The following is a 284578-nucleotide window of genomic DNA, read 5'->3' as shown; positions in this document are numbered from 1 at the left end:
AACTGGAGGTCATTATGTTAAGCAAAATAAGCCAGATTCAGAAAGGACAAATATATTTCTTTTTATGTGTGGAACCTAGATTTAAAATGATGTGTTTTTAGAAGGAAGAGGATCATCAGGAGGTTGGAAGGTGTACAAGTTGGGGTGAATATGAGCAAAGGACATGATTCGGTGTGCCAATGTCAAGGGACATGTGTTGCTTTATATGGTGAACATAAATTGTTTCTTTTTGAGACAAGATCCCATTATGTAACTTGGGCTGGACTGGGATTATTAGCTAGCCTCAAACTCATAAGGATCCAACTGCCTCTGTCTCCCAAGTGTTAAGATTATAAGTGTGTGCCGATGTGCTCAGTCTGAATATAAACTTATTTTTAAAAATCTAAGAGGACAGAATCTTTCAAGTACCTTTTCGACAATAGGAACAGGACAATGTCCCTAAGGGGTTCTTGTCCTTGTCTGGCACCAAGCCCACTCAGTCCTCTGTCAATGCCTGCATCCTTGCTTCCCGTCTGTTACTGTGTTGAAATACCATGACAAAGGGGTTCATTTTGGCTCACAGATCCAGAGAAAATCCATTATGGCAAGGAAGACCTGTCATCGGGAGTGGAAAGCTGATGGATCACACAGCATCCGCACGTGGTAAGTAAACAGAGAAGTAGAGCCAGGCCGTAAAACCTCACTGTGGGTCTCCAGTGAGTGATGCACTTCCTCCAGCAAAGATGGTTCCAAACCTTCTCAAACAGCGCCACCTGCTGGGGACTAACTGTTCAAACACATGAGCTTATGGGGGACACTGTATTGAAAATGCAACACCCTATGCCTTCACAGATGTTCTTATCTACACGATTCCCAAATCCTGGGACTTTGAGTGGGCCAAAGGGGCATGAACTCACTCTTTAGGTTTCATTCTGCTCCTTGCTTTTAGAACTTTCTCTGTGATGAACCACACAGGCAGCTGCCAGGGCAATGGAGCCAAAGTATCTGACATATTGACATAGCAACTGACCTGGGTGAATGGTCTCATGAATCTCAACAAGGGATCCTGAGCTTATTCCCTCTCTTCCCTTCCCCTTCCTCTCTCCTTTCTCTTCCCCTCCCCTCCCCCAAGTTCAGGACCTCACACACATGCTAGGAAGGCACTCCACCTCTGAACAACATCTCCAGCCTTCTTTCTAGCCTGGATGAGAGGTCTGTATGTCCAGGCCCAGATCTCTGCCTGAGACATTCAATAGCCTCTTTTATTCCTTTGAGAGCTCTGAGTATGTTTATCTTATCATCCATATTGGATCATTTGTGTCTCAAAGCTTTGTGGCTCTACTCACTGAAATTTCTTTAGCTCTCACTTATATCTTATTTTCTTGTCTGGTGATTTTAAAATATTTTTATTTGATGTGTTATGAGTGTTTTGTATGTATGTATGTATGTATGTATGTATGTATGTATGTATGCACCGTGCGCATACATACAGTGCCCATGGAGGACCAAGAGGGTGTCAAATCCCCTGGAACTGAAGTTACAGACAATTGTGAGTTTCCATAAAGGTGCTGGGAACTGAGACTAGGTCCTGTGCCAGGGGATTTGACACCCTCTTGGTGTACTTGAAGACCTGGTGATGTGGCACAATGGGTAAAGGTAATTGCTACCAGGCCTAATGACCTGAGTTCGATCCTTACTACCCACGTGATGGAAGGAGAAAACCAACTCCTTGAAGTTGTCCCCTGACTGCCACATGTGTGTTGTGGGGAATCCTACATACACACACACACACACACACAAATAAATAAATGGATAAATAAATAATTAAAAATTATTTATTGCTGGGTGGTGGTGGCACATGCCTTTAATCCCAATACTCAGGAGGCAGAAGCAAGAGGATCTCTGGGCCAGGCTGGTCTACAGAGCAAGTTCTAGGACAGGCTCTAAAAGCTACATAGAGCTGTCTCAAAAAACAAACAAGCAAAAAAAGAGCAATCACTTCTGTTAGAACTTAATGTGCCGATAAATGGTTGCAGCACCCATACAGCTGACTTTGCTAGTTCATTCTGGCCTCATGCAGTGGTCTACCAGATGTCCCTGGGCTTCCTCTCTTGTCTCTCAGCTGAGCACAGGGAAGCTGAAAGTCAGACCTATGAGTCTCCTGCAGGTGCCTGAGGGCAGCTGAACAGTTTCCAACTCAGCAGGTTAACTCTCAGACTCTGCTTTCTCTTTGATTTTGGCCTCAGGAGCTTCCCTGCTCAGCTCAGTGACAAGTTCTGATTCCTTTGTGCAAGATTTTAAGTTTTTGCTGTGTCACCATTCACCACTTCCACCTTCATCACCACCGTCCTCACTGTCACCATCACCATAATTACCATCCTCACTGTCACTATAACTACCACTAGTCTCACCGTCACCGTCACCATTAACATCACCATCACCACAGTCACCACCACCATCATCACTGTCACCATCACCATCGTTATTATCATCATTCCCATCACCATCATGACCATTGTCACCGTCATTGCCATTCCCGTCATCATTACCACCAACACCATCTGCTAAACCTCCTGCCTCCACCTTGGAAGTGCTAAGATTACAGGTTCCCACCGCCAACTCTGGCTTTTTGACATGAACACTAAGACCCAAACTCAGGTCCTCATGCTTGTACAGCAATCATCTTACCCTCAGCACCCAACTAAGCCTTTCTGATTATAAACTTGTTTGAAATTTATCAAGATCCATTTTTAGATTATTTTTATTTTTATCTCTCTCTCTCTCTCTCTCTCTCTCTCTCTCTCTCTCTCTCTCTCTCTGTGTGTGTGTGTGTGTGTGTGTCCCCACTGAAGCCAGAAGAGGGTGTTGGACCCTCCGGATCTGGAGATACACAGTTGTGGGCTATCAATGTGAGTGCTGGGAAACGGAATTCGAATCCTCTGTAATAACAGCAGTACATACTCTTTTTTAAATTTTTGTTTTATTTTTATTTGTACGGGTGTTTTGCCTACATGTATATCTATGAATCATGCACATGCCTGGTGCCTGCTGATGCCAGGATAGGGTATCAAATCCCCTAGAACTGGAGTTACAGACAGTTGTGAGCCACCATGTGGATATTGAGAATAGAACCTGGGTCCTCAAGAAAAGCAGCCAGTGTTTTTCAACACTGAGACATCCTCCAGCCCCAGGGCTCCATTTTTTCCTGATTTACAGATAAGAAAGGTGAGTTTGAGAGACATTAAGTGACTCATTCCAAGTCACACATCCCTAAATGGTAAAGTAAAGCTTCTAAACTCTCATGCATGCCCCAAACCCACAGTATATTTGAGGAAGGAACTAGGTCAGGCTGCCTGCTCTTTAGTAACTTACATCTAATAACCACTGTTAGTGCTTGGACCTCAACATTCTTTGTGTGTAGGGCAGTGTGGTGTGTTTGTGTGTTTGTATCTGTGAATATGTACTTGTATCGTGTGTGCACGCACATGCATATGTGGGTATATGGAGGTCTGAGGTCAACTTTAAATATGTTGCTTGAATCACACCATGTTTTTCCTTTCTTTTCGAAACAGGGTCCACTGTAATTAGCTTCAGCTGCCATTTGATGTATTTAGAAGGAAGGAATCAGGTTGACCTGTGGGCATCTTCTGATTACTAATTGATGTAAGTCAGCCCAGGCATCCTACTGTAGGCAATGCCATATCTGGATTGTATAAGAAAGCTGGCTGAGCATAAGTCAGGGGGAGGAAGCCAGTAAGCAGTACTATTCCACCGTCTCTGCTTCAAGCTCTTACCTTGAAGGCCTGCCTTGGCTTCCAGAGATGGTAGACTGTAACTTGTAAGCTAACACAAACTTTTCCCTCCCCAGATTGCTTTTGGTCATGGTGTTTATCACTGCTACATAAAAGCAAATTAAGACACCCAAGGACCTGCAACTCATTGATTCAGCTGGGTTGGCTGGCCAATAAGCTCCAGGGATCCACCTGTCTCTGCCTTCTCCTACCCAGCACTGGGGGGTTTAGAGCCACACACCGCTCCTCTTGACATTTTACACAGGTTCTGGGGATCTGAACTCAGGGCTCCATGCTTGCTCTGCAAACACTGTATTCAGTCATATCTCTAGCCCTTGGATTCTTTTACTACAACTGCCCAATGCTTGCTCCTCTCCCAGCATTGTGGAGAAAATAGATGACATGAGATAATGTATGTCGAAGCACTTTAGAAATTACAGCATGCCATATAAATGCCAGGGGTAATTAAGAGACTATTATGGAGTGCATAGATACACGTGTTTATTTCAAGTACTTTAGCCTTTTAGCAAATGTGAAGGATATGGCCAGAACCCTTGTCAAAGTCCCAAATTAGATACTATCAACAGTATATAATTTCTCCCATAAAACACCACAATGTGTCACTAAAAAAATCTAAGTGATCATTTAAAATAGTTAATGATTCTATAAACATGGCGTCAAGCTATTTATAAAGTTATAAAGTTATTTGTAAATGTCTGGAGCATTTGCTGAAAATGGAGAATTATTCTTTTTTTTTTTTTTTTTTAACTGAATAAGGAACAAACTGTAGTTCCTGGGTTCAGATTTCCCTATTTTCTGTCTTAAAGACATACCCTTGGGTGTGATGGCAAACACCTGTGATCCTAGCATTCAGGAGGCAAAGACAGGAGGGTTAGGTGTTCAAAGTCATCCTTAGCTACATAGACAGCATAAGGTCAGCCTGAGATAAATGCGACCCCACTTCAAAAAAATAGAAGCGTGGACTGGAGAGATGGCTCAGTGTGTAAGGCATTTGCTTCAAAAGAGTGAGGACCTGTGTTCAGATCCCAAGAAACCACATACAGCCAGATGCAGTAGCAAGCATCTGTAATCCAAGCATTCCCATGGCAAGACAGGAAGTGGAGATAGGAGATAGGAGAGTCTTCAGAAGTTGGTGAGTGGGCTACTCTAGTGTATGCAATGGCCAACAATAAGAGACCCTGCCTCAAACAAGGTGGGAGGCTGAGGGCCAATGCCAGAGGTCGTGTTCTGCTTGTAATGGAAAGTGGGATCTTGTCACACATGCCTGCCTTTTCCTCCCAGCCTCTCCCTGAGACAAACTCTCACCCTGTACCCAAGATGGCCTGAAAGTTACTGCTAGCCCTAGCTGGCCTTAAACGCAGGTCAATCCTCTCGCCTCTGCCTCTCAGCCTATCAAGTTCTGTGATGACCTACATGCACCACCAACACCCTTCAGACCTCATGATTTTTTTATCACTATACCATATCAGACTGCTTTGAGTGATTATGACAACCACAAGTGTGTGTCTGTGTGCTCGCGCACGTACCAGTGCACATATATGCAGAGGCCATGATGTTGCCTGATGTCTTGCTGTATTGCCTTTCCACCCTAATTTTTGAGATAGATTCTCTCATTGAACTCTTTGGGCTAGGCTAGCCACATAGCCAGATACTGGAATTAGCCTATCTTGGCTTCTCCAATGCTAGGTTACAGGCACAACTGGGGATTTGCATTCATGTCCTCACACTTTCACAGCAAGCGCCCTTTCCCACTGAGCCATCTCCCCTTATTCATATTTTAAGAGAGTGCCTAGGGAGGCCCATGCAAATCTTTGGGGTTTTTTTGTTTGTTTGTTTGTTTGTTTTTGGTTTTTTCCTTATTTGGGGTGTATGCAACACCCCAAATTGTGGCCCACCTTGATCCAGTATTGGAAGGAAAACGGCTGAGCTTTCTCCCTAAACTTAAGAGCAGGCGGATTTCATCGTTATTTCCCAGCTTTTCAGCCGACTCTTAGGCAGCTCTGGGAAGAGCCATATCCCACCAGCCTGACCCAACCTGGGAATCCAGGCAGAAAGTCATTCTGTACACCTGGCACTTGTGGCCACGCCTCATTCCGCCCAATTTCCAATCCCTCGCATGGTCACTGTGATTGACAGACACTCTGAACACTTATAATTGGCCGCGGGGGATTGCAGCTCCTCCTCCTGGATGGCCCCGCCTCCCTTTCATTCTGAAAGAAAGAAGCTCACCCGGCTGTCCAATGAAACGCACCCTACCCGCAAAGATCCCGCCTCTTTCGGCGCCGGCTCCGCCCCAAGGGCCACAGGAGCTCCCGCCTCCTCCGAGGCACGCTTGTCCAATAAAAAGGCGCGCTCCACAGGATGGACGGCTCATCAACCAATAAACGGGCTCCTGAGCGGTACCGACCCGCCCTCCGCGCCTTTCCCTCCGCCCCTCAGCCGGCCCGGCTAGTGAGGGCCTCGGGGCGGCGGCGGCGGACGCGGCCTGAGGGAGCGGCGGGCGGGGCGGCGCCTGGCCCGGCAGGGCCGCGCCGGCTGAGGGGCGTCCATGGCGCGCGGGCCTCGGCGGGGCGCGGCCGCGGCCTGAGGGCGGCCATGTCCGGGGTGGTGCGGACCCTCAGCCGCTGCCTGCTGCCGGCCGAGGCCGGAGCCCGCGAGCGCAGGGCCGGCGCGGCACGCGACGCGGAACGCGAGGCCCGACGGCGCAGCCGCGACATCGACGCGCTGCTGGCCCGCGAGCGGCGCGCGGTCAGGCGGCTGGTCAAGATCCTACTGCTGGGCGCCGGCGAGAGTGGCAAGTCCACCTTCCTCAAGCAGATGCGCATCATCCACGGCCGTGAGTTCGACCAGAAGGCGCTGCTGGAGTTCCGAGACACCATCTTCGACAACATCCTCAAGGTGACGCGCGGCGCCGCCCACACACACCTGGCCCAAGTGGGGCGCGGGACCCGCCCCCTTTGTCCTCCACGGAGCGGCGACTCTGCTGCCGGGCCACCCTCCCCTCCAAAAGGGACCTCAGGCCACGCCAGCCGGGGTTACTCCGGTGACCCCTAGGGGCCTGAGAGCTTTCCAGAGCCTTGGATGCTTGGGGACCGTGGGAGTGGAAGCTGGACCACTCTCGGGGTCTTGGATTCCGAAGGGCTGTTAGAGCTGGACACGTGGAGTGAGGGTCGCCAACACTCCCTGTCCGTCCAGCAAGCGAAGTTTACAGTGTAGGTTGGAGGATGTCCGCCCTCGTTTTTATTTGTAAATGGGAACTGACCGTTCTCATCGTCGTTTTTTTGGACACAGTGTCTCCTTTATCCCAGGCTGGCCTTGAACTCACTATGTAGCTGAAGATGACCTTGAACTTTTGATCCTACCCCCTCCACTTCCCAAATACTGGCGTTACTGGAGTTGTGGGGCGCTGTATCACCATGCTTGGTCAATGGAGGGCTAGAGATTGAACGCAGTCGTTGGTAGGACCCAGTCTTCAGTTTTAAATTTTTGTTTGGATTTTTGAAGCACAGTCTCATGAAGCCCAGGTTGGTCTTGCTGTGTAGCCTAGGATGACCTTGAACTCCTTATTCTTCTGCTTTTACAGGCATGTGCCACCCACACTTTGTTCTTTAAACTTTTAGTGTGGAGATTTAACATATATATATATATATATACACACCAAGTTAAAGGAGATGTTACGAGGCGCTGCAGGACACCTATTGCGCTCAGCTTTAAAACATGGGTCAATTCTGTGCCAGTCTCCTTCACCTGTAACCCCTTGGTCTCCACACAAATTCCAGATATATGGTTGCATTAGAAAATATTTTGATGTGTGTCACTAAACAGTAAGACTTTAAAAGTATATACCCAGGACCATTATAGAACTAAAAAAAAAGGACTGCTGCTCAGTGGTAAAGCACTTGTCTGTCATGCACAAGCCCATGAGGTCCAACCAACCTCAGCACAGCAAAACATGAAAACAAAGAACCTCGTTAAAGCCTGCTCTGTGATTCAGTGTCCACATTTCCTTCGTTATTGCATAGTTGTTTTTGTGAGTTTGGAACAGATGCAATAATCCTCATGTGGTTTTGAACTCAGGGTCCTGTCCCTTGTGCCCTTTATATTCGGTGCCATACATGTGAAAGACACAGTTGTGTTGACAGAGTCTAGGGCCAGTGTCAGCACTGTGAATCTGGGCGAAAGGGTCTGCAAGAAGGATCTGGAGAGCTGGGCCTGTAACTCAGTTGGTATAGTGCTTGTCCAGCATACACAAGGCCTTAGGTTGACTGCCAGATAAACTGGCCACAGCAGCATACTCCTATAATTCCAACAAGGAGCTAGGTGGAGGCAGGAAGTAAACTTCTGAGGTTAGCCTGGGCTATATGAGACCCTGTTTCAAAAAAAGAAAGAAGTAGAAAAGTCTAGAGGAGGGCACAGAGCATCTGTCCTATACCTAGATTGGTTTCTCATCTCCCTTTTTCTTCTTGATCCTTCCCAAGCCCCCATTTGGGGGAGGGGGCAGATATAGATCTGAGGAAAGCTCTACCAAGCAGGTAGAGGGGTTTGTCCTACTCTAAAAACGGTCTAGGAGACTAGATTTTATGGGGCCTAGCAAGGGGACATAGAAGCCCATCTGGGACTTGTCTTTCACTTCGGCCTTGAGGAACCTTGGTGTAGGGTGGTTGGGCTGGAATCCTGGGAGCCAGACTTCCGGGCCAGCACTCCCACACTCAACATGTTTGTTACTAAATGTTTCGTTTTAATACAAGTAGCTCCACTAGGCTCAAGATGGCATTAAAATCATCTGAAGGATAAATCACACCCTTTTCACCTTTCAGAGCCTCAGGGCAGTTCAGGGTTCTGGCGAAGTGCTCCATAAACATTAAGACAGGCACCTTAAAGGGATGGGTCTAGTTGTTCAGAGTTCTCCTCATCATCAGAGGAGTAAACCACACTTGACTATCACTCGGCAGTTTTCCAACTTGTCCTCCAAGGAACCAGGTTTTATTTTTGCTGCTTTTATGGACCCCAGAACCAGGAGGGCTCAGTTTCTTTCAACCTAGGAGCCAGAAAAAAATATTTAGAAAGGTACATCTCAAGTCTGTTAAGTCTCTCTTTTGTGTGCTCTTAGTGTTAACTTTTACTGGCCTCCTTATCAACAGAATCGAGATTTGTTAACAAGGAGGAGATGGTTTGGTTTTATATAATGTCTTTTTTAAGCTGGATTTTTAAAAAAATTAGTAATTTAAGATGTTTACTCCTTTACAATTTCATATGTGTATAAAATGCCTTTTGGTTGCTTTTAGACCCTATCATTCTCTTTCATCCCCTCATAGTCCAGCTGAGCCCTTCTTTCCAGCAGGCCCCCTTCCTTTTTTTTTTTTTTTTTTTTTTTTTTTTTTTTTTTTTCTACCTGATTTTTTACTCATTGTTCTACATTAAACATATTTTATCTGCTACAACTAGCTAGAAATTAATTTTTCTACTTTAAATCCTTCCCAGTCCCTGGCCTTGCTGATCATGGTAGTGATCAATCAGTTCTTCCAATTATATCATTTTGTCATTTCAAGACTTGCAAAGGAGCTGAGGAGATGGTTCATTAAGTAAGAGCATTTGTTCTGTAAGTAGAGATCCTGGGTTCGAATCCCAACTCCCATGTAAAAAGCTGGGCAAGACCTGTGAATCCCATTGTTAGGGGTTGGGGCATCAGAGACAGATAATGTCTCAGAGCTTGCTTGGCAGCCAGCCTGGCAGAAACGTGCTTCCAGTTCAATGAGAGGCCCTTTCTCAAGGCCATGAGGCAGGAGTGCTGGAGGAAGACAACTGCTGGCCTCTTTACACAAGCACACACTCATGTGCATGCACTATATACCCCCCACATAGGATAGTCTATAAATGGAATTCATGCAGTTTGGTTGGTCTTTTGGAACTGACTTCTCAGAACATTTCTGTGGAGCTCTCCATGTGAGCAACTGGACAGGACAGTAATTCCCACCTTACTGCTGAGTAATGTTCACCTCTCTGATCACCTGTGAGGGCTATCTGGGTTCTTCACCACTTCCACTCACTATGAATAGGTCTTCTTTGAACATTCATGTACATTCTTTTAGGTTGGTTGACTGACTGGTTAGTTGTCACATGGTCTCTTGTTGCCTAGGCTGGCCTCAAACTTAACCGTGTTACTGAGGCTGGCTGATCTTCCTCCTTCTACCTTCCAAGTGCTGAGATGACAGGCTTGAGCCACTATGCTTGATTTTTGTGTCCGTGTCTATGTTTCTGTGTGTCTGGGATGAATGTTCAACAGGGTAGTATCGGGGTCATACTGTAGTGATGTGTTCATCTTTGTAAGAAGCTGTCAGGCTCGTGCCCAGGGCTGCTTTTGTACATATCAATTTCTCTGCATCCTTGTCAGCATTAGTGTTGTCACTGGCTTTCTTCAGCTGTTCTTAGAGGTGTATGTTGTGTCTTCTTGCAGTTTTAAATTGTATTTCCCTACTGTTGATGATGCTGAAAATCTTAGCACCCTCTTTGGGAAAAAGCTGCATTTACTTACTTACTTACTTACTTATTTATTGTCCCTCTTCTAATTAGGTTCTTTCTGCTTTATTGAGTTTAAGGAGCTCTTTTTATATACTGGATACTAGTCCTTTATTCCACATAAGAATTGTACGTATGGTCTGTCCTTCTATTCTCTATACTGGATCTTTTGCAAAGTAAACACTTTTAATTTCAATAAAGCCCAGTTTACCCATTTTTATTCTTATGGATCATGCTTTTGCTATCATGTCTTAAAAACTTTTTGCTTGGCCTAGGTCCCAAAGAGTTTTCTCTAAGAGTTTTATAGTTTTATATCTTACATTTAAATATGTAATTTAGGTTGAAGCTCATTTCCTTCTGCCTGTGAATGTCTAGTTTCAGAACTATTTGTTGGGCTGGAGAAATGGCTCAGCCTTAAGAATTATTTATTTCCTCATTGAACTGCTTTACACCTTTATAAAAATGATAATTGGTTGGTGTATTTATGTGTGTCAGAATTTTCTGATTTGTTCTAGTGGTCTGTATGTTTGTGTTTATGCTGGTGTCACACAGTGTTGACTCTTGTAATGCTATATGTGAGTTTCAGTGTTTCTTCCACATTATCTTTTTCCAGCTTTTAGTTGTTCGAGGACTTATGTCTTGTTTTCCTTATAACTTATAAAAATAAGTCATGTGTATTCTCATGTCAGAGTGTAGGTACACATAGGAGTACAGTGTCCTTGGAAATCAGAAGAGGGAATTGAAACCCACCCACCCAACCTACCCACCAAGCTGGAGCTGGAGTTAGTGTCGTTGTGAGCCATCTGATGTGGGTTCTGGGAGCCTGACTTAGGTCCTCTGCAAGAATAGTACACACTCTTATTCCTTGAACCATCCCTCCAGCCCCAGTGTAACTTATAAATATGGCCTATGTCTATAAAACCTTGTTGGGAAGTTGGTGCAGTTGATTAAACCAGAAGATCAAGTTGGAAGGAACTGACCTCATGCCCTATTGAGCTTTCTAATCCATCAACACAGCACCTTCATTTATGTCGGATTCTGTTTTTCCCACCAGCCCACTCCACTTTCCAAAGATCCTAAACATGTTTTATGAAGTTTATGCCCCAGAGTAGAGTTTTCTCTAAGGCAGTGCTTTCCCTTTCAGTCCTACTCACTGTTAATGATAACAGTGTACTTGCTCTGAGTTTGGGTCTAGTGCCCATGATAGTGCCGAGAACAGTGGTTATAAGAGCTTTCTGGTGGGTCACTTGCAGTATTCTGAACAAACTGTTATGTTATCTTCAAGTAGAGATTGTTTTAATTCTTCCTTCCCTTGAGTATGTCCGTGCACATATGGCTGCACCAATGGACTCTGGAGTATTTAAGAAGACGAGAAGTTGGAGGTCTGGTGGGAGCACAGAGGACAGAATGGGAGTGACTGTGTTTATATTTCATAGTATACACATATAAAATTCTCAAGGAAAAGATTAAAAAATAAAAATAGTGGGAGTAGTTCTGAAAGAAAGGGGAATGCCTTTTATTTATTTTTCTTTACCCATTGCAATGGCTACAACTTTCAGTGCTATGCCAAGTGAGAGTTTTAAGAATCCTGATGGCCTCCTCTTTCTTTACTGACACTGACAGTGTCTTCTTTTAGTTGGTTCATTTTGCTTGTGTCTTAGTGTTTGTGTGTCTGTACCTGTGTACATGTGGAGATCAGAGGTCAAGTCAACCTTGAGTGTCATCCCTTGCTTTTGGGAAAGGTCTCTCACTGACCTGAAGCTTACTGAATAAGCTAGGCTAGCTATCTGGTGAGCCGCAGGGATTCATCTGTCTTTTCCTTTTCCAAGTCCAACTTTTTCATGCCAGTTCTGGGAATTGAACTCATGTCTCAGTACTTTCATGTAAGCACTCTACCAACTGAATCATCCACTTTACTGGATTGATTGACTTTTAATATCACACTCACACACACAATTTATTTTTCTTTGGTGGTTTAGGAGGTGGCGCCCTGGGGTGTTATACATGCTAGATAAGTGCTCTGCTGCTGAACCTCACTCCTAGCTCTCTGTTTTGTTTTGTTTTTGTTGTTGTTGTTTTAACTCTTCCTAGAGGGTTATTAGTTTTAGTGCTAATTTTTTTCCCTAGCCAGAAATGATCAACTTATTTATTCCATTGATTTTTCTTCTCCCCTATGATGTTCCAGTTTTTTAATTTCATTTATTTCTGTTTATTTGCTTGCTTTTAAGATTGGGGGGGGGGGTGCTTTATTTGTGTAGGCCAGGCTGGCTTTGAACTAACCCTATGGCAATCCTCATGCCTCAGCTTCCTGAGTATTAAAATAGGTGTAAGCAACCACCCCAGGGTTAATTATGCTCTTTACTAATTCTTTCCTTCTATTTACTTGGGATTTAATTTGTTCTCCCTTGCTCCTGGTTTCTTGAAAGAGAGTGCCTCTCCAGAGCAGGGATTAAAGGTATGAGCCACCCATTTCCGGCTCCTTTCCTTTTTGTTGTTTTCAGATAGCCTCCTTGATCAGACTAGCCTCAAACCAGTGATGCAAATGAGGCTGGCTTGGAGTTTTCAGTCCTTCTGCCTCACCTCCCAAGTGCTGGTTTTCTCCACCTTGTTGAAGCCAGAGTCTTTCTTGTTTCTGCCATGCTCTGAACTCCATTCTCACAGATGACCTTTGTCTCGCTCTTGGGGGAGCTGAGACTCTGGGTGCACACCCCTATATCTGCCTCTGGTTTTTTAGGTGGGTTCTGAGGTTTGAACTTGGCTTTTCATGTTGTCAGATTTCTGCACCAAGCACCTTTCCCACTGAGCCATCTCACTGCCCAGCATGTCTTTCTAACAGACCTTCCAAGTACTGTAAGTCTTCCTTAGTGCTGCCTCCATTGTGGCCAGGTATCTCAGTGTACTCCTTTGTTTTTATTCTGTCTTGTGTTCATTTTATTCATGTATTTAGGTTATCTTTGACTCATTAATTATTTGTATGTGCGATGTAGCTTCTGACTGTTGTTGAGTACTAGTAGTGTCCATTGTGGTTGAAGGTTGGAGGTTCTATTTCTTGAAGTGTGTCTTAAAGCCCAAATCACAATCTCTTTAGTGTATGCTTTGTGGTCCTGTCGGTGAATATTCTATAGACACTTGAGAATATACATAACCTTCTATTTGCTGGAGTATTCTGTACATTAACTGTTAATTGGTTGACTGTGATGAGCATAGTGTCCTTACTGAGCTGTTCACTTTTTTCATCAGTTGCTGAAAGTGAAGTATTTACCTCCCAAACTATAATTGTGCATCTTCCTGCCTGTAGCTCTGTCCATTTGTGTGTGTGTTTTTTGATGTTTTGTGTTCATAAACATTCACAATTTGAAGCATGTTTTTACTGAATGTATATGGCCTTTTCATGAAGTCAGGATGTACATCAAGCCACAGACAGTGAGGAAATTGTCTCGTTTCCTTGCACTGGTACCTTCTTTAGCAGCCATTGTCACACCCTTTTCAATTGCTGATTCCATGCTGTCTACTCTATTTTTTTACTTTTCATCTACTTCTCTCTCTCTCTCTCTCTCTCTCTCTCTCTCTCTCTCTCTCTCTCTCTCCCTCTCTCCCTCTCTCCCTCTCTCTCTCCCTCCCTCCCCCCTCTCTTTTTTTGTCTCTCCCCCCCCCCTGTGTGTGTGTGTGTGTCTTTAAGTGCAGACATGTGTGCATGTTGGTACAGGTTTGGGCAGAGGGCAGAGAATAACTTGTAGGAGTCTGTCCTCTTCTACAGTGAGTTCCAGAAATTGAACTCAGATCCTCAGGCTTGTACAGCACTTGCCCACTGATCCATCTCCCTTGTTTGAAAAAGGGCCTTCATGTGAAGCCCAGACCAGTCTCTGACTTGTGATCTCTCTCTAATCACTGGGATTATAGACTTGTACTACCATACCCAGTTTATGTAGTACTGATGATTGAACTCAAGGCTTCATATAGTCTAGTCAAATACTCTACCAACTAAGCCCTATTGTCCTTCACTAGCTTTAGAATTAATATTTAACACTTACTTACTTTGAAACAACCTCTCATACAGCCTAGTCTGGCCTCTAACTTGTTATGTAACAAGGACAAACTTGAATTATGATCTTCCTGCCTCCATCTCCCTGGTGCTGGGATTACAGGCATGCCTACCATATCCAGTTTATATCCTCCTGGTGATGGAACCCAGGGAGAGCCTCTATCAAGTGAGCTATATCCCCAGCTGGACACTTTTAGTACTTAGAAAACAGGCCATGTTCTGCCTCCCTCTACCCTTGACTTTGGAGAAGTATTTGTCATGTGTTCCTCTTCCATGCTTTATTTTTCTTCAGCTACTTTATGGGTCTTTTTCTTTGTCTTTAGTTTCCAGAGATTTAATTATGATTTAACTCAACATAAGTTTCCCTCTGTTTATCCTATTTGGGGCTTGCTCATTTTCCTGAGTCTGGACATTTATGTCTTTTGCCAGATTTCAGGGGAGAGTTCCAGCATTGCTATGTCAAAGCCTTTTCAGTCCCATACACTTTTTCTTCTTAATGTGGGACTCTGTTGACAGAGCTGTCCACTTCTTTTTGTTTCTTGTTTTCCTGGGCTGGGGGTTGAACTGCATGCCACCCTCTGGCCAGGCAGCCACTGCACACTCAGCTGTTGTTCCAGCTGCACTTTGTTCTTGACCTCTGAGTCCATTTCCTTGTCAAGTCAGGCTGTGACTTCAGCCTCTGGGCCTGGGTGACAGAGTAACACTAGCCCAGCCCCCAATTCCTGCATCCTTGGTCCTGTATGAGAACCCTGACACTACCCAGTCGAGGAATAGGAACATCCCTGCCAGACAAGAGGGTGGGAGATTAGAACCCTTTGTGGTACAGCCATCTCTCTTTGCTGAGCCACTTGGAGCATGCCTGTCTACTGGTTCCTCAGGACAGGAATATAGAGGAAAAACAGCTTCCCTCTCCACTCTGCTGAACTAAGTATTTGGGCCTACTTGTTGTTACTTTGATTTACCATAAATAATCCCACTAAGACTGCCTGGCCCATTGTTTCTCTAATCTTAAAGATGATACTCTCTTGATTCCTAGCTGGGGCTCCCTTGGAGCCTTGTATTAGGTATTTTGGAAATCATGTAAGACTATCTTTGGTAATAGAGTAGCCCCCACACTACAGCCTAGCTTGGCATCACCTTTTGATCTGTGTGTGATGCAATCAGTTTTAAAACCATTGTTAATTACTGACCTTCACATACAGTTAGAAGCCAATAGTCTGTTTGGAGGGTCTTTGTTATATCTTATAATTCTATCTACATAATTATATTGTGTCTTGTGTAACTACATCAACTGAGATTTGCCTTACATGTGTATGCATTGCTTTAGAAACTTCTGGAAAAATTGGATTATTTGAGTGGGTGGTCCCATGTTGATGCTGGAATAAGATAATTAAATTCAGAATGTTCAGGGCTGGAGAGGTGGCTCAGCAGTTAAGAGTGCTTCCCACTCCTCCAAAGGACAGGAATTGAGTTCCCAGCACCCACGTCAAGTGGCTCAAGGCCATCTATAACTCCAGCTCCAAGTGGTCAAGTGCCTTCTTCTAGTCTTCTTGGGTAATTACACATATGTAATATACATTCCACACAAGCACACACATAAATAAAAATACATTTTAAAAATTATTTAGGTTCAGAATGTGCAATGTACTGTACTGGGTGCTGGGGAGCCTTCATGAATACCAATTATTTCCAGCCTTGGGCATCTGTTTGCTGCAAAGATATTGCACAAGAACCTAGAGTGTGATTGTGTACAACACTGAGGAGGCAGAGAGGTGACTCAGTGGGAGAAGAGAAGATTAACCTTGGCAGAGGCATCGAGAGGCCTTGTCCAGAAAGTGTGAATACACCAGCCTTTGAAAATTCTGGACAATTCCAACAGACAGAGAAGGAGGATACACAGGGCATATGCAATAGGTGAGGCTGTGGAGAAAGTCAGCACAGGTTAAAGCTAGGTGTTGTAATCTAAAGGATTTGTTAAAAATGTGGTGGTTTGCTATGGCGACTACAGTCAGAATAGAAAGTCCGTACACAAGCATGTACTTTGAAGGGTATCTATGGACAGCAGATTAAAAACTTATTGTAAACTGGCAAGATTATATTGAAATTAGAGGTTTTAAGAATTGAGGCCTAGCTCAAGTTTAAAGTGATTGATGCAAGCATGAGGAACTGAGTTCAGATCCCTTATCTCCCACATAAAAAGCTGGGTGAGCACAGCAGTGCATTCCTATAACTCCAGCACTGGTGGAGTGGAGACTAGGGACTTGCTGGGCAGCCAGTGTTGCTGACACTGTGAGCTCCATGTTCAGTGAAGAGAGCCTGACTCCAAAACTTAAGTGGACTGCAATAGAAAAAGCCAGCCAGTTATCTGCCTTGAGCCTGTACATGTGTATGTGCAGGCAAGTGTACCTGCATATACACATGTACCCTTCACACGCACACATGTTCAACACACACACACACACACACGTTTGGACGTTGTTATTTAGAATTAGAGGCTAAGGAGTCTGGAAATGCCTCCATTGCCCATTTGTATTTTGAAACATTGAAACTCCTGGTCTCTGATAGTCACTGTTTCTTGGGCTCAGAAACCCACTTGGGGCTCAGTGCCTCCCACAGTGGGTGGGCTGGCACGGGTGCTGAGGCGGAAGTCAGCTCCCTGGATCTGGAGCACAGTTGGGTTTTTACTGCCTTGTTGGCAAATTGCACTTGAGTAAGCAGATTTTCTCTTGCACTTGGACACATATGGTTGGTTCTTTTGAAACGCCCAAAAACAAAAGCATCATTTCCATCAGTTGGGGGAGAAAAAGCCAGCAAGAACGTTGTAGCTACCAAAAGGGATTCAGAGCTCCAAATGATAGGTCTTTTCCTCCCGGGTTCCTGTGTGCTCTCGTGAGAGGAGCAGCATTTGTCCTTCATCATCTGTCAGGTGCATTTGGAATGGGCCGCACCTGGTATTAGCAGATGTTCAGGGTCAACTCTTAGCAGTTCTGTATGGCAAAGCCAAGAATGGGCCATGGAGCCCATCACTCATAGATGAAGATATACAGTTATCTAGAACTGTATTTGCAAGGTGATTGTCAGAGGAGCTCGTATAATGAAGCTGGTGCTTCTATCACTACCTGAAGGACAGCAGCATTTCTAAAGATAGGTAGATTGCACCTAGACAAAAGGGTCAAAGCCTGTGAGGCTGAGGCAGGAGTCACTGCAAGCTTGCAGCCAGCTTGGTGCTATAAGGACAACATAGGGGAGACGTTCTGAGGAAACAGAGGCTTCACAGTCTTAAATTCAATCCCCAGAACCCACATACAGGCTAGAAGAGAAAATGAACTTCACAAAGTGGTGTCCTGTGACCTCCACATGCAGTGTGGCACTTATGTGCCTGAATACACATATCAAGTGTATTCACAATAACAAATAAAACCAAGGTTTAAAAAAGAAAATCAATAATTGCCGTCTTTGTGTCTCTGTGAAATGAGTTGTCAAAGCTGTCAGTTAGTATCACCTGATTCCCTTTTAGGGTAAACAGAGCAGGAATAATTATTGCTGACCTATATGACATCTTTCTGTGTTCTTCTTTTGCCAATTAAGACATCTTGGGCTGTAGAGATGGCTCATTGGTTAAAAGCACTGGCTGCTGTTGCAGAGGACTCAAATTCAGTTCCTAACACCCACGTGGCAGCTCACAAGTACATATAACTCTAGTTCTAGGGTGTCTCACCCTTTTCTGGCCTCTGGAAACACTTGTATATACATGGTGTACATACATACAATGAGGCACACACTTACAATGAGGCACACATACACATAAAATTAAATAAGACATCTATTTAGGGGCACAGAGTATGGCTCAGTAGAAAAGCATGGGCTTAGCATTCATAAGGCCTTGGGTTTGATTTCCAGCACCTTTCACAGGAAAATATTTGTGTCAGCACTGGCTTTGGAGAACAGACATGTTTTTACTCCACATTAGTATATCTCTTGGAGCAGCTGCTTCTGTGTGGGTTCCTTGAGGCAGTCTGAAAATTAAACTTTGGATATATACCATCTGTAGGACAAGTCACAGTCCTTTCTCTGGGGTAGGGGGAGGGGGCTTTTGAATAGCACTTAAAGGTTGAAGTTGCAAATATCCAGGGGAGGTAATATCCCTGACTCCTGCCCTCCTATACAGCTCCAGCAGTCTGGTGACTGGCAGCTTTCTCCAGACTCTGGCATCTATTTTACCATTTCACCTGGGCACCAAGGCAATGGTGATGACCATCTCTGATGGTAGCCTATGCTCTTACAGATGACAGAAGGTGCCAAGTGGCTACTGAAACAGAGTTGAGCAGAATTGTGGGTGGAGGAGTATGCAGATGCAGATCATGGATTAATGTCATGACTATGTCTGCTGGAGATGAACCAGTCTTCAGAGTCTGTTTGGAGCAGTAGAGGGGTGAGATGGCTTCCAAATCTGCAGGAAGGCCTGCTCCATCCCTCAGAGCCATGCCCTGTGTATGGCCCTTGGGCTTATCTCTTAGGTAGTAGCTTATCTCTGGGGACTGGGAAGACAAGGGGAGGACAGAACGGAAGGCAGGCTATCACTGGTCAAGAGGCTGGGAGAATGCAGGCCAGGAGACTTTGCCTGGCTTTAAGCCACTCCATCCTTCTAATGGGTGTCTGCTGAGATTTGCTTAACTAATCCTGTACTATGCTGGGGTCAGTGGTTCATACAGATAGGAAATTTCCATCAGGGCCAGGAAATTTCCATCAGGGCCAGGATTAAGGTGTGCACCTCTACAGCCACTGACACAAATTTCGTGAATTTTTAAGGTGAAATTCTGCTCAGACAAGATATACACAGGGCGCTGAGAAAAAAACCATTAACCCAGAAAGGAAGTTACTTCTTTCCAACCCCTTTAACAGTTATAGGTATTAACTGTTTGAGAGGAGTGCTTTCATCCCAGCAGAGTGGAAGAAAGGAAGGGGAAGGGAGGGAGGGACAGATGGAAGGAAGGAAGGAAAAGAAACCACACAAAACAGGGCTGAAGAGATGGCTCAATCAGGAAAATTCTGGAAGACCATAGTTTGATCCCTAGAACATGTGTTAAAAAGCTTTGTATGATAATACATATCTATAATCCCAGCATGGGGAAGCAAAAACAGGGTTCCTAAGCTCTTGACCAGCTTGTTGAGCCTACTTGGTGAAACCCTATCTCAAAAAGAAGGTTAAAAGGAGGAGGAGAAGGAGGTAGATAGCACCTGTGGAACAGCACCTAAGGATGTCCTCCAACCTCCACATGCACATACATGCCCTCCCTCAATACACAGGAACATATTTTAAAAGATGAGCTTTTGAATGATTTCTCTATTATAATAGGATTTTCAGTTCCCACTCAGATTTCTATCTGCAACTCTTGCCTCACACACAGTAGCCAGTGACTGTATACTTTTTATCACCACATAAATGTTTTTTCAGGGAAACAGTTTCATAATTCTAGGATGGAGAAAGATTGTCCCAGGACCCTAACAACTTGTAGCCATAGGTAGAAAATGCTATTAATGTTAATTCTGGGGTGTGGTAGCACCCATTTGTAATTTTAGCACTTGTGAGTGGAGACAGGAGAATCAGATCAAGCTACATACTGTATGTGAGGCCAGCCTGGGCTACTTGAGACATTTACTCCTAGCCCTGGGAGGCAGAGACTGGTAGAACTCTGTGAGTTCAAGTCTAGGACTTCATAGTGAATCTGTCTCAAAACAAAAACACAAAGAGAGAGAGGGCTAGAAAAAGACTCTGTTAGGTGGTGTGGAGTGCCTCCTGGGAGCTTGGTCATTTACCTCCTTATCAGTACATATTTAGTGGGACTATAAAGTACTGTAAACATATCAGGACTGTCAGTGGCCAGTTAGAGCAGGTGTCTCATTAAAAGTAATCGTCTGGGGAAGCTGAGTCTGCAAGTCCCTTAATATTTAACCATGAACCAGACATTGCCACAGCTGCAGATGGCCAAGGCAGTCTGCCTAAAATGGATGTCTTTGTGTTCTTGTGGTCTTGTGTTCTTTTCTCCACACCTCAATTGTCACTGTCATATCCTCAGGTGACCCTGTCTGGGTAAGGCTGAAGTTTCTGGTGGACAAGATCTTCACCCTCCTGGCCTCAGCCACTGTGATCCTCATATCTTCTCCCTCTGCCTCTTTGCCCCATATGCCAAGGAAGAAGGAATGGCTAGCTAGGCTGCTGAGTTTGGGAGAACAAGTGGGCAGACTGTGCTCAGCAGCCCTGCTATCAGAGCACATTGCCTTGTCTTGATGCCGTGGGCTGTCTGTTGATCTGCTTTAGTAAGTAAGCCCACCTGCCCTCAAACCAAGCTTATAGGAACACAGTCAACATTTTGGTCTTCATTTGCCTGACTCCTACTTTCTTTCCTTTTATTTATTTATTTATTTTTTTGTTTTGTTTTGTTTTGTATTGCTGTTTTGAGACAGGGTCTCACTTTGCAGTTAAGGCTGACCTTGAACCCACAAATCTCCTGTCTCGGCCTCCCAAGTGCTAGAATTATAGGTGTTTGCTAACCACCACACCCAGTCCTGACTCTTATTTTGAATCTAGAATCCAATCAACTGGTGTGAATATGAATGCTGTAACTGGGGCAGAAGCAAGATCCTAGCACTGGGGTTGCAAGAAAGAAGCAATCAGAGGGAAAGACAAAACACATGGGCAACATGGGGTGGGCTTCTCTGCATTCTTGCTAATGAGCTCCAGTCTGGGAAGAAGCAAAGCCAGGAATATGAAATTAAGGGGACATTAGCAAGGGACGAGACAGTATTGTCTCCAGCTCCCTGCCTGCACCTGGAGGTAAACCTAAATCCTAGAACCCTAAGCAGGATGAAGAACAGTGGTCAGCCCAAACCAGCATTCAGCTTTCTTCACCTCCTTCCTCAGCCATGGGCTTGCAAACCATGTCTGTCCATCCATCAAACTCAGCTTGGAGTTTGGAAGCAAAGTGAAAGAGTGCATGATGACCTAAAACACTTCTGAGAAGTGAGTCAGTGGAGAGCTACACACAGGGAAATGAAAAGAAATGGCCTGATATGGTTTCACGTGCCTGAGATCCACAAGAAGATGGGCAGCTTGGGCTACAAAGTGAGGTCAGGGGCAGTCTGGACGACTCAGACCCTGTCTCAAAATAGAAAATCAAGGGTGGGAGAGGTGGCTCAGAAGGTTAAGAGTGCTTGCTGCTGCTCTTCCAGAGCACTCAGCTCTGATCACAGCACCACATTGGGTAGCTTACTGCTACCTATAGCCCTAGTGCAGCTCTGGTATCAGTTAATGCACTGATAACCACCTTCTGGCCTCTATGGGCACACACATGGCAGATATACACAGATTCAGATAAACTTAATCTAAATAAAACAAAAACAGAGTTTGAAATGGAGTTTAGAGGTAAAGTGCTTACCAAGCATATATAATGCCCTAAATTCAATCCAAGGGTGGAAGAGAGAGGAAAGGAGGAAGGAGGGACACACACACACACACACACACACACACACACAGAGAGAGAGAGAGAGAGAGAGACTGACAGTGTTTCCCCAAAGCCAAGAGCCTGGAAGAAAGGGAAAGAGAGAAGGCAAAAGACTGAAAACTAAGTCTGAGAGGGAAAAGAAGGCAAACTGGAACAGAAATAGATTGCCCAGGATGTACTATATTGTATGAGGACACAAAGCATATGGCTTAAAGATAGAGTGAGACAATGGCACGAGATAAAGGGGATTGCAGTGCTAATGAGAAGAGTTCGTGCAAATAACAGCTGGGAGATCTAACAGGTGAGAGACAGGAAACAGCAGATAGACACAACTGAATAAATTAGCAGAGGCACCAGTGTCCCCTGGCTTAAGGGGTTGGGAATTGCAGTACGACTCCTGTGGGTGCTTCCTGTGAAACAAAACTGGCATCAGTGTCCACAGGAGTGGGGACTGGTGTGTTCTAGGATCTCCTTTTCCTCCTGCCAGCTCTCTGTTAGACTCTTCACATGACCTTATGTCCTCATGATCATTGTGGACAGGCCATCTCAATGTGGGCATGCCTGGAAAAAAAAAAAAAAAAAAAAAAAAGGTGCCTATCTGAGCAGGAAATTGTGTTCCTTTGACCACTGGTAAAGTGAGGCCCTCAAGAGGAGGATAATGTTTGCTTCGTGTGTGTGTGTGTGTGTGTGTGAACACATTCATTTGAGAGTGTGAACATGTGTGTACATGCCTGTGGGGGTCAGATAACAGCCTCATGTGTAGGTTGCTGATTTCCACCTTGTTTAGAACACAGTCTCACTTGTTTTTGTTTGTTTGTTTGTTTGTTTGTTTTTTATGTATATCCCAAACTTGCTGGCCCAGGTACTTCCAAGAATTCTCCTGTCTCCACTCCCTAGGAGTGGAGCTCTGGGATTCAGAGGCTCCCCCAGTATGTGGGTTCTGTGGACTTGAACTTAGGTCTTCACGCTTGCACAGCAAACACTTTAACCCATCTCTCCAACCCCAGGAATCATTTTAGCAATGACTGTTTTTTGTTGTTTTTTATGTATATTTTTGTATATGAATGTATGCCCCGTGCATGTGGGTGCCTGCAGAGGCAAGAAGAGGTTTCTGGAGCCACTGGAGCTAAGTTACAGCTAGTCTTGAGTTGCCTGCCATGGGTGCTGGGAACCTGAAAGAGTAGCAAGTGATCTTAATCACAGAGCCACCTGCCCCAGGTGTGGCAGGCTGCTCTGGCCTTGGTACTGTGAAGGTGTTTGCACAGTTCTCAACCCCTCCTCCCATGTAGATCCTCCGTGGTTCAGTCGTGACAGCCCATGACGACTGGAGAGAAGCAAGGCAGTGTTTATACTTCATGTTTCAGATAGAAAAACAGCCTGGTAGAGTGATAGAAAGGTAGTTACAGCACCATGAGCTTGTCTAGTAAGAGAAGCAGGAATGCTGAAGTATGGGAATTGCTGCCCGGGAACATATTGACCCAAGTTTGGTGTGGGAGGATAGATGCTCACACCTCTGTCAAGCTCACCTGCTCACACTACTGCCCTTGCTCACACTCAACCTCTCACGGGCAAGTCATCTCACATTCACTCACCTCATGCTAGCACCCTCCACTCTCTCGCTTATCCTCCACACTTATCTCATGCTAGCACACATATGCTCACAGGAACCACTTCATACTGACACATGCTAACCTTGTCCCACACCCACACTCACACCACATTCAAATAAGCACAGCAGTATAAGTACTAGGATCCTGTTTTTATAAAGAAAAAAAAGTATGTTTATGATATAATTGTGGACATGTTAGCTCTAACATATATTTTCCACAGTAATTGTTATTTTAGAAACTGCTCTGTAGCTGTTTTACCATGTGAATTCCTAGGAAGATAGCCTTCCCCTATCAACTGAAACCTTTGCTCCTGTAGGCTCTTCTGCACTTACCCAGAAACTTTGATTTTTGAACTGTAGGTGTTTTTAGCTTAATTTCTGGTTAGAATCCTGCATTAGAATTTTTGTCATCTCGACTATTTTCAGAATGTGTAAATATTTGCCAAGCAGACCACAGCATCTTCAGCATTTTCTTTTTAATTGGAAACTTGTTTTAGTTCTTGGTGACTTGCCTGAGTTCCCATCCTCCCCCAGTCACTCCCGTGACCTGTGTGTTTGTTATACTTGATGGGCCAGTGCTGAGGTACTCTTAGGAACTAGAGTTCATGGTTTACATTAGGGTCCACTCTCTGTGTTATGTGATTCTGTGAGTTTTGGCAAATGTATCATGCAGTAATGTTTCACTGGCCAAAGTCCCCTGTGTCCTACTCTCTCCCTTCCCCAGCTACTGGCTGATGGTCTCATTGTCTCCATCTTTCACCTTCTCTAGAATGTCTTACATGTGAGTCAACAGCCTCTGTAGATTTAGCTGTCACACTTGGCAATGCAGAGCTGAGGTTCTCTGGATTTTTTATTTGGCCTCATGGGTTGTTTCTTCTTATGCCCTTTATTTGGATGGACCATTCACTTGCTTGTTAAAGAACATCTTCATATTCCCCAAATCTGAGCAATTATAACCCAAACCACTACAAACACTTGGATGTAAGTTATTTTATAATGCATACAAGTGTTGAGTCTATTTTGTTAAGGAATGGTCTTGAGTGTTTTACATTCTCAGCAGCAGGGACTAGAGAGTGACTGTTGCTCCACATTTGTTCCAGCATTTGGTATGGTCACTGCTTTGGACTTAGCCATGTTAATAGGTGTGTAATGCTTGCTCATTTGCTGTAGGTTTGTGGGGGGATTGTTTGTTTTGGGTTGTTTTCTTCAGTGCTGAGATTATATGCATGAGCTGCCTTCAAAATACTTCACTCATTTCATAGCTGAATAATATTGCATTGTACCTGTACACAGTGTGTATCTATCAGTTGATGGACATTTGGGATTGTTTCCCCTTTTTGAGTTGTACAGACAAGCTTCTCTGATCATTCATGTGTAGACATATGCCTGTGTAAACAGATCTTTATTTCATTGGATATATATGAAATTAGCTTTTTATTACTATAAAAACATCTTAACTAAACAGACTTGCAAAAGTAAGAGTTAACTTTGGCCCATGGCTTTGGAAAACTCAGTTCATGGTTAGTTGGCCACACTGCCTGTAGACCCTAGGGAGGGAGTCAACCTGTCAGGTAAGGAGGGAGAGGTAGGGAGACCTCACATCTCATTTTGGGGTCACACTACCAATGCCCTAAAGAGTTCCACTTGTTAAAGGTTCTGCCAGCTTTCATTAGCACCTCCGTCTGGGTCTGGGCTTCTGGGGCTCACACCAAAGACTGGGATCATCAGCACAGGTGGCAGGCCTATGGCTGATATTCTTAGGAATGCTGGGCTGCTTTGCTGTTACTCCAGCCCAGTGAGGCCCCACTGTTCCTCCAGGTCTGGCCAACACTTGCTATTGCCTGTTTCTTTTAATGTAGCTGTTGTGGGCTTGAGTTGCATTTCCCTTGTGTTGAGGTCTTTCCATGTGCTTATTCACTGTGTTCTGCCTTTAAGAGCATTTCATTTTATTTTATTTTATTTTATTTTTTTCCTGGGAATGGAGCTTCCAGCATGCTAGTCAAGTTCACTATACTGAGCTGAGACCCATCCCAAGACTTGTTTTTGACATCTTGACATTTGCTTCTTTTTATTCCCTAAGACCTGTTCTTGATACACTGCTTTGGGGAGGGGGGGGTTAGGGGACTCCCATCAGCTTCTGACTGCCCCTATCTTGTTCCCTTCACTCTGTCAATACCCTCTCCACAGCTGACTTGGTCGATGAGAGCTACGTTTTCCTACTTTCTAACTGCTGGGTAGTAGTGGGGAACCCTGGCAAGGGATCAGAGGGAAAAAAGAGGGAGTCCTTTCTCCTCCCTCCTCCTTGTTTGTTGTGGTTCCTGCGCCTCCCCCTCCACCAGTCTGTGTATACTCTTTGCTTTCTCATAGGCACCAAAGAGATTTAGAGTATAGACTGATAATAAGCTGCCTTCTGAGGGCAGCATGATGATCAGAGATGGTCTTAAAGATTCATGTACTACCCAGGGCAGGTTCTGGGTCTAGCCAGCTAGGCCCATGCCAGAGGGGATGATGCCTCCTTGCCTCATTTCACAGATAATGTTGCTTGAGGGATCTTGTACTATTGTGCTGCAGTCCCTGCATAGTTTTGTTCATGTATAGATTGTGCTTCAGTAGGCCAAAAGCAGGGTCAGGGAGTCTGAAGCTCTTAAAGTTCACAGCTGGTATTTATACCACTTGATTCCCTTTGAGTAATTAAGATACTCAGTACTTTAAAAACCTGTGACAAGCTAACTGAATGTCTGGATGAAATGACAACATAATAGGGACCAACTCCCTGTCCCCAAACTATTTAATCAGCAGGTGTTTACTGAACTCTTACTATGTGTAGGTGCTCAGGACATATCCCTGGAACAAAAAGAAAACAAGCTAGACACAGTGGTCCATGCCTGTAATCCTGATGACTAAGGCAGGAGGATTACAAATTCCAGGTCAGCCTGGGCTACATGTAAGACCCTGTCCCAAAGAGGAAGGTGGCAGTAAGGAGGCACTCAAAGTCATTTGTGTCTGTGGAGCCCTGGGCAAAAGAGGTAAGAGGCAAGCCACGAATTTTGAAGATAACTGTGCGACATCTGAGCAGCTGAGGGCAGGGAACTAGTTGTAAGCCAGTATGGCCAGATTAGGATGAGGGCACAGATGTCTGCGATTTCCATGGGCCTTACATGCCACTGAATCCTTGGTCTCAGCAAAGGAGTGCCATCTTGAAGCTTGTCCTGGCAGCTGAACCAAGAGAAAGGCCAGAGGTCACAAGAGGCTCCAGTGGAGGTATGGCAGTGGGAGTAGGCAAAGGCACCAGGGCCTGGAATCTGGAAATGTTTCCAAGAAATTAGTTCAACTGGAAAAAGAGCAAACAGTGTGTTTAGAGAGTGGGGGGTGGGGTGTTTGTGTGTATAATAAATGGGTGGATGATGTGTGTGTGTGTGTGTGTGTGTGTGTGTGTGTGTGTGTGTGTGTGTGTTTATATGTGGAGGATGTCAGGTGTCCTGCTTTGTCTCTTGACCTTATTCCTTTGAGGCAGGGGATTTTGATGCTAGGGATTCAAACTCAGGTCCTCATGCTTGCACAGCAAGCACTCTTACCCACTGGGTCATCTCCTTGGCCTCATGAACTCCAAATAGAGACACACCCATACTCATAAATAAAAAAATAGAATAAATATTTTTTTAAATGGTGAACATTCATCAAAATAATCAACTAGAGAGAATTTTTACTTCTCTTTCCTAGGATATATACTAGCGATTTTACCATATGTCCTTTATTCTTCCATCGGGTCACTCACGTGCATTGTATTTCTTAGATTTTTGTTTTGTTTTATTGAGACAAAGTCTCACTTTGTAGCCCAAGCTAAGCTCTTTGTGAAACTCGCTCTAGAGTCAGGTTGGCCTAGAACCCATAATCCTCCTACCTCAGATTCCCAAGTCCTGAAGTTATAAGCATGTAACCACACCTGGCACATTTTAAAGATCTGGAGTATATAGTTTTACTTTATTATGTCTGCAGTGTGACACTTAAATTTCATTCTGTTAATTTTGTTTGCCTGGCTGACTAGAATACAGAATCCTTTGACATCCAGGGTTGTGATTTGATTTTCCTTGTCTAGGGAGTGACAGGTCCTTCCTAAGTGCTTGTTGAGTGGATTGTTTTAAGTCTTTGCTTCATGCCTGCTTCAAGACAGCCTTGCTTTTCTAACTCTACAAAGGTTTATTATTAGCATGGTCAAGAGCATAAGGGACAGCCATCTGACTTTAAAAAGACCTGTGCTCAGATTCTATGCCTTTTACCTCCCATCAGAAAGTTCTGAACTTGGTGCTGGAGGGAAGCTCAACAGTTAAGAATGCTTGCTTTTTCAGAGGACCTAGGTTCAATTTCCAGCACTCACATATGGAACTCTAGCTCCAGGGGATTCAACGTCTCTTTTTCTATTCTCAGGCACATGCCCAGACCCACCTACATATACATAATCAAAAATAATTACTGTAGAAGCCGGAGCATCAGAAGCCACATTGGCCTATACTGCTGCCATTCCTCAGTCAGTCAGTCAGCTTTTTTCTAGAAATAGTTCCCTTTCCTCTCTGCAGTTAAGAAACTGATCCCTTGGGCTTACATGGGCATTAAGTAAAGTGTAGAGAAGTGTTCTAAGGGCCTGGCCAGCTCCATGCTGGACCCAAAGTGTGTAAAAGGCCCCTCAATCAAAAGTTTCAGGAAGTGGCTGAGGTCCAACCTCTGTGTTACATACCCCCATGAATAGTGCCATCAGAACCACTGTCATCAAAGCCATGGGGGAGGCTGGTGTCTGCTGTGCTCCTAAAGAACTTTCTGTCTCTAATCTCTGAGACTGTATTGAATTCCAGCAAATGTGAGGTCACTGAGAGTAGCAGAGGGCCTCAATGACAAATCCATGGAGCATCTCTCGGTGTTCTAGGAGTTTTAGCTCACTGTTTGGGATTAGGGGCCTAAGTGTGTTGATTTTGTTCAGCTCCTTTGCAAGTCCTTTTCTTCAGTCCTCATAGGGTATAAGAAAGGAACCCAAGTGACCATATCTTTGAGAAGATAGGAAGGAACATGCCACATTCCCTGTTATTAGACAGTTAGCAGATCCTGGTGCCAACAGGTGGATCTTTGAATTCTGAAGAGGCTGCTCCTGTGTGCTAGTGCACACCATTACCCTAGCATTCAGGAGGTGAAACAAGAGGATAGTCTAGGCTACATGTAGCACCTTATCTCAAACACACAGACACATATAGAGGGAGAAAGGGAGGAAGAGTGTGCAACTGACGCCCAGCAAGCGAACAGGGGTGAAAAACCTTTAAAGGATGCATCTCAAAGAATTCTTTTCTGGCAGGAGCTCCAGGATGGGCAAGTTTATTCTGAAGGTTTTGTTTTCCTTTTCCAACATGGGATACAGGGCCATGTATGTTCTAACTAAGCACTCTGCCACTGAGCTAAGAAGTTAGAAATACGGATTCTCGTATTTTTGAATGTTGGTGTTGATGTGTATCCCACTTGTGCATATGTTTCATGTAGTTCCAGCTAGTGGATCACGAATGTCCTGGGTAGCCTGCACAAACTTGGTTTGATTCCCATGTCTCTGTAGGCCTGATACACTGCTGACACATAGTAGGTGCTCAAATGTTTATTGGATATATAAATAAATACTTTAGAAAGTCTGGGGGAACTTGGAAAGCTGATCTTGTCAACAGAATGTTTACCATGTTTCAGTAACAAGAAGGTTGAGGGGAAAAAAAAAAGGTTGAGATCTGTGACAGTATGGCCTTAAGTTTCCTGGCAGCTCTCCCTTGACTGGCAGACCTGCTGAGGGTGGAAAATAGTTCATGGGTTCTGGAGTATGACAGTCTTATAAGGTGGAGAGGACAATGGAGCAGAGAGCTCAGAATATAGAGCTACTACTAGAAGTTTCTATTGTCCTTTGGAGCCTGGCTCAGGGTGGATTGTTTTGCCTGGGGCCACCCAGGGAGTTGGTGGGGATTTGCAAGGCTCTTTTCCTTATATAGAGTCATAGGGAGGATTCATTAGTCTTGTGAACAGATGGTAAAAGCAGTTTTGTGTTCATGACTCTTGAGCTGGTGATGCAAGGATATGGTGGCTCTGACATCCCCTGGGGTCCGACACCATTTTTTCATACCCTAGTTAATACTGAAGAGAATGCAGACTTCCTGCAAGACCTCAAGATGGGTGCCTAGTAGCAGGAAGCACTAGGTCCCCACTGTTGAGAAGAGGACTCCATTTATTAATGGTCTTTACAGAATAGCTGTAGCCCACACAGCTTTAGAATTCATAAACCTAGAATAGTTAAAAAGTTCATTGGAAAAATCCTTGATTGGCCTCTTTCATCTAGACAACATCTTAGCAGAATGGAAATGGTTTTGATAGAGTGTTGTCTGTGTAGATCAGAAGGTGGTAGCACTGTCATCTTTATGGGGTGATAAGGCAGACTGGGCAGGTGGGTGTGAAACCAGGAAGTTTGCAGCTGCTTCACCTCACTGAAAGATTTCTTTTCCTCCTTGTAGTATTGAAAATTGAACCTAGGATCTTACATATACTAGGCAAGTGCTCCTTACCCTGAGCTTCATCTCCAGACTTTTTTTTTCTCTTTTTCTCACACAAATATCACTTTAGTTGGCCTCAAACTTTTAATTTTGATTTTTGCCTTAGCTTTTCTGGTGCTGGGACACTTGAAGCTCAAGTTATAACACTTAGTGTAATGTTTCCAAGCCATCTATATTGTGCAGTCTAAGCCTGTTCTTGAGATAGCCCAGTGGTATTCTATCTGGTAAACATGTTATTGATCCATTCCTTAGGCAGTGGACATGGTATGTGGTGTTATATGCATGTATGCATGTGTGTACAAGTGCACTTGCCTGGAAACACACACAGATGACCAAGGAGGACATTTAGTATCCTGTTCTATCACTACCTTCTTCTTGGAGACAGTCTCGTCTGAACCTAGGCTTGGCCAAAAGCAAACCCTAGTGATCCTCTTATCCATGCGCGCTCACACACACACACACACACACACACACACACACACACACACACACACTCTGACTGACTGGCTGGCTGGCTGGCTGGCTGACTGACTAGGGGTCACAGGCATGTACTACCATGCCCAGCTCTCTATATAGGCTCTGGGGATTTAATCTCAGATCCTCATGATCACAATGCAGATGTGCTTACCCGCTGACCCATCTCTCCAACTCCATTTCCTTCTTCTTTACAGCTTAGAAAACTTTATTATTACATGTCTGTTGATGGGTACCTGGCAGGGTTTGCAACTTCAGTATTGAAACAGGGCAGTCCTTGGAGTATACCCTCAGAACTGGTGGCCAGATTGTGGGTTTATTCCCATGGTGACTGCACTCATTTACATTTATGCCAAGAGTATATGAGGGTTCCTCCTCTCCAGCACTTGTTTTCTCCATAGTAGATATTCTAGCTGGGGTGTGATGAAATGTCAGTGTCATTTTTTAATGTGCCCTTTTCCCTGACAGCTGATGGTACTGAAAATTTTCTCAAGTTTATTTGCCATTTTTCTCCATGTCTCAGTGACTATCGATCTTATTGCTTATTTACTGACTGGCTCATTTAGTGGGGGTATTTGATTTTTTGCATATTTTATATAATCTAGATATTAATTCCATCAGTTGTCTAGCTGGCAAAGATTTTCTCCCATATTGTAAGCCATTTTCAACCAGTTCACTGTTTCCTTTGTTGTACAAAATGCTTGGGATGACCCCTTTTTTAAATTGCTGCATTGCTCTGTATCTAATAAGTCTTTTTAATGGCAATTCCCCCCAAAACCTTCCAAACTCTAATATGCCTTTTAGCCATTACATAGTCATCGTTCATTCAGTAAGCTAACTTTAATGTACTGTACTGAATGTTAGTGCTGTTTGAAATGTTAACAGTAATTTCATGGTGTTCTAGTGCCTTTTAAAGTAGTGATTAGTGTGCAGTGTATTCAGAGATTTAAAAATAAAACTAAGAAGAGCAAGATTTGCAAGTAGGAGAGACCCAGGAAGAGAGGCAGAAAGAGACTACGAACCCCAAGTGTCCATCACTCAACAGCTGAGTGTCCATCACTCAACCATTCTTATTTTAGATGTGTCTTCCATTTCATCACTTTGAAATTTCTTCATGATGCTTTCTTCTCCTCCTGGGACTAAAACCACACTACTTAGACTGGAGTCTTCACCATTTCCATCTCTGTATCCTGAGATAGTGTTTCATTCATGCACGTATCCATTCATCCCAGGAACTCCTGAGTGCTAGGGGCTAAATTCAGCATTGGGAAGACAGCAGTAGTCAGATAGACACAATCTTTGCAGCTTTGGAATTTACATTCTTATGGTTAGACAGCTTAGGAACAAATAGTAAATTAAGAAATACATGATCCAGACAAGGTAGCACACACATATAATCCCAGCATCCAGGAGGATTGCAAGCTCCAGGCCAGATTATATGCTATATAGCATATAATCTTATTTCAAAATAAATAAACAAGCAGAGAGGTGGTAGTGCTAACCTTTAATCCCAGTATTTGAGAGGCAGAGGCAAGCATATCTCTGAGTTTGAGGCCAAGACTACACAGAGAAACTTTGTCTTGGAAATAACAAACAAACAAACATGAAAGGGGCTAGAGAGATGTCTCTGATGTTAAGAGCACTGACTACTCTTTCAGAGGACCTCCATTCAGTTCCCAGTACCCAAATGGCAGCTTACAACTGTCTGTAACTCCACTTGCAGAGGATCCAGTACATCTCTGGCCTCTATGGGCACCAGACACATGCATATGTGTGTGTGTGTGTGTGTGTGTGTGTGTGTGTGTGTGTGTGTGTCAGTGTGTGTGTGTGTGTGCACGCGCACGTGTGCATGCAAAACATCCAATCTCTAAAATAATTTCTTAAATTTTTTAAGGAGAAAGAAAGGAATGTGGCTGCCAGGTGATAGGGAGCCTAAGGAATAATATAGCAGATTGAGGGAGGAAAGAATTGCTGGTTTGTGCTGAGCTTCCTGGCTCAGAATGCTGAACAAAGACTTGAAGAAATAAATAAAATAGCAGATGGCTGAGAAAGGCTATTCAGGCAGAGGGGTCAGGCAACAAATACTCAGGAGGACTCATACCTGGAGACTGTAGACAGCCAAGGCCAATTAGGATGGGCAAAGCACGGCAGCCAACAGGCATGAGGGCAGGGAGAAGGATATGGTAGTCTCCATTTACAATGGAGAACGTACCTGTAACCCTAGCACTCAGGAAGCCTGCATAGTTTCACACCAGTCTGGGCTATCTAGCAAGTCTTTGTCTCAAAGGAACCAAAAGTGGGAGGTAAGCCCTGGGCTTCATTCCCTTTGCTGCAAAGGCAATTAATTAAAATGGAAAGGACTAGGAAGATAACCCAGCCAGTAAAACATGAGACACCCCATAAAAACACAAGTGAGGTACTGTCCAGCTGCAATCCCAATGCTGATAGGCAGAGAGGGAGATCCTTAGGGCTTGCTGACCTAGCCTAATCATTGAGTCCAGTGTCTCAGTGAGAAACATTGTCTCATTAAAAAAAAAAAAACAAAAACAAAAAAAACACCTGGCCACAGACACACCAGAGAGCACACTTACTATGCATAGATGTACACACAAATAAAAATAAGTAGTAGGAAGCCATTGCCATGAGTAGAAGAGACAAATGATGCAACCTATAATTCTGGAGCTGCATGCTGAGTGGAAATTGCCCAAGACCAGGAGGGTAGGTACAAGGTTCAGGAAGAGTAAGAGTAGGAATCTAAGCAGTAGTGGACAGGCTATCTTAAATGCCCTTCCCCTGTAATGAGATTGATGGCTATCCTATATGCCATCCTAGAGCCTTCATCCAGTAGCTGATGAAAGCAGAAGCAAACACCCACAGCTAAGCATTGAGCTGAATTCCTAGAATTCAGTTGTAGAGAGGGAGGAGTGATGAGCAAAGAGGTCTGACCAGGCTGGAGAAACCCACAGAAACAGCTGACCTGAACATGGGGGAGCTCTTGAACCCCAAAAAGACAGCTTAGAAACTAGCATAGGACGGAACCAGGCCCCCTGCATGTGGGTGACAGTTAAGAGACTTGGGCAGTCTAGGGAGCCCTTGGTAATGGAACAGCATTTATAACTAATGTAAGAATGGACATTGGGAGCCCACTCCCCATAGAGGGATACTCTCTCAAACTAGACACACTGGAGGGCTCTTGGGGTAAAAAGGGTCCATGCATACCTGACTGTGTCTGGACATAACTAGGTGCCATTTTGTCAACCTCATAGTTATTCGTCCTATAGCTGCTGCCCTTGGTCCAGAGGCAGCAACTGGATTTGTTCAGTCTATGTTCTTACACCTCTATTGTGTGTGTGCCTGCATATAAGAATTAAATAAGCAAGGTGGTGGTGGCACACACCTTTAATCCTGGCACTTGGGAGGCAGACAAATCTCAGAGTTCAAGGCCAGCCTGAACAGAGTGAGTTCCAGGACAGCCAAGGCTACACAGAAAAACCCTGTCTTTAAAAAAAAAAAAAAAAAAAAAAAAAAAAAAAGAAGAAGAAGAAGAAGAATTTAAGTAAGTGGTGCCACTTTGAACACATTGTTTGAAAAATCAAATTGTTTACCTTTCCATTTGCATCCCCAGCCATGCTGGTGTGTGGAGCTCTAACCAGCGAATGTCTTGCCACAGTGATGATCTGTTCCCCTCCTGATGTGCAGTCAGGTTGTTTACCATTTCCCCTGTGCCCAACAGTGCCGCACTGTATGTCCTTGCCCATGTCCCTAGTGTGTTGTGGCCAGAACTGCTCTGGAACGTACTTAGATGTGGGTCGAGGGGCGGTTTCAGGCCAGTCTGGCTCCACCAGATGCCGTCAACACTGCTTCTCAAGGGACGTATCTGAGGTCTGGAAAACCACACAGCTTATTTTAGATTAATGGACAATGCACAGTAAATATACCATTGGATCTTACTGAATATGTGCACTGCAAAAAAGAAGGAAAGGGTGATGGAAGGGTGCCAGGATCTATCTCTAGTAGAGACTGGAGACATGTGCATATGGATGTTACTGTGCTGGGGAAGGGTTTAGTGTTCACTGGTCTGGGAAGCCAGAGCAGGCATACCATGCCTGGCCTCCACTGTGGTTTCTGTGAAAAGAAACAAGCAAGGTGGGATAGGAGGTTTAGGATCAGGCAGTTTAAATCATGTTGGTGGTCCAGGACCTTACCCTGGGGGACTGGGGCAGAGGAATACATCATCAAGCATAGGACAGCCAGGGAAAGATTCAAAGAGGTGTCTGTGTATGTGTGTTCTGTATTGACTGGTGAGATGGTAGGGGTTCTCACAGAAGAATGGGTCTTGTCCTTGGGAAGAGCTGAGTCTCACTCAACAATCAGCAAGGCCTCAGGTGTCACAATGCCAAAGATACAGAACATGGACACCTGTGGATCTGGAATGTCAAGTAATGTGAAGTCATTTTCCTGTCCTAGCTGGCCAGGCAACAGGCTGAGAAGCCACAGGACAGGCCCTCAGAAGTGTTCAGCCTGGGCTCCATCCCCAGAGACCTTGAATCAAGAGGTCTTGGGTTCAGCCTGGAGTCCAGAGGTTCAAATTCCCCAGGTGATTCTGTGACTGGGTGAGGATGTACCCTGCTGGTGAGGACTATTGACATACACAATCACATAGAGAAGACAAAGAAACCAAAGCCCTGGGGTCAGCTCATGGCTGTCAGAACATGGCAACCAGAAAGCAATATGTAACAAGAGAAGCAAATTCCATGCTGCTATCATGGATGAGATTCACAATACAGTGACAACAGTGGAATATACCTTTTTACAAATCTGCTGGGGGACGTTTCATTTGAGATCCAAAGTCATTTTCTACTGGGGGACATTTTATTTGAGATACAAAGTCAGTTTCTGACCATCCAATCAGTGGTTTTGCGTACCTGTCCCCTACTAGATGGTCGTGCAAGAGTGTCCATTTGTCCTGGTCTGAACCCATGTCACCATAGCTCACTCCCTCCCTACCTTACAACACATAGTTCTTGACTGAGGGCAGTGTGGAAAGAGACCTTAATTCTATCCTTTGGTTCTGACAGTCTGATGTCGGCCTACTCCTAATGCTTTGAGGTTTGGGCTTCCCCATGGATGCAGACTGAATTACAGGCTTCTTAGCATTGCCCAGCCCTGGAGAAGGCAGTCTCTGATGACCTCAGAGTGAGCAGGCAAACACAGCTTCTTACAGTCCAGCTCTCCCCTAGACCTGCTGTGTGGCAGGGGCAAGGCAAGCAATGTCCTCAGTTTTATTGGCATCTTGACCAGTGGTGACCAAATCTGAAAGTTGTTTTTGGTTCACACATGGATAAATGTGTGACAGAAGACCAAGCTCCCAAATGTGCAATCTCCAAGTCTATTTTGGCAAACTTATAAAGAATTTTCTTTTAGGTGCTAGAGATGTAACCCAGGGTTTCATGCATGTGAGACAAACACTTTACCCTAAATTATATTGCAATCCTTAAAGGTAAGGGTGTGGGGGGGGAGAAAAAGAGAAGGAAGAAGGGAGAGCGAGACAGACAGACAGAGAGAGAGAGAGAGCAAGCACACACGTGTGCATGAGAAGACCAAAGAACAACTTTAATGTTCCTCATATGCTGGCCACCTTGTCTTTGCAACAGGACTGGCTAGCCAGTCAGACTAGCAATCCCCCTGTGTCTATATCAGCCCCCCTTAAACAAAAAAGTTTTCATTTGTATGTGTGTATTATATGCATGCACGTAGGGGTATTGAGGACACGTGAACATATGTGTACATGTATGTGACTCAACACTGGGTGTCTTCCTCAATTTCTTTCCACGTTATTGAAGCAGGGTCTCTGGCTGAACATTGAGCCTGCCAATTGGTTAGTCTAGCTAGCCAACTAGCTCCAGGATCCCCTATTACTTGCCTCCCAAGTGCTGAGAATACAGGTAGTAGCCTTATGTTCCCAGTTTTCACAGGAGTTCTGGGGATCCAAACTCCAGTCCTCATATTTGCATGGCATATAAATTTACCCACCAAGCTGTCTCCCCAGCCCCTTAAATTTTTTTTTTTTTTTAGTAACAACCTTGACATTAAATTTCTTCTATTCCCAAACTATTTTACTCACTTCAAATAGTAATCAAAGAAAAAATTCAAAAGTCCCAGTAAAACCTAGGCCACAACTTTAGCCTGGTGCCCACCATCACAGTGATAACTTCTGTCCACATAGTCCTGGCCTCTCTGATGCTTTGTTTAATTTTGTAGAAGTGCACAGCTCAGGGCCCTTGCCCATGAGATTCCTCCTACCAGGGAAACTGCCACAGCTTCCTGCATGGCTGGCTCCTCCGCTTAAGGTCAATATCAGCACCACTCTCTCTGTGGCCTTCTGGCAGCTTGTTTTTTGACAGTCTCTTCCCACAGACAGAACACTGGTGTGGTGCTGCAGGCCTGCCCTGCCTTTCTGTTGGCTTGTCCATGTCCTTCTTCTATCAGCCAGTTTCTCAAGGACCTAGCCATAACTGGCCTTAGTGCTGCCCCAGAACCAAACACACAGCAACTCAGGGGACAGACTGAATTAGGTTCAACGGGCTGCTACAGGGCAGAAATAATGTCCTCGTCATATGCGAATGCATGCTGTGAGGCACTAGAAATAAAATGTGAATGTTTCCTAGGCTTTGTGCATGGTGCAGCCTGGCATGGAGGCTGGCAAGCCACTACAGACTTCCATGGTGTACCATACAAAGAAGAAAGTAGGGAGGAGAGGGGGTGTTTATGGCACTTGCAGTGACCTGGAGTGTCAGACACAACCTGATAAACTTCCAACTCTGAATTTCTGTGCCACAGCAAGCAGCCAGGCAGAAGAACAGGAAACTGTGAGCACACCTGAGGGCCCAGTGGCAGAACTTCATGGGAGTTCATGGGTACAAAAGAAATCCCCCCAGAATCTTAGTTTGTTCATGAGCTTAGGTGAAGTAGAAAGATGGTTTATTCTGATGACTGCAATTGTCTTTACTTCAGACTATATAAGGGAGGAGTGTGTGTGTGTGTGTGCGTGCGCGCGCGTGCTCGTGTGCGTGTGTGCACGCATATGTATGTATGTGTGCGTGTATGTATGTGTGTGTTCACTAGTGTGTGCTTGTGTGGAGCTCAGAGGTCAATAGATGTCTTCAGACACTCTTCACATTTTTCTTTGAGACTCTGAACCCAGAGTTTGCTGTCTCAACTACACTGACTAGCCAATTAACTCCCCAGTGCTGGGCTTACAAGTGTGTTGCTAACACATCCAGCTTTTAAAAACACATGATCTTTAACATGACCTGGGAATTCAGGTCCTCATTCTTGCCAACTGTGCTATCTCCCCAGTCACCACCCCCATTTTGAGAGGTTACTACTGGTATCAAGCTTGCAGACTCCTTGCCTTTGTCTTCTTGTATGCTCTGGTTACAGGCATGCACCACCATGCCAGCCTAACCCAGTTACTAGTGTTAACTAGAGTTAACTAGTTAACTGGGTTACTAGAGTCTATCAGCAGTGTTGCTTGTGTTGGAGTTCTTCTGATGAAGACACAGGCACATGAGTTCAGCTCCCCGAGGCAGTATTGCTAGTCAGACCCTCCTCATCTCTGCCTGGCCAGGGAAATTTCATATGAGGAGTTGGCTCTGTGATTATGGAGGCTGAACAGTTCAGTAATCTGCCAGCTTGGAGACCTGAGGAAGCCAGAGTAAAATCTGTGCAGTCTGAAAGCCTGAGAACACAGGGAGCTGGCAGTGGGAGTCCCAGTCTGAGAGGAGACCAGTGAGTTGTCCTGGCTCAAGCAGCAAGGTGGAAAAAGGGCAGGTCCCTCCATCCTGGGCCTTTTCTCTGCCCAGGCTGTTAGGGGCCAGGGAGGTGTTCACCAGTGCTGAGAAGGGTTGTCCTTACTAAGCCTCCAAGCCATCAAGCGCCTTTGGAAATACCCAGGCACATCATGTTGACACATATGTTTAGCAGTCATAGTCTGTGTAGACGTGGAGGGCTTGCAGACAGGCAGGCCCCACCAGAAGCAGATCTATCTTACACCTAGCCAGGAACACTTGCCTCAACTCTTTCCTTCATAGATTCAAGTGTATCTGTATTGTCCTCGGATGCCTGCCTTTGTCTTCAGCTTTAACCCATGTGTCCAGAGATAGCACCATCCTGTTCCCAGATGTCCCTCTGACCCTAAGTCCACTCATGAGTCTTTGGTGCCATTAGCACTGTCAGCAAACATTGGTGACAGGAAGCCTCCCTTTCTTCCCTGGAAGAGTTGTACCTGATGAAGTTTGTACCACATGCCTGCTCTGGACTTAGAAAACACAAACATTACCTTTGGCTTATCAAAGCGTACAAATATTTACAGTTTTGAAACTGTGGTTCATTCTTGAGCTAGAAAATATACAGTACAACCTTCATAATAGGGATAAACTGATTATACTTCAAATGTAGGAAGTGCTTAATGATTTTATATAGATATAGATAGATATAGAGATAGATAGTTAAGGCCCTGAAAAGCCATGTAACTTTGAATTAGAGGTTGAGCACTCCCCCTCTCTTGTACATGCATGTGCTGTTTATGTGTATATGGTATATGCATACGTGTGCAGGTGTGTGCACCTATGTGCAGGTGTGTGGAGATGGAAGAGGATGTGTTCTGCCTTAATCACTTGAAAGGGGGCCTCACTGAACCTGGAGCCAGGCTAGCTCTCTGCCTTATTGTTATAATCACAACCAAAAGCCAAGTTATGAATGTGGGGAGATAGCACAGGAGAAAGTGCTTGCTGTGCAGGAATGAGCACCCAAGTTCAAATACCCAATACCCATATGAACAGTGTCATGCATCTGTAGTCCCAGCTCTAAAGGGAGAAAGGCCAATCTGGGAGCTTGCTTTCAGCCAATCTGACCAAAACTATGAGCTCCAGGTTCAGTGAGAAACCCTATCTCAAAAAGTAAGGGGGAGTGGCTAGAGAGGTAGTTAAGTGGTTAAGAGTGCTAGATATTCTTGCAGAGGACCTGGGATCAGTTCCCAGTACCCACATGGCAGCTCACAATCCAGAATCCAACATCCTCTTCATGTACACATGAGGTGTACATAGATACATGCACACATAAAACACTTATACACATAACATAAAAATAAAGAAATCTTTAAAAACTAAATTGTAGGCCAAGCTTCTGAGAGGCAGAGGTACTCTGTAAGTTCAAGGTCAGCCTGGTCTACTTAGTGAACTCCAGGCCAACTAAGGTTGTATAGTGAAAACCTGATTCAAAAAATAAATAAGCCAGGTGGTAGTGGTGCATGCCTTTAATCCCAGCACTCAGGAGGCAGATGCAGGTGAAGCCCTGTGAGTTCACTAGCCTGGTCCACAAGAGCTAGTTCCAGGCAGCCTCCAAAGCCACAGAGAAACCCTGTCTCAAAAACCAAAATAAATAAATAAAATAAGGTGAAGCAGATACTGCAAACCTGCTGCCTCTAAATGACACCATGGCTGGTAGTGGTGGTATTACGACTTCTGTTAATTAATTTCATCTACCTGTGGTGCTGTGGTTTGAAGGAGCCCCCCAGATCCATGTACTAAAATTTACCCCAAGGTGGTGGTATTAAGAGACATGAGGCCTTTGGGTAATACAGATCAGGTCACTAGCACAAAGTCCTCCTGAATAGGATCAGTAATCTTAAAAGGGGGTTCCAAAGAGCTTCCACCCATCTACCGCATGAGGAGACAGTTAGAAGGCCTCACCTATGAACCGGAAAGCATCCCTGACCACTGGGTGGCTCAGCTGGTGCTTTTGGTCTAAGATCCCCACTCCCAGATTTGAGAACTGCTTTTCTGCTCTCTCCAAGCCACTCCCCCTGCTGTATTTTACTGTAGCTCAAAGAGAGAAGGCGTGGGAACATGAAAAATCTGAAAAATCATTAAGTTGATACCTCCTCAGAGATGCCTTTTCCTCCCAGAAAGGCCACTTCTAAGGAGGGTCTGTGTTTATTATTCTGAAAAGCAACTGGATACTTTGAAAACAATTGAAACAGAGGTGGGTAAGTTGCTCCTGCAAATGCCATGGATCTTTGCATCTATGTAGTCACATCAGTAAACCAAGCTGCTGACCTTTTGGTTGAATTCCTGTCAGTTGGCTCTTTTCTTCTGTTGTTGACACATGAAAAGGATATATTTATCAAAAATAATTTAAAGTGGATAGTGGTGGCGCACACCTTTAATCTAGCACTCTGTGAGGCAGAGAGGTAGATCTCTGAGTTGGAGACTAGCCTGGTCTACAAAGCAAGTCAGGACTGTTGCACAGAGAAACCCAGGGGGGTGGAGGGTGGGGGTGAAAAAAACAGCAACAAAAGAATTTAAAGATATGCTTTTGTACTTTATTTTTTTAAAACAGGATGAGCCAGTATGCATTTTTAATTCATTGTTGAATGCTCATGTTGTGGACCTCCCTCTGGGTATTAGCTAATGGTATTCTATCTGTCTACTGTTGACCAATGATGGGGTAATGTACATCTATTAATATAAATAACAGAGAATAGCTGTAGTGTGGTGATGCACTCCTAGGATCCCAGCATCAGCCTAAGCTATATGATGTCTGTCTCAAGAATGACAGCTTTGGACAGTGCCCTCTGTCCAAAGGGTGGCCACTCTTGTTTTGCAAGTGATGACCCCAAGAACCTTTCATTCTTCCTCCCACAGAGGCATTCTGCTGTGTGTCAGGCCAAGGGACATGGAAGGGAACATGGCAAACAATCCTGCCCTCCTGGGGCTGACCTTCCAGTAAGGGAATAAGGGAAAGATAGTAACCAAGATAAATGAGTAATCTAATGTGTGTTAGCTAAAGAGAAAAACAAAGGTGTATGAAAGATGGAGCCACGAGTGCAAAGGCCCCTAGGCAGAGCCAAGGAGGCCCTTGAGGCTGGAGTAGAGCAGGCCACAGGGTAAGTAAAAGGAAATGGGGTCAAACTGGCCCATTCAGGTCTCTAGGGTGTTTGTAAGGACCTCAGCTTTTGCTCTAAACCCATTGGTGGCCCTTGTGAGGATTTGAACAAATGAGTGATCTAAACTGATATGGTTTAATCAGCTGACTTTGCTGGCTTTGAGAGTACACTGATGGGATAAATGTAGATACAGGGACACTAGTCAGAAGACCTGCAGCCATCCAGCTGAGACTATAATGGTAGTCAAGGGACAGTGTTTGTTGACAGCTGGATACAGGATGTGGAGGACATAACACTCCCACCTGTCACCACTGAAACTCTCTAAGTTCATGTAGTCCCTTTATACCAACCTGCCTGGGGCCTAACTTGAGTGCTAGGAACTCCGTTGGGCCATGATCAGCCTGCAGGGAGGCACAAGCTTTGGGGACTAGCAGGTCTCTTGGCAGCTGGTTTTGGCAATCTACAAAGAGCCCTGGAGTGATTTTTATAAAGGCATACTGATAACAGGGACCTCTTGAGCCTTCCATAGACTGAGGTGTGTAGAGAATTGGAAATTGCTGCAAAGATGAGAGGAGGGGCTGAGGAGAAAGAAAATGCATCAGCAGATTCCTGAAACAGATGTTGGAACTGCAGGGACCAACTCTGCCCTTTTCATAAGTGCTAACTAGGTGCAGCTTAAAATTTTTGTTCTCAGCTATCTAGACTGGTACCATCCAGTCCATGGAAGGCAGGTGCCTGGAGTTACTGCTCAAGCTCTAAGATGAAGGAAATAGCTGTAAAAATACCAAAGTAGATGGTAGTGTGAGACAGGGCCTCACTCTAGCCCGAACTGGCCTTGAACTTGAGATCTTAGTGTTTGGGGCTCTGGGGTGCTGGGATGGAAGGTGGGCTCCAGCATTCCTGTTCCATCTAATTATGTACCATGGCTCCTCCATGGCCAAAGCAGTATTATGTCCCCCCAAGTTTTTTCCTAGGAGCCAAGCAGCCACACACTCCCAAGTCTGTTTATGTCTGAAACCTGCCACTTAACTTGAAATGCTCAGTGTGACAGTTCAGCAAGAGGCCACTTAGTGCTGATCCTAAATTTACAGACATGCTAAAGTACATTTTTGCTGATGTTTATGTTACCATCGAGTTTATTTTCTTTGATAACCATTTTATCTTCTAGTTTTTCTCTAGTCAGTTGGGTCTTATCAGATTGTTTTTCCCAGAGCTAGGCCTGGTACTTGGGGCTTCATAGCTGAATGACAGTATTTCACCCACCTTTTCCCACTCCATGCTAGATAGTTCTAGAGGCAAGGAACAAGGACCTTGAGCAAGCCATTTCCCCCTTATCCTTTAGTTTAATGTCAGTGTTTCACATAAACAATCATTAATGTTAGCTTGACCATCAAATTTAAGGCTTTCCTGAACTTAAGACTGAATGTTTTTAATTTCGCTTTATGCTTTGGCATGATGGTTCTCTTGGAAGTATTGGCTGCACCTCAGAACAGTAGACAATTTGATTACTAAGTAGAGACCTTAGCAGGACTACTTATTGCTGATATAAAGACTGAATGTGAAGTCTGTCTGATGGATAGAACCCAATATCTGTTACTTTTCTGGGTTTTCTACTTAAGACTGTCTGATCTAGTAAAGCTGCCACATTTTCAGTTCTGCTATGGTTTTTTTTTTCTGACCTATGGTCCAAAGATAGTTACAAAGGTATTGGTAAAGTACAGTTTCCATTTAAAAGATTGATAAAAAACAATTTGCGAAAATTAAAGGACAGTGAGAAAAGTCTTGATATTTAAATTGTTGCATCTTTTTGGAGAGTAGTTTAGTACTTGTCAAAAGTGTCAAGTATATGTGCATACATTTTATTTTAAAGATATTTTTAAACATTTATTTTGTATGTGAAGGGATATGTACCTGCTGCAGTGCATATGTAGAGATCAGTGCACAGTCCAACTCAGGTGGCGGTACCTTTACTGGCTGAGCCATCTTTCCTGTACTATATATATATATTCTCTGTATATGTGTAGGTGGGTGCCTGCAGAGACCAGAAGAAGGAGTTGGATCCCCTGGAACTAGAGTTACAGGTGGCAGTGAGCCCCATAAGGCTGTGGAAAACCAAACCAAACTGTTGTTCTCTGAGATCTCAGCAAGTACTCAACCACTGAGCCATTTTTCTAGCTCCTTATGCGTAAATTTTGACCCAGAAATTCCGTAATTCATCTAGCTAAAATTTCTCACAAGGAAATATAGTCAGATATGTGCCAGTACGTACGATCTAGGAAATTCCTGAATGATTTTTCTACTCTTTATCCACTGGAACTGATCCTGGGTTGTTTGATTGATTAATTGTATGTTTATTTTTGAGACAGGGTCTCCTGTATCCTAGGCTAGCCCTGTGTCACTGTGCCAAGGATAACCCTGAACTCCTGATCCTCCTGCCTTTACATCCTCACAGCCTGCTGTCATTCTTCCCTAAACCTACTGGGTTGACACGGTGGGCACCAGCAAGTGCCAGCACCTATGGTCTTGACAAAAGTATATTACACAACTCAGCCTGCAGAGACGGACAACGCTTGAATATATTCACTCAGATTTTCTGTTCTTGATTATACTTGTCTATTTTACTTTGAACAAAAATTCTGTGAAGCATCTTCTCTATGTACAGTTTACTCCAATATACTATTGCATGCTATTTCCTTCCTTTAAAATACCATGGAGATTATTTCACGGGCTTGAAAACATGGAATGAGCACATTGGGCTGGAGTGGTTGGGGTGTTTGTTTACTCTTGCTTGTCAGGGCTAAGCGCATTAACAGGAAAGCCTCCTTTCCCCTCAGTGCTTGTCTTTGTAACATTTGGTGAAATGTTTAGAAAATTCCAGGGTTTCTGGTCTGACACCTGGGAGAACAGGCAAGGAGGGACTTGGCTGTGAGTGGCTGCAGGTGGGGGTTTTCAGAAGCCTCTAATGCTGGAGCTTGAGCTTTTCACATATGCGTTGGGAGAACTGAGGAAACCTGGGTGATGGTGAAGTCCTCTTTTCCCCCTTTCTTTGATTTTCAGAAAACCTTTTCTAGGCAGTGGAAGGTCAGTAGTGATGCCCTGTTTCCCTGTATATCCTGAACCCAGAAGGTTTTTAATGTATGTTTAGGGGGTTGTGGTTATTTTTGTGGGTCTCATGTATTCCAGACTGACATCCTCTTTGTTGGGTAGTCTGGTCTTCCTGCCTCCACCTCCCAAGTGTGGGGATCATAGGCATGTGCCACCTCACCCAACACAACCCAGTTTGGCCTCTGGGTCCATCTATTTTCTGAAAATTTTGCTTGGAATTTCCCACTGACCCACTAATTTAACTTTGCCAGAACCTCACCCACACATCACCCCACTGCTTCTTTTAGTGGGATGCTCCTCTCCTTTGTTTGTCTCCCAGTTAGAGCAATTGGGCACTCTCTGTGGCTGCCCTGCCTTCTGTTCCTCCTTGCAAGACCCCACCCTCCATAGATCTGGAGGTGGAGCTAGGCCTCATGTCCCTTTTCCAAAACCTTTTGTTTGTCCCCATTTCTTAACCAAAGAAGTTCCAGATTTCTTAGCTGGCTCATGTCTGTCTTTAAATCATGCCTCCCACCATCAGTGACATTTCTGGCTATCCCTCCATTGTTCTGACCTTCCTTTGTAGCATTATCTCTAGGCTCCATCTGATGGCCCTGCTCTGTCCTGCTCTGAGAATCTTTGAACGCACCCTGGAAGCAGGAGCCACATTCTAGCCTCTTGGATCTTTTCCCATTGCCTGGCATAGTTCTTTGCCTCAGGCTGCTGGTAGAACTCAGTGGGTGGCTTTTCTAGTAGAATAATGTGCTTGTGTGTCCCGGAGAGAGGCAGTGAGACAGAGCCACCAGGGGTGCCATCTACCTTCTCATTGGGGGTGCACTGGCTGTTTACTTTTCTTTCTCATCCCTCTGGCCTTTAAATGTGAACATCCCTGGTGCTGGTTCCAGGGAGAAACTAAGAGGCCCTGTCTCTGCCTGCCGGATTCATCAACTTACAGAAACGCATCCTGTTTACATTTCTGGCAGCCTCTCGTTGATTTGGATGGTGGCCAACAGCTAGCCACTCAGCCCTTGTGGGTTTTTAACCAACAGTATTTCACATGCGCTGTGAAAGCATATCCAAACCCAATATGTCCTCTGTGCGCACCACTATGGCCAAGTCTCCTTGCTGCTCTAAAAAGACTGGGTGACCAGGGACTAACCTAGAAAAATCCATCAGAAATGAGACCAGGATTTTGAAGTTTGGAGTTTGGATCCTCATCTTGGGGCGGGGGAGGGGAGAGAAGGAGGGAAGGGGAGAGAGAGAATAAAACCAAAATACCCCAAAATCCATATCTACAGCAGACAAGGGCTTTGTTCTCAACCAAACATTCAAATGACTAGATTTATAAGTTGTCTTAAAGATGCCCTTTGAACAGTTTAAAGTGCTCCATTGTTCTGAGATGAAGTCATCAAGCTGCTTACGACCTTATTTATGTTTTCACAACTGAAATATATGGTTGTCAACACAGTAAATGTGCAGTAACAGTCCCTGGGAACAGGACTTTCCTCCCGTCTGGTAGAGACTCCAGTCTGTAGACTCATGGCTTCCTTCTTTATTCTTTAAGTGTATTCGGGTTTTTAGGTTTCCTTTGCTTTCTTATTTGGGAAATTGGTCTTTTACTTTAAAAGAGGGTAGGAGGAGACATTGTCATGGTGTTATACTGTGCAGCCCCCACACCACCCCAATGCATCCCATTGAGCTTTTGGAAGCCAGGATCTTATTTTATATCCCGGGTAGGCCCTCGCTTGCCTTCCAAATTCTGGGATTACAAACTGTACCACCACACCCAGGCTACTATCTTACTTTTAAGGCACTAGTAACTCTCAGTTCTTTTTTTTTTTTTTTTTTTTCTAAAATTTTTATTTTAATTGTATGTACACTCTCACTTGCTCAAATATTTGTACCACAGTATACATGTGGAGGTCATAGAACAACTTGCAGGAATCACTTCCTTCCACCATGTGGGTCCCAGGGATTGAACTTGGATCATCAGGCTTGGGAGCAAGTACTCTTAGCAACTGGGCCAGGCCTCTGTAAGCACATTTTAAGCACTGAGGAAGGCCTGGCTCCTGATGCTAAGAACAGTCTTGTAAAGACCTATAGAGATGTGAGTTGGTTTGGGCACAGTCTTTGCTTCTGCTACGTAAAAATGATTGTTCTTTAAGATTGCCCATTTCTTTTGTGTTTGTACACTTGTTTCTTGAGACAGGATTTAACCCCTAAGTTGCCTAGGCTGTCCTTGAACTTGATTTTCTTGCCTCAGCCTCTCAAGTGCTAACAAGTTTCTGCCATTAAAACCTGACTTGGGTTGGAGATTTCATTGCATGAAGTCACATTCCTTATGAAGCTAAATTTTTTATTCTATGAAAATAACTCCTGAAAAAATACCTTGTAGCTAGCACTTGCAAGATAGAGGCAAGATAATCTATGAGAGTTCAAGTCCGTCCTGGGCTGTGTCACAAGACTTTGTCTCAGAAAATAAAACCACAAGGCCTGATACCACAGAGTAGCATAGTAGGGCTGCCCATGTCATCTGTTGGGTGGGTTGGCTTCCTGATCCAGGCCATGTGGAGGCTGAAATCCTGTCCCAGCATCTTTGCCAGGCTCAGGCTGCCACTGCCTAGCAGGTCAGGAGTCCTCTTTCTGGTTTCAACAAAGGGGACTCTATGAATTTTCAGGTTAAGTTTTATTGTACATAATGTACAGAGTAGGAATGACTGCTCTTTCATTCCCAACCTTTAGGCTTTTGTCCTTTGGGGAAGGCAGAGATGAGACAGTGTGGTATGAGAAAACAGAAGTAGGAAGGCCCCAAAGACAGCAATCAGTGGAGAGCAGTGAGGCAGGAGAGTAGAGGGCTTGCTCAGACACTGACCCCAAATGAGTCCCCATGGTCACACTCAATAGCTGCTTAAGACCCAGCTCCTATTAGGGGCTTCAGAACCTCAAGAGCCTCACCTTTTCCTGCTCTTTCCTCTGACTTCTCTAGTTCCCATCTCCTGCTCCATCATTGGAACATAAACTGCTCTAGTTGCCGGTGAACTTTCTAAAGCCTTTTTATTTGAAATAATGATAGGTTTGCAAGAGGTTGCAAAGCTAGTCTAAGCAGTGTCTGCCAGTGTTCTCCGATGTTGTGACACACATAATTACAGTACAATAGCAGAATCAGGAAATGGACATGGGTACAGTGTGCATAACCATCACAATCAGGATCACAGAGGTCCTGTGCTGTCCCTTGTCATCATCATCCTTTCCTCTCATCACCAACCTCCACAACTACTGCTTTCCCAATCTGTGACCATTATGCTTGTGTCGGCCTCCCTTCACCTGTTGATTCACTGGCTACGTCTGCTCTTTGCTGAAAGACATCCTGTAATGTCCTTCACCCATTTTCTAACTAAGAAACTATTCACATTAGTTTGAATGTTCTCTCTGACTCACTCTCTCTCTCTCTCTCACTTGTGCTCTCAGATGGGGTAGTACACCCCAGCCATCCCAGTAATCAGGAGATGGAGGTAGGAGGATCAAGGGTCCAAGGCCTGCCTTGGCTAAGACCTCTTTCAGTGCATGTGTGAATATCTGTGTTTGAATCCCCTGCACCCACATAAAAACTGGACATGATTGTGTGGACCTATAGCTGCAGCCCCATTAGGATGGAGACAGGAGGATTCTGGGGCTTACTGATTTCCAACCTTCCTCCAGGTTTATTGTGATACAGGAATAAGGTGGAGAGCAACAGAGCAGGATGCCAGACAGCCCATTCAGGCCTCTGTATAAGAGCACAAGTGTGTGCACCCACATGCATATCCACATAAGCTACACACATAAAACAATAAAAAGGGTAAAATACCATGTGGGAAGTAGTAGAGCTGGTGATGTGTAGACTGGCAGGTAGCAAGGCAGACAGTCTGCTCTGAACTGGGAGGTCTTTCCTACCATTGCCTTCTTGATGTCTGCACTACTTTACACAGTACTATTCAGAGAGTTGAGTGATCTTCAGGCACTTGCTGCACACTTCACAGTCTCTGCCTGGCCTTTCTTGAAGCAGTGATCTCAGAGGGTGACCACCGAAATGGAGTTGTTCCAGGCCAGGCGTCCCCTGGCACTGTTTTATTTAGGCTTCTTTTCCATCCCCTTGACCCTGTCTGCAAGGGGAGGAAAGGGCAGAGAAGCACTCACTGTATTTTTAACACTGAGGAAGAAAGCGAAAGAATAGAAAGCAGTTTCTGCTGGCAGCACAGTATAGCAGTACATCTGGGTCTTTGACTCTTGCCAGGGGTGGGCTCAGCTCAGTCTTTTCCTGTCTCAGGGTTGCTTACTGCCTTGTGTTCACGACTTCCTGTTTTGAGTTGGGACAAGCACTTGTATCTTGGGAGGAGTTGACAGTGTGGATAATGTGCACTCACCATGCAGCAACCCAATCCCAGTGCTTTCACAGGAGGGAAAGGAGACACTGCACATGAACCACCACCTAGACATATAGGCTGTTGTTCTAGTTTCCTCTCCACTACTGTGGTAAAACACAAATCAAAAGCAATCCAAGTAAGAAAGGGTTTATTTCATCCTATACAAGGGCACAGTTCATCACCGAGCAAGTTAGGTCAGGAACTGAAAACAGAAACTATGAAGGAACATGGCTTATTGGTTCCTCTTTGTCTCATTTGGCTAGTTTTCCAATACAGCCCAGGGTGATGCTGCCCACAGTGGGTTGGGCCCTCCTGCATTGATTAATAGTCTAGACAATCCCCCACAGACCACTTTGATCTAGGCAGTTCCCCACTTGAGGCTTTCTTCCCAGATGATTGATTAGCTGTGGTCCTGGGAATTGAGATACTCATGCCCAGACAAACAAGGAGACATGCACTGGCTACAAATTTGATGGTTTGTGAGTGTCCTGCCTGTGACAGCCAGTGCTAAAGATCTTCACTGTGGCCTCAGAGCACACAATTAAACTTCCTTTCCCTTTTCACCTCCTTCCAGGGCTCAAGGGTGCTTGTGGATGCACGTGACAAGCTTGGCATTCCCTGGCAGCACTCTGAGAATGAGAAGCACGGAATGTTTTTGATGGCCTTTGAGAACAAGGCAGGGCTACCTGTGGAGCCTGCCACCTTCCAGCTCTACGTGCCAGCCCTCAGTGCACTCTGGAGAGACTCCGGGATCAGGGAAGCCTTCAGCCGCAGGAGCGAGTTCCAGCTGGTAAGGGAGCCTTCAGCCTTTATATGACAATCCTGCCCCCTGGAATTTCCTTTCAAACCCAGCCCTGTGATCCCCATACTCACTCAGGATGCTGGGGCGGGAGGATCTCAAGCTCAAGAATGGCCTAGGTTTTAAAAGGAAACCATCAAACAAGGAGAAAATGTACAGGAGCGAGCTGTATCTTGCCACAAATCCTAATATTAAAACACATAGCAGAGGCTTGGCCATCTTAATGGCTCCAGAGAGAGCACACTTCTCTTGGCACAAAGAGAAAGGGTTGTAACCATAGTCTACTGGCATTCAAGCTACCTTACCCTTAAAGCAGCTTTCCCTCCGAGGAGGTGGCAGTAGTCATGGGTCTCAAGTGTTCTCTGATGACCTTTGCAGCTGTCCTTTGCAAGTCAGTCTCTGCAGGTTTGTTCTCACCACTGAAGGGTCTGTAAGTCTCAGAAAGGCTAATCTTTAGTTGCTAAGGACATAGCCTACAGCCAGAAAATGTGAGATATTTTTCCTGTTTGCTTTGGAGACTTTTTCCCATCAATCCTACAAAACTGTCAGTTTTCAAAAAGAAGTGTTGGTCTGTCTGGTAATCAAGAGATGCAGTGTGACATCTATGGTCACAGTGTGTCAGGACCTCAACATCCTTCTTGTGTTTTTGCCCTGGGTATACATGATCCTGATCTACCTCCTTCATCCCTAGCCTTCTTCCTTGATATTGCTGTAATAGTTTCTTATTTCTAAACAATATGGTCTTGAGCTTTCAACTGTTTCCAAAGTTCGTATCAGTGCTTTCATAGGGCATATTTTCTTCTGTAACTTGCTTTTTTTCCCATTCAGATTACTCTCCATGGTTTCTTTTCACTGCTATATACTATTCCATTCTGCAAACAAAAAACTATTGCTTCTCATTGCTGTCTTTCTGTGTCATTTCTATGTTTTGTCTCACAGAGACTGCTATGACCTTTATCTGTCATCCTAGAGCTCAAGGGTGGCTCTAGGATGTCTACCTCAGAATGCAGTCACTTGGTCATGAGGCGTATTTATCTCCACATAGACACAGGGACACCAGATTCTTTCCAGAGTAGCAGTTGTACTGGTTGTGCTGTTTGTGGTGGTAGAGAGGGATCCCATTGTCCACAAATGGGCTGGTGTTTACTGTTGACAGGCCTGAGTATAGCTGGTCTCTTTAGGTTTTATTTGAAGTTGCCTTGAGTTCATCTGTGGGTTCCCTATCTTTTCTACAGCAGAGTATCTGCTTCTGTCTGCTGCCATCTCTTTCTTACTGAACTGTGCTTTCTTGTTCATCTTACAGGCTCTGCTAACATTCTACTCACACACTCCTTTCAGTTCAGTCCTATGGTGACGTCTCCCACAGCCAAGGCATAGTAGTCAAATCCAACTCCTTCACGTCAGTGCCAAGGCGAATCCTGGATTTCCATTATATGAAGCTTTCTGTCCCCTTGGTCTTTTCCATCTTCCCTGTCTGTTATGACCTGGACACCCGAAGACCACTGGCCAATTACTTTGTAGAATATCCCTGTGTATTCAGTGTCTCCTTAGCACTGGAATGAGGTGATTGAGGGTGTCATGGTAGCACAGTCCTGCCATCCCCGCACTGGGGAGACTCGGGCAGGAAGATTGTGAGTTTAAGGTCATCCTTGGTTTTTAAAAATGGGTGATAGGAGAGGTGGCTCAGCAGTTGAGTCTTTGCTGAGTAATTATGAGAACTGGAGTTCAAATCCCCGCATCTTGCAAACATCTGTACCTCTGAGGGATCTGCTGCCCCCTTCTGGCCTCTGTGCATGCATAGGCACACATACCAGCACACACGTGTGCATGTATTCACAGATACATTCATACACATGTAAATAAATAAAGTGAATCCTTTTTTAAAGAAGAGTACATTTTTGGGGCAGGAAAGCCACAAACATGGCATTGTGCCTGGACACTATGTCAGGAAGCATGTGACACCAGTTTGTTCCGTTACTTGGTTACAGCCCTGTCTGGTGGCCTTTCTCTTCTGGAAAGTTACCATTTCTCTGTATTTCTTCCTCATACATATCCTGGGAGACACTGTGAGACTGTGTGCATGTCCTCTTTTTCATCAGCCTGTGTGTGTGTGCACATGCGTGCATGTGCATACACACATGTGGAGGCTGGAACTTGATGTCTTCCTCTCCCTTAATTGTTCTCTGATGGAAGATGTCATTCTGTAAATATGTTTTTCGTATTGGTTAATGAATAAAGCACTGCTGGCCAATAGGAAAGCAAGATAGGTGGGACTAGGAGACAAGGAGGATTCGAGGAAGTAGTAGGGAAGAATCAACATGTAGAGACTTGAGAGAACAAAGGTCCGGGCCCTCTCTCCGGTAAGATGAGACCACATGGAAATACTTAGATTAATAAAAATGGGTTAATAGTTAAGACAGAGCTAACTGATAAGAAATTAGTAACTGGCCAACAGCTTTATATCTAATACAGTGTCTCTGTGTATTATTTGGGGCTGGTGCAAATGTGGGTCCAGGCTGCCAGGAAAACATACTCGTAACAGTTCTCCACCTTATACATTGAAGCAGGCCTTTCACTCAAACCCAGAGCTCACTGGTTTGACTACTCTAGCTATCCAGCTTGTTCCTAGGATCCCCTGCCTCTGCCTTTCAAGGGATTACCATTGGGTCACCATACCCATGCAACATCTACATGGGTTCTGGAAATCAGAACTCCAGCCCTCACATTTGTGTGGCAAGGTACTTCATCCAGTGAGCTAGCCCCTAGCCAGGCCTTCACCTTCACACAGTAATTTTTAAAGTCCATCTAAAGAGCATAACAAAAGCATTTTCCTCCCCTTTGAAGCAAAGTCTCACTGTCCAGCTGGAAAACCCACACATCCTCTTGCCTCGGCCTCCAGGGTACTGGGGTTCTACAGGTGTACACACCAAGCCAGGTAAAGATAATGCTTTTCCTAGTCCTTTCCATTTGCACATACTTCCTCAAGTTAAGTTGAACAGCTAAGGAGAAAGGATGAAACATAAATGATGTCATTGCCTCAGCAAAAAAACTTTTTCACATGGGTAGAAATGTAATCAAGCACTGGGAATTGAGTAGAAATTACTCTTCAATGTATATTGAGTGTTGGGCCTTTCCCCGTCAAGTCCTATGGCCAGGGAAAAGGGGTTCAGACCTGAAGTTGAAATGGAAATTACTCTAGTTGTGGAGGCTTTGACAGGGAAGGAGGTGCAAACATTCAGTGTTTATTTCCAATGGCTGCTTGATAAGATCTCCATCCAGGACATTAGTGTGCAGTTCTCTGGTCAGGTGTTGCCTACTTTTTCCCACCAGGTACAGTGTCTTAAAGCTGGGCAAGATCCCTGGCCTAGGAAGTTAGCCTTGTGCTGCTTCAAGCATGGAAATAAGCCCAGAAAGGTGTAGGATGGCTAAGGCCTACCTTCTTGGTGGCCAGTGAAAAATAGGGGCTTCAAGTTCCTATCTGCTTATTTTTATTTCCCTGTATACATTTATTCGTTCAATATTGAATACATATTCATGTGTACTGGACACCCAGATCCAGAGCTAGGGATTGAGCCAAATGCTAAAGAGTGGGCCAGGTGCTTGGGACACAGCAGGTAGACCAAAAATGTTTGTTCCTACAGCTTCCAATCCAGAAATGGGGTGGCTAATAGCCAGGGTGAGGCTGCCCCTGGTGAGGGGACAACGGTCATGATTCTTTTATCATCTTTCCATCATCCACTTCAGCTGCAGCTTCAGGTCACCTGTGTGATTTCAAAGACAAAGTTAACTACAGGCCAGTGTGGCAGGATTGACTTCTCCTGTCTAGCGGGTGGCAGGTACAGGGTGATTCATCCCTATATTTTGTACATTTCTGTAGTTTTCTTTTAGGAAAGCAGCTGACCAGCAGTGTTGAGCCGCCCTTGTTGGACAGTGATTTGAGCAGCTCTTGCAGAGCACAGTCCTCCTGCCCTGTGCCTGACTTTCCCCTGAAGCTCTCAGTGTTAGAAGCCTTTGGTGGGCCACATTCCAGCCACTTGTGGTTAGGGCTATTTCCCTCTCTGCTGCTCTGAGAACTGCATCAGCTGCTTCCTTGTTCTTTGCCATCTCAGATGTCTTTCCACATAGAAGAAGAAAAAAGGCTGGGTCTGGTGACCATCCCGGGGCAGCTTCCTCCTCTGAGGTCTTCCCTCTTCAAACATGAGGCAGTGTTGATTGTCCCAATCCCTAGGCTCCACATGCACACTAGCGTCCACTGCCTGAATGTGCCTCAATGACAGAGAAAGATGACTTTTCTAGGTTGCACCTCAGTCCTTACAGTGAAGGGGGCTGGCACGAGGGTTCAACCAGAGTTCCATTCCTAGGGCCCACATGTTGGAAAGAACCAACTTCTGAAAGTTGTTCTCTGACCACACGCAAGCCAAGACTTGCCGTGTGTACATACACACACGGGGTGGGGGGTGTAAAATCTTTTAAAAATAAAACACAGTGAGGGGAGGGAAGAACAAGGCACTCGTCAGAAGATTTTGTCATAAGTATAATGACTATGGATATGATCTTACCTGTCCTCCATGTATGTGGTAAGTGTACGCATGTATGGATATATATGCCCATGCAGGCCAAAGGGTGGCATGTGTCCAGTCCTATTACTCTCTTCCATAACTGCTTGAAATAGGGTGTCTCACTGAACCTGGAACTGGGCTAGCAGCCTCATGCCCTGTCCTCCTGTTTCTGCCACTTCCAGTGCTGGGGTTATGGGGTGTATGCCACAACTAGCTTTTTAAGCTGTGCTGGGGTTTAACTTGGATCCTCAGGCTTGTACAGCAAGTGCTCTTAACCTCCTGAGCCTTCTCCCAAGCCTATGACCTGGCCTCCTTTTGTATAGAATAGATTTAAGGTTTTTTAAAACACAGCATGTGAATTGTCATTCACCACCATGCTTTTCACTTAGGGCATGGGTGGTATCATGTGAGTAATCTTCTTTCTATTACCCCATGTGCTTTGAGGCATTAGCTAGTTTAAATGGGTTAGCAGTCATCTCTGGTAGTTAACCTCTGCTCTGAGTGTGATCTTAAAAATTTGTACAACCCAGCCCCCCATGGAGGGCACATGCTTGACACACACTGTCAAGTCCTAGTTTCTCAGAGAGATGATAAGACAAACCCATAAGCCAATATGTACAATAATATGTGATGAGAAATATAATCAAGGGTCATTCAGGCTGTGTGAGGCATGCAGGGAGAAGGTAGCCAAGTGTATCTGGCAGAATTAGGTCAGGGTTGTCTTGGGGAGTTTTCTAGTAAAGATAGGTATGATGGTGGGGATGAGGTGGCATGGCAGTGGGGGGGGGGGTGTTGCTGAGGCCTTGCAGGACTATAAGGGCCACACACCCATTGGCATAAAAGCTGGTCCCAGCTCCAGCTGGCTTTATCCACAAAAGGACTTTATTGACTAGGAGCTGACAGAGCTCAAAGGCTGGAGAATAACACAGGGGCATGGCCTGCACCTGGACTATTTACAGTTCTGTCCCTCACTCCATAGCACTGGGTTGTTCTGGCCTGGCTTCTGTGACACCTGACAGTGTCAGCAGGACCATATGACAGGTATGTACCACCAGTTACATCTCTAGACTCACTGATGGGGGTGAGGGTGGCCTCCCACTGTGGCAGTGAACCCCCAGTCTGCACAACATGCAGAGTGGACTAGGATTTTTGATGTGATCCTGGAGACCACGCTAAGCAATGAGGACTCCTCTGCGGGCCAGGAGGCACCTCTGAGGTGTTGGAAGAGAAGGGAGGCAGAAGTGACTGCCATTATCCCTCTGTCCAGAGGCAGGGAGAGCTGCACCTGCTACTGGAGTTTAAACACTTACACTTGTGTCTGTGGTTTGTGTCAACCACAGTTTTTAAATAGGCTTTTGTGTGCCCTGTACTTCCTTCTGGTCTAGTTAACTGACATGTTTTATACTGTGCTTCCCCAAAACAGGACCTGAAAGGGAAGATGATTAAGTACAGCATTCGTTAGATGTTATTTAGCATGTACCCCAGAAGTCTTGGCAGTCAAATAAATGAAATGGCTGATCTGTCTTTAGAAGTTAGGTGGACCTTTGTACTCTCACTGGACAGGACAGTTAGCTCAGGAATTTGTGCATCTCTCTGTGTCTTCTCTGGACATCTCCATGACTGTTTCCAACCAGGCAGTCGCTTGCGTTAGAAGCTGGAGTGGCCTCACTGAAGTAGACAGATGGCTGCAAAGAGGCCTATTTTCTCTATCCTCTTCTCAGGCACTTCCTGCTGCCTTCTTGAACATTAAGAAAAATCACTGAACTGGGAGTCACTTACTCCTGTAGTTCCTAATTTAGAGTGGCCAGATCCTATGCATTCTTGAATGTCTGTACTGTTGATATTGGGAGGTGAGAGTAGGGGGTCAGCTCGTGCTGAGATAGAGAGAGAGGAGAGAGAGAGAGAGAGAGAGAGAGAGAGAGAGAGAGAGAGAGAGAGAGAGAGAGAGAGAGAGAGAGAGAGGAGAGATCTGTGACTGTGTGTATCAGTGCTAGGGCTAGAACTCCAGGGCTTTGCATATGCTAGGCAAATACTCTAAGCACTCTGCCCCTGAACCACAGCCCTAACTTTTCTTTTATCTTCTACTTGAGATTGGCTTGCCCAGCACTGAGCTCATGGTCCTCCTCCTGAGTGGGGGGTGGGATGACATGCCTGCACTACCTCACCTGGCTCTCAATTGACTTTCAGATATGGGGAAGAGTGTGGTTGTATGGTAAATACTCTGCCTTAGGACTCAGCAGTGTGATGCTGCAAAGGACCATGGCATGGGGAGCAGTACTAAGCCCAAATGGCAGCCTGTTCTTGCAGAGTCATAGAATCGCCAACTGAGTGATGTGAGCACGCCAAGCTGGCTTTTCTATCCCTGACTCCCTCTCCCTTCCTCCAGGCTGCCTCTAACTTGTAATATTTCTACTCTGGTTACTTCCCAAGCTGGGATTACAGGCATAGAACACCACACCAAGCCAGTCGATAACTATTTTAATGACTCTCAAAATGTTTTTCTACAGGGACTAGGGAGGGCTCGTGGATAAAGCATTTGCCAAGAAAGTGTCAGAGAGAATGTGAGTTCAAGTCCCCAGAAACCATGTAAAGCAGGCATGGTGGTACACCTCTGGGATCCCAGCACTCCAGTGAGATAGGAGGCAGACAGGAAGATCCCCAAAGCTCAGAGGCTGGTACACATCAGCGCATAAGAGATGCTTGGTTTGTCTCAAAACAAGTTAGAAGATGAGACCAGACACTAGAGGTTGTCTTCTGACCTCCACACATACACCATGCACATTATTGCTCACATTCACTCTGTACACATACACTAAATAGACAAAAGTGCTTTTCTCCACATTTTTAAAGGTTTATTTATTATTTTATGAGTATGTGTGTATATCTGAGTATGTGAGTAATGTACCACATGCATACAGGTGCCCTTGCAGGCCATTAAGAGGGTATTGGATTTCCTGGAACTGGAAATTACAGTTACAGACAATTGTGAACTGCCTGATGTGGGTGTGGGAGCCAAACCCAGGTCCTCTAGGAGAGCAGCAAGGGTTCATAACTTCCAGGCTAAGGAAGAAATGGAAGTTGATAGCTACAGCAGTTTTCTGTAATGGTTTGAAAGTCATGGGAACAAAGTGTCTTCTTAGCTGTTCACTCCTGTGTGTGCATTGGAAAGAGCTGAGATTGACCTGATGGTGACTTGACAGTTCAACCCTCATGAAAAACTCTCCATGTAAAGTAGCAACATTTCCATGACAAAATTGACAAGCTCCCTGTGGGCTCTATTTGGGTGTTCTGACCATCAGGTGGTCACCATTACCCTGCTGATGGTGTCTTGCTTTTTCCACTTCTGTGGAAGTAGCCCACAGACTTTATTTCCCTTTTTCCTTTAAGATATACTATAATTCAGGCTATGAACTAGAGGGGTTGGGAAGCCTGAAGAGCTGGTGAGCATAGTCTGAGGCCTTAGTGTTCTTGTGTAGTGAAATAGTCAACCATTTCAGATAATGTTTCTGTGCAGAATTCACATGGCCCTGCTGTCAGCAGTGACTGAGTCTTCATGGGGCCTGTGCCACTGCATTCAAGCTGGTTGCTGTCCCAGAAGAGGAGTGAGACTCAGGTTTGGCTTTCACGCATAACCATGACACTGCACTTCAGACAGAGGAGGAGACAAGGACAGGCATCCATCATCTTCTCTCCTGGTAGCTTCCCAGAAGCCATTTCTGACAGCAACCCTTGAAATCACATCACCTGAACCTACCAGAAAGGCAATTGGCCAAACATAGTTTCTCAGCTGGCAAACTCTCACCAAGAAGAAAGGGCAGACTGCAATGGAGGGGGTGCCTGGCAGCGTCAGCCAGAGTTCCTGTGGGGCCTTTCCTGTCTAATGTGAGGCCTGGGAAGTCAGTGTGAACTGTGGAGCCCACACTTCTCAGATCACAGTGGGGCTGTGCTAAGTGGTTTTATTGCCGGGTCTAATGTAGTCTGTAAAGTATTTCACAGGTGTACTTGAAGTCTTGTTCATCTCTTGAATCCTCTCATTCTAAAAATACTTGCAGAGGAGCCATACTATGAACCTAGTGTTCTTATGAGAGCCGGAAAATTGTAGCAGCCAAGACCCCTGGCTCTTGGGGACACTGATTGTCATCTGTGGGAAGAGACAGTGAACAGACTGTTACCCTGGAGCAGCTGTGGGACTAGTGCTAGTTCTTATTCTTTAGTGGGCATGTTTGCTCAGCCTCTGCCTCTACCCACTGACTACCCCAGGGATCTGATGGCAGTGGAGCCATGGTGCCCCATTGGCCTCTAATCTAGTCCTAGCCCTAACTAGAACAGCTACCAAAAAAGTCAAGGGGTGGCAGAGGCCAGGGGGAGCGATGTGCAGAGTGCAGCAGAGGCAGGTGAGAAGGAGCCTCAGGTGGTATCATGAAAGGTATCAAGTCCAGATAGGCGGCTGTTGTGGAGCACACCAGGCCCTGGAAAGACTTGGCCATAGTGGAGGAGTGGTATAGCTCTTGTATTTAATAGAATTATTTTGGTAGCTTTACTGAAAATAAAAGCAAGGGTCACCTGGGTGAGAGGAGATGAAGACTGGAATAGGCCCCTAGCCCACCTGTGGTAGCCTTTCCTGAGTGGACGATTATAGGTGTATCACTACATCCAGCTCAGAGGCTTGGCTTTCAAAATGTACCATTCCCATTGGGACTTTAAAAACTCACTGACTAAATCCTCCATATGGAGACCGTCCCAGTCCTGGTGGGACAAAGCTAGTATATGTCCTGTCCCAGAGCATGGGAACTGGTAGCTCTGGTGGCTTCAACTTGTTTGAGTCCCAACCCTACACTGGAGGGGTAGGACTTGGAACTGTACTCTTAGGTGGTCTTCTTGAGGACAAGGCTCCAGAAAACTGGGTGAGCTCTTCCTGGGCCTTGAGCTGCCTAGAAGCCTCTGTTACTGCTCTAGAGCACACTGTTCCATGCATTTCACTGACCACATATAACACAAGTGTAGAAACTTCTAGAAACCCATCACTGTGGAAAGCATATACAGTGTTGAATGCTTTACCACGAATCCTTCTGGAATATGCTGCCAGAGGCTTTACCTCTGAAGGACTTGTCAGCCCCAGATACAGTGTAGCTATAGAGTAGAATTAATCATGACATATTCTACACAGTGAGGCTAGAAATCTCAAAGAGAATGCGTAATGGGCTAGATGCAGATGAAATAATTAGCTTTTATATGGTGTAACTTAGCATGAAGGAAACTGCTCAATGCCAAATGAAGGGAAAGTACAACATATGGAAAGGTCCTTTGAGGGTCTGGAGAGATGGCTTCATGGATACAAGCATTCATTCTGTAATCCTAAAGACCTGAATTCAAGTCCCTGGTTGCCTCAGGAAAGCCAGGCATGGCCATGAGTGCCTATAACCCCAGTATTAGGGAACAGAGACAAGTAGATCTAAGAACCAGTCAGCCTGCAAGTTTCCAGTTTGGTGAGAGACCCTGTCCCAAGGCAAGAAGGATAAAAGCAATGAAGAACATACCCAGCCTCCTTCCTGTTCTGGCCTCTGAGTGGACACACAGAGGTATATGCATCCTGTCTCAGGTACGCATGCACCATACAACACACAAAAGGTGTTTTGGGGCCTGACATTGTGGCTCACTAGCATGGCTATCACCCCAGGACTTGGAAGACATGGGCCAGCCAGAAGTATATAAGACAACAAAAGTGGTTTTTATGTGTTAGAGATCAAGAAAATAGCTGCAAGCTACATGAACAAGCTCTTTTGAACCAATAAGTGAAGGATCCCCTTTTCCCCATATAAAATAAACTTAAAGAAGAAATAAAGTCCCCAACCTTACTTCCTGTAATATAAACAGAAAATAAAGCAATAGTGATAAAACCTAGTGCTGGAGAGCTGACAAGATGGCTCAACAGGCAAAGGTGCTTCCTGCCAAACTTGATAGCCTCATTTTGATCCCTTGGGATCAACATGGTAGAAGAGAACATCTCAGTAGTTGTCCCCTGACCTCCACACATGGTATGGAGTGTGCATGCCTCCATGCTTATTGTCAATTAGATTGGTAGTGATTTTACTCATTTTTTAATCTTTTTATTGCAGTACTGGGGAAGTCATGCTGGGCTCTGCCACTGACCTACATCGCTAGCAATCTTCCACAATAGAACGCAGACTGATGGGATTGCAGATGATAGTTACTGTCCTACATAAGTACTAGGCATATAGAGCAGTGGCATTCTGTTGTTCAGAGTAAAACAGCATGTTTACCCTGTGACAATAACTCCATCACCCAAGGGATTCATCCTGAAATAATCATTGTAAGGCTTCTGGTTAAAATGGGATGGTTATCCAAAGACCTGAAAATCATCTTAAATGCTAGACAAAAGACTAATTTTAAAAACTAATTTTATAAGGACCAACAAGATGGCTCAGTGGGTAAAGGCGCTTGCCACCAAGCCTGAGGCACTGAGTTTGGTCCCCTGGAAACCATGTAGTGGAAGAAGAGAACAAACTCCCAAAAGTTGTCCTCTGGTTTCCAGACACATATATGGTATTTATACATTAAAAAAATAAATCAGTAAATAATTTTTTTATGAAAGGCTCTAAGTACTAGCAAGAATTAAGAGATGAGATCCTAGGAGGTGGCAGTTCCTGGCATTTAGCTGCTTTTTCTGAACTAGTTAGAGTCTGAGTCGCCCCTCTGAGCTGGGGTTTGAAAGGGATAGAACCAGCCTGTGTGGAGATGATTTCCTACACTCCTAGGACACTGAGGCAGGAAGATTGTAAGTTCAAGTCCAGGCTGAGTTATAGAAGAACATGTCTCCTAAGAGTGGAGTATGACAATTTCAGATTGTCAGCCTTGGGGAATCTGATCAGAGACTCCCCTATAATGTCCCACAGGGACACAAGGTCTTGGATGCCAGAAAGGTGTGCTGGATGGATGCCCTTCCCAGGCATAGTGGTACCACTGCACTTACTGTGTCTACAGAGAGAAATGATAGCAAACAACTTCGGGGGGAACTAAGAACCTTTTTGTTTTTAGGTGGTGTCTCACTATGTGGCCCTAACTGGCCTCAAACTCAAGAGATTTACCTGCCTCTGCCTTCTGAATTCTGGGACTAAAACTGAACACTGTTAAAAGTGACATTTAAAAAGCCTTGGGGGCAGCTATAACTTGGGAGAGATGGCAGGTTGACATTTGTCCAAAGCTTCAAGGAGTGATACCTCAAGTTAAGTCTATGAGGAAAGATTTCCAACCTATTCAGTGAAACTGGAGGCAGACTAAAGACAGTGTCAAACTATGACAGAAGTCTGGCTGGCAGCAAAGTTCGGGAAAGGATTCAGAAGGACTGAGCTACTACTATAGAGGAAAGGGGTTCCATCTTGAAGTCTGAGGCCTCAGAAAGAGTGATAATTGGTTTATCCATTATTTCTTTTTCCTTTCTCTTGATGTTCTTGCCAAGGCTCTTCTTAGAGTTGGGTTATTCTGCCTTAGAGTATTGATGACGTGTGTTGGTTTTGTGTGCAGTGAGGTCCAGGCTCATTTTGTGTGTGCGGACTGTATCTCTAACACAGGGTATTGACAACTGGCTGTTCATTCTCATTGTCAAAAAGTAGTTAGCCACAGAAGTGAGGCTTGTTTTGAGACACTTGGTTCTGTTCCACTGGCCTGTGTGCCCATCTCATGCAGGTCCACACTAGGGATCAGGACTCTGTAGTGAGTTTTGAAATGTGCAAGTGAGTCTCCAGCTTTAGTTTCTTTTTCTCATTTACATTTATTGTGCTTCCATTTGCATTTTCTGAAGACAGTGGTGTCAGAGGTTTTTGGTGTTACTTGTTCTTGTTTGCTTGCTTGTTTGTTTAGAAGGGGTGTTGACACAGGATCTTGACTCAAACTCAAAGAGATCCACCTGCCTCTGCTTCATAAGAACATGGATTATAGACATGTACACTACCCCCTGCAAGTTATTTTTTTAAGAAGGTTAAAGTGAGTGGCAGAATTAGAGCTCTTGCCTAGCACACAAGACCTGGATCTATCCTGAACAACACAAATACATAAAGGTGGATCATTCTATCACAGAGACCACCAAACTACAACCTGAAGGATGACTGTCATGTGGCTTTAATATGCCCCCCCCCACTTAGAGAAATACCCACAAAATCTAGAATAATTGGTTCCTGGTTCTTTATCAAAGATATTTCTTGATTAGATATAAAGATGTATTTTTAAATATCTTCTAATAACTGAGGTGGCAGGGATATGGATGGAGATATAGATAAGCAGAACTGTGTGATCTCAGTGACCTCACCCAGTTCAAAATAGACCAGAGACTAAAATATGAAGAGCAGAACCATAGGCCTTGCAGGAGAAGTATCCTTAATTCTCTTTGTCTCTGTATGTCTCTCTCTTCTTCTCGCTCCCTCTCTTTCCCTCCCTCTCTGCCTCTCTTCCTCATTTTGAGACAAAGTCCTGCTTAATAAATAACCCAGGCTTGCCTGTAACTCTTGGTAGTCTTTTGGGTGCTGGGATTGCAGGAGCTGAGCTGGGAGACTTTGAAAAGGCAAGTCCAGACAGACATAGTATTACATACACACTTATAATCCCAGCACTCAAGAGATAGACACAGCAGAATCAGAAATTCAAGACTAGCCTGACCTCCATAAGTTTGCAATCAGCCTAGATTATATGAGAACCTGTCTTAAAACAACAAACATGTAAGTCCAAGAGGGAAAGATTAGTAACTTAAGTACTATTAAATCAAGGTCTCTGTGCCTTCCAAGGTACCTCCAGCCATGGAAGTGGGATTATTTGCAGCTGTAAGCTCAGGTGCAAGTGTCCAGGCCATTTCAGGAACTTCCAAACAGTAGCTGCAAGAAATATACAGCTTACTAGGAAAATAAGATAGAGCCTCGAACAGGCACCTGCCAGGTCTGCAGGTGCAGAGACATCTGATTCTAAAGTGCATCAGGGATATGACATGCTGGGAGCTCTCAAAACACTGGTGCTGACAAGAAGGCAAACCAGTGTACCTAGTCTAGAGAACAGATTGTGTAGTTACTGAAGTAAGGATATGTGCTCCCTATAGGATTCACAGCAGCATTATTTAATAGTCACAAACAACCCAGATGCTCTTTAGAAGTAAAGTGGGAGCTACTGTTTTTTTATTCATGACAATGAGATCACTGTGCAGTGAACCCCACAAATGATCTGGTCTTTAACCACACATACATTTCATGCTTTCATATGTATTTCCCATGGCTTCCCTATTTGTTTATTGAGACAGTCTCATGTAGTCTAGGTTGGCCTTGAACTCTTGACCCTCTTACATCCTAAGTGCTGGGACCTCAAGTCGCACTGCAACCAGTGGGGTTGGGTGTGGAGTCAGAGCTTGCTAGGCAAGCACTCTGCCCACCTGAGCCCGAGTCTAAACTTCATATAGTACAACTTGACTGCACTACAAATTCAACTACACTGTGGGACGATGTATAACTAGCTGTAATAAAGGCACACAGACACATGTCTGTAATCTCAGTACTGGAGATGTAGACAAAGTCCCTGGGACTTGCTGGCCAGTAGCCTAGATGAATGTGTGGTGACAGTGTAAATAAATAATCTAAATAAGTGGAACATGATCAATCTCTGGCTTCTATACAGATACACACACAGCTACACAAAAGTAATAAGAAATATGTTCAGTGTCCACACAGGTTACTTTTTAATTAAGTGGAGTTTTTATGAGGCTGCTCTGGGATTCAAGTCATGTCCCACTTTGTAGCTTGTTTAGACAGATTCTCCTTATGTAGCCCTGGCTGGCCTGGAACTCAGAGAGATCCACATGTCTGTGCCTCTGGAATGCTAGGATTAAAGGGTGCACCACCTCCCCTGGTCCTGTGAGTGTTGTTGTGTCAGTTGTGTATTTATCTTTTATGTGCCTTCTCTGTCATAATTCACAGTGGTTAAGAATTGAAAAGGGAAGCAGTGAACTGAATATGCAAAGCCTGTTTGTAAGGAGGTGAGTTGTGTTGTTTATAAAAGGAAAAGCAAACAAAAAGGAAGTAACCCAAACACTCACTAGGAGCCAGGCAGCCAGACTAGAGCTCTGACCTCTTGAGCACTGTGTAAGGGCCAGGAAAGCTGAGGGCTCAGGGTGCTGCCGTGGCAGGAAGTCCCTGGTCCTGCAAGTGAGGGAGCAAGGGCAGGAAGCACAACACATCTGTCTGTCCTGTCGATGAAGAAAGGCACACTTGCCTGGAACATAGACAAGTAAAGCCTAGTGTGGCTGGACCACCTCCATTCCCATTTTTGTTTTTATGCCTCTAGCCACAAAACAGTACATTCTCTGAGTTAACTTGTCACAATAACATTCAGTTGTCCGGGCTGATCTCTAGCTCTCTGGGGCTCAAATGATCTTCCTGCCTTGAGTGAGCTGGGAATAAGATGTGCCATACCCAGCTCTAAATTATTTTTATTATACAGAGCACCACTTGCTAGCAGAGTAAAAATGGTGGTCAGAGGACAATCTATGGAACTCGGGTCTCTCCTATGTTGGTCTGGGAAATCAAACTCAGGTCATCAGGCTTAGTGTCAAGTACTTCCTTACTCACTGAGCCATCTCATCAGTCCCTAAATTACATTTATTTTTAATTGTGCTGAAAACATATTATTTTTATGATCATAAAAGCCATGAGACATTCTAAGGACAGACTGTAAAACTCAGACCCTGCAGAAGCATGTTTTATGAAGTCTGTGCAGCATTTAGGTAAGCAGGCTTCCGGTTAGCTCCCTTTGATAACCGTAAAGTGCTATGTGAAAAGCCTACCTCCTTTCACCCAGCTCAGCAGGTACTGGATAGAGCCTATGCTCTCCTGCTCTGCTGCCTGTCATTGAAACCACCATTGTCTGGCTGGGTGGGGTAGCAGTCTCTCTTAGGTAGATTCTGGAAGATAGAGGCTGTCCCATACCACCCCTGGGGTCCATTATACTCTGCCCTGGGGTAAAATCTGGAAAGAAGGCTTCCCAGTGAGTGCAGGAGTTGAGGAGTCTGTAATGGGGCTCTGCTTCCAGCCTGTGTTCCTCACAGCTAAATGAGAGGGAAACTGTAGGTCAGAGCACCAGGAGCAAACAGGACTTCATCCTTGAGTAGAGGTTAAACATGATTCTCTAAAGAAGAGGAGGTGGGGGCGGACGGGGGACACTGTCCTTAATAAAGCCTGGGTAATAACCACTTCTGTAAAGCAAGTTCTGCCCTGATATGGCCATCCTAAGGATAGTGAGATAGTGGATTTATTGGTTTGTAGTGCCTTTTATCTTTTTTGTTTGCTTGCTTGTTTTATTTATTGTGCATCCCCACCATAGTTTCCCTCCTGCCTTTCCTCCCATTCCCTAGTCTTTCTTTTTTTAATTGTAGTGAAGTGTGCCTTTTTGTTTCTGCAGTCCCTTGCCACCAGCCCTTCTAGCAGAACAACCTTACAAACTATAGATCAGATTTGTTGCTCTATAGTGTGCACACCTCTGCTGGTGGGGCCTTGGTGAATACTAGTAGATGTCACCATCTAACTTGAATTCCAAGAGGCGGGAGAGGGAAAAGCATCATGCTAAGACCAGCTCAGAATCTTGTTGTTGGGGCTGGGGAGGGCCAGTGTGCCACTGTGCACTTGTAAAGGTCAAAGAACAACTTTTAGTAGTCAGTTCTCTTTCCACTGTGGATTCAGGGACTCAAATTCAGGTCATTAGACTTGTACCACAGCACTTTTACCCACTGATTCATTCCACTAGCTCTACTTTCCACCATATTATTTGAAACAAGGTCTCTCACTGAGTTTGTGTTAGACTGGCCAGCCAGCCAGTCCCTGGGATCTGCCTGCCTCCACCCCTAGTGCTGGTGTTACCAATGATGACTGTCATGATCAGCTTTTTACATGGATATTGAAAATCAGAATCTAAGTATTAATGTTTTCATAGGAAGCAGTTTACCTGCTGAACCATCTCCCTAGTCACCCTCCCCACACAAGTGCCATTTTTATGGCACCATGCACATGAGTATCCATCCCAGGATGAGCAATTATTATGCACTCAGTGTTCATGCACTATTGGAGACCCATCTCGCATTCCAGCTCTTATTCCCCATGAGGACTCTGCCAAGTCACTGCATTTGTCTCTCTTGCTGTCAGACAGTGCATTGCTACCATGTTAGTTGTCCAGATTTTCTCAGAGTAGTCTAGGCATTCCACCCCTGGATCAACTCCAAAGGACTGAGTTGGGACTCATCATATCTGTGGGTATTTCTGATTCCCTACCATGCCTGTCCATTTGGAAATCTGCTGTAGTTCCTAGACATAACAGTACCTGTCCTTCCTATGAAAACCCACCACTTAGAACAAGCTGTCTAATATAGTACCCATTTGGTACCCAGGCTTCTTCAAATATGCAAGCATGAGGCAGTTCTGTTTCCCTGATGTGTTTTATTAATAAGGCTAGCAGAAGCCTCCAGCCAAGACACTAGGTGCAGGAGTCCTAAGCTCTGGTGACTCAGAGGTATGGAAATCAATCCCTTAAACCTTGTCTCCCATTTTGAGCATAGTTTCATGGCATTGACTCTGAACTCATGATCTTCTTGCCTCAGCCTTTAGAGTGCTAGAATTATAGGTATGCGCAACCTTTGGGCCTTCAAGCCTTGGTTCTCACACGTGTTCCACCCCTGTTGCTCTTTACTGATCTTTATCCAAAATGTCTTCAGGCCCTCTCACTTAAATATGCCTCCCAAGGCAGCTCTCTCATTTCAGTCCACTCTGTCACGATATTTCAGCCTGATTAAGGCTGTGAAATAGAAGGCTGTATACTACCATGCACGTCTATAATCCCAGCACTTTAGAGGCCAAGGTAGGAGGAATGCAAGTTTGAGGCCAGCCTGGGCTACAAAGATGTTGTCTAGTTGCAAAGTCACATCCCAATAGCAGAAAGGGGCATTGTCTGTTAGAAAAACTTAAACACACAAGAAACTGATTTGAGGGGAATTTGTTTTACCTGTTCAAAATGCTAAATGTAGGCTGGAGAGATGGCTCAGCTGCTCTTCCAGAAGACCCAGGTTCAATTCCCAGCACTCACATGACAGCTCATTTTCAGCTATAACTTCAGTCCCAGGAGATCCAACACCTGCTTCTGGCCTCTGTGGGCACCAGGCATCTATGTGGTGCATAGACATGAACACGGGCAACACACCCATGCATATAAAATAATTTTTTTAAAGAAAAGGAAAACTTAATGAAGAACATTTGCATGTGCTGGCTTCTGCATTGTACCTCTGGTTCTGTCCTTTTAACAGTCTGGCTTATTAATTCCATTCCTTCTCCTGTGCTCTGGCAAGTCCAAAAACATTGACCAAATTCTCCATGATGACTTAAGAAAGGCACAGGCCTTTCTACATGTTCTTCTGATCTTTACCTTTAATTGGACGTTTGAGTCAGAAGAGGGGTGTCCTGCTCACAGAGCGCCCATTATTCTCTGCCCACTCAGTCATCAGCCTGGCAAAAACAGTCGTTTTCCCCTTGAACTTGCACACAAATGGTTATAGATGTCAAAGGCTGAGGTTTGAAAGAGTCATTCCGGTTCCTGGGACCCAAATGCTTTCATTTAAGAAAAGGTCATCATTTTCATGATATAGTAGATTATTACTTCTCAGTGTACCTCCCTCAGCACTGTGCACCCAGCCTGGACAGACATTGAATATAATTAATGCTTCTTAAGTCTCCAAGGATTCCACTGAGAGGAGAGGGCTGAAGTCAGTCCAGCTGTAATCAATCTCTGCAGGACCCACAGGCACATGCTGGAGGGGGGAAGGGGCCCCAGGGCTGCCCTATAAACCACCAGGGTTTAGTTAGAATTAAAGAGAACCCCAAACATACTGAGTGAACTTCAGCACATGGAGCAGACCATGGCCTTAACCAGGCCAGCTGACAAGCACCCAATCCTTAAGCTGTGGCAAACCCTGCTGCCCTGGTGCCAGCAGGGCATCATCGTGAAGTCAAAGCTGATCCCCATAATGGTTAGTTGTGAAAAGTGTTATTGGAATGGTCTGGAAAAGTCACACTCATGAGGCAATAACCTCCACACAGCATCTTAGCTATCATGTGGATTAGGTCAGTCCCAGGAACCTAAGCTGTTCTGGAAGATACCAGTGCACAGCCTCAAGGAGCCTTCTAGAAAGTGCAGGCCAGCCTCCCTAGAGGAAAGGTTGTACTCATGCTCCAGGCATCTTCCTAGGAAAGCTGGATCTGAGCAGTCAGGTGCTGTTCTCTGCAGTAGTCCCTGGGGCAGCAGTTCAGGAATGTGTGCACATCCACAGAAGGTGATAGTGGCCTTAGTGAGGAGGCCTGCTGGCCACGGGAGGAAGCCCTGGGTTCCTGGAGCAGGCAGAGATGCTAGCAGCCAGACTGTTAAAAAGACAGGACCCACAGAACGTTTCTAATGGAACGTTTCCTGGATGTTCCAGGTTTTCTCCTCCTCTGGTTTGGAAGCTCAGAATGCATTCAGTTGACTACTGTTTGAAAGCACTGTCCAGTGTTTCTTGATTGTTTTTATGCTGTTGTTCATGAAGGTACAATGTCTCCATTGTCATTTCTTAGGGTTTTTTTTTTTTTTTTTTTTTTCTTTTTGTTTTGAGGTAATTATTTCAGGTCTAGAAAAAGGCTGCAAGAGTTGTTGTGAGAGCTTCTATCTGCTGGCATTTGGGCCCACTCTCCTCCTTTCTCCCTCTCCCCTTTCCTCTTTTCCACTCTCTCCTCCTTTCCCTTATCATGTTTTCTCAATGATGTTTTCTAACCCTTGCAACCTCCTACCACAGAGCTGTAAGGAATGGATTATCTTGATAAACTTCTAGCAAGCAATAGGTTTTAATAATTCTACCATGATTCCCCTTTCTCATGAGACACATTCTAAATGTGGCTTTTTTTCTCTCCCTCTCTCCTTTCCTTCCACCCCCTTTATTTCTCCCACTCTGCAGCCCAGGCTGGCCTTGAACCCCTGGTGGTCCTTTACCTCCCCCAGTGAGTGGCCAGGATTATAGGCTGAGCCACCACAGCTAGTTCCTCTCTGTCTTCATTGAGGGAATCTTAATCTTACATGAAGAAGGATTCCATAGGTTTGGGAAGCTGGCTCAGTGGTTTAAAGCACTCTGCTCTTGTGCAGGACACTAGTTCTCTATAGAACAAGCTTCATTTCCTCACTGCCTTGAGGAAATGGATTCCACTTCAGGGATCCCGACTCCAGCAGCAAGCTGCAGCTCTACCCCCCCACCTTCCTGCCCAGAGGCCAGCCACCCCACCTCTGAGGACCTTTGAAGGGAGCTTGCTTGAACTTGTAGTTCCATTTAGGGCTCTTACTGAGTTTCCTTTTAATTGACATGCGGGGTCTGTTTAACTTCCTGCTGCTATTTTGTCAAATAGCTGTGGTTTAATAAAGATGCACACAGCTCTTAACAGACTGTGTAATTGGAGTGTTCCTGCCCTGCAAGCTGAGGCTCTGAAATAGATCTTAGCCCTGAACCCGCACTGAGCTACTCAGGATTATTAAACGGAGATGATTAATCCTCTTTGCAAGCAAGGCAAGAGCTGTCTTAAGTAAATAAGCTGGCTTTGTGGAAACTTGGTTCCTTTTATGCAGTTTTTTAAAAGTGTATAATTCAAGGACTTTCAGTAAATTTCCCCAACTTGTGCAAACAGCACCCTAAACCCAGTTTTAAAACATTTCCATCACACCAGTGACATCCATCACACCCATCCACACTGGCCCCAGCTCCCAGCCTAGACAGTTCCTCCGCCTTTCTCTGCCTGCAGACTTCCTGTGCATTTCCTGTAAATGCAGTCATACAATAGCTGGCTTCTTTTTGCTGTTGTTTTATTGTGTTGTGGGACAAGGGGAGGGAGGGAGAAGAAAAGAGAAGGAGACTCAAAGTAAATGCAACATGTAGAAGCCAGAAATTAATGTTACTGTTAAGTTTCCATCTTTGTTTTGTTCTGTTTTGTTTTGAGACAGGGCCCCATTTGGCTCTGATTGATCTAGAACACACTAAGTAGACCAGGCTGGCCTTGAACTCACACAAATCCACCTGCCTCTACCATGAGTGCTGAAATTAAAGGAATGTGCCACTTCATACTATTTTTCTCCATCTTATTTTTAAAAACATTTTTTAGTTTATTTTTATGTATAAGTGTTTTGCTTTCAGGCATGTCTGTGTACCATGCATCTGCTTGGTACCCAAAGATGCTAGAAGACAGCATTGGAACCCCAGGATCTGGAGTTAAAGAGAGGTTTGTGAGGCACCATGTAGGTGCTAGGAATCAAACCGAAGTCCTCTCCGAGATCTCTTAGCAGCTGAGTCAACTCCCTAGCCTTCTCCATCTTAAATTTTGAGGCAGGGTCTGTCACTAAACCTGAAGCTCACCAATTGGTTGGCTGGCTGACCTTTAACCATCACCATCCCCAGTGCTGGTGTTTCAGGCATACCCTTCCATGCCCTGATTTTTTTTTTCCCCATGGGATCTAAGGATACTTTACCTGCTGAGCCATCTCCCCAGCCAGCCCATAGCTGACTGCTTTGGCTTAGCAACCACACGTTTCAGATTCCCTCAGATTATATGTGCATCCTATATCAGGATACCCTCCACTTTTGTTGCCGTGTTTCATTGTGTGGATGAACAGTGTTTATCTACTAAGGACAGTGCTGCTATAAACAGCTTTGTCCCACTTTTTTTCATACTGGCACTTAGACTGGGCAGTGCTCTACCACAGAGTTACATCCCGGCCCTCTTCTCACTTTGTATTTTGAGACAGCCTCATTAAGATGCCTACCCTAGTCATGAACTTGAGATCTCCCTGCTTCAACCTCCCTAGTGGCTAGGATTGCAGGCCTCAACTACCAGACCATGTTATGAGGCTTTATCCTTCCAACATTACCCTGTTTTCCATAAGAACTGGTGATGGTAACTTTACTAATTGTTCTAAGGGAGTCAGTCCCTGAGGAGGATTTTGTCTTTCAGGTAAACATCTGGAGAACTGTGAATAGTGAACAGCAAGTTTGTTATGAAGTCTCTCCTTTCTATCCTTGCTATTATAGACACTGAACCCAGGAACTACTTCTTTATAGTGTGTGTATGTGTGTGCGTGTATGTTAGCATGCACATGTGCATCTGGATGTCCTCAGGCAAGAAGAGGGTATTGGTTTGCCTGAAGCTGGAGGTACAAGCAGTTGTGTGTCACCTGATATGGGTACTGGGAACCAAACTGTGGTCCTCTGCAAGAGCAACATGTACTGTTAGTTGCTGAGCTGCCACTCAAGCTCTGCCTCCTCTTTGACTTTTCGATGAATGTTCTGTTCTAAAAAGGAACTCATTGACTTTAGGGTAGAATATGATCAAATATTGTATCTTCCCCAGCCAGCTTCAAGGACACAAACTCTGTGATGTACTTCTGTTTACCAAGCTTTGAAATTTTTCAAAAATACCAAGTTAAATTCTCCCCCCGCCAAAAAAAAAAGTGGAAAACATGTTGCTTTGAGAGGCGAGTCATTGACACCTTTCAAATGTCTGCTTTGTCCAGAAAGTCCCTACTGCTCAGGCTACGAGAGGATGACACTGCACCTGGCACTTTTCCTTTGTAAATGCCTAATGTTTCTCCAAGGAGGTGTCTCTGAGGTGGCCTGGCTTCAGCTCTGAGCATGCCAGACTGTTCTCTGAAGAACACCTTCTTGGTGGCACTGCCATCACAGAAGCCCCAAGTCTCCATTCTTGAATAGCTGGCACATCTGTTGTTTTGTTTTGAGACAGGCTGTCCCTATGTCACTCAAGCCAGCCTCCAATTCAGGATCTCCCTGCTTCTACCCAAGTGCTGGGATTACACATGTATACCACCACACAAGGTGTGATACCAGTGCTAAATGACAAAAAGCTAGGACAGGGTATTTGCTTCACATCCACAAGGGGGAAAGAAATGGAGGATCAGGAAACTTAAATGTTAGCTGTGTTTTGCTCTCTGGTCAGTTGTTAAGTTGGTTTCACGTAATTTTACTCAGCCTTTGAGTCCTGCCTGGGACTATGCACTGCCTCCGCAGGGGCCTGTATGAAAGCTATCTGCTGGTGACAAGTGAGGACTGTGGTAATTTTTAATTTTGGTTAGGCTGAAGTGTGAATTTAACTATTTTTGGTTAACTAAGAGCAATTAAAAAGAGGCTGGGTGTGGTAGCACAAACCTTTAATCAAGATACTCTGGTAGCTGAAACAGGAAGAAGGCAAGCCTGGAGTACATCACACATGTATGTATGCATACATGAGCACATGCGTGCACACACACACACACACACACACACGAGAAAGAGAGACAGAGAGATATTAACCAAGTTTTGAATGTGATGAAATAATCCAATAGTAAAACATAAGCAGACGACACAGTTAAGCAAACCTGCCTAACCAAAAATCTTTTTATGCTTGTCAGTCATAATTTCACCTATACTCAGATGTTCACACTTTGAATTGTTTTTTGTTGTTTTTTTTTTTTTTTTTTTTTTTTTTTTTTGTGGGAGGGTAGTGTTGGGAATCAAACCCAGACCCCATACATGCTAGACAAGTTCTCCACTGCCGAGCTCTATCCTAGCCCTCAGTTTGCTTTGTATTTTGAGACAAGGCCTTGCTATGTAGCCCAGGCTGGCTTTGAGCTTAGGATCCTCTTGTCTCAGCTTCCTGAGTAGCTGAGATACCAATGTAGTCCAGAATTTTGTTTGTTTTTGTCTTTTCTGCTTTGAGGCAGCCTTAGACCCTGAGGCCATTGGTGTCAAAACACTCCTGGTACACACGGGTCTGTGCTCTGAGTAGCATGTGTGTCACATTGTTATCCTCAAACAGCAGCAGAAGTGGGTAAGGGAGTTTACTGTTTCAGACAAGGCCTTGACTCACAGTGAGCCAAACAAGGGAAGCATCCCTCAGAGGGCGGTTTGTCCTGCATCTGCTATGTGAAGCTGTCACACTGACAAGTTGGCAAGTGTGTACTGCCATTCATGGTCAGATGAGGTCATCTTTGTCTACCTCTCCTGAGGAGCATGGCAACAGCAACCTTCCTACACATACCAATCAGCACACCACCGTGTGTGTGTGTGTGTGTGTGTGTGTGTGTGTGTGTGTGTGTATGTGTGTTTTAGGGCAGAGAGTCTCATAAAATCCTGCTAATCTCTCATCAGCAGAACATTCAAGAAGTGAAAAACTCTAAGAGGAGAAGGCGACTTCTGTTTGTTATGTCTGGTCAAAAGCCAGGAAGGAGCTCTAAGCCCCTTGTTCTCCCAAGTCAGAGTTGAGACTGCTAGTTGAAGGGGTGACTTGCTGAGTCAGTGGTCCTGGGGCTGCAGGCCCAGGAGTCAGAGCATCAAGTGAAGAGACAGCACAAGGGCTCTTTATGAGGACAGGCCCACAGGGGAACCTGGGTCTCCCTGGCCTCCGCTTGGCCTTCCAGCTGGCTGCAGTGCCTGGGCTGCATGGCAAAGCTTGCCTCTTCCTGCTTCAGAGGGCCCACTGCTCCCACACCAGGGATGACTCAGGGTCTGGCAGGCGGAAACTTCTTTGAGCCTTTTGTTGTTGTTCAGCCTATGATGGGGGAGCTCGAGGCCTTGTGTATCCAGCAGGAAGATGTGACCCCTTCCCTTTGGCAAGCCTCCACCACCAAGTGGGAGGGGCTTCCATATGCCTGGCCCCTTGTTGTCTTACAGCTCTGTGCCCCTGGTCTTCTCAAGTGGAGCTTCTGCCCTTATTCAGATGGCCTAGTGTAGTCTGTAGCAGACACGGTTGCACTTCATGTGGGCAGAAAGCTAGGTCAGTAGCTTTCTGTCGTCCATAGTTCTGTTCTCCAGTGTGTGTGTGTTACAGTGTTATTATGCATGTGTGTGGACATGTAAAAGCCAAAATTGACATTGGGTATTTTATTGTCACTGTACACCTTAGTTTTTGAGACAGGATTTTACACAAACACACAACAAACACAGATGCACTAGAGTGACTGTGTGTTTATATCTAGCTTTTCCATGGTAATCCAAACTCAAGTCCTCATACTTGCCCAGCAAACATTTTACCAACTGAGTAAGTAGTCCCTGCCACCCTTTACCAGCTTTTTTACCATGGCCAAATTAACTTCTACATTTTAAATTTTAGTTTCTTCAAGATTTTACTGTACCATAGTTTCCCAGTGCCTGGTACCTAGGAAACAGACGGTGGGGGTGGGGTACTAGGGAACAGAATCCAGGGATAGGCAAGCATTCTACCACTAACCTGCATTTTCAACTCACTGCTTTTGAAGCAGAGTCTCACTATGTATCTCAGTGTAGTCTTGCAGTATTGATCCTCCTGCCGCAGTCTCCCTAGTGCCATGACTTCAGACCTGTTTCCACCGTTTTTATTAGCAGCCCCCGCTTGTCATTTGTTTGTTTGGGTTGTTGCTGGTTGTGATGAGTCAGGATCTTGCTATGTTGGCCAGGTTAGTTCATGAGTTCCTCCTATCTCAGCCACCTGAGTAGCTTTGCTTTTAATTTTAGCAGTGTTGATAGTTTATCCTTTCCAGCAGCCCATTTGGGCAACTGCTTGTTGTCAAACTGGGGTGGGGGGAAATACTGAAGTTGATTAAAAAGCACTTACTGTGCAAGCATGAGGAGCTGGGTTCAAATCTCCAGCACTCACATGAAAAGCCATGTGTGGCTGTGCACACCTGGAACCCACAGCACTCTGATTGAGGGTGTGCTTGTGAATCCACCTTCACAAGTGCCTCTGGGGCTCATCAGGGATGACCTGACATCAAGGTCTAATTCCTTCTGTCTCTGGAGTAGCCTAATTGCCATGAAGGAAGGCAGCACCAATGCCAGCTGGCGGGGCATTTGTAGGCCTCCACAGCTGCCTAGATCCCAATCTGGTCACTCCAATATACTCTGGAATCAGTCCTGAACTAGCTCAGATCCTCCATGTTACATGTCTGCTCATAGAATATTTGGACTTTCTCAGGCTCAGGAGGAAACAAGTAGCATGGGGATACCAAAAAGCCATCTTAGAGTACACCTGAGTGGTTTTGTTTTGGTTTAAAAAAAAAAAAAAAAAAAAAAAGGCCTCTCAGCTAATCCTAGTGGTACATGCACTCAGAAAGTTGAGGCTGGAGGATCACAGGAGGCCAACCTGGGCTGTAGAGTAAAAACCTATCCCAAAAAAACAAAAGCAGCAACAAAAAGCCTAATAAGAAGTAGCTGTTGGGGAATTGGCTCAGTGAATAAAGTGCCATCAGCACGGGCATGGAGACCTGATTTCATTAAGAACTGTAGGGATTAGACTGCCAGATCCTGGAAGCTCGATGACCAACCTGTCTATCTGAAGTGCTGAGTTCTAGGTTCCGTGAGACTTTGTCTCAAATAATAAGGTGGAACAAAAAGAAAGAAAGAAAATTAAAAAGGAAGATGGAAAACAATAGTTTTGACATCCAAAGTTGACCTCTAGCCTCTACACATGTATACAGGTATACATACAGTGAATCATGAGAAATTGAATTTGTTCCAGGAAGGCAAGTTGACCTAACATTAGAAAAGTCAATGTAGGAGCTGCAGAGCTGGCTGAGTGGGTGGAAAGTGCTTACCATGCAAGCTACATGATCTGAGTTCGAGCCCAGAATCAATTCATCTAGCCTTCATGAATCTGCATGTGTACAAACAACAATAACAATAATGATAAATAAGCTTAAAAAAACATAATGGAGTATATAAGCCCTTGTCACATTCTGGACAACTACAAATTTTTCCTTAAAAGCATGTATACATTTTAAAAGTAGCCAAATAGTTCTAGACCAATAACTGAGTAGAAACAAAATAAACTCCACAAATACACAACCCCCATCCAGCAGAGCCCTTGTCCTGAGTTTGGGATACGTCTTCCTTATTCTTTGTGTTTTGTCACCTAAATATTGCTAACTGGTAAACTATGGGAACATACAGCTTGCACCTGGGCTCACTCCTTAGCCTCCTCCTTACTTTGTCCTCTGTAACTGGAGGACAGTGACACCTGCCTCTCTCGTTGGAGAAAGCTAGTAACAGCAGAGGGCCTCAACTGGTGTCTGGCTCCTAGGAAGCAAGGTATATGCATTAGGGGGATTTGGCTTAGTGATTGATCCTTGCCTGGCATGTGAGGCTCTAGTCTGGCCCCGGGGCCAGGAGGGAGGGGGTGCTTCTTCAATTTTCATTTCTAATTCAAGGATTATTGGAAGCTTGAGCTACTGAATGTGTTTGGGGTTCCAAGTCTTGCTCTATTGGGTATGAGTTGAAAATCTAGGGGCTTTCCAGAAGGAGCTGAAGAAACAGGTGCTGACTCACCCATGTTCAAGGCTGGAACTTCCCAGCAGGCTATGGAGTTTGCTGATTGTTTATTAGCAGTTCTGCCAGTGGGTGGGTGGGTCTTTCTCACTGCTGGGGCCAGGTCTAGACAGATACTAGACAGAGGGCAGTCAAGGGTCACTAAGCTAGAAAAGGGGAAATACCTGACAAAGTCAGTCTTAAAACTCATTGGGCAGGGCAGTGGTGGTGAATGCCTTTAATCCCACCACAGAAGGAACTCTGTAAATTTGAGGACAGGCAGGACAAAGAGAAACCCTGTCTTGAAACCCTACCACCACCAAAGAAGAGAAGAGAGACAGATGTTGGGCTACTAAGGTGACTCAGTAGGTAAAGGTGCCTGCAAATTGTTCTCTGACAGATGCACACACTGTGATGTACACGCGCGTACACGCGAGCGCACATATACACTCTCTCTCAAATAAACTATTGAAAATTTTTAAAAGAAAGCCAGGTGTTGTGACACACACCTTTAATCCCAGCCATCAGGAGGCAGAGACAAATAGATCTGAGTTAGCCTGGTCTACGTAGCAAATTCCAGAACAGCCAATGCTATATAATGAGACCCTGTCTCAAAAAACAGCTACAAAGAATCTCTAAAAGGTTTTGAAGGGGCGAAGATGATGTGTATCTCTGTGTAGTAAACAGAACCCCCAAGGCTCAAGGGATTGCTAGAGCTAAAGGCACACTAGGGAGCATGACAATTTAATGGCTCATAGTTCCCTATCCCTAAAATACTGCTTTCTATAGCTGAATAACAGTCACTATATAGCAGCTTAAAGCTGCTGTAGGTACCTGGTGTACAGGTGGTGTAGTGTGTGTGTGCAGAGGGTAGGGGACAGGACTGGGCTCTCAGGACCTTAGCAGTCCATGTGTTATCTGTGCCCTTATCAAAGTTATCTGACTCTTGTCCCCATTGTCTTGGTAGCTGTAAATAAAGACCATTCTCAGCTCTTCCTTGTTACCTACCACCCTGACTGTGTCCTCCAAGGCCCTGTGCATCACCTCTGTGCTGCCCCACTAGTCTTCAGCCACTGCTGACCTAAACAGGACTCCTCCTTCCTTTTGCTATTGCCACCACCTAAGCTAGCAACAGGGACATGTCTAACAGTAGTCAACCTTGAAAGCATACACAAAGACTGCTCCAGACTTTTGAGAGACCTAGTCAGAGGAAGTGGACAAGATTGTCTTTTGCACACACACACACACACACTCAGACAGCCCCAGATAGGAACTCCCTCTTCCTTCTGCTTATCCTACTGCCTCAGTAGAACCAAGATGGATGGTCCCAGCTGTGAGCTGTCACCCCTGTTCAGCCTGCTGAGATGATGTGATAGAATAGCTGTGATCCAGCAGCTTCCTGTCTTTGTGTTGGGGAAGGGATGTGTGGGCCGAACCAAGAGAGGGAACCATTAGCATTGAGGTTGAGCCACTTGGCCTCTTGATAGTGGCTTCCTTGCATGGAGGGTGGGAACTGCTGTGTGAGGAGCACCTGTTGCCTGGATAGGTGACAGTTTGTTTCTGGGCCTCCGTGTACCTCTTTCCACCTCAGAACTTGGCTGCCAACCATCAGGACCACTTCTGGTGCTTATCATGGGGGCTGGGTTGAGGGAAACATCAGTGCTGCTATCCCTGGAACAAAATCCTCTCTTTGAGTCATCCCTGTGGCCTTCCCACCAGAGCAGGAAGGAAGTGACTGTTCTTCTCTTCCTCTGGGCCATCTGGGACAAAGGACAGAGAGACAGACAGATGAGGGCCAGGTTTTGTGTGTACATATGTCGTCTCAGCACTGAGAAGGCTGAGGCAGGAAGATCATTAGTTCAGGTCAGCCTAAGCTGCATAATAAGACTATCTGTACTGTCCTAGTTGCTTTCCATTTCTGTGACCCGAAGCAACTAGGGGAAGGAAAGGATTTATTTGCCTTACACTTCACCTCACAGTTCTTCACTGAGGGAAGTCAGAGCAGGAACTCAAGCAGGAACCTGGAGACAAGAACTGATGCAGAGGCTATGGAGGAATACTGATCTCTGTCTCACTTCCTTTTTATACAAGCCAGAACAGCTTGCCCAGGGGTGACACCACCCACAGTGAGCTTAGCACTCCAACATCACATATATCATTAACCAAGGAAATGCTCCCCAGAGTTGCCACAGGCCAGTGTGATGTAGACACTTTGCAGTTGCTAGTCTTTTTCCTAGATGACTCTAGCTTGAGTCAAGTTAATAAAAAACCAAGCACACACAGACACTCTCTGCCTTCCTAGACTTTGCTTTCCTGTTTGCACAGCAGAACAGCCCTGTCGTTGTCTCCCACCCCCACCCCACCCTTTCGTCTGTTATTCTGGCTTCCTCCATCAGGACTGATGAACTGTTTCTCTTCATCACAGGGTGAGTCAGTGAAGTACTTCCTGGATAACTTAGACCGGATTGGCCAGCTGGTGAGTAGCCCACTTCTCCCCACCACCTCAGTCTACCGTCTAGGTAGAGTACCTGGTGTGTAAAACAAAGCAGACAACAGGCTCCAGCAACACCATGGACCAGCTCATTGCATCTAGTTTCTATAAATTGTTTCATCTGTTATGTTCCCACTCAGCTCTACACACCTGGTCTTAGGGAAAAAAATTGACATATGAGAGTGGCTTCACCCCACTCACTGTGAGAAACATAGGAGCCCTGGCTAGCGTCAAAGGAGGCTTTTCTGTCACTTAACTCTGGTAGAAAAATCTAGCATATTCCAAGGCAAGCAGAATGGCCAAACCTCCAGTAGAGTGACCATTCCCAGTCAGCCTCAGTGACCTGCCTGGATGCCCAAGAGCACCTCCTTGTTACCACCTCCTCACAGACTTGGTTCTAGGTGTGGTGGAATGACATCCCAGCACTCAGCAGGCCTAAGCCAGAGGAGCAAGAGTTAGAGGCCAGCCTGGGAGGCCCTGTCTCAATAAAACACGAAAATAACAACAGTGTACATGGCTAACAAAACTGAAAAGCACAGTCACACCACCGAAGTGCTGCTGAAGAACTATCAGAGGCTCCCCAATGCCAGCCAATATCCAGGCAGTTTTGAGTCTTCCCCCACTATCTGGTGAATTTTCCTTGGTAATACTATTACATTTTGAGCAGAACTGACATCCTAATGAGCCCCACTCATCACAGGTGAGTAATGTCACTGAAATGTGTTGTCTCTAGATTTTTCTCCTCCCTGCTGGGTTTCGCCCCTGCCCCCATTTTGATTTATTGTCTCACTCTTCTGTCCTCAGTGTAGTGGACAGTCACTACAGTGTTGGTCACAGCCTATTGGCTTTTTGGTGAGACTGTGACATGAGTAGACAAATGTTCTGGTCCCTGAGACCTTCAAAATGCTGAATCAAAGGGGTTTGAAAATTGCCAAAGTTAGGACCTTAGTGATGGAGCACCTGCCTAGAAGCCCCAGTGAGGGGCTGGGGGCTTGGCTCAGTGGTAGAACATGCAAGAAGCTCTGTTTTATCTTCAACACACACAAAAAAAAGTTTTCTAAGAAAAACATATTAAATGTCTCATTGGGTTCACTTAGATCTCATTACACAACCTAAATCAAATTAGTCAATGGGAAGGTTTAAAATGTATGTGCTCTGGAAGCTAGAAAACTAAATATCTATGGTATAGAAACAAATGAAAAAGATGCTTATTTTTTTCTGGTGGAGAAGATGGATGAGATTTTACAGAAGACTCATCTGAAGATCCTGGCCATTCTGTCTCAAGCCAGAGAATTTGTATTCACTGTGAAATGAAGCTTTGTTGTGAGCTGGATTTATAGCTCTGACCGTGAGATTTGCTTTTGGTGTTTGCTTAAATGTTCTTGCAAGAGTTCCTGTATCTTTCTCTTACAGCCTGTGTAATGCCAGCTTTATGTTCGTCCTTTACTGTTTTTCTTCCTTCTCAAATAATCTTCCTTCGTTACGTTTCCCAGAACTACTTCCCCAGTAAGCAAGACATCCTGCTTGCCAGAAAGGCCACCAAGGGAATCGTGGAACATGACTTCGTTATAAAGAAAATCCCATTTAAGATGGTGGATGTGGGCGGCCAGAGGTCACAGCGCCAGAAGTGGTTCCAGTGCTTCGACGGGATCACGTCAATCCTGTTCATGGTGTCCTCAAGCGAGTATGACCAGGTCCTTATGGAGGACAGGCGCACCAACCGGCTGGTGGAGTCCATGAATATCTTTGAGACCATCGTCAACAATAAGCTCTTCTTCAATGTCTCCATCATCCTCTTCCTCAACAAGATGGACCTCCTAGTGGAGAAGGTGAAGTCGGTGAGCATTAAGAAGCACTTCCCGGATTTCAAGGGTGACCCGCACCGGCTGGAGGATGTGCAGCGCTACCTGGTGCAGTGCTTTGACAGAAAGCGCCGGAACCGCAGCAAGCCCCTGTTCCACCACTTCACCACGGCCATCGACACCGAGAACATCCGCTTTGTGTTTCATGCTGTGAAGGACACAATCCTGCAGGAGAACCTGAAAGATATCATGCTGCAGTGACACAGCCCCTCTGCCGTCCTCTCGTGGCCTCCGTGGCCCATGGTCACACGTCTCTGGTGTGTCGTCACCCGCAGAGACCTGCAGTGGGCATCTCGAACCCACACCATCTAATACCTGGCTCAAGAGACTGCCAGCCACACCAGCGAGCTCCAGGCAAGAGGTCATAGGAGTGTCAGTGATAGCTACTGAATCCGGGGACTGTGAAACTACTGAGTCCACGCCATTATTCTGGTGTTGATCTGTAAACCTGGTAACACAGCTTTCTCCCTCCTTACAGAAACTGTTCCTTGCTGACACAACTTAACCAAGGTTCAGGTACACACATGCTCTCATTGACAGAAACACAAACCTAGCTGGCCTTGCAGGTGGCTCTTCCCTCTGACATGCAGCTCTCAGTAAAACACACTAATTCAAAAGCTTAGCCTCACGGTAGGCTGTAGAAGGGCATGCGATGCTGCTAAGCTCAGTGTCCAAGCTCAGGCCACAGCACCACCTCCCAAAGTGAACACGCTGCCTTTAAAATTGTGCCAACACCCTCAGAGTCCCCACTCCAGCCACCGAGCCAAGCCAGATGTCCCCACTCCCTGCTGTAGAGAACAAGGTGGGAGCTGTGAAGCTGCCTTAATGCCCCAAAAGCCACTCACTTTGTCTGCATGCCCAGCAGGACAGCATGGAGAGGCCGTGGCTAGCCTGTGTACACATAGTGGTGCTCTCTACTCTTTCCCCCATCCTTCCACAGCCAGTGGCAAAGACACATATCTAAGTGGCCTTGTAGTGGCCCCTATGCCTTACTTGACAGTTGGTGGCATGTAGTGTCCTCTGTCCTGGGCTCTGAAAGCAGGCCAAAGAGATGCTCTGCAACCCTAGAGCATTTTCATGTCTTGGCCACTTGGTGGGCCCCAGCCACTAGCCCTTCAGGAGAAGCCTGGGCTCTGCATACCACCCCTCACCATTGCCTTCACACAGTGCATTCTGCTCTCAGAGTTGCTGGCAAGCCACCTTCTGTCACTGTGCACACAAAGCCAAGAGGCACCCTCCACACTCTGGTCCATAAGGTCACAGAAGGCTGGGGACATCAGCACAACCTGCTACATCTCAGCCTGGCCTGTCCAGCTTCCTGGCAGGTCACACTGTTTTACAATCTATTGCATTCCAGACATGCCCCTCTGTACACTAACTATTCTCTGGGGGGCTGGGAAGGGGCTTATAACCTACTAGCATTTGAAACAAAAGATGATGTCTAGCCCCAGAGGGTTCTTTGGCTCACTAACACATCCAAGAGCCCTGTCTGCAGCCACACTGCTCCTGACATTTGGTCCCTGTTGCATCGCGGTCTTGGCTCATTTCATCCACCAGACATATAGGATTCTTGGAGCAGATGCTAAGCCAGGAGAAGGGGGGCTACTTCTGAAACCCCACTATTGCAGTGTTCGCTCAGATTAGGAAATAGCAGTCAATTTCTTGCTCACTTGCTCTCGCTCTCTGCTAAAGAGTTTATATATCAGTGTTTGCTGAGCTTCTGGCTCTTTGCTTTGGGAAGAAAAACAGCCATTTTGCCTGCTTCACCAAGTCTTCATGGGCAGAGGGGATGTGGCCAGCAGCCATGCCAGGTTCCTCAGGGGTCTTAGGTCTGCACACAGTAAGCATCCTTGCCAGGTGTCCCATGTATCTCAGTCAATGCCAAGACCCCAAGTAGACACAGGCTGTTTCCCCAGCCACTGTTGGAGGCCGCTGTGACTGAGGTGAGTGGTGGGGTTGTCAGGGAAGAGTGCTGTCCCTCTGACAGCCTGACATATGTACCAGTCACTTTCAAAGCTGGAAGCATGTGAGTAGCAAGATATGAACTTCCAACTAGCTGGGCAGGTGGATGGCCAGAGGCCCAGTGGCTTGGACCAACCCAGCCTCTGGCCCATTGCCCTGGTAAGCTGAGCCTGGCTGTATTCTCTGTTAGGATGCCCCCACTCTGTGATCCGTGAAGTGGTGCAATCGGAAAAGGAGATAGTGTTTGCAGGGCAAGGCTGAAGTTATTTACAAGTCTCTACACACAGATTGTAGTCAAGTTTGTCTCCCAGACCTTAGGCTTTTGGGGTTTTTTTTGTTTTGTTTTGTTTTGTTTTGTTTTTTTTTTTATTTTAATGTCACTGTTGCCCTTGACTATTGTCCTTTTTATTGCAGTGTTGGAGAAGCAGAAGGTATTAGTGCCTCCTCTATCACTGCAAAAAAATAAATAAATAAATGTAACAATAAACTTCCTTAAAACTCAATACTGCTTTGGTGTGGGGGTGGGGGACATTCTGAGAAGTGTTTTTAGACCACTTGGCCATCCTGACATACTAAGAAGTGTCCTTAATAACACCTGTACAGAAATTATTTCAAAGTTCTTAAGTCATTCTGTAATTTAGAGATCACTAGGATTTCTAGTCTTGTAATTTCCCTACTTCTTTGATAGATAAAAATAATAGCAAAAAGAGGTCTGGGGAGGTGGCCTAGTCAGATAAAAACTGCTTGCCATACAGGCATGAGGCCCTGAGTTTGACCTCAGCACCCACATGAGAAGCCAGGAGTGGTGCACATGCACCTACAACCCCAGCCCTGGGGAAGCAGAGCTTCAGGCCCCCATAAGATACCTTGTCTTAGCAAGCATGGTGGACAGCCCCTGGGGAACAACCCCCAAGGATGACCTCGTATGCACATACACACACAATAATAACAAGCCAAGCTGATGGGTGGGCCTGGCCTGCTCAGGGTCTGAACTAGCTTGGTTTGTAAGGGTTTCACTGGGGCAGTAACCCAGTGCCAGTTGCCCTCCACTGCACACCAGTGTTGACATTGATTGGATGGGTCTGGCTTGAAGATTTGAGCATCACAACTCTAGATGTCTGTCAAAAATGAGTCCTTGGTTTTTCTTTGCTTAACATAAAACACCAGTTACCTCTCAGAGCCAACACTTACTTTCTCATTTTCCCATCCCAATAGCCCAACCTTCTTACTTGAAGATTCACTGTTGGAAATTTTAATTCCATGTACCTGAGCCTGGCAGGTCACAGCACCATCATGTCATTTTAAAATGAAAGTCCCCCAAACACATGTACATTAAAATGTACCTTATCCGGGTATGGTGTCATACACCTTGAGAGGTAGAGGCAAAGGAGCAGGAGTTCAAGGCCATCCTACTGCTGCTTACACATTCTAAGCCTGGGGTGCATGAGACTGACCCTAAAGGAGCCAGGGAGATGGCTCATCAGATAAGAGCATTTACTACAGAAGCATTAGGACCCGAGTTCACATCCAGAGTACCCACATAAAATGTCAGTTGTAGATGTATGCTCCTTCACCCCTAGCACTGTGGAGGACAGTGCTTGCTGGCCACTAGCACTGCTCCCAGTGGGAGACCCTGCCACAAGGGAGAATGATAAAGCAGGGCACTGGACATCCTTTGGCCTCTGCTCATGAACATAGACATGTACCACCACCCACTAAATAACAAAGGAGTTGCTTACTTCACAGAAACACCAAGAACCAACCAAAGTATTGCATGAACTAGTGGTAATGGGCACATTTCCACACCAGGTGGTTTGTTGGGAAAAACAAAGAACTCTGGTTCCAGAATCTGCCAGGCAGCACCATGAGCAGTGCCAGGAAGCATGGTGGTTTATAGGGGCTTCCTTTTCTAGCCCTGGTACTGGTGAACAAAATGAAGGGGGTTGTTCCAGCTGTCACCTTAACACCTTTACTGTGTCACCCAAATGAACATGATGCCAGCCATTTGAGATCTTAGCAGAGCTGTTTCATGAGACTGAGCATCTCAGTAACTGGTTCTCTCCTTTTCATTCGGTCCTTGGTGTGTGGTTAGTTTCTACTGTCTACTGCCCAAACCTAGACTCAGTTGGGAAGAGTCTCAAGGGATTGTCTAGAAAAAGTTGGCCTGTGGGCAATCTGTTGGGAGGTAGGGGTCTCTACTGTACACAGAGCTGGGCTGGCACCCAGTTAAAACCCAGTGATCCTACTTCCCCTCCCCACTGGGATCACAAGTACACCTGAACATGCGTAGGATTTTATGTATGCACCTGAGATTTGAACTCAGATCCTCATGCTTGAGTAGACAGGGTCTCGTGTGTCCCACAGTGACCTCTAATTGTTCATTGCTGTGTAGCTGAGGGTGACCCCGGTACTGGTCCATTTGCCTCCATCTCCTGAGTGCTGGGGTTATAGCTGGGCACCACCAGCCCTGGTTTTTATAACCCAGCACTGAAAATGGAACCCAGAGCCTCCTGAATGCTAGGTATGCACTCTGCCAACTGAGACATATCCCTAGCCCAAAAACCCAGCTTTTGAAATCTGCTGCAAGAAATGCAAAGGACCAGGGGACAGTGGATGGCAGCCCTCCCCTGGCTCAGCCTTCCCCAGCATCACCTCTCATTGCCGGCTGGAGCCCAAAATAACTCAGGTTTATTTTTGAGCTTAGCTTCTTGGGTAAGAAGCAAATGAAAACAAGCTTTCAATCAAGAGGCTTGTTTTAAAAGGCAATTTCCAAGAAACATCTAGGAGTCACTGCGGGTTCAGCCCCACCCAGCATGCCGTGTTCCCTGTGATAGTTGGCAGGTTACAAGCCCCCTGCTTCAGGCTGCAGAGGGGTTGTGTTTTCCCCAGGGGTTTTGTTTTACTAGGATTTATTACTGCATTTGTATGCAAGTGTGCCATGGCATATGTGTGGAGGTCAGAGGGCAACCTTGTGGAATCCATTCTTCCACATTTATGTAGAAGATCAAGCAAGTTGTCAGACTCACAGGGGAGACACCTTTACCCACTGAGCCATCACAAGGGCCTGGGTTTTGTTCTACTTAGTATACCTCCAGCCTCCCACCCTGTGGAGAGGTTAAGTGTGTGAAAGCTTCCAGAAGCTTCAACAGAGCTGAGTGGGGGCTGCCCAGAAGTTGGGGTCCAAGTCCCCAGCCATCTGTGCATCTTCTTAATCTGCCTATTTTCTTGCAGAGTTCAAAGAACACAGTGAGCAAGGGTATGCGGCTTGTTTAGGGCACATAGCCTAAATTTCACTCAGCTCCATGTTGCTGAGCTATAGTGATATATTGTTTATGACCTAATAAAGCTTGCCTGGAGATCAGAATGCAAAGCCATAGAGGCTGGGCAGTGGTGGCACACACCTTTAATCCCAAGACTCAGGAGACAGATGGATCTCTGTGAGTTCAAGGCCACCCAGGGATACATGAGAGAAACAGAGCTCACACCTTAATCCAAGCACCAGAGAGGTATATAAGATAGGAGCAGGGTCTCAGACTTGGCACTTAGTCTCCAGCCACATTGAGGTCAGGATCACCCCAGCCTTTGTAGAGCTATCTGGTGGCTTGGCTGCTTTGCTTCTCTGATCTTCAGCTTGAACCCCAATATCTGTTCCTGGGTTTTTATTATTTACTCTACACTGAGGTTACCAGCTCAGCTTCTGTAGGCATAACATGGGAGTGGCATGCTATGCACACTCAAATTCGCATGTGAGGCTGGGGTGGCAAGATGGCTGAACCGGAAAGTGCTTGCCATACAAGTCTGATGACCTAAGTTCAATCCCCCACGAGGTGAACTGACTTCAAAAAGAGTTTTCTTCTGACCTCCACATGCATGCCACAGCACATGTGTGCCTTCATCTGCCCATTCACACACACCAAGACTTGAATAAGAGAAGTGACCTATCGGACACCACATATTCCCTGCACTTAGAGGCTAAGAGGCGTGGCAAGGCATGGTGGTAGACACCCATAGTCTCTACACATGGGAGGCTGAGCAAGACAGCAAATTCCAGCCAGAGGAGATAGAGCAATACCATCTCAGCCAGCAAAGTACTTAGGATCTGAGTTTGATCCCCGGGAACCAAGTAAAAAACCTGGCCATGGTGGCATGTAACCCGACAATGGAGATGTGGAGACAGGCAGCTCTAGAAAGGCTCACTGGCCAGCCAGTCTAGTTTATGTGGCAGGTTCCAGGCTAGCGAGAAACTATCTCAAAAAGGAAGATAGACATTCTCAAATAATTAATAAAAATATTTTTAAAATAGCAAGATGGGCCAGGCCTGTTGACACACATCTTTAATTACAGCACTGGGGAAGCAGAGGCAGGTGGATTTTGAGTTAGAAACCAGACTGAGGAGAGGTAATGATCGCCCACACCTTTAATCCCAGCACTCAAGAGGCAGCGGGGGTTGGATCTCTGTGAGTTTGAGGACAGCCCGATCTATAGAGCTAGTTCCAGGACAGCTAGGGCTGTTATACAGGGCTGTCTCAAAAAAAGAAAAAAAAGAAAGGAAGGAAGGAACCAGACTGGGAGGCTAGAGAGATGGCTCAGAGGTTGAGAGCACTAGCTGGTCTTCCAAAGGTCCTGAATTCAATTTCCAATAATTACATTGGTGGCTCCCACTATAATGAGGTCTGGTGCCCTCTTCTGGTGTGCAAGCACATGCTGACAGAATACTGTATTCACAATAAATAAATATTAAGAAAAAGTTTATGCTGTAGAGGATGTGGAGAAAGAACACTCCTCCATTGCTGGAAGGAATACAAACTTGTACAGACACTTTGGAAATCAGTGTGGCAATTTCTCAGGAAAATGGGAATCAGTCAGTCTACCTTAAGATCCAGCAATTCCACTCTTAGGCCCAAAGGATACACATTCATACCACAAGGATATCTGCTCAACTATGTTCATAGCAGCATTGTTTGTAATAGCCAGAACCTGGAAGCAACCTTGATGTCCCCCAACCACAAAATGAAGAAAATGTGGTATATTTATACAATAGAGTACTACTACTCAACAGAAAAGAAACAATGAAATATTGAAATTTGCAGGCAAATAGGTAGAACTAGAAAAAAACCATCCTGAGTGAGGTAACCCAGTCACAGAAAGACAAACATGGTATGTACTCACTCATAAATGGATATTAGACATAGAGCAAAGGATCACCAGCCTACAATTCACAACCCCAGAGAAGCTAGGAAACAAGGAAGACTCAGAGACAAACATGGATCCCGGAGAAGGGGAAAGGGACAAGCTCTCCTGAGTGAATTGGGAGCATGGGGAAATGGGTATGGAGGAAGGAGAAAGGAGAGGAGAAAGGGAGAGGGAAGGAGGACATGAGGGAACAGGAAGGTCGAGTTGAGGGAAGAATAGAGGAGAGCAAGAAAAGAGATTCCTTAATAGATGGAGCCATTATAGGTTTAAGGAGAAATCTGGCACTAGGGAAATGTCCAGAGATCCACAAGGATGACCCCAACTAAGAATCTAAGCAATAGTGGAGAGGCTACCTTAAATGCCCTTACCCTATCATGAGATTGATGACTACCTTAAATACCATCATAGAGCCTTCACCCAGGAAATAATTCATGTAAGGGGAAGCAGAGATCCACAGCTAAGCACTGAGCTGAACTCCTGGAATGCAGTTGCAGAGAGGAAGCGGTCAAGACCAGGCTGGGGAAACCCACAGAAACAGCTGACCTGAGCAAGGGGAGCTCACAGACACCAGTCTTACAGCTGGGGAACCAGCATAAGCCTGAACCAGGCCCCCTGAATGTGGGTGTCAGTTAGGAGGCCTGGGCAGTCTATGGGGCCTCTGGCAGTGGAACCAGTATGTATCCCTAGTGCACAAATGGGCTTTGAGATCATTCCCTGTGGAGGGATACTCTCAGCCTAGATACACAGGGAGGGCCTAGGTCCTCCCCAAATGATGTGACAGACTTTGATAATCCCCCATGGGAGCCTCACCCTCCCTGAGGAATGGATGGGGAGATGGGAGGGAGAGGGAACTGGGATTGGTATGTAAAATTGTTTTTAAATAAAACTTAATTTAAAAAAAGAAAAAGAACAAAGAAACCAAACTGGTCTACATAGTGAGTTCCAGGCCAGCCAGGGCTATAGAGACCCAGTCTCAAAAAGGTTAACCTCAGTCTGCACACTCACACACACGTTCCTTTTCAAGACCTTTCCTGTTCTCCCCAGGCAGACTTGGACACAGCTGTGAGTCCCTCCAAACCCTGGCTATCTCTGCCTGTTGGATCTACAGAGTGGTTCACCTTGGCACTGCTTGAAGACCTTCTGTATGTGAACACATTCCCTGGAATGTTCTAGTGTCCCCTTTGACCTCAGCATGATCTAAGTTTGGACTTTAGCTTTACCCAGCTCCCCAGCTAACCTACTGGGGTTATGTATTTTTAAGCACTTGGGGGGGGGGGTCTTTCATCCACAAAGGTCTGTGTCCTAGGGGACAGACAGTATTCACAGCCACTACTCCATCTTCTGTCCCCAACAGGAACAAAATACTAGCCTTTGGGCTGCAGGTAGAAGACAGAACATCAGGGTAGCTGAAGAGGTATCCACAGCCATGGTCTGCCACTCCCCCAATAAAGCCGGCTAGCATAAGGAAGCATATGATTGGTACCCTGACAACATAGGGGACCTGCGAGAGCTGGCAGCATGAAGGGCAGGAGGGCCAGAGATTCAAGGTTGTCCTTGGCTACACAATGAGTTAGAGATCAGCTTGGGCTACTGAAACCTTATCTCAAAAAGGGAAAAAAAAATATCCATGAGGGGATAGGGGTTATGATAGCAACTGGGGGGCAGAGCCTGGCAGGAAGATCAGTGGTAACGTCCCCTTAAAGGGTGGATAGTTCCCAGCTCCCTTCTGCTTTGCTTCCTGGCCTCCATAAGGTGAGCATCTCTCCACACACACACTCCCCGACCATGATGTTCCTACCTTCCCACAGCCTAAAAGCCATGGAGCCAGCCTGCCACAGATGAGGCCTGGGAAGCTGTGAGCCCAGCCAAACCTTCCCTCTTCTAAGTTGATTTGATCGCGTGTTTCATCACAGCAACGAGAAGGAATCTAACACAGCCACTCACACCTACAATATGCACATGTTGCCCTCCACTTGCCAAGACCCTCACCCTCCCTCCTCAGACAGTGAGACTGGCATTGTCAGCCAGCTGGGACATTTGAGAACAATGAGGGTCACCAGGAAAACGTGTGTGTGTGTGTGTGTGTGTGTGTGTGTGTGTGCGCGCGCGCGCACGTGTGTTTAAAAGAACTTCAACAATACATGACACAGACACAAAGGAAAAACAGCCTGTGGATGAATAATTTTAATACTACTCTTCTGTCAGCAGTTTATAGACTCAGACATGAAAATGCCATCAAAGACAGGAGAGCAGAGTCCCCACCCCCACACTCATCTAACTGGCAGTGATGGTACAAGCAGCAGCCTCAGGGTTGGAGAAAGGGCCTCCCTGCCTTCCACACCCAACCCCACCACCTCACAGGGCACGAATTTCTCTAGGACCTTCACAAAGACCTGTGCCAACCTTGATGAGCCAAAAGTCATTCTCGCCATACAGAAAAGAACCCGTATGAGTGACACAAGGTTGAAAAAAAACAGTGCTGGATTGATGGCTCAGACATTAAAGGTGTGTACTGCACTTGTAGAGAGCCTGGGTTCCACTGCAAGCTCCCACACATGATGGCTCACACTTCCTGTAATGGCATCCAGAGATTCAGATGCCCTCTTCTGGCCTCTGTGGGCAGCTGCAGAGAGACAGACACAAGCATACACACAGCCACATAACACATGCCGCAGAGTGGTCCAGAGCTCCACCTCTAAGTAATTAGACCAGAGCCCCCTCCTGTAGGGAAGCAAGCAAGCAAGCATGTGGCTACCTCCTGCCTCTTGGCCATGGCTGCAGGCCACATAACATGAGGACCCTGTGGTCAAGCACCCAAGGAAGCATTTCTTCAGCCTCTGGGGACATTTCTTTTAACCCAGAAGATACCAGAGTACCCTCAGTCACTGGTCAGGCATGGTCAGTTGGTATCTTCAGGAAAAAAAATGCCAGGAGCTGACTTCCTTGTATGGGATGGTTCATTAGTTATCCACCCCCCAGCGGCAGTGGGAAGAACTGGCCTTGGCAAGTCTTCGAGAGCTCAACCTCTGCCTCAGGGAAAAGAACCTGTCGCCCAGCACCCTGCGTAGCCCCACATTATCTTTGCCACAGGGCAGGTGCTGCCTGGTGACTGGGAGCTGCCCTGTGAACATCTCCCACTGGCCCATGGCATCCACAGCTGCATCTATGTGGACCAGCTCCTCTTCAGCCACTTCCCTCTCCAGGGCCCGGATGCATGCATCCAGCCACTGTCCATACTCCTCGATGGCCTCCACCGGGCCCCCAAGCTTCAGCATCACTTCTGAGGCTGCCAGAGAGCTCAACCCATCCTCAGACCCTGGTTCAGGCCCATCAGGGAAGGCATGACTCCATGCATCCGGGGTGACAGGCTCCAGTGGACTGGTGACAGGCTCTGTGTCACTCTCGCAGCCCATGCCTGAGTCAGCACTGAAAGGCAGGGTGTCATCTGACACAGATGGTTCCCCTGTCTCTTGGCCAGACCACATCTCCACCATCACCCGGGTCCAAGTGTGGAGTCTCTATGGAAAGAGACATAGACGGATTGCTGTTTAGCCAGGGAGCTGCTGAGGACCACCCCAGAGCCAGCAGGAGGCTGGAGCCATAAGGGCCCTTGAGTTGGGCCTATCTGAGGTCTAGAGTCCAGGCCACAGTTGAGCTGAACCTCCTAACTCCCAGAAACCACCCTTCACAGGTACTCGGCAAGCTAGCTATTAGCCAGCCAATGCTCAGAGATAAATTGCACAAAAATTATAGTTAATCTGAACTGTGTGTGTCTGTGCATGTGTATATGCATGTGTTTGAGCACACAAGTGGGGGGGCACACATGCATGTAGAGGCCACAGATCAACACTAAGCCCCCTCATTTTTGAACCATTTTTTGAGACTGACCCTAGAGCTCACCATGGTTAGACTGGCTGGGATTAAAGGTGTGGCATGCACCACTACTCCACTTTTTACATAGGTGTCACAGATCCAAATTCAGGCCCTTATACCAACACCACCCCCGCCATCTTCCCAGCCCCTAGAGTTAAAACTTTTGTTTCCTCCCCCCTTTTATTTTTATTTAATTTTGTCTTTTTGTTCTTGCTCTTTAAAAAAAAAAAAATTTAGCTAGACATGATGGTGCACGCCTTTAATCCCAGCACTTGGGAAGTAGAGGCAGGCGGATCTCTGAGTTCAAGGCCAGCCTGCTCTACAGAGTGTGTTCCAAGACAGCCAGAGCTATGTAGTTGAGGCCCTGTCTCAAGAAAACAATTTATTTTATGTGTACATATATGTGCCTGCCTGTACATATGTGCACCCATGCATGTAGGTGCCCCCAAAGACCACAAGAGGGCATCAGATCCCACAGAGTTGGAGTTAACTGGCAGTTGTAGGTACTGAGAATCAAGCTATTAACCACTGAGCCATCTCTCCAGCTGAGTTAAAACTTTAAGGCAAAGGGAAGAATCAACACACTTCCAACCCTAAATGCCACCTACCATCAGCTGTGCTGTGACGTTTGTAAGGATTCAGGCATTATGCTGGACCACCCCTGTCACCTGACAGAATGCACTCAGGCAGTACTCTGGTCAGCCCAGGGTTCCATGAGTACTAGTCTGCAGGCAGGTGTAAAGGACCCCTTTAAAAGACAGACCCCTGCCCACTTATGCTCTTTTGCTTTCTCTTTTTGCCTTCCAGCTCTTTCTTTCTCTGTCTGTCTGTCTCTCTCTCTCTCTGTGTCTGTCTTTGCTTTCTCCCTCCTGCTCCCAGTGTCTCTGTCTCTTCCCTTCTCCCTCACTCCCCTTTTTAAATAAACTCCTCATTTAAACTCTATCTGCCTGGCGTGTTATTCCCTCCACCTCAGTCACCCTCACCTGCTATGGAACCTGCTATGCTCTCCCACGTGGTCCCTTACCTTGGAATCCCACTCACTAGGGATCCACACACAGGACCATCACCACCCCCTTTCTCCAGCCTTTATTCCTACAACTGTAACAAAAGAACAACATTAGCTTCCTATAGTACATACCCAAAGGGACACCCTCATGTGACAAGATGCAGCCATGTCCCACTTTTGCTGTGAGGCTAGACTTAAGTTAGCTCTGTGTCCTCTGACAGAATCCCCAGGGACTGTCCCAGTGACTCTGAACAGTCTCCACCTCCTGTGACAGCCAGGAAGGCCAGAGCCCCTCTGTGCCCCATCCCCAGGAGAACTTGGCCACCCCAGGGTGCCAGCTCAATCCCTAGTGTGATCTGACAGCAAGCAACTCCATCACAAATCTTCAGGGAGGGGCACCCAAGATAACCCAGTACGAAGGGCTCTCGCCACCAAACCTGAGTTTGACCCCATGACTTCCATCCTTTCAACTCCATATGTACACCATGGCCCGTGTGTGCGCAAATAAATAAATAAAATGTATAAAACTGGAGGGAGCTGGAGAGATGGCTCAGCAGTTAAGGCTACTAGTTATTCTTCCAAAGGACTCAAGTTAGATTCCCAGCATCCATGTGGCAATTCACAACTATCTGTAACTCTATTTTCAAGGAATCTGACACCCTCTTCTGGCATCCATGGGCACCAGGCACACACATCGTACACAGAAATACATGTAGGCAAAACACCCATACACATGAAAATGAAAATACATGAATCATTCCTCCTCCTCCTTCTCTTCTTCTTCTAGACAGAGTCTTTTGACTATGTAGCCCTGGCTGCCCTAGAACTCCCATGTAAACCAGGCTGGCTTCCAGCTCACAGAGATTCATTCACCTGCCTCTGCCTGCTCTGTGCTGGAACTAAAGGCATGCACTACCACACCTGAGCTAAATAAATCTTTATAAAATATTTAAAAAGAAAAAACCTGAGGGTGAGGAGGCTTCCCCCACTAGTAAACTGAGCCTTGAATACAGAGAATTTTTACACAGACAGGAATATCTCCTCCCTGCACTGAAAACTTTTAACTTGATTTCAACCAAAGATGGACTTCAAATGAAAAAAAAAAAAAATATAGGCAGCACTTGCCTTTGATCTAGAAGTCAAGTGGCCTAGTTTGCAAACAAGCCTTCCAGCAGAGATGAAATGGGTAAAACTTGCAGGAAGGTGGGGTGGTGTGTGTGTGTGTGTGTGTGTGTGTGTGTGTGTGTGTGTGTGTGTGTGTTGTGTGTTGGTGTTTCCAGCAGTACTGTATGCTGACAGAGAGGGCAGCATCCCCTCACCAGCCCAGCCAAGAGGGGCTCTGCAGCTGGCTGCCCTTTTGGACACCACAGCTTGCTATGCTTCCCTTTTCTCCCAGGGGGCCACACTGCCTCTGGGTACAGGATCCTCAGTATCCACCAAGGAACACGGGAGAAGAAACATGGGAGGAGCTCGCCTGAGCTCTGTAAACACACCCTTCTTGGGGGACCATCTGCACTTGCTCTCCTCCATTTGCATCCTGATGTCACTGACACCAGCCTGGATGTTTCATCTGCCAGCAAGACCTGCAGTGCCCTCTCCAGTAGTGATGGTGCAAGCATGTCCTTTGGCTGTCCCATACACACATCCAGGTCCTGCAACCTGTTCCCTCCCACTGCCTCTGGGTGGCTGCCCCATACCCCCACATGCTTACCTTGTACCTCTCCAGGAGCCTGAAGCCCAGGAGATGCTGCAGTTTCCGAAGACAGATGGGACAGAGGTCCAGGGGCCGCCTTGTGGCCTCATCCAGGCTAAGTGCCCCCTGCAGGAGGCAGCGGAGCCAGCGACAGCTCCCCAGGCCCAGGAGGTGGCAGAGCTCATGGCAGGTGACCTGAGGAGAAATGACACCATGACCTTGCCTCACACTCTCAGCATGCTGTAACTCCCACCCAGGGATATCTGAGCCAGCTGGCCAACCCTAGAAGTGCAACACCTTGGCTAATGAAGATTACCTGGGCAGGATCCGAGAAGGGCCCACGAGGCATCCTCCTTAATAGCTCTAAGAAGCCACACAGCATGAGGTGACTTAGAAACCAGCCAGACCAGGGGCCAGATCCCAGAATCCTGTAGGTTCATGGGCTGTGTGGCCTTGAACACTTGGGGTCTTTGAGCCTTGGTTTACTCACTCTGTAAAGTGAGGGACTGTTGTGGAAGTATCATGCTCAGATGTGTTACATTTGTCTGTGCTGTGAAACATTGGTTTTAAAGATGCAAAGGTGTGTTGCATTTTGTTGCGTTTGTTTAACTCTGTGAAGATGTGTTACTACTCTGCCTATCTAAAACACCTGATTGGTCTAAAAGAGCTCAACGGCCCACAGCTGGGCAGAGAGACAGCGTCCAACAAGAGTGTGAAAAGGAGCGTCTGAAATCTGCACAGTATGGCTTACAGCTACTGGAGAGGCAAACTGAACCGCAGAAATCAACTGGATAAATGTTGTGAAGCAATGATGACCATGACTGAGAATTATAACCAAGAGCAGCGTGCCCCTCAAAGAGAAGCTGAGCTCAAGAGTCAAATGTCAAAGTTTGGGCTGTGATTGTGAAGCTGTGAAATAACAAAATGCAGCAGGGCAGGAGCAGTTAGAAATGCAGCCAAACAGAAGCCACAGGCAAGAAGTAAAAGTGGAATTAGATGAAGTGAGGTTAAAAAAAAGCAGCAGCCGAAGCAGAAGCTGGATCACCAGGAAGTTATCACCAGGGAGATATCACAAGATATCACAAACTGGGAGAGCTCTGGCTAACGTCTGGGCTCTGGTGACTTTGGAGGTGCTGGCTTTTCAGATTGAGCTACCCGAAATGGAAGGCCTCTCTCCTTACAAGGGCCCTCTGGATTTTTGGCTGTGTTACTTGCCTGTCTAAAATGCCTGATGGTCTAATAAAGAGTTGAACAGCCAATAGCGTGGCAGGAGAAAGGATAGGCGGGGCTGCTAGGCAGAGAGAATAAATAGGAGGCGGAGCAAGAACAAGGAGAGGCGGACTCTAGGGGCCAGCCACCCATCAGCCATGAGTAAGAGATACAAAGTTAAAAAAAAAAAAAAAAAAAAAGCCCAGAGGCAAAAGGTAGATGGAATAAATTAAGAAAAGTTGGCTAGAAATAAGCCAAGCTAAGGTTGAGCATTTTTAAAGAAGAATAAGTTTCCATGTGATTTATTTGGGAGGTGAGTGATGGGCCCCCAAAAGAGTAAAAAACCAAACCAACTTGAACTCAAATTTCATGGCTCCTTTAAAAGTTTCTACCTTGCGGAGTGGTGCACGCCTTCAGTCCCAAGCAGATCTGAGTTTGAGGCCAGCATGGTCTACAGAGAGTGTCAGAACAGGCTCCAAGAAACCATGTCTCAAAAAAACAAAACAACAGCAACAAAAAAAGTTTCTGCCCTACAGAAAGCCTTTGAGCAGCAAGTACATTACAAAAACAAACAAACAAGCTAAGTTTAAAAAAAAAAAAAAAAAAAAAAAACAGGCCCACAGAAGCTCAAGCATAAGCTCCCTAGAGCTAGGAAAGTTTAATGCAGTTTCTGAAACACACCTTCTTTCATGACCAACAGGAGTAGCAGGAGGAGCCAGTGACCAAAGCCACCGGCTGAGGACCACACAGCTTAGCAGTTTCAAAGTCCATGCAGTTTCAAAAGGCTTTGTAAATGATATTCAGTAAAAGAGGATCAGACTGAAAAAAAACCTGTTATCAGGTTCCAGTGTGGTTTACAATGTATGTAGGCTTAAGAAAGAAAAGCAAAAATGGATATAGACACTCATAGAAAGAGATTAAAATAAGAAAGTCTTTAGAGTGACAGTTAAAAAAAAAAAGGCATGTAAAGATGGGAAATACACCTGGAGTCTGGATGCTGTATAGTACTGTGTTGATTTTGAATTTTTTGATTGCTGGTAAGCAAAGGACAGTTGCTAAGAGACCTGGAACCGAAGGAAGGACTGTTGAAATAAACCAGCCTAGATACTTTAGGAATGGCTTAGCTTTAAAATGGAAGTCAAAAAATATATTTGTCAAATGAAAATAAAAAATGCTTTGGAGGAAAGGTTTTGCTTTTGTTTCCATAGGAAACTAGAGGCTGTGGATTCCTTCCAGGTTAGTGTGGTTTGATCAGGGAAGACCTCCTGGATTTTGACAGGTGATAGCCATCAACAAAGGTTACTGCTGGTCTCCCCAGGACTTGGCAATTATCTCAGATTTTCTCAGGGACACTAAAGACGCCAGAAAGCAGTGTGGAGAACAAGACGTCCACATTCCCAAGAGGGGTGTCGGAGGCTTTTGGTTATTTTGTGGGTTATGGATTTATGTCATAATTTAGGGGAGTATAATATATTGATACAAATTTAAAGTTATATTTATTATACTAAGAATATGTTTAAGTTATTGTACCTATTCGGTTTACTTGCAAATATAAGGTAGGGGGCTGAAGAGAGGACTCAGTGGTTAAGAGAACTGACTGCTCTTCCAAAGGACCTAGGTTCAATACCCAGCAACCACAAGGCAGCTAACAACTGTCTGTAACTACAGTTCCAAGGGATCTGATGCCCTCATACAAACATACATGGAGGCAAAATACCAGTGCATATAAAAATAAACAAGCCATTAAAAATTTAAATATATATATAATATATACATATGGTAAAGGTCTAATTTTTGAAAGCTATTATAAACTATGATAATCAAAAACATAGGTTTAAGTAGTCACCAAATCTGTAGCTATATTAGGCATGTTATCTGAATCATACAGAAATATCTTTTAGAAAAATGATCTTCAAATACTCCAAAGACCTATAAAATATGGCATTTAAAATGTTTTGTTAACTCAGGGTTTTTCAACGACAATGAGACACATCTACTCCTGACAGCACCAATTTACTTCATAAGAGAATGATGGGCATCAAAGGAAGTCCATAGGAGTTTGCTCCCACCATGGCAAGACAAGCCATCTGGGCAAGAAACTGCTTTTGCCTTGACTGCTTGACTGAGTGTTGTGCAAACTAGACATGCAGGACCCACAGGAAAATGACTTTGCCAAAACAAGGCAGGACAGTCCTTCAAATTTCCTGCCTTCACTGACAAGTCTGCTGGATACTCCAGGCCTCTAAGCTGAAGATGGATGCCCCAGTGTTGCCGAGGAACTTTGGGTGACTGTCCAGGCAGTCACTTCTAAAGTCTTGGAAGTTGCTTGCAATGCACTTCCTGTTTACTCAGATAATATTATATCCTTCTGGGGTCTTGGATGGAGTTGAAGACTAGATAGTTATAGTTTCAGTTGTCTAATTATGAAAGAGAGTAAATTAAGTATAAAACTTGGGAAGTCACTAAGATGGGTTTGATAGTAGAGTGTTTTCTCTGAATTTGCTAAGTGCAAATGAAATGAATTCTGTAAATTACTTCTTGATAACTGTTTTTGTTGTATATAGTCTTACTATATTAAAGTTAAAACCTTTCATTCTGATTTAGACAAAAAGGGGGAAATGTTGTGGAATATCATTTTAAGGTATATTACATTTATTTTCTGCTGCTATTGTTAACAATGCAAAGATGTGTTACATTTGTTTGACTAAATAAAATGAACCTGGGGTCAAGAGGCTGAGTCAGCAACTAGCTGACAGGAAGTGGTAGGGAGGAACCATGTGTAGCTAGGATTCTGAAGTGGGGCCGAGCAGAAGGACGCCAGGTTTTTCAGGAGACGGGAGTTAGGAGAGGAGGTTAGCTACTTGCCATTCAGCCTCTCTGAGAAAGCAGGATTTCACCTCCACCTTTGAATCCTGAGTTCTATAGATGGGTAGAGATCTAGATAAAGTTTCCTTTAGTAGCCGTGATAGGGCCAGTGCCTGGGGGGACATAATTTCCTCCTAGCTGTGGCAAGGGCAGCTGCACCGCTGCTGGTAACTATGGAGTTCCAGATGCCAATTAGGACAGCAGTTGCTTAAGGGGCAGTGCTGTATTTAATGAAAAACAACAAGAACCCAGCCTCTTTTTAGCACCAACAATGCCAGGGGCTCATCTCTCTGATCCTTCCTGTCCCAGTACTCACCTTGCAGCACTGAACCATGCCCAGGGCACTGAAGCACAGGGTTCGGCCTCCCTCATGTGACAATGTCTCAGGGCCATCCGTGGCTGCCTCCAGCAGGGCTGAGTCGGGAACACTGGGCCCGGCCTGCAGGAACTCCCCAGAGAATCGAGCGAAGCTGCACACACCCACTTCTGGGGAGAGGCCAGAAGAAGGGACAGCCATGGCTCAAGGGGCCCAGGGTAAAACCATCCCAGCATTCCCTGCAGCCCAGGACAGCCTAAAGAGAAACTTATACTCTGGTCCTGCCATGTGCAGTCAATTCTGGGGACCACCCTCTATCCAGGCCCAGTGAGACCATAGCTTCAAGTTCCTGTGCACATATCACCCTGGGGGTGGAGGAGCATGTGCATCATGCCAAGCACTGGTGGGCCTTGGGATCACACCACTCTGCCTCCTGGGCAATAGTTGCTAGGACCTCAGCTCACCATGCCCCGGAAGGAACCTGCCAAAGGTGAAGGTCCAGGTATCATGGGGGTACAAGTCAGCCAGTGTGAGGCCCAACACACACAGTGCATCCCCAGGCTTGTTGTTCTTCAAGAAGGACAGGATACCATCTGCAGGAAGAAGGCCGGGGGTCAGGGTGGGCAGAAGAGCCTCTCATCGGTCTCAATCTGGGCCCAGTCCCTCTTGAAGCTGGATGCTGACAAACTACATCACTGGGGAGACCCAGAACCCAGAGAAGCTATATTGTTAGCCTGAGAACCATGGGCCTGGCCTGCGAGTCAGGCCAGGGATCCCCAGTGCCAGTCATTTCGTGGGTCTCTGTCTCCTAGGTCTTGAGAGCTGATCTGGACACAGCAAGGCCATCACCTTCCAAGTAGAGAGGCTAAAAAGACAGACAGGGGCTGGGAACATTGTCCAATAAAGTACTTGCCATGCCAACATTGAGAGCCTGAGTCTCATCCCCAGAACCCATGTAAGAGAGTTGGTCCTGTGGTTTATAATCCCAGCACTGGGAGGCAGAGACAGGTGGGTCCCTGGGGCTCACTGGCCAGCCAGTCTAGCCAAATTAGCAAGTCCCATGGCAATGAGGAACCTGCCTCAAAAAACAAAATTGTCAATGACTGAAGACCTAACCAAGATTGACCTCTGTTCTAGACACACACACACACACACACACACACACACACACACACACACACATAGAGGCAACCCCAACAAGAATCCAGGAAGGAACAAGCAGCTAAACAGTTACCCAGAATGCCCACATCCAGGTCCCTAGGCTCTGCTGTTATCTCAAACAGCAAGAGGGACCTGCAGTTGTGATTACAGGTGTTAGGAAGACACTGACTCTGCCTTGTCCAGAGAGTTCAGGACAAAGCAAGGTGTCTGAGTCACCAAGGGCAGCAGGAGGGAGACCCAGGTAGCCAGTGAGGCGCGGGAAAGCCAAGAAAGTGGCTGCAAAGGGAAAGAGAGGACATGAGACAGAGAAGAGCTGTGCCACAAAGTGAACAGGGACGGAGAAGTCAATGGGCTGGGTGCTCCTCCATGAAGCTCAAGATGGAGAACAATACAGGACAGGGAAAGAGCGGTATTGGGGTCTGAGAGCCACTGCTAAAGAGGCATAAAGTGGAGCCCTCTGCAGGAGAGTGAGGGAAGAGCATGCTGGAGCCGAATGCAGGCCAGTGGGGGAAGGAGGGGGGAAGTCAGGGACTTCCCTCCCACTGCCTGCATCATTGCCTGAGAATGTCCCGGCTGCATCCCACCAAGTGAGTGGGTAGCTTTAAGCAAGTGTGGATCACGCGAGGAGGGGAGGGAATCAGAGAGTTGTGGGGGGCGCGGGGCAGGCAATGGAGAAGGGAGAAGTCCAAATGTGGGAGAGGACTGAGACACAAGGCGGTAGATAGGGTAAAACCACAGAGCTTCGTGACCAGCACAAGACCATAATAGTCAAGAGGACAGAGGCAGAGTGAGAGATGGGGGAGGGGCTGTCACAGGGAGGTGGTCACAGTCCAAAGAACAGGGTGCTGTGGTTGCGGGCAACAGCAACGTGGGGCGCACCACTGTCCCACCAAGATGGTCTAACCATAATGAGACTTTAAAAGTCTCTAAATGGCAGGCATGGTGACACACGCCTTTAATGTCAGCCCTCTGAAGGCAGAAGGCAGGCAGACCTCTGTGAGCTCCAGGCCAGCCAGGGCTATGTAGTGAGATCCTGCCTCAAAACTAAGTAAATAAAGTCTCAAAACTATTTCTTTAAAAAGTAAACTGATTTTGACACAATATTCGATGGAACCAAAACCATCATAGAAACAGTTGGTTTTGTTTTGTTTTTATCAGGGTTTGTTTGGGCCCTGCATGTGCTCTACCACTGAGCCACAGCCCAGCCCCTCACTGGGGGATTCTAGGCAGGTACTCACCACTGAGCCACAGCCCAGCTCTCTTTTTACTTGTTTAAAACGGATTCTTAGTATGTAGCCTAAATTGGTCTCAACTCACTCTGTAGCCCAGGCAGGCCTAAAACTTTAAATCCTCAAGCCTTAGCCATGCACTACTCCCTCAGCTGACCTCAATGAACTTTTCCTGAGCCAGACATCTGCTAAGAAAGCAGGGCCAGGAGAAGCCCAGCCCACAGTGCAGTGAATCTGAGGTGTTCCACAGGCAGGAAACAGACCCCAGAGAGACTCTGCCTGCTGCTACTGGGTTCCACACCCAACACAGGATTCCAACTGCCCTCAAGACTCACAGAACAGCCCAGAAAAGAATCATGTCTTTGTCATACATGGCCCAGCAGGGGGAAGAGAAACCCCCTCTGAAGGAAAACTATCCCAGGACATAGATTCTCCCGGGAAATGCTTTTTCAAAAACAAGCATCGACTAGCAACCAAAACTAGTAAGTCTCTGGGCACTGTGGTGTGCACCTTTAATCTCAACACGCAAGAAGCTGAGGCAGGGGGATCACAAGCGCAAAGCCAGTCTGGGCCACCGAGCTTCCTGTCTTAAAAATCCACAAAAGCAGGGAGGGGTGGAAGATTGGCTCAGTCCCAGCACCCTCATGGAGTCCCAGAGCCTCCTGCAACTCCAGTTCCAGGGGATGCGATGCCCTCTGGCCCCTGGCACCTGCATGTATGTGATCTACATAAACTCACACAAGCATACCCATAGATAAAAAGAATAACATTTAAAGCTAGAAAAGAACATGGAGAGATGGCTCGGCCTTTAAAAGCACTGGCTGCATTTTGCAGAGGACCTGGGTTCAGTTCCCAGCACCTACCAGTGACTCATAACCACCTGCAAGTCCAGATCCAGGGGGATCTAATGCCCCCTTCTGACCTCAGCAGGCACCAGGCATGAATGTGGTGTGCATATATATATATATATATAAAACTGAATCTTTGTTTGTTTTTTGAGACAGGACTTCTCTGTGTAGCCCTAGCTATGCTGGAACTCTCTCTGTAGACCAGGCTAGTCTCGAACTCACAGAGATCGGCCTGCCTCTGCCTCCCAAGTGCAGGGAAGATTAAAGGCATGCACCACCACCGGTTGTAAATAAATCTTTTAAAGTCTTAATTATTATATAAGTAAGTCAGGAGTGGTCATTTGTGACTATAATCCCAGCATTTGAGAAGGCAGAGACAAGTGGACATCAGCAGCTCACTGCTTAGTCAGCCTGGCTGACTTGACAAGGTCCAAACCAGTGAGAGACCCTGTCTTAAGAAAACAAAGTGGAGGGGGGTGGAGAAATGGCTCAGTAACTCAGAACACTAGCTGATCTTCCGGAGGTCCTGAGTTCAATTCCTAGCAACCACATGATGGCTCACAACTATCTGGTGCCCTGTTCTGGTGTGCAGGCACACATGCAGATAGAACACTGTGTACAAAATAAATAAAACTTTTTAAGAGAGAGAGAGAGAGAGAGAGAGAGAGAGAGAGAGAGAGAGAGAGAGAGAGCTGGGCAGTGGTGGCACACTCTAACCCCAGCACTCGGGAGGCAGAAGCAGGCAGATCTCTGTGAGTTCAAAACTAGCCTGGTCTACAGAGGTAGTTCCAGGACAGGCTCCAAAGCCACACAGAGAAACCCTGTGGGGAGAGAGAGAGAGAAGAAAAGAGAACAAAGTAGGGATGGAGAGATGGCTCAGCAGTTAAGAGCACTGGCTGCTCTTCTAGAAGTCCTGAATTCAATTCCCAGCAACCACATGTCTATAACTTCTGGTTCAAGGGATCTGGCACCCTCATACAAACGTGCATGCAGGCAAAAGGCCAATGTACACAAAGATAAAATAAATCTTTAAAAAATTAAGAAATGAGAGGGAAAGAGGGATGGGTGGAGGGAGAGGGAACTGGGATCGATATGTAAAATAAAAAGAAAAAAGAAAAAAATTAAGAAAACAAAGTGGACCAGCTCCTGACAAATGATATCTAAGGCTGTCCTCTGGTTTACACACACGTACACACACACACACACATACACACACACACACATACACACACACACACACACACACACACACACACACACCCAAAGCCCATCAAAACATTCCTTCCCTCTCCAGGGCTCCTTCCTTCCAACTTTTCTTTCCAGAAGGGTCTATTGTTGCATAGTGAAGCCCCAGGATGTCCCCCACACCCTGCCTCGCTCACCTGTGTGAAGCTGGAGCCCATCAGTGTCCTTACTGGGTCTTGACAAACAGTGGATGGACGCAGCGGCCACTGAGGGCAGGCACTTAACTCGAAGGCCCAGGAAGAAAGCCTCTGCACAGTTTCGAAGGTGGTCCAGCAGGGGGCATCCCGCCAGACCCTCACTCAGATCTAGGTGAATAGAAACACATCAGCCTGCTGCGACCTCCTGCTCAGTGAGTCTCATTCGTGCTGGCCCTTTGGGTGAAGAAGGCAGGGATGACAGTCCTGTGTGATAACTCAGGGAGGGTGAAGGCATCTAAGCTGGCCAGAAGAGGGCAGCTGGCATAGCTAGAAGTTAACAGGTCCCAGGCCAAGAGAAGGCAGCCTGGCTAGGGCAGAGGGGCACCAGCTGATAGCCTCTAAAGGGAGGGGCACACACTCACTGTGTGCTACTTGGACAGGGTCCCCAACACAGCTAGAAGTGAAGCTGGGGATGTGGCTCAGTTGGTAAAATGCTTACCAAGCATGGACAAGGGTCTGGGCTCCATCCCCATCACTGCACAACACTGGGCATGGTAGTGCACAGCTGTATCCCAGCACTCAGGAGGTGGGGGTTGGAGGGGCAGGAGGGACAGAAGTTCAAGGCCAGCCCAGACTAAGAGGGATGGAGAGATGGCTCAACAGGTGAGAGCCCATACTGCTCTTGTAGAGGACCCAAATTCAATTTCCAGCACCCACGTTGGGCAGCTCACAACTGCTTATAACTCCAGCTCCAAAGGGATCAGACATCTCTAGCCTCTCAGAGCACATGTACTCATGTGCACAAACTCACACAGAGACACAAATACACATACTGAAGATAAGGAAGAAGCCAGGCAATGGCAGCACACGCCTTCAATCCCAGCACTCGGGAGGCAGAAGCAGGCGGATGGATCACTATAAGTTTAAGGACAGCCTGGTCTACAGAGTGAGTTCCAGGATAGCCAGGGCTACACAGAGAACCCCCTATCTTGAAAAACCAAAAAAAAAAAAAAAAAAAAAAAAAAAAAAAAGGAGGGGGAGGGAAAGGAGAGAGGGAGGGCAAAAGACAGGTCCCTAGGCCCACCCTCGCCCTCCAACCCACAGATGACATGGACAGAAGGACTGAATCTAAAGCAGGCATGAGCAGTCTGCAGGCTGAAGGATGCTGGGCATCAGGAACCACAGTGGCTGTGGCACTCTGGTCCTAAGCATCAGGAAGGAACTGTGGGAGAACCCAGGCTGGTCACTGAGGTACCATTCAAAGGGACAGGACAAAGCAGGGCATGTCAGGGTCTCAAAAAATCTGTGCCTCCTGTCCTCCACCACAAAACTAATAACCACAAGTGCCCTGTGTGTCCCAGTGCCAGGTAGGGACCTCCTAACTTTGGTGTACTGAGAACACAGGGGCCAGCTTGTCCCTCCTCCCCCTCCAGCACCTGGCTGAGCCATTTTCTCAGCCCTGGTTGCCCCCACTCCCTCCAGTAGCTGCCAATAAGGAGAGCTGGAGGATTCACTGGAGGTCCCCAATTCCTCTCCATTCCCGTCCAGTGTCTTCTAAGAGATCATGAGAATCCAGCTCTGCCACCGGGCAAGCCAGCAGCATCTCCAACCTCAGCTTCCAGCCTGTGAAATGATAGTTCCTGCCCTCGGCACCCACAGAGACCCCCGGCACAGGACCTGGGTTATAACCAGGTCATGGTCAGGACTATGAGCACACACCTAAATGGCCCATGCAGATAGAATGGGGAACCCTAAAAAGGCAAGCCACTCAAGCTGGTTGTTGGTGGCACACACCTTTAATCCCAGTACTCAGGAGGCAGAGGCAGGCAGATATCTGTGAATCTGAGGCCAGCCTCGTCCACAGAGTGAGTTCCAGGACAGGCTCCAAAGCAATACATAGAAACCCTGTCTCAAAAAAAAAAAAAAAAAAAAAAAAAAAAAAGGCAAGCCACTCCACCCCACCTGAGTACCCAGCAGACCTCAAGCTGTTGACTTCAAGTCACTTCTGCCTGGGTCTATTTCTTACTGAGGGATTCTAGGCAGGTGCTCTAGCACTGAGCCACACACCAGCCCCTCACTGAGGGATTCAGCAGGTGCTCTACCACTAAGTCACACCCCCAAGAGTTCTGATGACTCCTGCCCAGCTCTCATACCTATAGGCTGCAGGTAAATGTGTTTCCGGGCCAGGTTCTGCTTTCGAGGCTGCAGAGAAGCATGGAAGGTTTCGAAATCCTCAGGGGCCTCTGGACGACTCAGGAGCCAGTCAAAGGCTGAGTGGATGAACAGAGTGCTGAAGAGGGTCCGGTGAGGGTTGTAGGCCTCGGATAGGAAGAGCCTCTCCGATGGGGAGAAAGCTGAGGTGTAGAGCTGCTTCAGGGCCAGATCACGGGAGATCAAAGCATCCTTCAGGGCCCGGGGCCCAAAGCTGAACTCCTGGGGTGGTCTACACTGCAGCATGGTGTGTGTGTGGCCCTTGGCCACTCCCTGCAACTCCTTTTCTGGCCCATGAGTCTCCCAGGGGACAGCCACGGTCTCTTCTAGAACCTTCCTTCAGGCTGACAGAGTATCTGCTTGGGACTTCCAGGGACAGAGACTGAACTGACAGCCTGTGTGACTCAGTTCTGCCTTGTGCTGGAACTTCTTGGCAAGGCAAGCAAAAGCCTGCTGACACCTGCAGAGGACACCCGAGGCACACGGTCACTGTTCTGATCACAAATGACTCTCTCAGACTAAGGGCAGCTTTCTGTGAACTGGAGTCAGAATGATGCCATCTACAGCTAGGAGGTAGCATTTGCCCAGTCGGGTCAGAAGGGATGCATGCATGCCTGTGCCTGTGTATGGTGTGTGCATGCCTGTGGAGGCCAGAGGTTGACGCAAATCTATCACTCTCCACCTTACTTTTGGGAAAAGAGTCTCTCCCTGAACCCGAAGCTTATAAATTGGTTAGCAAACATGCAGACATGCCACCTCAGTTTGTCACATGCTTTGTCCCCATGCTTATGTGGCAAGTGTTCTACCCACTGAGCCACCTCCCCATCCCAGAACTGAGCATGAAGATGCTCTATTTCCACACAGATCTATATTTCCATGGGACCCCAACTCTGCTTTGAGCCCTCAAAGTTAGGGACATGAAAGGAGGCCTCTACCCTTCAAGGCTAGGAGGGCTCCTTCAAAAAAGCCAGAGGCTGCTCTTCCTGCCTTTTACAATCATAAAACGAATCCTGTTCCCCTGTGAAGGTGCCCAGACCCTCCCCTAAACCATAGGCTTTCTTTCAAGAGCCCTGAGTGCACCCAGGGGCTGTCCTCTGGGGAGGAAGGCAGCCCGATGTCTCCCAGACCCTGGTTTCTAGAATATTAACAAGGCTCTAAGACACATATCTAACAGGCAAGAACCAGCATGCATATGGCACCCAGCGAATTATAACTGGAGGCAAGCAGCCAGGCGGACAGGCAGAGGGGCTGCAAGCCGGGGCAGTCGCTGTTAACCAGAGCTCTCCCTAGGAGTGAAGACTGGCACGTGGGTGCTTTCATCTGGTCGTGCTTGGCTCCAACATCAGGCTGCTTTGGGCTTCCTTTGCATCTCAGAGTGGTCAGCTCAGGCGGGAACATAGGGCGGGCAGGCGCTGCTGCCTGCCTCCCCTGCCCCAGCATGGTCAGCTCCCAGAGGGGAGGAGGGGGTGCAGCCCCAGAAGCCCTGCAGGTGCTGAGCGCCTGACTCCTCGCACATCTCACCAACCTATTTTTGTTTCCAGATGCCAATCACACCACCTACTTAGACTCCTTGCTCTGCCCCAGACCTGCTCACAAACACAGCACCCCAAGCTTAAGCCAATTAAGGCAGGAGCCGTGCTTCTGAATTACCCCTCAAGGTTGCAGCTGCTTCTTCCTTCCTTCCTTTCTCTCACACTGTCTCTCCCTGTCTCTCCCCCGCCCTCTCTCTTTCTCTCACTGCTAGAGATGGAACCTGGGTCCTGATGCAGGGTAGGTAAACCCTATCCTTGAGCCATACCTGTAACTGCTCAATGGGAGGGTCAAAGCAGGTGCTTCACCGCAGAGCCACACCCAAGCCCCTCACTGGGGGATTCTAGACAGGTGCTCTACCACTGAGCCACATCCCCAAGCTCAGAATTACCCTTTCTGTAACTTGAAATTGTCTATGTGTTATTTGTCTGGAGTAACCTAGGAGGGTCCCCACAGCTTCCTCAAGAGGAGAAAAGAAGGGAGGTCCTGGCATCACAGACATCCTGAACCACTCTGATTAACATCTTGTGTACCTCGTCTGCCATTCTGAAAATCCCTCAGTATCTAGGTGGTGGTGCACACTTTTCATCCCAGCACTCAGGAGGCAGAATCAGGCAGATCTCTGAGTTCCAGGCCAGCCTTGTCTACAGAACAAGTTCCAGGACAGCCAGGACTACACAGAGAAACTTCTGTGTTGGGGGGGGGGAACCACAAAAAAAAAAAAAAAAACAAGGAAGAAAGAAAATCCCCTGGAGATCACTGTGTGTGAGCTCTGTGTGTGTGCGCATGCGCGTGTGAGAAAGAGAGAGAGAGAGAGAGAGAGAGAGAGAGAGAGAGAGCGCGAGCAAGCGAACGAGAGAGAGAGAGAGAGAGAGAGAGAGAGAGAGAGAGAGAGGTAACACAGAGGCCAGAGGTCAACGTCAGCTGTTCTCCTCAATCATGTCCCATGTTATTTTTGAGGCAGGGTTTCTCATTGGACCTGCAGTTCACTAATTCAGCTGGACTAGCTGTCCATGGAGCTCTGAGGAACCTCCTATCTCCACCTCCCCACAACAGTACTACAGTTGTAGACGTGGACCACTATATCTTCTCTTATGGGGTTCTAATACTCAGTGAGCTATCTCCCCAGCCCAAGACTATTTTTAATCTGACTTTATTCAATCCTTATAACAAGCTTAAAATGTGGTTATCAATATTACCCATCTTATTGCCAAATAAACTGAGGCTCAGAGAGGCAAAGTCAACTGTCCTGGGTTGCACAGCTCAGTTGGATCCTGACTATGATTCAGCTCCCTCTAATCTTGACTCATGGACTCTCTCCTAACCATAGGGTCTTCCCTATGAGCATCCAATTCCCCTCTTACCACCACACATACCAGTCAGGGTCTTTGTTACTGCCAAACACTCACACTCAGGCAAAGCCACAGGAAATGAGAAGTGTTTGTTGTCGGTGAGACAGGGTCTCACTATGTAGCCCAGACAGGCCTGGATTAAGAGCCTACTGCCTCAGCATCATAAGTGCTGGGGTTACAGGCATGTTCCACATACCCAGCTGACAAGAGCTTGCTTTTTACCAGAAGTTTACTAGCTTGGCCATGTCCATCCCAGTCCCAGCTGTTTAAGGTCTGTCCCCTGCATCCTTACTCAGCAGGGCTGCTCATGCACCCACACACATGCTCAGAGCAGCTTAACGGGAGGAAGCCAAACCAGGAAATCCCCCTGGCATTTGCTCCATGTGGAGTGCCAAGGGGCAGCCCCTGCCCCAAACCCAGGGCTTTGAGAAGCAGGACACACACCAGCTCCAGACAACAATGGATGGATGTCACATGGACCACCACAAATTTGAGGCCAGCCTGGGCTATATAGCGAGGCCCTATCTCATAAAAACAAAAAGAAAACAAAAGCAAGACCAACAAGTAGGAAAATAAATAGCATCACAGCACGATAGGTTATTGGGGGGTGGGGACCTAAGGAACTACCTTCCAACGGGAACTGGAGGCTGGTCTGACAGGGTCTGAGTTGGACACCAGAGTAAGCAAGTCTTGCTGTCCCTTCTCATGTCTTTCTCTGGGGTCTGGGAGCCCGGATGTCTACACAGACAGCATTTCCTCTCAAACAGCCCTTGTGGCCATTTTCATCTTCTGGGGTTCTTAGAAGACGCCCCATCCCCACTCTTGGCCACTCTCTCAGCAGTTTTTCCGTCTTGTGTGTCAAGTCTTCACAAGACCACACACTTCACGTAGAAACTGAAGCTGCAGGAGGAAGTGGTCCTAGCAGCCACAGAAAAGCATTGGGGTCATCCTGTCAGCCTTGCCAAATCCTCCTTAGAATAAAATGCCCAAGCTGGGTCTATCACCATCCCTTGCTAATCATCATGGCAGTGACTGTCCAGCAGCCTGCCTATGTCCCACAAAGCTTGAGATCTCAAAGAGCTAGAGATACTGCCATTTTAGGCAGGGGAACCGAAGCACAGAAACTCTTGATTGGTCACAGGTTACAGGGAGAGGCAGGAGGTCTCCTGGTATCCAAGCCATGAACCCCCAGCATGGTAATGAGGGTCTAGGCCAGTAGTTCTCAACCTGTGGGTTGCAGTCCCCATGGGTTGCATATCAGATATTTGCATTATGATTCATAACAGTAGCAAAATTACACTTATGAAATAATGTTATAGTTGGGGGGGGTCACCACAACATGAGGAACTATATTAAAGGGGCACAGCATAAGGAAGGTTGAGAACCACTGTCCTAGAGGAAGGATGCCTAGTGACGAGGCGACATGCACTACCCTCTCCAAAGAAATGACTTCTCTCCCCTGCAGCTATCCCTAGATTCCCTCCCCTTGAGGCGCCTCCCTTCTCTGTCCTGTATCGCTCAAAGTCTGGGACAGCATGCATGTCCTTGCTCAGGATCTAGCTCCCCAGAAAGGCAGCTTGAGGTGACCAAGATCAGGTTGCCCAACTCCACATACTTGTTACCCTCTCTTATTTATATTTTAATTTTGAGACAGGGATTCATCCTGTCGCTCAGGCTAGCCTTGAACTGGCAGCAATGCTCCTGCCTCAGCCTCCCAGTGGCTAGAATTACAGGCTTGCCTCATCACATCCAGCTGATGATGTGATCACCCTCAGCTCCTTGACATTCTGGAGACTACAAAAAAACGCCCAGCAGCTGCAGCCCTTCATTTACTGAGGGAAATCTTAAAGGCCGCTTTAAGCAGCCTCAGGGAGAAGGAAGAGCAAGGCCAGAAACGCTTGGAGAGAGGAAACAGAACTTAGTCGTCTGGGAGAGGTCTCCCCCCTCCCCGTGCAGATCCCACCCTTGCCTGTGAGGCCCAAATTCCAACCTACTTTTCTTTGAGGCAGTGAAAGGTCCGTGCACCTGAGCTTTCCACAGGTTCGGAGTCTCCCTGCACTAGCTCTTGGCCCTTCCTTCCTGGAGCTGTGACATCACCAGGCGGCCTCACTCACACCCATCCCATACACAGACTAGGGAGTAGCCCAGAGAAGAGAGACTTCTGTCTGTCTTTGCTGGGAAATGCCTTCTTTGGGAGCGTTCCCACAGCCTGATTGCCTGACACACACACACCCCACACACAATCTGACGATGTCAAGGCTGGTAGCTGCTGACAGGGAGTGGGCACCTGCCCCTTGGGGACCCTGCTCCTAACTGTCTGGAACTTGACCACCAGCGTGACAATGTATCAAATCCCGGTCCCTGGAGCTCACCTAAACCTCTATCCAAGTCCACCCTGTGCATCCCCGCCGTTCCCGGCACAGGGACACGCTGCCACTACCCAGACGTCCCCCTGGCTTGCGCTGGCTGGAACCCCCACTCCGCAGTACTACCTGCACCCACCCCGAGTATCAAGCCCCCGCCAGGTCCCTTCCTAGTCCCCGCGCCTGGGGCTGCTCTCCACGCACCCCCTACCTCACAGCCCGGTGCCCCAGAGCAGCTTGGTGTGCGGGCCACAGGAACCAAAGCGGTCCTGGCGTGACGTCAGCAAGTGAGACTAGGACTGAAGCGGAATCCGGTGGAAAGTGCAGAAAGGAGGGCGGTAGGAAACGGTGCCACACCCTCCCCAGTGGTGCTCAGACTTCTGATGTTTTGTCTGCTCAGGAGCACGTGGGACACGGACACTCCCAGCAACGTGTGCTTCGGAGCTCATCTCATAGATGGAGGAGAAGCTGGCACATCCCAAGCCAGCCTAAGACACCAGAGGGAAAGTCAAACAGGGTGGGGGTGGGGGAGCATGCCTGTAATCCTAAAACTGACACTGAGGCAAGGATTGACAGCTCCGAGTCAATCTGGGCTATATATAATGAGAAGCTGTCACAAACACAACCAAAGCCAAAACCAAACACACACAAGTTAAAAAAAGAAAAAAGAAAGGAAGGAAAGAAGGAAAGAAAGAAAGAAAAGCCCCAGGCAAGAATGCCTGTGTTCTGAGGAGCAGGAGCTCACTCAGCACAATGTAAACCGTATGGCTGTGCATGCCTATAACCCAAGGTCTCCAGCTTACTATGTTATGTAACCAAGGATGACCTCCAGCTTCTGACTTCCTGCCTCTACCTCCTGCCTCCTGGAGTTGCAGGACTAAAATCATCAAACCCATTTCTACAGTGCTGGGGATTGAACCTGGAGTGGGTTGCATGCACTCAACCAACTGAGCCATATCTCTAGGCCCAGACAGTATTCTGAATGCTTCTAGAGCATTCTCACCAAGTCACCTACAAGTTTGTTCCCATTTTGCTGATGGAAAAACTGAGGGGCAAGCAGGAAAACTGATGGCGCTACAGGCTGGAAACTCAGCTGAGGATTTCTCAACTTCATCAGGTTCTTGTGCTCTTCTTATTCCTCTTCTAGAACATTCTTACCCCAAATACTCAGGAGGATGCCTCAACCTCTGTGGCACCTGTTACCCCAGGTGAATGCTAAATCAGGGTTTTGTCCTGTCCCTCTTGCTAGCTCTGAAGTCCAAGCTCTGGACCCAAAAACAGGGCCTGTCAGAGTTCAATACATACTAGCCAAGGGCAAGAAAAACATAACCTGCCAAATAAATCACCTGGTATAGACCATTCATTGGTGGCTACATGGGACTGTTTAGTCACTTAACAAACACCTTCCATGCTGCCAGGACAGGTAGACAGATAGATAGAGAAGGCTCCATGGAAACCAAGTGCCACACCAAGGACCAGAGGACAAGGGGCAGCTACAACCATGTTGAGGTCACATTAGTCCTGGGTTCTTGGCTGTCTCTGGGGATGTTCTCAAGGCTATGGATGGCCAAACTGAGCCCAGCGTGGGTGGCACCATTCCCTAGGCAGGGGGCCATGAGCTGTGTGAGAATAGAGAAGTGGAGTTGAGCACAAGCAAGCATGTACGTATGTATTCATTTATCCCTGCTCCTGGCTGTGGTTATGATGTGACCAGCAGTTTAAGTCCCTTCCTGGACTCCCCTACTAGGGCTGTAACAGGAACTCTCAGGTAAGGACGCCCCTCCCCTTCCACCCCTCCCCGCCTGCACACACACACCCTGCTAGGCTTCCCCCCCCCAGACTATTTTACCATGGCAACAGAAAAGCAGCTAGGACGGGTGGGGGCTGTTCTTTGCTGTTGAGAACTCTGGTTATAACGTGGGGATGGGGAAGGAGGCTGCTTCGTGTGTGTGTGTGTGTGTGTGTGTGTGTGTGTGTGTGTGTGTGTGTGTGTGTGTGGTTTTGGGTTTTTGTTTTGTTTTTGTCTTTTGAGACAGCGTTTCTCTACGTAGACCAGGCTGTTCTGGAACTCACTCTGTAGACCAGGCTGGCCTCAAACCCAGAAATCTGCCTGCTTCTGCCTCCCTGAGTGTTTGTGATTAAAGGGGTGCACCACCACTGACTGCCCAGTTGGGAGGCTGCTACTTAACAGATACTCAAGGAGTGGAACTCAGGCAGAGGAGGTGACAGAAAATACACTAGCAGGACCAGCAAGAGGGCTCAGCCGGTAAAGGTGCTTGCCACTAAAACCTGGCCACCTGAGTTCAATCCCCAGAACACATGTAAAGAGTCTTCTGACCTCCACACACTTACTCTCTCTCTCTCTCCCTGTGTCTCTCTGTCTCTGTCTCTCTCACACACACACACAGAGAGAGAGAGAGAGAGACAGAGAAATGAGTCACTGGTGGTTCTGCCCACTTGGGAGGGGACAAAGGAGCTTACCACAGTGCTGGGGGGGCCCACAGAGTCTGTTCCATCCCATCCAACCCAGGTGTAGACTCGGGAGCCAAGAGCTGGGAAAATGCTTTCACAGGGATCATGGGACCAAGAGGCCACCTGGAAGCAGCTGCTCTCACACCACATCCTCCTGTCCTGGGCTCTCCAGGAGCTGCTGACATGTGACAAACTGTGTCAGCCCTGCAGTAGCCTCTCTCACCCAGTGAGCCCAGGGAAGTATTCCCATAGAGCCAGGTCAGAGGCACCCTGGAGGGTGTGTCCTAAGGTCCGGGATCTCACGTGACCTCTGAGCCTTCAGACATAGGATGGAAAAGCAAAGCCCAACTCAGGCAGACAGGGGCAGACATGGCTCAGCACTTAAGAGCCAAAATTCTCAGAGGGTCAGAGTTTGGTTCTCAAACCCCAGTACCCAAGCTCCAGGGGAACCAATGCCCTCTTCTGGGCTACACAATACACATAACTAAAAATAAATCTTTAAAACATAAAAAACAGCATTTCAGAAACAGCTGACCTGAGGAGCTCATGGACCCCAGTCTGATAACTGGGAAACCAGCATAGGACCGACTCAGACCCCCTGAATGTGGTGTTGGTTAGGAGGATTGGGCTGTCTATGGGGCCTCTGGTAGTGGATCAGTATTTATCCCTAGTATACGAATGGACTTTGGGAGCCCATTCCACATAAAGGGATACTCTCTCAGCCTAGACACATGGGAGAGGGCCTAGGCATTTTTTCTCCTTCACATTAAAAACCATCTTAAAGGGATTGTCCACATAGTCCTCTCTATTGGAAGCTGTTTCTTTCCTTCCTCTTCCTCCCTCTCCTCCCTTTCTCTCTTCCTTTCTTCTTTACTTCCTCCCTTCCTCCTGGCAAAGATTTAGGTCTCACTATATAGTCCAGGCTGACCTCAAATTCACAGAGCTCCTGTCTCACTTTCCCAAGTGCTGTTATTACAGGCTTGCACAGCAGAGCAGCTAAAATACCACACTTCTGAGAAGTATTTTCTGCTGTACTTCATTAGAGCAAAAACTAAAGCTTTGAGAAAAGATCCACGGTCTGTTCCAAAACTGGTTGCTATGAAGGGATTGGGGAGATGGCTCAGCAGGTAAACGCCTGCCCTGATCACATGAACCCTAGCAGCCAAGAAAAGGCCAGGCATCACTGGGAGGCAGAGCCACAGGATCACCAAGAGAGCCTGCCTCAAAGAAACAGGGTGAACTCTAGGGTGTGGTGTGCACACCTTTAATCCCAGTATTCAGAAAGCAGAAGCAGGAGGATCTCTGTGGGGCCAGCCTGGTCATATCCCAGGTCACCCAGAGATCCTTTCTCAAAAAGCCAAAACCTAGCTTGGAGAGCAATTGAGGACTATGCCTGAGATTGACTGCTGGCCTGCACACAATGTGCACACATAAATGCAGTAGTAACATGTCCATCCTTGTCATAGCTGGGTGATACCAAAGCCACAACAACCAGCCCTCCGGTTGTCATGTCAGCGCTAGAACTTGGAAATCTGTGGGGACTTGATGGACTGAAAGGAATTCCCCAAGGCAGGTGGTCCCCAGGCCAGGATGTTCTGTATGCAGCCACAACCAGCCCAGGTTATTGTCTGTCAGTCACCCACTCTATGCAATGGGACAAATGCCCTCTACCCAAGCAAGACTCTAGACTGCTGGAATATTCTAGAAATTGGATCCCTATCTTTTGTGTCAGGTGTACTCACAGAGCCTTCCTTACCATCACCCTGGACCCTGGTCACCAACCTCTAAACCAGACACACCTAGGGCTCACAGCTGACCACAATAAAAAGTTGCTGTGTTTCCTGTTCCTCAGTTTCTCCAGAGAGAGCATAAAACAATCCCCTTAAAAAGGAGTTCACCCACACCCTCAGCATAAGGTTTTATTTGGAACAAGGGTCTCTGCAGATACAAAGTAAGGAACCAGAGATGAAACCACTCTGAGTGAGTGGACCACTGGTGCAATGAGACCTCTTTTTATAGAGAGGGGAACAGGGTCTTCCTGTGTAGCTGTAGAGCCTGTCTTGGAACTAGCTCTTGTAGACCAGGTTGGTCTCATACTCACAGAGCTCCGTCTGCCCCTGCCTCCCAAGTGCTGGGATTAAAAGTGTGTGCTACCACCGCCTGGCTGGACCTTGAAGTTTTTATTAGTGTGTGTCTGTGGGGCATGGAAGAGGTGCAATCATATCTACCATACTGCATGTTTAGAAATCAGAGAACAACCTGCAGGGGTCTCCTTCCACCACATGAGTCCTGTATTTGCTGAGCCATTTCACTGGCCCCAGCCTTGAAGCCCTGGTGTTTCTGCCTCCACCTCCTGAGTGCCTCCTGAGTGTTGTGTGTGCACACACACACCATCATGCCCAGTGTTTGCATTTCTGGGGTCAGCCCCCAGGCCTCAGTCTGAGCTACACCTCAGCCAATGAGCCTTTGTCAGACAGGAAGTAACAGCCATTGCAACAGGGAGGAGGAAACCCTAAGTGAAGGCTACATGCATGGCTCAGTGGTCGAGCAGATGCCACTGAATTGGTACACTTCATTATCCATATACATATGGATATACATATCTATATACATATCCATATGCATACACATACATACATACATACATACATACATACATACATACATTTGAGATGGGGGTCATTCTGGATTCACATGTAGCTCAGGCTGGCCCTGAACTTACTATGTAGCCCAGGCTGGTCGCAAACTTGCAGCAACCCTCCTGCCTCCGCCTTCCAAGTGTTGAGATTACAGGTGCGTGTCACTATGCCCAGCTGAATGGGTCAAACGTTAAATGGATGGACTCTGTGGCATGTAAATCATATCTCAATAGAGCTGTTTAAAAATACTTGCAGGTCAGATGTGGTGGCACACACTTTTAAACTTGGCACTTGAGAGGCAGAGGCAGGCAGATCTCTGAGTTCAACGCTAGCCTGGTCTATAAAGTGAGTCCAGGGCCAGCCAGGGCTACACAGCAAAACACTTCAAGGCAGAGAAGGAGTGGTGGCCACAGGCAACTAACAGGGAGGAAAGTTCCTTCTAAGAGCCTCTGGAGCAGTGGTTCTCAACCTGTGGGTCACGACCTCTTTAGGGGTCACATATCAAATGTCATGCATATTAGAGGTTTGCATCATGATGCATAACAGCAGCAAACATTATAGTTTAGATGTAGCAATGAAATGATTTTATGGGGGTCAGCACAGCAAGAGGAGCTGTATTAAAGGGGCGTAGCATTAGGAAGGTTGAGAGCCACTGTGGAGGGAGCACATTGTACCCCTACAATCTCAGACTTCTGGCTCCAGAAGGGGCAATGTGGATGAGCTGTGACAGGAGCTCATCTGATCTGGCAAACAGGAAACTGCTTCACACCATGTTGGAAGGATTAGAGGAACTGAGCAATGTCCTTAGCACAGTCATATTCCTTGCTTGGGCAGTCCTTTGTTCAACAGAGAGAGGCAGTGTGTGCCAGGTGCTGGGCTGTGGGGCAGGTGCTGGGCTGTGGGGCAGGTGCTGGGCTGTGGGGCAGGTTCTGGGCTGAGAGGCAGGTGCTGTGCTATGGGGCAGGTGCTGTGCTATGGGGAAGATCTCTGGGCTGTGGGGCAGGTGCTGGGCTGAGGGGCAGGTGCTGGGCTATGGGGCAGGTGCTGTGCTATGGGGCAGATCTCTGGGCTGAGAGGCAGGTGCTGGGCTGAGGGACAGAGTGCTAGGCTGAGGGGCAAAGTGCTGGGCTCAGGGGCAGAGGGCCCAGATACAATTCCAGCAGAGAAAAGGAAGATACAGACGAGGGTGAGGTCCAAGGACAGTGTTAGGGGGCTTGTGCCACACAGTCGGGCCAGCAGGATGAGCCAGAACCTAGGGTAGGGAAGGGTCAAACATGGGAGAGGAGATGGTATGAGCAAAAGCCAGCATGTGCTGAGGCCATGGCAGATGGATGTGGAGTAGGGTTAGGGAGGAGAGTGGGGATGAGGCCACATCACAGCATCACCAAGGTCCCTGAGGAGCTCCCCACTGCCTGGCACTGAGGCCACCTGACAGAGGTTGGGGAGGGATAGGACCAGGCAAGTGATCTTGAGATGCTGGTAAGGGGGTCTAGTCGAGGACAGCAGGGACAGAGGACAGCATGAAGCCCTTAGTTCCATCCCCAGGACCACATACACCACCCGTAATAGCACAAGCCTATAATTCCAGCACTCAGAAGGTAGAGGCAGGAGGATCAGGAGTCAAGTTACACAGAGAAATGGAGGTCGGCCTGGGCTACATGTGAGCCTAGCTCTAGGGGAGCGGGGGAACATAAGGTCTGCTCAAATGGGTAGAAGAGCTTAGGACTCCTTCAAGCCGGGGGAGTTATCTGTCTCAGTTTCCCCATGCCTCCCTATCCACCAGCTTGAGAACAGCCCTTCCATTCGCCTGATGGGGGCAGCCATTTTTCTGGAAGTCTTTTATAGAAGGCTCAGCCATGGTTAGTTGGAACTCTCTAGGTGCCCATCCTGGAGCAGCTGCAGTCCCTTCCCAGGGTCAGCTGGGACTGGGTACAGGGAAATAGCTGAGGACCCTTCCTGGAGGGTCCCAGAAGTCCCTGGGCATGAGAAGCAGCTTGATACGGGGATGGGGATGCACAGGGCTCCAAGGGAGGCCCAGCCGGCCCTGGCCAGGGTCCAGCCGTCTGCTATCAGCCTGTGAATCCACCCTGTGAGCAGCCCAATTAGTATTCACACCAGGCCCACCAGTTCTAAGATCCCTTGTTCCACCCAGACAGCAGCCAGGGTGGCTAAGACTCAGGGGGTGGAATCTCGATAGAAAGTTGAGACTATCTCCCAACAAACAGTGAAGGCCTTATGCTGGGGATCCTGGGTAGGGAGCTGCAACTATAGTATAGTACCCCAAGGCTAGACCAAACCTGAGATGCAGGATGGAGCTGGGCATTAAGATTAGGCTGTCTAACTCCTCTCTCTCTCTCTCTCTCTCTCTCTCTCTCTCTCTCTCTCTCTCTCTCTCTCTCTCTCTCATCTCTGCACAGGTCTGGCTCTCTCTATCATCCTCCAACTCCCCCATCCATTTTATGTGGGCAGGGTGAGAGAGAATCCACCTGCTTTTCAAACAGAAAGAGTACCCCCCCCCGGGCACACAGGAGGGTTCAAGGCATGGTCTTCATGCCCAGTAACGTCTGTCTCTGTCAAGGTTCTCCTTGACTTAGACTGCCTGGAGATGACCCCACAGTCCTCGAATTGGGTCACCAACAACACAAAATGGCAAACTCATCTCAGGGTACCCAGAGCAGGCTGCAGAATGAGGGTTGTCTCACACACACCATCCCCCTCATTCATTGCAGGGTCATACCCCCTGGCGGGGTGGGGTGGCGGAGGGCTGGCTAATACATCTTAGAGCTTAGCTATGTCCTGAAATGGAGAGACTCTTCTTTCATCCATTTGTAGGTGGGAAGCATCAACCTAGAGAGGCACAGAATGAAGTAGGAGAGGATACTAGCAACGTGGAACTCTCAGAACTGTTGGTTACCCTGGACAGGTTTGTATAGAGCCAAGGTCCTGGCCATGCCCGGCCTGGCAACTCCAGACTCCTGTAGCTTTGTCCAAACAGGCAGCAGCACCAGGGGAGCCTCCAGTATGGGGAAGACTGTTGGAAAGGAGTCCTGAGTGAAGCCAGGATCCTCTGAATGCAGGAACTTCATGAGCCAGCACCCTGGCAGTCCATGTGTCCTAAGCAGGACAGGATGATGCACAGGACATTCCCTTCAGAGCACCCAGCACCCAGGAAGACTCATTCAGGAGACCACAGGCACTGGCCTGGGAGCCTGTGTAACACCCTGGGCCTGGGGCTCCTTGGTTCTAGTTACCTGAAGGGTAGACTCACCAAAATAGCCACATCCCCCACATAGATAGAAGAGCTGGGAGAGACTACAACTATAGAGATTCAGTATAGATATGGAGACCTCAGATACAGGGCATAGTACTGTCCTTAGATCCTGCAGAGGTGGCCTTGGGAATCCAAACCTCATCATATACTGTCTCACACTGCAGAAGCTGCCTGTCTCCCAGACACTCCTCTATCCTACCCACAGGACTATAATCAACAAGGAACATCTGGTCAACCTCCATATGGTTTTTGCCTTGACTGCCCAGCCCACTTATTCCTTTCAAGTTCCAGCCCACTGCACAGTATCCCTTATTCTCGCGAGAAAGCTCCATCTTGTCCCTGGAGCTTCCAAGCTTTCTAGCCACCTGGCTCGCCCCAACATGCCTTCACCAGCTCAGTGTGTCCCAGCCGCTTGCCCTCTCATTCCACATGCTACCTCCGTGGGTTGCTTCTGGCACCCCCATTCTAGGAAGATGGGCTTCTTAAACTAGAATGAGAACCAATCTTGTTCAGGCTGCTGGCTGTCTCTTCTCTTTTCCAGACTCTTCATTGCTCCCAGACTCCAGGCCTTTGCCCAGGCTGTGCCTTCCACCCCGAGCACCACCCTTTTCCTCTCTGCCTCACTGACTTCTGTCCAATATGTAAGCTTCAGGCCCAGCAGCTGCCTCCTCCCAGAAGCCCTCCAGTCATGCACTCCCACAGATGAATAATTACCTGGGCAGAGACTGTCTTTGGCCAGGAACTGCACATGAAGTGTGGAGACAGCAACCACAGGTCACCTTGGTATGGTCCCTCAGCATCTATTGATGCTCAGTCTGTAGTGCACATATCCCTGTCAGTCACCTATTTCCCATCTCTGTGCACACCCAGCAGCCATCACACAGAGCACATGCACATGGACACAATTCCTTCTGTTGACATGCATGCACATGTATGCACACATGATCAGACCACCTCTAATAAGCACCACACCAGCACCCATGTGCCTACCCAAGCCCTCACTCACCCTACACATGCCACACACCGCCAGGAGTGCTCGTGTCACTTCAATGGGTGCCGGGAGCTGGGTAGTGCGAGCGGCTGCTGGCCGCCTCTGCCTGCCAGCATTTGCCAAGCAGTTACCATGGCGACACATCTTGGCTCTGGCAGGAACTGATGTGTGTGGGGAAGAGGGTCCCATAGAGGAGGCGAGATGGGAGGTCTCTATGTCCTCCGCTCCTGGCACAAATGGGGGAGGGGATGTCCCACAAGTGGAGACATTCTCAAATTAGGCTTGCACCTCAAGAAGGGGATTCTGAGCTGCCTGGCACAGGAGCAGACATAGGTCATTCAGTCATTCAACAAACCTCCTAGCATAGCCACTCTCTGCTAATGGCAAGGGCTGCAATGTTGTCTGTCATGTACGTTTACCAAGAACGCCAGGTCTGACACTCAGTGTCCCCAAAGCCCCTCAGAAGGTTCTGTCCCAGGGAGCTCAATTGACATCCCTTGAGCAATGAGTCCTTTGTCCATCTTCTCTGACAACAGGGAGGGGATGCTGGGTACCCCTTGGAAAACCACTCACTCAGCACCTCCTCACCCCTCCTGAGTCACCACATCCGGCTCTGTGTTCCTCGACTGGTTCCTCTCAGAAGTGGAGTCTTTGCCCATCTTTCAGCCTAGGCTTGTCTCCTGGCTTAGTTTGGACAATAAAAGAAGACAATCAGTAACGTAATTTCCACACAAGCATGAGGACTTGAATTCAGACTCCTAACACCTACATAAAAAGCCAGATGGGTCCTGGCAGTGGTGGTGAATGCCTTTAGTCCCAGCACTTAGGAGGCAGGCGAATCTCTGTGGGTTCAAGGCCAGCCTGGTCTACAGAGTGAGTTCCAGGACAACCAAGGCTATACAGAGAAACCCTGTCTTGAAAAACCAAAAAAGGAAAAAAAAAAAAAAAAAAAAAAAAAGCCAGATGGAGGCGTGTGCCCCTATAATTCACAAGCCAGGGATGTAGTGACAGGCACATCCCTGGGGCTTGCAAGGGAGCCTAGCCTAATTATAAGCTTTGAGCTCAGTTGAGAAACTCTATCTCAAAAGATAAGTGTGGGGGATAGAGAGACGGCTCAGAAGCTAAGTGGCATTGCTTTTCCAGGGGACCTGAAATTCTAGCTCCAATACATGTGGCATTCACACACACACACACACACACACACACACACACACACACACAATTAAATAATTAAAATAAGGTGGAGCATGATAGTGATCAAGGAAGACATATGATGTCAACTTCCAAAGCCCACAAGCGCGCACGTGCGCACACACACACCTACACACAAATAGAGGAAAAATGACATGTGACATTGTGCAGGGCCCTGGAGGAACATATACTCCTCTGCCTAGTCCCCCATCCCATCCCCTTTCTGTTTCCCAGGGAGAGTGAGGATCATCAAAGTCTGTCATATTGTTTGGGGGTGCTTTTTTAAGATTTTTCTTTTATGTATATGAAATTGTCCTCTGACCTCCTTATGCACAACACACACACAATTTTAAAAATAAAGAGATTGGCAGGATGAGGTCAGTGGGAAGCCAAGAGCAAAGAAATTAATCCACTGACTGGGGACATCAGTACTAGTAGATGATGTTGCATTGTGTTCTGGTTTGAATGTGGTCGTGTATGTCCTCCAAACACTTGGTGCTATAAGCTTGGTCCCCGTGTGATCCCAGCGCAGGGGTGACAGAGGCAGAAGGAGCTTACTAGCCAGCCAGTTTAGCTGAATTGGTGAACTCCAGGTTCAGTGAGAGACCCTGTCTCAAAAAACAAGGTGGGGGGGCTAGATAGGTGGTCAGGGGAACTGGTTGCTCTTCCAGGGGCCCCAGGTTCATGCCCAACATCCACACCAAGCAGATCACAACCATCTGTGACTCCAGTTCCATGGGATCCAATGCTCTCTTCTTGCTTCTGTGGATACCCACTCAAAGATGGAAGAGGAGGAAAAGGGTGGGGGGAGAGGGAGAGGGAGGAAGACATTTGGTGTCAACCTATGACCTTCACACACATACAGGTTCAAGGAGGGGAGGCCACCTGAAATGGACCTATAGTGTACACACACACACACACACACACACACACACACACACACACACACACCAGGGAGGCAGTAGTGAAAATCTAGCCTTTTGATCATTCATATACTCCTTCTGAATGAAGCCATTCCCTCCTCCTCTGTTGGGAGCTGGGCAATCCAAAGCTTTCTCAGAGCCCCAGTGAAAGGATAAAAGGAACCTATCTCTGTGTCTTTGCCCAGGGGCAGACTTGGCAAGGTCCAGTCTGGGGCTGCGGCCTGGACCTTGAAGGAGTTAAGGTTTTGGCTCCTGGGAACTTGGCTTTTCCCACTAAAGAGACTGAAGTTATCAGTCCCAAGGGTTCCATGTGCTCATTCTCGGACACTCTTGAGATAATCCTGTTCTCCTCTCGTGTTGCTTGGTTAGCCTCCTGCTGACCTCGTCCCACTGTATAATGGCTTTCTGCTGACTCCATCCCACTTCCCCACAGACAGTATAGAAGATGCTGTACTTTAGTCATTGTTTTGTTTTTTGTTTTTCCAGACAGGGTTTCTCTGTATTGCTTTGGAGCCTGTCCTGGAACTTGCTCCATAGACCAGGCTGGCTTCGAACTCACAGAGATCCACCTGCCTCTCTGCCTCCTGAGTGTTGGGATTAAAGGTGTGTGCCACTAATGCCCAACATGATAGGCACCACAGTCACCGAGGGGACAAAACTCTAGCATGTCTGAGCAGGTTCTGTATTGGTCAATTGGGGTGGGAAGATTCATCCTAAATGTAAGTGACCCCATCCCATGGACTGTATTGAATACAAAGGAGAAAGTGAGCTGAGCACCAGCATCCATCTCTCTCTGCTTCCTGACTGTGGACGCCATGGGACCAGCTGCCTCCTACTGTAGCCTATACCTCCCATACCCTGGAACTCGAGCCAAAAATGAAAAATTCCTTCTTCATCCCAAATCACGGAGGACCATCTTTTCAGAGTGCCTCTTCCCATGAGCTCTACAAAGAAGGGGTGTCTATACCGCAAGTGACACTGTAATGACACTGAGTAACTTGTTTTGTGTTCCTGCATGGTTTGTCTCCCCAGACAGAGTCATTTGAGGATATGTGAAAGGGCCCCAGTGTCTCAGTTTCTGTTGCATCCAGTACAACCCAAGTATAGTATCAAGGATGTTTAATCACGAAGGAGCATCTGGCCATCAGGAGACACTGCTACCAAGACACGACCAACATTTTCCTCAGTCACCTCCTAACTCCTTGCCTACAGGGTGTCAGGGTGGGGCCGCTGTGGTGGTCTGAATAAAAATGGCCCCCGTAGGTTCATAGGGAGTGGCACTATTAGGAGGTGTGGCCTTGTTGAAGGAAACGTGTCACTGGGGGTAAGCTTTGAGGTTTCAGAAGCTCAAGCCAAGCCCAGTGTCACTCTCTCTTCCTGCCTGCTGACCCAGTAGAACTCTCAGCTCCTTCTCCAGCACTATGTCTGCCTGCCTGACACCGTGCTTCGCACCATGATGACAATGGACTAAACTACTCTGAACTATAACCAACCTGTTGGAAACTTAAGTACTCTTCCCTTAGAGCTCTCTTCCTCCCCACCCAGCTGTAGAACTCCCGTGCTCTCAAGGTTGATCAAACAAGGTTGTTCTCATAACTTTCCGGTGTGCAGTGCCCATGCCTTGACCCCAGGTGTGGGTGGTGCATGATTTTCTCCTATGCATAGCCCATACCATGGCTTGGGTATATAAGCCCACTACTCTGTAATAAACAGTGGTGGCAGCAGCTTCCTCTTCACTTCTCGTGGTGGTCTGTTAAGTGTTTAAATCCTGACACCCTCTGCCAGCTGGGTACTCTGGCTACACAGGCGCAGAACCAGCCCAATTAAATGTTTTCCTTTGTAAGAGTTGTTGTGGTCATGGTGTGGCTTCATAGCAATAGAAAGCCTAAGACAGCCACCATAGAGATTCTGCCTAGGACATCACCAATCTCAGAGACGGTCATCTGTCAATCTTAGCACTGTCCTGTGGTTCAGTTTCTGTCCCACCTTCAGAGGCACTTGGCTGGTTGTTCTGCCAACTTACTAGGACTGGAATCAAAGTCACTGCATATATATTCATTTTCTCTCCATCTCTTCCCTTCCCCTTCCTCCCTGGCTGCCATGTTATAAACTGCTCAGCCACAGTACACCTTCCCTGGCACAATGGATGGATGCCTCTAAAACCAGTGAAAATAGACCTTTCTTCTCTTACTTTTGTCAGTCATTTTGTTACTAACACTAACAATGATCTACAAAAATAATTAAACAGCCCTATTTGTAATACCAAACCAATAAAGTACTTGGAAGGAAACTCCATTAAGGAGGTGATAGCCCTGCCTAACAAAAACTCAACACATGAATGAAGGAGAATGAGCCACAGAAATCTATGTGACTACATCCCTGAGCTGAGAGGCTAGGGACATTATGTTAAGATAATTGTCCTACCCAAGGTAACCCACACGTCCAATGGTGATTTCTACCAAAATCCCATTAGCATTTTCCATAGAAATGGGGGGGGGGGTAGAGAATCCTGAAGTTTCTATGGAACCACAGGAGTCCCAAATAGCAAAGTGATTCTGTGAAAGTAAAAGAAACATCACACTGCCAAAAGTCAGTCTACTAGAAAGCTCGGCAAAGTCTGGGAGCTGTAACTCAGTGGTTGATAGGCCTGTCTGGTATACACAAGGCCTGGGTTCCATCCTGGTACTGCAAAAAACGGAGCATAGTGATGCATGTCTGCATGCCAGCAACCTCGAGGTGGATGATCAACATTCAAGATCACCCTCATCTATGTAGAAGTTTGCGGCTAGCATAGGATACACAAAAGCAAGTCTCAAAAACAACACAAGGCAAATAAAACTAGAGAAATCATGACAGTATGCTGTATAAACACCCACAGAACAAAGGAAGACACACCTTCACCCATGGAGCCAGGCACCTTCCCACAGGCCACCAGATCTCACTTGGGGGAAAGGGTCTTCTGATGCGCTATTTTATCAATTAGACACCACCCAGAGATATCTGGAACTTCAATAAGAAATTGCCTCCATCCGATCGGCCTATGGACCAGTCTAGGGGTGCATTTTCTTAATGATTAAGGTAAAGGTACTTGCCCACTGTGGGTGTGAAAGGATGAAAATACACCCTAACTCTCTAATGACCATTAAAAGTTAGAAATTTAGAAAAAGCCTATCAGCATGGATTTAAAAATCACCCTTGCTGCATGCAAAGCTCAGGAAAAAAGAAAACACATGAAATACCTTGGTCATGATGACCGGTTTCTGAAAATTATTATTATTCAATAACCACCTAGTTTCTGAAGAATGTTGTTATCCACAACAACAGTCTGGGAACTCTTATGGATCATACTGTCTACAAAGAAAATAACTAAGAGACAGAACTTATGGCAAGAAGGGAAAACTAGAAAGAACAAGTGCCTCTGCCAATAGATATAGATAACTCCCTGACTGGAGAGTACATTCTCCCAGCCACTCAAGGACAAGGCCACTGAGCCCGCTGGTCCTAGAGAAAGAAAACCCCCTAACCTTGCAGGTGCGCTAAACAATCCCACCTTGTAAAATCTGTGTATTCTTTGAAATCTCTGTAACCTAGGAAACCTTATTAACCATTCCAAGTTTTGAACTATCCCATGACCTTGCTTTTAGGCCTAGTGAAAATAACAGGCTAGCTTTGAAACTGGCCTTGGTAGCTTTGATGTAAATCCTATAAAAGCTATCTCAATTCTGCCCTCGAGGTCCTCAGTCCTCTACCCCAGCATGGCGTATGACTGTGGACCCCAGTGCACTTGGAATAAAAACTCCTCATGCTATTTGCATCAAGACGGCTTCTCGTGAGTGATTTGGGATGTCGCCTTTCCTGAGTGAAGGTCCACGCTCTGCAGGTCTTTCAGGTGGTGTAATTCCTTGGAAGGTAGCCCTGGGTACTCTAGGAAAGCAGGCTGAGGCAAGAGCAAGCAGCACTCTCCCATGGCCTCGGCTTCCTACCAGTTCCTACCAACCTTGTGATGGTAAGCTGTAAAGATGAAATAAACCCTCTCCTCCAAAAGCTGCTTTCAATGAGCATGACCCCCTCTAGGCTCATAGGGAGTGGCACTATGAGGAGGTTGAAGGAAGTGTGTCACCGGGTATGAGCTTTGGGTTGTTTTTGTTTTGTTTTCTTTAAGACTTATTTATTTACTACATATACTGTGTCCTACTTGTGTATACCTGCACACCCATTATAAATGTCTGTGAGCCACCATGTGGTTGCTGGGAATTGAACTCAGAACCTCTGTAACATCTCTCCAGCCCCGAGCTTTGGGGTTTTGAGTGCTCAAGTCAAGCCCACTGTCCATCTCTCTTCCTGCTGCCTGCTAACCCAGATGTAGAACTCTCAGCTCCCTCTGCAACACCATGTCTGACTGTGTGCCACCACGCTTCCCACCATGACAATGATGGACTAAATCTCTGAAGTTGTAAGCCAGCCCCAATTGAACATTTTCCATCATAAGAGTTGCTGTGGTCATGGTATCTCTTCACAGCAATAGAAACCCTAACTAAGACAGCTATGGTGAAGGTGCAGCTTCATTTGGGATGGAGACCTCAGCATATCTGAGATGCCAGGGCTGTGGGATGCCCAGCAGGTGTGAGGTAAAACTGACCAGAGTCTTGAAGGCTAGCTGTGTGTGCTGTGGATGGCAGAGCCAGGAAGTGGAGCGCCACAAGCACTTTAGAGCCCAGAACATCATGAGTGAGCTCTAGATGTCAGCCACTCCAATTTTTACACTGCTGGATGTTGGTCTTGCTTTGACTGTAGCTGTGCCCTGGTTCTTCCCTTCTTAAATAAGAAGTACGTAGCTTCTTTTTTTTTTATTTCTTTTCTTTTAAACAGGACCCACCCACAGCTGCAACTTTGAACAACTTAAAATATTTGAACTTTTATTTATTTTTGGTTTTTCAAGACAGGGTTTCTCTGAGTAGTCTTGGCTGTTCTGGAACTCACTTTGTAAGCCGGGCTGACCTTGAACTCAGAGATCCACCTGTCTCTGCCTCCCAATTGCTGGAATTAAAGGTGTGTGCTGCCACAGCCTGGCTAGTATTTGAGTTGTTTAAAGATTATGGGACTTTTAAACCTTGGTCGTTGGATGGGGCAGCGAGAACTGAATGGCCGCGTATAAAAGAACACCAGTGGCACTCTGAAATCATATACAAAATGAAGTTGAAGGATAATAGACATCAATGCTACTTGTTCTGAGCAGAAAACAAGCCACTTCTTTAATAACACATCAAAAGGTAGGATTCTGCGGGGTCTGGGGAGATGGCTCAGTGGATAAAGTGCTTGCCGTGCAAGCATGAGGACCTGAGTTCAAATGCCAGCACCCATGTAAAACCCAGGTGTGGTGATGCAGGACTATAATCTCAGTGCTGGGGAGGTGACAGGATCCCTGGAGCTCACTGGCAAGCCTCGTAAGCGAGAACCAAGTCCCAGTGAGAGACCTGTTCTCAAAAATCAAGGACAGCACCTGAGAAATGGCCCCCGAGACTGACCTCTGCTCAAAGAATTTTTGTTTTGACTTGATTTTTTCTTTTTTTGGGACAGGGCTGCTATCTAGTCCAATCTGGCTAGGAACTTGGCCTTTAAAACGCCAGAATCCCAACTGTGTTATCATACCCAGCTTCAAATGTGGGAACTTTGACCCACTCTCTGGAGGGTCTCATGAGCAGGTGGCCTGGGCTGGAGTCTTTCTGCTGGCAAGGGATGGAGGATGCGGACAGAGTCTCAGTAGCAGTCAGCTTCATTCTCCTCTAATATACCCACCGTGGCCAGCATGTCCTGCAGTAGGGACTGTGGGCTCTTCTCCACATGGTCACTGCTTTTGGCCAGCTTGCCCTGCAGACCCTCCAGGTCTAGGGACCGAAGGATAGCTAGCATGGCCTCAGGCTCCAGGTCCCCCAGGGGCTGGCCCAGCTCACCATCCCTCCATCTCTGCAGAACAGCCTCCACGGAGTCGGAGTTGGGGCTGTCCCCTGCCTCCTGGGGGCCACTGCAGGGAGCTGTCTTGTCCCTCAAGAAGAGGAGCAAGTCACAGGCCTTTTGGGCCACTGGTCGGTCACAGTCAAGCAAGGCACAAAAGGCAAACTCAAACAGTGGTAGACGGCAGAGAGTTTGCAAGAATTCTGGGTGTGGGCTGGGAGAGGTAGCCTCAGGCAGGCCCACTGTATAGGGACAGTGGAGGCTGGGCTGCCCCATTGCCTGGATGAGAAACACATGTGCCAGCTCCAAACCCTGCATCCGGACCTCCCAGTCCAGATCCCGGCTCACTGCCTGGAGCACAGTGGCCACAAACCATTCTGTGTCTCGAATCACATCAGCATGGCCATCCCTCAGCCACTCAGTAAAGACCCGTAAGACAGCCCTCCGAGGGAAGCCCTCTGAGTCCGTAGACAGGATATGCATGAGGTCCATAAGTAGGCCCTGCAGGTTGGAGAGTTCCAGAGAAGTCAGCATGATATTGTCAACTTGACAGCATCCAGAATCACTTACGAGACAAACCTCTGGGAGTGACAGTAACGGAGTTTCTAGATAAGGATAGAGGAGAGAATATGCTGGGGTCCCAGACTGAGTAAGAAGGAGAACAAGAGCTGAACATCCATCTCTCTCTACTTCCTGGCTACAGATGCAAAGTAACCAGCAGCCACATGCTCCTGCCACCATGACAGACTGTGTCCCGATATTCCCACCCTTCCTTAACCTTTCATCAGGCATTCTGATACAGTAATAAGAAAGCAACAGTTGATGAGCCAAGAAGGAGAAGACCCAGGAGACACAAGTCCACAGCCACCTGAGCTTGGGCCACGGGCTGCTCTGGCCCCTTCACACAATGTGTTCTGTATGCACTGCTCTTCAGCTTTGCCCTTGCCTATGATCCAGACGGGGTCACAGCGTCTAAGGTGGGGTGACCTGCTGGCCCCAGCTCCTTAACGGTCTCTCAGGAGCAGCTGCCACAGATCTGAATCACTGCTTACCCACTCACTGGGCTGACAACAACAAATGGCTCCTACCTGCTGGGCCTGCCGGTTCTCAGGGCTGGTGGGAGCGGCCTGCAGACCCCGGCTAGAGAGCTGCCCAGCAGCGCCCACGGCACTTGCTCGGACATAACTCTCGGGGTCTTGGAGGAGCTGGCGGGCAAGTGTGGGCACTTCTGAGGAATGCAATGCCTCTCTGAAGTCAGCCTGCCCTGGGGATCAAATGCCACACAGCTGTGATCAAAGGCCACTCAGGCGGTCTGAGAGCCCCAGAGCCAGCAGGGACACATCAACACACATACACACTCCTGTCCCCAGGGTGCTCACCTCCCCAGTGTCGGATAAGATGTGTCAGGAACTCCAGGGCTGAGTCCCTCACCTCCCAACACGGGCTGCACAGGCGCTTCTGTAGTATGGGGAATAGCTCTGTACCAGGAAGGGGTAGTCAGTGGCCTCTAGGGTCATACTCTGTCTTCCCTGAGGATTACCTTGCCCAGCCCCTAACTGACTCCACCCCAGCTCTCTAGCTCCATGCAGTTCTGCAAGGAGCCAAGATTACCTCCAAGGAACAAGAGGGCATCGGGGCTGAGATCGGAGCAGTTGGGGGTCTTGTGTGAGTTCTGGAGCCATCTGAGTGTAGCCTGGAAGGCCTTTTTCAGGACCTAGAATGGGCAGGACAAGTTATTGGGTAGGAGTGGCAGGCTACCCACACGGGTAGGGCTCTGTGACCCTACTGGAAGCATTCTTAAGCAAGAAGGTCCCCAGTCATGCAGGGCCCCCAGAACCAATTTGCAGTACCGTGGGGCTGGACTCTGGGCTCTCAAGGGTCTTGAGGAGGGCTGCAAAGACCTCCAGCACCAACTCCAGGGGACCTGAAACAGACAACGGAAGCATCAACCCGACTTCTACCCAGAGCCTGCCATGTGGCAGGGAGCAAGGATTCCAAGCCTTAAGGAAGCAGGGGTAAGATGCCTGAGTGCAGGGCCATATGAGAGCTTGGTAGGATCACAGAAGAAAGAAAAGAAAATGGAACTCAGGTTAAGAGAAAACACCACTCACTCATTCCCTGAGACAATGTCCCCAAGAAGTCGAGGGCTGCTCGCTGGACACGAACACAGCCTCCCAGAGTCCCACAGAGACGACCTCCCACACTGGAGCTGGGGTCTGCCGAGCCATCACAGAGACGTAATATGGTCACTGTAGCTCTCAGGAGGGGCATCTGGGGCCAGGGACAGGGGCACTGGGGCTGCAGGAGAAGGATGAGTTAGTAGAGGCCTGGGGTCATGTGATCCGATGGAAACACGCCAGGGCTGTACCTACCAGCATCTGTAGCTCCTCCAAGTGAGCCAGGGTCTGGCAAAGGAGTCCCACACAGGCCGACTTAGATGACAAGAGAGCATCCACAGTCAGCAAGCTACCTGCGCTCCCATCCAGCAAGCCTGAGGCCAAGGACAACAGCATCCCTGTAATGACCATCATCCACAGCAGGGGCCAGGTCCCAAGTTCAGGGCCAGAGCTCGTCAAGGATGCTGTCCACCTATGCTTAGTGGAGGGGTCTGGGTGGGACCAGGGCAGCTCACTCTTCTTTGACTAAGGACCCTCCCTGCATACCTGGAGGTCCAGGGGCCTGAGTGGTAGCTTTCAGGATACAGGCCAAAGGCTGGAGGAGGACTCCAAAGGCCTGGGTCCTCAGTTCCTGGGGACTGGGGACATAGTACATGGTAAGGGTTATACTCTGGTTACAATCTGAACACAATTCTTCCCCTAACACAATTCTTCTGCAAGATACTACTTAAGGACCAGGACAGGGACAGAAAGCCAACCAAGGCCTACATGCTTGGCCCTGATGTCCTCAGAGCAGTCAGTAGGTCTCAGAGTCCCCAGAAGGGCTGGTCACACTCCCTGATCAGAGTGACAGGCGATTTCCAGGCTCCTAGAGTAGTGCCCAAGTATGCTCATGTTGTGCGCAATGACCCGAAATGTCCTTTTTCACATTCTGTGATGGACCACCCGGTGAATTGAGCCTGTTCAGACACTCAGCACCCTTCCTCCCTGCATCCCACACCTCTGCACATCCCCTGGAGTAGACGTACACCCCTTGGAGTAGACACCATGGGCTCATCCATAGACGTCAGAGGATAGCTACAGATAGCTCAGAAGTTAGCTTTAGCTTTGGGGGGTACCACAAAACTTTTGTTTGAAATAGTTCTTTCTCTTGCTCACTATGGTGGAACATGTCTATAAGCCAAGCTGAGGACTGAGGTGTGGCTCAGAGGTAGAATATATTCCTATAATATCCCAGTGAAAGGCTGGGGGTATAGCTAGGTGGTAGAACACCTGCCTAGAATCCCCCAGTGAGGGGCTGGGGTGTGGCTCAGTGGTAGAGCACCTGCCTAGAATCCCCCAGTGAGGGGCTGGGGTGTGGCTCAGTGGCAGAGCACTTGACTAGCATGTATGAAGTACTGAGTTCCATACCAAGTACTGAGGAAAGGAAAGAGAAGGAAAGGGAAGGAAGAGAGGGACAGAAGGAGGCAACTACTGCTTCAATATCTGTACAGCCCACCTGGCTGCTCTCCCACCTGGCTGCTCTCCCACCTGGCTGCTCTCCCACCTGGCCCATTCTTACATCTGGCTTCCCAGTTTCCAAAGTTTCCCAACCATAAGTGCAATCAATACTCAGCACCCCCAATCATACCAGTGCTGAAGTTTCAGGGTCCCCAGGGCTAGAGGCCCAGCTTGTGCGGGACTCAGGCGGCTCAGAGTCTGGGCCAACATCTCCCACAGACCACAGGCTGCAACATTCAACACAGGAGACCTACAGAAAGAAAACACACTCCTCCATTAGTGCCTAACTGGACAGTTTCAAACATGCCCAGTCCTGAAGATACCATTTCCTAAGGCGTCAGTACTAGGGTCCTCCCTGTGAAGCATCAGCTACTCTGAGACTTCACAGGCAACTACCACTCACCCTCAGCCCCTGCAGCCACCTGACCTGGCTACGCTGAGCAGGAGGTCCATGAGTGAGTGTACAGCTGGAATGGGGTCTCTCTCAAACAGGCAGGCAACAGGGGGACTCAGCCGCCCCCAGAGGACCCCTGTCCAGGGGCTATGGCAGCGCCCGAAGGTGGTGGTCAGTACATTCAAGGCCTGCGTGACCTGTGGGGTGGCTTTGGAATGCAAGGACTCTTCCATATGGTTCACAATCTTCTGGGCACAGACAGGCCAGGCAGCAGCTTCTGAGATGGGAGACCCTGAAGCCCCACCTTGCATGGCCAGAGCTAGGATGTGTACTAGGAGCTGGCTGGCTGCAGAGGCCACAAACAGGCTGGGGTCTCCTTGCAAGGAGAAGATCGTGTCCACAGCACCTGGAGTGGGCAGCGAAAGGTCAGCCTGAGTGAGAAAGCATGCAGAGAGTACCTTGCATCTGTCACACTCTTCCAGGCCTCAGGGAGAGCACCCAGACTCCCCTCTGCTCACAAGCAAAGCCAACATGAGCCTCTAGCATGAGGCTTGACAATAACACTATCGTGGGATCCACCCAGATCCTAGGAGTCAAAGATGACAATATCCCTATAACCATGTGTGCTTCTCTATCCTGACAACTCTAGACCACCACCACCCTTCCCCAGCTGAGAAGACTGGACTCAGAGAGGTTCTTCAAGGGCTCCCCAGAGATCCCACAGCACAGGCACTCGAGGCAAGAGTGGCCTGTATGAACCGGGGTAGGGCATGGGCTACACTCACCACTGTCAGCCAGGAAGTGGAGGGCGCTGGGATGGTGTGCCAGGGAGCACAAGCCTTGGATCCAGCCACTCCGTACACTGGGCACGTTCCAGGATGCCCAGCTGAGGGCACCTGTCTCCCCAAAGAGCCCCAGCAACAACTCCCCCTGCTAAGAAGCAAAGAAAGCATCAGGAGTGCAGGGGGAGAAGGCCTTTTTTTGTTTGTCAGGACTGGTAGAGCCAGGCTTGGTGGTGCACACCTTTAATACCAGAGGCAGAAGCAGGCTAGTCTCTTTGCATTCTAGCTCAGTCAGGAGCACATGGTGAGACCTTATGTCAAAAATGGAAACAGAGGGGCTAGAGAGATGGCTCAGAGGTTAAGAGCACTGGCTGCTCTTCCAGAGGTCCTGAGTTCAATGCCTAGCAACCACATGATGGCTCACAACCATCTGTAATGAGATCTGGTGCCCTCTTCTGGCCTGCAGGGATACATGCAGATGAACAATGTATAATTAATAGACAAATAAATCTTTAAAAAAAAAAAAAGAAAGAAAGAAAACAGAGAGCTGGAGAGGTGGCTCAGGGTTTAAGAGCACTGGCTGCTCTAGCAGAGAATCCAGGCCCAGCTCCTGGCACCCACATGGTGGCCTGCAACTATTTAAAGCCCAATTCCAGGAGATCTGATGCCCTCTTCTGACCTCCAGAGGAACTGCATGCATGTGGTCCACAGACACACTGTAGGTAAAACACCCACAGACATAAAATAAAAATAAACACAGTGGTGTGGTGGCACATGCCTTTAATCCCAGCACTGGGGAGGCAGAAGCTGGGCTGCATAGAGAGTTCTGGGCCAGCCAGGACTACATGGAGAGACACTGTCACAAAAGGCAGGAACAAAATACATAAATAAAGGCTCGTGTGTGTGGGAACCTCAGACAACAGAACAAAAATCCAACAATTTGGTACCACACAGCTATTCCCAGGCCCTAGCACCATCGCTCTGTCCTCATGAGAGAGGAGAAGAGGTCAGAGGAAGAATGAACAGCTTTCTTTTCCTCCTTCATCTTTCTTTGTAAGATTTTTATTACTTATTTGTTTACTTGTTTTTCAACACAGGGTTTTTGTCTGTGTAACAGATCTAGCTATCCTACAACTCGCTTTGTAGACCAGGCTGGCCTCAAACTTATTGAGATCCATCTGCCTCCGCCTCCCAAGTACTGGGATTAAAGGCATGCACCACCATGCCTGGCCTGGTTTTTATTTTATTTTTTTTTAATTTTTATGCAAATATGAATGAGTGCAGGTCTGTACATGAATGCAGGTGCCTGTGGAAGCCAGAAGAGGGCATCAGGTCCCTTGCAGCTGGATTTCCCTGGCAGGTGCAGTCACTACATGTAGACCACTCTGTTCTTTCCCCCATGCAATCAATCCATGACTGTGCTGCAGACAAAGCACCTGGGGTGTCCTCCGGCTCTCACATGCCCATCAGAAAGAGAAGCTCAGAATGTGGCAAGGATTACACAGCCAGTGATAATGGGAAGCCAGCCAGCATCATCCCTGGTGAGTGTTTCCAAGTAGGAGCAATGTGGGATGATGCTGGGGTTGAAATCCTGACCACTGGCCAGCCACAGGAGCAGGGCCAGTCACTGATACCCAAGTAATAATGGCTCCTAATCCAGAGGGAAAGGATGCCCACCCCTAAGGGGACAACACATGGAAGACAAAGGCTCACCTGAAGGTACTGGAAACAGTCCTCTTGGCCTGCAAAGATCCCAACAAGGCGTAGAGCAAAGGAGAGGACCCTGGGGCTCATGTCCTGTGGCTTCAGCACATGGGACAGTAGCTCCATTAGGCAGGGGTGGTCCTGCAGCAGATGGAGACTGGACTCTGTGGAGACAGGACATCCCAAGACAGCAATGACCAGGGAGAGGCTCTCTAGAAATGTCTCACATATCCCTAACCCTCAGGATTGAGTAGTCCCAAGAGGAGGGGTTTTCGCAACGAATAGCTCCTAACCTATTAAGGAGACCACCCCAGAAAGCCAATGACTCAGCAGTGGGTAAAAGATACAGACAAGAACCATAAAGAACCATAAAGGCAACAAGAGCTGGGGCTGTAATTCCACATAGAATCCCCCAGTCAGGTGCTGGGGGTGTGGCTCAGCAATAAAATACTTGTCTACCTTTATTATCATTGAAGGAAAAAAATGGAAGAAAGTAAGAGTGACTGAGAGAAAGAGAAAAGAAATGAAATAAATAAGGAGCCATTAAAGACAACACTGCATTAAAAAAATCGAATTCACAACATCAGGGCAAGACGTTTACACACCTCCGAGAAACAATTACACGGACAGATTGTCAAACACAGCCAAAGTAATGACCAGGAGTGAAAACTGTTCACTCCAACACGCAGAACATTCTTTTTCTGAGGCAGGGTCTCCTGTAACCTAAGTTAGCCTTGAATTTGTTATTTGGCTGAGGACAGCCTTGAATTCCTGACCTTCCTACCTCAGGTTCTAAACAATCGCATTATATGTATGTAGCACCATGCCTTTTTTTTCTTTTGGTGGGAGAGAAAAGGACTGAACCCAAAGGCCTCACGTGTGGTAGGCAAATGCTTTCCCACGGAACTACTCCCCAGGGCCTTTTGTTGTTGTAGTTACTGTTCTGGGATAGTCTGTTTGTTTGTCTGTTCTTACAAAGTCTAGCCCAGGTTAGCCCTGAATTTGCCAGGCAGCTGATGCTGACCATGAGCTCCTGATCTTCCTGCCTTTGTGTCCCATGTGCTTTGCCACATCTGGTCATCAGCCTTGTCACTCCTGTTTTCAACAGCATCTTCCTAAGTTGCCTGGAACTTACCCAGACCATAAACTCATAACCCTCCTGCCTCAGCACCAAGTAGGTGGGCTGCTAACAGGCACAGCTCCATCATGTGGGACATTTTAAAAATTGAGGGAAATTGGGGGTGAGGCGGGAGAAGGAACTGCCTACCACAGGACACCTAGCTATGGGGGGAACAAGGAAGTTACAAAATGAGATTAGACACCCCCTATGTTGACTAAAACACACTAAACTGGTACACTTCATTTCCAATCATTTATTTTATTTTATATATAATTTTGAGATAGGGTGTCCTGCAGCCCAAGCTGGCCTCAAACTTGCAGCAACCCTCCTGCCTCAGCCTCCCAAATGTTGAGATTACAGATGTGAGTCACCATGCCCAGCTGAACAGATAAATGTTAAATGGGCGGACTCTGTGGCGTGTAAATCATATTTCAATAAAGCTGTTTAAAAATATTTGCAGGTCAGATGGGGTGGCACTCACCTTTAAACATGGCACTTGGGAGGCAGAGGCAGGCAGATCTCTCAATTCAAAGCTAGCTTGGTTCACATGGTGACCTGGACTACACAGCTGAACCCTGCCTCCAAAGAAGCAACAACAAATCAAACTTGTGAAAGGGGCTGGGGAGATGGTTCCATAAATAAGGCAGGCACTACAAGCATGAGGAACCTGAGTTCGAATTCCCAGCACTCACATAAAAGGCCAGGTATGTCTCTGCATGCCTCTAATTCTAGAGTTGGGGGAGGGGTGGAGACAGGCAGATCCCAAGAACTTCCTGTCCAGTCAGCCTAGTTTCCTGTAACTTCAGGTTCAGTAACAGACCTTATCTCAAGGCAATAGGCAGAGAGTGATGGTAGAAGATGCCTAATATCCTGCTCTAATCTTCATATGTAGATACCTGGGTGTGCATGCAAAACACACACACACTCACAAATCCTATAAAATTATTCGCAAAAACTTGACTAAAAAGTAGGCTTTGAGATCTGGGGAATGGTTCAGTAGGTAAAGCTTTCTGTGAGGGTCAGAGTTCAGATTCCCAGAACCAATATAAATGCTGGGCAGACAGCACTCCAGAGACACAGATAGGGAACCCTCAGCTGTCCTGTTAGAATAGCCAAACTGGCAAGCTCTGGGTTCAAGTGAAAGAAAATGGGAGACTCTGCCTCAATATGTAACATCAACCTCTGGCCTCTACATTCATGAGCAAACATGTACAGTTATAAATATGCAAACACATCAGCACCTTTAGTCCCAGCACTTGAGAGGCAGAGGCAGGTAGATCTCTGTGAGTTTGAGGTCAGCCTGGTCTACAGAATGAGTTCCAGGACAGCCAGAGAAACCCTGTCTCAAAAAACAAAACAAAACAAACAAACAAACAAACAAAAGAAAACAGGCAAGACAAAACACACACAGAAAAGATAAAGGCTGGGGATGTAACGCCATTGGTAAAGTGGTAGTCTGCCGTGCAGGAAGCCCTAGCTCCATCCTCAGCATCCAATAAAAACAGGGAGTGATGGTTCACACCTATGATCCCAGCACGCAGCTGCAGACAGGAGGACCAGAGGTTCAAGGTGAAGCTTAGCTACAGAGTGAATTTGAGAACAGCCTAAGCTACATTAGATCATGTCTCAAAAGAAAAGAAAAATAACAGCAAACCATGGGAGCAATGAAGGTAGGTTTTAACAACAAGAGCACCGAACCTGTCAGAAGACAAGGATCAACCATGGCAGGAAAAACTTCAGGTGCCAGGGTACTCAAGCTCAAGGAAAGCTGGTACAGTGCTATTTATAATAACAAAAAACTGGGAACATAAACAATGCAAGCGATTAAATAAGTTAAGATCCACCCATACTGCAAAAATGTAACTCAGGCTAAACTATGTATCGCTGGCTGACCTTGAAGTTGAGGTCCACTTGCCTTGACTTCTGGATGACATGCCCTACCACATCTACCCAGAGATCTAGGTTTTTCAAAAGAAGCAAAATACAACAAAGATAGCTAAACAATATAGGTGTGCTCTCCGCAAACACCTAATGTGAACTGAATAGCAGCAAGCCTGAAACGTGGATGGACTCCCATGGGACTTTTGTTCACCACCCTAGCATCCCATCTTGACTCTCCCTAAAGACACCAGATAGACGGACAGTGCTATACGCCTTGTCCTTACCTGTCTCCATCACTGTTTTAAACCAATCCAGCAGTTTCTCCAAGCAGGTGTCATCTGCCACCAGCTGCCTGGGATCTGTCAGAACAGCACAGAGAGCTGGGAGGAGCCTGGAACATTCTGGGTCCATGATCAGGACAGCAGTTCCTACTGAGGAAGCAATGGGTTGGTCAGCCATGATCATATCTGGCTTCAGACCCAGCCACTCTAGTCAAAGGCAGACTTCAATGCCTCCTATGATGGGGGAGGGGCCCAGGAAACTTCATATAGACCAGAACTCTAATCCCACAAAGATGCTAAGCTCAGTCCAGGGGAGCCTGGGCAGTCAAGAGGACTGAGTCCTGGCATCTGCACTGTCAGTGAGTGAGGAAATGTTAATCAGAGCCACCTTTGGTGTCAACTTAGGGGTTTGATGCGTGGGGTGGATGGAGGTGCAACTGCCTACTGACCTAGCTGCGACTAGAACAGTCAGGGTGTCAGCCAAGTGTGCAGGGGGCTGTCCATCCAGACACCTGATCCCAGAGACTGTTCCCAACGGTCAAGAGAAACTTGCATGAGACCCAGGAGTGCAAAGGAAGGAGTGTGTCACAGCCCAGGTCGGAAGAGGCTGCAAGTGACAACCCTGCGGCCTGCACTGGTAGGAGTCCACTCAAGACAGAAATACGCATCTTAGAGGGCAATGATATAGGTATCTGTCGGCCCAGCAGGGTCCGTCTCAACCCCGACATTGGTCGTCCGTACTTCCTAAGTCCGGGTTAGAGGTGCGCTCTCCGCGATATCAAATAAACTGGGGTTCGAATCCCACCTCCGAGCCCCTCCGCTACGGAACTAGATCTTAGAGAATAGAATGCACCACCAGGCCCCAAGTGCCCGGCCGGAGCTCGAAGCCTGGCTTACCTGGACGTAGACCCCAGCTCTGCGCGCGTCTCACTCGCCGAGGTTCCGGTGTCTGCTGCAGGCCCCGCCCGCGCCTCCGCAAATTCCGCTCCACGCCGGCTCAGGCCCCGCCCTCCCTAGGTCCTGCCCCTCCCCTCAGAGTTCATTGCACGCAGCCGCGGACCCCGCCCCACCATCTTCTAGTCCCACCCCGCCTGAATTCACAGCAAGCAGCCGAGGCCCCGCCCCCGACGTGGTTCCTTCCCACGTGGTTACGGACTCCGCCCCTCAGTGCTGCTGATTGCGCCCTCTGCTGAAGTCTACAGGGTCCCGCCTTAAGACAGTACCACGTGACAGGCACGGGAGAGAAAGAGCGGAACGGTGAGTTTAGAGACCGGTGATGACCATGACCGCGACTCGGATCACCTCTAAAGCTCAAAATCCTGTAAATGCACTTCAACTGGCTACAGCTTGGGATCTTCACACTCACTCGGAACTATCACAACACCCCCCCCCACGCTAAGTGGTGCAGGCCCACGCAGGCAGTGGGCGGAACGTCTCTAAGACTGGTTCGGTGTGGGCGTGGTTATTTAAGGAAGGCGGTGCCTCGCTGCCCTTAGGCCACGTGTCTAGGCATTTATGATCACTGGCTTTTCCTCTCATAACCCCTGTTGCCAGTTGCAGGGAACGGCGCAGGCAAGCAGTGCGTGCGCAGGACCTCCGGTGCCGAAACCCTCGGCTCCTACAGCGGCTAACGCTAAACTCCAGGGACTAGAGGGTCAGGACCCTCCAGTCACCAAAGTCTGCCGTTCTGTGGCTCTTCACCGCTTCAGCCCACTCGGCCAATGATAAAGATAAAAAGTAGGCAAGCCGGGCTAGAGAGATGGTTCAGTGCTTAAGAGTACCTCCTATTCTAGCAGACGACCAGAGTTAGGTCCGCAGCCCCGAGGTCACCCACACACAGTTGGCATACACCCACACAAACACATAAGAAATACCTCACAGGGCATAGTGTGGAAGACTTTAAACTCAGCATAGACGTACTTTTGTAAGTTTGGGGCTAGTCACGCCGTCTCAAAATAATTTTTTTTTAAGAAAGAAATTCTTTTCCCAGTGGGTAAGAAAAACCAAGAGAAGCCTTGTCCTGAGGTTAATGTTGCAATATCACCCAGCTGGGGGTGGGGGGAGCTGTTTACTCAGAAACTGAATACGGGCAGGGGAATAGTTAGGCTAGTTAAGTGCTTGCTTCACTAGCCTAAGGACCCGAGTCTGCCAGTCGCCAGACCCATAGAGTGGGGTGGAAGAACAAGGGGGGAAAAGCATGTTGACATACATTTGTAATCCCAGCACTGAGGCAGAAGAGATAGGGTGATCCCGAACAAATGAAATATTGAGTTTGCACCTGTGAAGTGCTCCTCAACTGGCCTGGGTGGGATAAGCCGCAGGGTCTTCCCGAAGAGTTTGGAGGCTTTCGAGGGTGTAAAGCAATTGGTGCGGTCAGATAGGTAGTTCTGGTGTGGGCTGTCCTTTCCTTAAAGCGTCAGGCCCTGGTCTAACAATTAGGGAGTCACTTTCGCACCAACATCTCAGATTATTTAGAGGGAAATAAACATTTAAATAGGTGCCTATCACTAACGATGGTGCTTTCCGCCCTGTCTCCTGTGTCTGTCTACTCAGCATGGCAACCCTCGAGACCCCTGCCCACTGGACTACACAACTGCAGCCACTGTCTGCTGAAACCCAACTCAAGGTCCTGAAATTGCAGCTGAGAGCGTGGCTCCGAGAGAGAGAGCCGTCCAAGCATGCAGGAGGCCCTGGTTTCAATTCATGCATCACGAGAAACCGAAAACCCACAAGAGACAAGGTGCGGTTGCGCAGTACAATCCCAGGAGAGTGCATGGTCGGCCCCGCGACCGACCTCACTGCGCGCGCGCACGATTAGCCGAGAACCAGAGGAATGTCCACATCCGGGGCCCTGTGGCCGAGGCCCGGTTGCCATGGCAGCGGGGCTGCTGGCAGGCCTTCCACGTTAAGGGCCGATCTCGCATCGCCCAGGAGGCCGCGCAGCGCCGCCACTATGAGTCAGGGCACCGCGGATCTAGCCTCAGAGACGGTAAGGAGACCCGGGGCGACGGGAAGACAGGAGGAGCACGGTGGCAGCCAGCTCCCGCAGGCCGATTGTTACCGCACAAGAGCCAACCCCGGGCGTCGGCCGCCAACGTGCCCGCGCCCCAGCAGCTCCGGCCTGCGCTCGTGGAGGCCATTGCTTCCAAGAAGCCCCCGGGACTGCGTCCTCCCGCACGCGCTACGGGTCTGAAGCCGCAGCAGACTGGTGACGAGTTCACCTCATAAGTGTTGCTGCAGGCTGCACTCCAGGGACTCTTCAGAGTGATCCCACGCAAAGGAGAAGGCCTCCACCCCCATGGCCCACCCTGCACGGGTCAGAGAGGCGTCTCTAGAAGAAACGTGCTGCCCTCGGTCTCCCGCTGCGGGGTGGACCCTCTGGCCCTCTGTGCGTGCCGGTACCAAGTGAACTTTGTGCATTCCAGTGGGAGCTATAGGATAAACTATGGGATGATATTCCTAATCTCAAAGATAAGTAGGAAGACTATGGTACAGGTTTAGGGTCAGCGAGAACAATAAATGCATAGGCTATGAGGCGGTAAAGTGCCGTGTCCAAGGAACAGAAAGCAAGCCCTCCTCGATCATATTGAGAAGGGGACTGAAGTAAGTAGGCAGGAGCCTGGCCATGGACAGAATGACTTGTCAAGGGTTCAAGGAACACCCGTGGGAGGTTCCACACTGACTAAGGGACTGTGCTTCTGGTCAGCCTAGAGCCAACTAGGATTTCCTACTTGCCCCTGCAGAGGAAGGTCCTACCTAGTTTGGGTGGTCAGTCGCTATTTGCTTTGTGTGTGCTATTGGAGACTGAACCCCTCATGCAAGGCCAGAATGCTACAGATGATCATCCCCAACAGGGTCACTGGGAGATTCTAGGCAAGCACTTCACTGCCAAGTCAGATCCCTAGCCCAGGCAATCACTCTACCACTGAGCCACGCCCCCATCCCCTCATGGTGCTCTCCCACTGAACCACTTCTCCAAACCTTGAAGAAGTTAAAACCTTCTTGTGTTTAATTACAAAGAAAATGCATTGAAATATCAGTGCCTTCGGTAAGTTATTCATAACCTGGACAATTAATATTTGTTGTCTTTTTCATTTGCATTGTTTCCCCTTAAGTTAAAACATCATATTTCTATTATTCTGTAACTTTTACCCTTAATGTTGTTGCTAGCACTTTCCATATGTAGCTCAGGCTGGCCTCAAATTCGGCATCCTTCTGCCTCAGTTTCCCAAATCCTTATTGGCACTACTCAGAGATGTTTTCCAAAATGTAACCTAAAATTGGGGAGAAGGCTCCAGGGATAAAATGCTGGCCTGCACCAGGACTAGTGTTCAGATCTCTGGAACCCACAGCAAAGCCCCATGGGTACAGCTGCTGCCTGTAACCCCGATGTTCAGGAAGTTGAGACGGGATCCCCTGGGCATGCTGGCTAGCTAGATGAGCCACAGTTGTCAAGCTGTGAGTTCAGTAAGAGAGCCCGTGTCAAAGTGAAAAGGTGTGAAGGAAGACACACAGTGTCTGTTTCAGAGGTCCACAAACATGAACACACATGTACAGATAAGCACACCAGATACATATGTACAACAAATAAAAATAAAGTATATTGCGAGGTGGGGACTGGAGAGATATCTCAACAGTTAAGAGTAGTTGTTGCTCTTTCAAAGTACTGGGGTTCAGTTCCCTACCCATATCAGACAGTTCACAGCTGTAAGTCCACCTCCAGGGGATCTGGCAACCTTTCTGGCATCCACAGGCACCTACATACACATGTGCATACACACAGTGAGAGAGAGAAAGTTTAAATGTCATTAAACAGGAAACATGAAATTAAAACATATGTATGCCCAGGATATGGGCAGAGGAAGTCGCCATCCTTTAAGTGGAAGATGGGAGATGGAGGGAGAACAGTGAGAAATGGAATGCCTCTTTTGAGCTGAGAATGTTCTCAAAGTCACACAGTTGTCCTGAGGACCCACCATACTTCAGTGGATAGAGTCTCGGCAGGACAGAACCTTTAATAACCACCCCTCCACTCCCTCCTCTTTCTACATGTGTTCATGAATGGAGGCCTGAAGGATGTCACATGAAATTCCTCAGACATTATCTACACACACCCCTCTTTTGAGGGTCTCAGATGCACAAAGTAGGCTGGGCTGGCTGGCCACTGAGTCCCAGAGATCCACCTGTCTCTACCCCCAGCAGTGGATCGAATTCAGGTCGAGCTTGACCAGCACATAATTTCATAACTGAAGCATCCCCTTACTCCCACCCCTCCTTTTATCACAGCACACTGGCTGCTCAGGATGCAGATGTCCCTGGCTTCCTGTGCTGGCCTGTGGGACATGCTGGGTTCCGCTGGGGCAGCTGGCACAGGCAGCTTTCAAATGGGACTTCAAACCTGAGCAGGTGCCTTCTAATGACCCTGTTTGCATTTTTTCCAGGGAGATGACAGTCTGTCTGCAATTACCTTTGATTCCGACTTTGAGACGGTGAGTGCAGGTCAGGGTGACTGTCTCCATATGGGTGCTCCTTGGATGTGTGTGTAGAAGTCTCCCCAAGTGCTAGGAGACTCAGAGCACTGGTTCCCAGAGCTGCTTCTGTTGTAGAAGTTTTAGTCTGGTAGTTATCATTTTTAAACTTTTTATTTTGTAGAAAAGTTTTTTATAAATTTCTTTTTTCTTTTTTTTTTAAGATTTATTTATTATGCATACAGTGTTCTGCCTGCACAACTGAAGAAGGCACCAGATCTCATTACAGATGGTTGTGAGCCATCATGTGATTGCTAGGAATTGAACTTAAGAAGAGCAGCCAGTGCTATTAACCTCTGAGCCATCTCTCCAGCCCTAGAAATCAATTTTAAAGGCTAGGAATATAACTCAATGGTAGAGAACTTACCTAGCAGGCATGAAGCCCCACGTTCCATCTCTAACCCTGCACAAACTGGGCACAGTGGTGCATGCCTGTAATCCTAGCACTTGGGAGGTGGTGGAGGCAAGGTGGGAGGGGGCGAGTTTAAAGTCATCTGGCCTGGACTACTTAAGTCTCAAACAGTAGCAGCAAGAACAAAATAATAATGAAAACAGAGGTTATCATTTTAAAGCTAGTTTTAGAAATTAATTATGAAGGGCTCAAGAGATAACTCCATGACTAAAAGCACTTGCTGCTCTTGCAGAGTGTACAGATACAATTCCCATACCCACATGGCAGCTCACACTGGATCTCCAGAGTGCTAGGAACTAGTCAAGAAAACACTGTAGAGCCATGCCCTATAGGCACACAGTCTACCACTGAGCCACACCCCAGCCCCTCACTGGGGGATTCTAGGCAGGTGCTCTACCACTGAGCCACACCCCTGTTCGAGTAGGTTTTTTCCCTCCCCTCCTGCTGCCGGTCAGTCACACTGCCACACCAGCCCCAATTAACACACCGGAGACTCTGTATTTGATATAATGCTGTTGGCCAGTTACTTATTTCTTATCGGCTAGATCTGTCTTAATTATTAACCCATTTCTATTAATCTAAGTACTTCCACGTGGTCTTACCAGAGAAAGTGGGCCGGGACCTCTGTTCTCCAGTCTCTCCATGTTGACTCCTCCTTCTACTTCCTCTTTCCTCCTTGTCTCCTAGTCCCTCCTCTCTTGCTTTCCTATTGGCCAACAGTGTTTTATTCATTAACCAGTATGAGAAACATATACAGAATGACATCTCCCATCACACCCCAGCCCCTCACTGGGGGATTCTAGGCAGGTGCTCTACCACTGAGCCACACTCCAGTCCTTCACTGGGGGATTCTGGGCAGGCCCTCTACAGTGGAACTGCACTTCCAGTGACTCTGGGGATTGGCTAGCCTCTTGGGTTCTTCGTAAATTGTGCTGAGTGGCAAAGGCAGCATGCTAAGTGCTCACTTAGGGACAAGCCAATGAAGTTACCCTTAGTGTAGACTTGATTCCAGCTATACATGAGCTCTGAAGAGACCCAACACAAGAAGTCTCAACTGCATTTAGAAGCCTTACAAGCCTGTTGTCCCCAAGGAGGGACCCCTGTGTTTTTGTGTGACAAAACCTTTCCTTGAGAGACGGAGCACACACATCTACTCACCCCAGACAGGGATCCCACAACAGACCAAAACACAGATACCACCAAAGTCCAACTTGGTGAAGGGGTTACTTAGAGGAGTATCAGTGAGAGGTTACTTGATAGGAACAAAGATTACTCAAACACAGCTGCATTACCAAGGCCCAGCATAGGTGACAGCTCACAAAGCTGGGAACATGAAGCACAATGAACAGTCAGCAGGAAGCTCAACAGATTGGAGACTATCCAAGTGGCTCTGATCTAGACTTCTGCCAAGCAGCAGCTGGTCTTGTCTTCGGAGTCTGAGAGTCTTCTTAGGTTTCCTTCCCTGAGAATGACTCTCAACTTTGACAGGAAGGAGCCTAATGAATCTTCGTGCTAAGGAGCATCCTGTGGGATAGAATGTTTCAATCTGGGAGGAAGTTGTTATATATACAACAGGTGTCCACAGCCAGGAGCTTTCCTCTATATCATAGGGATATGAGCCCAAGATACTCAGCACAAAGGCGATCCTGATGCCACAGGCTGTGGAATGAGCCACCGGACAAGCAGAGTCCAAGTCTCTCTGAGACATAGAGCACAGTGTTTCCACCAGAGGGGGAGCAAGGACACATCACATGCTACTCCGTCACACCCAGCCTGAATGCACTTAGGAGAGCAGGTTTCTTACCACAGCCCTGCCCTAGAAGCAACCAAGCCTATTTCCCAACAGACTGCATGGGCATCTGTTTGCCATGGAGACTGTTTTCCACACAGCATCCTCTGTCTTCCTGGGTTTCTCTTCCTAAATGGGGATCTACCATGAATTTACTTAGAAGGGATTCATCTTACCACACATGCATGGGCACACAGGTACTCACCAGCATGCAGAGCAGGAACAATGACAGCAGTCCTTTTTTCTGGTTTTTCAAGGCAAGGTTTCTCTGTGTATTCCTGACTGTCCTGGGACTCACTCCATAGACCAGCCTGACCTTGAATGCAGAGATCCACCTGCCTCTACCTCCTAAGTACTGGGATTAAAGGCGTGCACCACCACACTCAGAGAGATTGACTTTTTTGACTCCTGACCCTAGCCCTGGGCCTCCCAAGCATCTCTCAGGCCTCCACAAGGTCTGCCCTGGCCAGGGTCTCTGTCAGGGCCTGTCTCCCTTGTTCTCCACTGAGCATGGTGTAGTTTGCCAGTGCTGCCACTGAGGTCTCTCAGAAAGCCCAGCATGCTTCATGTTGCTCCTTCTTTCTTTCAGAAAACAAAAAGAAAAGGTTTCCACAAACCTCCTTCTACATCACCAAGTGAGTATGACACTTGCTGTCCCTTCATTCCCACGTGACTCTGCAGTGTGCCAAGAATGGCCTTATGCCTGTGTCCTGAAGAAAGTGAAGGATGTTGCTTTTCTGGTGTGGTTTGAGGAGGGGCTGGATAAATAACTCAGTGGTTAATAGCAGTTTCTGCTCTTCTGGAGGACCTGTGTTTGGTTCCCAGTGCCCTCTGACAACCATCTGTAACTGCAGCTCCAGGGAATTTAATGTCTTTGCCACGGTGCCTGTCTGTACTCACCCATACACAGACACACAAACCTATACACGATTTAAAATAATAAAATACATCTTCAAAAAACAAAAGAAGAGGGTCTCTTGAACCCAGAGTTTCTAGTTTGGCCTGGCCTATCAGTATATAAGACCTTAGTAAGTCAGTCAGTAAATTATCACACTTCTTGGTGTTTGCCTGGAGCGCCCTTTGCATCTTGTGTTTTACCAGTTTTTGCCTTTGTAAAACGAAGGTGTTTGAGGCCCAGTGGTACCACAGCTCTAAACTGCATGCTACCTCCTCAGAGTCACCTTACTACTCCAAGCCCAGAAAAGTGACATCCTGGCGGTCTCTGAAGACAGCAGGGAGCATGCCTCTGAGCAGCAGAATGTCCTTGACCCCACAGAAGCTGTGGCTGGGATCCTCAAAGCCTGGTAAGTGACTCCTCCTATGGATGGGGCTCAGGCTTGAGACAAAGTGTGGGAACTTGACAATGATTTGAGTTAGCGTGTGTGAGCTGTGTGGTCTCAGTGAGCTTGTCCTTCACCTTCTCAAAGACATCGAACATGTCAGGGTTGTCTCACACCTGGGGTAGAGGTGTGATGGAGCCAGTTCCTACCAGCTTACAGGAGACAACTGTTAAGGTTTCTGGGAGCTGGTCTTAGTCACACTGGAAGCCTGAAGTGGGAGTCTTTACACCAGGGGAATGGGCACATGTGACAGATACAGGTTTCCTGAGTTGATCTCCATGAGCTGCTTGTTAGGCATTTACCAGTATACCCCCATCTCCTGGAACCCTCCTCCCCTGGAGCTTGATGGGGGAGGTAGAGCTTCGAAGACTGTGTGCTTGCACCTGCCCTGTTAAATCCATGCACATTCAAACCAGGAAGTGTGACCCAACCCCTGAGCTCCATGCTTACCTTGGAGCACACATGGACCCACCCCCACAGCTGCACTCCCGACCACCTGACAGAAGCCGTGAGAGCGAAGAGGGCAGACCTCAGGCGTTCTGGCAGTCATGGTGAGCATGTTCCCAGGGACAAGGCCAGGAGAGCAGAAAGGAAAGCCTCTAGCAATTGAGGGGTGAGATTTTTTTTTTTTTTCTTTTTTGCACGAAGCTCTATCTGAAAGGCATTCTAGAATGTTCGGAGGGACAGTGATTCATGAAGAGTCTCATAGCCAACCCACCATGTCACCTTCTTGAATAGAATTACATTAAATTCCTTACCAATGGGTGGGCTGTATATGCGCTGTGGTGTGCATGTGGAGGTCAGAGGACATATTGTGATGTCATTTCTCTCCTGCTACCATGGGGAGCCTTGGGATGGAAGTCTGGTCTTCAGGCTTGGCAACCAGTGCTGTTACCTGCCAGGCCACCTTGCTGGTTCCTTGTTTGTTCCTTACTAGTGTTTGCCCATGGGGCTGTTGGCCTCTCTGGGCCTTAGTAGAGAGGAACAGCTCTCCAGCATGGTTACAGCTGGCTCCATTTCCCTCTGAACCAAATCTACTGATTAAGGTTACAGTTTAGGCTTATTTGGATATTTTGGATTTATAACCGGTTAAGTGTTATTAAGACCTACATACCTGGAGAGATGCCTCAGTGGGTAAGAGCATTTTCTATACAAACAGGGACCTGAGTTCAGATATCAGCACCTATACAAAAAGCCAGGTATGATCCCAGTAACCCAGCACTGTGGTAGGCAAAGACAGGAAGACACCAGGGCTTGCTGCCTGCCAGCCTAGAACCACGGTCAGTGAGGGGATAAGGCAAAAAGCTATAGAGCAGACTCCCAATATCCTCTTCTGACCTCCCCATAAACACAGGCTCGCAACACACATAGATGTACACATGTATACATCACACAGGCACTCAGACCCTCAGTCAGCCAGGCTGGTGTGTACTCCCTCGTCTCTCCAGCACTGAGAAGGCTGAGGCAGGACCCTCTTGAACTCCAGGCAATCTGGACTATCCAGTGAGACTCATCTATCTCAGCAAACAAGTGTTTTAACTTTCAGGGTTCCCTTCAGGCATAACCAAAGGTCCTTTCTACTGTCCCACGATGTCCTAAGAGGTGTGTGTCTTTCTTCAGGTCACGTCTCTGGGACTTCTGTCTACAGAGAGAAGGAGGACATGTATGACGAGATCATCGAGTTGAAGAAGGTAGGGTCTATTCTGCTCCTTTCTGATTGGCAGTGATAGGCTTTCTCTAACTGACTGAAAGTCAGTATCATACTGAGACTTGAATGACAGTCACGTGGAGTCCATAGCAGCCAACTGCAGAAGAGGTAGAGGGCTTGCCAGGCATGCAGGTGTAGGCCAGTCATCCCAGCACTGAGGAAGCAGGAGAGTAAAGTGTTCAAAGCCAGCTGAGCAACATAGTGAATTCAAGGATAACCAGGGATATATGAGACCCTGTCTCCAAAATGCAAACATGCTGGTTATGCAGCAGCAAAAGGACCCCCTGAAAAGGACTTGTATCCCTTGAGTGAACATTCTCAACTGAGGCTGAGCTGACATAGGAGGCTGTGTAGAGAGGTTCTATCTCTGCCTGGGAGACAGTAGTGGATGTGGAGAGCCCCCAACAATAAATGATTGCTACAAATGGTACCTTGTAACAGTGGGAGCCATGTTTTTGGTTAGAAATAGACCTTTGGGAAAATGACCCCGACTATTCAAACTCATCCTTGTAAGGTTTTGGAGCTCAGCCTGAAGGGAGTTGGAGACATAGTAATAGAGCACTTTGTAGAATGTATAAGATACAGTGTTCCATCGTGGAAGATCAGAGTGCTGTGTAGAATAAATCCCACAGTAAGGCCCTCAAGGTGTGGCTCAGTGGTAGAGCACCTGCCTAGAATCCCCCAGTGAGGGGCTGGAGTGTGCCTCGGTGGTAGGGTCCTTGCCTAGAGTCTATCAGTGAAGGATTTGTAGGTGTGGCTTAACAGTAGAGTGCCAGTCAAGTACACGCAAGGTCCTAGGTTCAATCTCAGGACTGCAAAAAATAAAATGTAAGAGTTGTTTACAGGATCTATTTCTCCTTGGCCTGCCAAAGTTTGGTTAAAAAAAAAAAAATCCATAGAGGGATGTTGGGAACGTCTCTCCTCAGACACAGCTGAGGGCTAGTATAACTTCATTATTATTTTTCTTAATGGTGTGTGTGTGTGTGTGTGTGTGTGTGTTCCTCTGTGTGCTTATGTGTGCCTATGTGTATGTGGGTACAGGTGCCTGTGGAGACCATCAGAGGGCATTGAATCCACTAGGGCAGGAGTAATAGGCAATATTTTAATAACCCATTGAGGGTGCTGGGAACTCAACTCAGGTCCTCTGCAAGAGCAGTATGTGCTATTAACTGCTAAGCCATCTCTCCAGCCCTGTGGCTAGTATTGCTAAGGAGCATCAGACTGCGTGCGTTATGTAGTGTGACAGAAGAAGGTACAGGACTTTGGGACTTTTCAGGACCAAAGTTCACAGGCATACAAGTATTTGTCAGCTGGTTGCCATTGGCGTTGTAATGGGAAGGGTTTCAGGTGCGTTGGTTTTTCCTGTACCTCAAGTGTTGGGATTACCCTCTTCACCCCTTGCTGCCAGATTGCCCCAATACCTGACACTGATGAATTTGGAGGAGGGGATTGTTTCAAGACAGGATCTCTTGGGATAGCTCTCGCTGTTCTGGAACTTTTGACTGGGCTGGCCTTGAATTCAGAGATGCACCTACCTCTACCCCCTGAGTGCTGGGATTAAAGGCATGTGCCACCGATTTCTGGCTTTAAAAAAAAAAAAAATTAAGATTTGTTTATTTACATTTTTTCAATGTTTTGTTTTCATGCCCATCTGTAGACCAGAAGAGAACACCAGATCCCATGGATTCTGTGGCATAGATAGCTGTGAGCCACCATGTGGAGACTGGGAATTGAACTCAGGTCCTCTGGAAAAGCAGTCAGTGTTCTTAACCACTGAGCCATCTCCCCGGCCCCTGTGACACCCAGGGCTTTAAAAACCTCTTTCAAAGCCAAGTATGGCTGTGATCCCAGCAGTTGGGAAACTGAGGCAGGAGAATTACTGCCAGGTCTAGGCTGGTCTGGACTAAAGAAAAAAGAGAAAGAAAGAACCTCCCCAAATCAGGATTCACTGTACTCATGGAGACCTTCATGGCCTACCTTTTCTTTGCTTTTGGTTGGTTGGTTGAGTTTTGTTTTTACATTTATTTTGTGTGTTCATAAAGGTAAGAGAGCACCTTAGAGAAGATGGTTCTCTCCTTCCACTGTGTGTGTGCCTGAGTGTGTGCATGTGTGAGTTCTTGTCCCTCCTGGGTCATCAGGCTTGATGGTAAGCACCTTTACCTGCTGAACCATCTTGCCAACCACACCCTCCTTTTCTTTCCCAGTCCTTACATATGCAGAAAAGTGATGTGGATCTCATGCGAACAAAGCTTCGGCGCTTGGAAGAGGAAAACAACAGAAAGGATCGCCAAATAGAACAGCTTTTGGATCCAGGTCGAGTAAGTCCCAGGGCCCACAGAGGTCTCCTGCTGCCTAGTGATGCCAGTGGTGCCGTGGGAAGCAGACAGGAGGAAAAGCCACCATGGGCTTAATGTCTCCATCTGCTTCCTACAGGGCCCAGACTTTGTGCGAACCCTGGCCGAGAAAAGGCCGGACACTGGTTGGGTGAGTAGAGCCTCCAGCTCCAAGGAGAGCCTTCCATTTATCTCATAGTGGAACCGCAGGAAGGGCATGGGCTCAGAACTCTCTAGAACTATTGTTTTTAGAGCCACAGAGGTCACAGGATGATACTTTGAGGAATTTCAGGGGGCAGCAGGTTTAACAGAGGCTAAAAAAGGTAGAACAAATGCTACACAATTATAGTGAGGCTTGGGTTGGGGGCAGGGTGAGAATGTGGAACCCTGACTTCAATCTACAGAACAGGGCCAGGGAGGAAACACCGCTAAATAAATAAATAGATAAATAAATAAATAAGAAAGTGAGCAAATAGAAGAAGGCATTTGGGAGTTCAAGACAAGCCTCTGTTCCATAGAGGCCAGCCTGGGCTACATGAGACCCTGTCTCAGAATGCAAAAAAAAAAAACAAACAAACAAACAAACCAAAAACCACAACAGCAGAGTCTCAGTGTACAACTTGGAAATTACTTCCAAACCGCAGTTTCTGTTTAAATTCTGTTTAAAATGAGGTGGGGATTGGGATGGGGTATGGAATATGTCATTGTCCCCACTAGTCAAGGTTCAAGGAGTAAGACAGCAATGGGTTAATGAGCTTGACATCATGAAGCAAAGCCTCAAGACTAAAAGGGGGACTGAAAGAATGCCGTGAAGCAGGGCCTTAGGTTACAGCAGTGTTCTCTGTCAGGCGTGTACAGAATATCTGTAGTCACTGAAGATATTCCAGCTGTAAGATTTGTGAGATAGGACCAACAAGACTGGCATCAAGGCACTTGCCACCAAGCCTAATAGCCTGAGTCCCACCACAGAAACCCACATAGAAGGAGATGTCAGCCCCTGAAAGTTGTCCTCTGACCTCCACATGAGGGTCATGGCACACATTCCTCACCCAACCCCTAACAATAAATGCAATAAAAATATTTAAGAGTCTGAAAATTGTGTGTGTGTGTGTATATATATACACACACATATATACATATATATATACACATATATGTGTATATCATCATGTAGAAATACACATTTAATATTAATGATTAAAGACAGTCTATGTTTAGGACTCAAAGTCAACACCTAACACTTGTGAAAGACCAGTATATGTCCACAAGAAAAGTATTTATTTAGGGTCTTGCTATGTTGTCTGGGCTGGCTTACATCTTTTGGCCTCAAGCAATCCCCAGTTTCAGCCTCTCAAGTGCTAGGACCACAGGCACATGCTGCTGGATCAAGAAAATGTTTTTGTTGTTTTCGAGACAGGGTTTCTCTGTGTAGCCCTAGCTGTGCTGGAACTCTCTCTGTAGACCAGGCTGGCCTTGAATTCAGAGATCCACCTGTCTCTGCCTCCTGTGCAGTCAGCATGTCTGTGACCTCTGTGAGCTCATTTCATCTTTTGGAAGATAGTGTGTGTGTGTGTGTGTGTGTGTGTGTGTGTGTGTATGTATGTGTTCATGCATGCCTGTGTCTGTGTGCTCCTGTCTCCACCTCCCCAGTGCTAAGGTTACAGGCATACAGTGACACAATGGCTTTTTATGTGGATGCTTAGGATCCAAATTCAGTGCTTGTGCAACAAGCTACTGAGCCAGCCCCCCCCCCCCTCATTTTAAAAGCAGGAAAATGAGTTTCAGAGGGTTACCGAAATCTGGCTCCTTCCTGTTGTTCCCAGGCTCAGGGAAAGCAGGGGTGGTGGTTGCCGTGGACTTGACTTCTGATCTCACCAGCACTGCATACTGGGAGGAAAGGAATTATTTTAAGTTACTCTGAGTAAAACCTTACACAACAAGATTAGCAAGGATAATACAAACCAGATTTGGCAGGGTCTAGATAAAAACAGAAATACTCAGAATCTACACACCAAATATTAGTGCTGGCAGGGCCTGCTTGTCGGGACCCACGGGGTGGCATCTGGTCTGTCATATTGCTCTCGATAGACCCACTCTCCTGACCCAGGGGTGACGATAGCTGCCCAGGTCAACAATTTGCAAAGCCATCCAAAGTAAATAATTCAAACAAACAAACAACAACAACAACAACAAAAACAAATCCAAACATGTGGGTCCCAGAGAGCCAACTTAGGTTATCAGATTTGGCGGCAAGCGTCTTTACCCACTGAGCCATCTTGCCAGGCTCCAGTGTTAAGCTTTTTAAAGAATATTTTAAAATTCAAGTATAGTGTTGTAGACCTGTAACCCCAGCATTCATGGGTTGAAAATAGGAAGATCAGAAATTCAAGGTCATCTTGGAGTAAAGAAGGATTTTTTTTTTTTCTCTGTATTGCTTTGGAGTCTGTCCTGGAACTAGCTCTGTGGACCGGGCTGGCCTCGAACTCAAAGATCTGCCTGCCTCTCTGCCTCCCGAGTGCTGGGATTAAAGGCGTCCACCACCACCGTATAGGATTTTAAGGCCAGTCTGCTCTACACAAAACCATATCTCAAAAGGGAAAGAATAAAGTACATGTCTAATAGTGTTCTGTTAATTGAGATGTCTACTTAAGACATTGGAAGAAGATGTAGAATTCATTAATGAGTGAACATGTACTTTCAAAGTGAAAACCCTGTCTTTTTTTCCTTAATTTTTAATTTTCTGTGTGGGTGTTTTGTATGCATGTATGTCTGTGTGCTACATACATACCCAATGCCCTCCAAGGTCAGAAGAAGGGGAGGACAGCATGTTCCCTGGAATCGGGGTTTCAGATGGTTATGAGCCACTGTATAGTTGCTGGGAATCGAACCTGGGTCCTCTGGAAGAGCCAGTGCTCTTAATTAACCACTGAGCCATGTCTCCAAGCCAAACCCTGTATTTTCACTGTTCCAGTGCTGCATGCCTCTCTCTCTCTCTGTGTGTGTGTGTGTGTGTGTGTGTGTGTGTGTGTGTGTGTGTGTGTGGTGTGTGTGTTTGAAGTTGATTCAAAGTAGCAGTTGTAAGCCAGTCATGGTATTCCAAGCTTGTAATTCAGCACACAGAGCTGATACAGAAAGATATGAAGTCAAACACCACCCTGGGCCACACAGGGAGACCCTGGCTTTAAAGAGAAAATGTTGTTTAGGTTATAAAGGAAATACCTCCCCAAGAAGACAGAAGGGGAAGGAGGGCTCAGGCCTGCTGGAGCAGAGCAGTTAGTCTTGACCTTGGGCAACAGCTTGCTGGGTTCTTCTGGGACCCAGGCACAGGACAGCATCCAGGTTCTGGTGACTTCTTTGTTATCAAGCAGCTGACTGCACATCCAGCCCTCTCCTCAAATTTGCAGTGTGTTCTGTAGGACAGCGGCTATGGGGCTCTGAGGGTTGGTTGGCTGCTGCCCTCTGACCCTCCATCTTGCTCTCCAGTCACTCAGCACTGCTCAGTGAGGGAGCAGGTTGGGGGCCCTTAGTCATCACTAGAAGTGCACTAAGGAAGGAGGGAGGGAGGGATGTGTGTGCAAGAATCCCAATAGGGAGAAGCTTGGAGTCTGTAGGGTCTCCTAGAAGGGATACCCAACTACCCTGGAGGCCCAGCAGGTTGAGCCCTCAGTGGGTGACTGTGCTGAGGTGGTGGCCCTCTGCTGGCAGGTCATCACCGGGCTCAAGCAGAGGATCTTCAGGCTGGAGCAACAGTGCAAAGAAAAGGACAACACTATCAAGTACGACCCGAGGGGGCTGGTGGTGGGTGGTCCCCAGTGTCTGCACTGAGCCAGGAAAGACTGGCCTCTCCTCCATCTACCCTTTCCATGTTGGGTTTGTTCTATCTTCTTGCTTCATACATCCCTGTTCCAATCTAAAACTGAAAAGGGTTAACTCCTCCTTCCCCTGTATGTCATGGTGGGAAGCAAACACTCTACCTCAGTCACGTTATCACTTTTAGTTTTGAGACAGAATCTCCGTGAATTGCCCAGGCAAACAGACCTTGAACGTTCAAGCCTTCTGTCTCCGGTCTGAGGAACCTGTATGACTAGACTACTCCTTTAGGCTCAGCTGCTATTTAATTCAAACGTCCTTAGGAAACAGCATTTCTCAACGTTTTATTCCCCCACCTCCACACCTGTCATGCAAATCACCTTTGATGTCCAGTGTGAACATTCTGGGTCTGGATTCCAAGGCCTCTGAGCAGACACTGTGCTGCGCCCCCATCCTCACGCCCCTGGGCTTTCTCTGCAGCTTTCTGGCCTCACTAAGCCTAAGGGATAATTTAGAAGTGGTTAAGTCCATTTCAGGGAAACTGAGGCAGCCTCTCTTCACCTGTGTCCCGATTCCTACAGCCTTTCTGCCTCTCTCTTGTTTCTTGATGAAATTTGGCAGCATGAGTCTAGGTGTGTGCTGATTTCTTGTTTTGACTCTGAGCTCTGCTTTCTCCTGTGCCTTCTTTCTGAAGTGTGTGGCATATTAAGGGCAAGGTGACGGACGCTGTTGGTGGTGGTGGGGAGCAAAGGATCTGCTTTTGGTTTTCTTCCTGTCTTGTTCTGAAACAGCATCATGCTATGTAGCCTAGGCTGAGCTTGAATTCACGGTCTTTCTGCACCAGCCTCCTGAGTGCTGGGATGACATGCATGTGTCACTACACCTGCCTCTCTGAGTCTTCTTATAAAGTGGGCTATTCTGCTCTGAAGGTGACCCAGGGTCCTTTGGTACCAGTGACCGTAGTGTTTCAGGGCAGCCTTTCTTAGAGTAGACCATCTGTCCATGGTCTGTGGGCTCATCAGAGGAGTGGCTGGTGCCAGGCAGGAGGACCCTGTCTGGTGTGATTGTTCCAGAAGTACAGACTCATGTGGTCAAAGCTTCTCTTTCTCATCCCCTCTCTGACTTCTGGGAGTCCTTCCTCTGCCTGCCCTCTGGATGCTAGTCCCACCGTGCTAACTCTGAACTTGGGTTTCCAGCAAACTGCAGACGGACATGAAGACCACCAACCTGGAGGAGATGCGCATCGCCATGGAGACATACTATGAAGAGGTGTGTACACCCTAAAGCACGAGGGTAGGGAGGGACCTGGTGCTCTGCAACCTGCAGCTATGCATGCACTCAGGTTCAGTGGGCGTGCAGAGATCACCACAGTATAGTTTTCTCTCTCTGCACAAAGCCAGAATTGGGAAGCTGACTGTAGATTGGGGGAAAACTGTCGGGCTTCTGTTGTGTTTCTGACACCTTCTCTGTGCATCTCACAGATCCATCGTCTGCAGACCCTCCTGGCGAGTACTGAAGCCACGGGAAAGAAGTATGATCTCATGTGTGAATCTCTTGTTTCTTTGTACTATTAAAGCCACTCTCAAAGTCAGGCAGCCCTTACTGCCACTGGCTTGCTCTCCCTTTTCTGGGCAGCTGTGCAATGCTTACTGTGTGTGTGTGGGGGGGGGGATTACATTCATGTGTACATATTCATGTGTATATGACCATGTGTGCACATGTGGAGACCACCAGTCAACATTAGGTGTCTTCATCTGTTGATAGCTCTCCACGCTGTTTTCTGAAGCAGAGCCTCTCATGGAACCTGGAGCCCCAAGTATCTCCTGTCTATGTCTCCCAGTGCTGGGGTCATGCTCACACTGCCAGTAGCTGGCTTTTAACTCAGATGTGCCAGTCCTCATAGTGTAGAGCAGGTACTTTACCACTGAGCCCTCTGCCCAGCTTCATGGCAGCTCCCAGCCTAGAACTGGGAAGCACTGGTTTGCAGAGCAGGCTCTGCCTTACTTGTTTGAAACAAGCTTTTTTGTTTCGCTGTTTTGTTTTTGATGTTAAGGTTTTCCCAAGTTAAGGTCTCTTTACTTTGTATATTGCACCTATAGTTCCTGAACGATACAATGCTAAAATGCCAACAATCCTTGCACCTCCAAAGCTGCCTATATATAACAGGCTTCTGTGTAAGTGGCCAGCACCAGGAGTGGCTGTCCTTTTCCCCTTTGCCTCCACTCATCCCAGACAGTAGCTGGAAGACACTCTCTTAAAGAGCCGTGTAGGGCTGAGGAGTTAGCTCCATGGTAAAGCACTAGTCTATTATGTAAGACAAAGACAGTTATTTCTGCATTGCAGGGGTTTCAGGGGGCCAAGGGATTACACAGCAGAAATATCTAATCCATAAGACTCACTGGCTGCCAGCCTAGCTCCAGGTTCAGTGAGAGACCCTTTCTCAAGGAAATAAGGTGGAGAGTGATGGAGCAGAACACCTGATGTCCCCCTCTGACCCTGGTACCCATGCACACATATACATATACCCCACACACACATGTACATACTCAAAGGCCAGATAAGTGGAGGAGGTTCTGTTATTTGCAGGAAGTAAGTATCCTGTGATCCAGGGATTCTGAATTAGTAAATACTGAACCACTGGTCCTGGGCAGTAGATTCAGGCTTAGGTCCCTGTGTTCACTTCTTATATCTTCATCAAGAAAGATGCTGAGACTGGTGTTGTGTGTGTTTCTCTTTAAAGACATGTAATATGTAGAACTGATTTATAATATATAGTGATCTTCTAGTACCCAACCAGAGACCAAGAGAGCTGCACTACAGCCTTTGGAACACTAGGGGGTGCTCGGCACCCTGCTGTAGGACTTTATTTTAGTGCTTTATCTATGTATGTATGTATGGGTTTAAATAAATATGTGGTGGTCCTGAGAAAGGAACCTAGGGCCACCCGAGTGCTAGGTAAGCATTTCCACAACTGAGGACTGTACCACGTCTCCAACCCACTCCATGCTCACTTTATACACCAGCACAAAGTACAAAAGTAAAGTAAAATATAGGTGGGCCTGGTAACACACCCTCATTATGGTAACACTCAGGAGGTAGAGGCAGGCAAATCTTGAGTTCCAGGACAACCTAGGATACATATGGGGGCCCTGTCTCAAAAATGGGGAGCAGTGAAGATGTCATAGTTGGTAGAGCACTGTGGCATTCCAGGCTCAAAGACAAAGGAAACAAAAAAGCAGAGTTGCCACTGGAGTTGCCATTTCACTAATGTGGGGATTAGAGTAGGTTTCCTCTCTGATTGTTAATGTTCTGGTAAGAAGCCATCTGTGTCCCTGTGAGATGTCTGTAAGTCAGTCCAAAAGTGTGACTCACCTCAGCCTGTTGCTCACTTACCCCCAGGCCCATAGTGGAGAAGAAGCTGGGTGTGAAGAGGCAAAAGAAGATGAGCAGTGCCCTGCTGAACTTGACCCGGAGCGTGCAGGAGCTGACAGAGGAGAACCAGAGCCTGAAGGAGGACCTGGACCGCATGCTGAGCAATTCCCCTACTGTCACCAAAATAAAAGGTGTCTGCCCACAGGCCACTCACAAAGGGAGACAGGAGACAAGTCATGTCTCGTTCTGTGGTGAAAAGATAGGAAGCGGACCCCATTCAAACATGGAGAATTTGGTCACAAGCCTCATAGCATACGTATCCCCTTACCTGTGCAAAAAGCTTTGTCAGTAAGACAGGTGGTCCAGGGAGAGTCCGAGTAGCCTGGGCCCGTGGGGCTGTGGATATGTAGGAAGAGATCTGGTTCTCGGGCTCTTGAATGTGGGGCCTGCAAAAAACAAGGACTAGGGGACCTGCAGGCTCCAGGGCCTTTGCTTTGTTTTGTAGGACTGAGGATGGAACCCAGGTCTAATATAGACTAGGGGAGGGCTCTCCTGCTGAGATGTACTTTTGGCCGTAGACCCCAGTACTTTCTGTCTGAACTGTGGAGGGGACAGAGCTGACATTTCAGGGAAAAGGAGTGGTTGAGATTTGAGGCAGGCGCCTGCCATGCTGGAGAACTGGATGTGCTGCAGGTCCCTGGCAGATAGACAGAGTCAAGTGACAGCTCCCTGCAAGATGGACACAGGAAAAGAGCAGAGCCAAGTCTTAAGCCTAAGGCATTTAAGTTAGCTAATGAGGGCCAGCTAGTAGCACAGGGCCAGCAGGGGCCAGAGTGACCATGTGGTACCCAAGCCTTGAGTGTCTCAGGTGTGAAGAGTGAGCCTAGCATTTGGAGTTTGGCAAAGTGAAAATCATCAGGCTCAGGAGAGTCCCTGCCTGTCATGCATGGAGCACCGATTTTCGATCCCCATCAACACATAAACCAGGCTTGATAGAGTATGAATGTCAGTACACAGGAGATGGAGGCCGAAAGATCAGAAGTTCCTCAGTTATTATATATTAAGTTCGAAGCCAGCCTGATTTATGTGAGATAAGAAGCCCTCTGGTGACAAGCACGTGCCCAGCTGGGGTTTGTGGCTTGGCTGTCGATCTGTGTAATGGGAGGCTGAATCCATGCCTGAGAAGAGTAGTCCTGCTACAGAGCCCTTTGTCACTGTCTTATAAACCCTGTTGCCCTCCTTAGGTTACGTAGACTGGAGCAAGCCCCGGCTGCTGAGACGCATCGCAGAGTTGGAAAAGGTAAGTGCAGGGCTAATGTCTCATCAGGGTCTACCTAGGCCAAAGAGCAGCCATTGTCTGGTTCAGTGGGGATACAGAGTTGCAAAGTAATGTAAGGGCACTCAGCAGGCCTTAGTACACAGTACTAAGTACACAGGCAAGATGAACTCCTTGCAGGTCTGGGGAAGACTTGAGGTTGTGTCATTCACAGCCCTCATTTTACTTACAGAGGGCCAGGCCCAAGAACCCATTACTGGGCTTCCTGTCCCACAGGTGGATGTATGTATGACCATGAAGTGCCTGTGGTCTAGCCTGATGCATGCATACATCTGCAAATTCCAAACTTTTATATAATACTTCAGTTCTTAGCAGTCACTTCATCTATACATTGCTGACCAGGGAACATGGGAGGCTAGCCTCATTCCCCCCCCCCCACCTCCACACCAGCCCCACAGAGGAGCCTGACTCTGGGGAACCTGTCCATCCTGATAGGATCTTGAGATAGAATGCCAGGGATGTAACTTAATGAAACAATGCCTACCTAGACTCTAGGTAAGGGGCAAGGGCCAAGGCTCATGAACAGAGCACCTGCCTAGACCCAACAGTGAAAGATGGGGTGTGGCTCAGTGCTAGAGCACCTGCCTGGAACTTGCTTAGCATGGGTTGCATCCCCAATATTGAAAGAAAAAGTTAGGAACCAGAGTCCCCTCAGTTGTTTATCAAAGCCATCCAAAGCCCAAAGGAGAATATTTAAATTATAGGCACACACTGACAAATTAGTAGAAAAGTAGACAAAGGTGAAAGTAGAAGAAGTTTCTGTGCTTGTGGAAATACTTGGTACGTAAAGCATCCTGGGAAATACAGAAAACCCAGGTACATCAGAGACACAATAGGAAAGGCCTGTTGCTTTGAAACAGAGGTGGACCAGTTTAACGTCAAGCACAGGGTTGGAAATGACTACACCCTCCTTACCTCCTCCCTCCCTGGTGGCCCTGGTGGTACAGTGTTGGTAGCTCTGACTGGGTCCTGCCTCTGGGCCTGGCCAGCTCTCTGCACTTCGGTTTTGGCTTCTGGGAAGGGGAGACTGGGCCCCCACAGCAAGCTCCCACACACTGGAGATCAGCTGCCCCTGAGTCTGTCTCACAGAGGTCATGTTAACAGATGCTTCATTGCTTCCAGAAAGTGAGTTCTGCAGAAAACCCAAAGCCATCTAATTCAGATCTGGTCAAGCCAAATCCCCTGGTCCGCTCCTCCTCCAACATCTCGGTGCAAAAGCAGCCAAAAGGAGACCAGTCCAAAGAGGACCAGCCCAAAGGGGATTCGTCTGAGGACCAGGAGCCTCTTGAGGGAACCCTGAAGATCCTGAAAGGGGAGCGGAGCGCATTGCAGGCACAGCTGCTGGAGAAAGAGTAAGCGTCTAACTTGGAGGGCAGAAGTGCAGCCTGTAGGAGTTAAGTGCATCCCTGCTTCATAGCACTGAGCACCCGTATCACAGGTGGGGCAGCATTCACCTGCGGTTTCAGCACTTGGAGAGGTGTAGGCAGGGAGATCACAAGTTCAAGGCCCAACTCTGTCTTAGCTATTTTTAAATTGCTGTGATAAAACTGTGATCAAGGCCACTAGCCCTGTCCACCCTGAAAGCTGTTGGAGAGAAAGGGCCTCGGGCCCCACCCACCTGTAAAATTGTGAAGCAAGGCCTACCTGCCGCCTGCTTGGGAAGTCCTGAGGACAGGCAAGTCTGGGCCCCACCCACCCGAATGTTGGGCCTTTCTCCTAAACATACCCCTCATCTTGCCCTGCTTGCCCAGGGCCTGATTGAGAGCTTAGGGTTTCAAGCCCTGCCCACCTTAAGCCCTGTCCTATTGAAAGCTAGTTGGGAAATGCAGGGCCTCAGCTTCCACCAACCTCTGATCTGGCTAGGGATGCTAAGTTGGAAGCTAACTGGGATTGAGGGTCTTAGCCCTTACTGCCTGGGTGCTGGTTAGGGATGCCTTAGGTTCCCAGATCCCTCCCTCCCTCCCCCATGGAAGGGGGTTGGTAAGGATTGCAGTTTGTGAAGCCCTGTTCAGCTAGAGAGGTTAGGAATTGTAGGGCCCAAGGCTCTGCCCCCTGGAAAGCTAGGTAGAGAAACAGATTCTCACCAGGTATGGCATGCACCTGTAATCACAACACTTGAGAGGCTGAGGCAGGAGGATTTCAACTATGTAAGGCTTGCTACATGGTGAAACTTAAAAATTCAAGGCCTGACGATGTAATTCAGCGGGACAGAACTTACATAGCATGTGAGATCTAACCGTGGAGCAGCATTTGTCTAGCTTGAGAGCCAATTTAAATTCAAGCCCCAGTACCATGGAGTTGGGGGAAGGCAAACAATGTAAAAGTTCAGGGCTTCCAAATCCTACAAATTGTGACCCATGTACAGGGCAGGGACCTATCTGCCTTGTGGCCTGGTTTTATAAGCATTGATGAGAATTTATGGTGAGTTCCTTGTTAAAAAAAAAAAAATAGCATTTCATGCAAAGATTTTTAAATCATGATAGTCAACCTGACCTGAGAGCAGATAAAGGCACTGGCCACCAAGTCTGGTGTCCTGAATTAGATCCTAGGACCCACATGGCAGGAGGAAAGAACCAGCTCCCCCAAGTTTTCCCCTGCTCTCCACATGCGGGCCATGGTACATGTACAAGTACACATGCACACACACACACACACACACACACACACACATATATGACAATAATTTAAATTTCATTTGTCATTGGGGAGTAACTTACTTCTTCATTTTCTATTAAGCTGTCATGAATACAAAACAAAATAATAAAAAACTACTCTTCTCACTCCAAAGTGGTTAACAGTTTATTCTGTAGCCAGATATGAGTGACTATAGTTACCTCAAATACTGTGTTCCACTGTGGTGACAGTTTCATGAAGTTTTTAAAGTAGCAGAACTATGAAAGTCCTAAGTCAGGGTGATTTAGAAAACACTGGTGGAAACCAGGTAGGCGGGTACAGTAGAGCCAGGGAATCTCTGCTATGGCCTCAGATGCTGTCAGGGAACATTCTTTTTTTGGTTTTGGATTTTTGTTTATTTGGGTTTTTTGTTTTGGTTTGGTTTTGGGGTTTTGGAGACAGACTTTCTCTGTATTGTTTTGGAATCTGTCCTGGAACTCGTTCTGTAGACCAGCTGGCCTCGAACTCACAGAGCTACATGCCTCTGCCTCCTGAGTGCTGGGATTAAAAATGTGCACCATCAATGCCCGGCTGTTTTTTGATACAGGGTTTCTCTGTATAACAGCTCTAACTGTCCTGGAACTTGTTCTTTGTAGACCAGGTTAGCCTCAAACTCACAGAGATCCACCTTCCTCTGCCTCCATAGTGCTGAGATTAAAGACATGTGCCACCACCACCCAGTGTGGGGACATTCTTAGCCTTTGGGTTGGTGGAAGCCAGTGGTCTGCTTGTACCTTCTGAGAGGAAAAGTCACATGGGTATTAGGTCAGACACAGAGGTGGGCATAAACGCTGTGTAGGACTAATGGGGTTCCAGCTAACTTGGCTTTGGACCAGTAACATTCCAACTCTGCCCAGTCACAGACATTCTAATTGGTCGTCCTTGTAAAATGTTTAACACAGGGGACCAGAGGGATGTCTCCATGGCTTAGAACACATGTTGCTCTTGCAGAGGACCCAGGTTCAATTCCCAACACCCATACTGCAATTCATAACTCCAGTTCCAGGGACTCTGACATGCTCTTCTGACCTTGCATGTGATGCCCATACAAGAGGCAAAACATTCATACACATAAAGTGAAACACATCTTTTTAAAGTTTTCTTACTGTTTTTAGTTTCGTTTCATTTTGGTTTTGGTTTTTAGACACAGGGTTTCTCTGTGTAACAGCCCTAGGTATCCTGGAACTCACTCTGTAGACCAGGCTGGCCTCAAACTCAGAGATCTGCTTGCCGCTGTATCTCAAGTACTGGGATTAAAGGCATGAGCCACCACCTTCCGGCTAGTTTTAACCCACGTGTGGGAGCTACAGTTCACGCTGTGAGGTGACAGGACAGTTACTGCTTACAAAGCTCTTACTATGTGACAGTCTACTATGCTACACACTCAAGGTCATTCATTGCAGACATTAGCAGGGACCTGGAGAAGCGGGTCACCGGCAATAAGTGGCAGGTCTGACTTTTAAAGAGAATCTCATCAGAGCTGAGTACATGGCCGTGGTGTCATCCATGTCTTAGTGCAAGCACCTGCCCCAGGGCCTGTCAGCTGTGTCTAAGCCAGAGCAGAGCAGGTCCTTCCTGGGCTCAGACACTGCACTGAGGAAGGTGCTGCATCACTCAACTGTCCTCCTTTGTCATGTAGAAGTCTCTGTCTCAGGGTAGGATCTTGCCTGCTTTTGCTCAAGTTAACTCCTTCCACAGTGGTGTTTGCAGCAGAGTCGGCACCCTCAGAGATGCTCTGGCCCTGTCCTTAGGACCAAGGGCCTGTCTAGATTCAGTGCCTAAGGAAGGAGGCAGGGTGACATGTCCGTGAAACATCCTTCAGCTGTGCTAGCCTTGAGCCTAGTGACCTTGAAAATGTCTGCTTCTGTCTCTCAGTGTGGAGATGAATAAGCTGCTGCAGGCCAAGATGGACTTGGAGAAGGAGCTGGAGATGGCCAGAGAAGGCGAGAAGGAAAGATGGGAACAGGAACAGGCTTTGAGGTAGGAACACTGAACTGAGTATTTTACATAGTGTTTTGACTTTATGTTTTTGTTTTATTTTGTTTGACCCAGGCTCTCACTGTCTGCAAACTGGCCTCAGATTGCAACTTTGCAGCTTCAGCCACTCAGAACCCCATTTCCCGAGATTACAAATGTGTGTCCCCATACTTAAATTCCCTGGGTTGGTGTATGATGGGGTTTCATGTACCTGACTCTGACTTTGAACTTAGTGTAGCCAAAAATGACCTTGAACTTCTTATTCTCCTGCCTTTACCTTCCAAATGCCTAGATCACCAGCGTGTGCTCCGCTGTTGATGTAGTGCTGGAGTTGGCCCCAGGACAGCCGTGTGCTAGGCAAGCACTTTACCACAGACCCGTTTTCCAATTCTGATATTTCAGAAATGGGGCTGGGCCTGGCATCTTCAGCCCTGCCCTCCAAGGCTCTCAGAACACAGGTGACAATTTAGAATGCCCTTGCAGTGGCATTGCTGGTGGCCATCAGTTACCAGAAGCCTGCCTGTTCCCGTAGTCTGTCCCCATGCAGCACTGCCCAGTCACTGTAGGAGGGCTGTTCCCTACTAGATGGTGACTAAGGGCCATCTTTTCCCTTTGTGCTCTAGAGAGGAAATTGAAGTACTCACCAACAAGTGTCAAGAACTGGAAGAAGCTAAGAGACAAGAGAAAGACTCTGCTGTAGCAGACACCCAGGAGGTACCACGTGGCTGTGTTGTTCCCTCCATTTTAGGCATGGGCGGGGCTTGTCACCATTGTCTTCACATACAACTTCTCCATGATCCACCACCTGTCACCTGCCCTAGTGATCTCCGTAACCTGGATGATGCATGTAGATGCCAAGGCTGACCTTGGGTCTTAAGCAGTTTGAACAGGATAGGTGCTGCTCTACAGAGGCAAGAAGACCAGAAAGGAAGGGAGGAGGAATAGCTCACTCCTAACCTGCATAGATATGAGTTCCAGAACATGCTGCCTAACCAAGTATCCTGCTGCAACTTCCCTGTCTTCCCCACCCCCATATTTGTTTTGTTGGTTTTGTAGGGCAGATTAGAGCCCATGGCTTTATATATACTAGGCAAGTTCTCTACTACTGAGCTACATCCCAGCCCCTCACTGGGGGATTCTAGGCAGGTACTTCTACAGTTTTGTCTAAACAAACAGGTTTTAGCTTTAACATAGTAAGACTGACTATATACAATAAGAACAAGTATTGCGGGGTGGTGGTGGTGCATGCCTTTAATCCCAGCACTCGGGAGGCAGAGGCAGGTGGATCACTTTGAGTTTATGACCAGCCTGGTCTACAAGAACTAGTTCCAGGATAGCCTCAAAAAAACAAACAAAAACAAACAATAAGAACAAACAATAAGAACAAATATCAAGTGTTACGAGCAGTTTTCCCACCAGCCTGGTCCCACAGCCACGTCAGCCCCAAAATAACACACAGAGACGCTATATTAGATATAAAGCTGTTGGCCAGTTACTAGCATTTCTTATTGGCTAGCTCTGTCTTAAATATTAACCCATTTCTATCAATCTAAGTATTTCTATGTGGTCTTATGTTACCAGAGAGAGGGTCTGGGCCTTTTCTCTCTCAAGTCTCTTCTACATCTTGAATCTCCTTACTACTACTTCCAGAATTTCTCCTCCTTGTCTCCTAGCCCTGCCTATCTTGCTTTCCTATTGGCCAACGGGGCTTTATTCATTTACCAATAAGAGAAACATATTTATAGAATGACATCTCCCATCAGTCAAGTAAGAATTATATTTATAACATCCAGTTCAAACCAGGCAGTGGTGGCACACACCTTTAACCCCAGCACTTACCTCTGTGAGTTCGAGGCCAGACTGGTCTACAAAGCTACACAGAGAAACTCTGTCTCAATAATAATAACAATAACAATAATAATAACAACAACAGCAACAGGCCATTTGCACTTGGCAAATTCAAAGAAAATACTCCATCTGTCCTATCTTGGTGAGGCCAAAGTTGAGTTGTATACCTAATTTACTGTCTATCCTAACTTGTATTACCAACCCAAAATTATCTTTTTAAACCTCAAAACATTTTCTTAAATAAACAATTCATACTTTTATGTTTCTCAACCTTACAAACTTTTCATCTTTTCTATAAGTTTCTTTTCCGAATTTGGTAACAAGGAAAACTATAACCATCTCATCTTCAACTCCATCAGAGACCCTAGAAGGAAGTAATAATACCTGAGTAAACAGGAAGTGCAGAGCAAGTAATTTCCAAAACTACAGAAATGACAGAAGCAGCTGGCTCACTGGACAGTCACCCAAGTTTCCTCTGCAATGTTGGGGCATCCATCTTGGGCCTACAGACCTAGAATATCTGACAGACCTTTCTGTGAAACAGAAATTTCAAAGGACCGTCCTCCCTTGTCTTGGCAAAGATTGACAGTCTTTCCTATGTGTCCTGCTTGTTCAGTTTGTACAGTATACAGTCAGCAGTTGAGGCAAGGGCAGTTTCTTGCCCCAATGGCCAGCCTTGCCACAGTGAAAGTGAGCTCCATATGGAGGTTCCTTAATGCCCAACATCCTTTTATGAAGTAGATTGGTGCTGCCAGGAGCAGATGGGTCTCACTGTCATGAAAAACCTTGGGTTATTAAACATCTTAATGCCATATCATGTAGGTCTCTGAAGCATTTAAAGACTATCTGTATCTAAAATATACCTGTTTAGCCTTGAAAACATACCTAACATGACATGAATACAAGTTTGATTGTTGGGCTACATCACTGGCTGCTCTTCCAGAGGACCTTAGCAACCACATAGTGGCCCACAACCATCTAAAATGAGATCTGGTGCTCTTATGGCATGCAGGCATACATGCAGGCAGAATACTATATATATAATAAATAAATATTTAAAAAGAAGTTTGATTGTTATAGATGTCTAACTTCTAGCCTGCATTTCTTAAGTATATATTACATTTTTAAGTAAGCTATATAAGCAGGATACCCCAAACAAGGGTATACATACAGAATAACAAAAAAATAACTAAATTTGTATCAATATACCAAAATCCATACCAATGTAAAATATTTGAGGTTAATAGTTGTCTTTTTATCCTATATTCCTGTATCCCCCAAATGATGACAAACATCCAGAATCCACCAAATGACCAAAACCCACCCACACTACCTCTTGGATATGTGGGTGTTGTGTTCAGTCGGCTGCTTCCTGTTGTCTGGGGGGGTGATGGCATCCCTGGGGGACCCTGAGAACATACATACATACATACATACATACATACATACATACATGTCACCTGTCTTGTAGTTTTTCTTGGTTTATTTCTTTATGTCTGTAGCCAAGATTTCCTATGACTGAACTCGTTTTCTGTTCTTTCTTAACATATCCACATATTTTTAAGTGCACTGTAACCTGTCTAGAGTTTTATTTCCATCTGGACCTAGTTTATTGTGCACCTCATGTGGGTTTGCATTCTCATGTGGGTTTGCACTGATGATTGGATCTTCCCTGCTCAGGTCCATGACAGCTGAAGCCCTGTGGGCCTGGCTGAGAGTTGTGTTTAACCAGGACTGCATTTAACTGCCACAGCTATAGGAAGTTGGTGGCCACACTGTGGCAGACCTTTTTACTTAGCTTGTTGTTTCTAATTAACAGCCAGCTGCCCAAGTGTTTGCTGTATGGCAGAGCTGTACCTCTGCCTCTGCGTGCTGAGAACACCAGGCTTCTAGGAAGCGGTGTCAAGGGGGTTTGTGTGTGTGGTTTTTTTTTTTTTTTTTTTTTGCTTTCTCAAGCCCAAGCCCTATATGGAAATTTAGGCCCCATGTTAGGCAACAAATGTAGCAGACTTTCTTGAACTGCCAGCCCCCAAATCATAACAGACACTTATTAATTATGAATGCTCAGCCTTGGCTTAGGCTTTGTCCCACTAGCTCTTTTAACTTAATTTAACTTTCTATTCATTTACATTTTGCCTTGGAGCTTTTTTATCTTTCATTCTGTATGTCCTACTTTCCTGCCTCCTCTATGTCTGTCTGTCTGGCCCCTGGTGTCATACAGTTTCTTTTTCTTTGTTTCCCCACCCCAAATTCTTCCTCCTACTTACTCCACCTATCTGGAAGTCCCACCTTTACCTCCTCCCTCACTATTGTTCATCTAGCTTTTTATCATCCCATCAGGTACCTTAGGCAGATCAGGTAAAACAGCAACACATTTTTACATAATTAAATAAATCCAACACATTTTTACATAGTTAAACAGTTATTCTGTAATATAAATGCAACACAACTTTGCATAGTTAAACAAATATTATGCAGCAGGTGCGCTACCACTTAGCCACACCCCAGCCCCTCACTGGGGGATTCTAGGCAGGTGCTCTACCACCAGACTATATTCTTAGCCTTATTATGTTTTATTTTGAGACAGGGACTCACCAAGTTACCTAGGCTGGCCTTGAATTTACAATCTTCCTGCCTTGGCTTCTTGAATGCTGGGATTACAGGCCTGTGACATCAGGTCTCTTCCTTTTTTTTTTTTTTTTTTTTTTTTTTTTTATGGAAGTCTCAGGATTTGCTATCAGTTGGGGAGGCTTTGTCATTGTGAAGGTTACCTGGGTATTCTCCAACTCCAAAGATCAGCAAGAGGCCCTCTGGTCTCTGTTCTCCAGGCTTTTGACACCTTCATTTCCAAGAACTAGAATGTACCCCATTTCTAATCTGTCCCATGTGTCACCCCTACACATGCACAGGTGGAAACTAGTACCTTGGAGCTAAACTTCTGTGCTACTCTTTGCTCCAGGGGGGCCTGATATGTGAATGCATAATAAACAGCCCTTCACGGGTGGTACGTGGTGGTGCAGCCTATGACGCCAACACTCCCGAGGCAGAGGCAGTAGGATGCAGAGTGCCAGGCCAGCCTCGGGGGCTTGGGAGGTGCCTTAGCAGGCAACAGCACTTTCGCTCCACATGCATGAAGACGCGTTGGGAACAGAGAGAGGAGGGTAGCCCGGACTTGCTGGCTACCAGCTGAGATTCAGATTCAGTGAGGGATGTTTTTTTCTTGAGAGAATAAAGCAGAGTAATAGAGCAGGACATCTGACAGTCTCTTCCAGCCTCCATGCACAAACACACGCACAAACCTACAAATACAATAAATAAACAAACTGAAAAAAGATGGGTTTGGGCAGGAAGCTGTCACAGGGAGAGCCAGGGCCTACACTGTGAGCAGGACAGGACACGAAGAGCACATGACTGAGCGTGAAGTCATCTGGTTTGAACAGTTGTGGTGACCACTGAGCCACAGGGGATCCTAGTTGCTGAGTCCCTGGTCCTCAGTGACTAAGAAGAAAAGACACTACTATCTTGCAGCACAAAGATTACATAGAGGAGGTGGGTAGGGTGTGGCTGGGCCTGTGAATTGCCTATACAGCCTCCCTCCCAGGGACACCCTGCTTGTCCTGGGGTCTGTCCCATCTGTCTAGGGCCAGCATGGCCACACATGTCAAAATACCTTTAAGTAGAACAAATAAAAATCTTGGTCTCAGTGCAGCCACCTACTGGATATGCATATCTCTCACATGGCTGTTTGTGGTAGCATGCTCCCTCGTTGAACCTGTCGTTAACGTGGGCACCAGTGAAGTACACATAGAGGAGGAGGCGGGGCTGGCCAACCGGCCGGCTCCAGAGATCTGCCTGTCTCTGCCTCTCCAGAGTTGAGATTACAAGCACACGTCGCCACTCCCGGCTTTTTACATGGATGCCAAGAAACAGGCCTCATGCCTGTGCAGCAAACACTCTTGTCTCCCCAGCCTTGCACCTGCCTTTTGACGTGAGGAAAGAATATTCCAGTAATGTGAATTTTATTGAGAAGAGCCCTGGTGGGTAGATTTCAAGAGCACTACCTAGAAGCCAGTGGCATTTCAATGGTTCAGTTCCTCTTCCTGCCAAAACCTACACTGGAAACATCTCTACTTCAATCTCCCAAATCCTACTTTTATCATACCACATCAATCTTTAAAAAGAGCCCAAAAAAGACTGCCGCTGCTCCGGGCTCAGACTTTGCTTTATTAAGTCTACTGTCTGATGAGCAAGGCCTGTCATATCCTGGTTAATATCCTGTCTGCTGCCCGCTGCTGACATCACTAACGCCACTGACCCCCTTTCATTTCCTGCAGGCCTACCCAGAGCTCCACGCACCATCACCCTGCAGCGGTCACTCCAAGCCGGACTCTGACAACGATCCGGACTCCCACAACAGTGCTAGTGACGGGGCTGGCTCCCAGCCACCCACCCCATGCTCTGAAGAGAGGAGGGAGGCTGCCATAAGAACCCTGCAGGCCCGGTGGAAGGCCCACAGACACAAGGTGAGCTTCCCGGTCCAAGTCCAGCTGCAGAGAACATCTGGCATTTGTGTGCTCCATTACCCAGTGTGTTTCGCACGTCCACTCAGCACATTCACCTACCCCCACCCCCAGTCATCCACTGGTGCTTAGAATGGGATGGCTCACAGAGGGCAGGGCTGTAAGCGCTGGCCCCTTGAAAGGAGAGGTGGTGCACTCCTGCGGTCCTACTACCAAAGAGGATCAGGGGTTCAAGGTCAGCCCAAGCCCCATGACACCATCTCTTAAAAACAAAACTACCAGCCCAGTGACCTAGCTTCAGCCATCTTGGATGGCCACAAGACTTTGTCAGTTTCCCTGGCATAAGTACCAATTACTCAGCATTGGGCATGGACCCAGGTGCTCCTGAGGAGACAGGGCAAGCTCCCTTTTCTAGGTGGTACCAGTTTCAGAGCAAGAACTGTTGGATGATCCCCTTCTCATAGAACACAGGAGCCCCTCCCTGCCTCCCTCTATCCCTCATGGGAAGAGAGTTAGTATGAGCTCAGATTCTTTTATTTATTGAAGCATTTTTAAAGTTAATTGCAGTCATTATTTTCATATTGTCCAAATATGGACATGGAGCCCCTTTGGTCTGGCCTTCGTGGCTGTTGTCTTACCGAACATGTCATTGATTTCTGGCCAAAGAAGGTTCCCAAGCCACCTATGCCACTAGTGTCTTCGAAGCCACTTGCCTACTATGCCCTCTTTGTCCCTCGTTGGCTGTTGCAGATGGAGTAGTAGAAACTAGGGTGGATGCAGGAGGGGCTGAGATGAGAGTGAACATCAAATTGCATGATAAACAAAAACATCACAGAGCCCATCACTGCATAGTGAGATGCTTTTCTTGTTGCTGTATCAAAACTATCAATCAGAAGCAACTTCAAAGACAGAAGGGTAGATTTGGGCTCACAGTTTGTGTTGGTCATGTCATGGCACCAGGAGTGTGAGGCAGCCGGTCACATCGTGTCCACAGTCAGGCAGCAGAGACATAACTGACTCCATGCTCAGCCCCATTCTCCTTTCCACAAAGTTCAGGGCCTCAGCCCATGACATGGGTGGGTTTTCCCACCCAGTTAACTCAGTCTAGAAAGCCTCTAACGGACACACCCAAAGGTGTGTCTCCATGGTGATTCTAAATCCAGTCAGTTGATAATGAAGGTTAACCTTCACATATACCAAGGAGAATATTCTTTTAAGGAATGGAAACCTCTGTTAAGACTTCACTCTGCTCATATTAATTCATTTCTCGATTTCCTTATTTTAGAAAAGAAAAGCAGCTTTGGATGAGGTAAGCTGGGCCAATTTTACAAGTTTCCAAACTCCTCTTTTTACTGTGGTATAAAATAACCTAGGAGTAGTAGGGGAGAGGGCATGGTGGCTGCGGGGATGTGGGGAGGTGCCATATGCACTTGTGTAAGGGATGCCATTATGCGTGCAGGTCAGAGGAAGGCGGGAGCTGCTTATTCCTTATTCCCTTGAGACAGAGTTCACCACTGAACCTAGACTGGCTAAGGCTGCATCTACCCCTCGTGTGCTGGTTGACAGACACATGTGACCACCCTGACTTTATGGAGGTGTAGAAAATTTAAATTCAGGTCTTTATGCTTGCACAGAAAGTGCTCTCTTTTTTATTTTTACTTTTTTTTTTTTAAGATTTATTATGGTGGAAAAATAAGGATCGGGGAAAACAGGCTGAATAGATGTTTATTTAGGAGAAATAACTTACATCAGAGACAGATGATCACTAGTAGGTTCCAGTCCCACAGATGCCTCTGGATGCCCTCTGTCTCCTTCCCATAAGCAAGAGAGAGCTCCCAGGTCCCCTACCCCTGACCTAGTTCCCCCAGGTCACATCTGCACCTGTCCCCACCCACAGTGGGCATGGTCAGTGCAACAGGTATGGACAGAGTGAATCTCTCACTACAATTTATTGATTTATTGTGTATACAACACCTGCACGCCAGAAGAGGGCACCAGATCTCACTACAGATGGTTGTGAGCCACCATGTGGTTGCTGGGAATTGAACTCAGGACCTCTGGAAGAGCAGCCAGTGTTCTTAACCGCTGAGCCATCTCTCTAGCCCAGCCAAGGGGTACTTAACGGCATTTCCTTAAGTCCTGATTTTTGGGAAATGAATTCAAATTCAGACAGAGTTTAAAATACATGAGTAAAATGAACACCTGAATAACTTCGCATTTTAAAAATTCACTTACATACATGTTCCTCCACTCCCATTTTCAGTTTGGAGTTGAGCAATCCCATGTGCTCAGCCAGAGATGCCAGAACACACATGCTGTAAAGCAGGGAGAACAAAGGTGTTTTGAGGACTAAAGCTGCCATCCTGCAGTCCAAGTGCCCCCCCTCCGGCGGGGGGGGGGGGAATACATGGAAAGGACAGTAGGGTTGTCCCAACAGGAGAGCTAACAAGAAGAAGAAGTAGGTTCTGGTGGCTGTGAGATTGGAATAAGAGACTGATATTTGTTATTGGGGGCTTCCTGCATGCTGTAACACTGAGCCACACCCCCTGCCCCAGTAGAGATCATCTGCCTAGAATCCCCCAGTGAGATTCCGGGGTTGTGGTTCAGTGGTAGAGCACCTCCCTAGAATCCCCCAGTGAGGGGGCTGGGAGTGTGGCTCAGTGGTAGAGTATTTACCCAACATGCAAAAGGCCCTGGGTTCAGCCGTCAGCACTTAAAAACAAAAAGAGTTCTCTGTAGCTTTTGGGACTGGAGGATGAGCGTGAAAGAAAGTAGATGAAACAGACCAGCCCCACTGTGAAGACTTACCATTGTGTGAAATCTGAAGGGCAGGCATTATGGTGTACACCTGTAATCTTAGCACTTAGGAGGCAAAGCAGGGAATTCAGCACATGTAAGAGGTCTTCCACAGCTACGTAGCAAGACCCTGACTCAGAAAGGCAAAACAATGTGTGAAGTCTGAACTAATATTAGCAGCTGGTGTAACTGACTTAGCAGCAGTTTCGACTGTATTGAGGATTGGTCTGCTGTGGCAGTCAGCACGCTCCTTCCTCTCGCTTGGGACGGGCACATGTGCGTGTGCCAGCATGTGGGGTTAGGAGGAGGCAGAGGGGAGGCACTGTGACATGCCCCTGAGGTTACACAGCAGGAAGGGGAGTTTTCTCCAGTCCCCTTTAATCTCTACCCAGTACCATCTTCTAGAAACTGTGTCCTTCCCTCTTTCCTGCCAGGCAGCAACTGTGCTCCAGGCAGCCTTCAGAGGACACCTAGCTCGCTCGAAGCTGTTACGAAGCAAAGCTCCAGCCTCCAGGCCTCCCAGCCTGCCGGGTTCTCCCAGCCTTCCCAACCAGGTAACTGTCTGGCTGGGCGGACACCAGCTGCTCGACCCCTCTTCGGCCCCTTATACTTCTTTAGCAAAGGAATCTCAAGCCCTCTGCAGCCTTCTAGTCTTCCTGGTGTCCCACGCCAGGGACAGCCCAGCAGTGGCCCCTTTGACACATCCCGGGCCGGTTTAGCCTTGAAGTGTAGAAGGAGCAGGCCTCAGTGACTGCAGTGGCTGATGAGGAGCACTTTTGGGGTGTAGCTGGAAAGCCCCACCCTTCCTGCCCCAGATACTTGCATGCTGCATTTGGAAACAGCAGGGTGGCCCCAGACAGGTCTCTCTCCTGTTGTCATTAGCTGCCGAGGTCTCCCACACCCAGTGTCCCGAGCCCCATCTCCCCGCCTGAAGACAGCCCAGTACAAGAGGAGGCCATCACTGTCATCCAGTCCATCCTCCGGGGATACCTGGCCCAGGCCAGGTTCATGTGAGTACGGCCACAGTGGGAGGGGCCCCCATTTTGGGACTAGCCAGGTCTCCAGAGGGATTTGTAATGATGTGTTGTTATGACACTTGCTGTGTGAGCCATGGTCTGGCAGTTCACCATAACAAGTGAAGGCCTTTAGGGATATCTAAGCTTCACTTTGGGTAAAGGGTAGACTGTAGGCTCTTGCCCTCTGGAGAAAACCTTCCTAGAACATGCCTCCATGATGGGGAAGCGAGGAGGTGTGTGGAACAGGGCCTGTAGTGTGTGGGCACTGTGGGCTTGGGCTCACCTACTGTCTCCTTTTAAAGAAAAATGTAGCTGAACACAGTGGTACACACCTGTAATGCCAGCACTGGAGGCTGAGGCAAGATGACCTCTGTGAGTTCGAGGCCAGCCTGTTGTACAGATCGAGTTCCAAGAAGCATGGCCTTGAAGACATGAACCAACCAAGGTCATAGGCTCTCTGGACCACCATTGTCAAGGCCCTAGACACACTTGCTCAGTGTTTATCTGCGGAAGTAGCTGTGGCCCCATGGATCAGAGTGCAATGGCAGGCAGGCCAGGTCTGTGTTCTCCAGCCCTGGCTCAGCCAGAATTTTCTGTCTTCCAGTGCCAACTGCTGCAGAGGGATTGCAGCCTCGTCTCAGAAGGGCCCTGTCTCAGCCTCACCCTCAGGATCCACCTCCCCACCCTCACCCACCCTCGCACCTTCTCCAGGTAATTTCATTCAGTTGGTTCTGCCACAAGGGGGAGGTGACTCTGCAAGGGTTAAGCCAAAAGAAGGCTGGGTGAGAATGCAAGGGGCTTGTCCCCACTGTCGGGCCTCAGCCTAAGCCCCTGCCTATGCCTGAAGATCAGAGACTCTCTCCTGAGCTGCTGCTGGGGTTCGGGCCCGTAGACTGCATCAGCAATGGCAGTGGCATGGGCCCTGCGTCCTCAGGTTACCCCAAACCGTGCAGTCAAAGCTTTCCTGGCTTTTGTTTCTTCAGCCTTCAGGGCTCCCTGGGCCGGGTTTTCTCCTGATTGCTGGTTTAGGATAACACTGCTTACATTTGATTTTCTGCCCAAAGCTGGTTGAGGATGTAGCATGGTGGTAGAGTACTTCCAGCGTGTGTGAGGCCCTGGTTCCATTGAAAACACCAACAACAAACTGGGCAGTGGTAGCACACACCCTTAGTCCAAGCACTCAGGGAGGCAGAAGCAGGGAGATCTCTATAAGTTTGGGGTCGGCGGGGTCTACAGAGTGCCTTCCTGGACAGCCAGGGGTACACAGAGAAACCCTGTCTCTAAAATAATTAGGAGGGGAGGGAGGGAGAGAGGGAGAGAGAGAGAGAGAGAGAGAGAGAGAGAGAGAGAGAGGAGAGAGAGGAGAGAGAGGAGGAGAAGAAAACAAAACAGCAAGCATTGGGTAAAGAAGTCCCAGGCTGGCTCAGAGGAATCGCTCAGTTGGTAAAGGAACTCTGTTCAATTCCCAGGCCCCACATTGAAAATCCCCTGGGCATGGTGATGCATGTTTGTTATGTCAGTGCTGGAGAGATAGAGACAGGAAGGTCACTGGCCAGTCAGCTTAGCCAGATTATTAAGTTCTGACCAGTGAGAGACCCTGCCTCAAAAAATAAAAGGCAAAATTAATAGCACCTGAGAAATGATACCTAAGATTAAACTCTGGCATCTACCTACACACAAACACATACACACATACACCCCCCCACACACACACACACATAAACATCAAGTCCAGGACACAGGCAGACTCTGTCCCCATCTGTGACTTCTGGCCCACACAGACATGTCCCTGTAGGCCCCTGACTGTAGGGCATCTCTCCTCATGAGTGGAGAGCTGGGCTAGACGGCCCAACAGTAGAGCCCATGGGTTCTACTGTTCTGTGGCTGTTCCTGCAACCCCTGCCTTAGCTACAGCCGTGGCTCACTGTAACTGGCATTGATGAGGATGAGTAAGGAGACTGCCAGGGACTTGGCTCATGTTTGATACAGAAGTTGAGCTGAGGTTCTGTGATGCGTGTGACACCCCAGGGAGCTGAGTCACCTGGTGCTTCCCAGAGACACCTGAGCCGCTGAGTGTCAGAGGTAGAACTAAGGCTGACAAGAGTAGAGACGTGCCAGGGACAGGAGGGTTGGTGGCTGCTGGGACAGCAGGTGGATTGGCTGGTCCTGCCCAGGGCTAACATGCCTTACACAGAGTGGGATCCCTCAGGAAAGGTCATCGAGGAGAGCTGTGGGGAGGCTGCCAAGCCCGAAGATGAGGCAGAGGAGCCAGCAGCCCTACAGCTCTGCTCAGGTAAAAGTATGGCAGTGGTGGCCAGGGTAGCACATTCCCCAGCAAACACCCAACTCTGACAGCAGAAGAGGCACACAGTGAAGACAAGGCCGTGATTCGTGACTCTCTCTCCAACCTCACCCAGAGACCAGGGCTGGCTGGCCTTCTCTAGCAACTCTCCCTACTGTTTTTGTTTTCCTTGAGGTGCTTGAGATGGAACCCAGGGCTTTACACATGCTAGAGAAGTGATCTGCTGAATCACACCCCAGCCCCTCACTGGGGGATTCTAGGCGGGTGCTCTACCACTGAGCCACACCCCAGCCCCTCACTGGGGGATTCTAGGCAGGTGCTCTACCACTGAACCACACCCCAGTCATGCAGTAAAGGGTACTCTACCAATTACACATTCTCAGCCCTTCATGGGGTGGAGTTGATTGGGCAGTAGACATGTACTGTACATCTGAACCATATTCCCAACCCTTAGCTGGTTCTGACTGTATCAAGTCACTTTCCTTTAGTTCCCAGGGGCCCCATAACAAGCCTGTTTAAAGAACCATACACACATCATGTTTAACGTGTTGTCACATTTGAAGGTCTTACATCCACTTCAGCTGTCGACTTTCCAAGCTGTGTCAGAGCTACAGAACTGTGAGCTTTGCTGTTCGCTCCAAACCTTTGCTTCAAAGCACAGTGAGCCAAGACAGAAGCCCTGGGATTTCAGAGGAGGCAGGCACACAGACAGAACCGGAACCCCAAAGCCACTGCCAGCCTGTAATCCCCAGGCCCCCCAGAGGCTTTAGACTGTTCTCCAAAAACCTGTCTGTGCCGATCTCACCAGGTCTGCTGACCTTTAAATTATTTGGTCAGGGCTGAAAAGATTGTTTATGCTGCCCTTTCGTCTTCTTGTCAAATGAAATTTTAAAGTGGCATATTTGTCCACCTGTGTGGACTGGCCAGAAGCATCCACTGCTCAACAGGTGCTGACCCCCAGGATATATGTCCATGGGAGAAAAGTGAACGACAGCTTTGTTTGAGCTGATGTGTTGGACGGAGTGTTCATCGGTTGGTTGGGTATGGAGACAGGCTCTCACTCCATAGCCCAGAGTGGCCTTTACCGGATAGTCTTCTTGGGTCTGCCTCCCATGTGCTGGGATTACAGACATCACAGCCACACCCAGGCCTTGACTGTGCTTTTAAAGAAAACTGAATGGAGGGGGGCCCTTCAGTCCCAGCATAGGCAGGAGGATGAACGTTCAGACGAGCCCCAGACACATAGTGACTGCGAGGCTAGCCTGGGTTCCGTGAGGCTGTCTCATAAAGGAAGGAAGGGGCTTGGAAAGATGGCTCATTGGTTAAGAGCGCTGGCTGATCTGGCTGAGGCCTGGGTTCAGTTCTTAGCATCCACATGGTAGCCCACAACTGTCTGTAACTCCAGTTCCAGGGAATCCAAACCCCCTGCTGGCTTCTATAGGTTCTGCACACATTTTGGTGCACAGATGTACATGCAGGCAAAAATCACTATTCACATAAAATAACTTTTTTTAAGAAGAGATGGGAGAGAAGAAGGAAGAAGAAAAGGAAAACAAAATTAAACCTAGTTGCCATAGGCTAAAATCCCTGGAATCTAGAGGCTGAGGCAGGAGGATTATAGGTTAAGAAACAGAAGAACAACTAGGGAGAAAAAAAGATCCAGGGAAGTGTGTCAGTGGGTGGAGCACTTTGCGCAAACACGGGGAACTGAGTTCAGATCCCCAGCACCTGTTTGAAGCCAGGCACAGTCATATGCACCTCAGCCCCAGAACGCGAGTGAGGAGATGGGGCAGGGAAGGGGGGCAATACAGCATCAAACCACAGAAAGGCCCTGTCTCAGACAGGTGGGAGCCGAGGGCCCTCACTTCTGCACCATGGTACACGGTGTCTGCACACACAGAGATGAGATGCCATTAAGGAAAACAAGGTTGGGGACAGGCATTACGTGTCCTGAGGTTGTGGTTTATCTGAACCGTGGGGGAACTGTAAAGGAGGAGGCAGATGGCCATACCAGGTTTCATGGTGGGGTCAGAATCTTCTTTTTAAATTGAAAATCAGTAACCTCTCATTTCCCCCCTCATCTTTAGGAGTAATAAGAGTGGGGCTCTGTCCCAAGGAGGAGCCGAGAGACACCGCTGCAGTTGAACCTGCACCCTCTCAACCCTCGGCCCCCAACTCCCCACAGGGTGGCCACTGGGACTGTCCACCCCCTTCTGGTCTAGAGGCTGTGCCTCAGTCCAGTGTGAAGGATGTGCTATGCTTGGATGTGTGTGACGAAAGGAGCAGCAGTACCACAAGTGCTCAGCCATCCCTGGGTATGTCCCCTCTGTCCCCTCTGTCCCATCCCAGCTCCTTACCAGACAGGGCAGGAAGTTCAGGGGGCCACTTTAGCCAGGACCCTTTTATACACGGTAGCTAATTGGTTCTGCTTCCCTTTGCGTGTTTTGTTTTCTGAGCCACTCTTGCTGTGTAGTCCAGGCTGACCCCAAACTCACTATATAATCCAGCCTAGCCTCCTCCCTCAGCTTCCCAAGTGCTGGGATTACAGGTGTGCACCACCATCCCAGGCCTGCATGTGTTTTAGTGTCGGCAGCAGCTGCCAAACTAGCACGAGAGTAGGCGTTAATGAGAGGCTCTGTAGAGTGTGCAGGTGGACTCTGAAGGTGGGCCCTCGGCTGTGTGGGTGGGGCTTTCCCTTTTTACCAGGAAAAGCTGATGGCCATGTGTACAGCTCACAGCTGTCTACTCCACGTGGTTGACCCCTCCCTCCCTCTCTCTCTCTCTCTCTCTCTCTCTGATTCATTCCAGTGGCGTCCTCTTCCCCAGGACTGCAGCCCATGTCACCACCCCCTGTGGAGGATATCTGCTCTGATGACTCGGATGACATTATCTTTTCGCCGTTTCTGCCCAGGAAGAAAAGCCCCTCCCCATTCTAGGACCCCAGTCATTGCCTCCAGGTGAGGTGGCTGTGGGGACAGATTAGAGGACTTGCTAACTGAATTTGAGAAGATGACCTATCTTGCTAGGGCAAGAGCCATGCCACGGGAACACCTCAGCCATCGGTTTTCTTATATTCTGTGCCTGTGCCTTTGAGGGATCCTGGTGGCTCTACCTTGCTCTCTGGGAAGGGCGGGTGACCACCTCCCGCTTCCATTTCTCGTTGTAGCCCATGTGTTTCCAGTGCCCACAGATATGTGCACTCCAAGTCAGGGCAGCAGGGAGTCCTGCAAAGATGGGAACTCTTGCAGAGTCTACCACCTGCCCTTGACCTTGGCACTGTCAGCTGCCATTGAGATACAACCTTCCTCATCCGGTGCTGCCCAGTGCCTTACAGGTCACACAACTAAGTCTCCTGTCCCCACAGCAGAATGCAGTCATATGAAAGCTATGGACTTCAGGGTCCCCAACCAAGCCCCTGTCCCATGGGCTCCTTGTTTCCCTTTCTGTTATCCCCATCACCTCCATCCCCGCCCTGGGAGAATGAACTCTTGGAAGAGCACCAGACGGTGACACATGGGGTGGTACAGCAGCTCCCGAGAGGCACCAAGAGGGTAGATCCACAGGTCACCCAGACACAAGGCAGGGAGCAGGGCCAGGAGGCAGCCCAGCATCCCAGAGGAGAGAAGTCCCAGAGAAGAGCAAACTCCAGTGTAGACCTAGGGACAGCCCTGTCACCTGGGTGTGCAGAGGCATCTGCAGGCCACCAGTGCCACCTGGCCCACTCAGCAGCCAGTAGCTTGAGATGTGTCCATAGATCACTGGGGATAGGACTTCCTGGCCCCATGTGGCTGCTTTTATCTTAGGAAAAACCTAATGCTAGAAGGTTCCTGCTTGGACTTGATCCATAGGGACACCAAGAGGTTTGCTCTTAGGGACCATTTAATCTTGGCCATCCACAAAACACCAGCCTGATACTGCACACAGCAGGCTGGGCATGGGAACCTCAGGATGGGAGCTAGATTTGGCTTGGCAGCCAGAGGCCAGGAAGGGGAACCCAACTTTGTCCACCTGCCCCAGCGAGGGGTAAGTGCCCCTAATACTGTGATGGGACCAGGCACAGCTGCCAAGCCCTTTTCTCCACCAGGGGGCAAAAGACAACTCAGCCATGACTCTGGCCTGCTCAGTTTTTTATGCACTTGGCCTGTGGGCTATCTGCCAAGTTAGTTTTCTTCCCCTTGAACTGATGGCAATTTTACCAAATGGCAGCCGAGTGGAGCCCTCTGTAGATGTATCTGCCTCCCTACCACAACTTGGGTGTGTCCCCTGTGATTGATGCACCACTTGAAGCTTCAGACCCACCCACTAAGGCACAAGAAGGTGGCTACAGACTCGAGTGCCAGGAGTCCTCATATGGCTACTCTGTCCCCCCTTATTTAACAGCAGCCATTTGTTCTGAGAGTATTGCGTGTTCTGAGAGTGAACAATCAGGAGTTCTAGGTTGATGGGGGATGCAGGGTGGGTGTCTTCACTTTGGCTGCCCCCACCTCAGGAAAAGGGGCAGGGCTTGTACGTCTAAGGCTGACCTGTGCACCCAGCCTGGCCAGCGGGCAGTGAGGTCAAGATCAGTCCCTGCACTTGAGTTTTCTGAGAACAAACCCCTGAAAACAGGAGAGCTTATACACCCGCTGAGCTTTGGTGCGGCCGCTAATCTATTAAAGGTTAACCTGTCTTGAAGCTACCTCAGTAAATGACAGTGCCTCAAGCCTCTGTCTTTGGCTGCTGCAGTATGGTGTCCTGTGCTCCCCACCTGGCCCCATTGCTACAGCAGACTGCCCCTGGATGATCTGAAGCAGAGTGCACCTGGGTGGGGGGGGGTAACCCATCTGGGACCTAGGGGCAGTACACAGAGTTCCTGCTGGCTTCTCCAGGAGCCAGTGTAGGGACTGGGAATCCGGCCAGTCAGTACAGCTTTGAACTTTACCTGATCTTTAAAGACAGACCCCTTGTGCTTGGCTTGGTTTCAGAGGCACAATTTCCCCAACACCTGTACGGCCAGCTAGGGCATTTGGCAAAGCCAAATCTACAGAAACTGGGTAAGGTGAGCTGTAGGCCAATAGCCAAGGGCTGTGGTAGGATGAACAGCCAGAGGCTGTGGGCTGGGCCAACCCTGCTGAGTGTGATTGGTCCAGGACCCAGGTGGTTGTTGCAGTGGGGCAGTAGGAAGCAGCAAAACCCATCCCTGGGGGAGGACCTCAGACCAGCACTCAGGAACCAAGAAAGCCCAGGTATGTGCACTTGAGATGGGTAAGTGATGTCACTGTGCCCTTGTTTCCATGGCAACACCTCCATATCACCTTGAGCTTAAGAAGCAGCTGTAAGCTGGTAGGTCATCCAACTTTGGAAGAACCTATGCTTTCTTCATGAGCCCTGTAACATGAAAAGTTAGAACATGACCCTGTCCTGCTGCAGTTGATCTGTGTGGAAAGCTGAAAGGTGAGGGTGCCTGCCATTCACACCAAGGAGGTGATGGCTGAGCAGAGATTGCCCAGGCCCCATGCCTGGTGTTTTGTAAAGTTCCATAGCACATTGGGAGCTTTTTGTCCATTCACTTCAACACCATGGAAGGTCTGTGGCTGAGTGACCCTGACTTGGGGGATGCTGGCTGCATTGTCTGATAAAATGTCTATTTTTGTCTCCCGAAGAGAAGAACCGTGCCTTCAATCTCCCAGACCCAGAACCTTCTTAGTGAAGAGACCAATCATTAGAAAAAGAACAAGATAACAGCAGAGTAGATTCCTTTCAAGCTATAAATACCTTCCCGGGAAAGCACCCTAACCTTTGAGATCTAAATAAAAATTCCATTACATCCCGGTCAAACTAATTGCAAATTCCTCCTTGGAGAGGAAAGCCCCCAAGTGGTTTAGACACTCTGAGGACCAGAGAGCCTAGGCAAACAGCCGGTGTGGACCCAGACTGGCCCTCTCTCCAAGCTCCTGCCTCCCCAGGCTCACAGGGCCTGCATACAGCAACCCCACTCTGACTAACCTTTCTAGTGCAGACCACAGCTGGGCAAGGCCCTGTTAAAATGAGAAAAGTTGCATCTAGAAGCTGGGAAATGAAACCATTGAAATGGCTCAGAGCAGGAGTGGATCCCTGGCCTTTTGGTCTTAATTCTCTCTCTGTCTCCCTCTTGAAGTAGGGCCTCACTATGTAGCTCTGGCTGGCATGAGATTAAAGGCATGAATCGCCACACCCAGCTTTAAAAAAAAAAATGTAATTTAGGGCCAGCAAGATGGCTTAGTAGATAAAGGCACTTGGTGCCAAGTCTGACAATTTGAGTTCAATCTTCAGGACCCACATGATGGAAGGAGAGCCAGATTCCACAGTTGTCCTCTGATGTCTGTATGCCTGTATGCCTGTCATGGTACGTGTGTGTGTGTGTGTGTGTGTGTGTGTGTGTGTGTGTGTGTGTGTGTACATACATACATACACACACATCTCCAAATTGTAATGAGAATGTTTAAATGTTTGTATATATGTATGTGCTTGTTCATGTTTTTGTGGGTGTTCAGGGGTGTGTGCCTGTTTGCCAGAAGTCAATGTCCAATATCTTCAATTCCCACCTTTTTTTAATGTGTAATTTTTTTTAAGATTTAAGTGTGTGAATGTTTTGCTTGCACATACAGGTCTGTGCATGTGGTCCCCTAGGAGGTCAGAAGAAGGCATCAGATCCCCTGGAACTGGAGTTACAGACAATTATGAACCACCATGTGGGTACTGGGAATTGAACCTGGGTCCTCTGAAAGAATGAGAAGTACCTGTAATTGCTGAGCCATCCCTCAAGCTCCCCTGGATCCTTTGAGACAAGGTCTTTCACTGACCTGGACCTCATTGATTCAGCTAGGCTGGCTAACAAACTCCAAAAATCAGCCTGTCTCTGCCTTCCCATGCTGGGTTACAGCAGATGTGTGCACCTCATGCAGTAGATGCCCACAATCTAAGCTTAGGTCCTCATGCTTGTGTGGCACCAAGCCATCTCCCAGACCTTGGGTAAAAGTGTGTGTGTGTGTGTGTGTGTGTGTGTGTGTGTGTGTGTGTGTGTACATGTACACCATAGCATGCTGTGGAGATCAGAAGAAAGCTTGCAAGAGACAGTTCTCCTGTGTGGGTACCAGGGAATTGAACTCAGATCATCAGGCTTGGCAGTGAAGCCTTAACCCACTGAGCATCTTACTGTCACTCCCCAGCTCTTTAATGGAAAAAAAAAAAAAAAAAAAAGTCAACCAGACTGACATTATAGCCTAGACTAGACATGCCTTGAATGTGGGACCCTCTTGCCTCAACTTCCCAAGGAGCTAGGACTATAAGCCTGTACTACCAGGCCTGGTTTATGTATGCCATGGTGTGTGTGTGTATCTGTGTGTTTGAGCTGCATGTCTTTGTGAGGGTGCCAGATCCACTGGAACTTGAGTTACAGACAGTTGTGAACTGCTTTGTGGGTGGTGGGTATTGAACCCGGGTCCTCTGGAAGAGCAGTCAGTGCTCTTAACCACTGAGCCATCTCTCCAGCTCTTCATGTATGCCTTAAAGGCTGGCAAGACTCAACTCCACGCCTGACCTGGCCCATTTTAAATACACCATCCCTGCAAGTCCTCAGGGAACACAGGAAGAATCAAATCCCTTCCTCCTTTTGGCAGCCCTGTCAGGTTGTGAATACGAATGATAAGGATGGAAACAGGCTGGCCTGTCTGCACAGGCAACCACTAATGACCTTTGGCTAGCATGTCTTCCCATGGGCTCCCTCAAGCTGGACCCAGTTACAGCTGGAGGGACAGCCCCATTAGACTGTGCCTGCCTGAGGAGCCTGGGAGAGGTTTCCATGGTGCTGGGGCTCTCTCTGAATAAGGAGAAAGGGGTGCCCCTGAGCTACTCGTTAATTAAGCCCAGAACAGCCAAGATTCAAAGAACAGTCCAGTGTGTGCCAGGACTCCTGGGGGGCCATTCATGGGACCCAGCCTGGGGCTTTCTTCCTCTCAGCCTCTCTTCCCAGGCCCAGCTTCTAAGAGATGAAAGCAGAGAGGCTGTGGTGTGGGCGGGTAGGGGGCACTGCTGACATAATACATGAGAAAGGCTGCTCCACTCCAGTGCCGCCATCCGCCCCCTCCCTTGGCATATCTGCCACTTCCCTTGCACAGGGCTGGCTGATGAGCCAGGGCTGACCCACCTGAAGCTCTTCTGACTCATTACTTACCTCCCTGCCTCCTGCATTGTCCTCTACCCCTCCACTCCTTTCTCTGTTAAATGAGTTGTTCACAGCTTCTGTTCCCAGAACCTACCTCTGGGTACCGGTGGGGCTTCAGCACATATAGCATTTCAATTCAGCTTGTCCTTGGCTCCAGGCCTGCTGCTGCTGATCCTATGAGGAGCATCCCAGGCCACATGGTGGTCCCCACCAGGATCTAAAGTCACCTATTTTCCTCTACCTCCAAAACACTCCTACAGCTGTCAGGTCCTATGGGGCTACAGCCTAGGCAGCAGTCAAATGTGCTGCCATGTTAGCTCCTGTGGAGGAGATCCAAACAGCTCTCCCCACAGGCCCCAGGATAAAAGTGAGTTCCTGAAGAGGCTGTCCTGCCATGTGCATGAAAGATGTGCAACATGCAGGCATGTGAAAATTAGAAACCTACATACGAACACACATATGCACATGGCACCTGCAGCTACATAAAAAATGTGCATACATTACAAATGCATGTGTACACACAGATGGGCATATAGTCACAAAATCACAGTTTACTCACAAGCATACACAGGCACACATGTATGCACAAAAATTAAGCATATGTACATGCAAAAATACATGCAGGTCAAAGAGATGCCATAGTAGGTTAAGTGAGGATGATCTTGATTTCAGTTCCTAGAATGTACATAAAAATCTAGGTATAGTGGCTCATGCCTTTAATTCTGCACTTGGAAGGCAGAGGGAAGGAAATCTGTAATTTAAAGATCAGCCTTCTGGTCTACTTATTAGTTCCAAGCCAGCCAAGACTACATAGTAAGACCCTGTCTCCAAAAACAAAGCAACAAAGGGTTGAGTGGCATACACTTGTACTCCCCATGTTGGGGAGGTAGAGACAGGCAAATCCCTGAGGAGTATTGGCCAGTCAGCCTCCTCATCCACTTGGCCAGCTCCAGGCAAAATAAATATTTTAAAAAGGGATGGTGAAGTTGACCTCTGTCTTCTACATGCACACAAACACATACACACACACACAAACACATACAGACACACCCACAAACACACACATGAACACATCCACAGACACACAAACACATACAGACACACACAAACAGAGAAAGAGAATTACTGCTTGGCCCTTCAGGGAAAAGTCTTCTTCAGGGATGTGGTCCCAGTAGGCTGACCTTGCTCCAGGGGATGGCTTCATACCCATGTGCACATGTGTGGCAATAACTTGGTAGGTTAGAACAAAACAGAGGAAGAGGGCATGAAACTGGAAGGGAAACCTGACAAGGAGTTGAAAATGGGGAATGGAGGGTGACTATGATCAGAATACATGCTGTATGTGTATCGCATTCTCAAAGAATATTACAATAGTAAAGTCCAACCTTGGCCACACAGACACATACCGTACCACCCCACCCCCAAAAGCAAAAATCCCTGATTAGGGTATGCTCTCCTCAGGGTCTTCCCTCCCATGCCCAGGTGCCTAACCCAAGGATTGCCTGTGGAGGTGGCTATGGCTTTTGTTCACAACCCACAGTAAAACTGCTGTTAAGTTTCAAGTGCCTTTTAAAGCTGATACACAGTGATATCCAGTCCTGGCAAATGAGAGGCTCTGTCCCCAGGACTGAGATGAAGCCTGAGTTCAGTCCCACATTTACCTGCTATGAGTTGATTGTGCTGACATGTCTATAAGGGCTGCTTCCAGTCTCTACTCCACTCCCCTGCCTTTCCAAGATGCTGTGTGTGTATGCGTGCGTGCGTGCTGTATGCTCTGGGATACCTTGGAAGGGGCCAAGTAGTGCAGCTTTTTCTGAGGCCTGGATAGCTAAGTGGTTAAGAACACCGGCTGCTCTCTTCCAGAGAACCCAGGTTCAATTCCTAGCACCCACATGGTGGCTCACAATAGTCTGTAGCTCTGGTTGTTGCCCCCTGCAGGCACCAGGTATGCATGTAGTACACAGATAAACATGCAGATGAAACACATAAAAATAAAAGTTGAAATAATTACTGCTGGTATTTTCTGCATATGATTACAGACCGTCTTCATTTATATTTGGGTGCATGGAAGAAGGTGGATGAATGTGTGGAGAGATGTACTGATAGATGGATGTATGGATAGAGATGGATAGAAGGATTAATGAATGGCTTTTGGATGGACCATAGGTTGAAAAATGGATAGAAAAGTGGTTGGGTGGATGGATCGTGGTTGGACGAATGGTTAGAAGAATGGATGGAAGGGAAACAGATTGGCTAATGGACAGGATGGGTAGATGGATGGGTACATGTAGAGATGGATGGATAAGCCTATAGGGGTGTTTGCACGCATAGGTAGGTGGACATTCTGATAGAGGAACAGATGGATAGGTGAATGACTAGACCATGGATGAATGGGTGGATGGAAGGGAAAGGAACGAACAGAGAGTGGGCAGATAAACACTGCACAAAAATAATCCTCCTGGAGTGTGAATCGCAACTTGTACTATTAGAAAACTTAAATACGGCATTTTCATTTTCTTCAATCAAACCAAGGAAAAGAGAAGTTGAGGGGACTGTTGGCTTTCTGCCCATACTGGTTTTCAGTCTCCGAGTGCTGCACCCACCATTGTATTCATGTTTCTCCTGTCCTCTGGGTAGTGCTTTCTCTTTGCGTTGTGTCTAACCGGCCTTTTGTGGGTCATGTTTTCGGATCCATGCTGTGGGCTCTCTTCTCTCCCTCCCCTTCCCCACCTCAGCTAACACCGAGTGACTTCTACTGGCTTATCTGAACCCTATGATCCACTGCAGGCCTCTCTGGCTGCTTTCTTTCTCCAGGAGTGAGGGTGAAGGAGGAGCACAGGAAGGTGTAGGCATATAGGTTGCTGATGGACACTGGGTGTAGTGTGGACCCTGGGGTTCAGGTGGGAGGCCACAGCCGTTGTTGGGAGTCCTTGAATGTTCTGCTGGGGTGCTTGAATCAGGCCCTGAGAGATGTGAGGACAGAGTGCTAGCAGGAGAATGATGATGGAAGAAGGAAGAAATCAGGGTGCTGCATAGTGTGAGTGATGAGTGAACACCCCCACCCCAGGGCCCTCTGGAGTCCTTCACTGATGAAAGCTTGTGTCATCCTAAGACTTCCCAGGGCAGGGATAGCTAGGCCGATGGCTAAGATGGATAGAGGACTGACCTCAAAGAAGCAGCCTCAGATGAGAGAACTTTTGAAATCAAATTGAAAATTTTAATTGAGATGGCCTTAAGCTAAGATTCCCCTGCTTCTGCCTCCTGGGTATTGGGATTAAAGGTGTGTACTACAATGCTTCAGATGGAAGAATTTTCTGTGTGTCTCTTGTGATTTCTTCCAGAGCCACTGGTTGCAGGCTTGTCCACCAATGGCTCACAGGGACCTGAAGGAAAAGAAAGAGAGTGGCAAGAATTAAAGAGGCTGGAGTGGGACCTCAGAGCTACGTCTCCTCTCCAGCTGTTTGTACTGACTTTCCCATAACCCAAGCTCACTAGCTGGGGCTTGTCTTGAACATCGGATCCTCCCAAATGCTGGAATGGCAGGCATGCATCAACATGTCTGTCTTAGTTGGGGTTACTACTGCTGTGATGAAACTCTGTGACCAAAAGCAACTTGGGAAGGAAAGAGTTTATCTCACTCAATTTCCATAAAACAGTTCATCGTCTAAAGCAGGACTCAAGCAGGAACCTGGAGGCAAGAGCTGATGCAGAGGCCATAGAGAGGAGCTGCTTACTGTCTTGCTCATCATGGCTTTCTTATTGAACTCAGGACCACCAGCCCAGTGATGGCCCCACTCACTATGGGCTGGGTCCTCCCACATCAATCCTAATTGAGAAAATGCTCCACAGCCAGATTTTATGAAGGCATTTTCTTAATTGAGGTTCCCTCCTTTGGGATAACTCCAGCTTGTGTCAAGTTGACATAAAACTAGCCAGTGAAGTGCCCAGCTGCACCCTAGAAATTTGGAGGAGAGCCCAAACTTCATAGCCAGCTAGCTATGAGAGAAAGGGCCCACATACAAAAGAATCCATGTGGGAATGGGCCTGGCCAGCCCAGCCATAGTAGGTGAATTAGGCGAGTCTCTGTTTCCCTATCTGTAGATTAGGAAGAATGCCCTGGCATGTTTCTGGGTGTCTTTGAGCCAGTGGCTGGAGCTACCTGTGCTACCAGCAGAGCTCTGGCAGAGGGACCCACAAGTGTTTCGAAAACATACACACGTGGCCTTACATGTGTGTAATTGACTACTCCTCTTGGGGGAGAGGCTGGCTCTGGGAACTTTGGACCTGGTCATGAGGCCCTGCAAGGTCCAAGAAAAAGCCATCGAGGGAGGGGCAGAGAAAGGAGGGTGTAGCATGGCCTTTACTGCCCAGTGCTCTGGGAACCTTGACCTGACCTTTAATGAGACTCTTCCTTTTTCTAAGTCCTGGCATTAACCCATGAGGCTGAGGCCAAACTCGGTCCTGGTAGCTGCTCCCTCCCTGGGCTGATGCCGTGTGTATGACAAGGAGCCCCAGGGTGGGTACCACTAAGGAATCTCTCTTGCAAAGCCAAAGGCCTTCAAATGATCAATAAGGGGCCCCTCCTCCTTCTCCACAATTCACTCTAAGATGAGCAAGAATGCTACCCTCAAAACAGCTTCCAGAACCTTCCCCATCTTGGACTGTGCAGCAAGGTGAAGGGCTCTTCTTGAGGCTGTGCTCCAGCCAGCCTAGGAGCTACTTTGTTTGTTTGTTTGTTTGTTTTTCAAGATAGGGGTTTTTTTCTGTACAGCCTCAGCTGTCCTGGAACTCACTCTATAGACCAGGCTGAACAAAAACTCAGAAGAGATCCACCAGCCTCTGCTTCTGCTTCTCAAGTGCACTGACCGACCTAGAAGGTACTTTTAACCCAAGTTCCTGGGTCCCTATCTCAGTCTTGGGGGTGGCATCCTTTATGTTCAAAGCCATGCCAGACAAACCTTCCCTTGACCCCCAACACACAGGGGCAACACACAGCTTAAATGCCCTGGCTGGTTTGGGGGGGGTGGAGGCAGATAGAGTCCGGGTCCCTGGGACCCATTCTTTTGGCTGATCTGCTTCATCTAAAAGTCCCCTGGAACCTTTTGCTTCCCTCAGACTCATTGAGGGTGAGGATTCATTCTCCAAGATACTGACTCTGGGAGAGGGGCCCGGCCTGGGAGAAGTTCTCACTCCAAAGAACCCCAGCTTACTAAGACAGTAGAAAAGCATATCCCTGTCTTCTCTTCCTCCCTCTGTGTGTGTGTGTGTCTGTGTGTATATGTGTGTGTCTCTGTGTGTACATGTATGTGTCTGTGAATATGTATATATGCATGTGTCTGTGTTTATATGTGTTGGGAAATTTAAGCACTTGTCCCTTACAGCTCTCTTCCTCCCCACCCAGCTATAGGACTCCCATGCTCTCAAGGTTAATTAAACAAGGTTGTTTTCATAACTTTCCGGTGTGCAATGCCCGTGCCTTGACCCCAGGTGTGGGTGGTGCATGATTTCTTCCTATGCTTAGCCCATCCCCTGGCTTGGGTATATAACCCCACTGCTCTCTGTAATAAATGGCAGCAGCTTCCTCTTCACTTCTCGTGGTGTGGTGGTCTGTTAAGTGTTTCAATTCCAACACCGTCCCCCAAGCTCAGTACTCTGGCTGTGTGGGCATGGCATATATGTATGTCTGTGTGTATAGGTATGTCTCTGTGTATACGTGTGTGTATATGTGTGTATGTGTATATGTATATATATATTTGTATGTATATATGTGTGTATATATTTGTATGTATATGCATGTATGTGTATGTATGTCTGTCTATATATATGTATGTGTCTGTGTTTATCTGTGTGTGTGTATATGTGTGTCTGAGCATGTATGCATGTATGTGTGTATGTCTGTGTGTTGGGGAAATGGGAATTGAAATCAGGGCCTTGCATATTCTAGGCAGGTGCTCCACCACTGAGCCATACCCAGCCCCTCACTGAGGGATTCTAGGAATGTAGGTGCTCTACCACTGAGTTCTATTGATAGCCCTCTTTTCATTTTTATTTAATTTTTTTACCATCTGGTTATTTTTATAATTTTTTTTAAATTTAAATTTGAAACAAGCTTGTTTTACATGTCAATCCCAGCTCCAGAACCCTTCCCCCATCTTCCCTTTTTCTGCCCCCAAGACAGGGTTTCTCTGTATTGCTTCGGAGCCTGTCCTGGAATTCACTCTGTAGAGTAGGCTGGCCTCGAACTCACAGAGATCCGAGTGCGTCTGCCTCCTGAGTGTTGGGATTAAAGGCATGCGCCACCAATGACTGGTCTCATTATTTTACTTTAGGATGGGATCTCACTAAGTTGCCCAAATTGGCTTTGAGCTTATTCTAAAGTCCAGGCATCCCTTGAATAAAACTGATCTTCCTAGCCCAGCCTCCCGAGTGGCTGTGATGACAGGTCTGTGCCATCTTAAATCTGTTCTTGGCTTGGGAGTGTTTAGATGGCTCCACAGGCCTCTGAAGAGAGGGTTGTCTGACTGGCATCTCTCCCAAACTCCAGAGACACCAGGCCACGTGGCCAGATTGAAAAGAAATGTCCCTGTGGTTTTTCTGTGGTCTGGATGCATCTGCCAGGTGTTTCAATGGCCCGTGTCACAGTGCCACATGTCAGCATGCACAGGGGGAATCTGGGCCTCCAGCCCTGTCCTCTCTGCACTAGTGCTCGTCAGTGCTGTCTACGGAAATTGTGAACCTCACTGGATGGGATCCAAATGCAGGGAATTCCATTGTTCTGGCTGAGGCCCCAGCATCTGGGGGCTGGGCCCAGGCTGGACATGTCCAACTGGGTCCTGGCTCTCTCCCAGTGGCTGCAGGACTTGGGACAGCCTTTTAGGAGCCTCAGCCCAACCACAACCACCTCCCTTCCTAGGGGGATAGCCCCTGGAGGACTCCCGACCTCAATCGCTAGGTCCTTTGTTTCGAATGTTTCTACCAGGTGCTCCCAGTAGCTCAGCCTTCAGTGTTATCTCCGCACCAGCTTTTGATTTCCTTTTTCCAAAACCAGGTTTCTCTGTCCTGGAACTATGTAGACCAGGTGGGTCTCTTGAATTCAGAGATCCATCTACCTCTGCCTCCTAAGTGCTACCATGCCCTTAAAAATTGTATGTGGTATTTGTACATATGTACATTTGTGGGCAAGTACACTCACCCGTGTAAATGGGTATGAAGGCCAGAGGTTGACATCATATATCTTCCTCTACTATATTCCGCCTTATTTTTGAGATGGGGGCCTCTCAGGAAACCTGGAGCTCACCAATTAGCTAGACTGGCTGGCTGGCTGGCTGGTCCCCAAGATCTGCCTGTCTTTGCGTCCTACCTCCAACACTGGGTTTACAGGTATATATCATTATAGCTGGCTTTTACATGGCTGTTAATGGACTCAAACTTGAGTCCTCATACTTTCACAGCAAGCACTTTACCCACTGAGCCAGCTTCCCATCCCTGTCTTTGGCTCACAAACCCTACTTTAGTCAAAATGAAGGAAGAGAGGGAGAAAAGGAAGGAGGAAGGAAGGAAGAGTTGGTAGCCTGAAACTGAACCATGGTGGTACCTTGACTAACTGGTGATTCTCTGAGTTTCCTGGTCAACGGTGAGACCAGGTTCTTTTCCTATAGAGAGGAAAAAAGTCCCGTCTCTAGACATAGTTGCTCTGGATGAGCAGGAAGCATAACAGCTCTGGGTGGACAGTGCTAGCCAAAGTGGGCAGGATGGAGGGCCTTCCTTCCTGCCCTGTGCCCATAGTCACTACTTGGCATTCTCTCCTTTAACTCTCATTCTCCCAGGAGACTCTGCCAATTTCACAGGGCTCCTCTCTCCAGCAACTCCTGAGCAACATTAGGATGGGGACTCAGTTCCACCAGGGGAGGTGCTGATTGTCCTGGTCTACACTATGTGTTAGGGAACCTTTTATCTATTACATTTAATTGTCTCACTCTGTGCATAGTGCACACATGGAGGCCAGAGGAACAATTTGTGGGGTCTCTCCAGGACCATGTGGAGTCAGTCCAGGGATCGAACTCAGGTCCTTAAGCTTGGCAGCAAGCCACCTTTACCGGCGAAACTACCCTTCTTGATTTCTCCACATTGAGACAGCCCTTGTAACTTTTCCTTCAAGGACTCCCCCAGGAAAGGATTTCGCTGACTAAGTACACTACTAATTAACCAAAATTAGCACATTTCCTGTCTCCCCTTCCCTCCCTACCCCACATGACTATTTAGATAAGGTCTTACAACTTAGCCCAGGCTGACTTTAAATTTGCAATGTAGCCCTGACTTCACACTTGTGGTGGCACACACCTTTAATCCCAGCACTCAGGAGGCAGAGGCAGGTGGATGGATCTCTGTGAGTTCGAGGCCAACCTTGTCTACAGAGACAGAGAAACCCCATCTCAAATAAATAAACAACAAACAAAAAACATGTTATAATCATCTTCCTATGTGTGTATCTCCACACTTGGCTTTTACACAATTTGCCCATCATTATGAGGGTTGTTTCTTCTTCTTCTTCTTCTTCTTCTTCTTCTTCTTCTTCTTCTTCTTCTTCTTCTTCTTCTTTTCTTCTTCTTCTTCTTCTTCTTCTTCTTTTTCTTCTTCTTCTCCTTCTTTGTTTTTTCGAGACAGGGTTTCTCTGTAGCTTTGGAACTAGTCATGGAACTCACTTTGTAGTCTCACAGAGAACCCCTAAACCTCATACCTACATGTATGAACCCTGGCAGTACCACCACCATCATCACTATTGTTAGGACTAAGCAAGGATACAGGGGCTGTCTGTGGAAGGACCAGAAACTGTCGCAGCTCATCACAGTTCCTGATGTTATTGTTCATCTTTAGAAACTACAGACCCTTATGGCAGTAAGGGAGGGCGGCAGGACTGGACTGGTCCATACTTTACAAGAGAGTCAGGTTAGCAGCCTAGCCAGGTCCACTGGGGTGGGTATCTTACCTGCTATCTTAGGGTTTCTATTGTGCTAAAAACACCATGGCCAAAAAAGCAAATTGAGGAGGAAAAGATTTATTTGGCTTACACTTCAGCATTGCTGTTCGCTGAAAGAAGCCAGGACAGGATTCCAGAAGCAGGAACTGATGCAGAGGAGGGGAATCATGGCTTGCTTGGCCGATGTTCTTATAGGACACAGGTCCAGCATCCCAGGGATAGCACCGCCCACCATAGGCTGGGCCCTTCCCCATTGGTCACTAAAAGAGAAAATGTCTTACAGCTGGATCTCTAGGAGGCATTTCCTCAGCTGAGGCTCCTTCCTCTGAAGACTCTAGCTGGTGTCAAGTTGTCACATAAAGCCATCCAGTACACCTGCTGTACTGACTCCAGCATTCATCACACACTGAGGAGGATAGCTCATCAGGCCAAGTGGCCTTAGTCTTAGGAGGCTTAGGGGCTATTCGTTGTGATTTGGTCCTGGAGTAACTTTATGGACCTTAAGGGGTGGAGAACTTCTATTGCTCCAGGCTGTTTTCCAGCTGGGTGGCTTCCTGAAAGCCACCCAAAGCACAGAAACCCACAGGCCTATAAGGTCCTCTGCTCTTGGGCCACAATGAAAGAAAGCAAGTCCCTCAGACATTCGGATGAGCTGAAAGACAGGTCTGTCAGGAAGCCACTACCCAGCCTGTCTGGAGGGGGCTACCTGGCAGATGGAGGAAAATCTGATGTGTGCCCAGTTTCTAAGAACACTAGGGGTCCTGCAATAAGGCCCCAGAATTGTGAGGGGACAGAGACCTGAGGGTGTGCAGGCCAACCCTAGGAGAAGAGCAAGAACATGGGAGGGACACTGAGTCACGCAGCCACTGTGCCCCCACCCCCATACCCTTTCTATAGGCTGTGTCCCGACCAGTAACCTAGTTTCCAAGTTGGGGACAGGGAACTTTGTCTTAGGTCTTTAAAATAATGCCACCCTGTGGGGTATGTTGGTTCAGGCCTGTTATCCCACTACCTGGGAGGCAAAAGCAAGAGGATTTTTTTACAAGTTTGAGGCTAGCTTGAGCAACTTACTGAGATCCTGTCTCAATATAAAAAGTATTAACAGGGGCAGGGATGTAGGCCAATGGTAGAGCGCTTGCCTTGCATGCATAAGGCCCTGAGTTCAATAACTAAAAACAAAGCAGAGCTCCCCACAGGAAGGGCAGGTGTGTTCAAACTATCTGCCCATCATCGCCTTATACACGATGTGGCTTATGCGCCAGGCTTTGTTCTGAGTACTTTACACTCGTTTTATCTCCATAACGCCTTTTCTCAGGCTAGTACACTGACGCCAAGAGGCTAAGTCATTCGCCCAGGATCACGCAGCTCCCGAATGCAGATCATGCCTATCCTACAGACAGGCCACTGAGTCCCTGGCAGGCTCCTGCGAAAAAAACGTGTAAAGATCGAACCAGCAAGCAAACGCACGGGACGGAGAGCAAGCTACACGCAAGATTAGGGTTCCAGCCTCTAGGGTCTACAGGGAAGAAATGGCCGAATACTCTGAGGGTCCTGCCTGAGCCGAGGGGGTGCGACTAGTAGGTAAAAGGACCAATAGCAATGCAGGGGCGGGAGAATAGGCTTGTTGAGGGCAGGGCCTATGGGAGATACGCCAATGACTGTCCAGGGGCAGGGGCTGCGCTGGTATGGGCAGGGCCTGTGGGCTGCCGGCCAATGGTGATGTGGGGCGGGGACTGAGGACCGGGAGGACGGCTAAGGTGGGGCCTGTGGGCGGCGAGCCTATGGCGATGTGGGGGTGGGGTCTGAGGGCGAGCGGGCGGGGGCACGGAGGGGGCGGCGGCGGCGGCGGCGAACAAAGAGGCGGCGGGCGCGGGTGGCCGAGCGGATCCGAGCGGAGCCGAGCCGGGCCGAGCCGGGCCGGGCCAGGCCGGGGCCAACGATAGCAGGCACAATGCGGGCAGCTGAGCAGGGGTCTACCGGTCCCTGAGCCCCACGCACCGGGCAGCACGAGAAGCCCGGCGCAGCGCCCGCGCCGCCCGCCATGGCCGGGGTCAGCTACGCGGCGCCCTGGTGGGTGAGCCTTCTGCACCGGCTGCCGCACTTCGACCTGCGGTGGGAGGCTACCAGCAGCCAGTTCCGGCCCGAGGACGCGGACTACCAGCAGGTGACGCGCGCCCCCGGGTGCGGGGTCAGGGGCCCTGGGTCATGGCCCCTCCCGAGGGGCTGGAGCTTCGCCATCCCCTTGCGGGGTCGTGGCCCTTTTCCTTCTAGGGGACCCCTCTGGTCGGTTGATACCTCTCCAGGGGTTGACGTCGAGCCCCCCTTAGAAGGTGTTCAGTCCCTCCGAGTCATCAGGGCCTCCTATCTGGATTGGTGGAGCTGGCTCCCTCCTCTGATGGACCCCCTCTGATCCTATGGGTTCCTGCAAGGCCCGTCTCCATCCTTTGGGCGGTCAGCTGCTCCCTAGCAGAGCCCCCCACTAGCCGAGGCTACAACCCTGGGTTCAGGCAGGAGGGGATTCCGTGTCCTCTTCCCCCAGCTAGGGAATCCCTCTGCCAGGCCGTTGGTGGGTGAGTAGCCTGGGCCATGGCCAGCCCTCTGTGGCAGCTAATGACCCTTTGCTTCATGGTCAGGCTGTGGGATGTACACAGGGTGTCATGTGGTTGTGGGAAACCAGGGTGCCAGCAGTCTTTCAACCCAGGGTGGGAAGTGAGGCCTGGCTGAAGTGGGGTGAAGTGGGCCTCAGTCTGGGCTGGGGGCCATGGGGCACTTGGCAGCCCTCTCCCTGCAAAGCCCTAAGCCTGGCATCTTGCCAGGTCCCAGCACCACCCCCACCATTGAACCACTGTCATTTGAGTTCAGAGCAGGGGAACCAGGCTGGGCTGTGGGCTTTTCCTTCCCATGCCGGATTCCAGAAACAAAGTGGTCAGCCACCTGGTCACCCGAGCCCCTCGGAGTTCCCCCTGGTCAGCAGCCTAGTAACGAACTGCTCCCAGGGCAGTGTCATATCGCTCTGCAGCCACCGTGATCCTGTTGAGAAGTTCAGGATCAGAGTACAGGGTTGTCCCTGCTCCCACTCTATGCCTACCTGACCCCAGCTCCAACAGCTGATGGCGTTCCTGAGATTAGAGAGGGGGCAAGGGGAAGGAAGGCCTGAGCCCACCCGGGGATTTGGGGGGAAGACCCGCCCTGGGTGGGGGGTGGGGGGGACACATGTGCTTCTCTTACTGTGTGATGATGGTGTTGTCACCCTCCTTCCTGGAAGAACTATGTGAGCTATTCTTAGAAAGTTGCCTACCTAGAATTTGCCTGCTCGCCAGTTCCGATGGTCCACTGGCACCTGGGGCAGCCCGGTAGCACATCCTGTGGTCAGTGGGCTGCCACCTGAGCCTCCTGCAGCCTTGAACTTGCTGTTGATTTTCCTGCACAGCTGTGACAGGGAGAGGGCGAGGCTCAGTGCCTGCAGCCCTTGGGAATCTGAAGGTAGTGGTCCAGGCCCTCTGCTCCACTCACCTCAGATCTGTAGCCCTAGCTGAGCCAGGTCCTGCCTGCTTTTGCTCCTGTGCTCTGGGCTCCACTGTGGGAGGCCTCTGACTCACTCTCCCTCCTGCCTCCTCTCCCAGGAGCAGAATTAGCCACTGAATAATTCAGGATGTGGAACCCAGCCTGGCTCCATCCCCCGCCGCCTCCGCTCCTCAAGTGGGGCTGTTGATAGTGCCCCTGCCCTCTTTGAGCTGGTTCTTTAGGCTCAGCCTCTCTGAGCTTCAGTCCTTCGTCTTGGAGTTGGAGCTGATAGTGATGGGTTTGCCCGGTCACCTGGGAGGAAAGCAGGAGCTCCCTTTCTGGGTGGGTGGGCAGTGGTTTCTCACAGGCCCCTTCACATCTTCCCTGGTGAGGTTTTGCTAACTCTGTGGGTGGGGTTGTCGATATGTGCATCTGGGGGTGGCTGTCCTGTCCCACTGTGCCTAGTGACCTCTCACCCATCTTGACCTGGAGTACCCTCTCAACAATCCACCCTGCCCATACCTGAACTGTGCTCCACGAGGGAAGAAGGAAGGCTTCTCTGTCTCCCAGCATGGGAATACCAGGCTTGCCCTTTGCTCTCTTCTACACGCATGGCCCACTGTCTGGAACCTGGTGGAACCCACAATTAGACTCCCAGTCAAGCCCTGTGTGGAGCTGCCTGTACTCGCCTCCTTTCACATGGGACCCTGCAGCTGTCTGTATTGTACAGACTATGGCTTAGCCTCATTCAGGGAGCATTGATTGGGGGCAGAGTCTCTTCCCTCAGACTGTTTACCATACCTCCTGGAGCCCACAGCAGGGGTAAATTGGCTGGCTGTTCCAAGGACCTTGCTGCTACCCGGACTCCAGAGCCTCAGTGGGCCATGCAGCTTTTACAGGTGATGGTGTGGGTTCACATCCTGTAGTGTTGAGACTGAAGGTCTCAGAGCATGATGTGTTCCCCTCTTAGATGCCAATAACAGTGCTGAGTGGAGGGACGGGCAGGAGTCAGTCTCCTGATTGAGTTCTATGGGTGCTGATGGCATCTTCATGACGGAAGGGGCTCCTCCAGTCTTATCCGTTTCGGTACTGGTTTCTTTCCCATTGGCTGTCCCCAGGAGCTGCTGACTGCGCTCTTCTAGGGTTAGGCCACCCCAGCATGCCTCAGCTCCCCCACCCCATTGCCTCACTGGGGTACTTGGAATTTAGAATCTGTGTGGGTAGGTGCATTCACCTCACAGGGAGGAACTGAAGTCCTAGCCGATGTCCTGAGACCCAGAGGCTTTGGGACCTGACAAGGCCCACAACTAGCTCTTCCTGACTAAAGCCTTGATTTTCATTTGGTTCTGTCCTGGCTGCCTGCAGTCTTTATGCTTGGGCATCCGACCCCTTTCCGAGTAGACTAGTGATACCTGGGTACAGCCCGCTGACCTCATTTCGGTGTGTGTGTGTTGGGGGGAAACATCTGTTCTCCTGTCCTCTATCAGCCCTCATGACCCAACATGACCCTGCTTCCTCAGGTACTGGGGTCGAATTCATGCTCTTTGCTTCCAGTCTCTCTGTGTCTGGGTCACTGTCTCTACCTGTTCAAGACAAACCAGGAGCTATTTGCTGATGGAGAACTGTTCTGGCTAGTGATGGGATCAAGAGCAGGGGCTGCATGCAAGGCTTGGCAGTCTGGGAGAGCTATCTGAAGCAGTTATTACTTAGCCTGTCATGGAAACTGCCAACCCAGGTTTGAGACTCACCGACTCTCTCTCTCACCGTATACCCACGCCTGGTATACAGTGGGTCATTGTCACACTAGCCATTCAAGTAGTTGGTAGCACTTGACCTGCCATTTAGCCAGCATGTGGGACAATTTCCCATTAGGCCTGAGGCTCAGGTGGCTAATAAAACTTAAGGGAAGCCAGCCATGGTGATACAGACCCCAGCTACTTGACAGGAGAAAAGTTCAAGGCCTAGCCTGGCCTGCAGAATGAGTTCAGAACCAATTTAGCTGATCTTTTAAAAAGAGGGGATGGGGATAGGGAATGCAATTCAGTGGTAGAGTACTTTCCTAGCATGTGCAAGGCTCTGGGTTTGAGCTGCAGGAACGCCAACTAAAACGGAAGGAGGGACCTAGGTGGGATAGGCTAGGGTTTGAGAAAAAGTCTCAAACAATGGCAACGAATCAGGCAAAGGTGTGATGAAGGGAAGCCTGGGTATATCCTCTGCCTGTATGGCACAGGGAAACATGCTGCCTAGGAGGTACTGGCTGTCCTGTGTCACAGGCCACTTTTTAGGCTCCAGTTGAATACCCCTTGGGACCAGGAATCTGCTCACAGAGCTTGCAACTGGCTCATAAGAGCTGGGCCCCTGGGTATACAAGGTCAGCAGCATGGCAGGCAGGTTGGCAGCTTGGCTGTGTCCTCTGGGCAGGGCTGGCTCCATTGTCATCCTCCCAACAACTCAGGAAATGAGCTCTGTCTGAAAAAGCAGCCTTATCGCCTGTTTCCAGCTTATACAGGCAGCGCTCGTCTGTGGGACACGGGTGTGTATGGGGGGGGTGACCATGTGAAGACAAAGGATCCACCCAGCTGGAGTCTGTCCATGCGCCTGCAATTTTTGGGATGACGCCACTTGAAACCAGAGTTGTATTGCATACTGCCATGTCACTTTCGTTCATTTGTTCTTTCCTTCCCCCCCCCCCCACTCCCCAGTGCTGGAGATCAAACCCAGGGCCTCCTGCACGCTAGGCAAGTGGTCTGCCACTGAACCACACCCAAAGCTTTGTCTTACTTTTTTAAAAAAATTGTTTGCTTTGTTTTTGAATTGTGTATATGTGCATGCGTGGTATGTGTGTATGTATGTATATATATATATATGATATGCATGTGTGCGTGTTCAGTGTGTGTGTGTGCGTGTGTGCGTGTGTGTGTGTGTATGTGCATTCCAGTATGTGATTATGGGCAGAAATGTGCCATGGTGAACATGTGAAGGCCAGAGGACAACCTTAGGTGTCAGCCCTTACCTTGTACCTTATTTGAGGTAGGGTCTCTTATTTGCAACTGCATGGGGATTCCCTTGTCCCTGCCTCCCATCTCACCATACACAGGAGTGCCAGGATTTCAGACACACTACCATGTTCAGCTTTATATTGGTTCTGGATATCTGAACTCAAGTCATTGTTCAGACGCGCTGTACCCACTGAGCCTTGAAGCCAGTATGTTAAGGATGACCTTGTCTCTGCTGCATCAATACCCTTGGTTTGTGTGGTGTTGTTGATAGAACCCAGGGCTTCATGCATTCTAGGCAAGTGTTCTACCAGCTGAGCTATGCCTCCAGCCTTTGCTGCCTGCCTAGGTTAAATACTGTGTACTTTGGACATGACCACTCACATGCTGCTGGGTGCTTCCCCAGCATTTCATAGTGTTGGCCAGAATTCTGAAGTTGCAAGTGAGAAAAGAAGGCCAAATACAGAACCCTTCTACCACTACTACCCTGCTTTCCCCACTCCCAGTCTAGAGTTGGGTGGAGGCTTCTAGAGCAACCCCTGGGTAGGAGATGATGGTACAAGAAGCAGGGCCCCTGTACTGGGAGAGGCAGGTAAGTCCCTACTGGGCCCAGTTGACTATGCGTGTTTGTGCATTTATGGCCTATACTGAATTCCAGGGGAGAATCACGGACCAAGTGTGAATCAGTATGACCAGGCGATGGTGAGACTGACTCTGAACCATGACATCCGCTCTACTGGGGGTGGATGCTAGGACCACACTACCTGGACCTGGAAAAGCTGTGCCACTTGATTGGGCCCTGATGTTCAGCCATGCCATGGCTGCTGCTTTAGGAGCCTCAGAATGCCACACTCAGCCCTGGGACCATGAGACTATGGATGTCTGGTCATACAGTCCTAGACCCTGCAGAATTTCTAAGAAGGGAGTCTTTAAGAAGGTTTCTGCAGCCAGGCAGTGGTGGCACACACCTTTAATCCTAGAAGAGGCAAGCCAATCTCTGTGAGATCAAGGCCAGCTTGGTCTACAAAGTGAGTTCTGGAACAGCCAGAGCTGTTACACAGAGAAACCCTGTCTTAAACAAACAAAAAACAAAAAGGCTTCTGCTAGGTGGGAGGTGGTGGCACATAGCTTTTATCCGAGCACTCAGGAGGTAGGCAGAACTCTGTGAGTTCAAGGTCATCCTGGTCTACAGAGTGAGTTCCAAAACAGCCAAGGCTGCACAGAGAAACCCTGTCTCGTAGCGGGTGAAAAAAAGGTTTCTGCTATCTAGGTGTGTTGGTACATGCCTATACCCTGTAGTCCTAGCACTTGGAAAGCTGAGGAAAGAACACCATGAGTTTGAGGCCAGAGTGGCTACATACCCTGTCTCATAATCAAGTTACTGGACTAGTGAGATAGCTCAGTGGGACTAGTGAGATAGCTCAGTGGGTAAAGCGCTTGTTGCACACGTCTAAAGACCTGAGTTCAATCCCCAGATCCCACGTAAAGGGAAAGAACTGGCCTCACAATGTTACCTTCTGACTTCCACGTGTATAGTGGCATATATGTCTCCTTCACACATAATCATTTTAAATATAATGATCAAACAAATTGTGTTAAGGCTGAAGCTCAGGTGGTAGCATATTTGCCCAGCCTGTACAAAGTTCAGCACTGCACAAACCGGGGTAGTGGTGCTTACCAATTATCTCAGCACTTGGAAGTGGAGGCTAGGGATCAGGAATTCAAGGCCACCCTCCCCTACATAGGGTGTTCAAGGCCAACCTGGGCTATATATGACCCCATCTCCAAACAAACACAGAAATCACACTCAAAGGCTCCTGAGTAGAGGTTGGGGGGATGGTGTCAGAGTTCTCCAAGGGCATTCTTGGCTTTCTCCAAGGATGCCTGACTCCTTCTGGCTTTCTGCTAGACTCTGCTTGCAAGTAACACTGTCTGCCAGCCTTTCCTGTCCCTCTCTCCTCACTTCCAGGAACCCTGCCCCACCTCATGTGGCGCCCTGCTGCCAGGGCCCATGCCAGGTCATCTTGATTATGCTGGTCTGGGGAGCTGTGCGCTCTGTTGCACTAACCCCTAGACAACAAGTGCGTTGCTCACGAGGTTTATATTGTTCATCCCTGCAACTCTTTCCCAGGGAAACCCCTCTCCTAGTAGTCTCAGAGCTGGTGCCCCCTAGGCCCTTTGGCCCTTTGGCTGGACACATGCACTGGGGCTCCTGACCTCTCCTTGTAGCTCCAACTTGGGAGCAGTTGTGAGTTCTGCTGTCTGCATACTCCCCTCACCCACAGGCAGTTCTGCTTAGGCCTAAAAGAGGAACCCTCGATATGTAGCCAGGGCCTTGAGGTCAGGGATATAGGAAGTACCTCATGTGGTCACCAAGGGATTGGACATGTAGCATGTAGACCATGTTGGACTTAAAGTCACTTCTATAGCCCTGTCAAACTAGAGTGAACATGCCCCTAAGTTGTTTCTGGTGTTGGTCTGGGTTGAGTAGCTCCTGCCGCCCAGGAGCAGCCCACAGTTCTGATGGGAACTATGTCACAGGACTGGGGGCCACTTGCCCTGCTGGAAATGGGGACACAGAGACACTTTCCAGAGGGTTCCCTGAGATGAAGTTCAAGGAGGGAGGGGCCTGTCAGCATATCTGACTGGACACCTCTAGAAAGAGGCCTAAGGGACACTAGTGTATGACTGCCCAGCTGTGGGTTCCTTGACTTAAGACCTCAGGGTGGGGAACAGTGATAGTAAGTTGGGCCCCTGCTCCCCCCTCCCTCTGGCTCCTGCACAGCAGCCATCAACTGCACTCCCTCTAGGCCCTGCCACGAACTCACTATCATGGAATTTGTGAAACCCAAGCCTGGCCTGGTGGAAAATCTGTTTTTAATTTCTGGCCGGCATCACTGATTCCTCAGCCCAGTGTGTTGGGGGTGGGGGCGCCCATGGTCATGCAGCCAGCTCAGCACCCTGGCAGCCCATCCAGGACAGTGGGTGGAGGACCCCAGATCCCCACTGTGGGGGTGAGAGTGGGCTTCCTGGCCAGCATCAGATGACTGGAGGCATGGATGGGTTGGCTCCACTCAGCGATCTGGGGACCCTCAAGCCTCAGCCTGAGGGAGCCAGGTCTGTGGTTCATACATGCTGAGCTAGCTGTATGCATGCTCAGCTAGTTGCGTGTCCCTCGTGATCCCAGGCATGGGCTCAGCCTGGTGGGCCCTCCCCTTTCCTCACTCTGGCCAAAGATGCATGTGGAGTCTTAGCTTAACCCAGCCAGCCTTCTGGACAACCCTCCTCCCCCATACTTTGTCTCTTCCTCTGGCAGATGTAAGGTTGCCATTAGAAGCTTTCTGTGCAAGGATTGGGGGGATGGGGTCCTGCCTTCTCTTACCCATCCTGTTCATGTTCCAGCCCTGGATTCCTTTCTGCTCCCCGAACCCTTCCTGGGCTCTAGATCACAGAGACATCTTTGAGCCTGGTTCTCCTAGGGTACCCAGCCAGGAATCTGTGACTCCACAATGGTGATCTACGTGCCCCACTTCTACTGCCTGATTCCCATGGCCTCTGAACTGTGCAGTTGGGGTCTTTAGAGCCTCTTGGTGGCCCAGAAGGACTGCACTCCAGGCCTCCATCCTTAGACTATCCTGGATTCACTCTGGCGATTTATACTTCCTCTGGGCAAGCAGATGTGATGAACTCCTCCCTACTCCCGGCAGGCAGACAGGGTCCAGAGCCTCAGTGATGCCCACCTGGAGGTTTGCATATGTAGTGTGGCTCACAGGTATTACATCCTGGGGTGCTGGGAGAGTCACAATAGGAGGCCACTGGGAGCTGAAGAAGGTGATATCCCTGCCCACCTTTGCCAAGAGTCTGGCTCTTGGAACGCACACTGTGGCCAGTAGCTTAGGACAGGGATGGGTGTCTGCCTCACCCAACTGAGCCTCTAGATCACTTTTACCACAATTGGAAAATTCCATGTGGTCAGAGCCTAGATGCTGAATGGCATCTCGCTTTATCATCCTCAATGGCCTGTGGGCAGTGGTGGCTGCTCTTGCCATTGAGCACATTAGCCTAGAGCCCCCACTGAAGCATGTCCTTTGGGGATCTGGCCTCAGAGACTGGGAAGAGGGCATGCTGTCTCAGTCGGTTGTCCCACAGGGCCTCAAGGTATCTGTGCTGACATGTTTTCTCTCAGTGTAAACCGGAGGGTGCTATCCCTCTCATTCCCGGGGCTGAGACAGAGTCTACTGGCTGCCTCTGGCCCCATCATTCATTACAGTTGGTCCCATCTGGGAGGAATAAATCATGCCAGAAAGTTCCCCTGGCCTCTTGGAATTTGGGAGAAAGAGATGTCAGTTTATCCCTGTTGGACACATTCTCTGAGCACAGGTCCTGGGTCAACTGGAGGACGGTCTGCCCTTAACTTGCAGTAGAGATGTTAACATCATTCCTGTCCCATCCGTGAGCTTGGCAATACCTTCCAGCAATCCACTGACAGTATACAAGCAGACCCCAAGGCACAGAGGGTAGAAACGTGTTCGGAAGGGGCTTCCTAGAGGCCAGCCCAGGATGGAATGGGAGCACACAGACAGACAGGGCACCTTTGGCTGCCCTGAGAGCAAGGAGTTGAGAATGCTAGGCACCCAGTGTGACTGTCTCTGCCTATAGGTCATCACTGGATTTGTGTTTTGGGGGCTACTTCCTTTCTTTGAGCCCCGGGGTACCAGTTTTTTGGGTGGCCATAGGTTTTTTTAAGGCTCTTTCTCTCTGTGTGTCTCTGTCTCTGTCTCCCTCTCTCTGTCTCTCTGTCTCTCTCCCTCTCTCTCTCAACTAACCAGAAACTCACTATGTAACCTAGGCTGGCCTCAAACTCACAGAGATCCAACTGCCTCTGCCTCCCCATCACTGGGATTAAAGATGAATTCACCCACAAGAGCTTAAATACCCTAGGGCCTACAGGTTGCCACCTATTGGTACTTGTGTGGGTGCAACTGTAACCAGATGTATGAACATGGACCTGAATGTTTGAATGTGGACAAGGGTGTGTGCTTTCCCTAGCTAGTGGCTTCCCCACATCCCTCTGAGGACATGTGGATTTTTCTAGGGGCTCCCCACAAAGGTGAAACTCAAAACCTTTATTCCCATCAGTTTGTGTATTTCCCCAGGGACTCCGATAACTCAGTTTCACGCTGGCTGAGCTTCGCTACAGATCGCCTAACATCCCTGTCCACCTCTTTTTCCCTTTATGTATGTACGTGTGTGTACGTGCACACCCATGGTACATACCACAGAGTATGTGTGTGAGAGAGAGAATAGCTTGTAGGAGTTAGTTCTCTCGCTCTACTGTGTAGATCTCAAGAATCAAACTCAGGTCTTCAGGCTTGGCAGCAGGAGCCTATACCTGCTGATCCACCTCACAGACCTGGGTTCGTCTATTCATGGCCCCTCTCCTTCTCTTCAGTGAGCCTAGTACCAGGATCACCTCCCTGCACAAAGGCTTTTGTCAGCTGGGTCCCTGCATGTCCCTGGCATCTTGTGGCATTTTGTAAGTAAGCACCAGCCCTCTGCAACACAGTAGTGCCATTTGTGAACAGAATTGCCACCCCCACTACAGATCCTGTCACAGGTGGAACTTCCCTTATAAAACCCATTTTCTCTTCTAGCAAGTGGGAGGGTGTGGTCCTAGCACCAACCAAGGAACACTGGGTGTACAGGCCTGCCCTGGCTGCAGAGCCAAAGCCTGGTGCCTGCCATGTTTCTGGAATCCCTCCCTTAGTTTCTCCACAGTGGGAAGATATACATTCTAGATGTATGGGCCAGTTCATGGAAATGCAGATATCTTTGGCCCCCAGGGAGAGAGTGATGGCTTGCACACCCTTTTGCCCCTAACTTCTGTGAAGGGATCTATAGTGGGCCAGCACCTTTGGTCCATGCCTGGGTGTGAGCAGGTGACAACCAGATCCGGGGGTGGGGGTGGGGGAGCTAGGGGATGTTGTAGCTCAACTGTGCTGGTGTTTACTCATGGCCACTATGTGATGGTCCTGTGACTGGCCTGTGACCTACAGGTAGGTCCCAGGTTCTGTTTCCATTGCCTGCTGCAAGCTGGCATGCCCCTGTCTCCACCTCCCTGGGTACTCCTGAGTCAGCCCTCCTGGGTTTTGGAGGCCTTTCTGATGTCAGTGCTAGGGCTCACAGGGCAGCTCTGGCATCTCCACTGCATCTGTTCCCATTTGTAGGGATGGTGGGCCCATACCGTACACTGCAAAGAGAATACAATACCTACGTCCAGCGCCTTGCAGCGCCCAGACTGCCGGGTAGAGGGACAAGGTGAAGCTGGTGGGGGATGGGCTGTTACATCGTATTAGAGCTCTGGCTTTTCCCTGAGGTTTTTCTGCACTATGCCACAAGCAGAGGCCCCGTCTCCAGTGGCCCATCAGCCTCCAGGGTAGCATCATGGCTTTGGATCACAGAAATCTAGTTCTTGGCCCTTGTTAGCTGGACGTGCAGGCAGCACCTTCATGGCCAGATGGAAAGCACAGGCTCTTGTCTCCAGGTGTGGGAGCCAGCTGGCTTCTGGGAGGGCAAGGAGTGCCATCCTTTTTGCTGCCTGGCAACTGTCTCCTGGGAAATGGCCCACTGGGTGCCAGGGCTGTTGATGGAGCATCCTGAGATCCTGAGGGGGCCCAGGTAACGGGTTGTTCTGCCTCCATAGCGCCTCAGGCATTGGCCCCAAGGAAGGCACACTTGTCCCAGGGTCATCAGCAGTCCCCTCCTGACAGGGGAGGATGAGAGGTTGGGATGGAGCCTGGGGACAGTCTGGGTAGGGTCAGGAAAATTAACTATCTAGCATCCTGCTGCTGCCCCAGCTGACCGGCAACTGATGCTGAATAGCACCCTGCTTCCTACCATGCACAGGAAGCGAGCTGAGAGCACATTTCCTGTCACATGGCTACTGAGAAAGCACATGGTTACTCGCCTGTCCTTTCTCTCTCTGACACTGACACATGGGAGGTGGAAAATGACATATTCCACAGTTCACGTATGGAGGTCAGAGGACTACTGGAGTCAGGGATGTTCTCTCCTTCCACCATGAGGGTCCTGGGATTGAACTCAGGGTGTCAGCCTTGGTAGCAGGCACCGTTGTCTGTTGAGCCGTCTCACAAACCTAGCTTGTTGATGTTGTTTTTAAAATAAGATTTCTTTTTATCCTATACGCATGGGGGTTTTCCCTTCATCTATGTCTGTGTACCACATGTATGCCTCATATCCTCAGAGGCCAGGAGAGGGCATCAGATACCCTTTTGATTGTGTTTCAGGTGGTTGTGAGCTGCCATGTGGGTGCGGGGTACTGAGCCCTGCTCCCTTGGAAGAGCAGCCAGTGCTCTTAGCCAGTGAGCCGTCTCTGCAGCCCCAGCTTTTGTTTTTTGAAATAGAGTTCTGTCATGTATTCCATAGCTTTGAATTCTCGTACAGCTCAGGCTGGACGTCAGCTCACAGCAACTCTCCTGCTTCAGCCTCCCCAGTTCTGGGATTACAGGAATGTACCACCCGACACGTGGCTTCTGAAGTTTCTTTACTGGAGAAAGCACCTGGCCAGGCAAACCAAAAAATGCAGAGCCATTGGGAAAAGGGGCTGACATGGGACAGTGCGCTAGCCCCACGCCCTCCAGCGCCCTTCTGTCTACCCCCCTGTGCTCTCAGGCGCTGCTGCTGCTGGGGGCCGCCGCCCTGGCCTGCTTGGCCCTAGACCTCCTTTTCCTACTCTTCTATTCCTTCTGGCTGTGCTGCCGGCGGCGGAAGACCGATGAACACCTGGAAGCAGACTGTTGCTGCACGGCCTGGTGTGTCATCATCGCCACGCTGGTCTGCAGGTGAGCCAGAGAGGGCGGGACGGGGCCTATGACTTTCAGGAGGGAGGGGGCTGGAGGCGGGATGGCTTGAGGATGTGGCTAGGAAGACTAGAGGATGGGGCGGGAAGTCTGGGCGGGACCAGAAGATAGGTGGGACCCAGGGCCTGGAGGTTAGGGTGGGGCTGTGAAGTGGGCAGGTTGAAGAGAGGGTATGGGGAAGGGGCAAGGAGACTGAGGGACGTGGGAGCCAGGACTAAGTCAATGGGAAGGCTTGGCTGCAAGTTCTGCATCCGACGATGGGTCTGCCTCCCCCAGCGCGGGCATCGCAGTGGGATTCTACGGCAACGGGGAGACCAGCGATGGTGTTCATCGAGCCACCTACTCGCTCCGCCATGCCAACCGCACAGTGGCAGGGGTCCAGGACCGCGTGAGTGGCTGGCTGGGGAGCGTCCTGTCTGCTCTGGAACCTTCTGTGTGCATGTGGGTGATCTGGTAATGCAGGTGACAGCTCTGCACCTGGCTCCAGTTCCTATTGCTCCTCTGGCAGGTGTGGGACACGGCTGCAGCCCTGAATCGCACAGCAGAGCCCAACCTGCAGAGTCTGGAGCGGCAGCTGGCCGGGCGACAGGAGCCACTGAGGGCTGTGCAGAGGCTGCAGAGCCTACTGGGGACACTGTTGGGTTACACCGCTGCCATCCCCTTTTGGAGGAACCCCGGTGTATCACTGGAGGTGCTGGCTGAACAGGTGGACCTCTATGACTGGTACAGGTGAGCCAGGTGGGGTGGACCCGTCCCCCTAGGATCCACCCCACCTGGGTAGAACATCACCCTCTTGAACTACTTTGTACAGAGTGGCTGAGGCTTATAGGTTGCCACCCACCCATAGCAGGAATCCCTGTGGGAGGAGGCACTGTCTTTTTCAAGAACTGATCCAAGTCAGGCTTGGTTGTATATAGCTGTAATTCCAACACTGTGGAGACTGAGGCAAAGGGGGAGTAGAAGCACCAGCTTGGGCTAAATGGCAAGACCCTGCCCCAAAAGATGTCTTAGGCTGTTTACCCAGCCCTTACCCATGCCTGGCTCCTGTGCGTATCCACAGGTGGCTGGGGTACCTGGGCCTGCTGTTGCTTGATGTCATCATCTGCCTCCTGGTGCTGGTGGGCCTCATCCGCAGCTCCAAGGGCATCTTGGTTGGGTGAGTCAGAGGGGAAGGTGGGTCCCTGTGGCTACAAGGTGACGTCACTGTCCGGCCTGAGCAGCCATCTGGCACTGTTGAGCCCCCATAACTCTCCAGCTGCTGCCGGGGGCACCTGCATGCCTCCCAGGGTTGGAAAGATAAATGTGCAGAGGCTGAGGGTCAGGTGACGATGCCACAAACAAAGCCAGGGACCAGGCACTCTTCGGTGTGTGTGAACGCCCCTGAGGAGCTCCGGGAGAGGGGACGGTGGGGCAGATGTGTGGACACTGAGGGAAGACGTGCAGGCTGCTGTGCAGGCCCGCAGCTCAGTGGTGTGTGGAAGAGCAGGGAGGCCTGTGTGGCTGGAGCAGGCCTGAGGGAGGGGAGAGCGAGCCGTGCATAGGGACGGGGTGGCACTGGCGCAGTTGCAGGGCTTCATATGATCAAGGCCTCGTATACACAGGGTGTAAGAGACCTAGGGTGACACAGGGTGTTCTACCCCAGCCTAGGTTGCTGTTACTTGTCCCCATCTGTGCACTCCCTTGGTGAGTCTCACCCCGGCCAGGAGGAGCATTTGTGCAGGTCCAGGCCTTGGGGGGCTCTGAGACCTGGTTACTGGAAGACTTACCATCCTGTGTGGGTCAGACTCGCCCAGGCCCAGGCCCAAGCGGCCTGGCATTTTGTACTGCAGTTACGTGTGTGGTATGCCCTTATCCCCTATCCCATCCTGATGGGCCTTCTTTGCCTCAAGGGTCTGCTTGCTGGGTGTCTTGGCCCTGGTCATCAGCTGGGGTGCACTGGGCTTGGAGCTGGCCGTGTCTGTGGTGAGTGGCAGGGGGATCAGGAATCCCCATCTGATAGGCTTTGGTTGGGAGAAGAAAGCCACACTTCTATCCCCCCCGCCATGTTTCCCTGGGTCATACAGATCCATGCTCCCTGTATTCCCCTCTGCCTCCCTAAACTAAGGGCAGACCCTGGGAATAAGGGGCAAAGTGTCCCTGAGGTCTCTGGGTGATCATGGCTTGCTTCTGAAGCCCAGCTTGGTCCCCTGTCCTCTCTTGCTTCACCCATTTCAGGGTTCCAGCGACTTCTGCGTAGACCCTGACACCTTTGTGACCAAGATGGTGGAGGAGTACTCAGTACTGAGTGGGGGTAAGTCTGTGTGGGACTGGAGTGACCCAGACAGCAAGGTGGACAAGGCTGAGGCCTTTAACTCCAGGTTTCTTCCTAGTGGGCAGCCAGGGGGAGTCTGTGTCTCTAGTGGATGCCTGAGGCAGAGGTCCTGCTGTATTAGTGAGGCAGTAATTGGGAGCAGAGGGTGGGAAGCCAGGAGGTTGGGCCACAGTTGGGAGTATGGGCTTTCTTGTAGTGGAGAAGAGAGAGAGTCCCAAGACATGTGATAACCCTTGTAAAAGCTCCCTGAGCTTGGGCACAGTACACACTGGGAATCCCGTATTCGGGAAGCTGCAAGAGTAAGAGCTTGAGTTCCAGGCCTTGGGGTGAAACTGTCTCGGAAACACACACACAAAAAAAAATAAACAAAAGCTTCCTGGGGCTGCTGGCTGACATGAAGGGCAAAGGAAGAGGGAAGCCGTTAGAACCACAGGCCCAGACGGTGGGGGCAACGGAGGCTTGAGCAGGTGGAAGTAGGCAGTGGTGTTCCCTCAAGGTGGGACTAACAGGACTTCCTGACACACTGGATACAAGAAAAAAAGAGGAGCTGTGTCCCTGGTCCTGCAGCCCCTACGCTCCTAGAAACCTAATGGGATGCAGATCCTAAGGCTGAGTGTGGGTGCTGGCATAGAGAGCCCACTCTACCCACTGCTTCCAAGCGGGAAGACCCACCCCTGAGTGTCCTACACACTTCAGGGGCCCACCCCTAAGGACAGGGTCTCAGCTCAGTCACAGTCTCCCTGGAGGTCACTGCTCAGCCTCACACACATGCACAAACATACATGCACGTGTGTGTGAGTGCATGTACATACAAGTATGTGCAAGCACATGGATACGGACATGCATGGTTTGCAAGCATTGGCACATGTAGATACTCAGACACAGGCAGGCACACTTGAGGACAATGTGAATGCGTACTTTCATGTATGTGCCTCAGACAGGCCCTACCCTCAGCACTCGCCTCTCTCTTTTCACAGACATTTTGCAATACTACTTGGCTTGCTCACCTCGTGCCACCAACCCCTTCCAACAGGTGAGAGCCAGGCTGGTCCTGAGTGGCCAGTGCCAGGGACACAGGATGTGGGAAAAGGCTGAAAGGGCCATGGGCTGAGCCTGGAAGCCCAACTATCCAAAGCTGCTGGCCCCTTAGGCACTGTGCAAACCCAGCTCAGAGGATGCTAATCTGTTGCCCATCCTTGGGATGCCTTTCATTCTTTGGGGGTTCCCTCAGCAGCCCTGCTGGACAGAGGCTAGCTGACTGGCAAATGTGGACAAGTAAAGGAGGAGCCCTGGGGACACAAATGCCACCTGTTCAGGGTTCCCTGTGGTGGCATTTGAAGAGTTTGGCAGCCCTGGCTAGTCATGCCCTGTACCTCTTACTTGTTACATCAGTTGAGTGAGAGCATCCTTTGCACCCTGAAGATACATCTCCATTGAGGGTGCTTTACCTTGCTCTCTGGAGTGGGTACAGGATTTTGTTACCACCTCAGGGGTGTGTATCATCCCCTGTGTGGACACCTTCAGGGTGAAGGGGTGTCCTGTAGCCTTACAGGGTGGAGTCAGGCATAACTTGGGGTCTTGCGGACTGCCTGTGTGGGGAGGGTTTGGGTAGGAGAGCAGCTGACAGCTGCTGGATTGTACACTTCTCTGTGGAGCAGAAGCTGTCTGGCAGCCACAAGGCTCTGGTGGAAATGCAGGATGTCGTGGCTGAGCTGCTGAGGACTGTCCCGAGGGAGCACCCAGCCACCAAGGTGAGGGGCTGTGGGCAACAGTGGTCTTGACTGATGGAGACCTGAGCATGCTGATTGTTCCCCTTCTTTTCCCAGAGTCTTTGGCCCTCCCTTCCTACACCCCCCCCCCTTTTCCCTGGGCATTTTTCACGGGTTTATAAACTATTTGGGAGGCTGCTGAGGTGGTTAGAACGTAAAGGTCTCTGTCGCCAAGAATTCAATCCCTGAGACCTCACATGGTGGAAGGAGGGAAGTGACTCCTGCAAGTTGTCCTCTGACCTCAGTGTGCTCACTATGGCTGTATGCACACTCACACACCACGCTCTTTATACCAAAGAGTGATCCCATAATCATAGGGTTCAGGAAGCTGAGGCAAGATCTTGAATTCTAGGCTAACCTGGGTTACATGGCCAAACCTTGTCTCATATTTGCAAGGCCTGGCTGGGTATGGTGGCACATATCTGACTCTCAGCACTAGGGACGTGGAGGCTGGCGGGTCAGAAGTTCAAGGTCATCCTCAGCTACATGGGGAGGCTGTAATGAGACCGTATGACTCTCGGTTAAGGCCAGAGGTCTGGCTTAGTGGTCAAGTACTTGTTAGGCATATGCAAGGCCCTAGATTCCATCCCAGCACTGCACAAGAAATGAAACAGGGTCTCTCTCCAAACTGTGGCTTTCTAGGGTTTTGGGTTGGGCCTTTAGTCCACGATTGATTTGGGGACACAACTCAGCCCGTCACACAAGGTTTTGTTTCCCCAATACAAACTCCCAGATCATAGATGATCCTTTAATAATGTTTTACAGCCAGGTGAGATGACACATTCTTTTAGTACCAGCGTTCAAGAGGCAGCAGGATCAGGTGGATCTTTGTGAATTCAAGAATAGCCAGGGCTACATAATGAGACCCTGTCTTTGAAAAAAAGGCTCTTGCTGCTCACCAATCCTCCTGGCTGTGCTTCCGGAGTGCTGGGATTGCAGGCTCATTGAGCACAACCAGCCTAAAATCTGGCTTTTGTAAAATTTGTTTTTAGTTTTATTTTATGTGCATGGGTGTTTTGCCTGCATGTGTGTGTCTGGGACTTGTGCAGGCCAGAGAAGGGCATCAAATCCCCTGAAACTAGAGTCACAGGCAGTTGTGAGCCACTGTGGAGGTGTTGAAAATCTGACCTTGGCCCTCTGAAAGAGCAGCCAAGGTTCTTAACTGCTGAGCCTTCTGCTCCCTAAAATACAGTTTTTAAGAGCAAAAGGAGGCCCAGTCAGGGACATATAGTAAGTCAATTGTCTCCCATGACAGTGAAGGAAATCAAGCCAGGTGTGCTAGTGCCTGCCTTTAATCCAGCCCTGAAGGGGCTGAGGCAGGAGGATTGTGAGTTTGAAGCCAGCTTACAGTAGGTGGCAAGACTTTTTGACAATGAAATTAATTAAATTGGACAGGTTATCTGTGGGTTCTCTGGTCCCCGTGTTTCTAGGCACAGAACCTAGGCCTGCCATTTTTTTCTGAAGACTCTCAGGGGATGCCTGGAGACGGGGCTTAGGGAGAGCATGGACACAGGGCTCGGGGGTGGTCTGTGTGACTAGTTTTGAGATGGAAGGAAACTGGAGGCTTCCCAATCATGCTGACATAAAGCGGTGTGTGACTCTCCACCCCAGGATCCCTTACTCCGAGTCCAGGAAGTGCTAAACGGCACGGAGGTGAATCTCCAGCACCTCACGGCCCTGGTGGACTGCCGCAGCTTGCACCTGGTAAGGCCACTGGGCATCTGGGGACGGGGGGGGGGGGGGGGGGGGGGAGGAGCCACCAGAAAGAGATTCATGGTCCCTGGGTTGATGTGGGTCACCTACACTGCCTCATGTGAGGAACATGCAGTGTGGCCTAGCAAGTTGATCTCACTGCCTGTCCCCAAGTCTCTCCCTGTCATTGGCTTTGTGTCCCATTCTTCCTGCTCAGGACTATGTGCAGGCATTGACAGGCTTCTGCTACGATGGTGTCGAGGGCCTCATCTACCTGGCCCTCTTTTCCTTCGTCACAGCCCTCATGTTCAGCTCCATCGTCTGCAGCATCCCACATACCTGGCAACAGAAGAGGTGAGGCTTTCACTGGGGTCCTGGAGCTTGGCTCTTCTGGATACTCAGATTCTGTTTCCTCTTAATACTTTACAGGTCTCTGAAACATGTTGGAGGCTATAATGATGGTGACAGAGATTCCCATCCAGTGCAGACAAGGGGCAGAGCCAGGCTCTCCTGCCCCCTTGTGTTGACTTTATGCCCTGCACCCTGAAGACTGCATCAGAATTTGTCTTCTGTGGTCCCAGGGACAGATGTACAGCTGTGGGTGGTGAGGACTTCTGTAGGACGATGGGACCTTTGTATCCCTGTCTTTGAAGTCAGGTGTCCTTGTGGCTCCTGCCTCAGTCTCCTCAGCCAAGGATTAGACTGAGGAGACATGGAGCGTTGGCTTCTTCCTTCCTTGACTCATCTCCTAGCCCTTTTATCTCATTCCACTGGAGCCATAATGCTGTTTGTGGTCCAGCTAAGATGGCAAGTATGTCAGCTCAGGCTTGTCCCCTGTGCCTGTTCCCTGTGTTGTTCTGCTCCTTTCCCTCTGAGTGTGATGGACATAGTGATCATAAAGCAGGTGACAGTGCCTGGGTGAGGTGGCACACACCTTTAATCCCAGCACTTGGGAGGCAAAAAAGGCAGGCAGATAGCTGTGACTTTAGGGCCAGCTTGGTCTACATAGAAAATTAAAAGTTCTAGGACATCCAGAGCTACAAAGAGAGACTTTGTCTCAAAACAAACAAGGAGAGAGAGGGAAAAAAAAAAAAAAAAAGAGGGTGGTGATGATGGTAAGGATGTGGAGGATGGACGGTTTGTGGTGATGATGGTAATAGAGCTGGTGTTTGGTGGTGCTGGAAACGGTGGTGATAGAAGTCACGATGATAGTGATGCAGCAGTGAATAACAATGAATGTGCTTGTGATGATGGGGATAATGGCAATGACAATTCTGAAGGTGATGGTGGCAATTGTGACAGTGGTCTTGGTCTTGGTAATAGCCTGATGGTAATTGTGATTTTGGTGGGGATGGTGACAGTACTGACGGTGGTGATAATGACGGATTGTGGTGAATGTAGCAGTCATGTTGGTGATGATGATGTTGATATGATAATGGTGACAAAGATGATTCTGGTAATGGTAATACTTGCAGTTATGATATAACTGCTGATGAGATGTTGGGGACAATGGTAGAAGTCATGGTGACAGTGAGGATGGTGGTAAGTTGTGGTTGTGATGATGGTGGTAATGATGACTGTGGTGATTTTGGTGACAATAGAGATGTGATGGTAGGGGTTGTGATGCTGGGGATGGTGGCGGTCATGATGTGACAGTGGTGTTGTGGTTGATAGTGATGAAGATGACAGCAGTAGTAATTGTAGTGATGATAGCAATGGTGAGATGCATGGACACTGTAGGAAGTAGCTTCAAGCCCAGGAACTCCATGTTTGTGTTCAGGTCCTGACTCTACCCTTGCTTACTGTGTGAGTGAGCAGGTCACTACATTGCTCGTGTTGTAAAGCAAGCTATAAGAGGACACATGTTGTGGAGCCAGAGTGATGGATCAGGGTGAAGGGTGCACACTGCTCTTCCATAGGACCCAAGTTTAGTTCCCAGCACATATGCTGGGCAGCTAACCATTGCTTAAACTCCAGCTCCAGGGAAGCCAGTGCCCTCTTCTGGTCTCCACAGGCACCGGCACTCATGTACACAAACCCCCTCCCCACAACAGTACACATAATTAAAAGTAAAAAATATGGGCTCAGTGGTTAAGAGCACTGGCTGATCTTCCAGAGGACCTTGGTTCAATTCCCAGCATCCACTTGGTGGCTTACAACTGTCTGTAACTCCAGTTCCAGAGGATCCGACACCCTCACACAGACATACATGCATGTAAATAACTAAGCATGGTGGCACATATCTTTAATCCCAGCACTTGGGAGACAAAGGTAGGCAGATCTCTGAATTCGAGGCCAGCCTAGTCTACAAAGTAAGTTTCAGGTCAGAGAAGCCCTGTCTCGAAAAACAAAAAATAATAAAAACTAATTCCCCCCCCCCCCGTTTTTGTTTTTTGTTTTTTTCGAGTGTGACCCACCACTCCTGGCTAATAATTCTCATTTTAAAGGACACATTGAGGGCCAGGTGAGAGCTGCGTGTGAAGGTCCTGCTGGGGCTCAGCTATGGTCACGCCAGAAGCTCATGATTCCCACCTCTGAGTGCTACCTGCCCACTGGTCTAGCCTTGCATTCTGTGTGGGATAGGAAAGCACAAGGCTGCTGAACAACAGCAGAAACCTGGCCCACAGCCAGGAACAGGGAACAGGGCAGGTTACCTCAGGCCACCAAAGGTTGAGTACAAGCCCCACAAAGCCAAAAGAGAACCCCCTAACCCAGGGGAAGACGCATCTGAGAGGACAAGGTTGGCCAGCGCATAGCCGTGCCACACGCCAATGCCCCAGGAGGACACTAAGCCTATGCCACTGTTCCTCCCTACAGAGGCCCGGATGAGGATGGAGAAGAGGAGGCCGCTCCAGGGCCACGGCAGGCACACGACAGCCTTTACCGAGTGCACATGCCCAGTTTGTACAGTTGCGGTAGCAGCTACGGCAGCGAGGCCAGCATCCCGGCCGCCGCCCACACTGTCAGCAATGCTCCGGTCACCGAGTACATGTGAGTTGGGGAAGCTGGGGATAGGCAGAGCTAGGTCCAGGGACAGTGCACATACGCAGCTGAGGGGCCTGCAGACTGTCGGGTCGTCATAGCTGCAGGGAGGTGCTGCAGGGTGGGGGTTCTCTTCAAGGCTGGGCAGCCAGGGCTTCAGGTGGCACTAAGTGTCCCCTGTGACCAGGTGAACCCAGTCAAGAGCCATGAAGTGGCCACACAGCCAGGTGGAGGGTGTGTGCTTTTGTGGTAGGCAGATGACCCGGTGGAAGTGGGCTCTGAGTGCCGGGGAGGCCGGCATACGTTGAGGACTGTTCTGAGCTTTATCCTGGAAAGTTAGCATTGGCAGAGCTGGCCAGGCCTGGTACCTGTCTGGCTCTAAAGTGGTCACACTTGTAATCCCATCAACCACTCAGTTGGTAGAGGCAGGGGAATCAAGAGTGCAAGGTTATCTTTGGCTACATAGCAAGTTTGAGACCAGCCTGAGCTACATGAGACCCTATCTGAAACAAAGTACAACAAAAAGATGGACCTTTCCCCCCAGAGTAAGGATCATATGGCCCATGATGGTTCACATGCTCTCTCTCCCCTTCCACTCAGGAGCCAGAATGCCAATTTCCAGAATCCCCGCTGTGAGAACACCCCCCTCATTGGGCGCGAGTCCCCACCGCCCTCAGTAAGTCTCAGGGCAGGAGGGTGGGTGGGGAGACTCTTGGGCTTGAGGGCTCTGCCTATCTGCCACCATGATACCCTGGTGTCGGCTCTCACAGGCTGCCTGGGCTCTTGAGAAAGCTGTGTGCCTGTAATACCAGGGCCTAAATAAATGGGGCTGGGTGGGCCCTTCAGCTCTTGCCACCTTTGAGGAGCCTGGGGGTCAGCATGGGCAATCTTGAAGTCCTGCTGCCTTGCAGGTCAGCCCTTTGTTCTTTCTTGAGATGAGCAAGTGGCCAGCAGGGCCCTAGTACTCTCTTCCCATTTTCCCCCTGAGCTTCCCAAAGCTTTGGCTAGGCAGCTCCACCATTAGAGCCTTGTTTCCTCCCTCCCTCCCTTTCTCTAAGCCCCCACCCATGTCTTAGCCCCAGGCTGTTCTAGCCCAGGCCTGAAGTCCCTTCCAAGCCCCAGGAGTGAGATGTGGGCAAAAGAATCAGGGTGGATTTGGTGCCAAAGAGTAGGTACTGTTGGAAAGGTAGGGGGCCCCGGGGCTTCCCCTAGGACTGGGCCGTGAGGACAGGATCTAAGAGACTGAAGGCCGCCTTGTTTAAGGAACACCCTTAGTGTGTAGTGTGTCAGCTACATCACCACAATGTCCCCTAGCACAGGGCTAGGCTGGGGTGCCCAGGACCTGGACCAGGGATTGTCAGGTCTCTGTGTCACACTCAACCACCCTCACCCTTACCCTCTGGTCTTGTGGTCCACTTGGGGCCAGCCACGCCTGGAGTTGAGGACACCCCTCTCTCTCTCTCTCTCCCCTGCATCCCTCCCACCCTGGGCCCTCCTAGCGCTACCTGGCTGCCCTGGACTCTGGCAGCCATGCAGGCTGGCAATTTAAACCCATGGACAGCGCCCGAACACTGTGGTAGCTGTACCCTCAGAGTGACAGGTACTGACCCGCCCAGCCCCCATCCCGCACGGCTGCCCGCCTGTACCTCCGAGCCTTGTACCCTCTCTCTGCTCACCCACTGTCCTCCATCCACTGTTCAGGGGACCAGAGCCCTCTGAATGGTCCTGAGCCCACAGTGAGCCCCCATTCCAGGCTTGACTCTCATCAGCTGCCGGTGGTCCAGCCCGTTTTGTCACTTCCACCCAAGACCCTATGTGCATCTGACCTTGGATGCAGAGCTGGGTCTCTGGGTATGCAGTCCTGCATGTTGGCCCATGCGCTCAGGTACACAGAGGCGCTCATATGGGTATGAACCTCTGCCCCCTATCCCAATGCCTGCTCGAGCTCCTCCAGGCCTCTAGGCTGCCATCTTCCGTCCCTTCCCACCAGTTTCCCCGTGCCAACCCCCTCGTCACCGCTGCATGTCCACGGAATGACATGGCTCTGGGCCCCTGCTCCTCCCACCCCTGCTCCATGGCCGCTGCTTGCGACCTTAACCTAGAATGTTTCAGGAAAGCACTCAGGACTCCAAGGAGCATTGTCCCTCTCTAGGGACTGTGAAGCCAGCCTGTGCTCCCTAGGGTGGGTGGGTGGGGTCAGCCTGTCCGATCTTCTGAGCAATGGTAACCTTTGTCCCTGTCACAGGCATGCAAACTCTTTGCATACTGCCTGACATTGGCACATCCTCTGCAAACACACACACACACACACACACACACACACACACACACACACACACACTAAACCTTCACACTATGGTACTTTTAGGGTGGCCAAGATCTGCAGGCCATCTCAAGTCACACATTCTGGAGGAATTCCTGTTCTCATCTGAGGGGTGGGGCAGAATCACTCTAGCCTGACACTACCCCTCTCTCCATTCCTGGGGGTGATGGAGTTGAATGGCTGGGGAGGACGCTTAAGCCTCCTAATTCTAGTGAACTCACCAGCTATATGTAGGCTGTGGCCTAGCTTCATGTGGACCAGGCCTGGGAGGCCTTGTCTTGGCCCAGGACAGAGCTCTGAAGCAGAGGTGTAGAGATGGGATCTGTGTGGCCTTCAGGCTCTTGGTGTGTGTGATGTAGTTAGGGCCTTTGAGGTGGCAAGTATCTAATTAGGGCTCTAAAAGTGGCTTGGTGACTGAATGTACTTAATTGGGAAAGGGAGCTTGCCTCTGTGGCCCAGCCTGGGTTATAGAGGCTAACCTTCGTCCTTCCATAATCTGTACTCAGTCCCTGGTCCTGGTCCTTGCCCTGGGCCAGCAGCCCTTACCTTTGGATCTGCCAACCATGCGCTGTACTGCTGTATTCTGCCCCCTAAGGGTCGGCTCTGGCTCACCCTACCAAGGACCACATCAAGGAGGCTACTACTGGCTGCTCAGCCCTGCCCAGGGACCCAGCTGACCCTGCTCCCTCCCTCCCTCTCTCCTCCAGTACACCTCCAGCATGAGAGCCAAATACCTCGCCACGAGCCAGCCTCGCCCCGACTCCAGCGGCAGCGGGCACTAGACCGCACACCGGCCAGCCATCTGCCCCCCACGTGCCAATTGCCCCACCCTTCCTAAGCCAGCACTGCTGCTTCCACCCTGCCGGACCCTCTGCAAGCCACACCGGGCCAGCCCTAGGCACCTCTGAAGCCCCCCCACTGTACCCACCCTGCAGGAGGCATGTAGGTGCCCAGCATGAGCTCCAGGCCAGCCTGGGAAGTGAGGCTTCTGGGCACTCACCTGGACAGACACTGCCACCAGCAACCCGACCCTGCCTGCCTCCATCTCCCCTTGGCCCTCTGTCCTCTTGGGCTCTCTGAGCCCTGCTCTGTGCCAGGTGCTGCCACCCCCCATGTTCCTTCTGCAGGTGGCCCTCCATGCTGTCCCTCGCACTCTGGGAGCTCGCTTCCCTCCAGCTGCACCGAACCTTTCCTGATATTGTCCTGGCCCCTGGCACTTCTGAGGATCATGTCTCCGTTCATAGGCAGAGGAAGCCCCTGTGCCTGGTGCCCAGCTCATCACTGAGTGGCTCCTTCACACTCTTGTCTTTGCAACCTCCAGCGCCTGCCTTCTTTTATCCATCCGGCTTACTTGGCCCTTCCTGTCAGTTCTGAGCTGCCTCCAGGGTGGGGCTCTTCCTTCACCTCCTACCCACACGGCTCTCTCCCTCAGCGTCCAACCAGCCCTCCCTGGACAGCAGGTGCCACACAGAGCCCAGGTCACTCCCTGGCCTCTCCGCGCTGGCCACCTTCTTGGTGCCAAACCCTCTTTCCCACTCATCCCGAAGAGTGGCAGCTTCGTCCCATTTGTTTTTTGCACTGACCACATTTGTCATCTCCAGGGCAGTCTGGGACATAGGCGAAGCAGGACACTGCCCACTTCCCTTCCTTCTCAGTTTCATTTTTGCCCAGGACAAGCGGCAGTGCCCTCTGGAGCCCTGGGGGCTGGACCTGAGATGGCTGTGAAAGTGCCCCCAGCCTCAGAATGCCGCTGTTGGGACTAACCACTAACCTCACTCAGCTGCCACGGGCGCTCCTGGCTGACCCTGAGCCAGCAAGCATGACCCTAAGTCTAGCCCGAAGCATGGCTAGAGTGGTCATTCCTTTGTGGGGTGCTGCCAGGGAGGGGCCAGGCCCACAGGCAACTCAAAGGGCCTAGAGACCCCTCCCCAGGCAGGCGCTGCCCCAGGAGGAGCATGTCCCAGGGACTGTGGACTGGAGCCCATGTGGCCCCAGTCCCTCCTGGGGACACTGCCCCCCTAAGGTGCTTTCGGCTTTAGTGTGTAATGTTTGCTGTACTTCCTGCTATGAGGGGCCAAATTAGCTCCGGAATCGGGATCCAGAGCCCAGCCAGCCAGCGTGAGCTCTGGCCTGTGGGATGGGCAGCATGTGCAGGTAGCCAAGGCTGGGGCCCTGTGGCAGGAGGTGGTTTACAGGACCTGTGGTCCTCCTGGAGCAACCTGGCAGCTACGGATCCCGGAACCCCACCCTGGGCTTGAGCTCTCTGAAGAAGAGAGATTCCACTTCCCCATCTCAACCAACCCCTTCCATTGTGCTGGTGTCTGGGACCAAAAGGAGTAGGCAGAGGACTTAATGGGCCTAGGGGTCCAAGTCTGGGCAACTGTAGTTCCTGAGCATAACCAAACCTCAGTGGAGGGGACTCTGCCTCTGGCTCCACCTGATCCGGTGCCAGGAACCTACAGGGCCGTGGAGGCCCAGCGGTGGCCAGTCTGCCTACTATGGGTATGTTCCTGGCCTCAGGTTCAGGGGGAGGCATGGGGCACCCCCACCTGGGTGCCTGGGTGTGCCCTGGGGCCTCTCAGAAGCACAAACGCTGCCCCCTGGCCGTGAGCTGGCCACAAGGTGAATGTATATAGCATGAGAGGCGGGCATTGCCCGGATGTGGCTGTGAACTTGTGCTGTCTTGGGAGTCCTGACCGTCCGTCGTGTGCGTGCGTGCCCCCATCTGTGACTTTCCACTCACCGAGGCTGAAGAAAGGAAACAAGGGGAAATGAAAAGGGGTTCCTACCCTGACCTCCGTGGAGGAGACGGCTCCTGCCACTGTGGGTTTTTTTGTTTTCTGATTTTTGGAGTGCCACTTGTCTCCTCAATCCTAGTAGTCCCTCTGCTTCTCCAGGGGATGAGCAGTTCAGCGCCACCTGGCTGTGACTGGTTCCCACTCCCCCTAACCCCAGGGGGACCCTACAGCTCTGGTGGGTAACAAAGAAGGCTGAGCCACCAGACCCAGGCCCCTCGCCAAACCAGGAGGAGCTGGGACAGCGATGTTGATGGGACTGGTGGCCACCATGCCCCACAAACACACTCTGGCTTATGTAAGACAGAGCTTAAGTAGCAGATCCTGGCTTGGAACATTCTCTCTACTTTACTCCCAGTGCTCACCCACCCTATCTCACTATGCAATGCCTGCCCTGCCCAGGTCTCAGCTCTGCCCAGCCCAGCCCAGCCGGGGGCCAGCTCCTGGGCCAAAGGTGACCAGGGTCTCTTGTTTGTTTTCCTCATAAAGATGGTGTGCCATGCCCTTTCCCATATATATGATTTTGTGAGATTTGCCTCCCAGTTCCTGTCCTGCCTGCATCTGCCCCCAGTGGACAATGTCATCTGGATTGAGCCAGCCCCAAGTTCCCCTCCAGCCTCTGTAGGGCCATGGCTGTGTGTTACTGTTGCTGTGTTTTTGTTTTTTTAAACTGGGTTTGGGGTTTGATTTTTATTTCCTTGGGGAACTTTATTTTTTTTTTGGCAAATAACTAAAGTTCTTGTCCATGTAATTTCTGTGATCTCTATTCAGCTTGGGTTTCATGTTTTGAAATAAACAATTTTAAAAAAACAGGTCTATCTTTCCTGAACTGCCCTGGAGGTACACAGGGTGTTTTCCTGTAGTCTGTGGGGAACCATATTCAGTACAGCAAGAACAGGCAGGACCTCATTGGCTGGGAGAGAGTCATAGAGAGTGGCACCATCTACTAACATTTTAACTGAATTGCTCTAGCTGCTGAGTCAGGAAGGGATAAAGGATAGAAGCAGGAGACCAATCAGCTTTATACTGGAGTGGGGTTCTGTTGAGAAACTGGAGGCATAGCTCAGTGGTAGAGCACCTGTCTAGAATCTCCCAGTGAGGGGCTGGAAGTGTGGCTCAGTGGTAGAGCACCTGCCTAGAATCCCCCAGTGAGGGGCTGGGGTGTGGCTTGGTGGTAGAGCACCTGCCTAGAATTCTCCAGTGAGGGGGTTGAATGTAGAACGCTCAAAGAAAATTCATGGAAAGTAAGGGGTCATTGAGGGACTGGTTCCCCCTCAGGAGCCATGATATATGTACTTCCCAGAAGTTCCCAATAATCTGCATCCAAAGTAGCCAGAGGTTCCAATGGGACACATTTAGGTTGGGAAGCAGGCAGAGGGAGCTGTGACTCTGCTGAGAATGCTGATGCTGGCACCTGCTGCTTGAGCCACACTCCAAAGCCAGCCCAAGAACAAACAGCACATGAGCTTTACACCTGACTCTCACTGCATCAATCAGACATTAGAAGGCTAGGAACGTACTCAGTGGTTTGATCATTCGCCTAGCATATGTGAGACCCAAGGTTCACTTCTCAGCAGTGCAAAGGGGAAAAAAATCAAAGGTTGGGAACTAAATTTAGTACCTTTGGAACTTTGAGGCCAAAGCAAGGGCATGCAGTTCCTTTTCTTTCTCGTTGCACCCCTAGATCCAGGGGAGGGTCTCTGGAAAGCTGGGACTCAGACTGGGCAACATCATCAGCTGTGGCCACCAGGAGGCGCCCAAGACCATGGTGGGTAGTGGCAGAGGCAGATTCCTGGACAGGGCCTGGGTGAACTATCACAGCTGAGCCCCCTAAACTCCATGATATATAGACAACTTCCAGAGTCCAATATAGGGTACCTGTTGGTCTTGGGGTCCTTTTCAGGGATTTACCAAGTGCCTATGTATGTAGTTGGGCAGCAAGCAGGGTTGCTTAGATTTTATACATTAACCCCCACTCTTGTTTTACTTATTTTAATATTTTTTCTGTTATGTGTATGTGTGTTTTGCCTGAATCTATGTCTATGTACCATATACATGCAGTATTCAAAGAGGCCAGAAGAGGGCGTCATGTCAGATATTCTCACCCCCTACCCCCTCCAGGGAACTGGAGTTATAAATGCTGAGCCACGTTATGGATGCTGGGATTTGAACACCAGGTGCTCTTAACCACTGAGCCAACTCCCCAGGCTCTTATTTGCTTATTTATTTGTTTATATTGATTTGACAAAGTCCAGGCTGGCCTTGGATCCTATGTAGCCAAGGACATTCATGTGATGCTGGGGTTTGAACGCATGACTTCTTCCATGCTTGGCAAGCACTCTACCAACTGAGTCACATTGCCAGCCCCTGTGTGCACATATGTGTGCCTTTGTAGATGTGTGTGATGACAGTAGAGGGGGGACTATCTGTGAAAAGTAAGAAGACTATCCCAAGTAGGGAGAGAAGGTGAAGGGGGTGAGCACAGTCCGAGCACGTGATAGGTGATAGATGGCACTATCTTTATGATTACTCTGGATAGTGAAAACACATCAATTAAAAAAAATAAAATACAGAAGCACCAAAGACCAATGAGATGAGCAGCATGCTGCTAAGCCTAATGACCTAAGTTTGGTCCCTAGGATCTACAGAGTGGAAGAACCTACACCTACAGGTAGGTTGTCTTTGTACATCTGTGTGCCACAGGCCTACCTGGTGCCGCTAGAGGCCAGAAGAGGGTGTTGCAACCCCTAGGACTAGAGTTACAGGCCATTGCGAGCAGCCATATGGGTGCTGGGAATCGAACCTGAGCAGCCAGTGCTCTTAACCGCCAAGCCATCTTTCCAGCCCCATCTGTTATTGTTGTTGTGATGCCAAGCATCAAAAGGGGGGAAAAAAATTTTTTTTTTTTTTGAGAGAGGTCAAGGCTGGGGTCAGGTGAACAGGTGGACCTAGGAGTGTGTGCCACAGGCCCAGCCAATGAGTCTGATAAACTACTCTGGGGCTGCTGCTTCCTCCCGAGACTTCAGGCCCAGAATGCAAGCTGAAGAAATCCAGTGGGGTCTGACTTCTGTCGTTCGAGGTCGGGGCATTTGTGGCAGGAGAGTATGGATTGCTCATTGCCCTGCCCAACCTTCTCCTGGCCATCTCCCCCAGACCCCACTCCTGGGGTGGCTTTGCCTGGGCTGTGCCACACTGAAGCGCATGCGCGTGCACGCAGGCGCACAGGCACTCGTGCTCACATTAACTGACTTTTGCTCACACTCTGCGGTTTTGGCCTTCCGGCTCCAACAGTGAGGCACCTCTTCCAGGAAGTCAGCCCTGCTGACCCCAGTGGGGAGGGAAGTTCAGAGAGGGAAGTTGAAAGATTCAACCCCACCCTGTAGCCCTCCCCCAGACCCAGCTCAGCTAGTCCTGGCGACTGCTCCTACCACTCAGCATGAGAGAGGAAGCTGGGGGCTGAGGCTGCATTCTGCACCCTCCCTAACACCCTATAGCTTGCAATTGCAATTCTACTTTTAATGTGGGGAGGGGGGGCATCGTTCTGCAGGTAGTGTAGGCTGTTCTGGAACTCTTGCAGTCCTCCTGCCTCAGTCTCCCAGGTGCAGAGATTACAGGCATGAGCCACCAGGATACCTGGCTTGCAATTTTACTTTTGGAAGCCCTCCAGTGATGGGTGGTTTGGGACAGGACACCTGACTGGGCCCCTTCTGGTGCTGTCAGCTGGGTTATGTGTTAATGACAAGGACATACCCCCAACGCATCCGGGGGAGAAAATTAGTTCCCTCCCTGTCTAAGTAGTTGACCTAAGAGGAGGGCCCTTGTTCAGAGCCCCATGGCAGTCAACTAGCTGTCAATTGGTGGTGGGGCATGCCTTTAATCCCAGCAGAGGCAGGCAGAACTATGAGTTCAAGGCCAGCCTGGTCTCCAGAGAGAATTCCAGGACAGCCAGGGCCACACAGAGAAACCATCTCAAAACCCCCACCCAGAATAAAATACAAAAAAAAGAAAGCCAGTGTGTTTCTCTTTTGAGGCATAACCTTGCCTGGCCAGCTACACCTGGGAGAAATAGTTGAGGCCGCTGGTCCCTTCCCACTTGACTCCAGTTTCTCAGATAATTTTTTTGAAACAAGACCTCACTTTATAGCCCAAGCTAGCCCTGACCTCATGATCCCCCTGCCTCAGCCTCTGGAACACTAGGGTCAGACACCTCTGCCACCTCACGGGTTTCCCGCCCTGCTCCTTGCTGCCATCATGTCCCTCCAGGTTCCAGGGCATTTGCACCCACCATGATGCCCTTTGACTCCACTCCAGTTCCAATAGGAACCCTACCCTGGCTGGGGCATCCACTCCATGCCCATGAGACCATTGTAGACATTGTACCTTCCAGCTCAGTGGGGAGGCTGATGCCAACTGCAGGAGTCTCTGTGAGGACCAGGGCAGAGGGCAACAGGCGTCTGACTCACCCAGGCAGGAAGGAGGCCCACGGCTTGTGTGCAGACTGCTCCTTTGTGACCTTTCCACCACCTAGCAAATGTCAGCTTCCTCATCCATAAGTGGGGCCCTGAGCCACCGCACCAAGCACTGTATGCTGAAGACAATGGCCACAAACAGCAGGCAGCCACTTCAGGCCTTTAAAAGCCAAGCTGCAGGGCCAGTGTGGGGTCAGGTCCTGGCCAGTTGCCTGCTAACAAGGCGAGAGCAGTTTACCAGCAAGGGCCATGCCCAGCCCACTCTCGAGTGCTGATTATAATCAGTGTCTGGTGGAGTGGGGAGGGGCAGATCTCTAATCAGGTGGGGCAGGGAAGAAGGCAGAGGACACAGGTGGCAGGTAGCGAGGACACGAAGCTCCAGGTGAGACCAGATCAAGGTCAGAGCAGGCAGGCCCCTGCAGAGGGGCAGTAGGTGGCCAGTACCACCCTGCCAGCCCAGAGAAGTTACTGTAAAGAGGAGGAAGCAAGGAGACCACAGGAAGAGGGTAGGGTGGGGATCCCCCTGCTTAGCCACCTTCCCTCCCCACCCTTTGTGGGGACTTGAGGAAGGTCCCTAAAGAACCTCAGAAGAGTCTAGTCTTCGCCAGCTCCCCTTGTGCCCAGTCTGGACACTGCCTATTCTCAGAGGGTACCCCCAAACTTCTCATGACAGATGGAAGGCTAGGCAATGTTGGCAAGGCTCATAGGTCCCTGAGATCTAGGGGCTATCAGAATGCCTGCCTATGACATCCTGTTAGCCCACTTCAAGCCTCAGCTTCCCTGTCTCCAAAATGGATCTCTGGCCAGCCACTGTCTGTCCTGCAGAGAGGTCTACACTCCTAGCTATCACAAGTGATGTTAACATAGCACCATGACCTAAACAAGCAGCTACCTCCATCAGCCCAGGCCCACCCCCACCTCCCAGCACGGCGCCTACCCACCCAGTTGACAAACCTACACGGAGCTAGTCACACTTCACCTATTTTGACATCAAGTTTCCCTCCCCAGTATCAGGTTGTAGGATTCCTACCAACTACTTTCTCCATGGCATAAGCCAGCTTCTCCTGCCCCATCTGAGTGTCCCATGGTGTTACCTTGATGGAAAAGTGGCTTAGACCCAACTCCCAAGCAAGACTAAGGCCCCTCGTGTTGCTGCAAAGAGCACCTTTATTCAGAGGAAGGACATCACCATGGCAACAACTCATCAATTCCCTGAGAGCTTTTCCCTTATCATCATTAGCTTGCCTAGCTAAGGTCTTTGCAAAAAGAACGAAACCCATGGGGTGGGGTGAGGTGAGAGCCTTGGGATGCTGGGGAGGATAATGGGGGATAGCAGGATTCCAGATACTGGAAGGCATAAATACAGTACAAAGGCATTCATGGTCCAGCGTTCCAAAGACCAAGCCTTGTTTGGCTTCTGCTTTTTTTCTGATCCACAGAAAAGATAAAATAAGACCCTCTCCAGCCCACCCAGAAACACACCCCTCCCTTCATCCCCAACCCTCCCATCTCATGAAACAGCACAGTAAAAAAAATACTGTCACAATATTTACAGGAACACCCACTATGGGCGACTTTCTCTCTACTAAGGAGAGGAGATAAAATTCATAGCTCTGAACCTCCTCGTATGGGAGACAAAGATAGGACCTTAAGGGGCAGGGATGAAGACTTCACCCCACCCTGGAGGGCAGAGAGGGAGACACTCATTGTTCACCTGAATGGCCACTAGCAGTGCCCAGGCGAGGAGGGGCCCAGGCCTTTGACCACCCAAACCAGCTTCCCTAACACTGGGCATGGCTCAGCTGACAGGGAAGATTCCAGGTAGGCACTGGCATCCCATCTTAGAGACTGTGCTATAAGATGGCACCCATGTACCCAGAGGTGCACCCCGAGGTCTCTCCCCACCCCCCAGTGCAGAGATCTAAACACAGATCCTACAGAACTGCCCTCAGAGTGGCTCTCAGAGTGTAGAAAAGATAGTTAAGGACAGACATGCCACTCCCTGAAGAACTCGACTGCCCAGCAGTCTGCAATATGGGTGGGCACACTACACAAACACACAAATATACACACACACACACACAGCCCTGAAGAGCCTTGAACACCAAGGCCAGGACACACAACAGGGGTCCCTGGGCCCTTTGGATACCAGGGGCACCCAGGGACAAGGTCTTAGCCACGGCTGCTAGAAGATGGCGGTGCGGGGACACCAGGGTGTGTCCGGGTACAGGTGACAGTGGATAGAGCGGAACCTGTAGGGATAAAGGAGAAGACTGGTCTATGTAGGGTGGGGTTCCAGGGCCCCCCCTATGTAATCTGGATGCTCAGGGGTATCTGGTGACCCTCTGTAAGCCCTTACCTGGATGGGTCAGCCTCTACTGAGAAGGGTCCCTTGATAAGCACTGCATTTCGCTTGTTTTCAAACATGCCATAGCTCAGGGTCACCTGTATCAGGAACAATGGATTGATGCTGGAGCAGCCCTTCCTGGCTAGCTATTTTCTCTGCTCTCCCTTGGACCAAGGACACCTGCTCTGCCCATCTGGGGATGAAGTCCAGGGTGAGGACTACAGCCATGAACAAGACAGAGCAGGTGGGTCCCCTTAAAAGGCAGGAGTAGAGATTTAAAAGAGTCTATTTTACTATTTTTTGAGGAACTAAAGACAAAACTGTGTTGCCTCATACATGTAAGTTAAGGGCTTTACCACTGAGCTATAGCCCCAGCTCTGGGCTCAGTAAAGATTGTGACACCTGAAAATAGGGTATCTCCGACACCCCTATTTAAAGGTTACCCCAGACCACTCAATTAGGATGCAACACAAAGCCCTGCGTTCCATCCCCAGCACTTCATGAACTGAGTGTGGGGATGCACACCTGTACTCCTAGCCCAGGGAGGTGGAGGAAAATCAGGAAAATCAGGAATTCAAGGTCATCCTCAACTACTATGAACTTCAAGGCTAGCCTGAAATACATGAGACCCATCTCTGAGTATATAAACAAATAAATGAAAAAATGCATACATCCCAGGTGTGTCAGGTGTGGAGCAAACAACTGACTCTCAGCATATGGCAGGCTGAAGCAAGAGGGTCACGGGTTCAAGGCTAGCCTCGGTCGGCTACATAGTGAAACCATCTCAACAAACCAAACATAAACAAATAAACAAATAAGAACTGTCCCTTCCGTCCCTGTTGAGTTCCCTCCCTGGCTACCCCCGCCTTTGGGATGCACACACACCTACCTGCTCATGGAGCTCGGAGGTGGGCACCTGCTGCAGGTTCTCCAGGTGGGAATGAAAGAGGCCACTCCGGATAAGGGGCACCCCGAGCAGTGCTTCCACAATGTAGCCAATGGTGCAGTCATCGGGGAGCCGGATGCGCTCGGCCGTGTTCATGAAGTGTCCCCCGCTGCAAAAAGGAGTAAGCAGAGGCTGAAGCCAGCAGCTGCAGAGAGGGTGGGCAAGACCTTGCCAAACTGGGCTCCCTCCCTCTATGAACCATAATTCTTCCATGCCAGAGAGTTTCACCCAAGGCTGCTCTAGCCAGGGCAGAGGTAATGGGAATGGCTGCAAACACAGCTGTGTGTAGGCACCTAATGGAGAGGAGCAGGCAGCTGGGAGAGGACAGCCCAACAAGCCAGGCCCTTCAGTGGGGCACCCAGGACCACAACTGAACACCCTGCTGTGTGGGTGGCCTTCCACATGCAGGGGGCACTCACCTGGCCCATGGGGCCATCTTTAGGGCTAACCCTCGGCTGATACAGAAGCCAGCTCCTCCGGTGGCGAACCAAAAGTGGACAGGTCGCTGGGGGCAGTGAAATGGCTGTCATGAGATTCCTGGATTCCACCAGGTTGCAGCGGTGTCTCAGCCCCACCCTAACTCCTCAGGGTGTGTGCAACTGAGACAGGATGGGAGACACTCACCACTTTGTGCTCGCTGATCCGTTCTGTGGCCTGGATGGGCCGGTCCAGACTGGGTTTGCCGATGTACACGTCTTGGGTGTGGGGATAGCTGGCCAGCAGCCGCAGCAGCGCCCTGAGGTTGACGTAGTTGTCATCATCCACGTGGCAGAACCACCTGAATACAAGGCAGGGTACTGTCAGGGACTGTGGCCAGGGCGGCAGGACTGCCAGGCGGCCAGGGAAGGGGCATGGACGGGACACAGCGGGGAAGGGAGAAACTCACTTCTTCCCAGACTCAATGAAATGGTCATACTCCACAGCCATCTTGCAGGACAGAGCCTGGCGGCTATGGGCCGCAGAACAGTTGGTGAGTACCACATTGCCTGTGGACAAGGAAGGCTGTAAGCAGATCTGGGCAGCACAGGCAGGAGGCTCTTCTCCAACTGCCTCAAACCTTAACCCCAGGCCACCCCCCTCCCCAGGGTAGCTGCCCCTCCCTGCTCATTCATTCAGCCAGTTTTCCCCCAGCACTGGGCCACCTGTTGCTGCTTGCAGGACTCAAAGGGTCCCCATAGAATTGAAAGGGGCTCCTCTGCATAAGAATTGGGGGCCCTGGGAGTGGTGGGGTGGGGCATGAAGCACACCAACAGGGTAAACTGGCCTCTAAGCCGGGGGACCGGTGGTGACCTCTGAGCCCCAGGGTGCCTCAGGGGAAGAATCTGTTTAGCACCAGGCCCACCTCTTCCTGCCCCAAGCCTGGAACATACCTGTGAGCTTGGCCAAAGCTCCATCCTCCCCATCAGTGAAGATGAATGTCTGGAAGAAGAGATAGGAACTGAGCTTGCAGCTCCAAGTCCCCCGCCAGAGCCACAGCCAAGGCACCCTGGAGTGCCCTCAGCTGCAGGTCTATACACCCCACCCACCACCACTGCACACAGAACATGTGCTCAAGTGTCCAGGGTGAGTGGCAGCTGGGCTGTCGGGGGAGGGGGACTCACTCCCTAACTTCAAGACAGCTGGGCCCAAGGTCACCATAGGCAGCTGGGAGGCACGAGCCAGGTGGGGTGCCCCACCCACCAGCCAGGTAAGCGGGCTGCAGCTAACCCTCCAGCCAACTTGTGCACCTGGCGGGGCACACACCCTTATTGACACAGCCTGCATGCCCGCCCAGCCTGCAGGCTTTCCAAGCTGTGGGAGGGGGTGGGGGACAGGAGGAGGAGGTCGGCTTTGGGAAGCTGAGCTTCACTCACTCGGGTCGGGGACAAAGGCCTCTGCTGGGCTGCTGCCAAGCCCTGGCAGACAAAGGGCCCCGGAGGGAGGATGAATCACCAGCCATTGTCCGCCAGCTTTGTCCTGGGCTGGGCCGGCCTTAACTCTGCCGAGTTAAGCAGGAGTGGCCCGGCTGTCATTTCCATACAGCTGGCCTGGTTAACTGGGCCGACTGGACAAGAGGTCCTATACACGGGATATGGGTAAGGCCATTGGTCATCTAGTACTCTGGTCTGGGCCTCCTGTTGTGCCCTATAGGGCAGGTTCCTCCGGCCACAGCAGCCAGCCAGGTTCTGAGATGGTGGCAGAAAAGGACTCGTGTTCCCAGGCCCACAGTAGGGCATCCAAGCAGTCAGCCCAGTTCAGAAGAGGAAACCTCTTCCGTGCTCACTGAAGGTCTTGCCCAAGGCCACAGCCAAGACTCCACCTGGCCCGGCACAGGGCCACCCCCTGCCAGGATTACTCTGCGGAAGAGGAGGGTGGGCGCCGGGGCGGGGACAGGAGCTGCCGGCGCCCGCCTGGGCCCGTCAGCACACGGGAAGGAATGTTCCTTCCTCCGCCGGCCCGCCCAGCGCGTGCCGCCTGCCGCACCCTGGCATTGCAGGGTGCAACCCCGGGGCGGGTGGGGGATGCTCAGAGTAGAGGCGGCAGTCCCCGTCCTGCCCGCCCCCAACAACAATCCTCACTTTCCTTTTGTGCACAAAAGAATCCCAAGGAAACCGTGCTGAGTGCAAGCCTGGAGGTCAGCATGTGCTCAGCTATGCAAGGAACTAACTACCCCAGGCCTGACAGGGTGGTACACCATGTCCTGAGTAGCCCCAGTTCTTTGCTCAGGTTAGCCAAATGCCCAGAAGCTCACTCCAGTGAGGCCCAGGGAGGGGAGAAAAGGTGAGACCTCTATCATCTGCAAGCATGCACCTCTCCTTCCAGGGCTCTGCAGACACCAGGGGCAGCCCACACGCACAGACTCGCATCCAGCCGCCCCCCCTACACCCCAGCATCTCAGCCCAGGAATGCCGTGGGAGGTGCAGCGGGCCGGCCTGTGCAGACGCTGCTGCTGGATTAAAAGGAAAATGCTTTCTTAATGAGATCAAGAGAGGCCTGTTCTCCCGCGCTTCGATGGTGTCCTAAAAACCCAGCCCAAGGCTACAGAGATTAAAGTCACCTTTGTTCAGTTGGGGGGGGTGCAGGAGGCCCGCCAGTCTTTGAGAGGTGGGGCTGTGGAGTACCAGGGTGCTCTGCCTGCTGTCTCACCAACACAGGGCAATCAGGAGAGGAAGGGGCAGGGGCTGCACCTGTGGGTAGCACTCAACCCCTAGGTACACTGTATAGTACAACACAGTGCGCCTGTGCAGAACCAAGTTTTCCCTAGTGTTCCTGGGAGGTGGGTAGCATCTTCTCCCCCATGGTATACAGCAAAGAGACCCAAGCCCCCTCCCACCCCCAAACTTCCCCAAGGAGGGCCATCAGGGTAGTGAGGGCAACAGAATTGGTGGGGGCAGGCCAGGGGCTGGGGGAGAGACACACAGGAAGCAGCATTGTTCCTGGAGCTGAGATTCAAAGAAACACAGGATGCCAAGTTCTGCCCCAGCCATTGTGGCTGTGGCGGTGGCAGCCTGCAGCCTGGCGCACTCCTTAGTGGTGGGGGAGGAGCAAGAGGGCCAGAGGCCAGGCAACCCCGCCTGTCCCCCACTGACCACCTTCTCCATCTCTCCAAATGTTGCTTGCTTTTTTTTGTGCAACCCCACAATCATGCTTGATGCCAAGATTGCCCTTCCTGGGCCAAAGGACTCTGGTTCAGATGGAACCTCCTCCCTCTCCCCCTCCTCCTCCTCCTCCAGGAAGCCTTCTTTCCATTCATACCCAATCGGGGCTAACACAGCTTCTCAGCTCCCATCAGATTACAGCTGCCCCGAACAGACAGGAGAACCCACCCGCCCTTTGCTACAGGTTCCAACGACCCTTGGCCATAGCACACCAAAAGAGGGGTTTTGCTTGCCATGTGCACATGAGCTGACCATGGAGGTAAATCCAGCCTTTTCTGGGTAGAGGGGAACTTACTTTGAATGACTTCTGCGATCAACACAAGCCTCCAAAGTTATAGTCCACTTTATAATACCTTATTAGAAAGACAATTGTTTCCCTTTTCAGAGAGCAAGAGACTGAGGGTCAAAAATGCCCTAGGCTTTTCTCCAGACCACATAGCCCAACTTAGACATTTTTCTGGGTCCTCTCTGCTAGAGAAAGTGCCAATCCCAAAATAAGAGTTTCTCAGAATTGGTGGTGGCCCAGAGGGGGATAGATGCTATCCAATATCACACAGCAGGAAAGCTGAAGGCGCCGGGTGGGGGTGGGGGGTGCCATGGATCAGAGATCGTGCCCCACGAGGGCTGTCATTCAAGGTTGTGGGGAGGACACAGAGGCCCCCTCATCGCCAGGCAACCTGAGTGGCCAGCACGCCAGCCAACGGTTCCCATGGAGCGCATAGCTGTACACAAGAGGCCGACGCCTTTCTCGGCTGGAGAAAGGGGCTTTGTTGCCTTGCCCAAGGGGCCGGCGTGAGAGCAGCCTAGCGCTGGGAATCCTAACGGCACCGCAGCCAAACAAAACCCATGGCCCCCGCTGCCCCCTCCCGAAGGCCTGCTGAGCCCCTGGGAAAGGGACGCCTCATTCTCAGTAGGCTGCTGTAGGGTTCTCAGGGCCCCTCTCTGATCAAGACTAGATAACTAGTCCTCCACTCTGTCCTAAAACAGAGCCCAGCCAAGCCTGATGGCCCTGGCTCCCTGGGGCTGGAGCAGGAAGGAAAATGAGCCTTCATCTTCACACCAAATACCCACCCCCACTCCTCCCCCCACACACACACTTGCAGTGCACTCTGCTCTCCCCGCCCCAACGGTCCTGCTGTAGCCTCCAGGGAGATTTTCAAAGTGGGGTGTGTCTTTTTATTATGTGTATGAAGTTGATGTCCAACTGGGGGGAGGTCAGCTACAAAAGACAAGGTTCTGCACAGGCCTGGAGAGCCAGTACCCTATTTCTTTCACTATATCTGGTCCTGGGGTGCTTCGCCTTCCCCTCCCTCACTTTCAAGGGAAGTACCCTCTAACCAGGAGGAAGGGATCAGTTCAGAGTGGAGGGGACCCAGCATGGTGCTGAGCCAATTTGTTCAGAAAAGTTTGGGAACAAATTCGACCATTCACTCCAGTGTTTAGGGGAAGCAACACAAGGCCAACCCCAAGCTGGAGGCTACTCATCCAGACCTAGAGTGTTTGTCTGGAGTGACCCTGGCAACACGGGAGCAAACTTCCAGGGCTGTAAGGCAAACTGGGCCTCAGCAGCCACGGCGGACTGGAATGGGACAGGTTGGTGTCATTGCTTCCCAAATAGACCCAAAGCTATTGATGCCGCCAGAGAGCCGCCCTGATGATCCCTACTCCATCCTCCTGCCCAGGCCGCGCAGGGTCTCACCATCTCCTTGTGGCGCGAGATCCAGGTCTCGAACAACAGGTCAAGACGCGCGCGGTGAAACTTTCTGGTGGTCTTAACCGCGATGAAGACGTCGCTGGGAGACAGAACTTCGGCCGGGGGACGCGGGTGGCCACCGGCGGGACGGGAAGCGACCCCGGGGGTTGGATCCGCGTCTCTACGCGCGCGGGTGAGTAGACTGAAATATTCGGAGAGGCTATGCACCTCACGGACAAGGGATCCGGGCTCCGCAGCCGCCCTGGACCCAGGACCCGGAGCCGCTCCAGCGGAGCCCGCCAGGCTGCGCAGCGCACGCCGTCCACGCTCGGCTGGTACTGGGGTCGGCGGCGGGTCGGCCGTGAGCACCAGGAGGCAAGCCAGCAGCGCACCCGCCAGCGCCAGCAGCAGGCGCCGGCCGCAGCGCTGGAGCATGGTGGCCGGCGGCCGCACGTTATGACCTCCCAGTGCCAGCTGGTCCGGCTGCCCGAGGCTCCCGGTCCAGCTGCGCGCCTCTAGCGCCAAGCGCTCTTAAAGGTCCTCTGTCTGCCACGCCCCCACGTGCTTATTGGATGCTAACCTGGGGGCGTGGCCTCTTGGGCGACCTCTGGCTCCCACGTGGGACATAGATGAGTGGTGGGAAGTAGGGGGCGGGGGACTGGGAACGACCCAGCTGGGGCACCCCCCCCCAGCACCAGCCCCCTTTACGCAGGAGCACGTCCGGCCCGCGCCGTGTCACCCTCCTGAGCTGCTCTGGGCGACTTCTAGGCTGAGCAACACCCGCCACGGCTGCACGTGGAGGGATGCGCTCCCACCCCCACCCCGACGCTGGGACCTGGGTGATGGAACCCGTGCTCCTCCGTGGGCGACATCCTTAGCTTCTCGCTATGCACTTCCTGCCCCCGACTGGGCTTCCTTCCCTAGGGACCGTGCTGACTGAGCGAGCCAAAGTGGTGTCCTGCGGGGTGTTCATGAGCGATTGGTTCTGGGCGGCCCCTACTGATTATCACCTGAGCCTTAGGTGCGGACCTGAGGCTCAGGTGAGAATTCTACATACTCTCCAGCAGGCCAATCCTGGCATTAAGTTCCTATATGGGATTTATGTGGGCCGAAAACCTCAGGCGCCCTGTGGCGAGGAGACACTCAGACCGCCCCTTTCCTCACGGGATGAAAGGCCACCTTCTGTTCCATTTGGTTCCTCCGCACTCCAACCAGATGTGACCCAGCTGTGCGCCCTCCCAGACCCGCCTCCCCGGCACACGGTCCCCTTCCCACGGGCGGGGGCCTTGCCTGCGCCCAGCACGAGCGGGGGCGGCAGGAATGCGTGCCTGATGGTAGGGTAAGAGGCTGCGGGTCCGGAAGTGGCCAAGGGTCCCTGGAGCAGGATCAGGGTCCCAGCCTGATCCTGCTGTATCTTCCGGGAGCACAACTGGGGGCGGCTCTCCGCCTGGCTGCCCCTGGGTCTGGTTGGCTTCAGTTTTCGCGTCCTCCTCCAAAGGAAGTCTGAGCCCACCCTACCACCACGGATAAACCGCTGTTCCTTCTGTCGCTGATTCCCCCTAGCACTTAAAATTAACATTAACACTGGAGTGGCATTTTTAGTTATTATACCACACTCTCTTAATGTCCCTCTCTAAGAATGTCAACATAAGGCTGGATCTCAGGCTGGATCAGGTACTCTTAAAAAGACTTATTGAAGGGGCTGGCCAGATGGCTCAGTGGGTAAAGGCAACTATTGCCTAGGCTGCTGATTTGAGTTTCATTCCCAGGACCCACATGGACAGAAAGAATCAATAGTTTGTTGTTCTCTGATCTCCCCACGTGCAATTTGGCCTGAACAACACAACTACCCTCAAAAAAAAAAAAAAAAAAAAATAGGTCTGGAGATGTACCCTAGCAGTCAGAGATTGTAGAGTGCTTGCCTAGCATGCAATGAAGTCCTGGTTCTATCCCAGCACCAAATAAAAGTGGGCATGGTGACCTATGCTCATAAGAAGTCAGAGCGAGATCTTCCTCAGCTAGTAATAAGCTTGAGTCCAACCTGAGCCACATGCGACACTATCTCAAAAATAAAATAAAATGCCATTGAATTGATGTGTAGCCAGGCTCCTTACCACCCTCCCACCCAGCCCCAGGAGTGGATCTGTGGTCCATTTGCTCTGAGGACCCTGTGGAACAACATTGGCCCTCTATGGTGGGAGGGAGTGGAATATAGTGGTTCCCAGGCCTCTTTCTGGCCCTCCTCCCTCCCCCTGGGGTAATTAGGAGACACCACCTCTGGTAGGCAGATGCCTAAGCAGATGGTGCTGGCTATGCCCCAGTGACAAGTCTCCCATGGCGTCACCTCCTGCTATAAACCCCTCCCCCATCTGTTAGTGCCCAGTCCCTCTAGGACAAGAAGGAAAAAGTCCTACCTGATGGACTGCCCTCCAAACATTAACCCACCCATCCTAGTTCCAGCTGACCTTTCCCACCACCAGCCCCTGTCTATTACCATCCAAATAGTTTAGGATGAGGTTCCTCACTGAATTCTCTCTCCTGGACCACTTGGCAGCCTCCTCCCTGCTCTGATACCCCCCCCCCCAAATAGACTATTCTTCCATGGCTCCCTGCTGTCACCTATGAATCCAAGACTCTCCCGGTGCCCACGTGTCTTGTGAGTGACAGTCCTAGCCCCCTCCAGTCTTCTTCATTTCCCAACAGATGAAACCTGTTAGCCACCCCACCTACCCCACCCACCCCGCCCACCCACAACAACATTCTGCATGGCTTCAGTTTAAGCCAAGGGCCAGGATCTTTAGTGGGAAAGTCTGTAAGGGGCAGGAAAACAAACAGGAATTAGCCATGCCTTCCACGTCCATCTGAGCAGGTACTAGTTGGCCATCAGACTCTGTGGGGCTCCATCCCAGACTTGGGACTCCCTCAAGCCCCTAAGCATCAAGACTCCAGGCTCCCCATTTCTCATAGCTATTGTGGTTTTGACACACCAGGAAGAATGAGAAGTGTGCCCATTGTAAAGAAAGCAAGCTGATGGCTGAGATGGGCTGGTGCAGCATGCAACAGAGAAGGGGAGACCCAGTCAGCCATGGTCATGAAGCTGGGCTGAGGGGAGTGAGGAGCCCCGTCCTGGCTGTGGCTGCTGATCTGAAAATGGCAGGTCAAAGCCTTACAGCATTCTTGTGGGGGCTGCAGGCTCTGGCCAGTGTGACTCAGTGTCTTTGCTGTCAGGAGAATGGAATTTCGTGGTTACTTCTTGAGGTCTGAAAATCAGAGGGAGACATGACTGGCCAGCCTCCCTGTTTCTGCCTCAGCCCAGCTCTAGTCTGATGTCCCTAGACCCTAAGTAGGAGGATAGGGCACTTCTTCCAGTACAGGAAATGAGGGGCTGGAGAGAGAAGACCAGGACATTCAGAAAGCCCCTTGGGGTCCTCAGTAACTGCCCTGAGAAGAGAGATTCTAGGGCCAGGGGCCCAGGCCCAGGCTCAGCCCCAAGCAGGAGGATAGAAAACAAGATCCCAGAGGGGCTACTTAGCAGCTTTAGCCTAGGACCTGTGACCTTGCTCTGTCTAGTCTCAGCATTCCCACCTGTGATGGCAGAATGACATTACTATTCTGTTTTTTTATTGCTGTTGTTGTTGATGGTGGTGGTCTCCATGCTTACTAGGAAAAAGATCTATCACTGAGCCACACCCCCAGCCCCTCACTGGGGTATTCTAAGCAGGTGCTCTACTACTGAGCCACACCCCTAGATTCTTTTTACCTTTTTATTTTATTTTATTTTATTTTTATGACCACATTTATTTTGAGGCTTGGGCTTCAGCTTCATTCCCTTTCCTTACAGTCCAGGGACTTTTGCTAACCTTGAAACTGGAGATCAGGTTAGTGGGCCACAAAGGACCCCCAAAGGGAGAGCATCCGGGTTCCAGGTTCTGATATGACGACAACGTGCATTCCAGAGACACTCTTCTTCCACCTGTCATGCCAGCAGCACACTGAGAAAGTCACAGTTGTTTCTCTGACTCCACAGAAGTCCTGTCCCCCTGGTCCCATTGCTTTCCAAGTTTGCTTCCTCCCCTCTAATCCCAACCCATTGAACGATCGATCTTTCCCCACCCCACACTCATGGAGCAGGATTAGAATCCTACATTGTCCTCTAGGTCAGATTCTAGTTCCCTAATGTGACACCTGAGTCACAGCTTTCATTAAGTGGCCAAAATTAACTTCTCCTTGTTTACTGCCAACAGGGCCATAGCTGGGTCCCCAGGCTTCTTGGTGACAGAGCAGGTAAGAGTGCCAGCCTGACCCTCAGACTCAAGGCTTAGCTTGTGCTTCCTGAATCACTCTGATAGTCCCTTACTGGTAGATACCCAAGTAGCTGTTTAGGACTGTTCAAAACGGTGTGCTGAGGAACAGAGCTATGTCCTTAGTGACTACAGTCACCCAGAGGTCTCCAGTTGAAGTCAGACTCACAAAGTCCTTCCCTTGAGACTGATTTGGAACCAGCCATCTGCCTACCACCCCTCTCCTGGTGTCTTGAGGCCCCTGCAGCAGCCTGCCCCCCATGCAGGGTCCTGGGAAGATCCATGGAGACTGAATAAGTGACCCATTAACTCTGCAGGAAGCCATCCGAGGCAGCCCAGCACTGACCACTGCTTGGAGTTGGCAGTCTGGGAACCAGGGCAGCAGAGCTCAGAGAGGCTGGCCATGGTGGTAGGCACACTTGCAATCCCAACACTCAAAAGGCAGAGGCAGGAGAATCAAGGCCAGCCTGAGCTACATGAAATCCTTTCTTTCTCTCTCTCTCTCTCTCTTTCTTTTTTTTTTTTTTTTTTTTTTTTTTTTTTTTTTTTTGAGACAGGATTTCTCTGGGTAGCTCTGGCTGTCTGGCTGTCCTGGAACTAGCTCTGTAGACCAGGCCAGCCTTGAACTCAGACAGAGAGATTTGCCTCCCTCTGTCTCCCAAATGCTGGGATTAAAGGCGTGTGCCACTGCAATCCTGTTTCAAAAACACCAAAACTAGAGGGCAGAGGAGATAGCTTCAGTTGGTGGTTTACTATGCAAGCACAAGGATCTGATTTCAATCCCCAGCACCCATGTAAAAAGCCAGACATGGTGGCTTGCACTGGTAATCACAGCACTGGGGAGTCAGAAACAAGTAGCTTCCTAGTGCTCATTGCCAGACACCCTAGCCTACTTGTTGGCCAATGAGAGACCCTGCCTCAAAACACAACAAAAACAAAATGGATGAATCTGAAGAGCCTCTACTGGCAAATATATACATGTGCATGAGGCTAGGCAGTGTCCTTAAAGCCATAGCCAGATGGCACAATGAGGTAGGGCTGGAATTCTTCCTATCCGGTACACATATATCAGAGCTAGGACTCAATCAAGGTGACCCACAAGAGGCACAGAGCAGAAAGTTCTGTCACTCCTGGCAGAGGGGTTGGCTAGGATCTCGGCCCAGCCAACTAGGGAGAAGGGGAGGGCAGGAACATAGGCATGTAAGGGGTGGGTACAAGGGTAGGAACAGTATGGCAGCTGATCCCATCAGCTAAGGTGGACATTGGGGTGGGCACTACCCCACAGATCAAACAGACTGACTCCAGCTGTAAGACAGAGAGCCTCCCCGTTCAGACCCACCCATCTGCCCGCTCTGCCCAGCACCCCTCATTGCTGCCTACACTCTGTGTGGTCCTGGGCCAGTTCCCAGATCACTTCAGGCTGAGGGTTTCACTCACCCTGCAACAAGGACATGGCTGGCACCTTTTACCCTGGTGCTGTGCAGGCACAATTCAAGGGACCCAGTTACTTGATTGTTCCTGGGCCCCAGTGTGGTTTAGAGCCTGGTCCCTTTGATTGGGTGTTTAGGCAAGGCTTCAGAGAGCACTCTGGCTTAGGGTATTCTGACAAGCCCCAAATGGTGCCCCTTTCCCAACCCTTGTCACCCCTCATCTTGGCACTTGCCATGTGAATCAGAATACCTAAGTCCTTCTCCCTGAAGGCAGGGTAACATTTTACTCCTTGTCCATGTATGGCACAAAATAGGGCTCAGTGGGCATGCTGCATAGAGGGTAGAGGGATGGACAGACTGTGGGTGGATGAATGGAGTAGCTAGATTAGTGGGAGGATGGATGGATTGTGAATGGATGAATGAGCAACCAGATGGATGGAAGAGTAGATAAATGGAGTGGATAGGTAAATTGAAGGATGGACGAATGGGTGGGAGAATGGATGGATGGGATGGGTGGATAGATGAAGTGGGTGGATGGATGAATGGGTAAGACAATAAGTGCATGGATGGGCAGTCCGATGGATGGGAGGATGGGTGAATGAAGTAGGTGGATGGGTGGGAAGATGGATGGGTGGGTGGGTAGATGGATGGGTGGGTGGGAAGATGGATGGATGGATGGATGGGTGGGTGGGTGGATGGGTGGGTGGGTGGGTAGATGGATGGATGGGTGGGTGGGTGGGTGGGTGGGTGGGATGGATGGATGGATGGATGGATGGATAGGCAACAGGATAGGTCAATGGTGTGGATGGATGGACAGACACCAGGGAAAGATGTGCACATCTGGCAAAGGTGCCAGATGTCAATTCCATGAAAGCAGAAACTGTCAAGGCTCAGCCCATGCCTAGAACAGGGCCTGGCATCTACTATATGAGTAATGGACATATGTAAGACAGACAGGTGGGATAACAGACATACACATATGCCCTGGGTTAAGGAGTCATTCCGTTGTCTCCGCCTCCAAACCATAAGTCTTAGAAGTAAGGAGGTGTGGCAGGGCCACCTGCTCTGAGCTAGCTCAGGGCACAGACCTCAGGCAGGCACATGGGCCCAGTACCTGAGACTAAGCTTTGGGTATTCTGCACAGAGAGTTAATACCATACCTATCACACAGGCTCCCAATGATTTTCCTCAGACCCAGGATTTGAGAGAGAAAAGGAGGCATATGCTGGGCTCTACAGCAGGGAGAGAACCCGTGACTGGGCTGGTGGTTGGACCTTCCTATGACCCTGTGAGGGCAGCTGGGCTGTGGGGTTGGGGGGGATGGCTGGCTTAATGTGATTTGCAATCTCCAGTGACAGAGTCTGACCACCACCCAGCTCTACTTCCTGACATCCTGCAAAGGCCAGGCACCCTCGAGGGAGACGCCAGAGCCACCGCAACCCAGCCAGCCTTTGTTTCTTTAAGAATGGCCAACTTGTGCAGCTGCCACGGGCAGGCGGGGTGGGCCTGGTGGTACTAGAGCCTGCTGGTCGTGACCCCATACCCAGTCAATGGAACAGGATCCCAGGAACAGTGGGAGGAGGCTGAGGGCTGAGAGATGGTAGCTGAGGTCAGAGTCTCTGCTCAAATAGGATGCTGCTTATTGAGTGATAGTGTCTCCCTGACCATCAGCTCTTCCTCCGTAAAGTTGTCTGGTGTTGCTCCTTCTTATTTTATTTAATTTTAATTTTATTTTATTTATATATGATTTGGTGGTACTAGGTGTTGAATTTAGGGCCTCAATACGCTGAGCAGGTGCCCTGCCACTGAGCCACACCCCAGCCCCTCACTGGGCAATTCTAGGCAGATGCGCTAATAATGAGTCACATCCTCAGCTCCTCACTGGAGGATTCTAGGCAGATGCTCTACCACTGAGCCACACCCCAGCCCCTCACTTGGGGATTCTAGGCAGATGCTCTACCACTGAGCTACACCCCAGCCCCTCACTGGAGGATTCTAGTAAGGCACTCTACCACTAAGCTACATCCCTATCTCTCTTTTCACTTTTTGCTTTGAGACAGATCTCACTAAGTTTTCCAAACTGGCAATCCTCCTGTCTCCATCTTTCAAGTAGGTGGAATGACAGGTTTTCACTACAAGCCCAACTTCCTTCACTCTCTTTAGACGGTGATAGAAACAGCATCTGAGGTAATCCAGGCTGGTGTGGAAAGTGGTAGGGAGGGCTGGGGTGGGGGACTACATACCAGAATGACAACCACTTCTCCAGAGACAGGCTACCACCATCAGAGAGTCAACTATGGGCTCTAGTCATTCTTTTGTCTATCAGGCTGATTGTCCACCCATCCATCTTCTCTCCTATTTCACCCACCAATCCAACATAGTCCCTAAATTTTCTCTATCCTCAACTTTGCTTGTCATGGGTGAATTTACTGTGTGTGTGTGTGTGTGTGTGTGCAGGTGCGCTCATCTGTGAGTTCATGTGTGGAAGACAATCATCTATATTAGGTGTCCACCTCTGTCACTCACCACCTTACTTTTTGAGGCAGGGTCTCTCACTAAACCTAGACCATGTCACTTCAGCTATACTTACTTGTCCATTAGCAAGCTCCCTGTAAGTCACCTGCCTCTACACCCTCTCCAGCCTTGGGATTACAGGTGAGGTGTGTCCCACCATGCCTGGCTGGAGAGCTGGTTAAGTTCTCATGCTTTTATGGAAGGCATGTTACCCATGGAGCCAACTCCTTCACTCCTATTAACTTAACTAACACTGGGACTCCAAATGTACCTTAGGCTAGCCTAGAGCTTGAAGCAAGCCTTTTGCCTCAGCTTCCCAAGTGATGGATTAGCCTCATCACAGGTATGAACCACTATTCTTGGCTTAGTATGAGGAATTGGAATACATTGTTTTATTAGATCTTTTTACTGGCGTACCTGTGGGTGTGTGGACATGTATAGTGCATATGTGGAGGTCAGAGGAAAATTTGCATGAGTCAGTCCTTCACTCCCATCATGTTGGTCCCAGGGATCAAACTCAAGCTTCACAGCAAGCGCCTTAACCCACTGGGTCATTTTGTTGGCCCAGCAAGGGGACTAGACATTTCAGGCAGGTGGAGGGATTCTGTCATGTCTGGAGAGGTTATATGCTTAGGCATGGGTAAGATTAGTACCCAATGGGAATAAGAGCCTAAAGTTCAGGCTCAGGATGCCATGTGAGAGACATAGAGAACCACAGCAAACTGCATAAATGAAGAAATGATTGTGAGTCCCATGTTAGTCCACCCTGAGACTCTAAGTCTGCCTGTCTTTGGAGCCTTGAGAGGGAGTGGACTGGGAGGGCCCTGAGGACAGCCTGGGCCAGCTTTTGTTTTCTCTCCTTGCTTCCTTAGTTGGCTTTAAGCAATGTTAGAGCTTAGTCTTTCATGGGGTGGGGGAACTGTAGAAGTAGGCATTGCCAGGTAGGTCAGGGGTTCACCAAGGGAGGGGACAGGAGGTTCTAGGAATGCAGGGAGCAGCTGAGGTTAGCATGGAAGGGAAACATGGCTTCTAAAGCTCTGCCCTCTCTCTCTAGCCAGGACTACTTTGCTCCTTGGCTGTCTTCAGGGCCTGTGGCCCAGTGGGTTTCATTCAGGGTGATTCCTGTCCTGGACGTCTGACAATGAATGCCAAGAGTTTTTGTTATCACAATTGGGCAGAAACGGGTTTGCATGGTGGCTCAGTGGTAGAGCACCTGCCTAGAATCCCCCAGTGAGGGGCTGGGGTGTGGCTCAGTGGTAGAGCACCTACCTAGAATCCCCTAGTAAGGGGTGGGCTGTAGCTCAGTGATAGAGTACCTTCTTAGAATTCCTAGTGGTGGGGGGCATGGCTCACAAAGCCTTTGGCACCAATATGTAAGCACAGCTGGGAAGAAATGTGCATATGCTGAGCATTGGGGGAAAGCCAGGGTACTGCTGAACAGCCTAGGTCACACAGGACGTGGCATCCCACAAAGAATCTCACCCACAAGACAGCTGCTGAGAAGTGGCAGTCCTCTGCTCAGGGGCTCTCCAGGGTGTCTTTCCTGCCATGCCTGGGCTCCTCGTGAGCTGGGCATGTGCCCAGCAATGTGGCCCAGGAGTTGCTTTCTCCCGCCTTCTTGTAGGAGGTCACTCGAGGGCAGAGGATGTAGCTGCAGTCAGGACATGTGGCCGCCAAGAGCGGAAGGATCGCACTGGGGGCTTCCGCAGGTAGTGGCCTTGATGGGTTGGGGACACTGGGACAGGAGCCAGGCATTTTGGGGGTCTGAACAAGGGCCTGAAGAGGGCAGAAGTGGCAGAGCCATCCCCTACCTGTCCCTGGCACCCTCAGGGCTTCCAGGTGGAGCAGGCAGAGGACACAGTGGAGGGAGGAGCCTGATGCAGCTGTTTGCTCAGCTAAGGTTTAATCTCCAAAACAGGAAGGCTTGTATTGACACAAGCCACAGCCGCAGACGGAACTGGGCCTCCTGCCTGCCAGGTTCAGCTCCCGGCCCCCTCCTGCCTAGTGCAGGGAACTCGCACATCATGCCATCCAGCATCGGTGCTTCCAGCTTCCCATACCCCCACCCCACCCCACATGGTACCCCAGGACTATCTGTCCTGCTCTGCAAGCTCCAGGACGGAGGGTGGGGGTGTTTTGATGATCAAAGCATGAGGAGCAGGAAGCTAGAGGCCCTCGCTCCCCCAGGCCCATTTTATAAATAAGGAAGACACAGTGGTTCATAGAGGGAAGTGAGCCAACCTGGGTGGCACAGCATGAGGGGCATCTCAAACATACTTGGGTGTGGCTGTTTACCCCCAACACACTGAATCTGCCCAGCAGGGGAATTGGATCCCAGAGAGTTCCCTGTCTCCTATCTGGTACACTTGGTACCAAGCTGGTATGATAGGACTGACACTGAAAATACACCCCCTACCTGAGGCAAGGAGATGTTCCTGGGGCTGAGGTGACATCAGGGGTCATTCTAGGCAGCCACTTCACCAGAGAGGTCTGGCTGGCCCAGCGGGTGTGTAATGGTCCTGCACCTGGCCCTGGCAGATGTCTTCGTGCCCACGAGTCTCTCATCAGAGCTGAGGCTACCCCACTGTGCTATCCCATGCATCTCTGGACCAGTCTTTCCCTAGACCACAGTCCCATGCCAGCTTCTTCTTCTTTTTCTGAACGGGAGTAGGGTGGCTTTGGTGAACAAAGAAGGCTGACTCCTGGATCCTAGAGATGAGCTCTGGTCTGTCCCCTTCTTTGGAGGCCACTGGGATTTGAACCCTGATGACCTCCCAACTTCATTTGCTGCTGAAAACCCTAGACTCGGCCACCCTAGGTGGCTTCTGGAATCTCCCCACCCCACCCTTCACCTCAACCAGGAAGACTCTACCTCACTGCTCAGTTTCTGTCTCCTTAGGAAGTCTAGGTTTGCACTGTTCCTCTATCCACCCTCCTTCAGCCCTGGCCCCCTCCAGCGCTGCACACAGCCTGGGACCTGATAGTGGCAGCCACCCAAACACAAAGGATAGTTTCGGATATACTCCTTCCCTGCCGATGCACAAAGTCCCCAAGGGCTTTAGGGCTAAAGTTCCATTTCACCCAGAAGAGTGAGGCCAGAAAGGCAGGCCCTGCCTGAGGCCACACACAGGAACTGCTGTGCATCTTAGGAGCAGGTTTGAAAGTGGGGTGCATGGGCCGGACTCCCGGTCCAGCCTGCCGCATGGCCCAGTGTGTGTGCCCTCCTAAGGCTCTGTCACCCCCATGCCCTGCAGCTCTTCTAGACTGTCCCATCCCCAGCGCTTTGTCCTGCAATGGGCCACCCCTCCCTCCTGTCTCGTCCAGTACAGCCATTGCTGTTACTCTATACCTGCGACCCAGTTTCCCTCCTTGTCTAGGGGCAAGAGACCCTGGGGGGGACAGTGTCCCCCTTTGAGGCAGGTCCAATGGTGGATCAGGTGTCCCAGGCGCGTCTGCCTGCTGGGGTAGGGACCATGGCTTTCAGGTCTTCAATAGCTCAAGATTAGGTTCCCTCCCCTGGGACCCCTGTTGTGTGGCCATTGTGATGGCCTGGGAACCTAGGCCTCCCAGACAGACAGTGCCTGGCCTGCTTGCCCCTGGAATCCTGGCCTCAAACTGGATCCCAGCATCCTCTGGGCTGTTAGGATCACCAGGGGAGAAACTCCCATAGGCATAGTAGGCACCAGGGAAGACATGGACTCCAGATCTATTACACACATTGTCTACTATCCAGGTCCACTGCTTTGTTGACAAGGAGTAGCCTCTTGTGGTTTCAGGCAGAGTGGCTGGACATTCAGTGCCACCTACACAGAGGTGTATAGGAGCCCTGACAATGCCCTCAGTCCCACCTCCTTGATCTTGAGCCTCTCTTCAGCTTTTCTTTTCTTTCTTTCTTTCTTTTTTTTCTTTTCTTTTTTCTTTCTTTCTTTTTTTTTTTTTTTTTACTTTTTTAAAATTTTACTTTATTTTATGTCCATTGGTATTTTGCCATGGTGTCGGGTCCCCTGGAACTGGAGTTACAGACAGTTGTGAGCTGCCATGTGGGTGCTGAGAATTGAACCTGGGTCCTGTGGAACAGCAGTCAGTGCTCTTAACCCCTGAGCCATCTCTCCAACCCCCTCTTCAGCTTTTCTTGCTCTCTTTGGCAATGTCCCCACCTACCCATGCCTGCTTAAATAGCAAGGCCACCTTTTCCACCCCCATTGAGGGTAGAATATTGGTCTTGTGCAGAAGCCTCATCTCTCTCTCTCTCTCTCTCTCTCTCTCACACACACACACACACACACACACACACACACACACACACACACACACACGCTCACAGGAGATCATGTGGTTATTACCTAACTTAGGACAAGTTAAGTTTCAATATGGAACTAGGACCTTGTACTCTACCACTCAGCCACGCCCCTGACCTTTACTGGGGGATTCTAGGCAGATGCTCTACCACGGAAAATAATCTCCAGCCCACTTTAAAAATAAACAAAGGAAAAAACAGGGTCTCACTATTTAGCCCTGACTGTCCTGGAATTCACTCTGTAGACCAGGCTGTCTTTGAACCTCAGAGATCTGCCTGCCTCTGCCTCCCACTATGTGCTACTATGCCAGGCTCCATTTTACTTTTTATTTGAAGACAGTAGTTCACTAAGTTACCCAGGGTGGCCCTGAGCTTACTCTGTAGTCCAGGCTGGACTTGAACCTGCTTTTCTCCTGCCTCAGCTCCACCTACCAGTGGCTGAATTTACAAACATCCACTAACCAGCTGGTGGTGGTGCATGCCTTTAAACCCAGCACTCAGGAGGCAGAAGCAGGCAGATCTCTGTGAGTTTGAGGCCAGCCTGATCTACAGAGTAAGTTCCAGGACAACCAGGGCTACAGAGAAACTCAGTCTCAAAAACCAAAACACATACACACACAAAAACATCCCCTACCAGGCCTTACTCAGCAGCCTCTTTGGACCTTCATATTGGCAGCTTCTGGTACCACTGGGCCTGGCTTTGGGGACTGACATGCTCTGTCTGTGATTGTGTCTTCTTGGTGGCAGGCCTTGTGACTTACAAGGAAGAGAAGCTCTTTGTGAGGCAAGCAGACTACTGGGTAGCTCCTACAGGAACCTCAGGGTTTCCCCCATTGCCAGTTTTGAGTGGGATGCAGGAGAATATGAGTGAGTCACAGGCAGCCTTGCACCCTGGAACACATGCAGGACTCTACACGGATCAGCACAGTCAAATAAAAGGAGGCAGAGAAGGGGGCTGGAGAGATGGCACAGCAATTATGAGCACTTGTTGCTCTGTAAGAGGACCCAGGTTTGGTTCCTAAAACCCACATAGTGGCTCACGACCATCCATAACTCCAATTCCAGGGGCTCTGACCTCTGTAGGTGCCAAGAATATGCATGATGCACACAGAGAAACTCTCATACCCATAGAAAAATAAATCAATTAAAAAAAAATGGAGGCACAGAGAGAAATTCATTTGCTGCCAAGCCTGACAACCTGAGTTCAATCCCTGGGATTGTGACTTTGAACCCACAGAGGTCTGACTGCCTCTGCCATGTGTTGGTCATGATGGAAGGAGAAAATCAACTTTTGAAATTTGCTCTTTGACCTCCATTTGTGTACACACACATTCACGTGTGCACACACATGTGCGCGCGCGCACACACACATCAATAAATAATTTTAAGCTTCTTTTTGAAAAGTAGACAGACAGCAGTCTCTAGCAACACATGCCCTGTAATCTCAGCACTCAGGAAGCTGAGACAAGAAGGTCTTATGTTCAAGGATAACCTGGGTGTAGGAGGTAGGGGAGGAGGCAACCAGTCTAGGCCAGTAGGTATATGGCTGAGATATGGATGGTGTCTGGAGGCCTGTAGGGACGTCATCACAGTAGTGTGGGAACCATGGAGCACAAAGGCCTGTGCTTGCTCTACACTGGCTCCTTCAGGGAGAGTCTGTGTGGCATTTCCTGGAAGCCATAGCTGTGCTGAATGAGAAAGGTTCAACTTTACAGGGAACTGGGGTTTCTATGTCAGAAATGGACAGATTGGGCTGGGTGTGGGGGCTCTTTCTTCAGAGAGCTAGAAATCCCAGTCTGAGTGAGAAGGAGTCCACCACCCACTTCCTGGGCAGCCCCAGGAGGCTGGACTCACACCCATCCTGGTCTTGTGGGGAGCAAAGGTCCTCATTACCCCAGGAAATAGGTCCCGCTGTGACCCATAGCCCTCCTGGACCAATAGCCTAAACCTGAGTGAGGGCTCAGGTCTGTGGAGTGACTCCTCTCATCCGTGGAAGATTGCAGTTTGCCCGAGCAGTACCCAGTGGACTCCCTACTCCAGGCCCTCTTAGGCACTGGAAAATAAGCTTAGAGCTGCTGTAACAGGTGTGTACCAGCTGGGTGGATTTAGCAAGAACTGATTCCCAGTTCCCAAGATCAAGGTGACAGGTCCCTCTGATGAGGCCACCATCTGTTCCAAGGCAAGCTGATGCCCGGACTAAGATGCAGAGTGTGGCCTGAGGGCTATCATTCAGGATTGGAGATCTCAAGTGCAAAGGTTGATCAAAAGCAAGGCCCCCTCACTCAGTTTCCAATTCCCCCATGGAGGCTTTGTCAGGTTCTCATGGGAACCTCAGTGACTTAAAAAAGTGTTTCAGCTGGACAGTAATGGTGCAGGCCTTTAATACCAGTCCTTGGGGGGGGGGGGGCAGAGGCAGGTGGATCTCTGTGAGTTCAAGGCCAGCCTGGTCTACAGAATGATTTCTAGGACAGCCAGGTTAGTTACAAAGAGAAACCCTGTCTCAAAAAAAAAAAAGTATTTTGTGAGGTTTTGTTTGTTTGAATTTATTTATTGTGTGTGTGATAGTGTGGCACACCTGTAGAGGTCACAGCCATATCTGCAGAGGTCAGAGGACAACTGGCAGGAGTCAATTCTCTTCTTCTACCATGCAGGTCCCAGAGACCTTTAGTCACGAAGCCCCTTCTAGGGGCAAGAACTTGAACTACCTTTTGGGATGCTGTTAGCCATCGGACTCTAAAAGACAGGACCTCATGCCAGGCAGTGGTAGCACACGCCTTTAATCCCAGCACTCGGGAGGCAGAGGCAGGCCAATATCTGTGAGTTCAAGACCAGGAGAGTCATGGCTACACAGAGAGGCTGTCTTGAAAAACCAAAACCCAAAACAACAAAAAAGACAGGTCAGCTCTTCCCTCACTGCCAAGCTAGCTCTCCTGCCTCAGGGGTCATGGGTGAAGTCTTCTCCTGTAGAAGACTGGGGTAGGCAACACTCCTTATGGTGCAGGTTGGCCTGCTAACTCAGAGAGCCTACCTGTTGGAATTTGGCCAGCAGTTCCACCCCAGATGACAGACAAACCAAAGGTCCCTGTGCTGTTCTTTCTGAGGCCTCTAGAGACTGGCCTGATTTAAAAGGCAATTATATTCATGACCTTCACCCTCGGACATGCTGAGGACTCTATGCATGGTCTTCTCAACCCAGCCCTCAAGTCTGGGCATGAGGGCTGGGCAAGGGGCCACTAGATTATCCAGAGTGAGGTCAGGCTCCCTGGGAATGTCCCAGCAGCCAGAGGCACCTTCTGCTGCACATTGATCCACATTATCCCAGAGCATCTCATTCATACAGGTGTGTCCTACCCTGCCTTATTTATGTGGTGTAGGGAATGGAATCCAGGGCTCTGTGCTTAGCTAGGCAAGCACTCTAGTAACTGAGCCACAGTGTTCATTGGCCAAGGACAGAAACTAAGGCCAAGAGGTCTCAAGACCCTTGCCCGGCAGATGCAGTTTGGGCAGGCTAGCGAGGCAGCTCACCCCACCACCTGCTGCCCTGATTCTTCCATGGCTTTGTCTGGGGAGGCGGTGGGAACCAGCCTTTGCTTGGCCTCCCAGCCTCCAGGCTGTCACCCCCTGGGAGGCCTGGTCAGCAAGCTCAGGTGTCACACACAGCCGGTTCCTCTGCCTCTTGCAGAAGAGCCAGGGAAGGTCACTCCCCAGAGGCCACAGGCAGCTCTGGCCCCGCCTTCAGGGACAGTGGACAGGTGGGGTGGCCGTCTGGCAGCAGGTAAGCCCAGCCAGACCTGATGCCATCTCTGTGTCCCTTGAGAGGAGAGGCCGCCCAAGTGTGTCCAAAAAAACATCCCCTGAGGTCCCTTCCCACGACCTCTGTGCCCACCCCACCCCCAGGGCCACCATGCCTGCCAGTGTGAGCTGTCATTTTCCTCTGTCACCCACTTCTCCTTGGGGAGCCAGGCTTATGACCCTGTTTCTCTTGGGTAGCGAAAGAAAAGATCCTGTGTGTGTGTGCGTGTGTGTGTGTGTGTGTGTGTGTGTGTGTGTGTGTGTAGCAGATGAACCCGAACACCCCTCAGGCTGTTCCTGTGAAGCCCATGCCTCCGTTGAGTTTGATCTTGGATCCCAGTGGGAAACTGAGGCAGAGAGAAGCTAAAGGCTTTGCTTCAGGATGTCTACCTGCTTTTTGAAGTCATACTACCAATGTTAAATCAGACTGGAGATGTGGCTCAGTTGGTAGAGCACTTGCCTATCATGCACAGAACCCTGGGTTCAATCTCCTGCACCACATAAACCAGGTGTAAGACGAGCATTTGGGAGGTAGAGGCAGGAGGACCAGGAGTTCAATGCATGTATCCTTGGCTACATAGCAAATTAGAGGACAGCTGCGGCTACCTGAGATCTGTCTCAAAAACAAAAAACAAAACCAACAAAAACAAAAGCCGGAACAACCCCACTTAGCTTCGCTAGTTATTCTCTGGGTGGCCTTAGGTGAGTGAGGCAACCTGCCTGTGGCTCAGCATCTTCAACTTTAAAATGGGACTGTTAGGAGGACAGCGTGAGATTGATAAACTAATATGAGTGAAGGGTCACACGCAGGGCGCCACACAATTAGGGTGCAGGAATCAGTCACCCTGCCAAATGACAGTCACTGCAGAACACCAGGGCCCAGGGCCTGCGGGCAGGAGCTTGAACCTTGCTTTGTCCCACTTCAGCTGTAACCTCCCACAAAAATTATCTCAAGAAACCCCTAGCCAAGCCTGTGTTCCTTGTGGGGTTCCTGAGCCCACCCAGGTGGGCCCCACATGTCTGCCTTTACCCCTAGCAATGATTTGAGCTGAGAAACCAAGGCTCAGAGAAGGCTTTGCTCCTGGTCCACTGGCTAAGAGAGTAGCAGAAGGCAGGACTGGGGGAGGGGACTTCCAGCTGCTACAGGCAGGCGGGAAGCTGTGTGGCTTCCCAAAGTGTGGGCTCGCTCTGACTTGCAGACTAGCTCCATTCCGTGCCCACACACCCACACAGAGCAGAACCATGGGCCCAGAGGGGCCTCTGCCAGCCTTCAGGAGAGGCTGCCTGGCTCCACCACTTTTGGGGGGGGTTCGAGGGCAGAGGCTGTCTTTCCTCTGTTGCCCTATGGAGGACACCCAAAAAAGCCATAGCCCTCCAACAGGATATTCATTCATTCACTTATTCACTGGCTTACTTATTCATTCACTTACCCACTCCTACTCTCATCCACTGATCCACGCATTTTGCAGACAGCAGGGGGCTTCTTCCTATGTGGTCTTGAACAAGTCTCTTGTCCTTTCTGGACTATGTTGGCTCCCATTTGTCAAGGGAACCTTACCTCCACAGCTGGCTGAGGACCTGGGGACATGCAGGAAGTGCAGAGTGGAGGTGACCATGAGCCCCAAGGCAGTGGTTTACTGGTTGAATCTTTTCTATCTTCCTGGACAGTTTTTGGAATCTGGTTCTCGCCCACTCACTTCCGGGAGAAGCTCCCTGTCTGCCTTCCCAGCTCATTTGCAAGAAGGGCAGTTGATACCCCCTTCCCATGTTGGGGTATAGAAGAGAGGGAAGGGTTGCTGCTGGGTCCCTGAGCAACCCTGTGAAGATGATGACTGCTTCCTAGCCCCAGGGACAGATGAGGAAACAGGCTGCTTAGGGAATCTGCCCAGCCTGGAACATCATCTTTTTTTTTTAAAGAGTGTGTGTGTGTGTGTGTGTGTGTGTGTGTGTGTGTGTGTGTGTGTGTGAAGGCCAGAAAACAACTTTACGTGTCAGTCACAGGAACACTGTTCACCTCCTTTGAGACAGTCTCACTAGCCTGGAGCTGGCTAGTAGGCCAGCCTGGCAGGCCAGTAAATCCAGGAAGCCTCCAGTCTCTACCTCTGGGTAGCTGGGATTATATTTGGTCTGAAAAGGATAAAGATACTATGATTTTAAATTGTTTGTTTGGGTTGGTTTGTTTATTTGCCGTTTGTTTGTTTGTTTTTCAAGACAGGATTTCTCTGTGTAGCCCTGGCCGTCCTAGAACTTACTGTGTAGACCAGGTTGGCCTCGAACTCAGAGATCCACCTTCCTCTGCCTCTCAAGTGTTGGGATTAAAGGAATGTGCCACCACCACTCAGGCATTTCTTTAATTTTTATTTATTGTTTGTTTGCTTGCTTGCTTTTTGAGACATGATCTCTCTACAAAGCCTTGGCACTTACTATGTAGACCTCAAACTCAAAGAGATCCACATGTCTCTGCTTCCCAAGTACTGGTATTAAAGGCCTGAGTCACTGAGTGACTGCAGCTGTAGACTGTTGGGAGCACAAAGGTCCTTGCGTCCACAGAGCACTCATCAAAGGATGAATTACCTGTTTTATACCCAGAAAGCTGGGTTTTATTAAAGACCTGGTGACCATTTTGCTATCTGTGGAGGCAGACCTTACTCAAATCTCCCAGAATGATTTGATTACCCCAGACCTTCCCTTCCTGGACCCCTACCCATCCTTAGGGGAGATGTCACATGTACCTTAAGGCCTGCTAACCTCTATGCTGTTGGTCAGAGACCACACCAGATTCTAGGCCTTTTAGATACAGAACCCACCCTCATGGTCACATGACTTTGTAAAGGTTTCTCTATGCAGTCACACCTTAAGCTTTACTGTACACCTGGAATTGGACTGACTGTTGCCTGGAAACCTTTCCCCAAATGGTACTGGGTTTTTCCTATGCTGACCTCCTGGCATTAGACTCCCTGAATCTGATCCAGGTTGACGAAGTCAATCTGAACAGAGTTTTCATTCTTATCTCTTTTTTGGTTCTTTTCTTGGCCTGGACACCTGCTGGGTCACCCTTAAGTGAAGCCCAACATGGGGCACATGACACTTAGAGAAGGTAAGAAAAGTATTATTTAAATAGAAATTGGAGCCAGGTGGTAGTGGTATGCGCCTTTAATCTCAGCACTAGAGAGGTAGAGGCAGGTGGATCTCTGTGAGTTCAAGGCCATACTGGCCTACAGAGCTAGTTCCAGGACAGCCAGGACTGTTACACAGAGAAACCCTGTCTCAAAAAACTAACAACAACAAAAAAATCAAAGTATCGATCAACTCTATCTCACTAGTATGCAAATTTGCTTTATTGTTGTGTGTACATATATGTGTAGTGTGTGGTCTTGTGTGTGTAGTAGTTGTGCATGTGTGCTCGTGTCTGTGGAAGCCTAAGATGGGTGTAGAATATATTTTCTCAATCACTCTCCTTATTCTTATGCTTGCTCTGTTAAGACAAGGTTTTGCTATGTAGCCTTGGCTGGACCAGGACTGGCTCTGTAGACCAGGCTGGCCTTGAACTCATAGAGATCCTCCTGCCTCTGCCTCCTGAATGCTGGGATCAGAGGAGTGCCCCACCCTGGCTGGCTTCTACCTTCTTTTTTTTCCCCTTGAGATGAAATCTCCAAGTGAACCTGGAGCTCATTGGTTCAGCTAGATTGACTGGCCAACAAACTTTGGGGATCCTCCTGGCACTGCCTGACACCCCAAACCCCAAGGCTGGACTTACAAGCATGTGCCACCTTGCCAGACTTTTCACATGGGTTCAGGGGATCTGAACTCTGGTCCTCATGATTGTATGGACAGCATTTTACTAAGTTGTCTTTGAAACTCCTAATCTTTAATAAACTTTGGGGTCCTGTGTATACCAAGGAATTGTTTTAAAATAAATATCTTTAAGATGTATTGTCAATAAACTTTGATTTACAGACCTGTTTTTATGTACCTATATCTCTGAGATTGTACAAAACTTTTTCAAATGTTACAATTTGAGAAAGGGGTCACAAGAGGAAAATATTTGAGATGCCACATTTCAGTGACATACTAGTCTGGAATCCTAGAGTCTAGATTCTAGAGATCTCCATCTTCTGGGGACAGAAGAGGAAAGGGCACAGATGTCCTCAAGGTCAGATCTGTGGTCCCAAGGGAGATGGGAAATTATGTCTTCCAGGCAGAGTCAGGCCAGTCTAGACAGGCACCTCTGCCCCCCCTTGGTGCCAGTATCTATAGAACATGGCCCCTACCCTGAGCAGGGAGCACTCAGCACCTCTAAGGATCAACCATACCCTTGGCCCTGGAGCTCCTCCCCAGCAGAGACATCATTCTAGATAGACAGTTGGCAAATGATCATGGACTTGAGGATAGCCTGAGCTGTATAATGATACCCTGTCTCAAAAAATAAAACCAAAAATATCTTAGGAAGGGGGCTGGCAGTTTTAGTTCAGTGGGTGCAGTGCTTGTCTGGCATACAAGAAGCCATGGGGAGCATCCCCGGCACCACATAAACCAAGTGTGATGATTCATGCTTGTAATCCTAGCACAGTGCAAGTAGGGCTGAAGAATCAGGAGTTCAAGGTCATCCTTTGCTATAGTATGAATTTGAGGTCACCCTGGGCTACTTGAGAGCCTGTTCCTAGAAGTTTTAATGAAGACACAGGGCCTGTAGCTTTGGAAATGGTGACATTTCTGTGAATACTTGGGCCAGACAGTCTAGTGAAAGCAAAGTCCCTGAGGCAAGATCTGGCCTGGTCCACTCCAGGAGCAGAGAGACCATAGGTAGAGCAGAGCATGGAGACATAAAAGTGAGGTCACTTTGTGACCAATAGATGCACAGAGGGCTGGCCAGAGGGAACAGGACTGGGGGCCCTCTTCTCCACAAGAGGAGAAATTGGCCACCTGGCTGGGTCCTATTCCCGCCAACCCACTGTAGTTCCCAGAGAATTGGAGGGCTAGGGACATGGGGACAATGCCCGGGACAAAGAGCTGGGGCCAGGGGCCCTGGGGGTTGGATTTATGGCCTCTCCTGACCCCAGCAGAGAAACTAGCGTTGTTGGGCACAGCCAAGTCACAGAGACCAGCCTGGGGGTGGGACAAGGGCAATGAAAAGCCCAGAGAAAGGATTAGTCCAAGCCCAAAGGCCTGGCAGGTGCCATGGCAACCTGGAGCCTGAGCTGGGACAATGAGCCTGTGTTAACACCCTCCTCCCGCCTCTGTGGGGCTGGGGGCTTGTTAACCAGCTTACTAGGCTGAGGGCGGCCATTCACATGGAAATACGGGCTTCGGGGTGGAGGGTGTAGGAGGTGATAGGGCAGGTGCTAGCTAGGACAGAGGGAAAAGTGAGTCCTAGCTTCTTGCTTGGCCCCCATTCCCCAGGGTCCACATTGCCTCCTCCACAGCCCTGAGTCCTGGAGGGTTACTCAGGCACTATGGGCAGCCCAGACTTTATGGGACCCAGGGTTGTCTGGAGGCAAAAGGCTTGGAGGTGGAGGTGCTCTGATGAGGGGGGATACCGGCCCCATGAAGTAAGGTGGGAAAGAGATGGGCACTCAGGACTGGTGCCCCAAGCCAACCTCACCCTGAGGACTTCAAGGATGAGCCCTCCCTTTCAGCTCTGTTCCTACCCCCACTCCCAACCCCTCCCACCCCACCGCCCTTGTCTGGCTCCAGCAATGGCCTCTGTCTACCAGGGGAAGCTGGCCTCAAAACTTAGTGTCCTCCTCTCCCACTCAGCTGGCTACCTTCCCCTCTGCCTCCTCAGACTTCTGTTCTTTCTGCCCAGCCCCCACCTAGAGCCCCCACAGGCCAGCCCTGCCTAACAGAGATCCCACAGGTCAGGCACTTGGTGAGACTTCTGATTTCTTTCAGCTTTCCCATACTACCCAAGCAGGCTGCTCCAAACTGTGTCATACCCAGCCCTAGGAGACTCTGCGCACTCACACAGGACTTGCAAGAGGACCAGTCCAGGACCAGGTCTGCCCCCCACTCCCACACGGAGCCTTTTTCTGAGGTTGCATGATGCTCACACCAGTGGGGGAGGGACAGAGCCCTGAGGCTCCACTGTGGCTCTGGGGAAAGCCCCTTGCAAGCTGAGATGCCCTGGAATGCTTGGGCAGGCCAGAGTGACAGGGAAGGAACCAAGCAGGTGTCTAAGCCCCTGTTGATGCAGGATTACAGCCATCTGGCTGCATCTCCGGGCAGGGTCCCTCCCTCCTGGCTCTGGGAAACCACCAGGCAAGGGAGGGGTAGTTCCTGCAGTTCCAGGATTGCCTCAGTCTCCCCACTGGGAGAGGGAGCATTTGAGATGTGGAGAGCCAGGCTGGGGCAGCAGCAGTCTGTGTGGAGACTGTTATAAAGTGTGAGGGGAGGGCTGGAGAGATGGCTCGGTGGTTAAGAGTACTGCCTGCTCTTCCAAAGGTCCTGAGTTCAATTCCCAGCACCCACATGGCGGCTCACAACCATCTGTAATGAGATCTGGTGCCTTCTTCTGGCCTGCAGACAGAACACTGTATACTTAATGAATGTTCTTAAAAAAGAAAAGAGTGAGTGGATTCCATGGCAGGTGAGGGTGAGCCAGGCAGGGACCAAACATGCCAGGCAGACAGAGCTTAAGTGAGAAGTTTCATTAGAAAGGAAGGGGGAGGGGGGAGAAAAGAGGTAAAGAGACACACAGACAGAGAGGACAGAGGAGAGGGAGACAGGAAAAGCCCTGTCTTCTCTGGGGGAACAGCAGGAAAGAGAGCAGGAAGAGAAGAGAGTGTAAGTGGGCAGAGGTCTTTCTTTTAAAGGGGTCCTTTGAACCTGTGTGCGGACTGTACAACCACAGAAGCCTGGGCTGACCAGGGTACTGCCTGAGTGCATTCTGCAGGAGACAGGGGCAGGCCAGCGTAATGCCTGAATCCTAACAGGGACCTCTCCGCCCAAGTTTTCCTTGGAGAGTTAAGGGAGGGGAAGGCCTGAATCCTTACAGGCTCCCCTGGGAGAAAGAAGCTTTGAGAGCATGCCCAGCTGGAAGCTGTGGTCATGGCCCCTGTCAGAGGCATTGTCCTTGTGAGGAAACTGAGGCTTAAGAGTAGACTTTGCAACTTAAAAAATGTTTTTATTGTGCGTAATGTGTGTGATGCGTGCCTATCACACATGTCAAGGTCAGGAGTCAGGTCTCTTTCCACTACTGGATTCTGATGCAGGTCATGAGGCTTGGCAGAAGTCCTTTTACCTACTGAGATATTTTTTTTTTCTTTCTTTTCTTTAGACAGGGGCTCATGTACTTGAACTCACGTCTGACTCTCCTGTCTCCACCTCTCAGTGCTCCGATGCAAGCATGTATAGTCATAAATGTTTTCCTTGCAAGTGAATGATTTTATCTGTCCTCTATACTCAAACCAGCTTCATCCTCCCCAGCCCTGGGTACATGTGAGCACACTGACACACAGACACACACACACACACACACACACACACACACACACACACAGAGCTGTATGCCATGTGGAGGCTGTAGGGGTTGCTGAAGACTTAGAACTTGAGGTGGGAGCCATGTCTACACTGTGCTGTCAAGTTGCTCCCCCACACACACACACAAACACACAGTGATGTCACCTGTAAGGCTCTCCCTTGTCACCTCTTTTCCCAGCAGAGTGTCACAGCAGGTCACTAGTTGGGAGTCAGGGAATCGAGGAGAGCTCAGGATCCTGAGCCCCAACACACACACACACACACACACACACTAGTGTTGGGTTTCCTCAGAGCAGATTAAGGCCCCAGCTGCACACAGCTGGCAGAAGGGAAGGGGCACACTGGAAACTTGAGCAGGCTGTGCCTCTATCCCCAGCTCCCAAGGATGAGCTTTGGGTACCACCAAAGCCTCTGGCAAGGCTAGCCACCTCCCCCCATCCTCTCCACACACACACCCCCCCCCAGCCTGCCATCTGCCTCTGTCTCTCCTGGAGAGGGGGAGGGGCTGCCCACATTCCTCAGCATGGCTCCTCCTCACATCTGGCGCTTCCCATGTCCCCTGCCTTCCCTACCCTGTCCAACGACCACCCTGATCCAAAAAGAAGGGCTTCTCCCTCCACACATGCAGCCTTCTGTGGGTCCCCAGAGTCCCTCCCAAGGGTAACCCTCACTCCTTTGAGAAATTTCCTAAACTTGTTGGCTCCTACTGTGCTGGGACATTCAGGGACTGGATGAAGAGGACTAACGTGTCTGGCTGGAATCTTTACCCACAAGGGTAAAGCGCCCAAGGGGGAAGGTACTGGGAGCTAAACTGGCAAGACCCTTCCTGATTCTGGGAGGCCTTCCATGGACAGGCAACACAATCACAGAGCTACTCTGAGCATCATGGAGGGAAGGGCAGGGCTAGGGGAATGCACTGGCTCCAAAGGACATGTCTGCTGCATTCACTTTCTCTGTCTCTCTCTCCCTTCCTCCCTCTCTGTCTGTCTGTCGCTCTCCCCTCTGTCAGTCTGTCAGTCTCTCTCTGTTTCTCATTGTTTTTCGAAACAGAATCTCAAGCAGAGCATACCTTTAATCCCAGCACTCAGGAAGCACAGGTAGGCTGAGTTTGAGGCCAGCCTGGTCTACAGAATCAGTTCCAGGACAGCCAGGATTATACAGAGAAACCCTGTCTTCAAAAACAAAAAACAAAAAACAAACAAACAAAGACTAAAGAAAGAAAAGAAGAGAAACAAAATCTCCCACTATCACCTAGGCTAGTTTCAGCCTTGAAATCACTGCATAGACCAGGCTGGCCTGAACTTTGACCCTCCTACCTCAGCCTCCCTGCTCAAGGTTTTCTTACCTCCTACATAGACCTGACAGTTGGGTCCAAGCTGCCTGGGAACCTTACCAACCCAGCCAACACTGACTAAGTGCCTGCTGTGTACCAGGCCCCTTGCTGTCCAACAAGGACAGTGTAGTTCACAGCAACTATCTCTCCCTCCCAGGGAGCATTCTGGGTGCTAGCTGGACATGAAATGTGAGAAGGTCTGACTGAATTGGGACAAGCTTCTTGAAGGGATGCTTGACAGACACGGTATATGCAAACAAAGGTCCTGAGGGCAAAGAAGAGTAGAGACTAGCTAAGAAGCAGTGGGAAAGAATGCTTGTTTTAGGGAGCCTGGGGCTGGTGCGGGGCAACGCCATGCCGTGACACGAATAGAGGATGGTCCTATACAGTTTGCAGTGGACTGTTCCCCTCTCTGTATACCAGCCCTCTAAACTGGCCTCCAAGCCAGGACTGAAGCTACAAGCTGACTTGGGCTGAACTGCTTGTCAGCTGTGGCTCTGGGGCTAGAGTACACATCCACATCACCTGTGCAGACGCACACTTAGGGACACCCAGAGGTAGAGGCCAGGGTGAGAAAAACAGCCTGCTTATGACCCATGCTGCTTCTGTTCCCTGCACCCCTCCCCCTCCCCAGAACCCCCAGCAGCCCTCCCCCTCCCCAGGGCCCCCCTTTCCCCCAGCTCACAACAGCCGCCAGGCGGGTCCTCTTTCCCCTGGGCCCCCTTTCTCTAGCTCCTCAGCCGAGCAGTTGCTTGAGACTAATTGAATGTTCCGCCTGGGAAGGGTCTGGGGAGTTCAGGGCGGAGCTGGCTGGGAAGACCTTGTTAACAAGGCCGGTGCCCTCCCTCAAGTTCTGCTCTGCCCTCCCCTTCCCCCAGCGCCTCTTGTGGAATGGGGGTAGGGTTCTGGGGGAGGGGGCCTGGGAAAAAGTGGCCCCACATTCAGAAGTCAGCCCCACCCCGGGAGAGTCCTAGTCCACAGAGGAAACTGGCCTGGCAGCCCTGGGATGAGGCGCACTGGGCCTCAGTTTCCTCTCTTGCCCCAAAGAGAAGTGGAAAGGGGCTATATGCTTTGGTAGAAGCCAGATGAACTCACAGCCATTAGGGAAGCCACCCTGCCCTGAGGGACTCACCCAATTGCTGAGTGTAGAAGAGCCAATAGCAAAGGCAGGGGTCATATGCAAGAATCTAAATGTACAGAGGTTCTATGACACCTGTTCTATGACACCCTCTTCTATAGGCCCCAGACCCCTCGCCCCTACTAAGCTAATACTCCAGACACTCATAAGTGATCGACCCAGCCACATGCTGTTCAGAGCCCTTTGACCCCATCAGCATCCCAGGACCAGGGAGGCCCATGCTGTTCTCTTGGAAGCTGTAAGGATGCTGGGCAAGAGTGTTGGGGAGTAGTTTTTCCGTCTGCCGCTGGTCTTGTCCTGCAAACCTTATTCCTTACACAAGAGCCTTTGGAGACTACAAACTAGAGGGTTCCCTTGGCTCCTGTCCCCCACAGTGCCTCCCACGGGTGTGTGCCGGTGGGGTGGGAGTGGGAGCCTAGAGGACCAGGCAGTGAGGGACTGTGATGAGGCTGTTATAGTCAGGTCTCATGGAGTTGGTGACTGGACCCCTGTGCCTGTGAGCTTTGTAGGCCCTGGGCTGGCTAAGCACAAGGAGGTAAGAGACCCTAAGGCCTTATGGTGGCACAGTTGCCATCTACAAAGATGTGAGAGAGGAACACTGAGACCTGAGTCAAGCTGCCAAAGCCCCTGTCTATGGCTGTTCATACTCTGTCGCTGCCCGCAGCCGGTCCACTCCAATATGGCAGCCGGGGAAGATGCCAGTGCAGAACTTTCTGAGGTCTGATAAGGAAACTGGATGAGCCTGGGGGGGTGGCAGGAACTGGGCAGGGTTTCTGGAGTGACACAGACCCCTGTGCTACTCTCTACGGTGTTGACCTCTGGGTATTATGACACAGCCCACCTCCCCTCCTGTTCTGGCCTTCAAGGTAGTAACTCCCCTTCCTGCCACCCTTGAAGGGCACATGCTGGGACGCAAATGGCCTCAATGGTCTGCATCACTAACCCATAGGGGACACTGAGTCATCCAGAAAGATCAGGACAGGCTGTAGGGATAATGGCAGTCACTGCCCAGCCAGGGTCAGGAAAGAGGATTTCTCTCCACTTTCTGTTTAAGACATCTCACCCCCACCCCTCTCTATCCAATCACCCACTCTTCATCCCCAGCACTTTCCTGAACGCCTGCTATTGACCTGAGGATGCTGGGACACAGGCTACGACCACACATGTATCCTTCTCCAGGATCTCAGAGTGGCTACACCTCAGCACGGCAGGCAGGCAGGCAGACAGGAAGGTCTTAGGGATGGCAGGGAGATGACATGTGTGGACTGGATCACTCCTAGTATCCATAAGGCCTACTGAAGGATGAGTTTCTTAGTGGATCTTGGAGCTGGCCAGGAGGCAGGAATCCCAGCCACCGCAGGCAAAATATCTATGGAGTGAAGCTTACATAGGGCTCTGGGTGCCCCAGATGAAAAGGAGAATGTAATGGGGATCGGGGCGGATAGAGGTGAAGACAGAAGTGACAGAAACAGACTGAGGGACACAGTAAGGAGCCTCAGAAAAAGTCAAACAGTGCGGCATGGATTAGGAGGGATGGACAGGAAGACAGAAGAAAGTGAAGTGTACCAGAGACCTGTCCTCATGGTAAGGGCCATGGAGTTCAGGGCTGGAGGACTAGGGGCCTCTTGTCCAGGAGCGAACCATCCACTGGAGAGGGCTTGGTGGTCCATTTCTCTTTTGTAGGCATTTTTTTCTTATTAAATCGTCCTGGGTTGGATATTCCTCCATAAGATGCCTTGTGGTACCCTGCCAAAGGTCTTCAAGGGTCCCTTATCACATCCTCTTTTAGAACCTTCCCTGAGCTTACAACAGTGACAGGCAACCGTACTCACTTGTCCTGAATCAGATAGGCATTGAACTACAAGTATTGTCACTGGGTCGGGACAATACTCACGGGCTTCTGGAGACCTATGTAGATACAGGGTTGCTCACTGTGCCTCAGTTCCCCATCTAAGACCTCCTTCTCTGAACAGATAGGAGGCTACAGAGGAGATCATTAGTCCCCAGGCTATGTGTTCATAGTCCAAGAAGGAGCTTGAGAAGAGGAGGGTGAACTAGGGGATGGGAGGCTTCAGCCTATCCTGTCTTCTCCCACATCTCCCATAATTCTCTGATTCTTCCCACTCAGCATCCTGTCTACATGAGTGAAAAGAGAACAGATAGGCACTGGATGGAAAGATGGATAGATGGATGGATGCATGTTTAGATGGATGGATGATTGGATGAATAGATGAATGGATGTTTAGATGGATGAATGGATTAATGGGTGTTTGGATGGATGTTCAGATGCATGGATGGATAGCTACAGTCATGAATTAGGTGACAATTGGAAGGACACATGGTTGGGTGGGTGGATAGAGTGTGTGGGTAGATGAGTGGAGGAATGTTTGGATAGATATATGGGTGGAGGGGTACATGGAAGTGTGTGGGGGTGGATGAATGGTGTGATGGTTATCTTGGTTGTCAACTTGATACATCTGGGAAAAGGGACCCTCAATTGAATAATGCTTCCATCAGATTGGCCTATGGGCATGTCTGTCATTTTCTTGATTGCTGATTGATATACAGGGGACCAGCCCACTATGAATGGTACCATAGTGCTAACAAATGTCACTAAATGTGGCCCTGGGAATAAGTGATCCAGTTATCAGCATTCTTCTTTGGGCTCTGTTTCAGTTTCTGCTTCAAGCTCCTACCTTGAGTTCTTGAGTTGGTTTCCTTCACTGATGGACTGTAGCCCGAATTTTGCTATAAACTCTTTCCTACCTATCTTAGTTAGTGTTCTGTTGCTACAAAGAGGCAGCATGATTAAGGCAACTCTTCCAAGGGAAAACATTTCATTGGAACTGGCTTACAATTCAGAGGTTTAACTCATCGTTATGGTAGGTGGCATGCAGGCAGACATGGTGCTGGAGAATGAGCTGAGAGTTCTACATCTTGATCCACAGGCTACATAAGGAGACTGTGTCCCACACTGGGTGTAGCTTGAGCACAGGAGACCTCAAAGCACTCCCCCACACTACAGTGACACACTTCCTCCAACATGATCACACATACTCCAACAAGGCCACACTTACTCCAACAAAGCCACACCTCCTAATAGTGCTGCTTCCTATGGGGGCCGTTTTCTTTCAAACCACCACACTACCCAAGTTGCTGTTGGTCATGGTGTTTATCACAGTGACGGAGTGGATGGGTAGATAAATGGCCTAGGCTTATTCCTTGTTGGTACATTCTGATGAAGCCTTTTGCTTTAGGCTGGTTGACAGCATCCCTGGCTAGATGACTAAGCAGAGGTCAAGGCTTAGAAATTCTAAACTTCTAAGAAAACCTCAATCTCTAGGAGTGCCAAACTGTGTGACCCAGAGCGAAAACATGAGATAAAAATACCTGGATAGGGATCTGAAGAGGTGGCTCAGTGGTTAAGAGCACTGGTTGCCCTTGCAGAGGATCAGGGTTTAATTCCCAGCACCCACATAGTGACTCACAATCATCCAATAACTTTAGTTCTAGAGGATTTGATTCCCTCTTCTGGCCTGTGTGGACACCAGTCATTCCCATGGTACATACACACACATAGGTAAAAGCTCTGTGCACATAAAATAAATAAATAAATCTTTACAATAATTTAAAGAAGAATCTGGAGAAAGAGGAGGAGGAGAAGAAGAAGAAAATCTAATAAGACTTCTAAGACTTCCTCCAGGATCACAGAGAACCCAAAAGGCCCTTGTGTGGAAGGTGGTTGGGATGTCAGAGCAGAAAAACAATCTTCGAGTTTCTTTCTGGTTTAGCTCCATGTGGAGGGAGCCAAGCCTTCAGGCTCACCTCTTGATAAACGAGTCCTGTAGACCCCAGGGTCTCCCCATCCAGCCCCTGCTTCCATGACACAGACAAATGCCTTTCTGTGAACATGGACTCTACATGGCTGCAGATGACTCTTGACCCTGCTCTGCCTCTGACCTGTGACCTTGGCCATACACTGCCCCTTCCTGGTCTCTGTGCCCTGCTATGGGCTAAGAACATGAGCCCTTCATCAGTCCAGGATGGAGAGGCTGACCCGTGCGAGGGCTGTGGGGCTGGGTGTGGACCAGGTCCTCCCGAGCCAACTTGGCCCCTGCTCCTGTGTCTGACCCCCACGCTTCCTCCCTGCACCCCCCTCTGGGGAGGGACCTTAATTAACATCTTCCTGTTCAGTTTCCAAAAACATATTTGGGAGGATTATTTTGCAAAGGAAATGTTTTTGAAAGAATCTCAAGGCCCGTTGTTCCAACCCAGGGAAGTGGGGGCAGCGGTCAGAGCAGGCACATGGAGTGGGGCTTAGGAGGGGACCCTGATGGTCAGGTGCACAGACCTGATAGGCTCTATCCCCAAGCCTCCTCTCCGAGCTGCCATCCACCTCCCAAGAGGACCGGATCCTGGGGTGGCAGTGGGGACGCTGGAAGCCAAAGGAGGAGGAAGGGGGAAATGGGAGCATGCCCTTTCGCAGGCCAGCGCGTCAAGCCCCAGCTGTGTCTCAGGCTCTGGATCTGGATCCCTTAGCCCACTTCTCCCAATCCCGTCTATTATCTCTCCTCACTTTCCTGTCCCTCCAAAGACCCTAGGATCTGTGTTCAGCCCACTTTGACCATCCTCTGACCATGAACGTGTCTCCTCCAGCACCTTGGGGATTGGTCCCCTGTGAAGCCTGTGTCTGTTCAGCAGCTGGGATACCCTAAGTTCAGGTTGTCTTTCCCTTGAACTTGGTCCATGGAATACCCATGTCTCGGTCTTTCCTTCCTTCCCTCCTCCCTCCCTCATGCCTTTTCTCTTTCTCTCTTTAAGATCAACCAGATTCACTTTATTTCTATTCGTATGTGTGTCCATGTATGGTGTGCGCATATGTACATGCAGGCCTGCAAAAGCCAGAAGAGGGCGTCTGACTCCTTGAAGCTGGAGTTATGGGTGGTTGTGAGCCATCTGATAGGGGTGCTGGGAACTGAACTTGAGTCTTCTGCAAGAGCAACAAGAGCTCAGAACCACTGAGCCACGTGGCCAGCCTGTCTGCCTTCCTTTCTTTCTTACCATGGGTCTCAGAGCCTCGTGCACACTAGTTAAGCACTCTATCAACTGAGCTATATCCTGGCCTCTCTCTTCTCTTCCCACCCCAGCATCCTGCTTTCCCTTGTTCCTCCCAAGGCTGGAATTACAGATATGAGCTGACTACTTCTCCCCTACTCCTCCCTTCTTTTCCTTTCTGTTCTTCTCTCTCTCTCTCTCTCTCTCTCTCTCTCTCTCTCTCTCTCTGTGTGTGTGTGTGTGTGTGTGTGTGTGTGTGTGTGTGTGTAGCCCAGGCTGGCCTCAAGGAGCCCAGGCTGGCCTGGTGCATATAAGCAGGCACCCTATCCACTGAGCCACATCTCTGGGTCCCTGCACTCCTAGTTCCTATCTTGAAAATCAATTGCACTGTGACATTCCCACTGCCACAAACCCAGCAAGGCTGTTGGCGTGTGGGAAGCACCAGCCATGATCACTTCGTGTTAACCTCCTCTCTGAAAGAAATGACTGTCTCCCTCAGGAGACCCCATGGGTGCTGCCCTGACACTGACCCATGAAGACTGCCACCTTCTCTCAGCTGTGACCTCTCAGTGCTAGCTCCCCCCCCCAACCCATGAACATGTGTAGCTTTCTGCTCACTCTAAGCTTATGCCCCAACCTGAACCTACTGGTCCTTCCTGTCCACCGTGAACCCTCCCACTAGATTTCAGTCCACAAGGTGTGTTCCATAAACTTTGTTGAATGACTAAATGATGACTCGGTTATGGGCCCAGAGTAGGGTCTCCTAAAAAAAAAAAAAAATCCTTTAGCTCAAAGGAACTCCCCTCAGGCACTGGGGACTTAGCTTATTAGGCGGAGTGCTTGCAAAGCTTGCAGGAAGCCCTGAATTCCATCTTAGAACCTCATAAAGAGGAGGTGGTGGTCAGCGCCTATGATCCCATCACTTGGGAGGTAGAGACAGGAGGATCAGAAGTTCAAGGTCATCCTCAGCTATGTGGTGAGTTCCAGGCCAGCCTTGGCTACATGAAACCTTCTCTTGGGTGGGTGGATGGGGGGGGAGGGAGTTGGAGAGATGGCTCAGTGGTTAAGAGCACTGGCTGTTCCTCCAAAGTAAGGGGTTCAATTCCCAGAACCCACGTGACAGCATACAACTATCTGTAATTACAAGATCTGACACCCTCATCCTGACATACATGTTGGCAAAACCAATGCACATAGGATAAATAATAAACAAAGGGCGACCCTCTCTCAACAACTACATGAAGCACCCTCCAGTCAGTTCCTGTTTCCTAGATACCCATGCTCCTCGGTGACAGCACCTTCCTACGCCTCAGTTTCCACCCGATCTTGACTTCCTAGTTACAAGCCAGTCTCAGCTCTCCACTGGCCTCTGGCCCCGTCACACTGGAGAAATTCCACAAGCTCCATCCACAGCTGGCCACTCAGAGGACATTTCTCAACCCCCTCGGGGACCTGAGGCGGGGGTGAAACAGTGGATCAGAGTCTGCAGCCAGCTGGGTAAGTGGTGGACAAGTGTGAAGGGCACGAGGCAAAGGGGCTTTTCTCTCTCTGTGGGCTGGAGATCCTCTTTTGAGAAAAGGGTTTGCTGGGGCTGACACGGACACGCCTGGTCTCTTCTATCCTCTACCATTTTTGCCTGGCTTTGCTTCCTTGAGCATTTTTTCCTGTCTCTGTCAACACTGCTTTTCTTTCCTCATCTTCTTAGCTTTTTAGGATTGAACCTGACTCATGCACACCAGACAGGCATGCTTCCATAGCTCTTCATCCTTCCATGGCTGTTTATTCTTTACGTTGAGACTGACTTTCACCGTATATTGCCCAGGCTGGCACTGAACGCATGATCCTCTTGCTTCAGTCTCCCATAGAACTGGGATGGCAAGCTGCTGACACCAGACCTGCCATGTCTACTTTTTTCCCTCTGCTGCTTTCTCTTTGTCTCCAGATCTGCCCTCGTGTCCCCATTTCCCGCTCTGCCCGTCTCTTCACAGTGTTCGTGGGGGCTCGTAGCTCCTCCCCATCCCACAGATGTCCTGGAACTGGTGTGAAGTTATTTTGGGAGTTGGTGGCTCCCCTGGGTCTTTCCCAAGCGCCTTGGCGGGATGAGACATTTGGAAGCCAGTCGACTCTGTGCTGCCTGAGGCTGAGAGGAGCATGGTTCAGGGACACTGCACAGACTTCCTGGTGACAGAGGCTCAGGCAGCGGCCAGAGCCTTTCCCTAAGGACTCTAGGGAAGGATTATTCCCAGCCATGGGTACAATATAACACTTATTTTCTTTCTCTTTATCTCTTGGTTATATTTTATTTTTTGAGACAGGATCTCATTTAACCTAGGCTGGCCTCCAACTTGCTATGTAGCCAAGGATGACCTTGAATTTCAAATCTTCCTGCCTCTACCTTCCGAGTACAGGAAGGATGGGTGAGCACCAATCATTCCAATTTATGCAGTTTGGGGGATGGAACTCAGGGCTTCGTGCATGCTAGGCAAGCAGTCTATCAACCAAGTCACACCCCTAACCCCACTTTTTTTTTTTTTTTTTTTTTTGAAGTATGACTGTGTAACCTAGATATACATGGAACTCAGTCTCCCACCTCTGTCTCCTGACTGCAGGGACTATAGATGTGAACCATCACAATTGTCACGTACATTTTTTCTAATGTTTAAAAAACTAAAAAAGATCCGTGCGGTGCCAGGGAGACAGCTCGGTGGGTAAAGTGCTTGCTATGCAAGCATGAGGACCTGAGCTCAATTCCATGGCACTCATGTAAAAGCCCAACATGGCACACATATAACCTCAGAACTGGGGGGTGGGGATGGGCAGATCCCTGGAGCTCACCAGCTAACCATTCTAGCCAATTGGTGAGCTTCAGGTTGAGAGACCCTGCCTCAGAAACAAAACAAAACAAAAGCTCTAGTAAGGTAGAGAGTGACAAAGGAAGTCATCTGATGTGGACAACCTCAGACATTCATAGACATACATGTACATATTCCACACTTACATGAACACACACACACACACACACACACACTCTTAAAAATTTTTAAATATTTGTAATTTTATTATTTCGTGCATAAATGTTTTGCTTGTGTACCATGTACGTGACTGGTACCTGCAGAGACCAGAAGACAATATCAGATCCCCTGGGGGCAGAGTCACAGAAAGTTTGTGAGCCGCCCGTGTGGGTGCTGGGAATTGCACAGGAGTCCTCCTCTGCAAGAGCAGCCAGTGCTCTAAACTGCTGAGCCACCTCTCCAGATCCCTCTCCCCACATTTCCAAAGTGCACAGAATAAATTTTAATTATATACTTCACCTAACAGTATGTCAAACTTATCATTTAAACATGTAATCAATATAAAAATCATTACTGGGATAATTACCGGAAGATAGTAATTGCACAAATCGGTGGGCAGTACTGGGACATTTCCGTTCATGCATGAGTCATGGGTTGAGCTCATCTACCTCCTCTCCTTTCCTACCCATTTCTACCCCTTCTCCAGCTCTTACCATCCTTAATGTTCCCCTTCTTTATGCTTTTTGGTCTTTTGGGGTTTTGAGGTTTTGTTTGAAAGAAAACATGTAATACTTGTCTCTAGTTAAATTTCTTTCTTTCTTTTGCTTTGTTTTTGAGACAAGGTTTCATGTAGTTGAGACTGGCCTTGAAATTCTGATCCTCAGGAGCTGTGCTAAGTCAGGCCTGGTGATACATTACTGTGATCTCAGCACTCAGGAGGCTGAGGCAGGAGGATCTTAGAGAACTCAAGGCTAGCTCAGGCTGAGGAATGAGACCAATCATGTCTCAAAAAAAGAGAGGAGAGGGCTGGCCATGAGGTACATAGTGTACATGACGTCCTGGGTTCCATCCCCAGTACCACATGAACCAGGCATGGTGGTGCCACCTGTAATCCCAGCCCTCAGGAGGTTGAGGAAGGAGGATCAGGAGACTAAGGTCATCCTTGGCTACGTAGTGGCTTTGAGGGCAGCCTGGGCTACGTATGACTCTGTCTCCAAAGGAAGAAAGGAAGAGATTATTACCATGAACTTGCATGCCTTTTGTCCTGCTTTCAGAATCTAGTGTGTGTTATACACTCACATCTCCATGTAACATTCCGGATGTTTAATGGATGCATTCTGTCAATCTCTCCCTCTGCAATACAAACTACATGAACACAGGCAGATGGTCCTGCTTTCCCAGTGTCTAGCCACGCAGGAACACAAATGTAGTTGGTGCTCTATTAACACCCTGGCCGGGCTGTGTGTGGCAGTGCATGAGTGTGTGACCTTTGCACTCAACAATTTGAATCCCCATTATTCACATTTGTGGGGGGGGGAAACCTGACTTGGCTGTGCTCACCTGTAATTCTGGTGCTATGGGAGAATGGTGACCTGAGTGTCACACAGGCTTGGGAGTCACCATCCTAGCTCCAGGTCACTTACAGACCCTGTCTGTTTCAAAGTAATAAGGCAGCAAGTAACAGAGCAGGACAACAGAGCAGGACATCTGACATTCTCCTCTGACCTCAGCATGCATGCATGCACACAGATGTACGTGCGCCTGTACACACACACACACACACACACACTAAAATAAATCTTTAAAATAATACTCCCATCTGGTAACCCTCCTTGGTTCTGGGCCAGTCCTCAGAATTCCTGCACCTACATCTTTAGGACAGCTTAAAAGGGATCCCCCAGATACTTGGCTGTCTGATTGTATTTGCAGCTCTTCCTTCCTCCAATCCAGTCCCCAGGTCTGTTTATAGCCCTGGCAGCCTGTGGTGTCCTTAGAGCCCAGCATGCATCTGGAGTAAATATGTGGCTCCCTCCAGGTCAGATGCTAGTGGGCAGGCAGAGCATGGCCCAAACATCTGCTTCAGAGCCTGCTCCTGTTGTGGCTGTGTCCCAAGCAACTCTCTGTATGCCATACCTCAAAGATGGCTGCACCCACCGTGGGCTCATTTACTGTTAACACTGGATGAATTAGTTTCCACAGCCCAGCCTCTTGTGCTTTGGATGATTGGGAGGGAATCCCTTCTCCACCCTCCATCCCCCACCCCTGCCTCCATCACCATCCTCTCCTGCCTCATGCCATAACTGTCTTGGATATCTGGGCATCTTCCTTTGACCTGGCTCCTTTCTGCCCCCTGGAGGCTGTTCACAGCAACAGCCCACATAGCCCAGCAGTGGCCTATTTCTCCATCCCTGAAAGGGAAAGAAGGTTCTAGTCCAGCAGTGCTATGAACAGATGTGAACATCTTTGATGATTGCAAAGTTAGTGGATTACTGGCGAGCTTGGCCCAGAAACTGATGCTGTAGTAGAGAAAAGGGGATTTCTCTTCATTTTGCCTCCCCAGGGCCTTTTCACATTGTGAGAAACCTTCACGCGACCACGTAGCCCACTCTTCTCACAGTCAGCTATGTGATACCACTTCTTCCCGGAAGTGTTCCTAATGGCTCACATCCAGGCCAGATATCTTCCTCACCCCCCTTCTTTTTACTTATTTTCCTTTTTCTCTTGAGATAGGGTCTCTCTATGTGATCCTAGATGTAATGGAACCCCTATGTAGATCAGGCTGGTTTCAAACTCATACAAGTCCGCCTGCCTTTCTTCCCTAGTGCTAAGATTAAAGGCTCCACCACACCTGGTTGTTTCTTTTCTGTACTCCCTCCTCCTCTTGTTCTTCTGGTTGTCCCTTTCTGAGAAAGGGTGTCACTCTGTAGCCCAGGCTAGCCTCCAACTTTCAATTCTTCTGCCTCAGCCTCTTGTGTGCTGAGATTATAGCTCTGGGCCACCACACCCAGATTGCTGTTGGGTTTGGGCACCTTCCCCCTCACCTTCTAACTCCTGTTGATTCTACAATAGTCACCCTCAGGGTGTCTTCCTCCTGGAAGCCAACCCTGTTAGACCCCCATCCAATGAGCAGCTGTGCCCCCGGGGGATGATCCAGCACTGTGTTAAGGACGGGGACTCAGACACACTGGTGACTTCAAACCCTGGCTCGGTGATGCCCTAGCTGTGGGTTTGTGCTCTTTCACCTTTTCTAGACTATTAATTCTAGAACCAGCCCCACAGGCTGTCAGCTACAGAAATGCATGTCAACTGCCCAGCAGGAACCTGGCAGAGAGCAAGCCTGAGCTATGCAGCATAGTGACCCTTTCTTAACAACAACATGGTTTTAGTGGCACAGATCCATAACCCCAGTACTGAGAAGGCTGGAACAGGAGGATGGAAACTTGGAGGCCAGCCTGGGCTACATAGGGGCATTCTTTTTAAATTTATTTTTTATTTTATGTGCGTTGGTGTTTTGTTTGCATATATGTCTATATAGAGATGCCAGATCCCCTGGAATGCAGTTACAGGCAGGTGTGAGCTGCATGTGGGTGCTGGGAATTGAACCCAGTCCTCTGAAAGAGCAGTCAGTGCTCTTAACTGCTCACATGTCTCCAGCTCCCCATCGGGGCATTCTTAAATACAATTTAACAGAAGAAAAAAGAAAGTATGATGAAGAGGAGGAAGGAAAAGCAAAAGGAAAGGGAGGGAGAGGAAGGAAGAAAGGAGGAGAGGAGGAGAGAGCAGAAGAGGAGAGTTGATGCTATGCACTGGGCAGGATCTGGCCAAGATGGCCACCTATCCCCTACCCTGGTGTAGCTCCTCCCTGGAACTGGGTAGAGACCTGCTCCTGCTTCTGCACCTTCAAAGTCAACAGCTCCAGGCAAAACCGCACATCCTGGTGGAGACGGAGGTAGGAGGTGCAGTGGTACCTAAATATCAGGTCTGTTATTCTCAGCCCTGAACTTCCTTATGTGACAGCTGGCCCCACTGGACAGCATGCACATAGAAGCACTGCCCACCACACCATCTGGTCTCATGAGACCAACCAGGCCAGGTCAGAGGCAGCCAGAGAAGGTTCTGGACTACCAAGGGGAATCTCAAGTCTCTCCTTGGCCCATTCTGTCCCCTGGGCTGCAACTGTCTGGGTCATTGGGAGCTGTCACAGCCCCCTGCCCCAACCCTACTGGACACAACTCCCAGCTTCTCAGAGGGTTCTGAACACAGGCCTGCATGACACCATGGGGCAGAGCCCAGATGTGGGTGCACAGCTGACCTCCTCAGAATGGCCTGGAGTTCCCAGGTTTTCCAGAGCTGTGAAGACTGGGTGTGGGCATCTGCCAGCTCTCCTCCATAAGCCAGAAGAGAGGTTGAGGCTCACAACGGAATGAGATAGCTAGAAGCAAGCACTTTGGTCTCCCTGCCCCAGGCAGCAACACCTGGGCCTCCTGTCCAGCAGGTCTGGAGCCCCCACCATGCCCAAGTTCCTAGCTAGAGCCTCCAGGCAGCCAGACCCTGAGAACAAGGTGCCCACACCAGGGTTCTTCTCACCCTAGAAAAGATGGAGGTAGAGTGACTGATTCCCCTGTCCAGCTGCATCTGTCTTTATTCGGCTTCCCTCACCAAGCAGACAGGCACAGTGGGTGAGGCCAGCATTGGCAAGCCCAGTGTGAATCTGAGAAGCCGAGAGGCCACTGGCTCAAGGGAACCAAAGTCAGAACGTGTTCCACACCCCTGAGTGGGGGCTCTTCCCTAGCCGGGAGCCCTGGGCACTGACCAGCACTGCTGGACTATAGGTCCAGAGAATTTAAGATAGACAGTTAGTCCCAGCACACTCCTACACAGGGGGCAGGAAACACGGAAGCCATAAAGCTGGCCTGCAGCTTCCTACTAGGCCCTGTGGCCCAGGGGTTTTGAGTGTCTGTTTTTTGAAAGTCTCTTCCTGGGGCTTGTTGATTTCAGTATCCTGGCTGGCTAGAGAATTCCAGAATCCTCTTGTCTCTGTCTCTCTGGCATTGAGATTACCAGCACAGGCCATTTCACTGTGTTCCGTGTTTTGCCTGGGTGCTGGACATCAAACTCGGGTCCTCATGCTTGCATAGCAAGCACTTTTCTGACTGTACTAAACTGTACTGACTGTAAGTACCAAAAAAGGCTTCTCCATGTTCCTCTGGGGAGGGGAGTGTGTGGGCCCTGCAGACCCTGCACCCACAGCAGCTAGACGGGGTGGGGGGTGGGGAGGTGGGGGGGGTGAGGGGGGTGGATGATGGGTGGGAGTGGACAGGACAGGCCCAGCAGGCTCACCCCATGGAGACTCTGCTGTCCTTGGCTGCCCCCTGCAGGCACAACCAGCCTTGCCCTTCCCTGCAGCAAAGAAATCCTGGGCCACTCACTGCACCTCCTGGCTAGTGAGGGGTCTCTGTGTCCCGCCTGACCTTCGTACCCACCACTCCCTGCCAGACTGTGTTCATACAGCAGCGTCTTGGAAGAGGCAAAGCAGGCCAGAGGTTCAGCCCTGCCAGGGCCTGGAGAGGAGAACGGTGGTAGAGAGGACCCATGGGATGGGAGGGGGGGGTGCAGGATCATTATACACTCATCTGCAGGCACTAGTCCCAAGCCTAGCTACACTCTGGCCCAACTTCCCTCCTTGGAGAGTCCCAGAGGCCCCCACAGCCGCCCCCACAGACTTGGGCTTCTCTCCTCTGTCCTTGAGGTGGCCTCCAGGGCCCCAGCGGACCCCTCTTATTGGCTCAGCCTAAGAGGCAGCCTGCCAGGAGGGGCGTGGGGGTGTGGGAAAGGGCCTCCCCATCTGTAGACTGAGGACTGGAATGTGCTGAGCAGAGCCCAGCCTAATCCCCCATTCATCCCCTTGAGGCCACTGAGCCACTGCACAGGGCAGCCCAGAGGGTGGGGGGCAGGCGGGGAACCACACTCCCAGCATGGTGGACAGTGGATGGATGGTCAGACAGACCCCACAATGAGGTCAACCAGGCTCCATAGGAGGGCATGCCTTCCTCACCCTTTGACACAGGTGGGCCGGTTTGGGGCTCTGGTTTATGGGGTGCGGACCCTGATCATACCCTTCCTACATAGATGGGGAATATGTCCCCAGATGTGTGCAAGACCTGAACAGTCGTGGTGGCAGAGCCAGACAGACCCGAGGAAATGTGCTGAGAGGGCCTGTGACCCTGATGAGAACAAGCCCAGGGCAAGAGCTCTGCCATCAAGCCATGTTCCCAGCCCCCTCTCCAGTAGGGGTAGTCTCAGGGGGGAGGGAAAAATGGGGCAAAGAGGTCCATGTGACCCAGACAAAGCCCTCAGAGGTGGGTGGGGCTCCTGTGCCCCGCCCCAGGGGACTCTGCTATATCCCTAGCTGCCTGGTCCTCCCCGTGGCTGAGGGCAATGGCGGTGCAGGTGGGTGAGGGCCACTACCATGCACAGTTGGAGTGGGAAGGGTGGAGGCATCCAGCAGACCACCTATTGGCCACCATAGAGCTGGAGAAGATCTATGTCTTCTCTTCAGACCCCAAGCAGAGGGGCCGTGGGGGTAAGGCTTCTGGACCACCCCACCCAGAGTAACATTGAGGTGGAGGCCTTGGGCTGGGTGGGAGTGAGTACCCCTGAACAAACTGTACACTTGGAGGGGAGGTAGGAGGCTGCAGCCTACGGGGCTCTGTTTCCTGTGTTTTACCTTCAGTTCGAAGCCTTCTGTGCAGGGGGCCTGGCCCCAGGCTGGAGCCTGACAGTACAGGGACATGCAGATGCTGGAGAGGACAAGTAAGAGCCTCCCTTCCTTCCTGGGACCATGGTAGGGACCCTACAACCACATTTCTGACCCTAAGCACACTCCTCACCCACAGGTTTGAGATCAACTTCCTAACTGACTCGGGAGACATCGCTTTCCACGTCAAACCCCGATTCTCCAGCGCCACGGTGGTGGGCAACGCCTTCCAGGGAGGACGCTGGGGACAGGAGGAGGTGTCTAGTGTGTTCCCACTGACCCTGGGAGAGCCCTTTGAGGTGAGGGGGCCTGGGAAGGAAGGAGAGGTGGGGATGGGTTACCAGTGCCAATGGAGAAGGGACTACTATGGATATTTACATGGGTTGGTGCCATGGCCTCCCTGCTGGGCCTGTGTGGCCTCCCTTCCCTCTATTTCCCCATTTGTTCACTGGGATGCTTCTCTCTCTGGCTGCCAATCTCCCTGTCCTGGAGAAAAGAGGGGTCCCCATCTGGGAACTCAGGGTCAGGTAGGCTATACTCTGCTTTGCCAAGGAGCCAGGATGGCCTCTGCAGCTGAGACCCAGGGTTACCCCTGCTCTCCCTCCCCCGCAGATGGAGGTGAGTGCAGATGCAGAACACTTCCACATTTACGCCCAGGAACACAAGATACTCCAGTTCCCACATCGTCACCGACCACTGGCCACCATCACCAGAGTGCGGGTACTCAGCGACCATCGGCTGGCCCAGGTGGAGCTGGCCAAGCGAAGCCTGAGCTGGGGGTAATGTTCCCACCCTGTCCTCCCATACACCTCATCAGGGACTCCTATTCATCCACACCCTGGGTACTGTGCTACCCTCTTTGAGCCTTGTATATCTGTCCTCCCACCCTCACCCCCCAGTCATCCACATCTAGTCAGAGAGAGCAGAGTGAAGATCAGAATCTTGGATTCTTGCAGGGATGGGGGCTTCTGAGTGGACCACACAGCCTCCAAGAGCCTGGCTTGGCCATCCTGACTGTGTCCTCTGCCACTGGGAGCTGTACCCTATGGCTGCAGGGGAGCTGGGGTTCGAGATGCAACCTACCAACTTTACCTTCAATAAAATATGAGCAGGCTACACTACTGTCTGTTGCGGAGGTGAGGACACGGTACGGGGCTGTGATAGCCATAGATGTACTTGCCAGGGCAATGGGCTTCCTGAGACCAATGCCCCCTCAGACACTCCCCAGTCCCTTCCCTTGTCCCTAAGAGCCTGGAGTCTGGGGTTGGACTTCAAAGGACAACTTCTGACACTCACATGACATTCTGTGTGGGGTGGAACATGGCCACTGGGTCCCTCCAGGTTCATCCCAGGGTAAAGGAGACTCTGGATGGTGTCTTGAACCCAAGTTGGGAGGGTTGGCACAGGGTTCTGTCTAGCCCAGTCTAAGACACCACTTCAGAGGCCCCCCAGGCTTCCTGGAAGCTTCCTCTCCCCCTGCTTCCCTTTGGAGTCTTTCCTGTTTCCGCTAGTCCCACCTGGAAGAGAGACGTGCTCCTGTCCCTGTCGCCTTCTGTGAGTGTGTGACAGCCAGGCACAGCTTACTGGGAGGGAGGGAGAACCCCAAGGGCCACAGACAGGAACCAGGCTCAGCCTCAGCCTCCAGGCTCTACACCTTCCACAAATCATCCTTCCAGGCTACCCTGGAGGAAAGCCCACGCCTGTCTGAGAAAGGCCAAGCCTTCCAACCACAGCCCAAGAGCTCCCAGAGGCAGGCAAGGGGACTGCAGGGACTCACTATGAGAGTACTGGTAGCTTCCACAGGCGTATTAACTTTAAGATGCTAGAACAACATTGCTCATCCATTCATCTCTTACCTATCTATCTAATTATCATCTATTTACCCAATTATCCATTATACACACACACACACACACACACACACACACACACACACAGGTGTGTGGAGGGGCATATGTGTAGGTGCACACACCTGTGTTCATGAGATCAGAGAAGGACCAGTATCTACCTCTACCAGCTCTGCCTTATTGGTCTGAGAAAGGGTCTCTCAATGAACTGGAAGGTCGCTATTTGACTAGGCTGTCGGCTTGCAAGCTCTGGAGGTCCATCCGTCTCTGTCCAGCAGTGCTGAGGTTACAGGCCAGCTTTTTACATCAGTGCTGGGATTTGAACTTAGGTCTTCAACACTTGCAGAGTAAGCGCTTTTAACCACTAAGTCATCCCCCAGCCTATTCTTTCTTTCTTCTTTCTAAGTATCTGTCTGTCATCTATCCATCTATTATTTTTCTATGAATCATTTATCATTTGTAAATCTTGTTAGTTATCTATCATCTATCTTTTTTATCACCTATCATTTGCCATCTATTTTTATTATTTCTATCCATCAACTCCTATCTATATTCTACTTTTTGGGGTATGGTTCAGGGTTGGTGTTTCGAGCCAGGGTTTCCCTGTGTACATCAGGCTGACCTGAAACTCAAATCTGTCTGCCTCTGCCTCCCCGAGTGCTGGGATTAAAGGTGTGCACCACCACTGCCTGGCAACCTATAGTCTGTTTTATGCTTGTCTATTGACCTGTCTGTCTGTCTACCTACCTACCCATCTGTCTACACTTCCTTTCCACCTGGGAACCCACTGAACCCAGCTCTGTCCCAGGGCCTAATCACAGCGCCAGAAGACCCTGGGTGGGAATGTGGGGTGGGAACGTGGGGTGGGAACGTGACCGTTTCAGGTGAGTTCGTGTACAGAAAGCAGTTGACCAGTGCTGATCGAGGCAGGGAGCAGAGAGTGAAGCCCTAGACTTCGGTATGGCAGACTGGGCTGAGCCCGAGCCCTGCTTCACTCTACAGGAAACCCTGTAGACCTCTGTCACAGTAAGGCAGCAGAGCCCAAGAGCCACAGGGTGCTGTGAAGCCTAACCATGTCAGTTCAGGAGATATGCTGAGAGGGGACAGCTGCACTCAAGTACCCACTAAGGCTTGTAGTGGGGAAACTGAGGCTAGGAGCAGGAAGCCAGCTGGGGCCAGGGAGACACCTAGGTTCACAGCTGGGCAGGGTTTAGAGAGCTGCCGGCGCCGACCCCCAGGTGGACAATGGCGGCTCAGACTCCAGTTGTGCAGCTTCCTGTCTCTGCTTACTTCCTAGCCTGTGTCCTGGCCCAGCTGGCCTGGGGCCCCTTCCTGCCTCCTCTGAGGAGTTCTGGCCTTTGTGTCATCCCAAGGGGCTGGGGGCTGCCTACAATGTGTCTTTCTTGGGCAGGCTTTGGCCTTGGGAGAGTGTGGAGAGGGTAGAAGGAGCTAGCTCCGATAGGCACCGGGTATGCGACCCCCTCACTGCCTTGATCCTGGGGCTCTGAGTGTCCCCAAGGTGGATGCCTGCTTGAAGTCCCAGGTCCTCACCTCAAGTCCTGAGCTGGCTATTTGATTAATGTCTCTGAGCCTCAGTTTCCCCACAGTGTAACATCAGCATTACACAGTACAAGGGTGGGAAAGCAGTAGAAGGTGCCAGGCTTATATCTGACAGGGAGGAGAAGCCTGGGGACAGGCTCACAGTGGGTCAGCCTGGCACAAGTCCACAGGGTCCTCAGGAGTGAGTGGGCTAGGGGAGAAATCCAGACCCAATACACATACCGGTGCACACACATCTTTGCTCAAAGAACCTGTGTGAGTACACTCATCTGTGTAAGAACACCTGTATGCATGCACATCCCCCCCATGTGTACATGCACAAACACATCCATGCACACATGCCTATGTGCATGCACACGCTTCTCTGTGCCTCCACCCTGGCTCGAGGTTAAAGGCAGCTGTGCTTGGGATTACAGGAGCGTAATCCCACCACAAGGAAGGGGGCCCCCTGAGTTTCTCCATCTTTAGGACGGAGTGCAGGGAACTAGGGTCCCAGAGCACCCTGCTGCATGCCCTTATTATCACGTCTGCTTATTATCACCTCCACTTTCAAAGATGCTCTTCCTACAAGTTTTGGTGGTACACACCTCTACTCCCAGCATTCAGGAGGCAGAGGCAGAGGCAGGCAGATCTCAGTTGAGTCTGCAGGCAGCCTGGTCTACAGCACAAATCCCTGGACAGTCAGGACTACACAAAAAAATCCTGTCTTGAAAAAAAAAAAAAAAAGCAAACAAACAAGAAAATAAAAAATAAATAAATAAGATTAATATTAAGGAAGCCAGTTGTCAAAAAAAGACTGGAGAGCATTCCCCACCTTAGCCTTATCTAACAGAACATGCATGAGAAAAGCCCACTGTATATGTGAAATAATGAAAATGGCGGCGGATGCTGTGTAAGCATCCTATAACGGGCCTGGGACCCAGGATTTGCATGTTTTTTCCTCAGCTCAATAGCCCACTCTCATTCTCGGGTACTCCTCTCTCTCTCTCTCTCTCTCTCTCTCTCTCTCTCTCTCTCTCTCTCTCTCTCTCTCCTTTTGTTTTGTTTTTGAGACAGAGTCTCACTATGTGTCCCTGTCTATCCTGGAACTTCCTGGAACTCACTCTGTAGACCAGGCTGGCCTCGAACTCATAGAGATCTGCCTGTCTCTGCCTCCTGAGTACTGGGATTACAGGCACTTGCCACCACTGCCTAGCAGTGTGCCACCACACCTGGCTCCTTTTCTTAATAAACTCTTTATTTCTAACCACTTGTCCTTGGTGCAATTTATTGTCCTTGGTCACAATAATCTGGATATGTCCTTTTTCCTCCTATTTATTTATCTGTGTATTTAGTAGTAAGGTGAGTAGTGTGCACAGTGCATGTATGGAGGTCAGAGGACAATTGGCAGAAACCATTCTCTCCCTCCACCTCATGGATGCCAGGGATGGATCTCTCAAGCTATTGAGTTTGGCTGCAAGCACCTTTACCTGCTGAGCCATATCACCAGCCCAAGAACCCAGATATTTGAACAGGTGCCCCTTGAGCTTTCATCCCAGGCTGTGGCCTGTGCTATCACATGGGCTGATCAACACACAGGGAGCAAAACCACTTCCAAGCAACAGGAGCCTGAGGGGACAGACACCACCCAAATGGACTCAGTCTATGATGGCCAGGCTGCACCCTGCAGAAATGATCACCTCCAGAGAATCATTTTGGTTCCTAGAGGTTCTCAACCTTTGGGTTGTGACCCATTTGGCAAACTTCTATCCCCAAAATATCCCCATTACCATTTGAGCAGAATTACAGTTACAAAGTATCAACAAAAATAATTGTGTGGTTGGAGCGTCACCACAACAAGAGGAACTGTGATAAATGTTCAAGACATTAGGAAGGTTGAGAAGCACTACCCTAGGGTAATGAAGACTTCTCTAGTCCATTTTGTAGAACCTAAGCAGAAACAATGAACAACCAGACTCCATCTTCACCCAGGCTATTCATACCCTTCACTCCTGCCCCAATTTTTTTTCTGTTCAAGTGCCTCAGTCAGTGCCTTGAAGATGGACCCAGAGTCACTGGACCCATTTATCTGTTCCCCTTCCCAACTCACTGCATATATATATTGTCCCTATTAGTTTTTGTCAACTTCTACAAACAGAAGAGGGAACTACTGTTGAGGAACTGCCTCCATCGAATTGGTCTGTTGGACATATCCCTGGATCCTTTTCATGACTGAATGATTCCTGAGGGAGGGCTCAGTCCACTGTGGGTAGTGCCACCCCCAAGCAGGTGGTCCTGGGAGGTATGAGAAATGTGGCCGACCAAGCCAGTCAGCAGCATCCCTCCAGGGGCCCTGATTCAGTTCCTGCCTCCAGACCCCTGCCTTGATCTCCTGTCCTGACTTCCCTCAGTAACAGGACTGTGATGGGATCAGGACTTACAAGTCGAACAAACTCATTCCTCTCCCCAAGTTACTTTTGGTTGGTGTTTATCACGGCAACAGAAAGCAAACTAATACATATCTATTCTCTAGCTACTGATTATGCATGAGGGGCTGGATTCTGTCCCAGCAGAACACATCCATGCTGTAATCCAGCACTATTGAGGCAGAAGGAGGAGCACTGGAAGTGAAAGGTCCTTCTTAGCTACTTAGGGAGTTCAAGCCCAGCCTGGGCTACATGAAACCCTATCTAAAAAAAAAAAAAAAAAAAAAAAAAGCTAACATATTAGGACAGGTCACCGCATCCTGTTGGGGCTACTAGAGCAGTGGCAGACTCTGTTTCAAGAGTAGGTCCTTTGTGGGAAACCCAACACTGGGGTAAGCCCCAAGCATAGCTCCTATTGCGGAAGAGGTGTGACTCTGGACCAGTGGGTGGACACTGCCAGTCCGCAGAGCCTGCAGGGGTATGTGTTCAGAAGCCCCACACATGGAGTCTCTTGAAGAAGAGACAGAGAAGCTGGCAAGCAAAACCTGAAACAACCTTGGTGCCCATAAAGAGGGGATCTGACAAATAAGCCACCTCTGTGGGGTGTGGCTCAGTGGTGCAGTGCCTGCCTAGAATCCCCCAGTAAGGGGCAGGGGTGTGGCTCAGATGTAGAGCACCTGTCTAGAATCGCCACTAAGGGGCTGAGGGTTGGTGTGGCTTGGTGGTAAAACATCTACCTAGAATCCACTAATGAGGAAACATGGTACAGCCTGTAAGCTTCACACACACTTTGAAGTGAGCCTTGGCTATATAGGGAGTTCAAGGTCAACTCCACATACATAAAACTCTGTCTCAAAATAATTAAAGAAAAATAAAGTAAATATAATCATTAGGACAACTGTTGCCAGGGTTCTGGGGAGGGGGGCAGGGGACGGACAGTGGGTTGGCGGCTCCTCTACAGCTCTGAGCTCTGTAGCCGGAAGCTGTGCTCCCTACAGTTGCCAAAACCATTGAACTCTGCAGTACAAAGAGGCACCTTCACTGTATGCAAATTTTAAAAACATTAGCCAGGAAGCCAGGGGAGCCGAAATGGAATGCAGCCTGCACAAGGGATACTAATTGAATTACAAACATGTGACATCATCTGTGAACAGGGAGGGAGAAAGGGGCTGAGCTAAGCAATTTGGAACACTATTTTATTCAAAGACTGTAAGGCCGGGGAGGGAACTAACCGTGTCCCAGCACCGGGCTTGGGAGGGTGAGGCGGTTTCTCACAGGCATATGGGGCATATCGATTCTGAAATCCACAGACTAGCATGGAATGAAGAGGAGGTTAGATTGGAGATGAGGGGAGGCACTCTGCTTCCCATGCCAGAGAAAGAAACCAGGCTCAGACAGATTAATAAAGAATGCTGTGACAACAGGACAGCCCCAGGCAGGGGACCAGGCTGGACTCTTGCCTTACTCTGTAGGCAGAAATTAATTCAAGTGCCATCAGAGCCCTTAATGTAGTGGCTAAAACTACATTAAACACTTAGGGAAAAGAAGTCGGGTGGAGGTGTTTGGATTTGACAACGACTTCATGAATAGGACCCCAAAAGTTCAGGCAATACAAGAAACATGAGAAGTTGTACTGGACCCCAATTTAAAACATGGCTGGATCAAGGATTCTAACAGGAGCATGAAGAGGCAGTCCATATTTGGAAATCAGATATACAGGGGACCTAGGTGTGATGGCACATGACTGAAATCCCAGCTCTTGGGAGGCTGAGTCAGGAGGATTTTGTCTGTTTGATTGGTTTGGCTTTGGGTTTTTGAGACAGGGTTTCTCTGTGTAGCCCTGGTTGCTTTAGAGCTTACTCTGGAGATCAGGCTGGCTGGAACTCATAGAGATCCACCTGCATCTGCCTCACGAGTGCTGAGATTAAAGTTGTATATCACCTCCTGAGGCAGGAGGATTTTTACAAGTCCCAGGTCAGTTTGGGCTGCTACATAGCCCAAATAAAACAAAATAATATAGCCAATCCCACCACTCAGGAGGCAGAGGCAGGTGGATCTCTGTGAGTTTGAGCCCAGCCTAGTCTACACAGTGAGTTCTAGAACAGCCAGAGCTGTTACACAGATAAACCCTGTCTCAAAAATCAAAATAAAGCCAAAAGTAAATAAAGTTGTATATGGAATGTACAGATGACTT

General features: G+C 49.2%; 7 protein-coding genes across 11 annotated transcripts; 4 read left to right on the top strand and 3 right to left on the bottom strand.

The window, feature by feature from the left end:
* Nucleotides 1–6277: 6277 nt before the first annotated feature.
* On the top strand, nt 6278–83474 carry Gna12 (G protein subunit alpha 12). The gene is made up of 4 exons (XM_051205432.1): nt 6278–6689; nt 49507–49722; nt 79082–79132; nt 80641–83474. Exons 1-4 carry the CDS (start codon nt 6387–6389, stop codon nt 81208–81210), a joined length of 1140 nt encoding a protein of 379 aa, XP_051061389.1. The 5' UTR covers nt 6278–6386; the 3' UTR covers nt 81211–83474.
* Nucleotides 83475–91109: 7635 nt separating this feature from the next.
* Nucleotides 91110–106347, bottom strand: Amz1 (archaelysin family metallopeptidase 1). The gene is made up of 6 exons (XM_051205324.1): nt 105900–106347; nt 103747–103914; nt 99591–99719; nt 99127–99296; nt 94755–94931; nt 91110–91682 (listed from the first exon to the last, which is right to left on the bottom strand). The coding sequence occupies exons 1-6, from the start codon at nt 106201–106203 to the stop codon at nt 91125–91127; spliced, it is 1506 nt and encodes a 501-aa protein (XP_051061281.1). The 5' UTR covers nt 106204–106347; the 3' UTR covers nt 91110–91124.
* Nucleotides 106348–127909: 21562 nt separating this feature from the next.
* On the bottom strand, nt 127910–140648 carry Brat1 (BRCA1 associated ATM activator 1). Of its 2 annotated transcripts, none has more exons than XM_051205500.1 (14): nt 140630–140648; nt 138424–138570; nt 135148–135302; nt 133438–133585; nt 132686–133058; nt 132389–132508; nt 131305–131396; nt 131014–131132; nt 130753–130939; nt 130492–130565; nt 130253–130355; nt 130021–130119; nt 129730–129905; nt 127910–129142 (listed from the first exon to the last, which is right to left on the bottom strand). In XM_051205500.1, the coding sequence occupies exons 2-14, from the start codon at nt 138548–138550 to the stop codon at nt 128447–128449; spliced, it is 2469 nt and encodes an 822-aa protein (XP_051061457.1). In that variant the 5' UTR covers nt 138551–138570; nt 140630–140648; the 3' UTR covers nt 127910–128446. The 2 variants fall into 2 exon arrangements, with proteins under 2 accessions (XP_051061457.1, XP_051061456.1); XM_051205499.1 differs by lacking the exon at nt 140630–140648 and adding an exon at nt 139352–139432.
* A 588-nt stretch (nt 140649–141236) lies between these two features.
* Nucleotides 141237–181868, top strand: Iqce (IQ motif containing E). The gene is made up of 22 exons (XM_051205501.1): nt 141237–141409; nt 143862–143909; nt 146739–146784; nt 147325–147453; nt 149110–149180; nt 151402–151515; nt 151631–151681; nt 155236–155306; nt 156537–156609; nt 156822–156871; nt 158740–158903; nt 159957–160012; nt 161171–161400; nt 164597–164701; nt 165322–165412; nt 170881–171069; nt 172352–172375; nt 174297–174416; nt 174745–174872; nt 175483–175589; nt 179268–179495; nt 179989–181868. The coding sequence occupies exons 1-22, from the start codon at nt 141254–141256 to the stop codon at nt 180114–180116; spliced, it is 2379 nt and encodes a 792-aa protein (XP_051061458.1). The 5' UTR covers nt 141237–141253; the 3' UTR covers nt 180117–181868.
* Nucleotides 181869–196170: 14302 nt separating this feature from the next.
* On the top strand, nt 196171–220833 carry Ttyh3 (tweety family member 3). Of its 3 annotated transcripts, XM_051205228.1 has the most exons (15): nt 196171–196503; nt 208532–208701; nt 208996–209107; nt 209228–209448; nt 209780–209875; nt 210609–210681; nt 210934–211009; nt 212008–212063; nt 212689–212781; nt 214411–214503; nt 214709–214845; nt 217309–217482; nt 218074–218149; nt 218973–219073; nt 220504–220833. In XM_051205228.1, the coding sequence occupies exons 1-14, from the start codon at nt 196381–196383 to the stop codon at nt 219051–219053; spliced, it is 1581 nt and encodes a 526-aa protein (XP_051061185.1). In that variant the 5' UTR covers nt 196171–196380; the 3' UTR covers nt 219054–219073; nt 220504–220833. The 3 variants fall into 3 exon arrangements, with proteins under 3 accessions (XP_051061185.1, XP_051061187.1, XP_051061186.1); XM_051205229.1 differs by lacking the exon at nt 218973–219073 and having other exon boundaries at nt 196173–196503; XM_051205230.1 differs by lacking the exons at nt 218074–218149; nt 218973–219073 and having other exon boundaries at nt 196172–196503.
* A 7376-nt stretch (nt 220834–228209) lies between these two features.
* On the bottom strand, nt 228210–236205 carry Lfng (LFNG O-fucosylpeptide 3-beta-N-acetylglucosaminyltransferase). 2 transcript variants are annotated; one of them, XM_051205234.1, is made up of 8 exons: nt 235691–236205; nt 231724–231772; nt 231240–231339; nt 230978–231131; nt 230773–230876; nt 230297–230462; nt 229420–229505; nt 228210–229312 (listed from the first exon to the last, which is right to left on the bottom strand). In XM_051205234.1, the coding sequence occupies exons 1-8, from the start codon at nt 236117–236119 to the stop codon at nt 229246–229248; spliced, it is 1155 nt and encodes a 384-aa protein (XP_051061191.1). In that variant the 5' UTR covers nt 236120–236205; the 3' UTR covers nt 228210–229245. The 2 variants fall into 2 exon arrangements, with proteins under 2 accessions (XP_051061191.1, XP_051061192.1); XM_051205235.1 differs by having other exon boundaries at nt 230773–230858; nt 235691–236204.
* Nucleotides 236206–276253: 40048 nt separating this feature from the next.
* Nucleotides 276254–277690, top strand: Grifin (galectin-related inter-fiber protein). The gene is made up of 5 exons (XM_051205577.1): nt 276254–276403; nt 276504–276628; nt 276712–276871; nt 277185–277351; nt 277529–277690. Exons 1-5 carry the CDS (start codon nt 276254–276256, stop codon nt 277542–277544), a joined length of 618 nt encoding a protein of 205 aa, XP_051061534.1. The 3' UTR covers nt 277545–277690.
* Nucleotides 277691–284578: the final 6888 nt, after the last annotated feature.

Source organism: Phodopus roborovskii, unplaced genomic scaffold (assembly GCF_943737965.1).
Source record: "Phodopus roborovskii unplaced genomic scaffold, PHOROB, whole genome shotgun sequence".
Classification (NCBI taxonomy): Eukaryota; Metazoa; Chordata; class Mammalia; order Rodentia; family Cricetidae; genus Phodopus; species Phodopus roborovskii.
This window is presented reverse-complemented; position numbering and strand designations above follow the sequence as displayed.

Coding starts and splice junctions, on each gene's coding strand:
- Ttyh3 (XM_051205228.1), top strand. CDS start 196,381: ATGGCCGGGGTCAGCTACGCGGCGCCCTGGTGGGTGAGCCTTCTGCAC. Junction 208,702..208,995: donor ATCGCCACGCTGGTCTGCAG/GTGAGCCAGAGA, acceptor TGCCTCCCCCAG/CGCGGGCATCGCAGTGGGAT. Junction 211,010..212,007: donor GTACTCAGTACTGAGTGGGG/GTAAGTCTGTGT, acceptor CTCTTTTCACAG/ACATTTTGCAATACTACTTG.
- Gna12 (XM_051205432.1), top strand. CDS start 6,387: ATGTCCGGGGTGGTGCGGACCCTCAGCCGCTGCCTGCTGCCGGCCGAG. Junction 6,690..49,506: donor TCTTCGACAACATCCTCAAG/GTGACGCGCGGC, acceptor ACCTCCTTCCAG/GGCTCAAGGGTGCTTGTGGA. Junction 49,723..79,081: donor GCAGGAGCGAGTTCCAGCTG/GTAAGGGAGCCT, acceptor TCTTCATCACAG/GGTGAGTCAGTGAAGTACTT.
- Grifin (XM_051205577.1), top strand. CDS start 276,254: ATGGCGGTGCAGGTGGGTGAGGGCCACTACCATGCACAGTTGGAGTGG. Junction 276,629..276,711: donor GCAGATGCTGGAGAGGACAA/GTAAGAGCCTCC, acceptor CCTCACCCACAG/GTTTGAGATCAACTTCCTAA. Junction 276,872..277,184: donor CCCTGGGAGAGCCCTTTGAG/GTGAGGGGGCCT, acceptor CCTCCCCCGCAG/ATGGAGGTGAGTGCAGATGC.
- Iqce (XM_051205501.1), top strand. CDS start 141,254: ATGTCCACATCCGGGGCCCTGTGGCCGAGGCCCGGTTGCCATGGCAGC. Junction 158,904..159,956: donor TACTGTCACCAAAATAAAAG/GTGTCTGCCCAC, acceptor TGCCCTCCTTAG/GTTACGTAGACTGGAGCAAG. Junction 179,496..179,988: donor AAGTGCTCAGCCATCCCTGG/GTATGTCCCCTC, acceptor GATTCATTCCAG/TGGCGTCCTCTTCCCCAGGA.
- Lfng (XM_051205234.1), bottom strand. CDS start 236,119: ATGCTCCAGCGCTGCGGCCGGCGCCTGCTGCTGGCGCTGGCGGGTGCG. Junction 231,340..231,723: donor AGCTTTGGCCAAGCTCACAG/GTATGTTCCAGG, acceptor CCTTGTCCACAG/GCAATGTGGTACTCACCAAC. Junction 230,463..230,772: donor AAGATGGCCCCATGGGCCAG/GTGAGTGCCCCC, acceptor TCCTTTTTGCAG/CGGGGGACACTTCATGAACA.
- Brat1 (XM_051205500.1), bottom strand. CDS start 138,550: ATGGACCCAGAATGTTCCAGGCTCCTCCCAGCTCTCTGTGCTGTTCTG. Junction 131,397..132,388: donor ACCCTGAAACTTCAGCACTG/GTATGATTGGGG, acceptor CTATGTCCCCAG/TCCCCAGGAACTGAGGACCC. Junction 129,143..129,729: donor AGAACCGGCAGGCCCAGCAG/GTAGGAGCCATT, acceptor TCCAACCTGCAG/GGCCTACTTATGGACCTCAT.
- Amz1 (XM_051205324.1), bottom strand. CDS start 106,203: ATGCTGCAGTGTAGACCACCCCAGGAGTTCAGCTTTGGGCCCCGGGCC. Junction 99,720..103,746: donor TGGGCTCCAGCTTCACACAG/GTGAGCGAGGCA, acceptor TTCTTCCTGCAG/ATGGTATCCTGTCCTTCTTG. Junction 99,297..99,590: donor CAGGTTCCTTCCGGGGCATG/GTGAGCTGAGGT, acceptor GCCTCTCCCCAG/AAGTGGGTGTGTGCAGCTTC.